At 37.3% G+C, this 238,829-nt stretch overlaps 2 protein-coding genes, 1 non-coding gene and 1 pseudogene across 3 annotated transcripts; 3 read left to right on the forward strand and 1 right to left on the reverse strand.

The window, feature by feature from the left end:
* The first annotated feature begins 8,340 nt into the window (after nucleotides 1-8,340).
* On the forward strand, nucleotides 8,341-153,775 carry CCDC73 (coiled-coil domain containing 73). Its single transcript, XM_004446870.5, has 18 exons — nucleotides 8,341-8,367; nucleotides 10,526-10,678; nucleotides 37,685-37,756; nucleotides 51,996-52,067; nucleotides 53,666-53,701; nucleotides 54,574-54,648; nucleotides 76,616-76,654; nucleotides 84,946-85,081; nucleotides 85,326-85,405; nucleotides 101,877-102,005; nucleotides 103,038-103,097; nucleotides 104,347-104,451; nucleotides 116,461-116,571; nucleotides 123,531-123,665; nucleotides 143,635-143,821; nucleotides 145,047-146,519; nucleotides 148,513-148,646; nucleotides 153,220-153,775. The coding sequence occupies exons 1-18, from the start codon at nucleotides 8,341-8,343 to the stop codon at nucleotides 153,433-153,435; spliced, it is 3,240 nt and encodes a 1,079-aa protein (XP_004446927.2). The 3' UTR covers nucleotides 153,436-153,775.
* On the forward strand, nucleotides 115,247-115,318 carry TRNAV-CAC (transfer RNA valine (anticodon CAC)). Its single transcript has one exon. It is a non-coding gene; the product is annotated as a tRNA-Val (tRNA).
* Nucleotides 153,776-153,865: 90 nt separating the features above from the next.
* EIF3M (eukaryotic translation initiation factor 3 subunit M) lies at nucleotides 153,866-172,286 on the reverse strand. The gene is made up of 11 exons (XM_004446869.4): nucleotides 171,961-172,286; nucleotides 169,843-169,975; nucleotides 169,074-169,212; nucleotides 168,536-168,659; nucleotides 168,281-168,375; nucleotides 161,644-161,727; nucleotides 160,543-160,642; nucleotides 159,869-159,950; nucleotides 155,215-155,358; nucleotides 154,528-154,588; nucleotides 153,866-154,059 (listed from the first exon to the last, which is right to left on the reverse strand). Exons 1-11 carry the CDS (start codon nucleotides 172,000-172,002, stop codon nucleotides 153,939-153,941), a joined length of 1,125 nt encoding a protein of 374 aa, XP_004446926.1. The 5' UTR covers nucleotides 172,003-172,286; the 3' UTR covers nucleotides 153,866-153,938.
* Nucleotides 172,287-187,399: 15,113 nt separating this feature from the next.
* Nucleotides 187,400-212,805, forward strand: LOC101415581 (E3 ubiquitin-protein ligase RNF13-like; annotated as a pseudogene).
* Nucleotides 212,806-238,829: the final 26,024 nt, after the last annotated feature.

Below are 238,829 nucleotides of genomic sequence, written 5' to 3' on the forward strand. Positions count from 1 at the left end.
CTAACATAGGGGAAGCGGACTTGGCCCAATGGATAGGACATCCACCTACCACATGGGAGGTCCAAGGTTCAAACCCCGGGCCTCCTTGACCCATGTGGAGCTGGCCCATGTGCAGTGCTGATGCGCGCAAGGAGTGCCGTGCCACGCAGGGGTGTCTCCTGCGTAGGGGAGCCCCACGCGCAAGGAGTGCGCCCTGTAAGGAGAGCCGCCCAGTGCGAAAGAAAGTGCAGCCTGCACAGGAATAATGGCGCCGCACACACGGAGAGCTGACACAATAAGATGACAGCAACAAAAAGAAACACAGATTCCTGGTGCCGCTGATAAGGATAGAAGCGGTCACAGAAGAACACACAGTGAATGGACAATGGGGGAGGGGGGTAGAAGGGGAGAGAAATAAAAAATAAATCTTTAATAAAAAAAAAGGCAAAAAAGTACTTGGGGAAAGAGGGATAGAAATAAGGCAAGTTAAAATGCAGCAAAGCTTGCATATTTTACCAGGATCCATTTTCCTCTATAAGTGCATCCCAAATTTTTGCAAGTCTTTGGTTAATTTCCAGAATTCATAAAATGTTGGTTTTTGACAATTTTCACCAGTGTTATGATTTTATGGAGGAAAGGATTTTCAGAGGTTCTTATTCTTGATACTGTCAGTCCTTCTTTATTCTTGAATGTTACTTTTCTGGGTATAGAAGTCTAGGTTTACAGTTTGCTTTAGGTACACTGAAGATATAATACTGTTCTATGGAATTTTGGCTTTCTTTGTAACTTCCTATGAATCTAAATTATTTCAAAATGAAAAGTTGAAAGTTTCTTACAACATGACTCATACATTTTCTCAGTTGGGAATATATCTATGTACATTTTTTTGATCATTAGAGAAGTTGAAAGTTTATAGAAAAAATCATGAGTAAAATACAGAGCTTCCATATACCACCCTATTATTAACACCTTGCATTAGTGTAAGTACCAAGATTTTTAAAAAATACTTTCTACTTTTTCTCTAGTGTATTACTTTTTGTATATGCATCTGTACTACTTCATATTCTATTTTTTCTTTTAATTTTTATTCTAATAAAGTACATATGAATTAAGAGTTCCCCTTTTAGTCACATTCACATATATAATTCAGTGCTATTAATTACATTTACAATGTTGTGTTATCATCCCACCATCTATTACTAAAACTTTACAATCAACCCAAATAAAAATTCTGTGCAATTTAAGCATTAACTCTTCTTACCCTATATCCAGCACAGCCCCTGGTAAACTGTATTCTAGATTCTGACTCTGTGAATTTGCTTATTCTAATTATTTCATAACAGTGAGATCATAAAATATTTTGTCCTTTTGTTTCTGGCTTATTTCACTCAGTATAATGTCTTCAAGATTCATCCATATTGTTGCATGAATCAGAACTTTTTCCTTTTCATGGCTGAAAAATATTCCATTTTATGTATATATCACATTTTGTTTATCCATTCATTGGTTGCTGGGTACTTGGGTTGCTTCCATTTTTTGGCAATTGTGAATAATGCCACTATGAACATTGGTATGCAAATATCTGTTCAAGTCCCTACTTTCAGTTATTCTGGGTATACACATAGTAGTGGGATTGTTGGGTCATGTGGTAATTCTATGCTTAGCTTTTGGAGGAACTGCCAAACTGTCCTCCAGAATGGCTGCACCATTTTACATTCCCACCAACAATGAATGAGTGTTCTCCTTTCTCCATATCCTCTCCAACACTTTTAATTGTCTTTTTTTAAAAAAAGTCATTCTAGTAAGGGTGAAATGGTAATGCATTGTGGTAATTCTCTAATAGCTAATGTATTGAGTATCTTTTCATGTGCTTTTAGCCATTTGTATATCCTCTTTGGAGAAATGTCCATTTTGCATTTAGGTGGTCCAGTAAACAAGAGACTGGATTGATTGTGTGCACCTCTTGTTAACAGATCTGCCACAGGCTTTTTTTCCCCCTAGGGGCACTTTTGTATGTGGTACTCCTTAGCCACTTGTGTTCCATCCTGGGTCTCAGTGGTCTTGTGTCCCTCTGCCTGGATGTGCATGGGGTTCTAACTTTCTGCTGTGAGTGGCTTTGTGTTCTGCATTCATGGCAGGAGGGACCCAGGCTGTGCTGCCTCTGTGACTCTGAAAGGCATAAGACTGAGTTAGGAGGAGGGGTCTAGACTGGTGGGTCCAGGATGCAGATCTCCTACCTGATTTTGGTGTTTCCCGCCCCCCCCCCTTTTTCTTCAATTCAGCAATCGTGGAGTCCTCCAGAATCTATAGAATTCCAAGCAAGTGGACTTTATCCTTTCATTAGTTGATTCTGAACGGAGACTTTTCCAGGGGATGTCTTACATTGCTGTGTTAATAATGTCACCCTCCTTGGTTTGTAATAAAAGGAAGTTCCCTGGACCACCTCTTCAATATTTGTTGGGTTTAAAGATTACATTGTTTATTAATTATTTTTCACACCATGATTGCAAAGTTGTTTTATGTCAAGGGAAAGTTTTTAGTAAGCACAATGTTCATCTAAACCTTTGTGTGGAAGCGATTGGTGAAGGTCCCAAGACCTTTCAGCAACATTAGGCATTCAGCCTTCAGGAAACTGGTGTTTAGGGGGCATAATATTTAGTCCCTGAGGGTACCAAAACACCAGAAAAATCCTCAGCCACAGAGAAACAAAATAGGATCTTTTTGCTATTTGTTTTGTGTATCAAGGTCAGAATAGGAGTCATGACGGTTTTGTTACTTAATGCTGAATCCAGAGAATTATAGGGTGCCGTTTGTTATATTTTAATGGGAACAGTGATTTTAAAAAACTTTTTTATTTTTTTAATTTTTTTTTAAATTTTTTTTATTTTTTTATTTTTTATTGACTTTGTAATAATATTACATTAAACAATATATATGTGAGGTCCCATTCAACCCCACCCCCCCACCCCCCCTCTCCCCCCCCCCAACAACACTCGTTCCCATCATCATGACACATCCATTGGATTTGGTAAGTACATCCTTGGGCACCTCTGCACCTCATATACATTGGTTCACATCATGGCCCATACTCTCCTCCATTCCATCAAGTGGGCCCTGTGAGGATTTACAATGTCCGGTGATTACCTCTGAAGCACCATCCAGGGCAGCTCCATGTCCCAAAGACGCCTCCACCTCTCATCTCTTCCTGCCTTTCCCCATACCCTTTGTCCATTATGTCCACTTTTCCCAATCCAATGCCACCTCTTCTATGTGGACATTGGATTGGTTGTGTCCATTGCACCTCTATGTCAAGAGGAGGGTCAGATTCCACCTGGATGCTGGATGCAATCCTCCCATTTTCAGTTGTAATCACTCTAGGCTCCATGGTGTGGTGGTTGTCCTTCTTCAACTCCATCTTAGCTGAGTGTGGTAAGTCCAATAAATCAGATTGTAGGTGCTGGAGTCTGTTGAGGCTCAGGATCTGGCTATCACATTGTCAGTCCAGAGATTCAAATCCCCTAAATATATCTTAAACCCCAACATTAACTGCACCTCCAGCACATTAGCATGAAAGTCTTATGAAGGGAGATTCCATCTGAGTCCAGATTCATCACACATAAACACCATTTCCAAAGAGGGGCCATCTGCCCTGGTAGTTAACCCCATCGGCCATGACCATAACTCCCATGGGTCTCTTTAGCCCTCAAAGGAACCAATATCTGGGGGTTGTATCTACTTTATCTGTCTCTCTGACTCTGCTCAGTTGTGCATGAGGGCAAACCCTCTGCCAGCCTCCAGACTCTTTTTTAGAAACTCGTAGCCATATAAACTCATTTCTCCTTTCCATTTCCCCCTTACTTTAGGTCAAACAGCATCTTAAAGTCATGGTATTTTATGTAGACATGGATATTCTGCTGATCCGCATTGAACCCTCCGTATAAGGTCATTTTCCAGTTGCATCATCAGTTGGTAGTTGATAGTGGTCCCTCGTTGCCAGGGAGGCTCATCCCCGGGTGTCATGTCCTGCGCTGGGGGGAAGGCATTGCATTTACATGCTGAGTTTGGCTTCGAGACTGGCCACATTTGAGTAACATGAAGGCTGACAGAAGGAAATTCCCAGGCACAAAGTTGCTCTAGGCCTTGTTCTTATTTTGGGTTTATCAGCTCACAAGCATAGTCATTAGCATCTGGGGCTCACTGTTGAACCCTCACTCCCTCCCGGTCCCCACCACTGTACCTGGGAGACTGCCGCTGCTCCCCTAGGGACCACGACAGAGCACCACTGGCCAGGAACCCAGTACCCCCCCTACTGTGGTTTTTAATTGTTGCCACTATGAGTATATCCAAACATTACCATGCACCCTGGACATATGTTCTGTACAGCTCCCTGTCAGTCATATATCACCTGTCATTGGTATCCCATACCAGTATCCCTCCATTGCCATTGTTGAAACACTCTGTGATCCAGAACTCCCCGAAATTTGAAGCCCAATATAATGTCATGGTCCCTTACTAGGGAATGGCATATAGCGATGAGTTTAAAGGATAGATAAAGAACTTGGATAAAGTTAGATAAAGAACTTAGATAAAGAATGTTGACTTGAAAAAATTCCACATCCTATTTTTTTCTTCCCCCCCCCCCCCCTAATTATTCAGCTTTTCTTCACAGGAGTCCTAGACCACAGCAATGTATATATATAATATACAGCACTCCCACACATCCACCAGAAAACCTTTTCCCTTCCACAGTGATACTCTTACGCCCTATTCATATCATATTTACTTAAAGTGATGTACAGAGTCTGAGACATTAGCTTTCTAACAAGGTGACATCTGTGCTTACATTATGGTGCATACTTTAGGATACACAGTTCTTTACATTTTTAGTTATCCTATGTTTTACATTATGGTTTACATTATCAGTCTGTCATCTCCTATATGTTATGGTGTAATATTACATGTTTTATATCCATCTTTGTGTACTCTCAAGAAACTCCTCTCTTACCCCCCATTTACTTTGGTTCCACACATTTAACGTCCATTTTCCCTTCCACCTTGGTGCCCTCAGTGATAGCCAACCTCCGTTTCCTGAGGAGCCACTTCCAGAGATAGATGGAATAGTGTTCAGGGCCTAACTTGCTCAACTGCCCCAATGCCCTGGGAGCCACCCTTTCTCTCGAGGGATACAGTTCCCTCTATTGGATGGCATTAGTCCTCCCCAGGATGTGGGTCCACCCCCACTCTCACTACTTGGGTTTCTACCCCATGGTGTCACCCACTCTGGCAGAATGAGCATTTAGACATTCCCCAGGAGCCCGTCCTGCATCAGACCCTCCCCTCCGAGCATTCTAAACAGGTAACCCTCTTTATTATATTTTGATATGATTTTCTCGGCATTTTACTCTCCACCAACACCTGATCCTCTCCTGGTTCGTATGCTACCCCTCCCTCCCCCCACTTTTGGGCAACGTTACCCATCCGTCCCTCCCCAGCCACCCTCAAACCCGCAAAGCCCCAAGCAAAGGCAACCCCTTACCCCCCTTTTATCTCTTCTTTGTGTTCATACTTACCACCATCTCGTCTTAAATTCCACCCCTGCAGACATCGGCTCATATCCTTCCTCCACCCTCCGATTTCCTGCAAGCCTATCGTTCAGTCTCTTGCTATCTAGGGCAGCTTGTTTATTTCATATCATTGAGGTCATGTAGTATTTGTCCTTCAATGTCTGGGTTGCTTCACTCAACATAAGGTTCTCAAGATTCATCCATGTTATCACATGTGTTTGTAGTGTGTTTGTTCTTACAGCCGAGTAGTATTCCATTGTGTGTATATACCACATTTTATTGATCCACTCGTCTGTTGATGGGCATTTGGGTTGATTCCAACTTTTGGCAATAGTGAACAATGCTGCTATGAACATTGGTGTACATATATTGGTTTGTGTTCTTGTTTTCAGTTCTGCTGGGTATATTCCCAGCAGTGGTATTGCTGGGTCATATGGCAAATCTATAGCTAGTTTTTTGAGAAACCGCCATACTGTCCTCCAGAATGGTTGGATCCTTCTGCATTCCCACCAGCAGTGGATGAGTGTTCCCCTTCCTTCACATCCTCTCCAGCACTTGTATTCTTCTGTTTTAAAAAACTTTTTATTTTGAAATAAGTTCAGACTTACAGGACAGTTGCAAAAATAACACAAAATTCACACAGAGAATTCTAACATACCCCCACTCCCTCAGTTACCCAGATACACCAATTTTTAACATTTTGATGCCTCTGTCATATTATTCAGGTTTTTTAATCTATCATCTGTCTATCCCTTGTTTATCTTTGTACCATTTTCTGAATATTTGAGAGCAGGTCACACACATGATATTTCCATGTTCCTTTCCTAGAAACAATGATTTTAACTTCTGTAATCACCTGAAGTACAGTTGATCAGGTTCAAGAAATTTAACATTGATGAAGCTTACATTTTATGTATCAGTTTTTTCTTATGTCCTAATAATGTCCTTTTGAGCTTTTTCTACTCCATTCTTAGATCCTATATACTACATGTATTGCTTTTAATTGTCATTATGTCTTTAGTTTCTCCTCCCTCCAATATAAATCTCCATCCCAATCCCTCCGAAGCATACCATTCAGTGGGATTAATCAGGTTCACATGTTGTAGTACCGGTACCACCATCCATTACTATAATTTTCTCTTTACCCTAAACAGAAACTTTACATTCATTTTATATTAACACCTCTATGGCAGTTTGAGATTATTAAAGATTCCCGAAAAGAGAAAGATTATGTTTGTAAACTAATCTATTCTTCTGAGTGTGATACTCTTTTATTATATTAAGTTATTTGAGGGGCCTTTGATTAGATTACCTGTTAAGATTGCTTTGAGGGCTTTTTAAAATTTATTTTATTTATCCCCTCCCCTCCAGTTATCTGCTCTCTGTGTCCATTCGCTGTGTGCTCTTCTGTGACCACTTCTATCCTTATCAGCGACACCAGGAATCTGTGTTTCTTTTGTTGTCTCATCTTGTGTCAGCTCTCCATGTGTGCAGCGCCATTCTTGGGCAAGCTACACTTTCTTTAGCTCTGGGCGGCTCTCCTTATGGGGCGCACTCCTTGCGCGTGGGGCTCCCCTATGTGGGGACACCCCTGCATGGCATGGTACTCCTTGTGCGCTTCAGCACTGCACATGGGCCAGCTCCACATGGGTCAAGGAGGCCTGGGGTTTGGACCACGGACCTCCCATGTGGTAGGCAGATGCCCTATCCATTGGGCCAAGTCCGCTTCCCTTGAGGACTTTTTTGATTCAACCATGTCAGTAAAGTATGACTGAGGTTGAGTCCCCACCTCCATGGTGGGTCTGATATAAACAGATACTACACAGACAGACATATGGGAAAAGAGAGCTCAGTCATTTTTTATCTGGCCATGTGACAGAAGAAGGAGGCTCAAACAGCTGAAGCTCCAGGCAGAGATGAGTCTTTTTGCTTTATAGCTTACAGCTGAGATTGGGAAGAACAGCTGAAACAGATATAGGATATATATTAGTCCTATATACCAGCTTGCAGCTGAAATCCTGAAGAAGCTGGGCACACAGAGCCTCAAGAGGAAGTAGAAGCTTAGAGGGAGAGGCAAAGACCAGCCAGAGCTTGATGATCATCTTGCTTCAACATGTGGCAACCAACTTTAGTGAAAAGCAACCTCGAGTTGGACTTTTCATGGCCTTGTAACTTTAAGCTTTTACCCAAAACAAATACCCTTTGTAAAAGTCAACAGATTTCTGGTACTTTGCATCAGCAGCCCTTTGACAGACTAATACAATCCCATTGTCACAGCCACTTAATTCCTGGTAACCTGTACTCTACTTTCTGTCTCTATGAGCGTGCATGTTCTCTTGTTATCTTTGTGATTACCATGGGGCTCAAATTTAACATCCTAAGTCTAAAAAAAATCTCATTTGCTTTGATACTAGTTTAAGAATTTCAATAGTCTACATAAACTATATCCCTTTGTCCCCACCTTTATGTAGTTCGTGTCACAAACATGCTCTTACTTCATGAGTCCAAAACCATTGATTTTTCATTACATTTTATGCATTTGCCTTTTAGATCCTATGGGAAGTAGAAAGTGGAGTTACAAATAAAAAATATAATAGTATTGGTATTTGTATTTATGCATGCCATTATCTTTACTGGGGATCTTTATTTCTTAAAGTGGCTCATTCAGTTTTCTAGTGGTTTTTCTTTTTAACCTGCAGAACTCCCTATAGCATTTCTTGTAGGGCCAGTCTAGTGGTGATGAAATTCCCCTTTTTTGCTTATCTGGGAATGTCAATTCCTCCCTCATTTTCGAAATATGGATTTGGTGGGCCCAGGATTCTCGGTAGGCAAATTTTTGTTTTCAGCATTTTAGATGTCTTTCCAATGTCGTATTGCCTCCATGGTTGATGAGAAAGTGGCATTTAATCTAATTGAAGCTCCATTCCCTTGAATGTGATACATTGCTTCTCTTGCAGCTTTCAGAATTCTCTCTTTATCTTTGGCATTTGACAGTCTGATTTTAACATGTCACAATGTGGGTCTATTTGGGTTTGTCCTGTTTGGAGTTAATTGACCATCTTGAATATGTATATTCAGATCTTTTATCATTAAATTTAGGATCTTTTCATCCATTATTTCTTTGAATATTCTCTGCCCTGTTCTTTCTTCTCCTCCTGAAACTCCTATAATGTATATATTAGTATGCTTACTTGTGACCCACAGGTTCCTCAGACTCTGTTCACTTTTCTTCATTCTTTCTTCTTTCTGCTCATCAGATTGGATGATTTCAATTGTCTTTTCTTCAAGTTCAGTGATTCTTTCTTCTACCAGCTCCAACCTGCTGTTGAACCACTCTAGGGAATTATCTGTTACTGTGTCTTTAGTTCTGATTGGTTCCTTTTCATAATTTTCATCTCTCTATTGATATTCTCTTTGTGTTCATATATCATTTTCATAGTGCTCTTTAATTCTTTGCCTATATTTTCCATTATTTCTTTGAGCATATTTAGGACCATTAAAAAAAAAATCTTTGATATATCCCAGTTCTTGTTCTCCTCATTGATGATTTCTAATGCTTTAATACTCTCCTCTGCCTAGGTCATCACTTCCTGTTTCTTTGTATGCTTTGCAATCTTCTGTTGAAAACTGGATATTTTGATATTTTAGGATGTTATCACTGGAATTTAGACTTTGGGACATTTGTTCCTTAAGGTTTTGCCTAGCTAATATTATGACAGAACTTTCTTTGAATGCCAGGTATTAATCAAAAAAAAAAAAAAAAGAAAGAAAAAATAAGAAAAAGAAGAAAACAAAAACCATCTTTCTCAGTCTTTGAACATTGATCTGCACAAGTACTTTCATTCAGGACTTATCCATACAATGAGTTTGTGGAATAGCTCTGGCCAAAGCATAGGGGCCTCACTGATCCTTTCTGCTTATGCCTTTTGTCTTGGGTATGTCATGTTGTCCCAGGAATTCCTCCATTCACATGTACATGAATATCCTCTCTTCCCTAGGAAATAGTTTCCTCATGGTCCTGGGAATTGTATGTCCTTCAGCCATGAATCCCTTTCCCTGGCAACAAAATTTGACTGCTTTCCCACAGAATCCTATAGGAGAGCTCAGTGAGCCACCTACATACAACATATGTTCTTGGATAGCAAATTCCTTAGGTCACTGTCATAAAGATTGGTCCAGAAATATGTGCTCCTAGTATGTGCAGGAGGATTACTCTGCTCTGTGTGGAACCAGGAGCATGGATACACACTGGGAGTGTGGGTTAGCTTCATGTGGAGCCAGTGAGGGATCACGGAAGAGGCCAGCCAGGGTGCCATAATATCCTACAGCTCTTTTTTAAAAGATTTATTTATTTATTTTCCCCCCTTCCCCTCCTCCCACCCTGCTGTTTTTGCTGTCTGTGTTGTCTTTTTTTTCTCATTTTCTCTCCTCTAGGATTCACTGGGATTTGATCCTGGAGACCCCTGATATAGAGAGAGTGTCCCTGTCAATTGTGCTACCTCAATTCCTGGTTCCTGCTGTGCTTCACCTTGACTCTCCCCTTGTCTCTCTTTTGATGCATCATCATCCTGCTGTATGAATCACTTGCGCGGGCACTGGCTCACCACGAGGGCACTCGTGCAGGTACTCGCTCACCACGCAGGCACGCTTTCTCTTCTTCTTTTTCTCCAGGAGGCCCCAGGAGTCGAACCCGGGTCCTCCTATATGGTAGGTGGAAGCTCTTATCACTTGAGCTACATCTGTTTCCCACTACTGCTTTTTAGTGGCCTTTTTCTTGATTTGGTGCTCAATCTGTTACTGTAATCCTTTAAGTGTTTTCTGGAGCTTTTAGAATGATGTTTTTGACAGTTCTTGCTAGTTGTTTAGAGCTTCTCTGGGGACACAGAGCCCTAACATGTCTTACTCTACCATCGCCAGTAACTGTGCGTTTCCTTGAAAAGCTTATATATGGTTTTTTCATTTAAAACTTCTTTATATTACAGGAAATAAATATTAATATGGAGGACAACATCAAGACTGAGTCATCATCATCTACTTTTGCTCCTCAAGGTTCTTCAGAGACATTGTTTTCTATTCAACTATTAGATTTCAAAACAAGTTTATTAGAAGCATTAGAAGAATTGCGTATGCGAAGGGTAAGCATCTTTTTTTAAATGTTTGTTTTAATTAGAGAATTTGATTTTGTCCACTTTTTTGATTTTGCATTTCAATGAGTTTTTCAAGGGAAAAAAAAACCTAACAAAATAATCCCTTTCTTAGAGAAGAAATATGGTCCAAATGATGAAGTAAAATAGAAAAAAGCAGTTTAAGTCTATGATCAGAGAATGGAAAAGAAGAAGAATTTGGAAACAAAAACAAAAAATAAAACAGATTTTCTGATTGTTAAATACTTGGTAAGCATTTACTGAGTACCTGGGAATTGAGAATGCATAGATAGCACTATAATTAGACACTGTGATTAAAAAAACTACTCTTAGGAAGATACAATTTTTGTTAATGTTATAAGATAGGTGTTGTGAAGTCATTAAATAATGAAACAAGGCAGTACATTTGTAATCACCAAAATAAATATATGTAGTAGATATTCTGAGGTCAGAGAATCAAATATCCTTATTTTTAAAGAGAGAATTTTAAAAGGAGCTATCTAGTATAAAATTGTCAAAGATGTTTGGTTTTAGCTGGTGATCTATATTGTACAAAATCCCTTTACATGTTTAATTTCTGAGACTCTTTGAGTCTAAATTTTTTTAAAAAGATTTATTTTATTTATTTCTCTCCCCCACCCCCACCTCAGTTGTCTGGTCTCTGTGTCCATTTGCTGCATGTTCTTCTTTGTCCGCTTTTGTTGTTGTCAGCGGCACCGGAATCTTGCGTCATCTTGCTGTGTCAGCTCTCTGTGTATGTGGCGACATTCCTGGTTAGGCTGCACTTTCTTTCACGCTGTGCAGCTCTCCTTACGGGACGTGGGGGACACCCCTGTGTGGCATGGCATTCCTTGTGCGCATCAGCACTGCACGTAGGCCAGCTCCACACGGGTCAAGGAGGTCCGGGGTTTGAATTGCGGACCTCCCATGTGGTAGACAGACGCCCTATCCATTGGCCCAAGTCCGCTTCCCTGAGTCTAAATTTGATGAGTATGTTGTCAGTTCTGTATAGGATGGATTGGTGCTAGTAAGATTCTAGCATGAGAAGTTATAAGACTTTTCTGTAAGAGTTTTACAATAATGATTGAAGGATGGGATGAGTAGGACTAATATATAACTGTGAAGATAGAAAAAAGAGGCAAAAAGAAAATCAATATGAAAAGCTGTAAGTGAATGAGGAAGAGATATGAGGTGTTTTTATTTTAATATAAACCTCGTTTTAGGATTTAAAAATACTGAAATTTGTTGTTGTAAAAAGAAAATTAAATTACCACAATCTTCATGCTGTATAAAGCTATTATCAGTATAACAAAAGTCTGTTTAAAAAAAGAAATCCTACTGGAACGAAGCTGGAAATCAATAAAGGGCAGAGAACTGGAAAAGTAAAAAAAATTTAAAATTTAAACAACATACTCAAACAATCAATAGGTCAAGGAGGAAATTTCAGGAGAAATCAGTAAATATCTTGAAGTGAATAGAAATGAGAAAAGAGCATATAAAAATTGTTGGGATGCAGCAAAAGCAGTGCTGAGAGGGAAATTTATTGCCCTAAATACTTACATTAAAAAAGAAGAAAGAGCTGAAATCAAAGACCTAACCACATATGTGGAAGAATGAGAAAAAGATCAACAAACTAATTGCAAAGCAAACAGAAGGAAAGAAAGAACAACTAGAGTAGAATGAAATTCAGCTGAGAATAAAAAAAAAAAAATAGAGAAAACTAACAAAGCCAAAAGCTGGTTTTTTGAGAAGATTAATAAAATTGATAAATCCTTAGACTAACAGAAAAAAAAAAGATGTGAATAAATAAAATTAGAAATTAGCAAGGGGACATCACCAAAGAAAGAAAAAAAGATATCATGAGGGGATACTGTGAAAAGTTGTATGCCAACAAAATGGACAACATAGATAAAATGGGTTAATTTCTAGAAACAGGGAAACAGACTTAGCCCAGTGGTTAGGGCGTCCCTCTACCACATGGGAGGCTCGCGGTTCAAACCCTGGGCCTCCTTGACCTGTGTGGAACTGGCCCATGCGCAGTGCTGATGCGCAGTGCTGATGCGCGCAAGGAGTGCCTCGCCACGCAGGGGTGTCCCCTGCGTAGGGGAACCCCATGCGCAAGGAGTGCGCCCGTAAGGAAAGCCGCCCAGCGCGAGAGAAAGTGCATCCTGCCCAGGAATGGCGCCACCCACACTTCCTGTGCCGCTGACGACAACAGAAGCGGACAAAGAAACAAGACGCAGCAAATAGACACAGAGAACAGACAACCGGGGAGAGGGGGAATTAAATAAATAAATAAATAAAAATCTAAAAAAAAAAAAGATACGAATAGAAGGAAACTTCCTTAATATGACAAAGGGCATATATAAAAAACCCACAGCTAACATCATACTCAATGGTGAAAGGCTGAAGGCTTTCTGTCTAAGGTTTGGAACAAGACAAGGATGCCTACTGTCACCATGTTTATTCAACATTGTATTAGAAGTTCTTGCTTGAGCACTTAGGCAAGAAAGAAGAAGTAAAACTTTAACTATTTGCAGATGACATGCTTGTATATGTAGAAAGTCCTGAAAAATCTGCAACGAAACTACTAGAGATGATAAACAAGTTCAGTAAAGTGGCAACACTCAAAAAACCATAGCCTTTCTGGACAGTAGTAAGGAGCAATATGAGGAGAAAATGAAGGAAAAAAATTCCATTTACAATAGCAACTAAAATAATCAAATACTTAGGAATAAACTTAACCAAGGACATAAAGGACTTGTATGTAGAAAACTACCAAACATTGCTAAAAGAAACCAAAGAAGACCTAAATAAATGGAAGAGGAGTCCATGTTCATGGATTGGAAGACTAAATATCATTAAGATGTCATTTCCACCAAAATTGATTTACAGATTCAATGCAATTCCTCCCCCCTCCCAAATTCCAACAGCTTTTTTGCAGAAATGGAAAAACCAGTTACCAAATTTATCTGGAAGGATAAGTGCCACTGAATAGCCAAAAACATCTTGAGGAGGAAGAGCAAAGTTGGAGAACTCACACTACCTGACTTTAAAGCGTAATACTTAGCTATAGTGGTAAAAGCAGCATGGTACTGGCCTGAAGATAGACATATTGACCAATGGAAATGAATTGAGAGTTCCGAAATAGACCCTCACATAAATGGTCAAATAATTTTTGACAAGGCTGGTAAGCCCACCCAGCTGGGACTCAAAAATCTATTCAACAAATGATGCTGGGAAAACTGGATATCCATATCCAAAACAAAGAGGACCCCTATCTCACACCTTGTACAAATATTAACTCAAGATGGATCAAGGACCTAAATATAAGAGTCAAAACCATAAATCTCCTAGAAGATAATGTAAGGAAGCATCTACCTGGCCTTGTGGTAGGAAATGATTTCATAAACTTTACACCCAAAGCATGAGCAACAAAAGATAGACTAATGGGACTTCCTCAAAATTAAAAACTTTTATGTTTCAAGTAAATGAAAAGGCAGTCTACTCAATGGGAGGAAATATTGGGAAACCATTTAACCAGTAAGGGTCTAATATCCAACATATATAAAGAAATTCTACAGCTCAATAACAAAAATATAAACAATCCATTTAAAAAACGAGCAAGAGACTTGAACAGACACTTTTCCAAAAAGGAAATACAAATGGTAAAAAAGCACATGAAAATATGCCCACCATCACTAGTTATTAGGGAAATGCAAATTAAAACTACAATGAGATGTCATTTTGTACCTATTAGACTGGACACTATTAAAAAACACAAAAAATGGGAAGCGGACTTGGCCCAGAGGTTAGGGCATCCATCTACCACATGAGAGGTCCATGGTTCAAACCCAGACCTCCTTGACCTATGTGGACCTAGCCCACATGCAGTGCTGATGCACGCAAGGAATGCCATGCCATGCAGGGGTGTCCCCTCATAGGGGAGCCCTATGCGCAAGGAGTGCACCCCATAAGGAGAGCCGCCCAGCGCGAAAGAAAGTTCAGCCTGCCCAGGAATGACGTCACATACACGGAGAGCTGACACAACAAGATGATGCAACAAAAAGAAACACAGATTCCCGTGCCACTGACAACAACAGAAGCAGACAAAGAAGAACACACAGCAAATGGACACAGAGGACAGACAACTGGGGTGGGGGTGGGGGGAAGAAGAGAGAAATAAAAATAAATAAATCTTTAAAAAATAAAATAAAATAAAAAAACAGAAAATTACAAGTTTTGGAGAGGATGTGGAAAAATTGAAATACTCATTCACTGCTGGTGGGAATGTAGAATGGTGCAGCCACTATGGAGGATAGCTTGGTGATTCCTCATGAAGCTAACAATAGAATTGACATATGACCCAGCAATCCCACAACTAGTTATATGCTCAGAAGATTTTCAAGCAAGGACATGAATAGATATATTCCCTCCAGTGTTCATCATGGCATATTCACAAAAGACGGGAGTACTCACAAATGTCTGTCAACAGATGACTGGATAAACAAAATGTGGTATATACATATGATAGAATATCATTCGGCTGTAAGAAGGAATGAAGTACTGACACATGTGACAACATGGATGAACCTTGAGGACCTTTTGTTGCATGTAGTAAGCTAGTCACTAAAGGACAAATATTGCTTGATCTCACTGATATGAACTAAGGCTATTAAGCAGACTCATGGAGGTAGAATAAGGAAGATAGGTTATTAGGAAACAGAAGGGTAGTGTAGTTTGGCAAGCTGATGCTTAATCTGGGCAGATTTTATAATAAGGTAGATGGTAATGGTTTGGCATTGGATGGAGGAGACAGATGGTGATGCAGCAATTGAGTGTAATTAATGGTACTTTAGTGTGAGTGTGAATGGGGTTGAAAGGAGAAGGTTTGGGCCATTCATGATGCTACAAGGAAAGCTAGAGAATAAAATGGATGATAGTGCAACTCAGTGAACTCTGGGGTGGCAGTGGATTGTGGTTAAGAATACAATTATGGGAAGCCTACTTGGCCCAATGGATAGGATGTTCGCCTACCACATGGGAGGTCCACGGTTCAAACCCCGGGTCTCCTTGACCTGTTTGGAGTTGGCCCATGCACAGTGCTGATGTGCACAAGGAGTACCCTGCCATGCAGGGGTGTCCCCGGTGTAGGGGAGCCCTATGCACAAGGAGTGCGCCCTGTAAGGGTAGCCGCCCAGTGCGAAAGAAAGTGCAGCCTGCCCAAGAATGGCGCCACACCCACAGAAAACTGACACAACAAGATGACGCAACAAAAAGAAACACAGATTCCCGGTGCTGCTGATAAGGATAGAAGCGGTCACAAAGAACACACAGTGAATGGACACAGAGAGCAGACAACCGGGGGGGGGGGGGGGGGGGGAGAAATAAATAAAAAATAAATCTTAAAAAAAAAAGAATACAATTATAAGACTGTTCTTTCAGGATGCAAAACAAAGGTATGTCACTAGTACCTGGTGACAGTATTGGGGTGATATATGGAGAAAAATGCACTTAAATATACTTCTATGGGATATAAATATATTCATGCTGCCATAGGTATGTTCTCATAGATAGAGACTCACACATTAGATAACAAAATATTAAACTTCCATCCTGGTGTGCCCTGATACTTTCTCAAATAAAATGGCAAAAATTTCTCGAACATATAGGCAGTGCCTAATAAAATAAAACAGGCCAGTATTTCAAGCCCTCAATTTTAATGCCTGTACTTAAGAACCTTATTACTGTAAAAATGAAACTTAGCCTAATTATAATTAATGCCTAAGAGTTACCTCCTGAAAACCTCTTTGGTACTTAAATATGGCTTCTCTCTAAGCCAAATTTAGCAAATAAACTCACTACTTTCCTCCCAATGTGGGACATGACTTCCAGGTATGAGCCTTCCTGGCACCAAGTGATTATTACCAAGTGCCACAACCAATGCATGTGGAAACAGACCTTGACCAAAAGGGGGAAGCATTAAATAAAAAAGAATTTTTATGGCTAAGAGATTTCAAAGTGAGTCAGGAGGTTATTCCAGAGCTTACATTTTTGCAGATCTCAGGAATATTTCACTACTTAACCCCAGTAAACATAATGTCAAAAAGTGCTCCCAAGGGCTCTAGGGACATCTGAACACTATAGGCAAGACATACATTTGCATGAAACCAACACCCCTTCAGCTGGCCCTATTTGAGAATATATCTTAATCTATTTCCCCAATATAATAGAAAGACTCATTTACAAATTCCCTACTTGTGATTCTTCTACCCCTTTTATTTGAGCCTATAATTATCACTATACCCATTTAATATATGTCTCAGACACTTTAAATCTTTGGACTTTTATTTTACTGGTTGAGCCCTGAATCCCAGCAGAGTTGTGGTCAAAACATATTTTGTAGTTCTTCAGACTATCCCAGGACAACTGACAAAATGATGATGGACAAGCCCCATCCCAAAAAACAGGGAGAATCTACAACTGAAAGCAAAACACTTTCTTCCATCTGCCCCATATCTAAGCTCCCTCTCAATCCAAAGCAGTCAAAGAAGACATCATCCCCAAATCCTCAAAACTGAATATTGAACAAGCATGGGGGGGGGTAGGGTACCCACAGACCAATGTAAATTTACTCTTACTGTTGATATTATCATGTGGTAGCAGAAGAACTTGTACCATTGATATGAAGATAGTGGTTACCAGAGGTTCAGAGGGCAGGGGGAGGGATGAATAGTTGGACACAGGGCATTTTTAAGGCATTGGAAATGTTTTGTATGTTATCGAATGGTGGATAAATAACATTATTCATTTTCCAAAGGCTATAAAACTATACAGGGCAAAGTGTAAGCCATAAATGATAGACCTTGATTAGCAGCAGTACTTCAAATTTGTTCATCATTTTTAAGAAATGTACTTCACTAATTTAAAATGTGAATAATGGGGGGAAATGTGTATATGACTATGTGAGATAATATGGTGTGGCAGCTTGGTATTGTTTGTGAATTCCAAAAATAGATTTGGATTGTGTTTATAAACTGGTCTGCTCCTCTGGTGTATTAGATTGTATTAGATTCAGAGGTTTCAATTTTACTTTATTAAATCAAGATTAAAGCTTTTTTTTGACCATGTCATTTGGTAACTCAGTTTGAGTCCATGTCTGCCCCCCCTTGTGGGCCATATAAATGGATGCTCAAACAAAGACAGGAAAGTAAATACATGAAGAAGGAGAACACAGTTTAGTTTTGGGTGCTGGAGCCCTTGGAAGAGAGCCATGCCGTTCACCTGATAGTTTGCAGCTGAAGAGACCAGAGCCCTGAACAGCTGAGAAAGTCTGGAAATAAACAAGCCCCCAGGAGAGAGACGAACTTTATGCTATCCTACAGCTGAGATTGGAAGAAGCTGGGACCATGGAACCTTAGGAGGAAGAGGAAGTCTGAACCCTCACAGGGACTGGCAGCCATCTTGCTGCAACACGTGGCAACAGAGTTGGGGGAGGGAAATAACTTACTCTTTATGGCTTTGTGACTGTAAGCTTCTACTCCAAATAAATACCCTTTATAAAAGCCAACAGATTTCTGGTATTTTGCATCAGCATTCCTTTGGCTGACTAATACAGAATTTGGTACTGGGAGTGGGGTGGCGCTTTTGCACATAACAAAATGCTGTAATGGTTTTATAAATGGGCAAGGGGTATTGTTTTAAGGAATTGTGAGACGCTTGATAGAAAAGGCCTGGATTGCTTTGAAGAGACTGTTGGTAGGAATATGGATGCTAAAGAGTCTTAGAGGTAAATGATGAAACTATTATTAGAAACTGGAGGAAAGGTGATCCATGTTTTAAGGTTGCAGAGAACTTAGCAAGATTAATTCCTGATGTTTTATGGAAGGCGGAATTTGAAAATGATGAGCCTAGGCACTTAGCTGAAGAACTTTCCAAAGTAAACTCAGAGAATGTGGCTTGGCTTCTCTTTGCAGCTTATAGTAAAATGCTAGATGAGAGAGATAAGCTGAGAACTGAATTGTTGGGCACAATGAAACCAGGAACTGATTCCAGAAATTCTGAACCCCTGGAAATCAAGCCCCCAGATGATAGTGCCCCATTTGAGGACTTAACTAAACTTGGAACTTGTAAATCAGGATTGAAAATGCAGTTATCTAGGAAAGTCTTGTGGAAAGTCTTACTGTCTGATGGCTTGGACTCCTGTTAATTGCATGCTAAACCAGTAAGCTTTTTGAGAGAGCTGTATGAGCAAAATCACTGTCAGCCTGGACTGAAAGGGACATTAAAGGGACACATGGAAGGGAAAACAGCTTTAAGAAGAAATCCATGGAAGCTGAGATCTGAAATTAATACATCTCCTTGGACCAAGAGAGGAACCCCGCCCATGCGTACAGAGAGGGTGAGTTTGCCCCTGCAGTTGAAGAGGGTGAATGTTCTAGCCCAATGTTCAGGTAGAGTTTTGCCACCCCAACCTCAAAGAGGGTGGAGCACATTCCCCAAGGCTTGGGGAGAGTAAGGTTAACCTCCCATAGTTCTGTGAGGGGTGGGCCTGCCCTCCATAGATTAGGGAAGGCCGGGTCACCAACTCACTGCTTTGAGAGGGTTGGAGCCTGTAGGCCAGAGATTAGGGAGAATGTTGCCTACCTCTCCCTGTACTAAGGGGGTTAAGTCTGTACCCCAAAGATTGGGTAAATTGTGGCCACCACTCCAGCATTCTTGGAGGGTGAGTTCTGGAGCTCGGTTTTCGCCAGGTGTTTTTGATTAGGGTGGAACCAAGAAAATGGCCATAGAGCAAGCCTGTGGAAAAGGTGGGCTCCCATGAGGCTGCAAGGAGAAGAAACCATCATCTTAAGAATGACTCTCAGACTTTGAAATATAGTGAAGTATGCCCTGCAGGTTTACAGAATTGTAGGGGATCTGTGACTGTGGGGTCCTGTGACCTGTTTCCCTCCAAATTTCACTTTGTAATAATACAAATGTTTATCCTATGTCTGTCCTTTTGCATATTAGAAGCAGATAACTTGTTTTGTAGATTCATACAGCCAGATGGGACTTTGCCCCAAGACAAACCGTGTTTCTTTAAACTGATTGTTTAATTTTGCATTGTTACTGGTTTATGGTTTTAAAAAGTTTTGAATATTGTAATGTCTTTTTGGAATTCAGATGATGGAGTGTGGCAGTTTGATATTGTTTATGAATTCCAAAAATAGATATTGGGTTGTGTTTATAAACTGGTCTGGGCATATTAGAATGTATTAGATTCAGAGGTTTCACTTTTACTTTTTAAAATCACGATTAGGACTTTTATTTGATCATGTCATTAGGCAACTCTCTGTCCTTGTGACTATTAGCTTCTACCCCAAATAAATCACCTTTATAAAAACCAACAGATTTCTGGTATTTTGCATCTGCACCCCTTTGGCTGACTAATACAATATTGGTATATTCTTTTCTTAGGGATGTAAATAAGTATGGCTGATGTCAAAAATTCAGTTTTATCTCTCTAAATTAAAAATGTTGAATTTCAGGATAAAGTATGAACATTTTTTTTTTTTTTTTAGCTAGGATAATTTCTTGTGTGGGCTTTCTTAAGCCAAGATTTTTCTGCAGTGATACTTATATTACTATTGTAATGGGGAAATTATGAACAATATAAAAGTCCATGAACAGGGGCTAAGTAAATGATAGCTGGTTTAGTTTCCTGGCTGCTAAAACAGATACCATGAAATGGTTGACTTGAACAATGGGAAATTATTGGCTCACACTTTTGAGGCTAGAAGTACAAAATCAAGGGGTCATCAAGGCAATGCTTTCTCCCAGAAGACTATGATATTCTGGTCCTTGATTTTCCTGTCATATTAAAATGCAATGTTGTCCCATAAAATTGGAGTTTACCCCAAAGGATTAGCACAGTGGCTCCAGTCAAAATAAGCAAAACATAATAGGTAACAAAATAAAAACAAAGAAAGAGACTTTCATACTCCACTAAACCACATTTCACTACTCACCTACCTTGTAATTTACAAAAAGAAGGATAAAATATCTGATTTTTAAATTCATGGACCTAAATTGGTAATGATAATATTTGGAAAAAAAGTTGAATTTTTAAACTTACAATCTGAATGAAAAACAAAGTTTATGTTGTCTAAATGTGTGCTTTTTTTGAAGGCACCACTTTTGGTAAATGTTCTTATTATATAGTTCTACAGAATACTTGATAAGGAGTGGGAATGAACCATAGAACAAGGGTCACAAAGTCAACTGCCTTCAGGATTCAGGTAGCTGGCATGTAACATGTGAAGTAAAGGAACTCTTTTGGACTAGAGAGCTTTATATCTCCAGTCAGCCCTAATTGTTGCCAAGGAAAATAGGCTCCGTACTATGAATTCTTCCAATTATTGAAGAGAAACCAGAAATCCAGATTTTAATATGAATCTATTGGTTTTTAAAAGTTGGAAGTGGTTCAAAGTTTTTCAAATAAAATATATTTCTGAGCCAAATCTGCTGTGAAATGGAAATATAAGATCTCTGACACACAGAACTTTTAGAATTGCAAAACATGCATTCGTTTGATAACCACTTTTCAGTCTATGCCCTAAGAAAATTTAAAATTTAATAGGAAAAACCAGCTATCTAAGTTAATAATTATACATAGTAATAACATAGTCTGTATTATACATAATAACATAGTATGTATTATATAGCTTGATAGAATTATGCACAGAATATTATGGGAGTTTAGAGAAAAGACAAATATATTAAATGTCTAAACAGAAATAAATCCTGCAATTTTAAGTTAGCAATAAGTAAATACCAATGGAATTTTGGTATGTTTAAAATAGCAGTGATTTCCAAGGAAATTGCTAAAAAAACCTGGATAATTAGTGGTATAGTATGTAGTAAATAACATTAAGGAATATTTTAATAGCCCATGAAAATAGTTGTGTTATGAATGGAATCATACTTCTTTCTGATTATTATGATTCATAGAATATATATCTTTATAGTATATGGAAAACTGATAAAATGGGTGTTACCCACATTGCCCAATATTTGCATTTGCAATATAATTTTACTATATTAGTGTTGTAATTTAACTTCAGGCTTTTTATTAAAATTATAATCATTTAATTTTTTATTGGAATTTTTCATTTTTTCCCATCTGTTCTTCAAGCAGCTCTTGGAAGTTAATAGAAATTCTATGACATTGTCTATGAGAAAAAAAGATAATCAATTTAGTAAGAAAATCCCATCTTAACTTCAATAAAGTATCCCAGAATATGAAACCTTGAAAGTGTTTATTTTTTTATTAGATGCCTTGGGACTACATGGATTTAAGTGTTTTTACAAAAACAATAAAAGAGGAGTAATTTGATGGTTTATTTACTCTTTATAACCTTTAGAAAGTGTCATGCTTTTTTTCAAACTGCTTGCTTCAGGCTGTAGTTTTACAAGACGGGCTGTGTATTGGTCAGGCCTCTTCAATTCTTGACCCAGAACAGATTTAGGAACATAGTACATACAGCAGGCATACGTCCAAGCAGCCAAAACTATAACTGGGTACTTTTACTCTCTTTTTCAAATTCATAATCCACCTCCTACGAAATTACACAATTCAGTTTCTCATGTCATCCAGTAAAATACAAATCATTCTTCCAGATAGTTTCTTGGTCTGATTAACTACAAAGTATTCAACGTAAATATCTCTAATATGCATAGGATAGCCTAAAAATTTGTATTTTAAAAAAATAATTTTCTCAGCATTTATACTACTGTTTTTCATATTAGTCAACAATCAATTTAAAGACTTCCATAAATAGAAAAATATTTATATTAGACTATTCATTCTTAAATTCTCTTGTTCTTTCATTCAAATAATACTTCTAGTTTTTATTTTGAAATAGTATATCAGATTTTCAGAATGTACTTATTATATTTAAAATAGGCAATATGATTTTGAATAGTTTTCCATCTTTTATTGGACATGATGATTAAATCCTGAAGTTTTTGAAGGAAAGGGGTATATAGTAACAATTCATACTGTCCTGTAGCATGCACAATTTCTGAAAGGTAAAATAGTGGAATATTAAAAATACTCTGGAAACAAATCATTTTGATTCAAATCCTGGCTCTGATGTTTCCCTGCTATGTGACTTTAGGCAAGTTATTTATCTCTTGCTACCTCTCTTTCCTTTTCTATTACTATTGATAACACTCAAGAAGAATTAGAAGATTTCAAAAGTAAAGAATTTAAATTGGCCATCAAAAGCCTCCCAACAAAGAAAAGCACAGGACCAGGAGGCTTCACTGGTGAATTGTACCAAACATTCAAAGAAGAATTAACACCAATACTGTTCAAACTCTTCCAAAAAATTGAAGAGGAGGGAACACTACACAGCTTATTTTTTGACGACAGCATCACCCATATATCAAAGTCAGATAAAGATATCACAAGAAAAGAAAATTACAGACCCATGAATATAGATACAAAAAGCCTCCACAAAATAACAGCAAATGAATCCAACAGCATACTAAAAAAATTATACACCATGATCAAGGAGGATTTATCTCAGGTTTTCAAGGGTGGTTCATTATAAGAAAATCAATTAATGTTATACACCACATTAACAGAACAAAGGGAAAAACCATATGATCATCTCAATCAATGCAGAAAAAACATTTAACAAAATTCATGACCCCTTTCAGACAAAAACACTCAGAAAAGGGAAGATGGCATCAAGTAGGTCAGCAGGGCTCAACTCTTACAAAAACAATGGAGAAAGGCAAAAGCTGTCTGAGGGTGCTTCTTTGGGGATCTGCAGATCGGGAGAGTGCCACATGCATCATCCAGGAGGGAGAGGAACAAAGAGACAGAAGCCAAAACTATGAGCTACTTGCTCCCATGGCTGGGAATGGCACCCATCCCCCAGAATAGCCATAGTAAAAATGTGGCCGACGGCAGCCAACTGAGAGTAGAACAGCCATTTTCATCTCTGGGAAGAGGGAGGGTACAGTGGAGGACTAAGTGTTGTTTCTCTTCGGTAAGTTTTAACAGTAGGGCCCTACTTTGTATCACAACTCTAGATAGTCCAGAAACACCAGGAAGTAAAGGTAGAAAGACTCACCTAGTGACAAGGTTCACTGAAGAACACCAACTGCTGGCAAGCCAGGGAAATGAAAGAAAAATGCTTTCTGGAGTCTTTCATGTCACTATCTTCAGGACTCTTAGATCTGGTCTGTTCCCCATTCATGGGTCCCTGGCCTGTTTCGATAACTTAAGCAGGACAGTTTTAAAGATTTAGAATAAGCTGAACCAAAAATCAAATAGCCATGAAACAAAATCAGTAGGCAAGAGAGTGAAAACGACCATCAGAATAAATTCACCAACAAAATCAGATGCCTAGACATCAGCAAAAATTTGCAAGCCATGTTAAGAAACAGGAAGGTATGGCTCAGCCAAAGAATAAAATAAAACATCTTGACTAGCCACAGTATTTAAGACAACTAATCAATGATGGTCACACAAATATCCTAAATCAATTCAAGGAGTTAGAGAAAAATATGGCTAAAGAGATATATTAAGAAGACACTGGGTGAGCATAAAAAAGAATTTCAAAGCTTGCAAAGAAAAGTAAGATTAAAAAAAAAAAAACTTCTCTACTCTCCCCTTCTCTACCCTCCAGTTGTCTGCTCTCTGTTAGCATTCACTGTGTGTTCTTCTGTGTCTGCTTGTATTCTTATCAGCAACACCCGGAATCTGTGTCTCTTTTTGTTGCGTCATCCTGCTGCGTCAGCTCTCCATGTGTGCAGCGCCATTCCTGGGCAGGCTGCACTTTTTTTTTCACACTGGACGGCTCTTCTTACGGGGCACACTCCTTGCACGTGGGGCTCCCCTATGTGGGGGACACCCTTGTGTGGCCCGGCACTCCTTGTGTGCGTCAGCGCTGTGCACGGGCCAGCTCATCACACGGGTCAGGAGACCCTGGGTTTGAACCTTGGACCTCCCATGTGGTAAGTGGGTGTCTATCCGTTGGGCCAAATCTGCTTCCCAAAAGTAAGATCTTAGTGGAAATGAAAGACACATAGATGAAATTAAAAATACATTAGATACATATAACAGCAGATTTGAAAAGACTGATGAACAAATAAGTGAATTGGAGGATAGCATCTGAACTTGAAAAGAGAGGAGAACAGAAAGAGAAAGAAATGGTAAAAATTGAACAGGGTTTCAAGGAATTGAATGACAGCATGAAACACAAACATTCACATTATGAGTATCCCAGAAGGAGAAGAGAATGGGAAAGGGGCAGAAAGAATATTTGAGGAAATAATAGCTGAAAATTTCCCAGCCCTTATGAAAAACATAAATACCAATATCCAAGAAAGACAATGGGCTCCAAACAAAATTAATCCAAATAGACCTACACTGAGATACCTACTGCTCAGAATGTCTAATGCCAGAGACAGAGAATTCTGAAAGCAGCAAGAGAAAAGTAATTCATCACACACAAGGATACACCATAAGACTTAGTGCTAATTTCTCAGCAGAAACCATGTAGGCAAGAGGATAGAGGTATGCTATATTTAGGATACTCAAAGAGAAAAACTACTGGCCAAGAATTCTTTGTCTGTCAAACTGTCCCTCAAAAATGAGGGTGCGCTTAAAGTCTTCATCGATAAACAGAATCTGAGGGAGTTTGTCACCAAGGACAGGACTTACAAGAAATTTTAAAGGGAGTGTTCAGACTGAAAGGAAAATGTTAAAGAGAAAGGCTTGGAGAAGAGTGTAGAAATGAAATATATTAGAAAGGAGGGTAGATAAAAGGGTAAAAAACCTGACAATAGAAAGATAATACATCTGAAAACCAAAGAATAAAATTGACGAACTAAGTAAAGCCTTTGCAGTAATAACATTGAATGTTAATGGATTGAACTCCCAAATCAAAAGATACAGACTGAAAGAATGGATAAAAAATATGAGCCATCTGTATGCTGTCTACAGGAGACACACCTTAGAGGCAAGGACACAAATAGGTTGAAAATGAAAGGCTGGAAAAAGATATTCCATGCAAACTGTAATTTTAAAAAGCTGAATTAGCTACACCAGTACCAGACAAAATAGATTTTAAATGCAAAACTGTTATAACAAATGAAGAAGGTCATTGTAGCAGTTTGATATTATTGATGAATTCCAAAAAGAAATAATGGATTATGTTTGTAAACTGATCTTTTCCTCTGGGCATATTAGATTTTATTGGATTCAGAGGTTTACTTGATTAAGTAATCAGGTAAACCTCTTGTACCAGTAGGGCTTTGAGTCTTCCCCGCCTTTGTGGGTGGGGACTCACAGATAAAAGACATGGCAAAGGACAGATTTGGAGGGTTTTTGATGTTGGAGTTTGATGCTGAAGCCTTAAACTGAAGCCCCAGGAAGTAAGCTCACAGAGAGAACAGAAGCAAGTCCCAGGAAGAGAGAAACCCTGAGCCCAGGAAAAAGAAGCCTGAGGAAGGGAGGAACCCAGGAAACCTGAACCCTTGTGGACATTGGCAGCCATCTTGCTCCAACACGTGGAAATAGACTTTGCTAAGTGTGGGAGAAGATGGATCCGAAGGTATAGGGAATGAAAAATAAAGAAAGACTGGGTTCAGGGGATCTGCGAGCATTGAAGCCTCAAGCTCATCAGACAAGTTTATTAATTTCAGGGGCTTCTTTATATACCCCAAGCAATTGTGAGAACCAGTAACTATTCTAGCTAACTATTCCCATTACCTCATTCTAAATAACACAGTGCACAGTGGATAAGATAGTTACCAAAGCTCATAATGTTCTATTATATTATTGAAACAAATATACTAATTAATCTTGTTGCCCAGGTTACTTGAAATATCAAGTCTGGGTTCTGCTGGAATGCTATGTTTCCCAGAGAGATTAGCCACCTGCACGTACATCTCCAGGGACAGTATGACCTAGTGGTCAGAAAGTAACTTGCTTCCTTGGAAACAACATGCCTTTGTTTCCCACAGGTAAGGGAAGTAACTTATGCTTTATGTCCTGGTATCTGTAAGCTCCTACTGCAAATAAACACCCTTTATAAAAACCAACCCATTTTTGGTATTTTGCATCAGCACCCCTTTGACTGACTAATACAGTCATTATATATTAATAAAAGGAACAATTCACCAAGAAGAAATAACAATAATAAATATTTATGCACCTAACCTGGGTACCCCAAATTACATGAGGCAAACACTGGCAAAACTGAAGGGAAAATAGACATCTCTACAATAGTAGTTGGAGACTTCAATACACCACTCTATTCATTGGATTGAACATCTGGACAGAGGGTCAATAAGGAAACAGAGAATTTGAATAATATGATAAATGCTCTAAACCTAACAGTCATATATACAACATTGCGCCCCAAAACAGCAGGATTTTCATGCTTCTCAAGTGCTCATGGATCCTTCTGCAGGATAGACCATATGTTGGGTCACAAGACCGATCTCCATACATATAAAAAGACTGAAATTATGCAAAGCACCTTCTCTAACCATAATGGAATAAAGCTGGGAATCAACAAGAGGCAGAAAAAGGGAAAATTCACAAATTTTCCACAAATGGAAATTAAACAACACTCTAATAAACAATCAGTGGCCAAAAAATATTGCAAGAGAATTAGTAAATGTCTCAAGATGAATGAAAATGAGATCACAAAATGTGAAAACTTAGGGGATAAGCAAAGGAAGTGCTTAGCTCTGAAGCTAAGATTAAGAGAGAATAAAGAGCAGAGCAGGTTCTCAGTGGTTGAGCACCTGCTTCTCATGTACAAGGTCCTGGGTTCAATCTCCAGTACCTCCTTTAAAAAAAAAAGTGCTCTTTCATGGAGAAAATGTTTTTAATCTTGATGATGTTCAATTTCTAATCTATTATGAGGGATAAAAAGGAAATTTGAGGTTACATGTAAATTACCACAGAAAAACCCCCATAGAACTTACCACACAGAGTGAACATAAATGTAAACAGTGGCCTAATATTAATAGAGTAATTATAATAGTATTGTTTCATCAATTGTAATAAAAGTATCACACTAATATTAAATCTTAGTGATAGGGAAAACTGTGTGTGTGAGGGGGTATTATGGGAACTCTATACTTTCTGGATGATTTTTCTGTAAACCTACAACTGCTCTAATTAAAAGGAATGACAATAACAAGAGTACCTACCTAATAAAATTATACCAAGGATTAAATTAGTCAATACATAAAAAGGTTTTCAGCAGAGCAAGTGTAGCTCAGTGGTTGATCACCTACTTTGCACATAGGTTCAATCCCCGGTACCTCCTGAAAAAAAAAAAAGCTCCTTCATGGAGGAAATTTTTAAAAATCTTGATGAGGTTCATTTTATAATCTGTTTCCTTTTAGGAATTATGGTCTTGGTGTCAAGTTCAGTTCTTTGCTTAGCTCTTGATCCTGATGACTTTCTTCCTTTTTTCCCTAAATATTTTGTAGTTTTACGTTTTTGTTTATCTATGATTTAAGTTAATTTTTTATGAGGTATGAGGTTTATGTTAAAGTTCACTTTATTCTTTATGGAAGTCTGATTGCTGTAACATTATTGTGTTGAAAGGGCTGTTTTTTCCCTCCATTTAGTTGTTTTTCCACATTTGTCCAAAAATCTGTTGGGGCGGCGGACTTGGCCCAGTGGTTAGGCCATGTGGGAGGTCCGTGATTCACACATGGGAGGTCCACATGTGTGGACCACATGGGAGGTCCATGATTCAAACCCCGGGCCTCCTTGACCTGTGTGGAGCTGACCCATGTGCAGTGCTGATGCACGCAGCGAGTGCCCTGCCACGCAGGGTTGTCCCCTGTGTAGGGGAGCCCCACGCGCAGGGAGTGCACCCTGTAGGGAGAGCTACCCAGTGCGAAAGAAAGTGCAGCCTTCCCAGGAATGGCGCTGCACCCACAGACAGCTGACACAACAAGATGATGGAACAAAAAGAAACACAGATTCCCGTGCCACTGACAACAACAGAAGCGGACAAAGAAGAAGATGCAGCAAATAGACACAGAGAACAGACAACCGGGGCGGGGGGGGGGCACAGGGGAAGGGGAGAGAAGTAAATAAATAAATAAATAAATCTTAAAAAAAAAAAGACAGCATTTAGGGAGCTAATGTGTCTCAAGTGGTTGAGTGCCCACCTCCCACATGGGAGGTCCTGGGTTCAGTTTCCGATGCCTCCTGAGAAAACAAAAAGCAAACAACAAGCAAAATAAATGAAAAAACTAACTCAGTGGTTAAGTCCTAGCTTCCCACATAAGAGGTCCCAGGTTCAATCCCCAGTACAGGAAAAAAAAAAGGAGTGTTAGAAAAGTAGATTGAAAAACATGACCCAACTATTATATATTCCTTATAGGAAAATTCCCTCTGAATACAATGATGTTAGTATTTTGAAAATAAAATGATAGAACTATAGATACCATGCATATATTAATTAAAAGAAAATAGGAGTAGCTATGAGAGTATCTTTTAATGTAGACTTCAGAATAATGAAAATTACTAGAGAAAAAGAGGGACATTACAGAACAATAAAATAATCAATCCACCAGGAAGAAATAACAATCCTAAATGTATATATGCCAAACAAAAGAGGCCCAAAATACATAGAGCAAAAACAGAGAGGGTTGACACTGGGGAAACACAGAGAAGAAATTGTCACTGTAAAGAAAATATAACAGATCTTATGGTGATGAAAGACACAATGCAAAGATACTTTATTTTTTATCATTTTTATTTATTTTGTATTGTTTTTACTTATTTTCTGGCTTTGTTCTTGGGGAGGTTTTGGATTGCTGAAGGATCCCAGCTGTGGCAGAGGAGGGTCATTGGTGAGGGGTATTGTGGTACATGAGAGTAGGCATCCATGTGTTATGGCTGATTTTAGAAGGAAAGCTTTCAGTGTTTCAACAGTAAGTATGGTGTTAGCTGTGAACTTTTCATAGGTGACCTGTAGACTCAGGAAATTCCTTTATATTCCTATTTATTTAGTATTTTTATCATGAAAGAGTCTTGGATTTTTTTTTAACTGACTTTTTTCCATCAATTGAGATGGTCATGTGTTTTGTTGTTGTTGTTCATTCTATTAATATGGTTTATTACCCTGATTGTATTTAGTATTTTGAACCACCCTTGCATTCCTTGTATAAATTTCACTTGGTCATTATGGTGTATATTCCTTTTAATGTGCTGCTGGATTTGTTTTGCTAGTATTTTGTTGAGAATTTTTGCATCTATACTCCTAGGGATATTGATCTATTTGTTTCTTTTCTTGTGATATCTTTGGCTTTGATATCAGGATATTAATAATGAGAATGAGTTAGGAAGTATTTCGTCCTTTTCTAATTTTTAGAAGATTTCGTTAAGTGATGTTAGTTCTCCTTTAAATATTTGATAGAATTCATCAATGAAGCCATCTGGTCCTGGACTTTTCTTTTTTTTTTTTAAGATTTATTTATTTATTTCCCTCCCCTTCCCCCCACCCCCACCCCCACCCCAGTTGTCTGTTTTCTGTGTCTATTTGCTGTGTGTTCCTCTTTGTCCGCTTCTGTTGTTGTCAGCAGCACAGGAATCTGTGTTTCTTTTTGTTGCGTCATGTTGTGTCAGCTCTCTGTGTGTGCAGCGCTGCTCCTGGACAGGCTGAACTTTCTTTCATGCTGGGCGGCTCTCCTTACGGGGCACACTCCTTGTGTGTAGGGCTCCCCTACGCGGGGACACCCCTGTGTGGCACGGCACTCCTTGCGCGCATCAGCACTGTGCGTGGGTCAGCTCCACATGGGTCAAGGAGGCCCGGGGTTTGAACCACGGACCTCCCATGTGGTAGACGGACGCCCTATCCATTGGGCCAAGTCTGCTTCCCCTGGACTTTTCTCTTGTTTTCTTTTTTTTGGTTACCAATTCAATCTTTTTATTGTTATTGGTCTCTTGAGATGTTCTGTTTCTTCTTTTTTTCCCCTCCTCATCCCCCCTCACCCTGATGTTTTGGCTGTGTCCATTCACTATGTGATCTTCTGTATCTATTTCTCTTCTCATTTTTCTCCTCTAGGATTCACTGGGATTTGATCCTGGGGACCTCTGATGTGAAGAGAAGTTCCCTATCATTTGTGCCACCTCAGTTCCTAGTTTCTTTTGTGCCTCACCTTGACTCTTCCCTTTGTCTCTCTTTTGTTGCATCCTCACCTTGCTGTGTGACTCACTTGCACGGGCACTGGCTTGCTGCTTGGGCGCTTGGCTCCCCTATGGGTGCTCGGCTCACCATGTGGACTCTCGGCTCACCATGTGGACTCTCAGCTCACCACATGGGCACACTTTTTTTTGTTTCTTTACCAGGAGGTCCCAGGGATCAAATCTGGGTCCTCCCATATGGTAGGCAGAAGCCCAGTCACTTGAGCCACATCTGCTTCCCTGTTCTATTTCTTCTTGAATCAGTTTTAGTGGTTTATATGTTTCTAAGAATTTATCCATTTCCTCTGGATTATCTGATTTCTTGGCATATAATAATTCACAGTATTTTACTCTGATCATTTTTATTTCTGAAAGGTCACTAGGAATGTCCCCACTTTCTTTCCTGACTTTAGTAATTTGAGTCTGTTCACTTTTTTTCTTGGTCATGCTAGCTAAAGGTTTGCCAGTTTTGTTGATATTTTAAAAAACCCAGCTTTTGATTTTGTGATTCTTTTTTTATTTTTCTACTTTGTTTCATTTTCTCCCTTCTACTCTATTATATCCTTCTTTCTGCTTGCTTTTGTCTTAGTTTGATGTTTTTTAGTTCTTTAGGATAGATGCTTGTTATTCTTTTGAGATCTTTATTCTTTTTAAATGTAGGCATTTACAGTGTAACTTTTTCTCTGTGCATTGCTTCATTGTATCCCATGAATTTTAGTATGTTATATTTTCACTTTTCTCAACGTATTTTTTAATTTCCCTTATTATTTATTCTTTGACCGATTGTTTAAGAGTGTATTATTCAATTTCCACATCTTTGTGAATTTTTCAGTATCCTTTCTGTTTTTGATTTCTGATTTCGTTGTGATCGGAGAAGATATAGTTCTGTGTATAACTTCAGTCTTCTTCAATTATTGAGACTGTATTGTAGCCTAATTTATGCAGTACCCTGGAGAATTATCCATGTGCACTTGAAAAGATTGTGTATTCTTCTGTTGTTGTGTCCTATAGATGTCTATTAGGTGACTACTTGGTATATAGTGTTGGTGAAGTCTTCTCTCTCCTTGTTTATCTTTTGTCAGATTGTTTTCTTCATTATTGAAAGTGGAATGTTGATAGTATTTTTGTTGGAATATTTCTCCCTTAAGTTCTGTCAGATTTTGCTTTATAAATTTTGATGCTCTGTTAGGTTCATATATAATTGTTTTATCTTCCTCTTATATTGACCCATATCATTATGTATTGTTCTTTATCTCTTTTGATAATTTTTATATTAAAGTCTCATTTATCTGATCCTTGTATAGCCATTCCATCTCTCTTTTGGCTACTGTTTCTATGATGTGTCTTTTCCATCCTTTTACTTTCAACCTATTTGTATCTTTGATTCTAAAGTGGGTCTCCTACAATAAGTATATAGTTGGATCATATTTTTTATCCATTCTACCAGTCTCGGCTTATAAATTGGAGAATTTAGTCCACTTAAATTTAATTAAATTACTGATAAGGAATAATTTCTTCCATTTTACTGTTTGTTTTCTATATGTGTAATATATTTTTCCCTTCAATTCCTCCATTACTGCCTTCTTTTTTATTAGATATTTTCTAATGTTCCATTTTGATTCCTTTCTTGTTTCTTTTACTGTGTTGTTTGTTTGTTTGTTTGTTTTTCTTAGTGGTTGCCTGAGAAATTACATTTAACATGAGTCATGGTTCTCTAGGGAAACAGAACTGACAGGAGATATCTGTAAATATTAGGAGATTTTATAAAATTGTGTCATGCTACCATGGGGATGCACAAGCCCAAATTCTGTAGGACAGACTGCAAGTAAGAACTTCAATGAACATCCTCAGTGAGATCCCCAAGAGAAGCTGACTGTCTGAAGCAGAGATGGGAATTCTGTCTTGTGACTGCTGAAATCATTTTATTTAAGGCATTCAACCAATTGGATGAGACATCTCTCATTGCTGAAGGCAGTCTTTTCAGTTGATTGTAGATGTAATGAGCCATAAATGCAGTCAACTCACTGATGATTTAAGTCCACTAAATGTCCTCAGAGTAAAATTTGGCCAAACAACTGGGCACCCATTACCTGGCCAAATTGACACATGAGCTTAACCATTGCACTTTTTAATATATAGCAATCTGGCTAGAATTAATACCAATTTAGTGACAATAGTATATATAAACTTTGTAGCTTTGCCCCCTTTATGTTTTATTGTAACAAAGTAAATTTTTATATATTGCATACCCATCAACATAGATTTATTATTCTTCTTTTATGTAGTTGTCTTTTTGTGTGATATGTGCATATGTAGTGTGTGTGTGTGTATACAAATATATACACCTATTTTAACATATTCCTATTTTAATCCTTTTTAAGTGTAGTACTCATTGGCATTGGCCACATTTACTATGTTGCTCAACCATCAGAACTATTTCCAATTTTTTTTTCACCACTCCAAACAGAAACACTATTCTTTAAGCAGTAATTCCCCATTCCACACCCCATCTCCCACCATCCCCTGGTAGTCTCTAATATACTTTGTCTCTATGAATTTGCCTATTCCAGATATTTCATGTAAGTGGACCCAAACATTTTTTGTCATTTTGTGTCTGGCTTATTTTATTTACCACAGTGTTTTCCGGGTTCACCTGTGTTGTAGCATGTATCAGAACTTTATCCCATTTTATGGCTAAATAATATTCTGTTGTATGTATCTACTCCAATTTGTTTATCCATTCATCTACTGTTGTACACTGGATTTTTTCCACCTTTTGGCCTTTGCAAATAATGCTGCTATAAACATTGTTGTACAAATATCTGAGTCCCAGTTTTCAGTTCTTTGCTGGGTCTTTCTTATGTTAATTCTATGATTATCATTTTGAGGAACCACTGAACTGTTTTACACAGTAACAGCACAATTCTACATTCCCACCAGTAATGCATTGGAGTTCTAAATTCCCCACATGATCACCAATACTTGTTATTTTCTGTTTTGTTTTGTTTTTAAATTATATCCATCCTAATGGGCTTGAAATAGTATCTCATTGTGGTTTTGATTTGCGTTTCCCTAATGACTAATGATGTTGTTTTACTTTTAACTCCAGAATTTCTTTGGATCCTTTTTTTTTTAAAGTTCTGTTTCCTTATTGACATTATCTATTTGGTGAGATATAATTCTCATGGTATCCTTTAGTTCTTTGTATATGTTTTCTTTTAGCACTTTGAACACATTGAAAATATTTGAGTTAAAGTCTTTGTCTAGTAAATCTAGTGTTTGAGCTTCCTCAGGGACAGCTTGTATTAATTTCTTTTATTCTTTGTATGGGCCACACTGTTTCTTTGCATGCCTTATATTTTTTATGTTGTTGTTGTTGAAACATGGAAACTTTGGATATGTGGCAATTCTGGAAATCAGATTCTTTCCCTTCCCAAAAGTTATTCCTGCTTGTTGTTGTTGCTTTTGGTTGTTGATTTAGTTACTTTTCTGAGCTAATTTGTAAAGTTCTATTCCTTGTCATTTGTGGCCACTAAAGTCTCTGTTCTGTTAGCTTAGTGGTTAGCTAGTGATTTGACAGAAATTTCCTTTAAATCCTGGGACCAAAAACAATAAATTCCAGTCTTTTCAAATGGGCTGTCTATGTGTGTTGGGACATACCTCCAACAATCTGCCTGGCAGTTTTTTTTCCCCAGCTCTGCCTTTCCCTTCACTTCCTGTTTGTACAGAGCCTGAAGATCAGCCAGAGGTGAGAATTTAGAGCCTTTTCTAGTCTTTTCTGTGCATGCACCCATCTCTGAGCATGCACATGGCCTTCTAAATTCTCAAGACTATGTGGGAGCTCTTCAAAGCCATTATTTCCAAAAGCATCTCATATTCCAGCCTTTCCTCTCAAGCTTTTTGGTTTGCCTATGTTTTCACCAACTTTATCCCTTAAGCTGGGTGACAGTGGCAATATATTTGCCTTTATTTGTTACCAACAAACCACCCCTGGGCTGCTGCCTTGGCCTCGGGTAAGTTCCAACTTAAGGGAAATAAAAGCAAGCCCCTTGAGCTTGTCATTCAGGGAGCCACTAGACAGTTCAAAAGAAATAACCACAATTATTTGATGATAAGTTCCTTTCTGCTTCTTCCAGTAATAGGAACCTATTCAGGGAGTGCAAGTTGTGGTCTTCAAGGCCACTGCTGAGTTGCAAAAGGGGCATGAAGCCAGAGTAAGTTAAACACAGTAAAGATGTTTTACTGATTTTAGCTATTTCTTTCTTGATTAAGCATTTGCCTGGTTGCTGTAAACTTTTGATCAGTTTCCAGAGTTCTGATAATATTGATTTTGTCAGTTTTTGCCAGTTTATTTGCTGTTTTTGTAGAGGAATGGACTTCTGGATTTCCCTTCTTTGCCATATTCAATGTTGTCACTCCCATTTGGTTCATTATTATAGCTTCTATTTCTTTGCTTGAGATTTCCTAATTTTTTATTTGTTGCAAGAAATTCTGTAATTGATTTTGGAAGCATATTTATGGTGGTTGCTTTTAGTCCTTGTCAGATACTCCCAATATCTGATTCATCTTCTGTTGGTATCACTTCATTGTCTTTTCTCATTCAAGTGGGATTTTCTTGGTTCTCAGTATTATCAGTGATTTTTGATGGCATCCTGGACATTTAGTCTAGTTCTATTAGGAGACTGTTGGTTTCATTTAAATGTTTTGTTTTGGAAAGCAGTCTCTTTGTTTAGGTTTAGCACACAGGTTATGCCTACTTTTTTGAGGCATGGTTCTAATGACAATTTAACCTACAGAGCTTTTGTGGTGCTATTTTGGTCTGCTTGATATTTCTGCTGCTGCTGTCCAGGAGCAGAAAGAATATTCCCACCCTGGGCCATCTGGTGCCTTTAGATGGCAGAGAGGGTGCTTTAGTTTCCTGGGCTGCTTGAAGCAGATACCACGAAATGGGTTGGCTTAAACAATGGGAATTTATTAGCTCACAGTTTTAAAGCCATGTAAATGTCCAAATCAAGGCATTATCAAGGCAATGCTTTCTTTCCCAAGATCAGCTACCAGAGATCCTTGGCTCCTCTGCCACACGGCAAGGCTTTTGGTGGTATCTGCTGATGTCTTCTTTCTCTTCCAGGTTTCATTGCTTTCAGCTTCTTGCTTCCATGTCTCTCTCTCTCTTTGCCTGAATTTCATTCACTTATAAAGGACTCCAGTGATAGGATTAAGACCCATCCTGAATGAGGTTGATCATACCTTTATTGAAGTAGCCTCATCAGAAGTTCTATTTACAATGGGTCCACACCTTTAGGAATGGATTAGATTTAAGAACATGTTTTTCTGGGGGTTCATACAGCTTTAAACCACCACACTCCACCCTCTGGACTTCAAATAGACAGTTTTGTTTTGTTTTGTTTTTTTTAGGATGTACCTGGGATTGAACCCAGGCCCTCATACATAGGAAGCAGGTGCTCAAACAATGAGCTATATCCACTCCCCAATGAGAGTTGGGTTTTTTCATTTGTTTTCTTTTTAGGAGGTACCAGGGATCAAACCTGGGTCCCTACATGGAAAGCAGGTGCTCAACCACTTGAGCTACATCTGCTCCCCTACAGGTTTTATATGCAAAATGCACTCATTTTGTCACAATGTTCTGAAAAACCTTATGTTGTTTCAGAAACAATACCAAGTATAATGTCCCATCAAAATTGATTATAGGTGTGGTTCATCCTGGGCCACAATTCCCCCTTCATCTGTGGACTTATGAAACTTAGAAAACAATTTATTTGCTTCAAAGACTTTGGGTCTTCCCTTGGAGTTGCTTCTCAAAACTTTCTCTTTGGAGCTTTCCCAGCTCTATAACCTTGTTACTGATGCTTTTAAGTGTGGTGTTAGTGGCAGGAGGGGAAGATGGGCATTCTTTGATATTCTTATTAAACTTCAGTCTTAGGTGAACCTGGTTCTCAGGGTAAGGTGTTCACAAGTGGTCTTGCTCCTCCTTCATATTTAATGCATGTATAATCCTTGTATGTATTTCTCCCATTGTAGAGCTGTTGTTGTTGTCATTGTTTTCCTGTTCTCCTGCAGCTGCAACGGGTTTCCAAAAGTGCTCTCAGGTTATAGTTTTTGTTGCCCTGTAGATTAAGGCTTTGGTTCATTAGGGAAGATAAGTGGGAGAGTCTAGGTAGAGTTTCAGTAGGGACTTTTGGTCCCCTTTTCCAACTACAGAGTGTTTCCACTAGGATCCTTAGTTTCTTCCTGCAGATTAAGGCTTTTATTTTTTTTCTGTAGGAGAAATAGAGAATATGGCTTGTGGCTGTGCTTCTCTTACCCAGCCAGTATCATTGGGGAAAGCTTTGTCAGAATTCTTCCCAGCCTTCCCTGGAATCCATGGATTCCCTGGAAGAAAAGCCGACTAAAGGGTGCAAACCTCCCTAATTCTGTGGCCCTTATGATATTCATGTACTTAATTAGCCCACACTCTGCCTTCAATTTGTTAAGGATCTCTAGCTGAATCTTCTTACCAGTTTATGTGGCACTCAGTGGCTTATGCCCCAGGTAAATGGGCTCAGGTGCTGTTTCTTCCTGCAAGCATCTTTATCTAGATTTTGAATTGTCTGTAACCTTAGTTCTTCAATGGATTTGGCCATTTAATTTGTATTTTGTCCAGCTTTTGTTGTTGCAATGGTGGGGAATGCTCTTTCCATCTCTCTAGAAAGAACTGAAACTGGAGTTTTAAAGTCCTAGTTTTAGAGCATTTTTCTTTTTTCTTTTTAACGTAGGAAACAGAAACTCAATATGAAGAGCAGATTGGTAAGATTATTGTGGAGACACAAGAACTTAAATGGCAAAAGGTGAGTGTTTTTTCTCAGATTAACATTTTTAGCATATTTTAAAATATATTCAAATCTTTATTGGGAAGTTAATTTTTAAATTGTGAAGCATGTTCAAGAATAATGCATTATTTTAAACAAAGCCACAAAAAATTCCAACTAAAACTGTTATCATTTGGCTTCCAGAAAACTGAGCATAAATTTTTTGTCTAGGCTTTCTGATCTAACACTGAGGATAACTCTGAAAACTATTATGAACCATTTCACATCAGAAAACATACTGTTTGTTATAGGGGAGTGAGAATATTTTTTAAGAAGTGAAACCTCAGAATTAGCACCATGTTTGATCAGGCTGTTGAAGTATACTGTTACCAAATATATTCTGTTTTAAAATATCAGCTCAGATTCTCTCTGTTGGCTTATCTCTGTTGAAGCATTTATGATAGTGCTTATCATACCTTTCCACCAAAGTAATCTTTTTTTTGCTTTACACACATCTCGATTTATTCAAACTAGAATTTTAAAGTGGCATTGCATTTACTAGGTTCTCACCTTTAGCAAATTGTTAATAGCTTGTGACTCTGTGACTCTAGGGTAGTGTTACTAGAAAAGATTCGAATTTTATCTATATTAATCCGCATAAGGTTGTTTCATTATTCATTTACAAAATAAAAAATCAATGCCTAATAAAAACAGATCACATGTATGTTTCCTTTCCATGTCTGTAAAATGAAGGGTTTTTTTCTTGTTGATTTTCATCACCAGTTTTTTAAAATTAACCTCATAGCATGAGCCCTCAGGAAGGAACTTCACAGCCAACTGGCCTCCCAAAAGACAGCTATGCCTCATTCAAAATAAGGCTGCTATTTAAGAATATCAATATTCTCATTAGACTTCAATCTTTTGAAGTCCAAGAATACTTTTAAAAATGTCATGTCTTTACTAATTTTCACCAAATATTCTTCCACATTCTGCAACTTTGTTTTGCATCTATATGCTAGCCACCAACTTTCAAGTCTCAATGTAAAGCTCCACCAAAGTAACCTTTTTTTTAAAGATTTATTTATTTCTCTCCCCTTTCTCCCCCTCTTGCCCAGTTGTCTGCTCTGTGTCCATTTGCTGTGTGTTCTTCTGTGACCGCTTCTGTCCTTATCAGTGGCACTGGGAATCTGTGTTTCTTTTTGTTGCGTCATCTTGTGTCAGCTATGCGTGTGTGCGGCACCATTCTTGGGCAGGCTGCACTTTCTTTCACGCTGGGCGGCTCTCCTTACGGGGCGCATTCCTTGCGCGTGGGGTGCATTCCTTGCACGTGGGGCTCCCCCCTGCGTGGCACAGCACTCCTTGCCATGCATCAGCACTGTGCATGGGCCAACTCCACACGGGTCAAGGAGGCCCAGGGTTTGAACCGTGGACCTCCCATGTGGTAGATGGACACCCTATCCATTGGGCCAAGCCGCTTCCCCCAAAGTAATCTTAACAACTAAAAGTTGAAAGCTTAACTGTGAAGGCTCCTCTTCTCTCATTTGGTAATATTGGAACAGGAATTAGAAATTGAGAGTAATATAATAGAATCAAGATTCTAGTGACAGAGGATAGACCAAACTAGAAATTATTAGAATTTTGAGAACAGACAGACCCACAGGTTATATGGAATATGGAAATATATTCAGGGTCTGATTATATGAGGGACATGTCTGAAACAAAGTGAAGTGTGTGTGAAGAGAAAGGACAGGTACATACGAGGTACAAACTTAAGTTCAAAACAGATTCCAAAAATATAAAGTCATATCTTGTTTTTGAATAAAGAGAGTCAAGAGTATAAAGTTATCAGAATCCCTAATTTAATCAGTAAGTTTAATACCGTTCAATTTAAAATAGCAAGAGAATTTTTGGGGCACTTAAACTGATGCTAGGCTTATATAGAAATAAACTTAAAGGAGTAGCTGGGCAGTTTTTGAAAAAAGAAGAGGATGAATTAGCCATGTTTATTAGAGCTCATCATGGCAAGGAGAATAACACCTTGACAGAGTTTTGTAGTGTCTCAAAAGGGGTGAGTCAGAAGTGGAGTATGTATAGGGTTATGGAGTTTAGACTCAAATGGCTTAAGGAAGACATTTTATTTTTTAAATTTTAAAGAAACTTTAGATTACGTAAATATTACATTAAAAAACATAGGGTATTCCTATATACCCCACACCCTCCCCTTCCCATACTTTCCTACATTAACAACATCTTTCATTAGTGTGGTACATTTGTACAATTGATGAACACATCTTGAAGCATTGTTACTCACTGTGGACTATAGTTTACATTATAGTTTACACTCTGCCCAGCACAATTTTATAAGTTTTGATAAAATGTATAATGGCCTGCATCTGTCATTACAGTGTCATGTAGGACAATTCCAATGTCCTGAAAACACCCCCATGTTATACCTATTCTTCCTTCTCCCTGCCCTCAGAAGCTCTGATGACCTGCCTTTATATCAATGATAAAGTATCTTCCATTGCTAGAATAATAATAAGTCTATAATAGAATAGTAATAAGTCGACTTTAGTCCATTGTTCATTTCCTAATCTTGAGGATTTGGGCATGGTGATGCCTACTCTGTTCTTAATTGAGAGGGGCCTTAGATCCTGTGGTGCAGATGGACGGAACTATCTTGCTTGCAGTTGCAGATACTCTGTTCCTTGGGATCGGCGTTGTCCATCATCATCTTCTTGCTAGTTGTCCTGGGTGAGTCCAGTGAACTGGAGAGTATGTGTTGCAACTCTGCTGAAATTCAGGGCTCAATGGGCAAATTAATTGACCAAAGATTTAAGTATGGGATGTATATTTAACAAGTACAGTGCTAATAAAAGGGGCAGAAGAGCCATGCATTAGGAAACTATAAATTAATCCAACTCTGTTACACTGGGTAGCATAAATTCCAAAGTAAGGCCCATTGACAGGATTAAGGCAGACATTTTAAGGGTGAGGATTGGGGAAACTTTGTGACATAAGAGTTTAAGATTGATAGACATAATAACATGAAGATATTGAAGCTAGTCTTGAGAGTAAATGGTTTTTTGATACATCAGCTGTTTTCCCAAATGAGCAGCCTTTTGTCTCAGATCTTTTTTTTTTGGCAGCAATTTCCTGAGCAAACACTTACATAATTACTTTATTTCTACTGGGAAAAGGTTTCCTGGAACAAAATTTGTCATGTTGTTGCAAGTAGTCTGTTCTTTGTACTAATATTTCTGTTATATTGATGCAAATGGTTGCAGTTTTCAGTTCCCCTTTGTGGTCATCTTCATCTGAGCTGGAGGATAGATCATTATTATATGAGTATATGATCAATCAAGAACTATACCTCTTCATGAAGAGCCATAATAGCATATTAAGTTGTTTCTGGTGAAGGTTGTTTCAGCTGATATGTGTGTATATATCAGTTTTTCCTATTCTTTTGTTGGATCATTTGATTTGAAAGTGGCTGTGCAACAGCATTTAAGACTCTGGAAATCATACATTTGAACACAGAAACATTAAAAATGCTAAGAAAAATATTATTAGCAGACTCTGCAATTCACTTGTAAGTCAGCAGCCATGAATGCCCAAATTAAATCATGAGAACAGATACCATCCTCAAATCAGAAACAAATTTCAGCCAGTTATTGGACTTGTATCATGGAGTGACCAAGAGCAGAAAATAATATTAACAATAAGGACCTTGGAAATACCATGGTAAAAATAGTAAGTGTTTGCTGATTTAAAGTTCTAGATTGTTAATAAAGAGGAATGAAAATATTTAGGAAAATAAAAAACATAAGCATGCATGTTAAAGCATAGCAATCTGTGACTCTGATAATCATCAGATCAGGGGTTGGAAATCTTTTTCTGTAAAGAGCCAGATAGTAAATATTTTCAGGTTTGTGGGCCATTTGGTCTCTTTCACAACCACTCAACTTTGCTGTTGTAGTATGACAACAACCTTATACAATACTTAAACAAGTGTGGCTGTGTTCCAATAAAACTTATTATGGACACTGAAATGCAAATTTCATACAATTTTCAGATATCACAAAGTCATCTTCTTTTGATTTTTTTCCAGCCATTTAAAAACATAACACTCATTCTTAGCTCATGGGCCAAATAAAAACAGGCAATAGGCTGGATGTATGTAGACCATAGTTTGCAGACCTCTGATCTAGATATTATTCTGCAGGTATTGGGTAGAGTCTGTCTATGTACACCATGGTTTTCTTGATCTTGGGCAGACTCTGTCCTCCTGTAAGAGTCTGTTTCTGAAATTTTCTTAAGTCTCCTTAATTAATCTTTTGGTAGAATGGCAATCAAGATATTGGTAAGTAAAACCTTGTGTCTGTTCAGCTAGGAGACATGAACAGAAAAATCTGTCTTGGAGTTTAACTACTGTGTTATTGGTCAAAAGTACCTGGTAAAATCATTTCCAGTATGATTTCAAGGTGCTTTTTTTTTTTTTTTTTTCTTTTCACCTCTGGGGTCCTTTCCATAAGATACTCTCTCAGGATTTTAGGTCATGTAGAGGAAAGGTAACTTATATCTGTTGGTGATAAGACTAAAAAGCATATTGCATGAGTCCCTTGGAGTAGTTTGCCAGGTTTGTCGAAGTAAAAGTGTGTCCAAAATCAAAGGAGAAATATCCAGCATCACTGGGCAACTTCTAGCAAATTGTATGGTGAAAAACAATGAGTGTAGGAGAATATGGACTTTGTAGTCTTGAGAGTTAGAGGCAGCCTTCTAGGCCATGGATGTTCAAGAATGGCAATTTAATATGCCATTAGTTCTTTCTACTTTTCCTCAAGATTGAGGATGATTGGGGAAATAACGTTCCTAAGTAAATGACAAAGCTTTGCAAAGTTCTCTAATAACAGTTCAGTAAAACAAATGCCTCTGCCACTGGAACTCCTCAAATTGGAGACACAAAATCAAGTAACTTTTTTCTGTTTTCTGAACTGTAGCTTTCTGGTAAGAGAAAAGTACGCTCCATCCTGAGAAGAAGCAAGCAATGATTAGAACACATTCAGAACCCATTATAGGAACTCTATTTGGAGGCGTTCAAAGGGACTGTGACGATTGGGTTTATAAGGATAACAGCTTTTACCGGGATTATGCTGGTGGACAGATGAGATGTGCACAAGAGACATCCTTAGCAATCTTAGTAAAATTTCCTCAACAATGCTAATTGAGCATATTGTTCAATTTGCACTTGTGCTGATGGGGCACTTCATGTAAAATTTTTGCAAAGTTCCACTGAGGTCCTCTAGTGCCACCAAGTGTCCATCCTGAACGTGCCAAAGATTATGTTCTAATTTACAACCATATTTTTCCCATAACTTCTTTTCAGACTCTGGAGCCAATCATGGACATTTTAAAATAGCATTTAAAAAATTTCTCCAAATATTTAACTTACGGGGTATCCTAGGAGTAGGAACTGAATGACAGCTGCCTGTCTATCATAGAGATCAGCTAGGGCATTTCCTTTAGCTTTTATTTATTTTTTATCCCTTTTAGTGTGGCTTTATGATTGCTACCTTCTTAGGAAGCATCTGAGCACATAAAACTGTTGGCCATTTTAAATTGGGATGCCTACTGAAGTTAGAAACCCTCATTGCTTCTACAGTGTTCCAAAATCATGGACTACTCCAAAGGCCTTTCTGCCCTTACTATATATATTAAACTCTCTTTTATCAAGTAGACAATAGATGTAAGCTCCTCTGAGGATAATAAGTTCTTTCATCAGGGCTGATTTTTATTTCTGGTAAGGAGTCATATTTTAGGGATCAGGGAAAACTGTTATAGCATATTCTGCCTGCTTTTTTCCCATTTCAATTTCAAAAAATGACATATCAACAAACAAAATTAAATCTAGATTTTCTAGAGGGTTTCTGAAAAATCTGTGGAAGAATGGTCAGTGTTTAGACAAAGGCTAGACCAACATGCATTGCCCCTTTTTTGAGTAATGGAAAAAGAGTAGTGGGCTTTAAAGTATGAAATGAATGAAATGCATGGAGAATGTCTTAGTTTTATCAGCTGCTTTGACAAATATCACACAATGTGTTGGCTTAAATAATGGGAATTTATAGGCTCACAGTTTTGAGGCTAGGAGAAGTCCAAAATCAAGGTGTCAGCAAGGCAATGCTATCTCGCTGAAGTCTGTAACATTCTGATACTGATTGCCAGCGATCCTTGGGATGTCCTTTTTCTTCTGGGTTCTGTCAACTTCTGACTTCTAGCTCCTCCCCTTGGCTTTCTCTGACTATGTCTGAATTTCTTCTGCCTACAAAGGAGTCCAGTAATCTGGATTAAGGTCCAATCCCCTTAACTAAAAATAACTTTTAGGAAATCCTATTTACAATGGGTTCACACCCACAGAAATGTCGATTAAGATTAAGAACACGTCTACATTGATGTACATAATCCAATATACCATAGGGAAAAAGTACTAAAAGTTCACAGAAGGAATGTGTGCTTGCCTAGAGTCAAGTTTTCAGTAATCAACAAGGACTGCACAGCAAGAAGAACAATCAAGTTTAATAAAATCTTTTAAGTCAGTGGTAGAATAGTAATTTGACTGTTGCTAATATTGCTCTTAGATAAGAAATAGGCTTTTGCCACTGGATCTAGGGGAAGTCCAGTAAGCAACTGGACTTTGATGATTCCAATATCAATATCAAAGACTTGTCTACATCATTCAAGTACAAACAGATAGAAAGCTCTATGATATTTACAAAGGTCTAAAGTGGGAGGCTTTTCAAATAACAAATTTCCTGTTCATGTTTATGGTCTCAAAGAACAGGTTCAGTTGTTGAGGACTTGTTAAATAGAGTTGTGGTGATTGCAGAGAAGTTGGAAGGGAACCCAATGTCTGCAGAAACAAGTGAGACCCCGGATACTAGTGCGATACTATGTCTCATAGTATCCAGTCTTGGAAAGTATTGAATGGCTTATAATTTATCAGAAGTGATAGATTTAACCTTTTGGGATGAATCATATCCTAGCTAATCACTGTTTTTCTCACAAAATTCTGTACTTTTGGAATTTTCATGTCTTTTCTGAGTAAGTTGATAAATGGAGTCAGTTATGTCCATATATTGTCTGAATATTAGGTTGGTGCAAAAGGAATTGCAGTTTTGGACTGTAAATTTTAAATCATTATAACTAGGCTCAGATGAATCTTTATTAATCAAAATAGGAACCATTACAATCAACACATTTTTGCCAATGAGAAATAAATTTGTTTATTCCTGTAGCATAAAAATCTGTACTTTGGGATTCAACAAACTCTTGGGAAGCATTTTCTGTGTCCTGCTGGTTGTGGAAGCGTTTTCCCAGCAAAAAGTTGTTGAGATGCTTGAAGAAGTGGTACTCGGTTGGGGAGAGGTCAGGGAATACGGTGGATCAGGCAAAAGTTCATAGCCCAATTCGTTCAACTTTTGAAGCATTGATTGTGCAACATGCAGTCGGGCATTGTCATGGAGAAGACTCGTGCCCTTTCTGTTGACCAGTGCCTGCTGCAGGCTTTGCAGTTTTCAGTGCATCTCATCTATTTGCTGATCAAATTACTCAGAAGTAATGGTTTTGGCAGGATTCAGAAAGCTGTAGTGGATCAGACCCACAGCAGATCACCAAATATAGACATGACCTTTTTTGGGTACAAACTTGGCTTTGGGAAGTGCTTTTGAGCTTCTTCCAGGTCCAACCACTGAATTGGTCATAGCCGGTTGTCGTATAAAACCCACTTCCATTGCGTGTCACAATCCGATCGAGAAATACTTTGTTGTTGTTGTGTAGAATGAGAGAAGACAATACTTCAAAATGACAATTTTTTGGATTTTCGGTCAGCTCATGAGGCACCCACTTATCAAGCTTTTTCACCTTTCCAATTTGCTTCAAGTGCCAAATGACTGTAGAATGGTCGACATTAGTTCTTCGGCAACTTCTCATGTAGTTGAAAGAGGATCACCTTCGATGATTGCTCTCAATTGGTCATTGTCAACTTCTGATAGCCGGCCACTAAGCTCCTCTTCTCCAAGGGTCTCATCTCCTTTGCAAAACTTCTTGAATCACCATGGCACTGTACATTTATTAGCAGTTCCTGGGCTAAATGTGTTATTGATGTTGTGAATTGTCTCTGCTGCTTTACAATCTATTTTGAACTCAAATAAGAAAATTGCTCAAATTTGCTTTTTGTCTAACATTTCCATAGTCTAAAATAAATATAAAATAAACAGGAAGTAATAAGTCAATTGCAAAAAAACATAAAGTGAGAAATGCATATTAAAATGATGTATGACATAACCACATTTAATCATACGTATCCCAATATCAAATGGCAAATTTCAGCAATGCAAAACTGCAATTACTTTTGCACCAATGTAATAAAAAATCACAGGAAAAATTAAGTTCTTTAACGTTCTGCAGTATACCATTGAGGCATAACTGTCTACAAATTGTTGGCTTTCCCAGGAAAAGACAAACCCATGTTGGCTATCTTCATCTAAAGGGATACTATTAGAAACAAATACATATCTATAGTGTAAAATATGTAGTCTCAGGTGGCACTGATGCTAAAATAGGACTTAGGGTCAGTACTACAGGCAAGTGGTGGAATGACTAATTTATTTATGACCTTATGGTCGTGAACAAACCTTGCTGTTCACCACTGGGCTTCTTTGGCTGGGGAACAGTAGCATTTAAAGATTGGTATAAGGCCTGACTCTTCCTACCTTTATTATGCTTTTGAACTATCGGCTTTATTTATTTATTTATTTATTTTTATTGACTTTGTAATATTACATTAAAAAAATATATATATGAGGTCCCATTCAACCCCACCACCCCCACCCCACCTCTCCCCCCCCCCCCCCCCAGCAACACTCATTCCCATCATCATGACACATCCATTACATTTGGTAAGTACATCTTTGGGCACCTCTGCACCTCATGGTCAATGGCATCATGGCCCACATTCTCCCCCATTCCATCCAGTGGGCCCTGTGAGGATTTACAATGTCCGGTGATTGCCCCTGGAGCACCATCCAGGGCAGCTCCATGTCCCAAAGATGCCTCCACCTCTCATCTCTTCCTGCCTTTCCCCATACCCATCAGCCACCATGTCCACTTTTCCCAATCCAATGCCACCTTTTCTATGTGGACATTGGATTAGTTGTGTCCATTGCACCTCTATGTCAAGAGGAGGCTCAGATTCCACATGGATGCTGGATGCAATATTCCCACTTTCAGTTGTAATCACTCTAGGCTCCATGGTGTGGTGGTTGTCCTTCTTCAACTCCATCTTAGCTGAGTGTGGTGAGTCCAATATATCAGATTCTTTAGCTTCCAGTTTTGGAGGTTACTGTGCAAATTTAGATACAGGTTTAGATAGGTAGATCTGAACCTTGCTGCCAAAACTCATTACCCATAAAGAGTACTACTTCATGGAGATGTTCAATTTGGTTTGATTTATATATAAAGGTACCAGTAAATAAATATAAATAAATATCCAAATTAGCTATTATATGGCTATGAATAGGAAAGTCCTCAGGGACTGCTTTGTTGTGTCTCTCATTATGTTTTCCTTGTACCTCTTGTTGCATCACCTTGTTGCATCAGCTTGTCATGCCTACCTGTCATGCCAACTTGCTTTCTTCTTTAGGAAGCACTGGAAACTGAACCAGGGATCTCCCATGTGGTAGGCAGGAGCCCAGTCGCTTGAGCCACATCCACTTCCCCAACCTTTCACTTTCAACCTGATTGTGTCCTTATGTCTGAGGTGAGTCTCTTGTTAGAAAGCATGTAGATGGCTCATATTTTTTCCCCATAATGTCAGTGTATGTGTTTTGATTGGGGAATTCATTCCATTAATGTTCAGTGTTATTATTGTAAAGGCATTACTTCCTTTGTCTATTTTATACTTTGACTTTCCATTATCATATCATACTATTGTCTTTCTTTTTACTCTTTAAGTTACCCTTACTAATAATCCTCATTTCTTCACTCTTCTGCAAGGCTGTCACTCATGTCTTTTCCTTTCAGTCTATAGCACATTCTTTAGTATCTCTTGTTAATCTAGACTTTTGTAACATACTCTCTCCATTATTGTTTGTCTGTAAATACTTTAAACTCACCCTCAATTTTGAAGGAGAGTCTTGCTGGAGAAAGAACTTGGCTGGTAGTTTTTCTCTTTCAGAACCTTAAATATATCATAACATTGTCTTATGCCTCCTTGGTTTCTGATGAGAGATCCGCAGTTAGTCTTAATGAGCTTCCCTTGTATGTGATACATTTCTTTTCTCTTGCTGCTTTCAGACTCCTCTCTTTATCTCTGGTATTGGTCATTCTGAAGAGTAGGTGTCTCAGGGTAGGTCTATTCAGATTTATTCTGTTTGGGTTGTACTGTCCTTCTTGGATATTGTTATTTATCTCTTTCATACAGTTTGGGAGGTTTTTGTTCATTACTTCCTCAAATATTCTTTCTGTACCTTTTCCATTCTCTCCTTCTGGGACACTGATAATGTATATGTTTGTGTGTTTCACATTATCATTCAATTCTCTGACACCCTGATCCATTTTTTCCATTCTTTTCTCTTTCTCCTCTCCTGTCATTTCAAGTTCATATGCTTGGTCCTCCAATTCAGTAATTCTGTCTTCCACCAATTCAAGTCTCTTGTTATATGCCTCTAATGTATTTTTAATTTCATCCATTTCATCTTTCTTTCCTTAAACTCTGTTACTTTTCTATGCAGGTTTTTAAATTGTTCTTTATGTCCATCCAGTGACTCCTTAATATCCTTTATCTCTTATTCATATTTTGCTTCAACTCCTTGAATTGATTTAGGATATTTGTTTGATTATCTTTGATTAGTTGTCTTAAACCCTGTGTCTTGTCAGGATTTTGGTTTGTTCCTTTGCCTGGGCTGCCTCTTCCTGTTTCTTAGTATGGCTTGTTATTTTTTGCTGTTGTCTCGGCATCTGAATATTTTGATGGATTTCCTCTGATGGTCAGTTTCTCTCTCTTGCCTAGTGGTTTTGTTGCTCCACTCTTTTCTGATTTTGGCTTAACTTATTCTAAGTCTTTAATATTGCCCAGCTCAAATTATCAAAATAGGGCAACGGATTCACTAATGGAGTGCAGATCTGATGCTAGGCTCTGGGATGAGAGGCTCCAAAAAGTGTTTTTTCTCCTTGCGTTTTCCTAACCAGACAGCAGATGGCAATCATTGGCAAATCGTTCCGTGGAAGTATCTCTTTCAACTTCTTCTTTCCCATGATTCTGGTCTGACCATAGCCGAGATTCAAAGCAGGCTGTGCTGGCCAAACTCCCTGAAGAGAAATCACTCTCTGCCCTCCACTCCACTCTTCTTCTTCCTAGGGAGGAAAATGTCTGTTCCCCTCACAGTTGGCTGCAATGAGCCATGGGTTTCTATCAGGCTGTTCACTGTGAAGGGTGGGGAATGGGTGCTGTCCCCAGCCTTAGGGGCTAGCAACTCACAGTTTTCATTTTGTCATATTTGTCTCTCTGTCCCTCGCCCTCCTGGAGGATGTACAACACTCTCCTGTTCTACAGATCCCGAACACAGCTCCCTTGGACAGTTTTTTGTCCTTCCTTCATTGTTTTTGTGAGAAAGTTGAGCCCTGCCTACCTACTCTGATGCCATCTTCCTAGAAGTCTAATAAGAATATTAACATTGCTATAAATAAAAGAAAGTGGGAGTGGATGTAGCTCAGTGGTTGAGTGCCTGCTTCCCATGTATGAATTCCAGGGTTCAATCCCCAGTACCTCCTAAAATAAATAAATAAATAAATAAAATAAAACATTTAAAGTCATTTTGAATCTAAAGGACAGAATACATAGCTTCCACCAAAAAGGGGGAGGGAAACAAGAAAAGAATGGACAAAAGGACTCATGTACATTATTGCAATAATGTATGTTGCCATGTGAGCATATATGCTTATGTAAAGAAATGTATGTTGCCATGTGAGCATTTATGCTTATGTAATAAAATTGGTTTCAGGGCTAGTTTTAGAAGGCTTAAGACTATAGCATGTTTGCAACTGGGACTGTTGATTTTAATAACTTTAGTAAAAAGATAGTTTCTTAAATAGATAAATGAAACCTCCTCAAAATTCAGCACTTTGTTCTTGAAAAAACTTTGTCAAGAAAGTAAAAAAGGCAGCCTACTCAATTGAAGAAAATTTTTGGAAACCACATATCCAATAAAGGTTTAATATCCATGTTCTGTAAAGATACCATACAACTCAAGCAACCCTGGTAAAAAATGGGCAAAAGATTTAAATAGACATTTTTCCAAAGAGGAAATACAAATGGTCAAAAAAACATGAAAAAATGCTCAACATCACTTGCTATTAGGGAAATGCAGATCAAAACTACAATGAGATACCATTTCACACCTTATAAAATGGCCATTATTAAAAAGACAGAAAACTATAAGTGCTGGGAAGGATGTGTAGAAAAAGAAACACTCCCTCACTGATAGTAGGAAGTAGAATGGTGCAGCCTCAGTGGAAGACACTTTGGTTGTTCCTCAGGAAGCTGAGTATAGAACTGCCATGTGATCCAGAAATACTGTCATTAGGAATATATTCAGAAGAACTGAAAGCAAGGATGCAAACTGAAATTGGTACACTTGTGTTCATAGAAGCATTATTCACAATTGCTAAATATGCAACCGGCCCAAGTGTCCATCAACCAATGAATGGATAAACAAAATGTGGTACATACACACAATGGAATACAATTCAGGTGTAAGAAGAAAGGAAATCAGAATGCATATGACAACATGGATGAAATGGGAGGATACTATGTTGAGTCAAAAAGCCAGACACAAAAGGACAAACATTGTACGGTCTCACTAATACGAAGTAAATATAATGATTAAACTCACAGAGGTAAACTCTAGATTATAGGTTACTAGGAAACAGAATGTGGGTTGAGAATGGGAGCTGATGTTTAATGTATGTAGTATTATTAATAATGTCTATTGTAAAGTTGTGGAAATGAATAGAGTTGAGAGTAACATATTATAGTAAGTGAGTATAACTAACATTGCTGATTTATAAATGTGATTGTGACTGAAAAAAGTAGTCTGTGGACATAAATGTCAATCAAAAGGAAACTAGGCAATAATCTTAGGAACTGTATAACAGTGATTTCAGTGGCAGGTGAAGATTGTGGTTAATAGTATTTTGGGCTCAACTTTTTTACAAAGTGCTAAAAATATGGTGATACACGGGAAAATTACAACCAATTTAACTTAAGGATGATAGTTAACAGTAATATTGTAATATTTCCCAGGAATAGCAAGAAGATATTATTTCATTAGTAAGAGACAGCAATATGGGTGTATAAAAGGGTATGGGATTTTTTCTTTTGGAGTAATGAAATGTTCTTAAATTAACTGAATTGATGACAACAACTCTGTGATGAGTATGAGAACCACTGAGTGTACACTTTGAATGGACTGTACAAAAAATGGGCCTGTATAACACAGGGAATCCAGTGATGGATGATGGACTGTGGTTAATAGGACAAATATGAAAATGTTTTCTTCTCATTGATAACAAATATATAATACAAAAATATAGGGTCTTAGTAATTGGGTAGGTTGGGGGAAAATACACCAAATGTAAGATATGGGCTATAGTTAGTAGTACTATTTATGATACTCTTTCATAGTTTGTAAAAAATGTTCACAACAATGCAAGTTGGTGGTGGTGGGGAGATGTTTGGGAGCCTTGTATAATATATGCATGTTTGTTTTTTAAGTTCACAAATTTTACTATACACTTATTGTTTATATATGTTCATGTATAAATTTATATACTTCAATAAAATTTTATTTTTAGAAAGATATTTTCTTGAAGAAAGCTTTGGAGCAACACATGTTCAGAGTCTAAAAATGAAAAAAGCAATGCATATTTATATAAAGAAGCAATTAGAAGTCAAATTCTATGCTGATTTTATGACAATTTTAAAAATCTTAAAATTTCATTTCAAGAGCATAAAATAATATGTGTAATAAATATATCCTTATGTAACATTTATGTAATCTAAGTATCTTTTAAAAATTAAAAAAATTATTTTAAAAATGTTCATACAGGAAAAAAATAACTTCCATATTTATATTTTATGTTCTATAACATGAACACAGTTAAAATTTTAAGCTGAAAGAATTGTTAGAATTTATCTTTTAACTTCTCATGATTTTTAACATAGGAAACTCTTCAGAATGAAAAGGAAACATTAGCAAAGCAACACAAAGAAGCCATGACAATTTTTAAAAAGCAGGTAATTTCCTAAGGATAGACAAACACTACAGTTTTAAATCTTGTGTTTTCTCCCTTTCCTATGAATACTGTAAAATGGTCTTCACACTCATTGAAGATATAAAAGGAGAAAAAGGGTATTATTGTCAGAAATAAAACTGTGAATCAAGTTTGATAATAAAGGTTGCAGAGTAGTAGAATTTGTTAGTTAAGGAGGGAAATGGGGAACACTTTTTTTTTGGGAATTAGAGATACATTTTCATCTGTCCTAAATAATTTAGGTCAGTGAGATATGTATGCCCTTGTTCTCTCTCCTCACTATCCCCTTTCTCTCTTTCATTAGAGTGTACTAGGACTTATTCCACATAATGCAAGCCAAATTTTGAACACTGATTGAAAGCTAAGATGGAAGTAGATGTAAAGGATGGGGGAGGTGATTATCATATATTGAAGCTTCCATAAATAGCAACTAAGAAAAACTAGTAGAAAAATAGCTAGGGAAAAAAGAAAAAGAAAAAGATTTTAAAGAATTGAATAGCAACTCAGTTATTTTGTATTCTGTAGCTCTTTTTGACTGCTTCAAATTTCTCTTCAATCTTTAGGTAGAAAATAATAGTTAAAGAAAATGTGTTCATGGAAAATATCCTCTGGAAGTTTTCCCCCTATATTTATCCCACCATCATCATTATTTCTTTGTTTTTCCTTAATTCTTCTTAACTTTCATCTTCATGTGAGTGTGTGTAGTTAGAAAGAGAGATGTAAATAAAGAGATAAACCTATAGAACTTAAATCATTAGTGGGTTATGGTTCTTGTAATGCACACAAAAATATAAATATGTTTATACCTATGATAAGCGTCCTTCCTTTTACTTGAGATTGGCCTAAGTAGAGTTATGGGAGTTTTAATTGAAGGATAAGGAAACAGAAACCATTTGTGAAGCATTAGTATTGTCTCAAAAGAGCAAATCTTCGTCTCCATTATCACATATGGAATTGGGAAAACATTGGAATACCCAGATATCTGGAGGGCATAGGAGAAAGTGCTCTTGGATTCTTTTTTTTAAAAGTTCTGAAATGCAAGTGAGGAGTGTGGAAAGGCAATGGGAGAGTTCCAAAGAAAAATTTCATTTCTTGACAGTTTTGCCTTAATATCCTTGTGCTTGCTGGAATATTTCATTATTTTTTTTACATGCTTACTTCGTTTTTTTTTTGTTTTATAATGTCATTATTTATTGACTTCCACATGCATTTAAAAATTTTCAGAGCATAAATAATATAAGTGATATTGATTTCATAAAATTGTTCCTTCTGGAAATTAATGTTACTATTTAGGAATAAATAGCAAAATATTTGAGACATTCAAATAAAAACTTCTGGAGGGGAAAACTAAACTTTAAAGGATGATTGATATCTTGAATCAGCATAATTTAAATTGTTCATTTACTTTAGTAACTGACTTTTTTCCTTTTATATCTTTATTATTTTATTATCTGAAAGTAAAAGTGGCATATTCACATTAGTAAGTTCAAATAATATAAGCATGTAAAAATACACTGACCAGTGTAATTCACAGTTAACAGTTTACTTACCTGTATTTTAATCTTTAAAATTGTTTATCAGCTACAAATGAAGATGTGTGCCTTGGAAGAAGAAAAGGTATTTATTAATTTTTAAAAATAATTGAAAGCATAATTAAATACATTTAATTATCTATTGTTCACCTCAGTGGAAAGGAGTATTAGTTATGAAGTAATGGAGAATATGATTGCATAGAATCTTAGTGACAGAAAGGATGCAAAAAGGGAATCTTGTTACCAATCCCTGCCTTTTTCCTGTTGAGAGTACTGATGCCTGGCAAAACTAAATGATTTGCCAAATGTCTCACTTGGTAATAGTTAAGAGGCTACTAGAACCCAGAGCTCTTCAGCTCCCAAATTAATGCTCTTTCTACTCTACTACAATGTTTCTATTAACTGTGGTATATTTTTAGTGCTTTTCAGCTTAACTACTTCTTATTTAAAAAACATTTAAGTATTTGTATCTGGGTACATACCAGCTGGCAAAGACAATACAACTCTGAATAAACCTAGAAATTCATCTGGCATTAAATATTTTCTCTATTTAATTAATACATGTTTTTATTATATCAAGGAGTATCCTGTTTAGAATATTCATAATTTATAATTTATTTTTTTAGCAAAAGACCTTTTTAAAATTCTCCCATATCCTTATATTCTTAAGACAGATGTACTAGTATCTTACTAATTAGAATCTATTCTAGCTGCATGAATTAAAATAATGAGTGTCCGTAAGTTATCTGGTAGGAATGTTCTACTGATAAAATGACTTGCTATAACATGATTTTCCATTTCATGATAAAGCCCTTATTGTAATTTTATGACATTTAAAAATTTAAAGTCCATGAAGTATTAGATTCAAAAGAGATTTTGGTTTTTGAGCTCTATATTTCCCCTTTTTATAATATCGCTTACATGGGGGAATATTGAAAAATATTTTTTTACTTAAAGGGAAAATATCAGCTTGCTACAGAAATAAAAGAAAAAGAGATAGAAGGACTGAAGGAAACATTAAGAACATTACAGGTAAAGTAACAATATTGTTTAAAAAGCAATTTAGTATTTTAACATTGTATCAGTAAAACTATATTAAACATAAGTTAGCAAAGCACAGCTGACAAAAAACTCAGTTTTTCATTAATGAAATATATAATATATTATAGAATTTAATGTTTTTTCCGTGAGAATCTTGAATTTCAAATTAGTAAGATTTTTGCTTCCTCATCTTTTATTTTATAATAAAAAGAGGTATTAAAATATCCTCATTATTTTTATAGTAGTATAATGAAATAGATATATATTGTTTTTAATATTTTATAGATGAGAAAAACAATTTAGGCACATATTTTATAACTTATTTATCCAAGGTCGTTAAAAACTGTTTATTTGCTGGAAATGTAAAGACTAAGAAAATACCACCCTTGCTGTCAAGTTGTTCAAGGTCTCACAGAAACTACAGAAGTATGCAAGTGATGATATTTCATTCAATATATATTTATTGATGGTGTATTATATAAAAAGCACTGGTCTTGGCACTGGGAATACAGCAGTAAATATAAAAGACAAAAATCTCTGCCCTTGTGGAGCTATATTTTAATGGGGAATGAGGTAAAAAGTAAAATAAAGAGTGAGAGGGAAGATGATATTCATATGACCTCAAAGTATTATCCAATAGATAATATAATACTAATTACAAAGAAGAAAAGATATAGTTTTACAGTGGAAGGAACCTGACAGTCACCACCTTAATCAAGTGATCAAATCTAGCAGAGTTAATAGTTGGACAGCCTTTCTGTGGTGGGTCCACTGTTATTATATTAAAAGGGACACATAATTTCATCTATGTAATTTATTTTTAAAGATTTATTTATGGGGTGGGGCAAGATGGTGGCTGAGTGAGCTTACCTGACAGTCTCTCCTGCAAAGAAGCGGCTGGGCAGTGTTGGAGGTTCTCCAGGACCAAGCTGTTTTGGGATTTTTGCAGGGCAGGAAGTGTCTGGACATTGATTTGGTGGGAAGGTAACGGAGAGGATTAGTCTATAAGATATAATTGAAACTCTATTGCACGGAGGTGAAAGTTGTGCGCAGAATGCTCCCTCCTGGGGGGTGGGGTGGAGCTGCGGAACCAGCACTGCGGTCGCGCTTTTTGGAGGCTCTGCAGTACTGGGGAATTCGTGAGCCCTGGGCGGGCTGTTAGGGGGTTGAAAGGACGGGACGCCTTTGCAGACCGATTTGGGGAGACAAACGAGGTTTTGTTGCGAAGCGGGGAATTTTTGATTGCGGACACAAGTAATAGCACTTCCGCCTGGAGCCCTGCCCCCACAAGCCCGGCTGTGGATCTGCAGCGGAATTAGATTGCTGGCAATAAAGGGACGTAATCGGGAGGTTGTTACAGGGTGCGGCGAGGGGGGGGGCATGTCTGGAAGCCAATTGGGGAATATTTTACCAAGCTTGGGAATTCCAGTTTTGGACTCTGTTGTCTGCGTTTCCGGCTGGAGCCCCACCCCCAGGCCTGGCTTCTGATCTGTGTCATTAAATTGGCTGCAGTGTAGAGATGCCCTCAGTTGGCCATTCTGGGGGCTTACAGGGTGGGAGCTGTCCTGAAGCTGAATTGATGATACATCCACAGAATAGACCCCAGTGAGTGAGTGAATTGCGGGGTTCAGACATAAGATAGAGTTTGCGGATCTGACTTCCCCCATAGGGCTGGCACCCAGCTGTGGGGATCCCTGAAGGCTGTGTTACACTGTGGTTCTCCCAGGCTCCCTGTTGACCAGATTAGAGGTTGCCAGGTCTGAGTCCTCTAAACCCTGGTGGCCCACACCCCAGAGACTCACACCGCTTGAGTCTTCAATATCTCAGACTTTCCATCCCTGAATCCATCATGCCCTGAGGTCCATCTGAGGTCCTTGAATGCCCTAGCCCTCAACGTTTGCGTTTTTTCTTTTTTATTTCATTTTGTTTTGTTTTTATTTTCATTTTATCTTATTTTTTACTTTTTTAAATGTCCTGATTGCTAACATTGCATTATCCCCTAGTCTTTTCTCCCAGCGTATCCCCCAAAGTCTTTTTTTTTTCTTTCAGTTATTTATAGTTTCTTTTTGTTGTTGTTGTTGCTGTTGTGGTTGGTGTATATCTTTTTTTTCTTTTCCCTACCTGTTCCCTGCCCTTTACCCACCCCCTTTTTCTTTCTTCCTTTCTTCTCTTTTTTTTTCTCTCTCTCTTGTCCCACATTTTCTTCTTACTTTATTTTATCTTAATTATACAATAGGTGCTGCAGGGAACACCTCACATTTGCTGGGTTTCCTCATCCTCCACTGCCTCATTTCTGTGTGAATTGATTTTGGCTACCTACACTATCCCCTTTCCCCTACATCTTGATATCCTCCATCATCTACTGTCTCTCCTATATTTCACCTCCCTTTCTTTGATCCACAAAGTATCTAACTCTTAATTTCTAATACCTTTGTTTTGTTTTCTGTTATCCACTCTTGAAACTACTACCTTTCTTTTCTCTTTCCCTCTCTCACGAAAATACTAGCTTTTTAAGTCATACCATATTCCTCCCATATTCAGTTGACTACCTCATTATAGGTACTATACCTACTGCTATAACTCTACACAACTTACATGAATTTAACATCCATCCTCCCAGATCTCATATTGTTGCTCTGTTAACATTTATCACCAATACTACTTTACACTTTTTCCTTGCTTACACAATTGCCTTTCCCCGGCCCTAATACTTTCCTTTAAAGTGAACTCAACCAGCAATAAGAAATTAGAATAAGAAGAACAAATTGACAAAGAGAAGATATAACACTTAAGCAAAAACAACAGCTAATTAATCCCCAAGACTAGACAAAGAAGCTAAGGAACTGATTAAACCCGTCAAGATAAAATGATGACCAGACAGCAACAAAAATCTACAAACCAAACCAGTAATCAGGAAAACATGGCTGAATCCAATGAACAAACTAAAAATCAGGAAGGGGAGCAGAACTTTGCACAAGAAATGAAAGATCTCAGAACATTTATCACTGACAAATTTAATGAAGTAAAGGAAGAGGTTAACAACATGAAGACAACACTTGGAGGGGAAATTGCAGACATACGCAAAAAGATAACAGATATGATGGGAATGAACACCACAGTTCAAGAAATCAAAAATACACTTGCAGCAAATATCAGCAGACTAGAAGAGGCAGAGCAGAGAATTAGTGATGTGGAAGACAGTACATTGGAAATCAAACAGATAGTAGAATTGGTTGATAAAAAGATAGAAAAAATCCAGCTAGGACTTAGGGACCTGAATGATAATGCAAAACGCTCAAACATACGTATTATAGGCATTCCAGAAGGAGAAGAGAAGGGAAAGGGGTCAGAAGGAGTGTTGCAGGAAATAATGGCTGAAAACTTCCCAAATCTACTGAAAGAGACAGATGTACATATCCAAGAAGCACAGTGCACTCCAATTGTCATAAACCCCAACAGGCCCACCCCAAGACATATACTTGTCAAATTATCCAATGCTCAAGACAAAGAGAAAATTCTAAAAGCAGCAAGAGAAAAGAAAACCATCACATACAAGGGAAGCTCCATAAGAGTAAGTGCTGATTTCTCATCTGAAACCATGGAGGCAAGAAGGCAGTGTTATGATATAGTCAAGGTACTAAAGGAAAAAAATTTCCAACCAAGAATATTCTATCCAGCTAAACTAGCATTCAAAAATGATGGAGAGTTCAAAATATTCACAGATAAACAGAAACTGAAAGAGTATGCCAACAAGAAACCTCCCCTTCAAGAAATTCTAAAGGGAGTTCTGCAGGAAGAAAGGAAAAAACAGGACAGGCAGAGTTGGAGGAGAGTGTAAGAGCAACAAAAAAGACAAAAAGAGAAGGGAAAAAAAAAGCAAACAAAATATGACAAACACAACTCCAATCAAAATATGGCTAACACAAATAATTCCTTGAAAGTAATAACACTGAATGTCAACGGATTAAACTCACCTATCAAAAGATTCAGACTGGGACATTGGATAAGGAAATATGACCCATCTATATGCTGTCTACAAGAGACACATCTTAGACCCAGAGACTCATGGAGGTTGAAAGTGAATGGCTGGAAAACAATCATACAAGCAAACAATAACCAAAAAAAGGCAGGAGTAGCTATATTAATATCCGACAAAATAGACTTTAAATGCGAAACAATTTTGAGAGACAAAGAAGGATACTACATTTTAGTAAAAGGGAAAATCTGTCAAGAAGATCGAACAATCATAAATATTTATGCTCCTAACAAGGGCGCCTCTAAATATGTGAGGCAAACGCTGGAAAAACTAAGTGAAAGAATAGATGCATCTACAGTTATAGTGGGGGGTTTTAATACACCACTATCAACTCTGAACAGAATATCTCAAAAGAGAATCACTAAAGAAACAAAACATTTGAACAGTATATTAGAGGAGCTGGATCTAATAGACATATATAGATCATTACACCCAAACACAGCAGGATATACATTTTTCTCAAGCGCACATGGATCATTCTCCAAGATAGACCATATGCTAGGCCACAAAGAAAGGCTTAATGAATTCAGAAAGATCGAAATCATACAAAATAATATCTCTGACCACAGTGGAGTGAAGCTGGAAATTTGCAAGGGTCAGAGGCCCAGATTTCACACCATGATTTGGAAATTAAACAGCACAGTCTTAGAAAAACAGTGGGTCAAAGAGGAAATCTCAAAAGAAATCAATGACTACCATGAAACAAATGATAATGATAACACAACATACCAAAATTTATGGGGTGCAGCAAAAGCAGTACTGAGAAGGAAATTTATAGCCATAAATTCATTTATCAAAAAAGAAGAAAGAGCAAAAATTGAAGAACTAACTGCACATTTGGAGGAATTAGAAAAAAAACAACAAAGTAATCCAACAGGAGGAAGAAGGAAGGAAATAACAAAGATAAGAGCAGAACTAAATGAAATAGAAAATAAGAAAACACTTGAAAAGATAAACAAGACCAAGAGCTGGTTTTTTGAGAAGATCAACAAAATTGACAAACCTTTAGTGAGACTAACAAAGAAAAAAGAGAGAAGATGCAAATACACAAAATAAGAAATGAGAAAGGAGATATCACCACTGACCCCACAGAAATAAAGACTATCATAAGAGGATACTTTGAAAAACTATATTCCAACAAAAATGACAATTCAGAGGAAATGGACGAATTCCTAGAAACACATAAGCAGCCCATATTGATGAAAGAAGAAATTGATGATCTCGACAAACCAATCACAAGTAAAGAGATAGAATCAGTCATTAAAAACCTCCCAACTAAGAAGAGCCCAGGGCCAGACAGCTTCACAGGTGAATTCTACAAAACATTCTAGAAAGAACTAGCACCAATCCTGCTGAAACTCTTCCAAAAAATTGAAACAGAAGGAACATTGCCAAACTCCTTCTATGATGCCAACATTACCCTAGTACCAAAGCCAAACAAAGACACCACAAGAAAGGAAAATTATGGACCAATTTCTCTAATGAACCTAGACGCAAAAATACTTAATAAAATACTTACTAATCGTATTCAACAACACATTAAACGAATTATACACCACGACCAAGTGGGATTCATTCCAGGTATGCAAGGATGGTTCAACATAAGAAAATCAATCAATGTAATACACCATATAAACAAATTGAAGGGAAAAAATTACATGATTATATCTATAGATGCAGAAAAAGCATTTGACAAAATACAGCACCCTTTCTTGATAAAAACACTCCAAAAGATCGGAATACAAGGAAATTTTTTGAATAATAAAAAGCATATATGAAAAACCTACAGCCAACATTGTTTACAATGGAGAAATCCTAGCATATATGAAAAACCTACAGCCAACATTGTTTACAATGGAGAAATCCTAAAATCCTTCCCTCTGAAGTCAGGAACAAGACAAGGATGCCCATTGTCTCCCCTTCTATTTAACATTGTCTTAGAAGTACTTGCTCGAGCACTGAGGCAAGAACCAGATATAAAACGCATTCAAATTGAAAAGGAAGAAGTCAAAATTTCATTATTTGCAGATGACATGATCCTATACATAGAAAACCCTGAGAGATCTACAACAAAGCTTCTAGAGCTCATAAATGAGTTTAGTAAAGTCACAGGTTATAAGATCAGTGCGCAAAAATCAGTAGCATTTTTGTACACTAATAATGAGCAAGATCAGGAGGAAATCAAGAAACAAATACCAATTACAATAGTAAATAAAAAAATAAAATATTTAGGAATAAATTTAACTAAAGATGTAAAAAACTTATACACTGAGAACTATACAAGACTGTTCAAGGAAATCAAAGAAGACCTAAATAAATGGAAGAATATTCCTTGTTCATGGATAGGAAGACTAAATATTATTAAGATGTCTATCTTACCGAAACTGATCTACACATTCAATGCAATCCCAATAAAAATCAACACAGCCTTCTTTAAGGAACTAGAAAAACTAACTATGAAATTTATTTGGAAAGGAAAGAGGCCCTGAATAGCCAAAGACATATTGAAAAAGAAAAATGAAATTACAGGAATCACACTACCTGACTTCAAAACATACTACAAAGCTACAGTAGTGAAAACAGCATGGTATTGGCATAAGGAGAGACACACAGACCAATGGAATCGAATTGAAAGTTCTGATATAGAACCTCATATATATAGCCATATAATATTCGATAAAGCCACCAAACCCTCTCAACTGGGAGAGAATGGCCTATTCAACAAATGGTGCCTGGAGAACTGGATATCCATATGTAGAAGAATGAAAGAGGATTACCATCTCACACCTTATACAAAGATCAACTCAAGATGGATCAAAGACCTAAATATAAGAGCCAAAACCATAAAGACCTTGGAAAGCAGTGTAGGGAAACATCTACAGGACCTTGTAATGGGAAATGGCTTCATGAATATCACACCAAAAGCACGAGCAGCAAAAGAACTAATAGATAAATGGGACTTCCTCAAAATTAAAGCCTTCTGCACCTCAAAAGAGTTTGTCAAGAAAGTAAAAAGGGAGCCTACACAATGGGAGAAAATATTTGGCAACCATATATCTGGTAAGAGACTTATAACTTGCATATATAAAGAACTCATATATCTTGAAAATAAAAAGATAAACAACCCATTTTAAAGATGGGAAAAAGATTTAAACAGACACTTCTCCATAGAAGAAATACAAATGGCTAAAAAGCACATGAAAAAATGCTCCAAATCTCTAGCTATCAGAGAAATGCAAATCAAAACTACAATAAGATACCATCTTACTCCCATAAGATTGGCAGCTATGAAAAAAACAGAAGAATACAAATGCTGGAGAGGATGTGAAGAAAGGGGAACACTCTCCACTGCTGGTGGGAATGCAGAAGGATCCAACCATTCTGGAGGACATTTTGGCAGTTTCTCAAAAAACTAACCATAGATTTGCCATATGACCCAGCAATACCACTGCTGGGTATATACCCAGCAGAACTGAAAACAAGGACACAAACCGATATATGTACACCAATGTTCATAGCAGCATTGATCACTGTCGCCAAAAGTTGGAATCAACCCAAATGCCCATCAACAGATGAGTGGATCAATAAAATGTGGTATATACATACAGTGGAATACTACTCGGCTGTAAGAACAAATACACTACAAACACACGTGATAACATAGATGAATCTTGAGAACCTTATGTTGAGTGAAGCAACCCAGGCATTGAAGGACAAATACTACATGACCTCAATGATATGAAATAAGCAAGCTGCCTCAGAGAGCTAGAGACTGGAAGATAGGCTTACAGGAAATCGGGGGGTGGAGGAAGGATGTGAGTTGACATCTGCAGGGGTGGAATCTATGATGAGCTGGCGGTAAGTATGAGCACAAAGAAGAGATAAAATGGGGGCAAGGGGTTGCCTTTGGGTGGGGCTTTGCGGGTTTGAGGGGGGCTGGGGATGGGCAGATGGGTAATACTGCCCAAAAATTGGGGGGAGGGAGGGGCAACATATGAACATAGGAGAGTGTCAGGTGTTGGTTAAGAGTAAAATGCTGAGAAAATCGTATCAAAATATAATTAGGAGGGTTACCTGTTTAGGATGCTCGGAGTGGATGGTCTGATGCGGGACGGACTCCTGGGGAATGTCTGAATGCTAATTTTGCCAGGGTGGGTTGTTCCATTGGGTAGAGACCCAAGCAGTGAGAGTGGGGGTGGACCCACATCCTGGGGAGGACTAATGCCATCAAATAGAGGGAACTGTATCTCTCGAGAAAAAGGGTGGCTCCCAGGGCATTAGGGCAGTTGAGCGAGTCAGGCCCTGAACACTGTTGCAAGTATCTCTGGACGTGGCTCCTCAGGAAATGGAGGTTGACTGTCACTGTGGGCCCCAAGGGGAGGGAAAAATGGATGTTGAATGGATGGAACCAAGTTAAATGTGGGGGTAAGAGAGGAGTTTCGCGAGAGTACACAAGGATGGATATAAAGCATGTAATATTACACCATAAACATATAGGGGACGACAGACTAATAATGTAAACCATAATGTAAAACATAGGATAACTAAAAATTTAGAAAACTGTATATCCTAAAGTATGGACCACAATGTAAGCACAGATGTCACCTTGTTTGAAAGCTATTGTCTCAGAGTCTGTACATCAGTTTAAGTAAATATGATATGAATAAGTTATAAGAATATCGCTGTGGAAGGGAAAAGGTTTTATGGTGGATGTGGGAGTACTGTATATTGTATATATGAATTACTGTGATCTAGGGCTCTTGTGAAGAGAAGCTCAGTAATTAGGAAAAAAGAAAAGAAAAAGGTAGGATGTAGAATTTTTCCAAATCAATACGTATTCTATATCTAACCTTTAAACCCATCGCTATATTCCATTTTATTAGTAAGGGATCCTGACATTATATTGGGCTTCACTTTTCAGGAAGTTTTGGATCACAGAGTGGTTCAACAACGGCAGCAGAGGAATACTGGTATAGGATGTTTTTGACAGGTGATATATGGTTGACAGGGAGTTATACAGGGCATATGTCCAGGGTGCATGGTAATGTTTGGATATACTCATAGTGGAAACAATTAAAAACAACAGCTGGGGGGTACTGGGTTCCTGGCCGGGGGTGCTCTGTCGTGGTCCCTAGGGGAGCAGTGGCAGTCCCTCAGGTGCAACGGTAACGACCAGGAAGGAATGAGGGTCCAACAGTGGGCCCCTGATACTAATGACTATGCTTGTGAGCCTATATGCCTGAAATAAGAACAAGGCCTAGAGCAGCACTGTGCCTAGGAGTTTCCTCCTGACAGCCTTCATGTTACTCAAATGTGGCCAGTCTCAAAGCCAAACTCAGCATGTAAATGCAATGCCTTCCCCCCAGCATGGGACATGACACCCGGGGATGAGCCTCCCTGGCACTGAGGGATCACTACCAAGTAACAACTGATGATGCAACTAGAAAATGACCTTGAATTAAAGGTTCAACACGGACCAGCAGAATATCCCTGTCTACATATAATAACATGACTTTAAAATGCTGTTTGACCTAAATTAAGGGGGAAATGGAAAGGACAAATGAGTTTATATGGCTATGAGTCTCTAAAAAAGAGTCTGGAGGATGTCAGAAGGATTGCCCTTATGCACACCTGAGCAGAATCTCAGAGACAGATAAAGTAGATACAACCCCTGGTATTGGTTCTTTTGAGGGCTGAAGAGACCCACAGGTTCTATGGTCATGGCAGATGGGGTTCACTGCCATGTCAGTTGGCCCTTCTTTGGAGCTGGTGTTTCTGCATGATGGAACTGGACACAGATGGGATCTCTTTTCACAAGGCTTTCTTGCTACTTTACTGGAATTGTAGTCGGTGCTGGGGTTTAAGATGTATCTAGGAGATTTGAATCTCTGGACTGACAATATGATAGCCAGGCCCTGAGCCTCAACAGACTTCAACTCCTACACTCTGATTTATTGGACTTACCCCACTCAGCTAACATGGAGTTGAAGAATGTCAACCACCACACCATGGAGCTTAGAGTGCCTACAACTGAAAGCAGGAGGATTGCATCCAGTATCCATGTGGAATCTAAGCCTCCTCTTGACATAGATGTGCTATGGACACAACCGATCCAAGGTCCACAGAGAAAATGTGGCATTGGTGTGGGAAAAGTGGCCATGGTGGCTGATGGGTGCGGGGAATGGGAGGAAGAGATGAGATGTGGAGGCGTTTTTGGGACTTGGAGTTGTCCTGGGTGGTGCTTCAGGGACAATTATCGGACATTGTAGATCCTCCCAGGGCCCACTGGATGGAATGTGGGAGAGTATGGGCTATGATGTGGACCATTGACCATGAGGTGCAGTGATGCCCAGAGATATACTTACCAAATGCAATGGATATGTCATGATGATGGGAGAGAGTGTTGCTGGGGGGGGGAGTGGTGGGGTGGGGGTGGTGGATTTGAATGGGACCTCATATTTTTTTAATGTAATATTTTTACAAAATGAATTAAAAAAATTAAAAGATAAAAAAAAAAAAGATTTGTTTATTTCTCTCCCCTTCCCCCCTACCCCGGTTGTCTGTTCTCTGTGTCTATTTGCTGTGTCGTCTTTGTCTACTTCTGTTGTTGTCAGTGGCACAGGAATCTGTGTTTCTCTTGGTTGCGTCATCTTGTTGTGTCAGCTCTCCATGTGTGCAGCACCATTCCTGGGCAGGCTACACTTTCTTTCGCGCTGGGTGGCTCTCCTTACAGGGGCGCACTCCTTGCGCGTGGGGCATCCCTACGCAGGGGACACCCCTATGTGGCAGGGCACTCCTTGTGCAAATCAGCACTGCGCATGGACCAGCTCCACATGGGTCAAGGAGGCCCGGGGTTTGAACCGCGGACCTCCCATGTGGTAGACGGACGCCCTAACCACTGGGCCAAGTCTGGCGCCTCATCTATCTAATTTTTTGGAAAAAATATTAGCCCAAATCTAATTATAAAGAAACAGTGAGTCAAAATCTTAATATGGGACATTTATAAGCAACTGGCCTGGACTATTCAAGTCCTGGAAAAAAAGGCATGGGAAGTGTTCTTGATTAAAAGAAGCTAAAGAGATATAACAACCAAATCCAGTGTATGAACCTTCACTAGATCCTCAGTCAGAGGGTAAAAAACAGCTATAAAAAATTAGGAGGACAATTGGGGAAACTTGAATATGATTCTGTATTAGATATTATTAATTTATATCCATTATTATCCTGATTTGACATATTAAGCAGTTTTTATTTTTTTTATTTTTTTGTTACTTTGATGTAACAAAGTAAAGAAAAATAAAGTAAAATTAAGTAATAATAAATAATTAGTAATAAATTAAATAAATTAATCCAGTGACTTCCAAGATGAATGCTTTCTAGGAAAAGAAGAGAAAGTATTCTTAGAAAATGCGTGCCTCAGAAAGAATTAGAGAGATAGTGAAGAATCCTTGTTTCTTGTTTCAAGAAAAGAAGTAGAAAGTGATCAGAAATGCCAGAGAAAACATATAACTATAAAAGAACGATAAAACAAATTAAAATTTGGTTTGCTTGTAATGTCACTACCCTGTTGGGCTCTGTCTTAAACAATATCTATATTGTTTTTACTAATGTAAACACTGGTAGCTTCCATTTTTTTTTAGAATTAACCTTTATTTTAGTTTCCTTGTCTATTCAAGCAAATATCATGAAATGGGGGCTTAAAGAATGGGAATTTGTTGGCTCACGGTTTCAAGACTAGGAGAAGTTCAAATCAAGGCCTCATCAAGGTGATGTTTTCTTTCTGAAGACTGGTGTTCTGGTACTGGCTGCCAGCAATCTTTGTCCCTTGGCTCCTTTGTCATATGGCAAATTGCACATGGCAGCTTCTCCTGACCTCTCCTTTTTCTACCAGGTTCCATTGACTTTCAGCTTCTGTTGCTCCCTCTATGACTTTTTCTCTATTTGTCTGAATTTCTCTCTGGTTATAAAGGACTCTAGTAAGAGGATTAAGACCCATCCTGATTGAGCTGGGCCATATCTTAACTGAAGTAAACTCATAAAAGTTCCTTCTTACAAAAGGTTTACACACACACAGAAATGGAATAAGTGTAAGAACATGTTTTTCTGGGGTACATACCTCCAAGCCACCACAACCTATTAACAAGATAAGACAAGGCATAATTATGGTTACAGAACCATATATAAATGTTATTAACCTTGTCAATGCAAAAGTAAAGGTATGGGAAAGTGGCTGTGGCTCAATCAGATGAGCTCCCATCTACCAAATGGGAGGCCCTGGGTTTGTGTCCCAGGGCCTCCTCGTGAAGGCAGGCTTACCCGCACACTGCAGAGCGCCTCCCGGCCCACAGACGCTGCAGAGAGACAACTCAGCAAGGTGATGCAACAAAGAAGGGAGACAAGCGAGAACACAGAAGAGTACACAGCGAATGGACACAAGAACAGACAGCAAGCAAGCTGCAAGGGGGGAGGGGAAATAAAAGAAATAAATACAAACAGAAGAATGCACAGCGAATGGACACGGAGAGCAGACAGCACCCAAAAAAGCCATGGGGGGGTGGGGGGTGGGGATTAAAAAAAAAAAGTAAACGTATGGAAAGAAGTTGATGCTATTATAAAGCAGTATTTTTTAAGCTGATGGAACAAGAAATAGTGGTTCAAGTCTATTATTTTAAGTAACTATAGTAACTAAGAGAGGAATTAAAAATGAAATTATTACCATTTGGATAAGAGAGTTGGAAGTAGTGTAAGTAGACTAAATTCTCATCTTTCTTGTGGGGAATTGATATTGTCTAAAATTGATAAATGAAATAGCAATATAATCATATTATTTTGAGTTAGGAAGTAAAAATAAATGGTTACAGTGGGTTGGGTGGGGTTACAATGGGTTGCCTGAGAGTGATGAGGAATGGAACCAGAGGATATAGTTTTTCATTATGAACTCTTTCTACATTATATTTTATGTACATTTATTACTTTGACTAACATCTTTAAGGGGCTTAAATGAAGTAAATTACAAAAATAAATTACAAAATGTAGATGAAGATACATTGAAATTAATTTAGGTGATCATTAAGTTTCTTAGCTGTAAACTTTAGTGATTCTTACCATTTCTTAGATATTCAGTTGAAAATGATCCTGGTAGGTAAACTTTTTTTCCTAATGGTTTGGAGAAATTTAAAAATTGTTCTTGTAATTGAGAAAACAGAAATCACCATTGGAGCTATTTTTAAAGACCTCTAATATGTTTTCTGACAGTGTCTTAAACTAAGCATAATTTTTGTCTTTAGTTTTGCCTAATTTATTATGTCTTGGTAAAACTCTAAAAAGCATTGCTTTTTTCCTAATAATAAAGGTCAATAAAGGAATGTGTTAATTTTGTTATAAGTAGTTTGTTTTTTTAACATTCCTTTTTGAATTATTTCATTTGCTATCATTCATGCATCTTTAATTATCTAGATAATGTAGAGAATAATTTCAAAGCAAAAGAAATTCCTTCATATGGCTGACCTTCTATGCAAGAGCTGTAAGGATTTGTTTTGCCTTGTTCAACCTATGACGTAGCATAAGTAATGTATAGGGTACCTTATGGTCTGCTGAAAATGATACATGAATAGTAGAGCAATAAAGGTTCTTGAGATTTTTACCCCAAGATTAAAAAAAAACTTAAAAGTTCTTGTTCCATTAGTGTTATGATATAAATTCACTAAGCGAAGGAAGTGCATAGCCTCTTAACCAATAGGTAGCAACTTCTTCCTTCCTTTATTTCTCTAGTTACTTACTTCTTTTTCTCCCTTTTTCTTTTTACATGGTCATACCTGCTATGTGCTAGATACTAGGAGCAAGAAACAAGACTGTGCTGTTTTTTAGAAACTCATAGGCTAATGATTCCACTTATTTAATTCCAAATAAAACAAGCAGAAACAAAACCCACCCCTCCCCCCCCCACACACAAACCAAAACACTGAATTTTGTCTAGAGGACTAAAGATATTTTGTTTATTGTCCTAAAGACTTTAAGTAAACTGTTTCTGCTATTATTATAGCAACTTATTACATGATCCCATGGGTAAAATACTGTCTTCCTGAGACTCAATTTTTCTTTAGGTAAAATGAGAAAATTGGACTGTATCAGCATTTCCCAAACAAGACCATTTTGTGAAGCAAGTACATATCTATATTTTCTCCTGTGGCTATCAAGAGTAGGATGTGGAGGAGAAGATTTCATTCAACCTCTGAGAGAAGGCAAATATAAGAAAGAGGGTAGATAGAAGGTGTTAAAAACTGGATTGGGTGTAATGGGATAACTGATTGTCTTAGTTTTCTAGAACTTCTTTAACAAAGTACCACAAACTGGATGGCTTAAAACAATAGGAATTTATCATCTCACAATTCTAGAGGCTAGAAGTCTGAAATCTGAAGGGAGAAATCCTTTGCCTCTTTCTAGCACGTCATTTGCTGGCAGTCCTTAGGTTTCAGTCTTCCTCAGTTATCAGGTGGTATTCTCCCCTCTGTCTGTCCTTGTTCAATTCTTCTCTTTTGTAAGGACATCAGTCATATTGAATTTGGGCCCACCCTAATCCAGTTTGGCTTCATCTTAACTAATAACATCTTCAAGGACCCTATTTCCAAATAGGATAATTTTCATGGGCCCAGGGGTTGCAACTTAAACGTGTCTTTTGGGGGGCCACAATTCAATCTATAACACTGACCTTCATGATTTTCAGCTCTAAAATTCATTGATTTTGTTATTTTATTGCACTAAATTTTGAACTTACTGTGTTTATAACTAAGGCATTCCTCTTATAGAACCCAATTTAATACATGTGTGTTTTCTATTATTGAAACTTAATTTTATTAAGTTGTACCTAACCAGATTGACAAAAGGGAACTGAATTCTGGGAACTTCGAGTGTGTACATTTATCTATAAAGGATTCTTAGACATCTAAGTAATTTTGAAGTCTAGAGAAGGAAGGACATTAATAACAAAGCAAAGACTTGAGTTGGGAAGGTGAAAAAAAAACATTCTTAGCTCTACAGCTTTCTGAATGTAATTATAACAGTCCGTTTCTTATCAAAATATTTGTCCCTTTTTTCTATGTTTCTTATAAGTTAAAAGATTTGTTTTTGCAGTATGAAAATTCATATTTTCATTCATTCTGGAAAATATAGCCATTCTCTCTTCAAGTACTACCTCCTCCAACCAAGTCTTTCTCCTTTTTTCTTTGCAGCTCCTAAGAAGTTACCTATTGAATCTTCTTGTTCTGTCCTCCTTGTCTCTTTACCTTATACACTTACTATTAACTTTCTCTATTTTGACTTTCTGTATTTTATATATTTCCTTGGATCTATCTTCTAGTACACTAATTCTTTGTGTGTTCAAATGCATGTGCATTGGTAAACCGCTGCATTTAGAGGATCTGTAGTCAAAAGACCCTAGTAGAGGTGCTTTGGCCTGGGAGCCACCATTTGTGAGGCATCTAAATCTCAGGGATCTTATGGGGGGAAGAACTGGTAAATTTGTCCTTTTGCTCTTCTGTCATTTTTTAGGTAGGTTCTCCCCCCACCCTCCAATTCAGCATTCCTTAAGTTGTTCTCCAGTCTCCACAGACCTCCAGAGTTCCAAGAGAGTTGAATCTGCCCATTCATTTAGTTGTCTTTAAGCAGGGACATTTATGGGGATGTCTTATACCACCATCTTGTGATACTAATGATTCATAAGTTTTAAATTTGAATCCCTCTTCAATGGATGTTGTATATTTCAAAGAAAGTTGAATTGTGGAATTCTTTCTATAGAACTCTTCTGCATTTGCTTGGGTCCTGAGCTTCAGAAGTTTCAGTGATCCGGGGCTGGAGATTATATTAATTTATCAACATAGGATATGTACACCATGCAGGACTTCATATCTTTTTGTGCTACAAGGTTAAGTTTTTCAGTTTCTCTTGGGAGAATTTTTGTTTTTCTCTCAGAGTTCCAGTTGTCCTAAAAAGGTCTTTTACAACAGAAGGATCCGGTTTAGAATCCTGTTACACGTAGTTATCATATCTCTTTATTCTCTTTAGGTCTGGAACAGTTCCCTAGTATTTCTTTGATTTTTATGACTTTGAGACTCTTGGCGATTACAGGCCATTTGTTTTATAGAATGTCCTTTAGTTTGGGTTTGCATGATGTTTCCTCATGATTAAATTTGTTTTATGCATCTTTGGCAGGCTATCACAGAAATAATGCCCTTTTCTTATTATTGAAACCTATCAGATAGGTTCATGATTTCAGTTTGCCTAATTGTTGGTATGTTCACTCTGGTCATTTAAGATAGTAGCTGACAAGGTTCTTCACTGTAAAGTTACCCTTTTTTCCTTTGTAATCAGTAAGTATTTTGTAGGGAGGTACTTTGAAGCTATATAGCTATCATATTTCTCATTAAACTTTTAATATATTCATTTATTTATATCAGTATAGACTCATAGCTTCTTATTAAATGGGTTAAAATCATGGCTATCATTATTTATTTATTTATTTAAAGATTTATTTATTTATTTAATTTCCCCCCCTCCCCTGGTTGTCTGTTCTTGGTGTCTATTTGCTGCGTCTTGTTTCTTTGTCCGCTTCTGTTGTCGTCAGCGGCACGGGAAGTGTGGGCGGCGCCATTCCTGGGCAGGCTGCTCTTTCTTTTTTCAAGCTGGGCGGCATTCCTCACGGGCACACTCCTTGTGCGTGGGGCTCCCCCACGCGGGGGACACCCTTGCGTGGCACAGCACTCCTTGCGCGCATCAGCGCTGCGCATGGCCAGCTCCACACGGGTCAAGGAGGCCTGGGGTTTGAACCGCGGACCTCCCATATGGTAGACGGACGCCCTAACCACTGGGCCAAAGTCCGTTTCCCTCATTATTTATTTTTGATGTTCAAATTGTCCTTTGTTTACCAGTAGGAGTCCATTCAAGCTGGTCTCTGAGTTCTTTTAACATGTCTTCATCATTCTTTCAGCACTTCCTTGTGCCTGGATAAAAAATGTGCCTGGATAACTTTATGCTTTATCTGACCTTGTCCTGGAATCAAACATTTCTCCAAGGTTCTTTTTAGTGGAAAATGGTCTGTGGAAGCCAAGATGTGAAGTGCTAGTGTACTCATTACAATTGGGATGTTGCTGCTCTCAGACCCTGTCAGTGGACAGAACTAGTGAATATATGTATGTATTCATATATATATACATGCATATACAGACACACATTTACATTTATGTTTATTTCCATAGAAATCTATATTTGTTGAAGATCATTAATTTCTGCTACCTCTAATTCCAATCCAACACCACAAGATTCATTTTAGTTTCTTTTGCATATTTATGCCTTTCTTCTCTTTCAGTGAAAAATCTAACTTTCATTATCCTTAATATTATATTTACTTATTTGATAAATCATCCTCTATGTAACCAATCCACCATTTCTGCTGCCACCTACTTTCCCATGTGAATATACTCTATCCTCTTTGGTCTCAGATACCTCAAGCTGTGTGACCCTCTTGCAGGATCACCCCCCTCATCTTTCTCAGCTTCTCATTCGCCATATTAGGCTGCCTCCCCCACCATAAGGACATCCTCCTTTCCCCATTCAGACCAGGTATCCTGTTATAGAATGCTGCCACCTTCCTCTCTGCCCCCTTTCCCGAGGATACCTATTTTACCTTGTTCTGCGCCACCTAATGGATTTAGGACTTAATTGTTCAGGAAGAGGAAAGTGTCAAATATTTTTAACACAGTATTTTGGGAGGCTATATTCCTGAGTAAAATAAATCTACTTAAAGGAAAATTAATGGGAAAATAAGGTTTCTTTTACAGAAGTATGTTTTATAGTTAACTTTTCCTAAATTTTCCAGAAAGTGAGGAATAACTACAATAGAAAAACATTAATACCTTGTATTTGAGTTTGCCATCTAGAGTTAATGTATAAACTAGTATCACTATAGTTTTATTCTGTTAAGAAGGGTGCCTGTATCTGAAATTTAGGCAATTCTTTTTTTAATTTTTTATTTTTTCATATTTTGCTATCCATTAATATTTTTTTTTCTCTTTTTTGTCTTTATTTTTTATATATATTCCCCATATATCCCCCACCCCCCTCACTCCACTCCTCCCCCCATAACAACAATCTCCTCCATCATCATGTGACATCCATTGCATTTGGTGAATACATCTCTGAGTACCACAGCACCTCATGGTCAGTGGTCCACACCATAGCCCATACTCTCCCACAGTCCACCCAGTGGGCCATGGGAAGACATACAATGTCTGGTAACTGTCCCTGCAGCACCACCCAGGACAACTCCAACCCCCAAAGGCAATTCTTATATGATTTCTAGAATTAAAAAATAGTGAAACATTACATATAGTATTCAGATTGTATGTCAATCTTAATTATATTACTTTCAAATTTGACTTATGCCATAGGAATGCAACCACGTGGTTGTTTTATAGGTTGGGCAGTGCTCTAGAGGGGTTGGTAAAATGTGACTGTGGATTTTTATTCAGAAAAATATATAATTTCTGAAGAATGGTGGCCTGAAATAATTTGATAAATTTTCTTTAAATATATTAGTTTTATTTTTTACTAATGGTAACAGTTAATAAATTCAGGATTAGAGTGATTACCTTCTGAATTTTGCCTTTTCATTTTTTCTCTCATTTTTTGAGATGATCTCTACCCTTTACTTTGCTTTTGTTCTGTTTGCCTTCCTCACTACCTGGGACCCCTGCTCTGTTATTTTCTGTTATTTTCTCCCATTTCTCTTCCCTCCCTATCTGAATAAATTACTGGCCTAACTAAAAAAAAAAACACACACAAAACTTTTGTCTCATCCAGGCTCATATCTTTAAAATGGGATCTACGTGCTGATGTCTTCCAAATGTATATTTCCAGCCCTAAATCCAGTCTGGATTGACTAATGTCTCCACTTGGATGTGTAAAAGAAAGCTCACACATGACATGTTCAAAATGAAGTTCCTAAAATACCCCCTTTAGCTGTCTCTTTAGTTATTTCCTCCATCAGTTCATGGCAACTCCTTTTTTCCACTTGGAAATTCTGGTACCTGTGCTTTCATAGTCCAGAATCTAATTATTCTTACTACATCCACCACTAACACTCTAGGTGAAACCATCATCCTCTTTCACATGGATTACTGCAGTAGCCTATTTAGTAGTTTCCCTACTTCCAATTCTGTTCCTCTTTAGTGTTAAAATAACAGTCAAAGTGATATTTTAAAAAAGCAAGTCAGACCTAAAGGCCTTTTCTGACTCTCCTATATAATACTCTTCCTTGCTTTATTATACTTCTTTAACAATTATCAATATTTAATATGCCATTATTTTAACTTATTATCTGTCTTCCCTAGAATTTAAGCTGAGTTGAATTTTTTTTCTCTCCAGTGTTATATTTCAGTGTCCACATTAGTTAGTGCTCAATAAATATTTTTGAAGAAATGAATTTCTTAACATTTTACTTTACTAGACTGCTCAAAGCATATACCATGAAATGGGTTGGCTTTTAACAGTAGGAATATATTAGCTTACAGTTTGAGGCCAGGATTCTTTCTAAATCAAGGCATCATCAGGGCAATAATTTCTTCCCAGAGTCGGGGTCTGCTGGTCTTTCCCTTCGCTTCTGGTTTTGTTGCTTTCAGTTTCTTGCTTCCATGGTTTGCTCTTTCTTTCAAGGAGCATGAGGTGTACAACCTGCTTTCAAATGTTTAGAAAATAGATAAATAGATGGATAGATGGATAGATGGAATATTGTGACAAAGTGTTAAAAGTTGATGGATATGGGTGTCTGCGTGGGTTAAGGGTATGTTGGAGTTTTCTATATGGGTTTTGTATTATTTTATCAACTGTCCTGTAAGTTTGAAATCATTTCAAAGTTAAAAGTTTAGAAAAACTAAATAAATCTGAGTAAAGTATGGACTTTAATTACCATGTCAGCTCATTAATTGTGACAAATGTACTATACTAATGTAAGATGTTAGTAATAGGGGAAAATGACTGTGTGACTTATGGGAACTTTTTGCACTATCTTTGCATCTTTTCTGTAAATCTAAAACTATTCTAAAATTTGAAGGTTTATTAGGGGGAAAGAAAAGAACCAGTGATAGGGAGTGATTACTTAGGGGTGTATTTATGGGGTGATAAAAAGTTTTGAAATTAGATAGAGCCAGTGGCTGTACAACTTCATGAACACACTAAATACCACTGAATTGTACATTTTAAAACTTTGTATGTTATGTGAATTTCACCTAAAAAAAAACAAACAAAAACGAGCCAGTAGTGCTCAAATAAAGGACTTTGTTGGAAAAGAAGCTATGCTGTAGATTAAATTGTTATAGAAAGGTGTTTATTATATAATAAATAAAAATAAATTACAAAATAGTACATACATTATTATTCTCCCACTCCACTGGCTCTCTCTCTCGCTTTTTTTTTTTTTTTTGAGTTAATTTCTTAGTTTTAAAGATGTTTTAGATTACATAAATGTTGCATCAATAATATAGCGGGATTCCCATATAACCCCACAACCTCCCCCTCCCACACTTTCCCCAATTAACAACATCTTTCATTACTGTGGAACATTTGCTACAATTGATGAACACATATTGAAGCATTCCCATAAGTTTGGACTATAGTTTGCATTATAGTTCACACATTATACCACACAATCTCATAGGTTTTGACAAAATGTACAATGGCCTGCATCTGTCATTGCAGTGTCGTGCAGGACAATTCCAATGTTCCCAAAGTATACCCCATGTTACACCTACTCTTCTCTCCCTCTCTGCCCGCCTCCCCCGGAAACCCCAGTGGCCACTGCCTTTATATCAATGATACAAGTTCTCCCCTTGCTAGAATAATCATAAGTCTACTTTAATACATTTTTGCATTTCCCCCTCATGTCCATTCACTCCTCAATCTTGAGGATTTAAGGATGGTGATACCCACTCTGCCTCTGATTGAGAGGGGGCCTAGATCCCGTGGGGCAGATGGATGAAACTGGCTTGCAGTTGTAGATACTCTGTTTCTTGGGATGGGCGTTGTCCATCATAATCCTTTTGTTAGTTGTCCTGGGCATGTCCAATGAACTGGAGAGTAGTCACTGCAACTCTTGCTGAGATTCAGGGCTCAACTGGCATATGAAAAGACTGAAGATTTAAGTTTCTGGGGCCTATGTTTAAGGAGTATAGTGCTAATTTTGGTTCAAATAAAAGGGGCAGAAGAGTCATGTGCAGGGAAATTGTGAGTCTAACTTTGTTACATTGGGGAGCATATATTTCAAAGTAAGGCCCACTAGAGCCCTCAGGAGCCCTCTGTTTGAGGCACTGTTTATTGTGGCCCACTGGTTCTCTTTTAAAGTGTAAATGTATAGTAAAAGATCTGGAAGTTCCAAAATGTTAATGACTGTCTTCTCTGGATTGTAAGATGCTTTGTTAGTTTTACGTTATTCTTTATACTTACCTGTTTTTTCAAATCTTCTTCACTGAAGAGCAAATGTGAAGTAGAAAACCCTCCTATACTGTTTGCCTTATCCATCTTGCTTATTTTTTTCCTTCAGAATTTATCACCCTCTTACATGTTATACTTTTTGTCTATGTTTATTGTCTCTATTCCCAACCCACGAGAAAGAAAACTTCTTAAGGGCAGGGACTTTGTATATTTTGTTCAAGGAAAATGTATCATAGAATAGTGGAATCTCCACAAATATGTAACTAAAGTAATGCGAGTATCGTGTGGTTATAAGGAAGAAAGTTATTACAAATAAAATTTTGAAAAAATGTCACTAGAAGAAATAAATGGTGCATAGAAGATAAATGCCACATTTTATAGCATTATAATTTTAAATCATAGGTAATTTAAAATTTTTAATGAGATTTCCCCCTTGTTTTTCAGGTTTCTAAATATTCTTTACAGAGGAAAGTGAGTGAAATGGTAAGGAAATTATAAAATTATACATATTTTTCCTGGGCGAATTCATAAGGTACATAGTATGTCTGTAACTATAAATGTGCTTTTTCTGGTACACAAAGGAATCACTGAAACTGGTTATTACTATCCCTCTTAAAAGCACGACTTACAATTTAAACTCTAACTTATGGGAAGTGGATTTGGCCCAACAGATAGGGCGTCCACCTACCACATGGGAGGTCCAGGGTTCAAACCCAGGGCCTCCTGACCTGTGTGATGAGCTGGCCTACGCGTAGTGCTGATGCATGCAAGGAGTGCTGTGCCATTCAGGGGTGTCCCCATGCGCAAGGAGTGCACCCCATAAGGAGAGCCGCCCAGTGCAAAAAAGTGCAATCTGCCCAGGAATGGCATCGCACACACAGAGAGCTGACGCAGCAAGATGACGCAACAAAACAAGACAGATTTCAGGCACTGCTGATGCAAGCGGACACAGAAGAACACACAGTAAATGGACACAAAGAGCAGACAACTGGGGGGGGAGGATAGGGAAGGGGACAGAAATAAATTTTAAAAATTTAAAAAATAATAAAAATAAACTATAGCTTAAATTAATTATTTTACAAATTTATTTCCAGGTTGCATAGTAACTTTTACATAGTTCCCAAATTATTGATGGATATTAAAGACAAATGAAAATCAAAAAGCAAAACTCTAAAAACTGTTTTAATATATTTTCCAGGTCTTTATGCAAACGTACTTATTTATTATAGGCTGAAAAGTGAAATAATATAAATATGGAGTAGTGTTCATATACTACTCTTGAGATATGGTACTCATCCTTTATCATTCAACAAGTATTTATTTGTTGTACTTTCTTATTCTACAATATATTAAAAATTGATGTTTGCATTTTAAGACTATTATGGAATATTTTATGGAATATTTACTTCTATAATTTGATATTTTCTCCCTTTCCAGTCCTTTTTGACTTAGATGAGTATTTTCTTTCTCTGTCTTTTTATTAAGCAAAACTATCCTTTCTCTGTCTTTTTATTAAGCAAAAAGTGATATAAAGATTTATATCACTTAAATCTTTGGAGGGCTTCTTAGGTGGGTTTATGCTATTTCAATCTTCATTCTTTGGAGCAGAATATTAAGCAAGTAAAATCTGATTAAGGTTAAGTTATTATACATGAGAAATAAGAATTGAAAAATTACTCCTTATGACATTAAATACAAAAACATGAAATATTTTGCTTCTTGAAATTATTTTGATGTGTTAGAAAATAAAAGAGCAGTAGAAAGATTGCTAAGGTTGATTAAATAAAAGATGTGAAAGTTATGCTGCTGTTCAACTGGAAAGAATAAAGATAATATTGTCAGACTATTTTAAACTGTGATTTTAATTAAGAAGCTGAAAAACTAGATTCCAGTTTAGCTTTAAGTACCATGACATTTGTACTGAAAGTCATCTTCAACGCTACAGTGGTTTTACACAAAATATAGTGAAATTGAATAATGTGCCCTTTGACCTGGGAGATAAGGCTACAAGTTAAAGATCAAAGGCAGCATGAAATGTGTTTTATTTTATTTCACTTTAAAATTTCATCAGATACTTATAATCTAAAAAAAACATTGCAATGTGCAATATACTTATGCTAGTTTTTATTCACTTCTGAGCTTTTTGTTACTGTGAATTACAGCTTCTAAGAACCTACTAAAATGCTATCTGAGTTATAGTCATAATATTTTTTCCTAACAGCTCGAAGTATTAAATCACATGCATTAAGATAATTTTATTGGTATGTACATTTAATATTTTATGCCCTTTCTGACATAATATTTGTATTTTTAAATAATTGAAAAGTTAAAAGTAATCTTTTTCTAAACATTCTTTCTTTATATATTTCAGATGACCTCTTTGTTCAAAGTGCTGTACAGTGTTCAGTAATTCAGTTCATTTTATTTTACTCAAAGCTATGCATTTAAAAAAAATATATTTTTATTTATTTTTAAAAGATACACAGATGCATTATTCCTTTATATTATTTGGTTCTTGATTCTATGGGCAAGGCAGGAAACAAAATGGCCACTAATATCAAGGCAAGACTTTGGGGAAAACAGATAAAGTTATGTCCTAAAAGAAATAATTTTTAAAATAGTTAAAAATACTTTGAAAAACAGTTTGTGATCTCCTATAGTTGCGCTTTTAACTACTATTAAATTTCTGACTTTTGGGGATTAAAAAATCTAGTAGTCTTATAGAGGTGGTAGTATGTCCCCAAATAAATAGACACCATCATGAAACTGAAAATTCATCTATCCCTAAAAGTACTCAGACCTCCCCTTAGAAAAAAATCACTGTCATTATTAATATAAAGAATGCAATAAAACATAAATTAAAAATAAACTTTAGAACATGAAATTAACTCTTATTGTGATTCAGTCATTGAGGAAAATCTTTCCTGTTATATAGGTTGTATATGCTGTGTAACTGAGCGCTAACAGAATTTAATGAAGGAAGTAAAAACTTACCATATCGTCTTGAAGATAATCCTAAGAATGATCAATATTTTATTTTTAGTTTTGTATAGCACTTTCCTCTAAAGAAAAGGCTTATAAGAAACTTTCAATATTAAAGATTTTTATATGATTGAGAACCACCACATATTTCCTTTCAGAGTAGAATATTTTTAGACTGAAGACTTGTCTAGAAATAATCTTTATGATCATAAATATTATGTTATCAATACACAAATACATATTAGCAGTGTAACTTTAGATTTTTTATTTAGTATATGCCTTATATTAGTGACTCACAAGGTAAAGCTATCTTAAGAAAGATGTCAAAGGTTTAAAAAATTTGTAATTATCTTAGAGTTCATATTGAAGAAATTGAAAGATTGTGATAATAGAAACAAAGAATATAAAGTTTATTTTTGGATTTGTGTTTTTTCCTCTAAAATTTACTCATGACAAGCTATTTTAAGGGAAATTAATTTTATCTATAAAAGTTTCAATTGGTCTCCTTAAGTAAATAGGAAAGGGAAAAATGTAAAGCCATGCCTTTTGTTAGTAAATATATTTCTAAAAAGTTATGTGTAAATATTATTACATTATTATTTTAAATGCCTCAAGAGGCTTGAAAGTAAACTTTTACTACTGTATATTTATGCATGTGCTATCTTTTTTCTCACTAATCTTGATTTTCATAGATTAGTTTTTTTTAAATGAGGTATACATGGTTTTACAAAGTGACGAATCCTGATATTTACTTGTGGATGAATTCTTTGCATTTAGTAGTACAACTTATGTAAAAGAAAATATAACGAGTCAATTCACAGAAGTAAAAACAACAAAAACAATGTGTACTTAACTATTTCTTAGTCATGTCAATATAATGATCGTTATTTAATATTATGGTAAAGCATGCAATATTAACATTTTAATAACAGCACCATCAATTTATTTGTATTATTCTTTTTTTCTTCTTAGAGACTCACTTTATTTATATTTATTTGTTTTTATCCCCATCCCCACCCCCATTGTCTGCTCTCTCTGTCCATTCCCTGTGTGTTCTGTTTCTGTTGTATTCTCATTAGGTGGCTATGGGAACCCATCCTTCCAGAGTGGGAGAGAGGTGATCATTCTCTTGCATCACCTCAGCTCCCTAGTTTGTTGCATCTCACAGTGTCTCTTCTCTGTGTCTCTTTTTTGTTGCATCATCTTGCTGTGTCATCTCTCCATGTGGACAGCACCACTCCTGAGCGGGCTGCACTCCTGTGCAGGGAGGCTCTCCCTGCATGGGAGGCACTCCCTGCATGAGGGCACTCCTGCGTGGGGTGCACTCCTACAGGGGGGGCACTCCTAAGCTGGGCGGCACTCCATGTGCCCGGAAGTACTCCACATGGGCCAACTCGCCACATGGGCCAGGAGACCCTGAGTTTCAAACCCTGGCCCTCCTATATGGTAGGCAGAAGTTATGTCTGTTGAGCCATGTCCTCTTCTTCTGTATTATTCTTTAAGATGCTCTTAGATCTCTCAAATAGGTATAATCAATCTTGTTGTTTACTGTTGCTTCCCCCCAAATTTAAACTATTTGCTGATAGTCAAACAATTAGTGGCAAACTTGACCAAAGACTTCTTCATCTTATAATCAAAATTAAATCAGGGAAGCAGACTTGGCTCAATGGATAGGGCGTCTGCCTACCACATGGGAGGTCTGCAGTTCAGACCCTGGACCTCTTTGACCCGTGTGGAGCTGGCCCATGTGCAGTGCTGATGTGCGCAAGGAGTACCCTGCCATGCAGGGGTGACACCCGTGTAGGGGAGCCTCACGCACAAGGAGTGCGCCCTGTAAGGAGAGCCACCCAGCGCAAAAAGAAAGTGCAGCCTGACCAAGAATGACACCGCACACATGGAGAGCTGACACAACAAGATGATGCAACAGAAAGAAACAGATTCCTGGTGCTGCTGGTAAGGATAGAAGTGGTCACAGAAGAACACACAGCAAATGGACCCAGAGAGCAGACAACTGGGGGAGGGGGGAAGGGGAGAGAAATAAATAAAAAAATAAAAAGCTAAAAAAAATTAAATTAAATTAAATTAAATCAGGGCAGCCAACAAGGTACTTATGGGCTTATATAGGCTAATGAGCTATAGGGGCCATGTTTCTATGAAAGTACTTATGATGACCATTGAATAGTCCAATTTATTTGAAATTATGTCATGCAAACAAATGAAACTACATTTTAATTGAGTTGAACTTTGACCTCATTCTTAGAATTTTGGAATAGAGTATATCACAAATTAATGTGTATTGAGCCTTCTGTATGTAGAGAATACCTAAGAAATCTCTTTGATCTTTGTTGCATTTTTAGTTAACAGAATTGTTAACTTTTGTAGGCATTGACTGACTATTTTATTCAATACTTTTTAACTGAAAAGTTAAGGAGCTCTTTGTGGGATCATGTATTACTATGTAGTGAACAATATTGTCATAAAGGATATATAAAAATTGATTTGAATTGAAAGTTTGAAAAATTCCTTGAAGTGAAAAAAATGTCTTCAGGCCAATTTTCAGTGAAATTATGTTAGATTTCTATACATCTACTGAGAGTTTAAGCTGCATTTTAGAGAGAGGGAATATGGGTCATTATTGTTCAGTGCTTATTATAGGTTATAGTAACTACTCAGGTAGGCATAAGATCTCAGGGATTAAGTACACTTGTCAACTTGTTTGCATTTATTACTACTTTATAATTAATTCAAATAACTAAAAAGTTCATTTGGAAAGCCCACAAAAGAGCCTTTTAAATGATCTATTGTGTGAAGCGAATGTGGCTCAAGTGATAGGGCTTCTGCCTATCATATGGGAGGACCCAGTTTCAATCCCTGGGACCTCCTGGTGAAAAAAAAATAAGAGAAAGCGCTCTTGCATGGTGAGCCAGTGCCCATGCGGTGAGCCGCATGAGTGCCTGTGTGGTAAGCCAGGCGCCCACATGAGTGCCTGCATGGTGAGCAGTGCCCACATGGTGAGCCAGTGCCTGCTTGAGTCATGTAGCAAAATGATGATGCAACAAAAGAGAGACAAAGGGGAGAATCAAAGTGAAGCACAGCAGAGACCAGGAACTGAGGTGGTACAATTGACAGGGAACCTCTCTCCACATCAGAGGTCCCCAGGATCAATTCCGTCTGAATCCTAGAGGAGAAAGACAGAAGAGAAGACAAAAATGAGAAATAGATACAGAAGATCACATAGCAAAGGGACACAGACAGCAAAAACAGCAGGGTGGGGGCACAGGAGGGGAGTCTATTTTTAAAATGATCTCTCATAATTACCAATTATCACTTGGCTTGAAATCATTAGAAAGTAACTTAGAAAAAGTTAGGATTTTCATAAGATTTATCAAGATAATTATTAAGTATGCCTTAATTTTTAATGTGTGTGCTTTATTAATTTTAGAGAAGACTTATTATTCCAAGTTAAAATTAATTAACATTATTGAAGAAACATCATTTAGGTAATAATTATAACAAATCATTATATTGTGCTTATTATGTGATAGGCTGTGTTCTTAATGCTTTATACATATTAATTCATTTTTTCCTCACAACAGCCCTATGAGGAGGAAACTATTCTCTATTCTAAAGAAACGGTAGATAACTTGCCAAAGGTCACACAACTACTAAGTCACAGAGGCAGGATTTACACATAGGCAGACTAGATTTAAACCATTGTGCCTGTACTTCAGTTCTGAGCAGTATGAACTGACTCTGGTTAACCTGTGCAAAGGAAATTTAGTGTAGGTACGCACATTCAACCAGAGAGTGTAGGATGGGTTTGGGAACAAACAGGGACCAGGATAATTCCAGAGGTTGTGAAGCAGAATGTGGGAACCGGTGAAGAGGTTTCATATCAGTCTGAATAGGATCATCCCTGAACTTCTTTAGTTTTATAGTGTTATTGCTCAGAGTTCATATTCCAAGAAGGAAGAAATGAATTTGTGTGGGTAACATGCCCACCCCTTGACTACAGAAGAGTAGGATTCCTGAATTTAGTCCTACTAAATTGTAATGAGGAAGAAGTATTTCAATAAAATAAATTTTAATACAGTTAGGTAAAGCAAAATCTAACAAATGTCTATTGTTGAAACACCTAGTAGACAGCAGTTCATTAAAAAAAAAATTATCAAGTGTCAATTGATGGGCCTATGCTACTCTTGATATTGGCACTACTCATCACAGAAAATGAAGCAGCTGAAGAAAATGAAAGTTGTGAAACTAATCAATGATTCTGCAAATGCCAAGACAGGATAAAGATCATTAAAAATGTTATTGATCCAGGTGACAGACTTGGCCCAGTGGTTAGGGCATCCGTCTACCACATGGGAGGTCCGCGGTTCAAACCCACGGGCCTCCTTGACCCGCGTGGAGCTGGCCCATGCGCAGTGCTGATGCGCGCAAGGAGTGCCATGCCACGTAGGGGTGTCCCTCGCATAGGGGAGCCCCACACTCAGGGGGTGCGCCCCATGGGGAGAGCCCCCAGCACAAAAGAAAGTGCAGCCTGCCCAGGAATGGTGCCGCACACACAGAGAGCTGACACGGCAAGATGACGCAACAAAATTGAAATGCAGATTCCCATGCAGCTGACAACAACAGAAGCGGACAAAGAAGACCCAGCGGTGGACACAGAGAACAGACAACTGGGGTAGGGGGGGAAGGGGAGAGAAATAAATCTTAAAAAAAAATGTTATTGATCCAATTAACCTAACATTTCTCTTTAAAATTCATTTTATATTTTGCTTTAGATTTAGGTTTCATTGTTTAGTTACTGAAGTTTTTGCTTTATCAAAAAGAATTGTTTTGGTTATTAATAAAGTCATATTCCTAAACTGACAGCTTAGGAATTAAAATTAATTTCAGAAGAGTTACCTGAGTTTTGATAATGCACATAAAAATTATGTCAGCAAAATGAAAGGACAAAGAATCCAAACAATTATCTAGATAGGTCCTGATTATTCACATGGTTTAAAGAGAGAAAAAAAATTTCTTTTCTAAAGTACCAGGAGTATTGCTTTAGCTTTCCCTTACTTAGCTTACTGCTGAACTGATCAACTCTTCTATAAATGAAACAGCCACCTGAGTTTGACAAACAAATTAGAAAACAAGGGAAACATAACCTGAAGTGAATATCTTATTATAGGAAAAATTTGCTGTAATTTTTTTAAAGATTTCTTTATTTTTATTTTATTTCTCTCCCCTATCCCCCCCCCCGCCCCCCCGCCCAGTTGTCTGCTTTCTGTGTCCATTTGCTGTGTGTTCTTCTGTGTCCACTTACATTCTTGTCAGCGGCACCAGGAATCTGTATCTCTTTTTGTTGTGTCATCTTGTGCATTAGTTCTCCGTGTGTGTGGTGCCACTTCTGGGCAGGCTGCACTTTTTTATGCTGGGCGTCTCTCCTTATGGGGCACACTCCTTGCATGTGGGGCTTCCCTATGCAGGGGACACCCCTGTGTGGCATGGCACTCCTTGTATACATCTGCATTGCGTGTGGGCCAGCTCATCACATGGTTCAGGAGGCCTTGGGTTTGAACCCTGGACCTCCCAAGTGGTAGGCAGATACTCTATCCGTTGAGCCAAATCCACTTCCCTATTTGCTGTAATTTTACATAGATTTAGAAATATCTTCTAATGTATCCTCCTTATGGTCTACTCAGAGAATACATTTTCATGATCTCTATTTATGGTATATTAATAACCACAGTTTAACCATAATATATTCATATAACATTTATAATTACTCTTCAAAATAGGAACAAAAGGTACAGTTACATCTTCTGGCTAAAGAAGATCATCATAAGAAACTGAATGAAATTGAGAAATGCTATGCCACAATAACAAGTCAATTTGGACTTGTAAAAGAGAATCATGAAAAGTTGGAACAAAATGGTAGGCAGTATTTTATTTAAACGTATATGTTAGATAAGGAATTTTTAAATGAACTTATTTATAATGAATAAATTGAACTTATATGATTCTGGCAGTGGTAAATGGTACCTTAATAAATATTACTTAAATTCTCAATAAAATTATATATACTATATTGGTACTGTTTTGTACATCTGTGTTAGTAATACTTTGTTTAAAATGTACATTGAATATAATGTTTTCCTAAATGTCTTTCATTTTGCAGTACAGGAAGCATTACAATTAAACAAAAGACTATCAACTTTAAATAAAAAACAAGAATCTGAAATATGCAGTTTAAAGAAGGTATGATTGTTTCACAGCATTATGTAAAAATTATATTCTAAAATAATTAGTCATGTGGAATATTACTAAAAAATAACTGGGTAGATTTTTTTGGTAGGAGGATAAATAAAGTATTTTTAATGTTGCTCCATAAACTTTCAGTTATGATCCCAATAAATGTAATGAATGAATTTGTTCTAATCTATTGAAAATAACTGTTTCTTTGACATGTGACCAGTGCCATGCATTTTTATGGTCACATTCCCTGTATGTCTCATTTAGCATCATTCATTCATTCAGTTTTTTATTGGGTGACTTCTATATGCCAAATACTATGTGGCATTAAGGATACAACTATGCAGAAAATAAAACTTGTTTCTGCTTTTATGAAATTTACAGTCCAGTGGGTGAGTTTGACATAAAACAACTGATCACACAGGTCAAAAAATTTTAAACTATTATAAATGATTTGAAGACAGCACAATGAATATGATATTGTAACATTGTAAGGCAACCTGAGGATACAGAGGTAAGGAAGGAAAGGGAATGTTACACGCAAGGGGAGCAACATGTGCTTGAGGCAGCACCCTAAGGCAGGAAAGAGTTTAGTATATTTGAGGAACTAGAAGTCTGATATGGATGGAGCATCATTAGGGAAGAAATACATTGAACATTTTATTGGCTGCTTACTGAGCATCAGTATCCTCTTTTCCTTTCCTAACCTCATCCATAGTTTTGTTTTCATGCCTCCAGCTTTAGAACTGAGATTTAAATTGGTAGAAGGCCATACATATATATTCCATTCCTCTGGCCAGTCATTGGTTCATGAGTGGAAAAATGACCTTAGCTAGTGATATAAACCAGAAAGTAAGTAATCCCACTTCTTGTCCTAGATATTTCAGTTATGTGAGCCAATAAATTTCCATTATTATTTTAAGCCAGTTTGGTTAGTGCCAATTCCGTTTTCCATTATTTGCAACAAAAGTATCCCAACTTATAGAATGGTAATGTGTGAGGAATGAGAAGTAGGCAAAGTCTACTTTGAGAATGACCTCTCATTTCCTTTCCCCACACCCTGAAAAGCCCCATCTCAGAACCATTTTGATTCTTTTTAGGACCACCTTTCTACCCCTGAGAGTATTAATACCTATTCTTACTGACACTCAACAAAGGTTTTGAAACATTTACTGAGGGTTATTTAAATATTTATTAATAATATGCATTTACTTTGTAGTTATCTCTGAGTGTGCAAATTATCTTCCACTTGTCCTTCCTGATCCATACTTCCTCATGTTCCCCTCCCCCTCCCCTTCTCCCCTCCCCCTCTCCCTCTCTCTTTCCCTTGCTGACCTGTATGGATTGCATCAGTGGGCTCCCATATCTTCTGTCTTCCTGTTGGGTTGGGCAGGTGGGAAGCCTGGGCAAGACGTAGGGAGAAGGAAAGAGAGTGTATTTATTCCGCTGCTTCCCTCTCTATGAGGTCACTTTGAGCTGGCCATGTCCCTCAACAGATCATTGCTTCTTTCAAGGTGGTCTAGTTTACATGACCCTCTCTCTTTCTACATTCTAATAACTACCCTTCCTGTTCTTTTGGACATAGGCATAGTGACAGCTCCATTTCTGTTAGTCCCGGGGACTTGTACCATCCCTTGTGGTTCCTTTATATTCTGTCCACACCTTTGCAAATTAAAAAAAAAAATTATTTCCCATTGAAATTCTGATTGATACTCTTGGTTACAGTATGTTAGACCAAGGTTGTGAATTCTTTTTCTATATAACTTAGTTGATTCAGTGAAGTGAAAATTCTTTTTCACAATAAAAAAAAAAATGACACCCAATGCCTCACTTAGCCATTTCTCAAACATGTATTTTGATATCAAAGGATCAAAAAGAATATGATTGATAATGTTCAGATACATTGTTAATTTTGAGTAAAAAATCATTTCCACTGATTTGGCTCAATGTTGTCATCTTGAATATGAAAGTTTCTGCTTTTAAAAGGAAATAAATGTGTACATTTGCCTACTACAATAAAACCAGGACCTCAGCCCATAGATTACTCAATGTTTTGGGGTAGGTTGTCTAAAATAGCTCTTTACCTCTGTATGCAGTAAGGCTGGTTAAAAAAAAGTGAACATCTTCCTCCACCTGTAAAGGATTAAGTAATACCAGGAAGCATTTTTCTGGCAGTAAGAAGCTAAATAGCTTTACAGCAGCTCTGTTTGACAGTGTTGTGCTGGAAATGGCAGTTTACTTTAGAAATCAAGGTACAGATTTAAAGATTTCAGAAAACAAAAATTTGACATCACATAAGTGTGAAGAGCATCCTTTGGCCTACTAAAAAGAGTCAGGATTTGAAGGGGTTTGAGTTTTAGAAATGAACGAGGGAAGCACTGTGTTTCCTGATTTTCTCATTCATGCATGTGTGTCTCTGAGCACTTGTGGGCATGTCTGGGTAGCCCAGTGTGTGACATGGAGTTAGCCAGGGGTTATGCCCTGACTCTGGGAATGGACTCCATTAATCCTTGAATCTACAGTGGTTCCTTTTTTTAAAAAAAATTTCAATTGTTGTCCAATACTTTTTAAAAAAATATTATTATGTGGTAACAAATATAAAACAAATTTTCCCTGTGTAACCATTTTAAAAATAATTTTTATTGCAGAAATTATAGGTTTATAGAAAAACCTGCATTAATAAAGAATTCCCAAATACCTCCAATTATGAACAGTTTGCATTAGTATGGTACCTTTGCTATAATTGTTGAAAGAATATTATTATAGTTGTACTATTACCTTCAGGCCATGGTTTACATTAGGGTTATTGTTTGTGTTGTACAGTCCTATGGACTTTAAAAAAAATTATTCTAGTAACATCTATGAAACCTAAAATTTCCCCTTTTAACCATATTCATATATATATATAAAAATTCAGTTGTGTTTATTATACTATTAATTATATATATGTTAAATATTGTGCTACCATTACCACCATTAATTGCTAAAACTTTTTCACCACTCCACAGGGCGTTTTGTCTTTGCACTCCATGCAGGTGATAGAAATCTAAGTTCTAAAGCACTTTTTTGAAACATAAGTAAAGTGAGATTTCTAAGGAGAAATGCTTTGCTTTTTGCTGTCTGAAATATATGGCATTTAAAAACAATTATTAACAAATATTCTTAATGGTTTTAACTCCTATGTTTTTTTATTTTCTTGTCACTTTTTATAGCTTTTGAACACCAAACTGCAAATACATTACCATGGATGGTTTTGTGTTTTCCTATAGACTCCTTAAATTTTATGAAAGATTCAACAGAACTTGTGGTAGCCAACTGCTTTGTTTGAACTTTAAGTCATAATGTATTATTAATAAGAGATTCTAACCAATATTTTACCTTCCCTGTAATCTAGTGTGATGATAATTTTGGAAGGGCAAGCATGATTGAATAATGTCATGTGAAGAAGCTTTAAAAGTGGTCTTTCTGTTACATTTGTGTCATAGACAGCTAATGAGTACAAGACACTTTGTGTTTTGCTTCCTAAATTTCATGTCTGATACTGCTAGAATGTTATGGATTCTGTCTTTAACACATTTAGAGGTGGTATGAACTTTCAGGGATGCACCACAGAGTAAACACAACCTTTATATGGTGAAAAAACCCCAAGCATTTAAAGCTTTATGCATATATACAATTTCACTATTTTTATATTTAACTGTAATTTTACTGTGATTAAGATTTAATAAGGATCTAGAAACTTAGGCAAAAGTTTTGAAAAGGAGTTTCTTATATTACCAGATGGATGGTACATACTTTAATGCATAATTCCAGCAATTAGGAAATTTTACTGCTTTTTAAAACACTCTTTCAAGGGAAGCATTGCCACTCAGGATTAAGAATGAGGTGACTTCTAAATGTTAAGCTGGAGTTCAAAGACCATTAATATCTGTAATACATTGACAGTTATATGTAGGTTTTTTATCTTCCAACTACCAATAAATTGATTGTATCTTCCTGAGTTTCTATTCTTAGAGCAGAAATATTGAGAAAGTAAGAGTGTATGTGTAGCTGACTACAGAACACTCTAGTAATAATCTTATGTTTCTAGCCCTTAAAAACCTTATGTCTATCCGTCTGACTACCTAAGAGGATAATTTTTATGTGGAAACATTTCTTTTCAGTCACATTCTGGAATATGAAAGATGGCCTTTTTTTAATATAAGGAGAAAAAGCTATAACTTAAAAAATTTGTCTGGAATTCCATATCAGGGTATTGTTAACAGGGCCATTCATTTTTATCAATATAAACTTCAGTGCAAGTATAAATAACTAATTATTGACTCTAGTTGTAAATAAGCACATTTTAAGTGATGTCTCTTTGGTTTCAGTCCTTTCAATTGTTTTTATTTAATATTTTTATCATTGACAAGTGATTAATATCCATTTTGGGATGATTATATTAAAATATTTATGCCTTTATTTCCTTCAAGTTCGATGAGATCACTTGGTCCTTGCATTATTGTGAAAAGGTTATAGCTCCTAAATTTCTTTACTAAATTATATTTTTCATATTTAATATAAACAAGTATTTCATTTTAGCATAATAAACTATTTCTAACCTATAGTTTAAGACTCTGACCTGTAGATAGAAATGAGACTCATGTAAATACAGAGAAAGATACTCATGGCAAATTTATGGAAGAGGTTGAAAAATGTCTCTTTCCATTTATGAGTAAAATGGTGTTGCTCATGATCACACTAGCCCCTTTTACCCAGGCCTTGGGGCCTAGGCCAGAGTTATTTAAATGTACTGATCTGTCATGCAGTGGTGTCTTCTGTCACCCCAGAAAGCTTTATAGCCAGCGATTATGCTGCCAAATAGTTTTTGAAGAGAGATTACATGAAATGGTAAAGTAAGAATGTTTTATTACCTTTGAGAACTCAAAATCTGAGTCACTGAAAGGGTGAGAATTTAAAAACATGTTTTAAGAGCCAAAATTCAATACTCAGACATTATATGTACAATAATTGTGTATTTTGTGTTATTAATATATCTTTTTAAAATTTAACTAAAATTGTGATTTTTTTATAAAAGGAAAAGCACTTTCATATACACATCAATGTAAATTCTTATATGTCACAATGCTTTTCTCATTAATTTATCTTTGATTTTTCACTTTAGGAAAAGTTTTTTTCTTTTTTTCAGAAGCTAATCAAGTCTAGTAATGTTGATTATATCACTTACTTAAAACATCTGAACATTAATTTTCCCAAAGAATTTTCATTTTTCTTTTATGCTGTTGTATGATTTTGTCCAGAACAGTAAAGTTATTGGTTTGTGATAAGACGGAATTCCTTTTTTTTTTTTTTTTTGTGGCACAAAGTTAAACAGACCAAACAGAATTACAGAGGTGCTAGATAAAACTAGGTATTACAGTTCTGAATGGTGGATTCTCCATTATGGCAATCATGAAGAATTCCCGATACTATCTGTGAGCAGCATTCATAACCTCTGCTGTTTGTCTGAGTAAACGTCAGAGTGCTTAAGGAGAGAGTGATATTAAACAGACTACCACACACCAGAAAAGGAGGGGTAAAGGAGAAAAGGGCACAATATTTACGATCTCGGAACTATAAGTTGTAATTTAATGAGATCAAAGCATATGCTGTTTATTTGCTGCATTAACAGCTTTGAATAAAATGGTTAGAAAACAGACAATGTACTAAAAGTACAGGATCTTTAAAAGACTATAAAAGCTATAAAATCAAAGGCATATTTTAAATGGAAAATAATCTCGTGGAGGTCTCTGATATTAATTTATTATGCTCTTGGGATTAAGTAATTAAATATATAAGAGAAAAAGAAAGACTTAAGAGGTTATTCATTTTTACTTATAACTTTTACTTATGAAAACCAGTCATATACTGGTTTTCTGTTTCTCCTGCCCATTCCCTGTTATTTCATAACAACTACTATAATAAGAATCAGTGCATTTTAGGGGGGTATCTCCCAGAAGACTTAGCTGATTACAACAGCTTCATGTTTTCAGTTGTTGAAAAGTTTGTTGCATTTGGGAACCTTGAGAGAAGAAAAACTTTCACAAAGCCAATCCTTTATTTTTTCAGAGAATGGTAAGCCATTTTATGTCAATATAAGGTTTAGCCATATACCTCAGTTTAATTGTACTTTTATCATTGTGTCTTAGGAGTAAACCTAGAACAAATCAGCTAATAATTTACTTTCTACTTTGCTCGAATGTTCATTTAATTCATATAGATGTATCTTGCTATAGGAAAACTCAATATAAAAAGTAAACATTTCAAAAAACTGTTGCATGTGTTCCTTTAAATATCATCTCAGTGCATAAAAATACAGCGAGAGAGCAATTTTTTATAAACACTTGTGTAAAAAAAGGTACATAATTTTAAAGCCAATATTATTGGTGTTTTTTAAACACTGTAGATGAATCATGAATCAATTGAGTATAAAAGATTTGTTTTTATTACTTAGATGATGTTTGACTCAATACTGTATAATGATATAAATATTAGTCAAATATAAATCTGAGTTGAGATTAAAAACTTTAAAGTTCTCTAACATATTTTGCCTTTGAATCTTATAAATCTTTAAGAAGTTAATTGTTGAAATAACAAGAGTTGTTTTTATATCCTTTAGTATCCATAGTTCTTTTAACTGTTATCCTATGATTTTGAATATTTATCCATGGTGGAAATAATAAAATCAATAAACTCTTTTGTTCAGCTAAGTTTAAGTCCAAGACAATCTGGTCTATTGAATAGCATAATGATTTATAAAGCTATCTTGTTTTTGCCATTGTATTATTTTCTAGCGTATTCTTGGAGCCAAACTTAAAACGCAGAATTAACCTATCTTAAATTCACAATTTAGGACCATTAATAATAACAGTGTTATTTTTTCAGCCATAAAATATGCTTTTCTTTTTATGTTAACATAATTCTAATGATTCACCATCTACTAATTTATTTTTACAGCAGTGGCAATGAAACTGCACTGGTGTACTCACACTTAAACCAGGAGCATCTGTCTGTAACATGGTTATCACAGAGCTGTGATTGTTACCCTGAATGGAGCAAAAGTAGCTGATTCAACCAGTGTTTAAACCCTCAGTATTATACTTACAACCACCACTTTCTAAGCAACCTTGCAAATTGGCTATGGACTATTTTGTCATTAACTATAACTGTTTGGTTGACATTGACTGTACTCATCAAATTTTTTTTTATTATCATTTACCTTATCCTGAATAAATTAAAACTTTGATTTCATCAAGTCTTACTTTAGGCAAATGTAAATAACTTTTTTCTTTATATAATGTTCATTATTCTTTTTACTTACATGTTTTCTCCATTTTATTCATTATAAAGTTCTTAAATCCTAAAATCTATTAAAGTGCTATGAATTATGAAAATAAATATGAAATGTAATACCTTTCTTTAAGGAACGTATGTAGACTACAGGAAAACTCTTATTGTTATCAGCTATGAGAGATGAGAGGATGAATTTTAATTCTTTAAATAAATAAAGGAATACTTATTTATTCATACTCATAATAATACTTCAGAGAACTTGATTTTGGAAGCAGGGGAAATAATTACAAATCATACTGTAATGGAAACAATCATAGAATCCCTTGGGTTCACATTTGGGTTCACTTTAGTAATAATAATAGCTAACAGTTCCTGGCACCTACTAGATGTTCAATCAATACTTGTTGCCTGGATTATTACATGCCAAGAATTTTGTTATCTTTTAAAAATTATCACATGCATTGTAAGATGAGGAACATAAGTCAAAAGGAAGTTAAGTAAGTTGCCTAAAATCACACAACAAGAAAAATATCACCAGACTTTGAATCTAGACAAAGGTGGCTCCAGAACCTGTGATCTCAATCATTCAATTGATAATTGTAGCAACATAAGCAATTTATCCACACAAGTTTCTTCTTCCCTGCATTCTTTATTAAAATGGAATGTTGTTGACTATTCAGACTGCTGAACTACAGCTCCTTATATGCATTGACTCTTTTTGTTCAGCCTTTCTTTTCTTTAACCAGAACATCCTTTTTTATCCTCTCTGTCATTACACTCCCAAATATGTCCCTCTTCCTCAAATCCTTCAATCTCAACTATTCATTAAGTTCATTAGCCTATTCCTTCCTGCCTACACAGAATTCTCTGCATATTTTTCATTCTGTTTATCTTATCACTTTGCCTTTTCTTTAAAACTAAACAGTAGTTAAAATGCTTGTGTTGTTTTTTCTCTTTCCCCCTTTGTATTCTCATTTGTAATATGAGTATAATAGCATCTGCCCTTTTGTATATGTTAGAAATGTAAAAATAATAACATGCATGAAAAAGCCTTTTAGAAAGTTTAACATGCTTTATTAATTTCCTGGATTATTATTGTTACTTGCAAATGAAATTAGGTTAAATTAAAGATTTAGGCAGTTTTGAGAAGTACAGCTTTTCTGCACAATAACTATAGGTGGATTGTTTATTTGTACAGACTTTCTAGATGACTGAAACAGAGGCTCAGTTTGCCCTCTGAATGCCTTATCAAATAGGAAAGTCTGAAATTCCTTCTAATTCCTCAATTGCTTTCTCCCTACATGCTTGAAGTATTTCTACAATGACTAGCTCTCTCCAAACTATTTATCTTAGGCAGATCATCTATAAACTTCACAGAATCATAGGAATCATCTAATCTACTGGTTTTCATCTTTTTTTGAGCTGCAGAACTATTTGTCCAAGATGTGGAGGCTCAATATTAAAACAAATATAGAACTGTTGTGCTTGAAGGGAAGGTCAAAGGGAATCCTTACTTGTCAATCCTCTTCTCTATTAACAACCCTTAAATGGCTCTGTAGAACCTTTAAGATTTCTCAGATCACAACTTGAAAACCACTAACTGGATCTAATGTCTTTTTTTTTTTTTGAGATCCAAAAAGATCAAGTGAATTGCTCAATGTCAACCAGCTTGTATAAAAGATTCTTCATTTCTCCTTACTTTGTTTTGTAAAATGTTTTATTTTGTAGTCATTAATATTCTGAACAACCTGTGACTTTTCCAGTGTTTGCTGAAGTTCTTGAGGTGGACCTTGTGATAATTTCCAAGCATCCATTTGACCCCAGAAATCCAGTCTATCTCTCTAAGCCAATTAATTCATTTCATTCCTCACACCATTCTTTGGTTCAGGAATGAGCATGTGACTCAATTCTGGCCAGTAAGAAGTATTTCAAGGAAAGTTTTTTATTGCTCTTTAGAAAGAGCTCTAGGAAGACACAGAGTGTGATACTTGATTTGGCCTCTTGCTACTAGTCCTAAGAAGAAGCTAGACCCAAGAATGGAAAGTGGAGATGTGAAAATAACTTGGATGTTTGATGACATCATTGAGCAAGCAAGTCAGCCAACCTTGGAACCCGGGCTCTCTCCTTTGTGAGAGAAGAAACTTTCTTATTATTTGGTGGTTTAAGTCTGGTTTCTGATACTTGTAACTAGAGTATCATAACTGATGTACTTTGTATTTTCATCACATTCTGTTTTATACAAAATGATGTTTAAAACAGAAAATGAAATAGTTTTATAACATCTATGTGCTATTTCTCTTTTTTCGGGGTCTTCTGGTACACAATGTACACTTTCCTTTGGCTCCTTCATTATCTTCTTTTTTTCCTCCCATTTCTCCAAAGCTCTAATGTAAGGTCTATGTTTTCTTTTTTTATGTTCTTTCTTTCAATAAGCTCATACTTCTGGATTCAACTCTTCACTTCGTGCAGATGATTTCAAATCTTTATTTCCAGTGTCATATTTCCCTTAGTCTCTAGTTCTATAATTCCAACTACCTGTAGGTTATCTCCTCTTTTGACTCATTGTAACTTAAAGGTCAACAGGCCCCACAGTAGACTCTTCAATCTCTCCATCCCCTCCCAGATGAAATTCATATAACTCTCCTTTCAAAGAAAGCCATCTTGTTGCCTGTGAAGGTGAATCATCACTGGTACATTGAAATTTATTTCATTTGGAGGAATCCATGTGAATTTTTTTATAATTTGAAGAAATATGGGTGAAGAATTAAAAAAAAAAATAGGTAAAGCCTGTGGCCCATGCTTAATGATTAATGCTTTTGGGTTTTCTTAAGAGTCTGTCTCAGAATATTTTCCATCTCTTGTTTTATGCAGTCTTAAGTGAATTTTTCATCTACTTCGTAAATGAAGCAGATGTTCCATTTCCTTTCAACTTTCATGCTCTTTCACATTTCTTAGTCTCCCTTTTAATTTCCTTTAGGCTCAGCTAGATACCCTTGAGCCATCTCTTTCCTTCCTTCCTTTTCTAGTCTGTAATATCTTCTTTTAGAAAGTCTCATTTTCAGTTCTCTATTTTCAGCAGTGTTTTTGTTTCCTAGGCTGCGGAAAGCAGATACCATGAAATGATTGGCTTAGCCATGGGAATTTCTTAGCTCACAGTTTTGTTTTGTTTTTTAATTTATTGAAGTATATCACTCATACATAAACATACATGAACAACAAGTGTACAGTAATAGTTGTGAATTTATAAAACAAACATGTAACCTCATACAGGACTGTTGCATCTCACCCTACCACTAATACTTCACATTGTTGTTAAACCTTTTTAACTAATGATTAAAGAGTATTGTCAAAATATTACTACAAACCAAAAATTTTCCCCCAACTCCCCTCTTATTATTATCTTTATATCATTTATATATGAACATACATAGTAAGTGTATAGTAAAAGTTGTGAATTTATAAAGCAAACATGCATAACATCATATAGGAGTCCCATACATCAACTCTCCACCAACACCTTGCATTGTCTTGAGATGTTTGTTACAAATTATGAAAGAATATTGTCAAAATCTTACTACTAATTATAGTCCTTATCTTATATTTTGTGTATTTTCCCCCACCCACCCTATTATTATTTTTAAAATATATTTTTATGACAGAAGTTATAAAATTACAGAACAGTCATGCACATGTGCAGAATTCCCAAACAACACCCCTCTATCAACACACCACACTGTGGTAGGACATTTGTTACAAATAATATAGTATGATCTGATTGTTACTATGTCCATAGTGTACATTTGGCACACATTTTCTATACTGCACCATTGTCAGCACAGCTTATAGTTTTGAGGCTGAGAAAAATGTCCAAATCAAGGCATCATCTAGATGATGCTTTCTTACTGAAGACTGGCTGCTGGTGATCCTTGACTCCTCTGCTATGCAGCATCTGCTGGTCTCTCCCTTCTCTTCTGGGTTTCATTGATTTCAGCATCTTGCTTCTGTGTCTTTCTCTTGCTCTCTCTTCTGTTTTCATCCTGTTTGTAAAGGACTCCAGTAAGAGTATTAAGACCCATCCTGAATGAGGCAGGTCATACCTTTGCCTCATCAAAAGTTCTACTTATAATGGGTTTACACCACAAGAATGGATTTGCTTTGAGAACATGATTTTCTGGGGTCCATACAGTTCCAAACCAGCACAAGTGGTATAGACACTCATCATCTCATGCCTGCATTAATAAATAGTTTCTTAGCTAGTGTGATGGTTAGGCTAATGTGTTAACCCAGCCAGGTAATTGTGCCCAATTGTTAGGTCAAGCAAGCACCGGGCTAATTGTAAATCAAGGGCATTTGTGGACTTTAGTCACCAGTGAGTTTACTGCATAGATAGCTGATTCCATCTACATCAGCCATGGAGATTGCCATTAGCAGTGAGTGATGCTTTATCCAGTCAGTTGAATGCCTTAAAAGGGGAAGTGATTTCAGCATTCAGAGAAATTTCCCAGCTGGTCTTTGGACAGCCAACCTCTTCCAGAAACTCATCAAGGACCTTCATTGGGCTTTCATTGGAATCCCTGGTTTGCAGTCTGCCTGTGGAACCCAGACTTGTGCATCCCCATGGTCATGTGAGAGACTCTTCTAAAATCTCATACTATTGGCAGATATCTCCTGTTGATTCTGTTTCCCTAGAGAATCCTACTAATACAGCTAGTATGCTTTTTTCCATTTTTTATTCACTGTTTTTGACAGACTAAGCTTACTAAGATACTACTTTAATGTAACACTTCTATGTGCCTGACACATAATAGGTACTTGGTGTTTGTAGTTGGAATGATGGATTGGTTCTTTTTTTTTTTTTAAGATTTATTTATTTTCTCTCCCCTTCCCCCCCCTTCCAGTTGTCCATCCTCTGTCCATTCGCTGCATGCTCTTCCGTGACCACCTCCATCCCCACCAGTGGCACCAGGAATCTGTGCCTCTTTCCATGGCATCATCTTGCTGTGTCAGCTCTCCGCATGCACTTGGCGCCATTCCTGGGCAGGCTGCACTTTCTTTCGCGCTGGGCAGCTTTCCCTACGGGGCATACTCCCTGCGCGTGGAGCTCCCCCATGAGAGGGACACCCCTGCATGGAGGGCACTCCGTGTGCGCATCAGCACTGTGCATGGGCCAGCTCCACATGGGTCAAGGAGGCCTGGGGTTTGAACTGCGGACCTCTCATGTGGTAGGCGGACGCCCCATCCATTGGGCCAAGTCCGCCTCCCTGGTTAGTTCTTTTTTGCCTACCAAATCAAGTCCCAAACTTCCGTTGGCTTTCCACAGCTCCATGTGCTCTAATCCTATCCTACAACCTCAATATTGTTTCCTACTGCTTCCTAACAAGCATCTTTTATTCACTTTAAACCAAAACCTTTGTTGCCATTAGCTTAATTCTTACTTCTTTCTGCATTTTGATCTTTGCTCTCTTCTGCCTTCTCTCCCCCCACTTAAAATGCATTCCTTCAGTTTACTTAAATGGGGTCGGGGCACGGAAACAGATGGCATTCTTGAATGGGTAATTAGGAAAGTTTAATGAAAAAACTATTTACAAAGTTGTGAGCAGAGTTAAGGAAATCACCAAGGGATGGTAAAACACTCCGTGGATAGCAACAGTGGGGAAGTCATTACCACATGAAGGAGGAAGGGAAAGAAGCAGATGCTGGAACCTGGAGAGCACTGTAGAAGAGAGCCACAAGTCAGAAACTATGACTTAAGTAAAGGTACAGAATCATTGCCAATCTGTGGTCAGGTAGGGTGTCAACTGGGCAATACTCCATTTCTCTCACTTCCCAGCTTACTGAATTCCTATTAGCATCTCCCACAAATTGAACCCAACCAGGAGCCTGAGGCCAGGGAACCTATTTGATATATCCACAGAAATCAAACACACAGGGCATAGAGCAGAGTGGAGAAAGGGCAGAGAGTCAATCTGAAGGGCCAGATGAAGTCTATCCTGTATGCTATTCATTCTTCAAGTTCAGCTAATTGAACTTCTTTCATTATTCCAATATATGTCTGCCTGCTTTTCTGAGAAATGAGTCTTATCTGTTAACACCTGGTTACTTTAGCAGTGATTTCATGTAATGCACATATTCAAAGGTGGTATTTGAACTAAATTAGACCATTGAGTCCTTTCTCTTGATTTTGAACTTGAGGTCAATAGAAAATTGGGTGTATTTATCTCTAGTTTAGTAAAGCTGTAACATGTCAAACTCTGGAGCTATTGATAGCCATGTTTTCAGTTACTCTTTCAGCTTCCTTGACACCACCCTCCCTTAGTTTCTTCCCTCCTTAGTTGACTGTACTTTGTCACTTTCTATACTGCTCCTTCTCTAAACAATAAGTGTTAGTTCATTAAGGTTTAGTCATTTGTTGTTTCTCTCCTCTGGCTAATAATTCCCTAAGTGATTGCACCTATTTTCATAGCTTTAATTACTATTTTAAAAAGTACTTAAGAGGGGAGCAGATGTGACTCAGGCAACCTATCACATGGGAGGTCACTCGTTCAGATCCTGGTACCTCCTAAAGAAAACAGCAACCTAGCACAATGGGCAGGCACAGCAAGCTGACATAACAAGGAAAGAACCTAATTGGAGACACACCAAAGCAGGGAGCAGAGGTTTCTCGGTGCCTCCTAAAGAAGACAGCGAGCCGATATAATGGGCAGGCACATCGAGCTGACACAACAAGATGACACAACAAGAGACATGGGGAGGAAAAACAGAATGAGAGACACAACAAAGCAGGGAGTGGAGGTGGCTCAAGTGATTAGACACCTCCCTCCCACATCAGAGGTCCCAGGTTCATTTCCTGGTGCCTCCTAAAGAAACAAGACAGACGGACTCACCAAGTGAAAAACAACAAGGGGGGAGGGGTAGGACGAAATAAATTTAAAAACCAAACTACATGAGAAATAAATGCTTATTTTAGAAAAATGTAGGAAATACTAATCAACACAATGAAGAAAATAATTTCCTGTAATCTCACCACATTAATGAACCAAGTTTTTCCTATGAAGTTTTATTTTATTACTTATTCAGTTCTTAAATGTAACCTTTAAAAAGATTGCAGTATATTAGTCAGTATTCTTAATTTCAAGCTGTTTAGTCGGCAAAGGAATTTATTGGAAGGATGTTGATCATCTCAGACTTGGAGAAGGGTCAGAAACAAGAAAGTCTATGCACTGTCAAGGCCACTGCTGAAATCATGGCATAAAACCAACTTCCACTGCTGAGCGTTGTACACTACAGCTTGTACTATCACTGCTAACCATATTGGGGGCTGCTGCTGCAACAGTATAATTGTTGCTCTTGGAAGCTTGAAATTATTAGCTATGCCCCTACTGTCTATCAATAGCTTGATTTGCAATACTTGCTCTTCTTTTACTAATTCCTAAGCCAATAACCAAGACAGGCACATGTGATCAGCAGAGCCTAGCCTCATTCTTAGGATATTAGTATTTAACATATCCACCTTGGCTAGTGAACAGTGAGCTATTACAATTAGAGTTCCTCCAAAATAGAAAGGGAGTTCAGATACTGTGTGGTCCAGTGTTTATAAGATGACAAAAATCAGATCCTTGATTATTTAATATATTGAATCCATGTAAACAAGCAATACAACCAATTAATTACATACCAGCCTAGAAGTTGGAATTTCAGAATATTAAATGTTTCATTGTATCTACTAAATTGAATGGATCTATAATTACACAGATGAAGACTTCATTTCTAACTGACCTCTATCCTCTCATTTCATTCCTCTTCAATTCCACCATTCACAACATTGCCAGAGTTATTTTCTAAATGTAGATTTTTCTAAAGTGCAAAATCTTATGTTAATCTCCTTTTCAAAATCGTTTAGTGGTTGATTCCCCATTGTCTATAGAATAAAATTAAAACTCTTCAACTTGATATACAAATTGCCTTCAATACAAGTCCTGCCACATTTCTAGCCACAACTACCAGTACTCTCTCTCTCTCTCCCATATCCCCACATATCAGCTCCAGCCATATCATGTTCAGGGGTATTTCCCTGAACAAATATCATGTTTTTTCATGTTTCTGTATCCTTGTGCATGTAGAACTGTCCACTCCTTTTTTGTCCTCTTCACAAATTTATCTTTTAAGATTCAGTTCAAATACTACTTTTCTTTGTAATATCTTTTTGATGTCCTCAGCCAAATTGTTTCCTCCTTTATGCTTCTTGTATATTTCTGTAATATAGCACTCATCATATTGTATTGTAATTCTTACATAAATTTTTCATATTAGATGTTAATCAAGTTGAGAATTGACATTCCTTTATCATCTTTTTATTTCACAAGATGTTTGTTGAATAAGTAATGAATAAAGACATCGCACATTTGGTTAGTTCATTTAATTAGTGCACTCTTTTTAAGATCCAGGGTTATGCATTCTATCCCTCTGTGACTGACTTTGCCTATTCCATAGCCAAAGATTGCATTCCCACTTTGGCTAATTATCGCTCTCTTTTTTTAAAGACTTACTTTATTTATTTATTTCTTCCCACCCCCTCGTTGGTTGCACTTGCTGTATCTGTTCATCTTCCTTGTTTAGGAGGCACCAGGAACTGAACTGAGGACCTCCAACGTGGGAGGAAGGTGCCTAATCACTTGCACCACCTCCATTCCCTGTTTTGTTGTGCTTTCATTATGTTTTGCTTTATGTTTGTCTCTTGTTTTGTCAGCTTGCCATCTAGCTCGTATTACTGGGAACCTCCACTCCCTGCTTTGTTTTCTCTCGTTATCTTTTTCTTCTTGTGTCTCTTGTTGTGTCATCTTGTGTCATCTTGCCAAGCCTGCCCATCATATCAGCTGTCTGTCTTCTTTAGGAGGCACCAGGAACTGAACCACAGATCTCCATGTGGTAGGTGGGAGCTCAATCACTTGAGCCACATCCACTTCCCTGGCTAATTATCTTTTAAGAGAACTAAGAGAAATAGACCTTGATGGACCAGTATTATTATCTTGGTATATGAAATATAGTAAATTGTAATTATAGATCTAAAGATGGACTTTAAAACTGTCAGGAACATACCATGCTTTGATTAAATATGTATCCTCAATTTTCTGTTTCTTATGTTTAGGAACTAAAAAAATTAAACTCAGACTTGATAAAGTCCAAACTCATATGTCACTATAAGGTGGGAGAAGAAAACATCAATCTAACAATTAAAGGACAAAAATTTCAAGAACTTCAAGAAAGACTCAACTTGGTATTTAATTAGATGTATACATTTTTATGAAAATATATCTGGTAAAATTTATGAAAATTTCAGGGTTATGACAAAATTAATTTTGTGAAGTTAATATAAATAGTAAAAATTAAGGATATCAGACAAAAAAATCATGTTATATTAAGTGCAGAAAACCAGACACAAAGTATAAAATTTATAAAGATGAAATTAGATTAGTGGTTATGTAGGGCTGGGGGAGGACTGCTAAGGGGTGTAGAGTTTTTCTTTTTGAAGTCATGAAATTGTTCTAAATTTTTTTGTGGTGATGAATGCACAACATTGTGTCTATATTAAAAGCCATTGATTATATACTTTGGATAGATTATATGGTATGAAAATATATCTTAATAAAACTGCTTTAAAAAATAAATAAATGTGCAAGAATAGCCAGAAATAGCAGCTATGTACAGCAGAGGAAGCATAGAGAGACTGAGAGGTAATGAATTTTTTGTTTGTTTGACTTATTATTATTATTGAAATAATGAAAATAGTCTAATAATGATTGAAGTGATGAATGCACAACCAAGTGATTATACCAAATACCATTAATTGTACACGTTGGATGAAATATATACTTTATTAATACGTATCAATAAAATGATGTTAAAAATGTTAAAAAAATATATACATAGTAAAAATTAAGGTATTATAAATCTTTCTAAAATTATTAGATAACTTTTGCCATTATCAAGACTTTGGATCAATACATTTTGATTTTAACTATTTTAGTTATACTTTAATACAGTGTCAGATAATCTTGTGGTACAATGGTGTCTCCAGAACAGCTTTTGGAAATGAGAATTCCACAGTTTTAATATCAGTATTTAAAAGATTGTGCCAGCCTATCCTAGGCATCTAATACCTTCTTTAGTTCCCTGGAACTACTGCTTCAGCAACAAAAAACTGTGGGTACTATGAAGTAATAATAAATCAAATTTGTTGAGCACTGAATTGAATGTAGAATTTGCTGAATTTTATCTCGTATCTTAAAATTATTGAAAATTTTTAAAGGAATTAGAATTAAATAAGAAGATTAATGAAGAGATTATCCATATTCAAGAAGAAAAACAGGTAAACCATAATAAGATACTTTGGAAGCTAGAAAATATTTGAAAAATCAGATACAATGTGGGAAATAAGTTAAATAACAAAATGGACTCATGCCTAGGTCAACACTTAACACTTAGGAGGCACTCAGTGTATAGTGAATGGACACTGTATACTTTTTTTAACCAGGTCTCACATTAAAAATCCCATTAAAAATAAGTCAGATTTTTTAAAAATCAGATTTTTTTCTTGATAGTTTACACTGTTGTTATCCTAGCAGGTAAGTATTGAAATGTGTGCATGTTTATCGAGCTTTTTTCAGGACATTATTCTATTATTAGAATTGATTCAGTATATATAATTCTTTTTTTTTAAAGATTTATTTATTTTCTCCCTTCCCTCCTCCTGCTTTGCTGTTTTTGCTGTCTGTGTTGTCTTCTCTTCTCATTTTCTCTCTAGGATTCACTGGGATTTGATCCTGGAGACCTCTGGTGGGGAGAGAGGTTCCCTGTTAATTGTACCACCTTAGTTCCTGCTTTCTGCTGTGCTTCACCTTGACTCTCCCCTTGTCTCTCTTTTTATGTGTCATCATCTTGCTGCGTGACTCACTTGCATGGGGCACCGGCTTACCACGTGGGCACTCGTTCGGGCACTTGTATGGGCACTGGCTCACTGCATGGGCACTTGCACGGGCACTGGCTTGCTGCACAGGCATGCTTTCTCTTCTTTTTTCACCAGGAGGCCCCAGGGATCGAACCCAGGTCCTCCCATATGGTAGGCAGAAGCTCCATCCTTTGAGCCACATCCGATTCCCTATGATTCTTCTATTAAAAAAAAAAAGGGTGGTAAAGAAATTTCTCTGTGTTCCTTTTTTCTCTCCTACTTTTCCTCCATTTTATTGTGAATGCATGTCTTCCTGACCCATTAGCAATATGACATTTTAGTAGTGATATATTTACTGTTTGGGGGCCCAAGCCAACAAAATTTTATTTTGGTTTTGAATTCTTCACATTTTTCAGTAGTCTCAAAAATGTTGTTGATTATTTGAGGCACTTTTGGAGTTACTTCTTTGTAAGGAAATCATGCAGTGTAATTTATTTTAGATGTTAAATTAGTGAAGTATGCCATTGGTTTAAATATAAATTATTGAAATGAAACCACAAAGCTATAATGAATTAACAAACTAGAAAATGTATTTGAAGAATTATTTTAGAAACATGCCTATTATTTTTAAATGTTTGCAACTGATATATCATATTTGTACTTTTTAAAGGATATCATCATTTCCTTTCAACGTATGCAGCAGTTACTTCAGCAACAGACCCAGGATAATACTGAAATGGAGGCAGAATTAAAGTTGCTAAAAGAAAATAATCAGGTTATTTTTTCCTTTAGTATATTTCCATCTAATGAGCTTTACCTGTTTAGTTGCATTCATCTGCTTAACTTTATCAAGGTCATTTTGGGTTTTAGAGGTAAGAAATTGGCCTCTTTCAATAACTTGGTATCAGTGTCTAATGTAATGAACGTATTTTTTTAAAAAATCTAAGTCACCAGTTAAATGTTAAATTTTATCAAGTATCTGATTTCATTTTGTAACGGGATGAATGGGATTTTTTTTTCTTTGTCTCAAGTTATAGCCAAGATTGAAAATAAAAGGTGACAGGTGTCACTACATTTTAAGGGAGCAATTAGTGAGATCCCAGAGGTAGAAGGCAGATCCCTCAAGGAATACAATAGAACTGGCCCTCTTACCACAATAATTACCCCATCATCCTATTTCCACTGTATATAAGAAAATGATTGGGGAAAGGAAGAAGTTATAGTCATTGATGTTTTGGGAGTAAAGTGTTCAAAAGAGACTTCTGTAGTACTTTCTCAGGAAAGAGGTGTGCATTTCCCCTCATGAAGTTAAGTGAAGCAATCTACAGAAGAATTACTTGTAAAGATAGGGGTACAAGAAGGCTAAAGATTGGGGTACAAGAAGGCGAGACTGCCATTTTGTTCCATGGATAAATGTCTGAGATGCTGTAGAAACCTGAAGGACCACTCTGGTATTGTCAATAAAGTAAAATATGATAAATTCATATGGAAGAGCTTGGCACATATTTCTTTTAAGTATGGCAGTATACCAGAAATATATAGACTGGTACCCAGTTCTGATATAGAAATTTCAAGAAGCAAAGTTTTTTTGAATAGTCTGTGTTAGTGGGGTTTGAAGTATAGTGTGCTTGTTCCAATACTGCATGGGCCTAGAGGGGTGCACAAGAGAGACCCTGGTAGTTCCTTGGCTCCACATGAAGAAACATGGAGGTCAGTGGAGGGGAAGGAACTACCATTAGTGCTACTGTGTCAAGTGATGGGATACCTAACTTGGAGAAGGAGTTGGGAGCATGTACCATTTAAGTATCCTATGGAAGATATTTCTGTCCCTCTGAGGGGGTTCATGGTAGCAGAGAAATTTTCCCAAGAAAACTACACTTACATACCATGTAAAGACCATCATCAGCAAAGGCCTGGGCCAGCTTCATAAGTATGCAACCAGCTGCACCTGCATAGGGCCCCATACTCAGAAGGGCCTTGTGCTTGATATATAAATGTTCTACAGTCACCATCTTGAAATTCGTGTACATTTTATCTTAGTGTTTATGTTTTTTGTAAATTAAATCTGCCAGGACAATGGAACATGTGCCAGGGGCTTAGAGCCTTGACTCAGGCATGGTATTGTCTCCCATCGCCTCCTAGGACCCTTTCTCAGCTACTGGCTCTTCTATTCTTAGGTACCTGGGCCCTACTTAGCCTCTCCCTCCCTGCTGCAGCCCTGTGACCACTGCAGGTCTTATGGGTTACATTAGGGGAAAGAGGCCTGTGCTCTGCTACTTCCCTTTACCCCTGGTGGAGGCCTAAGTCCAAGTAGAAAAGGTATGAATTAGGCATATATGTCCACAGAATCTTGGAGTGGGACATGACAGCCACATCTCTGCCCCAGAATGGCAGTGCCATAGTATGTTAGGTGAATGACTTGTGGGAAGGGTGGGGTTGGGGTGGATAGGGAAGGGTTTGGGGATAAGCCTTTCACCTACCTACCAATCTAGGTACTGAGTCAATTCCTGCCTGGCAGCTGCAATCTTTTGGCCGTTGCTGTCTGCCATTGGTTGGAATGGAGGTTCTTTGGGAAGAGAAGATTGACTTCTTCACCCCCAGCCAAGACACAGCTCATCAGTCCAGCAGCTGGCAGGAGGGGGATCCCGAGAGCTGGTCAGCCTAACTTATGCTGACTTGTGGGGCAAAGCCCGTGCGAGTCTGCACTTGCCCTGTAAATATTCTCATGTCCAGTGGACCATGACATTAAAAAGACAATAAAAAGTGCTGTGCATATTGCAAAAGTGACCTCAAAAAAAAAAAAAAAGGAGAAAAGTTTTATATTTTAGTACCTTTAATAGCATTGTTTTCCTAATTTTTAAGTTTTGCACTGGACCTCACAGATTATGTATTTATCATTGAATGGAACCAAAATTAACCTGAACAAGGCAAGACTTATCCCCTCACCGTTGATATTCTTTGGTCAGTCACGTAAAAAGAAAATTGCTTTCCTTATTTCTCTTGTCTGTCTCCAAGGCTATAGTGGAGTTAGATCTAAAAGAGGGAGGGGAGGAGGTATGCCAGAGTCAAATCCTACTCCAATAAATAAACTAGTAAAAAAATTCTCTGGAAGTCCAGTTGATACACAAGTATATCCCACTAATATCTCCCACCCAACCTGCAGATGAATAACTGGTACTATTTCTCTAATCATATTAAATCTTCTAAGAAATACATGGTATAAGTTACCCAAATTCTTGTAAAGGAGTTGAAATATTTTTAGCATGAACAAAATATTAGGGATTAGTTAATTCAGCTGTTTCTTTTCATGATGAAACAGAGGCCTAGAAAATGTAAGCAGTATACTTTAAAGCCTCGTAGTTAGTGGCAAAACCAGGATTAAAATTTTGTCCTCATACAAATCCAGCACTATTTCTACAATTTTACACTGTTAAGGTATTTTTTTTGAATGATTGAGACCGGCTACTTTTGTTAGACCAGTTCGATCAGGCAACCTTAAATTGCTCTTTCATGAGCTCTAAGTCCAGCATTTATGTATCACTGGATTCTACAGGACCTATAGTAGTCATAGAAATAGAGCCATGTATTTATTTGAGTTAATTGTGAATATAAATGTGGTTCCAGGATCTTTTAACTATGACTGCCAATATTTTAGATAATCCAAATGTCTCTGCCTATTAGGTAGCACAATTATTACCCAAGCCTTGATATTTATAGCAGGGGGTTTTAACAAGAGGTTTGTGAGCTTGAATTAAAATTAAAACACATTTTTCTCATGGGGCAGGTGTGATAGATTTATTAAATAACAGACAATAAAATGTGTACTTAGTAAGGGGTCTATGGTTTTCACCTGACTGGCAAAGAGGTCCATGGAAAAAAAGATTAAGAATCCCTGGTTTATAGAGAAGCTAGATTTCATATAGTAAAATTTGAAAGTATTTGCAAAAACAGGATAGATGATCAGCTTTTTAGTTTTGAAACTAAGGACATTGATGAAACAAACAATACCACCTATAATCACTAACATTTTATTTTAAAAAACCATTTTAATACCAAAAATATATTAACGACTTAATCTCAGGATAAAGGACAGTCTTTTATAAGAAAAGACATTTGATGACCTTATTTTGACATTTTTTGCCATGGACCAGAGAAAATTTTGTCATGTATCAGTACTTGTTTGCAGACTGACGTTTGAGAACCACTGATATATAGTATAACAAAATATTAATGTTAAACTGATGCTGAGGTTTATGCTGTATAGATATGTCAAGTGTTTTCTCAAGGAGCATTCTAATTCCACCTATACTTAAAGGGATCATTACTCTTGATAATGGCCTCTGTTTTCCAGTGCTCTGCAATCATATTGTCATCTCTTTTACTTTTTTGTAGTACAGTTTGGAGCATAGAGACCTAAATTCTCATTATAGAAAATATTCTCTCATGATTTAATTATACTGTAGTCCAGATCTAAGCATAGTTATGCTTTCAAAGTCATAATATTAATATAGTGTTAACAAAGATAATTTACTTAATTTGCTCCTATAGTCATAGTAGTAACTGTATTAACCAAGATAATTTACTTAGCAGACAATTTTACTCATTTTAAAATAATTTTTATTATAGAAGTTGTAAGTTTAAAGAAAAGTCATGCAGAAAAAGTTCCCAATACCCCCTGACACAGTTTTCTCTATTATTAATACTTTGCTTTAGAGTGGTATTCAGTGATGCTAATTACATTCATCACATTGTGCCACCATCAACACCCCACATTACAAAACTTCCATCACACCAAACAAAAATCTGTACAAGTTAAGCATTAACTCCCCATTCTTTGCCCCCACTCTGGCCCATGATTATCAGTGTTCTAGTTTCTGATTCTATGAATTTGTTTATTCTAATTATATCATACCAGTGAGGTCACATAATATTTGTCCTTTTGTGTCTGGCTTATTTCACTCAACATGAAGTCTTCAGGGCTTATCCACATTGTCACATATATCAGAACTTTGTTTCTTCTCATGGCTGAATAATATTCCATTGTGTGTATATACCACATTTTGTTTATCCATTCATCTGTTGATGACACTTAACTTGCTTCCACCTTTTGACATTTTGTGAATAATGCCCCTATGAACGTCATTGTGCACATATCTGTTCAAGCTCTATGCTTTCAATTCTTTTAGGTATATACCTAGAAGTGGTTTTGCTGGTCATATGATAATTCTATGCTTAACTATCTGAAGAATCACCAAACTGTTTTCCATAGATTCTGTACCATTTTATGTTCCCACCAACAATGAACAAATATTCATATTTCTCCACATCCTTGCCAACACTTGTTATTTTCCATTTTTTAATAGTAACCATTCTAGTGTGCATGAAATGGTATTTCATTGTGTTTTCAATTCGCATTTTCCTAATGGCTAATGGTGTTAGCATCTTTTCATATGCCTTTTGGTCAGTTGTATATATATTTTTTGAGAAATGTCTATTCAAGTCTTTTTGCATTTTTTAATTGGGTTGTATGTCTCTTTTGTTGTTGAGTTGTAGGATTTTTTTAATATAGTCTGGATATTAAACCATTATGAGATATATGATTTACAAATATTTTCTCCCATTCTGTAGATTGTCTTTTTTACCTTAATGATAAAGTCCTTAAATGCACAAATTTTAAAAATTTTGATAAAGTCCTATTTATCTGTTTTTTGTTCCTCATGCTTTTGGTGTAAAGTCTTAAGAAACCACTACCTCTTTTCTAGCAATGGAAGAAATTATATAATTTATGTAGAGGCAGTGGCCACTGGAGGTTCTAAAGGCAGGGAGAGGGGAAAACAGGTGTAATATGGGGGCATTTTCGGGACTTGGGAATTGTCCTGAATGACATTACAATGACAGATACAGGCATTACATATCTTGGCATAACCTAAAAAATTGTGTGGGATAGAGTGTAATCTACAGTGTAAATTATAATCCATGTTTAGTGGCAATGCTCCAAAATGTTTTAAAAAGTTGTAATGAATGTACCACACTAATGAAGGATGTTTTTAATGTGGGAGGTATAGGGACATATGGGAATCCCCTATATTTTTATGTAACATTTATGTAATCTAAATATCTTTTAAAATATATATATTTAAAAAAGAAACCACTACCAAATACAAGGTCCTGAAGATGCTTCCCTATGTTTTCTTCTAGTTTTATACTTTTGGTTCTTATATTTGGGTCTTTAATTCATTTTGAGTTAATTTTTTTATATGGTGAGATGTAGGGGTCCACCTTCATTCTTTGGCATATGGATTTCAGTTTTCTAAGCACCATTGGTTGAAGAGACTATTCTTTCCCCATTAAGTGGTCTTGGCACCCTTGTCAAAAAGCAATTGGCCATAGAAGTGAGGGTTTATTTCTGAATTCTCAGTTTCATTACATTGGTCTATATGTCTGTTCTTGTGCCAGGACCATGCTGCTTTGTAATAAGTTTTAAGATCAGGAAGTGTGAGTCTTCCAACTTTATTCTTCTCTTTCAAGATGGCTTTGGCTATTTGGTGTCCCTTATCCTTTATATAAATTTGGTGATCAGCTTTTCCATTTCTGCAAAGAAGGCTGTTGGAATTTTTATTGGGACTCCATTGAATCTGTAAATCTCTCTGGGTAAAATTGACATCTTAGCAATATTTAGTCTTCCAGTCCATGAACACAGAATGCCATTCCATTCATTTAGTTCCCCTTTTCTTTTAGCAATGTTTTGTAGTTTTCTGTGTACAAGTCTTTTACATCCTTGGTTAAATTTATCTCTAGATATATGATTCTTTTAGTTGCTATTATATATGGAGTTTTTTCTTGATTTCCTCTTCTTATTATTCATTAACAGTATATAGAAACCACTGAGTTTTACATGTTGACTGTACCCCTCCCTAACTTTGCTAAATTGTCTTACTAGCTCTAATAGCTTTGCTGTGGACATTTTAAGACTTTCTACATATAGGAGTATGTCATATGCAAATAAGGGAAGTTTTGCTTCTTCCTTTCAAATTTAGATGCCTTTCATTTCTTTTAATACCCAATTCTGACTACAAATTCCAGAACAATGTTGAATAACAGTGGTGACAGTAGGCATTCTTGTCTTGCTCTGATCGTAGAGGAAAAGCATTCAATCTTTGATCATTCAATATGATATTAGTGGTGGGTTTTTCATACATGCCCTTTATCATGTTGAGAATTTTGCTTCTATTTCTTGTTTTGTAAATGTTTTTATCAAGAAATGGTACTGTATCTTGTCAAATGTCTTTTCTTTGTCAATTGAGATGATAACATGGATGTTTTCCTTCTTCATTCCATTAGTGACAATTCATCACTTAAATCTTACTGCAACTCCCTTTTATGTAAAAATATTTCTTTTCTCTTGCAGCTTTCAGACCTCTGTCCTTGGCATTCAATAGTTTGATTACTGTGTGTCTGGGTGTGTTATCTTCTAGTTTATCCTGCTTGGGATTTATTGGGATTCTTGAATGTGTAAATTTATGTCTTTTGTTAAATTCAAAAAGTTTACTGCCATTAGTTATTTGAATATTCCTTCTTTCCCCTTTTCTGTTCTCTTCCTGGGTCTCCCATAATGTGTATTTTGTTTTTTCTTGGTGGTATCCCACAAGTCTTTTAGGTTCTGTTCCATTTTTAAAGTTCTTTTTCTTTCTGCACCTCACCCTGACTCATTTTAATTGTCTTGTCTTCAAGTTCACTGATTCTTTCTTCTGCACTCCAATCTGTTGTTGAAACCCTCTGGGAAATTTCATTTCAATTATTGTGGTTTTCAACTCCAGTATTTCTGTTTGGTTTCTTTTTAAAAATTTCTGTCTCTTTATTGAGAGTCTCATATTGTTATTCGTTGTTTTCCTGATATCGTTTAGTTCTTTCTCTGTGTTTTCCATTATCTCCTTGAGTATACTGAGGATCATTGTTTTAAAGTCTTTGTCTGGTATGTCCAAAGTCTGGTATTCTTCATTGATGGTTCCTGGATTTTTATCTTGTTCCTTTGGATAGGCCATTATTTCCTGTTTCTTTGTTTGTCTTTTAATCTCTTGTTGCACACTCCTTTTTAATATTTTAAAGTGTTAATTCTGAGACTTAGTCCCTGAGCCATCTGTTCCTATCAGATAATGATATGACAGAAATTTCCTTAAGTCCCCAAAGCTAACAAAACAAACCAATGCAAAAAAAATTTACCTTTCAGTCTTTGTAACTTGGCTCTGCATTGGTTAGTGTTCTCCTTCCTGTCAAGAAGAACAGCCCAAGGTGAATATGAAGTGCAGGGTCCTCTCCATCTTTTCTGATCCAGTGTTTTGTCCTGGACCTATCCTTGGCCATACTGGTAGGAAGTCTCCCATTTATAGGAATTTTAATGACCCCTCTACTCCCTATGAAATAGACTTTCTCCCCCTACTTTGGTGCTCTGTTTTATGACTTAAAGCAGATAATGTCTTTGCCCCAGGCCACTTTGACTTAATTTGTTCCTTACGTTGCTTTATCCATCCACAAGCTGCTTCTGCCAGTAGAGCAAGTTCTGGGAGGATGAGCCCAAGACAAATTCACTGGTTTAATCTTTCAGGCTGCCACCTTATAGACTGGCACTGACATACAGGCACATTGTTATGCATATAGAGGTTACTCTCCTTCCTCTGGAACAGGCTAATGGACCTGCAGTGAGAGAACCACAATAAGGACGGGATGAGGTAGGAAGTAGCAAGGGTGCCACAAAATTCTCCTATCATTTTAAAAGCTGCATTTTCTTGATTTGGCCCTCACCCAGTTCTTACAACCCTTGAACTGTTTTCTTGGATTTAGAGAAAGATAACTCTACCAGTTTTTGCTAGTTATTCAAAGATTCTGTGGGAGAACAGCTCTCTGGAGCATCTTACTCCACGATTTTTTTCCAGATGGTTTTATTTTGACATTACACAATAGCCACTTTAGCAGAGATGGTTCTCAGATTTGTTAATTCAGGTGCAAATAAAAACCAGATAATTTCCTGATAGAATATAAAACTCATGAGGGCAATAACAGTTGCCTCTCTTTTTCACTGATGTAGTGCAAGAGCCTACAACAGTGTCAAGCACATAGTAAGAGCTAATTAAAGTGTATTAGATGAATTTGGACTATTTCCAAGTTCAAATATTGCTAGGCTAGGGCTTCTGTGTTAAATATGCTGAATTGAACACACACATTTATGTCTATATCCTTCTGAAACTGCAATAAAATGACATTTATTAAAGGCACATGAATCCCCAAGGATAAGGAAAGGGGGTTAGGAAAGAATAAAACATGAAAGTTTAAAAGTGAGAACCATATGAGCAATTTGTAATTTACTTAGCACAGGAGAGAAAGTAGAAAACGAAGTCAAAGATGCAGAAATGGTTAGGAATTGCAAGCATCATGTACCTCTGGAAGGAAGGCACACAATTGAAATCCAAAACTGGAATAACTGTGCAAAAAGCCTTTGCACCTCCAGATTCTCTTCCCTATACTACATAAGTATGCAGGACCCCTTTCCTACGTGACAGGAAATTGGAAGCTAAGGCTGTTGGGATCCATTGGTATGTTAGAGCATGATTGTACTAGTAAAAGCTGATGGTTAGATATTTAGAAATTTTGTGAGCTGGTCATTAAGTCAGTGATAGCTTGAAATTGACCATGGTGGGTGTATTTAATCAAATTAGTAAATTCTGAAAATCAGGCTTCTGTTTTGTTTTGTTGAAAACACTATATTGAAAACAGAGTGGAAAGTTTAAAGACTGAATGATGCAACCTCCTAGCCCACTTTCTCCATTCAGAAAGAAAATAGGCTTATAAGTCCCAGGTGGGAGAATGGAAGATTCTGTCTGCAGAAACCAACCTGGCAAGATAAAACTATAGAGCTGCAATTGGGCTCTTCCAGTGAAATAGCCCAGCCGTATCAACCTACAGTAAAGCCCAGTTTGACATAATTGATGAATTCCAAAGAGAAATATTGGATTATGCTTGTAATCTGATCTGTACCTGGACATGGTTGAGTTATGATTAGGGCGTTGACTCCCCATCCCTTGTTGGGTAGGGACTCACAGATAAAAGGCATTGCAAAGAACAGAGTTGGGGCTTTTAATGTTGGAGTTTTGATTTTTGAGTATGATGCTGAAGACTTAAACTGGAGCCCTGGGAAGTCAGTACGCAGAGGAAAGAGAAGCCAGCCCCAGGAAGAAAGGAACCTTGAAGCCAGAGTAAAGCAAGCCCCAGGAATGTAGGAATCCAGGAAGCCTGAACCCTCACAGACGTTGGCAGCCATCTTGCTCCAAATAGACTTTGGTGAGAGAAGTAACTTATACTTTATGCCCTGGTATCTGTAAGCTCCCACCCCAAATAAATGCCCTTTATAAAAACCAAGCAATTTCTTGTATTTGCATCAGCACCCCTTTTGCTAATACACCCACCATTCGACAAAACTTTCAGTCAACTTTTAACACTTCATTCTTAATTAAAAACAGACAGAGGATCATGGGACATTTGGAGAAAGCCTCCAATATGAAAAATAGGAAAGAGGATACCGAAAAGAGCTTTGAAAAAAAACAAAAAAAAAAAGTCCTTGGTTAATGGAAATTATTTATTAATCCACAAACAAGGACTAGGAGGCTATAAAAAAAGAAGAGAGCCCTTGAAATAAAAATATATACGTATTAGCAGACATAAAAATATTCAATGGAAAGGCTGGAAGATAATGTGGAGATAGTCTTCTAGAAAGTAGAGCTAAAAGACAAGAAGACAGAAAATGAAAGAAAATTAGAGGTTTAGTCCAAGAAGTCTAGTGAGTTTCAGAGAGAACACAGAAAATAAAGGAGAGTGGAAGAAATACATGAAAATTACCCAGAACTGAAGGATATGAGTTTGTCTTGCCCAACACCAATGCATATTATTATGAAATTTTATACTACAAAGAGAAGATTCTAAAAGTCTCTGTAGGAAAAAAAAAAATAGGTCACATATAAAGGATCAAGAAAGGAAATGTCAATATAATTACCTTAGAAAGGAAGGAGAAGAAAGGAAGAAAGGAGGGAGGGAAGAGGGAAAGGAGGGAGAGGGAGGAAGGAAGAAACTGGCAAAATACATGATGTGAGCAGTTTCTTTTAGATAGGGGAATGGGTGGAATAGGAAATGATTGACGTATCTAATACACTGTTTTAAGAATACTATGCTCTTAGTCATTTATTATTATGAATAGATATTGTGGTATATTCTTCCATGTCTTCCCCAAACTTTGATTTAGAGCTATCTGCATACTCTAAAATATTTGTTATACTGTCTACATACTGTAAAATATTTGTTAAAATGTGCTTAAATGTCTATTAATTATATTCCATTGTGAATATTCAGGAAATTCCCTAGAATTATTTGTGCCTAGAAATTAAGAGGGAAATATGACTTTTTAAAAACCTTATCCTGAAATAAAGTTGATCACAAAAGAAGGTATTTGTTGGGTACTCTCAAAGTGCATAGCTCTTTATGAGCTAAGAAGAGAATCTTCATGTTAAAATTGTATCTGTATTGGAGGGGGTGTAGCTCAGTGGTTGAGTGTGTGCCTCACATGTACAAGGTCCCAAGTTCAATCCCTGGTATCTCCTAAAAAATTTGTATCTGTATTTTAAAATGTTTTTTTAGGTAATATACCATAATTTTTTGTATTTATGACTGCATATTGATGTTCTAAATATAATTGAGGACTCTAAATAAATGGAATATCATGTAACCTTTAAAATGAGGTAGATCTATATGTAATGATATGGAAAGGCATAATATTACCTTTTTTAAAAAAGTAGATTGCAAAACAGTATAGTATGTATGATATGGTCTCATCTGTATTTAGGAAGATATACTTTATATACTTAGATGCTTATAAACAATTTCTGGAAGGATACTTAAGAAATTGCTAGAGTAGTTACTTCTGGGGAAGAGAACTAGAGGAAAACTTGACCTTTTCTTTTATATCATTTAGTGTGGTTTGAAATTTTACCCTGAGTGTACATAGTGTTAATAATAATAATAATAAACAAACTTAAAAATTACAGATGTATTGGACATGTTGGTAAGAGTTTTTACTATTTATCTTTTTACCAAAATTTACTTGATCAGCAGACATTGAAGAAATCTAGCAATATTAATGACACTGATTTAATAGGTTTAGAATCATTGTCTTAGAAAACACTTGGTAGTACTTTTTACTCTTTAAAGGTTTTTTTTTTGGGGGGGAGGTGATTCTAGTATGTTAATTTAGGGAAGTAAATAAGTCAATCTGGTAATTATTTAAGCTCTACTAAAAAAAAAGTGTTAATTTGAAATTAAAGGTTAAAATTTCATTTAAGAGTTTTCTAGCCAGTTAATTTGTGGAAAGACAGAAAAAATGTTTTATGGTAGTTAAATTTTTTTAGTAGGGTTAGACTGGATTATGCTACATTTCATATTTTTCATTGCTGTACTTTATATTACTTTTTCAGTACATTAAAACTTATGCAGTGAAACTGAATAATGGCAATGTTTTTATACCCTTTTATAGCCATTTCTTTTTCATAACCTCCCCCTATTTCCTGTTAACTAAACTATAAGCACCTTTCTGTTAATTTATGAAAATTATTGTTGAGATAGGACATTATCACTGATCTGTATGGCACTTTCAGCGTGTTAGAAGCAAAGATCCAAGCAACATAAAACACATCAAAATTCATTAATGTGGTATTGATTATTTTTTGGATAATTAATTTTATTGCAGACCCTTGAAAGAGATAATGAGCTACAAAAGGAGAAGGTAAAAGAAAATGAAGAAAAGTTCCTTAATCTTCAAAACGAGCATGAGAAAGCACTAGGAACTTGGAAAAAACATGTAAGTTTATTAAATAGTAAAACATTAAAATATTTAAAATAGTGTAGACTTTTAAATAACTATTAAAGACTTAGAAAATATTGCAAAAATAATACAGAAATAAAGTCAGACATATTTTCTTCTTGCACTCATATTTCCCAGAACTGAATGCTTTCTAAATCTAAATTTAATAAAATTCCCTGTAATGTTTTCATGCATGGAAGAATGAATACACATATACATATTTGTTTATATAAAGAGAATCTAAATGACCTTCCTTATGTGACAAAGAAAAAACTAACTTACTTTTTCCTAAAATGATTGTGTAATATTTTACTAAATTATTACATTAAAGAATTATATAGATACCATCATTATCTAATTTATTTAGCTTCTTCAGCAATTTTTTTGAGATGCATTAAAGCCATGTTTATAGCATATATACAAAAGTTAATTTTTATGGTATTAACATTTAATCCTAAAAGTTGGTATGTTATAAACATTGCTATTCCTTAAACCACATCTGTTTATTTTACAATAAATTTTAATTTCAGAGAAGTAGGTAAAATAATAGTGTAAAATGATATAATTTAATGTTGGGCAATATAAAATTTCACTTAAAAACTGGTAGATCCCAAATTGATTATTCTATTTTAATATCTGTTTTCATTGCCTTTTCAATTCTTTTTAAAGAATTAACAAAATTGAAAGTCATTCTATGAATTTATGAAAGCTATATTTTGGGAAAGTAAGATTATATTTTAGACTATTGTAATGATCAAAAAATATTAATAGTATCTAAAAACCAGCTTGATAACATTCTTTGTTGATTTTTTATTAAAATTATATAAATAATTCTTGATTTTCAGTTCATTTGAAGCTAACATATTCCCTTTGATTTATATTATGGAGAGATCAAGTCTTCACTGATGATTTTGATGAGATTTATCTAAATCTAATAAACACATTTTATAATTAATTATATCAGAATATATAAATGTTTTATAAATAAATCATTAAATATTTTATAAATTATATCACAATACTCAAAAGCTAATAAAAACTAATCCTCATCCCTAATGTATTTTTTCTGTGTAAAAGACCATGAAAATAATACTGTCAGGATAAGGAAAATTATAGTAAAAGGGAATATGAATTTCAATATGCTAACCATGCAAAACAAAAAAATCGGTTGAGCTAAGAAAATTAAACACTCATTTTCCTTGATAAGCCAAACCTAGCCCCGTCCCCAAGAGAAAAGCCATTGAATTAAGAGAAATAAGCATTCAGTTTACTGGTGAGGCCTCAATCTCTAAATGTGTATAAAATTGGTTTTGTCTTCGAATTTTAAAATCTATTATCATTTCTCCTCCATAATGCTTTAGTACTAAGCAGAATATAGCTAAATAAGAAAAAGCTGCTTTGGTTCTCTAAGAAATTTCACAAATGGGAGGTCAGATCTACTCTTTAACTGTAGTTATATCTCTATGTAAGCTTATATCTGGTCATTCAAAAAATAAACAGCAAAAGAAAATCCTGTATATATTCCCATAATTAAAAAACAAACTATAGAGCAACTAAAGAGACAGTGACAATTAAAGGTAATACATGATCCTGGATGGGATCTGGCAGGGGAGGAGAAAAGGCTCAAAAGGGCATTATTGGGACATATGAAAAAAAAACGGAGTATATAATAGACTAAGCTTTATATCAATGTTAACTTTCTTGAACTTGATAATTGCACTTAAAGGGTTATGTAAATGAATATCCTTTTTCTTAGGAAATGTACATGGCAGTATTAAGTAGTCAAGGAGAATGATATATGCAGCCTGCACTCAAGTGTTCAGAAAATGGATGGATGGATAGAAAAAAAGAAAAGAAAAGAGAAAAAAGGGAGGGAAGGAGGCAAGAGAGAGTGAGGGAGAGAGGGAGGAAGGGAGGAGGGAAGGGAGGAAGGAAGGGAGGAAGGAAGGAAGGAAGGAAGGAAGGGAGGGAGGGAGGGAGGGAGGGAGGGAGGGAGGGAGGGAGGGAGGAAAAATGGCAAATGTGGCAAAACATTAAAAGAGGTAGATCTTAGTCTCTGGTGAAATGGGAGTACATTGGAGTTCTCTGGGGTTTGTAATACTTTTTTTTTAATACTACAAATTTGTAGTATTTTAAATTTGTCCTATAAATTTGAAAGTATTTCAAATAAAACATTTAAAAATGAAAATGCTATTCAAATAAAACTTTAGTGAATTTTAGATGATATATTTAAGTTTCACTGAAATACTATAAAGCACAATGTTATGTGTATCTGTTTTTATTTTGGCTAGATATATAACCAGTGGCTATATAGGCAAAAAGACAACATGTAGGGATTTTCAGAAATTATTTTGAGAAAAGGTGTCACAGAAAGGAATTCAGTTCACATTTTTATGCATCTACTCTGTGCTAGGCACTGGGTTTTCAAAGATGCCTAAAATACAAAGATTACCAAAGAGCCACATTCTCAAGGGACAGATAACTATGAAATTAGCTACAATAGTACTGAGTGCTTTTTTAGTATTATTAACAAAATACTATGAAAGCACAAAATAAATTGTCATCTAAGTATGTTGGAGAAAGTTTTTGAGAAAAGATAACACTAGAATCTGACCTTGAAAAATAAAAGGGGTTTCACCAGGCACAGGTGCCCATTCTCTACCCTTCCCCATCCTATCCTGTTGGCATTCTATTTAAGAAAGATTGGGAAAAATCATAAGGCATTAAAATTTTTCAAGGATGGTGAACAATTTGCTTTGAATAAGTGTAGAATGTGACATTGGAAAATAGTAGGTTGAGATCAACTTCTGAAGGGCTCCTTACAGAGCCCTTACTTTCTTTTTTTTTTTTTTTCTTTTTTATTTATTTTTTTAATTGACTTTGTAATAATATTACATTAAAAATATATATGTGAGGTCCCATTCAACCCCACCCCCCCCACCCCCCCTCTCCCCCCCCCCCCAACAACACTCGTTCCCATCATCATGACACATCCATTGGATTTGGTAAGTACATCTTTGGGCACCTCTGCACCTCATAGACAATGGTTCACATCATGGCCCATACTCTCCTCCATTCCATCCAGTGGGCCCTGTGAGGATTTACAATGTCCGGTGATTACCTCTGAAGCACCATCCAAGGCAGCTCCATGTCCCAAAGATGCCTCCACCTCTCATCTCTTCCTGCCTTTCCCCATACCCATCGTCCACCATGTCCACTTTTCCCAATCCAATGCTACCTCTTCTATGTGGACATTGGATTGGTTGTGTCCATTGCACCTCTCTGTCAAGAGGAGGCTCAGATTCCACATGGATGCTGGATGCAATCCTCCCATTTTCAGTTGTAATCACTCTAGGCTCCATGGTGTGGTGGTTGTCCCTCTTCAACTCCATCTTAGCTGAGTGTGGTAAGTCCAATAGATCAGATTGTAGGTGCTGGAGTCTGTTGAGGCTCAGGACCTGGCTATCACATTGTCAGTCCAGAGATTCAAATCCCCTAAATATATCTTAAACCCCAACATTAACTGCACCTCCAGCACATTAGCATGAAAGTCTTATGAAGGGAGATCCCATTTGAGTCCAGATTCATCACACATAAACACCATTTCCAAAGAGGGGCCATCTGCCCTGGTAGTCCTTACTTTCTTAGATGAATTTTATATGTTATGGGAAGCCATTGAGAGATTTTTAAAAAAGATTTATTTACTTTATTTTTCTTTATCCCCCCCCACCCCTGCCATCAGATGATTCTCTCATCTGTCCGCTCATTGTTTACTCACCTTCTCCAGGAGGCAATGGGAACTGAGCCCAGGACCTCCCACATGAGAGGCGAATGCCCAACGAGTCACATCTGCTCCCCATGGGCTGTGGCATTTGCTGGCTTGTGGCATCTGCTCATTGTGGCGGGGACAGTGTCTAGCTTGTTACTGCAGGAGCAATGTCTGCTCATCTTTTTTTAGGAGGCACCGGACCCAAACCTGGGATGCCCATGTAGTAGGCAGGCACCCAACTGGTTGAGCCACATCCACTTCCCCATTGAGATTTTAAGCAGACAAGTGATAGAGACAGATCTGTGTTTTAGAAAAATGACTTTAACAATAGTACAAAAGATGGCTTTATGGAAAGAGACCAGTCAGAAAATATTGTATTAATATAGCCATGAATCTATGAGGGTGTAAATTAGGGCAGAAGCAGTGAGAACAGAGAAAACAGATCAATGCAGGGGGAATTTGAGAAGCAGAATTGGCAGGGTTAGTGACATTTTATATAAAATGGGTTTTGGAAAAGGAAAAAGTCAAGTATGATCCCGAGATTAGTATAACTAGTGAATTGATAATGTCATTAATTGATGTAGTAAATAAAAGGAGAAGCAGATTTGGTGGATGAAAATGATGGTTTTAATTTGGGAATTCCTGAATTTATGGTGCCTGCAAAATATCTAGCTTGAAATGCGTACCATGCATTTGGAAATGTAGATCTAACCTTACTAGGTGAGGAGACATAGATGTAAGACTTAGCAGTATGAAAATGAAATTTGAAGCTATAGGAATAATGGAAGGCATAGAGGACTTGAAAAGAAGAGAGCTATAGAAAGAAAGAAACTTGGGGAATGCCAGCATTTTTTTTTTTTTTTTGAGTGGTTAATATGTGTGTGTTTTAGGGCAATGGAGAAACAGATAAGAACAATGAGGAAAAAAAACAGTGAGAAAGGTAGGAGAATGAAGAGTAGTATTATGGACACTAAGAAGAGGCTCTTTGAAGAACAGAGTAGTCAACATAGTCAAATGCTACAGAGCCATTAAATGTTATGAGACTTGAGAAAGTCATTTTGCAATTTTGTGGGTGATATTTGAGAAAATCAGTAGAACAATGAGGGCAGAACTCAGGTTGTTAAGGTGTGTCTAAGAGGTTAGAATTTAAAAGTAGCAAGTGTAGACTATTTTAAGAAGCAAGAGACAGTACAGTGTCTGTTAGGTCAAAGAGAGAAAAAATTGGAAAGTGGAAAGAGTATATTTGTAGACTGAGAGGAAGATGTTGGTGTAGAGAAAGACTGAGAGTAGTCAGAAGAGAGGAAGTAATTGCTAGAACTTAGTATTTAGGGTGATTGGAGAAGATGGAATAAAGAGAATACATGAAGGGATTAGCCTTGGTAAAGAAATATCTTTCAAAGATAGATTAATGGATGATTAAAAATAGATGAAAGGAAAGGAAAATGATAGGTGAGTTCATGTCTGCTGTCCTCTATAAGGAATCTTACATGTATTTTGGGATTTGTGGTAGGAGTTTTTAAATCAAGAAAACTTTTATAATTTTCCATGACAAAAGGACATTTTCTCTTCAGTGGACCTTACCTTGTGTGATATTTGAGGTTCTCATCAAAGAGTACTCGTTGATTTATGAGATTGTATAGCCAGTGAGAACCCAATTTATAGATGTAAATATTAGACTGAAGTGAGACTTCCTATGGTACTACTTAGTGTTCAGCACTTTTCTTCTAGTTGAAATGTGTGTAAAATGAATTAAAATCTGTGTAGCCAGTTTGCAACAAGAAAATAAAACTTTCAGAAAGCCATGAAGGTTTAACTTTTATGGAATTTTTATAATGAAAAATAATTCATCATTTTTCATTTGTAACTAGAAGTGGTTTGATGTGATTGTTAAGAAAAGAGCCTTTAGATTTAGCTTTGGATTTTAATACTAACTGCCACTTTATATCCATATGATTATGGGCAAGTTACTTAATTTCTGTGAGCCTCACATTTCTTACCTATAAATTGGGGCTAAAAATTACTTATAGGGTTTTTTTATTTTTATAGGTATTTTTATTTTGAAATAATTTCAAACTTATAGGACAGTTGCAAAAATAATACAAAATTCATACAGATCACTCCAACATAACCCCCACTCTGCTACCCAGACCCACCAGCTTTTAACATTTTGCCACATTTGCTGTATCATTCTATCTCTCCATCCATCTATTTAATAATATATCCCTCTATCTATTTATCTATCTATTTTCTAAACATTTGAGAGTAGGTTGTATACATCATGCTCTTTGGACACTTAATTTTCCATGTACATTTCCTAAGAACAAGGATATTCAGGAGAGCAGATATGGTTCAAGGAGTTGAGCACCTGCTTCCCACATGGGAGGTCCCAAGTTTGGTTCCCAGTTCTGCCTAAAAATGAAAAAACAAACAAGCAAACAAACGAAATAACCAACTCAGGGGAGCTGATGTGGCTCAGTGGTTGAATGCTGATCTCCCACATTCATGATCCCAGGTTCAATCCCTGGCCCTGCTACCTCAAAATAAACAAAGAAAAAGAACAAGGATATTCACTCATAAGGTTTTTATGAGTATGAAATTACCTTTTTTTAAAAAAGATTTATTTATTTCTCTCCCCTCCACCCCACCCCCTCATTGTCTGCTCTTTGTGTCCATTCGCTGTGTGTTCTTCTGTGCCTGCTTGTATTCTCATTAGGCAACTCTGGGAACTGATCCTGGGACCTTCCGGAGTGGGAGAAAGACAATCCTTCTCTTGCGCCACCTCAGCTCCCTTTTCTGCTACGTCTCTTATTGTCTCTCCTCTGTGTCTCTTGTTGCATTATCTTGCCTCGCCAGCTTTCCATATTGGCCAGCACTCCTGTGCAGGGCAGCATTCCCTCATGGGCCAGCTCTCTGAGTGGGCCAGTTCGCTGTGTGGGCCAGCTTGCCTTCACCAGGAGGCCTGGGCATTGAACCCTGGACCTCCTATATGGTAAACGGGAGCCCAACTGCTTGAGCTTACTTATTTTACTAATCTCAATGCGTGGTACACAGTAAACATTTAATAATTTGTAGCTTTTCATTAATATTAAGAGATTTTTATTTTTGCTGTTTTCCAAAACTTGTGTTAAAGTATTTTCATACAAAGCTTATTGATATGTTTGCTCATTTTGGTTTAATTTTATAATAGGTTGAAGAACTTAATGGAGATATTAATGAGATTAAAACTGAATTATCATCACTTAAAGAAACTCATATTAAGTTACAAGAGCATTACAACAAATTATGTGATCAGAAAAAGTTTGAGGAAGACAAAAAGTTTCAGGTACAAAGTTGGGGATATAAAACTATTAAACAAATTAGGTTTTATTACTGGCAATTTTCTTCCTGATTTATATTTTCAGTTTCTCAACTTTTAAGAACTGAGTATAAGCTTGTGGGCTATAATACATTTTTAGTTAATTTTTGTGTACAGTGTGACTTAAGAATTGAGGGCCATTTTGGGTGGTATGGATTCCAGTTTTTCCAGGACACATATTTTTTTTCCATGTTTTATGTTTTTGGTTTTTTAAAATTTTATTTGTTCATTTTTTAAAAAAATATTACATTCAAAAAATATGAGGTCCCCATTCACCCCCACCGCCCCCACCACACCACTCCCCCCCCACAGTAACACTCTCCCCCATCATCATGACACATCCACTGCATCTGGTGAGTACATCTCTGGGCATCACTGCACCCCATGGCCTGTGGTCCACACCATAGCCCACACTCTCCCACGTTCCATCCAGCAGGCCATGGGAGGACATACAGTGTCCGGCAATTGTCCCTGCAGCACCACTCAGGACAACTCCAAGTCCTGCAAAAGCCTCCACATCTCATCTCTTCCTCCCATTCCCCGCCCCCAGCAGCCACCACCATGGCCACTTTTTCCACACCAATGCCACATTTTCTCAATTATTAACCACAATAGTTCATGAATAGAATATCATTAAGTCCACTCTAATCCTTACTGTATTCCTCCTTCCTGTGGACCTTGGCTTGGTTAAGGACACATATTTTTTGAAAACACTATCCTTTCTCCCATTTAGTTATTTTAATATTTTCATTGAAAAATCAATCAACCAAATATATGCAAGTCTATTTCTAGACTCGTTATTATACCATTGATTATATGTCTGTCTTTAAGCCAATACCATACTGCCTTTGTTAGTGTACCTTTATAAGAAGTCTTAAAATAAAGTAGTATATGTCCTTCAAATTTGTTTTCCTTTTTCAAAATTGTCTTCATTATTTTAGGTCCTTTGTTTTTCTATGTAACTGTTAGAATCAGTTTGTCAATTTATTTTTTTAAAAGTCTGTGAGATTTTGATTGGGATTGTTTTGAATCTGTAAATTAATTTGGGAAAAATTGACATCATAACAATATTGAGCATCCCAATCCATGAACATGGTATATTGTTTTATTTATTTAGTATTCTTTATTTTTGCTCAGCAATATTTTGTAGTTTTCATTGTATTGATCTTGCAAATGTTTTGTTAAATTTATCCCTGAATATTTCATATTTTGGAATCCTATTGTAAACTGCACTTTGTAATTTATTTTTCTAATTGTTCATTGCTAGTCTATAGAAGTATGGTTGATTTTTGAACATTGACCTGATATTCCATTACCTTTTAAAATTAACATTACATACAGCAGTTTTTTATTCAACCTTGAGGTTTTCTATGTAAAATTTTATTTTTTATTTATTTATTTTTTCTCTCCCATCCTCCCCCCACCAGTTGTCTTCTCTCTGTGTCCATTTACTGTGTGTTCTTCTGTGACTGCTTTTTAATCCTTATCAGCAGCACTGGGAATCTGTATTTCTTTTTGTTGCATCATCTTGTTATGTCTGCTCTCCCTGTGTGCGGCACCATTCTTGGACAGGCTGCACTTTCTTTCATGCTGGGCAGCTCTCCTTACGGGGCACACTCCTTGTGTATGGGGCTCCCCTATGCAGGGGACACTCCTGCATGGCAGGGCACTCCTTGTGCACATAGTATTGTGCAAGGGCCAGCTCCACACGGGTCAAGGAGGCCCAGGGTTTGAACTGTGGACCTCCCATGTGGTAGGTGAACACCCTATCCATTGGGCCAAGTCTGCTTCCCTCTATGTACAATTTTAAAGCAGTCTTCTTTTCTACTTTGTATTTTTTTTAGGAGGTACCAGAGTTTAAACCCAGAACCTGGTACATGGGAAGCAGGTGCTCAACCACTGAGCTACATCTGCCCCCACAATGAGATTTGTTTTTTTCATTTGTTTGTTTTTAGGAGGTGCTGGGGATCAAATCCAGGACCTAGTACATGGGAAGCAGGCACACAACTGCTTGAGCTACATCCATTCCCTGTATTTATTTTATATATTTTTCAACTGATTGGATTTGCTAGGACCCTCTAGTACAGGAGTTCTTAAGGGGTCTGTGAGTTTGAATTGAAATTCAAAAAACATTATTCTTGGTGGGATGTGTTGGTGTAGGTGTGATATATTTATTAAATAATACATAGTATAGTGTGGACTTAGTAAGGGGCCTGTGGTTTTCACCTGACTGGCAAAGGAGTCCGTGAAACAAAAAAGGTTAAGAACCCCTATACTATAACAATGTTGAATAGAAGTTGTGAAAATGGATATGCCTCAGATGGAGAGTTTTCAGTCTATCACCTTTCATATTATGTTAGCTGTAAATTTTTGTGTATGTCCTTTATCAGGTTGCAGATGTTCCCTTCTATTCTGAGTTCTTATCATGACATTTCATAGTATGTTAGCTGTAATTTTTTAATATGCCCTTTGAGGAAGTTCCTTTATATTCTAAGTTTTTATCATGAATGGATGTTGGACTTTGTCAAATGCCTTTTGTATGTCTATTGCAATGATCATGTTTTTCTTCATTCTGTTAATATGGTAAATTATGTTAATTGACTTCCAAATGCTAACATGACCTTGCATTCCTGTGGTAAATCCCAATTGACCATGATATATTATTGATTTCCTACCACTTTGTTAAGGATTTTACATTCATGAGGAATACAGATCTGTAAGTTTTATTTCATTTATTTATACTCTTTTGGTCTGGTTTTTGTATCTGAGTAATGCTGGCCTCATAAAATGAATTGGACTGTGTTTTCTTCTCCTGTATTTTCTGAAAGTTTGCATGGAACTGGTATATTTCTTCATTAAAATCATATGGGCATGACATTTTCCTTGTGGGGATATTTTAAATAATGAATCCAATATTTAAATTAAAGACAGCGCTATTTATATTCTCATTTTTTTTTCTTGTGGTGGTATGCAGAAAAGAGGTAACATATGACCTGAGACTGCTATCCTTAGAAAGGCCTGCATTCAAGATTGGCCCTTGGCTGGCATACGGGAAATTGGATTTGGGGAGGGTTCCCATCATTCCCTGGCTGATAAAAGCAGCTCACTGTGCTTCATTTGTTTGTGCAAACAATGTGCTTTATGCTGAACACCTGTTGTCCTTCCAGGAATCTGGATTTGGTGCATTCTAGGCACATTGTGCCTGTATGACCAGCCCCCAGTAAAAATCTCAGGTGCTGAGTCTCTATTGAGCTTCCCTGGTAGACAACACCCTGGAGGAATTAAATATATCCTGTGACTCTACTGGGTGAGGACTTTTGGAAGCTTGCTCCTGGTATCCTCCAGATTTTAACATGCCTTTTTCCTTTGTTTATTTTGCTTTGTACCCCTTCACTGTAAGAAATCCACGAGTATGACTATATGCTAAGTCCTCTGCGTCCTCCCAGTGTATCGCCACTGAACCTGAGTGTGTTTTTGGGGGCCCCTAATACAGTCAGTTTTGGTAGTTTTTGTCTTTCAAGGAATTTGTCTGTTTCAACTAAGTTGCCAGATTTATTGACAAAGAGTTGGTCATAATATTCCCTTATATTCCCCTGTAGGATCCATAGCAATGTCATTCTAGATATTTTAATTGTGTCTTTTCTCTTCCTCCCTCTTCTTGATCAGTATAGCTAGAGGATTTTTAACCAGGTTGTGACTTCATTGGTTTTGTTTAATTAAGTAGTTTTACTGAAATATATTTACACACCATACAATCCATCCAGAGTGTAAAATTAGTGGCTCTCGTTATAATCACAGAGTTGTGCATTCCTCACCACAATCTATTTCAGAACGTATTCATTGCCCCAAAAAAGAAAAACCCTATACCCCTTATAACCCCCCTATATTGACATTTTGTATTGGAATGGTAACTTTGTTACCATTGATGAAAGAATATTAAAATATTACTTTTTTTTTAATTAAACAATTTTCTCTCCCCTCCCCCCCTTTGTCTACTATCTGTGTCCATTTACTGTATCTTATTCTGTGTCTGCTTACATTCTTGACAGCAGCACCGGGAATCTGTGTCTCCTTTTATTGCATCATCTTGCTACGTCAGCTCTCCGTGTATGCGGTGCCACTCATGCGCAGGCTTCGCTTTTTCGGCATAGGGTAGCTCTCCTCACGAGGCACACTCCTTGTGCATGGGACTCCCCTACGTGGGAGACACCTCTGCGTGGCACAGCACTCCTTGCATGCATCCACACTGCAGTGGGCCAGCTCACCACATGGGTCAGGAGGCCCTGGGTTTGAACCCTGGACCTCCCATATGGTAGGCGTTGTATTTTTCCAATCTACCACTCTATTATTAACACCTTGTAATAGTTATACACAATTGTTCTAGTTCATGAAAGAACATTCTTATATTTGTTTAGTTCATTTATCATACTATTCAAGGTGTTTCTTTATTGATCCTTTGCCCAGATGATTATCCAATGATGAGAGTGGTGTATTGAGTTTCCAACTATTACTGTAGAGATATCTATTTCTTCCTTCAGTTTTGCTAGTATTTTCCTCATGTAATTTAGGGCATCTTGTTTAAGTGCATATACATTTATGATTGTTACTTCCTTCTGGTGAATTTTCCCTTTTATTAGTAGATAATGACCTTCTTTTTCTCTAATAACAGCTTTGCTTTTAATGTCTATTTCATCATTTCATCCAATATAACTACTCTAGCTTTTTTTTTTTTTTTTTTTTTTTTTGGTTACTGTATGTGTGGAATATCTTTTTTCCAGCATTTCACTTTCAATCTATTTGTATCCTTGTGTCTAAGATTAGTTTCTCATAGACAGCTTATATAGATTGCGTATATTTTCTTATCCATTCTGCCAGTCTGTCTTATGACTGGGGAGTTTAATCCATTAGCATACAATGTTATTACTGTAAAGGCAGTTCTTACTTCACCATTTTGATCTTTGGATTTTATCCATATCTTGTTTTCATCACTCTTTTTAAACTTTTACTTAATTTAACTAATAAAATCTTCATTTCTAGACTCTTTTCCAATCCTCTCTCACCTGACTTTTCTTTCCAAGCTGTAGCACTACCTTTAGTATTCCCTTCAAAGAAGTTCTCTTGGTTACAAACTCAGTTTCAGTTTCTCTCTTAATTTCTAAACTCACCCTCATTTTTGAAGGACAGTCTTGCCGGAGATAAGATTCTTGACTGGCAGTTTTTCTCTTGCAGTATCTTAAATACATTATACCACTGTCTTCTTGCCTCCATGGTTTTTGATAAGAAATCAGTACTTAATCTTATTGGGAATTCCATATACGTGATGAATTTGTTTTCTCTTACTGCTCTCAGGATTCTCTGTTTTTGGCATTTGACATTGTGATTAGTATGTGTCTTGGAGTAGGTCTATTTTGATTTATTTGGATCAGATTATGTTGTGCCTCTTGGACATAGATATTTATGTCCTTCAAAGGGTTGGGAAATTTTCTTCCATTGTTTCCTCAAATATTCCTTCTGCACCCTTTCCCTTCTCTTCTCCTTCTGGGACAATGGCATATGTATTTACACATCTTTTTCTGTCATTTATTTCCCTGAGACCTTGTTCAATTTTTTCCATTCTATTCTTTATCTGTTCTTTTATATGTTTGGTTTAAGAGGCCCTATCTTAGCTAACTGATCCTTTCTTCTGCCTCTTCAAATCTGCTGTAATATGCCTCCAGTGTATTTTTAATTTCATTTATTGTGCCTTTCATTCCCATAAGATCTGCTATTTTTTTATGTATGCCTTCAGATTCTTCTTTGTGTTCACTCAGTGTGTTCTTGATATCCTTAATCTATTTAGCCATTTTTTAAAATTTATTAGGGAGATTTGTTTGAACATCCATGATTAGTTTTCTCAACTCCTTTGTGTCATTTGGAGGCTTAGTTTGGTTCTTTGGGCCATATCTTTCTGTTTCTTGTTATGGATTGTTTTTTTTTTGTTGGTGTTTTGACATCAGATTTACTAGATGTATTTATTTTTGGCCTGTTTTTCTTAGCCTAGGTGTTCCATTTGATTGGCTTTGTGGTACCACCCCTCTTTGATATTTGGCTCAACTTAATTTGGAACTTTATAGTGGTTCATGTTTAGCCAAGGTGAATTTCTTTCAGCTCTTTTCATTCATTTCTTGCCTTTTCTCTCTTGCTGGTTGCAGAATAGGAGCCGAGGATTTGGTTGGTACTGTAAACCATGGAGGCTTAAAGCTGCCCACGTTGCCCCAGGAATCACTGAAGCTTCTCCCACCTTTCTTCCCTGCAAGGGGCAGGGACAGAACCACAGCCATGTGCAGTAATCCAAGTCATGAAGATGAAGACCATCTGTAGTTGTCTGAAGACAATGATGAAGCTCCATGCACCTTCCTTCCCTGCCTAGAGCAGGAATGGAATCTCTAGTATACCTAGCAATCTAGTCCATACAGGCCAAAAGTGACTGCAGTTGCCCAGAGAGGTTGAGGGCACACTGTCCTTTGTCCTGTTCTGTCAAAGGCAGGGATGGAGCTACAGATGTGTCCAATAATCTAGTTTGTGTGGGCTGAAAGCAGCTGCAGTTGCTTGCAGAAGCTGAGGGAGCATTCTCCCTTCTGTCCTGTTAGGGGTGGGGATTAAACCATAGGAGTGCCCAGCACTCTAGGCCCTGCAGGCCGAAAGAGCCTGCAGTTGCACAGAAAGGCTGAGGGCATACCACCCCCTCCTATCCTATTGAGACCAGAAATGTATCCACAGGTTTGCCCACCCAGTCTAGTCCATGTGAGCCAAAAGCAACTGCAGTTGCACAGAAAGGCTGAGGGTGCACTGTCCTCCTCCTGCCCTGTCAGGGTGGGTATGGAGCCAGAGATGTGTCCAACAATCTGGTTCATGCAGGCCAAAAGCACCTGCATTTTCCAGAGAGGCTGGGGAAAACCCACCCCTCTCCTATCCTATCAGGGATGGGTGTGGAGCCACAAATGTGTCCAATAGTTTAGTTCCTGTGGGCCAAAAGCATCTGCAGTTGCCCAGAGAGGCTGAGGGATCTCTGTCCATTCTGCCTTGTCAGGGGCAGGGATGAACCTACAAGAGGTCCCAACACTCAAGTCTCTATGGGCTGAACCACCTGCAGTTGCCTGGAGAGGTTGAGGAAACACCATCCCTCTCCTATCCTATTGGAGGCAGAGAGGTATGCACAGGTTTTCCTACCAGTCTAATCCCTGTGGGCCACAAGCACCTGTAGTTGCCTGGAGAGGTTGCTGCAGGTCCCCCTAGCTTCCTCCCTGCCAGAGGTGGGGCTTGAGCCTAGACTAGGGCTGCAATCCAACCGGGTGGAAAGAAGCCGGTCCCTACCATCATTGTGATTTTCAATCAGTCCCACTTTGCCTTATGCCAGGGGCAGAGTTAAAATGGAGGTTACCATACTCTTTCTGACTTTGAAAGGTTCAAACTTCAGCTGTTGTTAGGATTGGACCTTAGCCAGTCAAATTTCCTAATCAGTATCTGAAATCAGTGCCCAACTGTCTCTTACTCCCCTGTTTTTGGGAAATGGAGCTTCCAACTCCAGCCAGGAAATAGCTCCTGAGGAGGCTTGCACTTCCAGCCAAGGATGGGCACTGGCCTCTGCGGCATGGAGAAATCTTCACTGCAGATGGGCAGTTTCCTCCTTCCATTATTTCAAGGATGTTGAGGGATGCTCTTCTGATCTCTTGGGCCCCCAAAACAGGTGGTTTAGATAGCTCTGGCTGATTACTCACTGCCCTGTAGTACAAACTGACTTTTGGAGCTCCTTAATTCTGCCACCATCTTGCTCCATCTCATCTGTATATACCACATTTTGTTTATCTATTCATCAGTTGATGGACACTTGAGTTGTTTCCATCTTTCAGCAATTATGAATAATACCTCTGTGAATATCAATATGCAAATGTCAGTTGATATCCCTGCTTTCAGTTCTTCTGAATATTTTCCTAGTAGTGGCATTGCCAGATCAGGCAGCAGATCTATATTTAGCTTCCTGAGAAATTGCCAAATTGTCTTCACAGTGGCTACATCATTTTATATTCCCACCAATAGTGAAGGAGTGTTCCTATTTCCCCACATCCTTCTTCAACACTTGTAGTTTTCTGTTTTTTTTAATAGTGGCCATTCTATAAGGTATAAAATGATATAGTTTTGATTCGCATTTCTCAGATAGTGATGTTGAATATCTTTTCATATGCTTTTTAGTCATTTGTATTTCCTCTTTGGAAAAATGTCTATTTAATTCTTTGGCCTATTTTTAAATTGCATTGCTTGTCTCTTTATTATTGAGTTGTATGACCTCTTTATATATCATAGAAATCAAACCCTTATCAGATGTATGGTTTCCAAATATTTTCTCCTATTGACTAGGCTGCTTTTCACCTTCTTGACAAAGTCACTGGAAGAACAAAAGTGTTTAATTTTGGAAGTTTCCATTGATCTATTTTTTCTTTCAAAGATTCATGCTTTGGGTATAAAGTTTATGAAGCCACCTCCTTACCACAAGATCTTGAAGATGTTTCCTTACATTTTCTTCTAGGAGTTTTATGGTTTTAGCATTTATATTTAGATCATTGATAGATTTTGAGTTAGTCTTTGTATAAGGTATGAGATAGGGGTCCTCTTTTTTTCTTTTGGATATGAATATCCAGTTCTCCCAGTACCATTTGTTGAATAGACTGTTCTGGCCTACAGGATGGACTTGCCAGCCTTGTCAAAAATCATTTGACCATAGATTCAAGAGTCTATTTTTGAATTCTCAGTTTGATTCCATTGGTCAAATGTCTATCTTTTTTGCCAGTACCATGATGTTTTTACTACTATAGTCTTATAATAAGCTTTAATGTCAGATAGTGTGAGTCCTTCAACTTCACTCTTCCTCCTCAAGACGTTTTGGACTATTCAGGGCTCCTTACCCTTCTGGATAAATTTAATATTGTTTTTCTTTTCTGCAAAAGAGGCTGTTGGAATTTTTATTGGGATTACATTAAATTTGTAAATCAGTTTGGTAGAATTGACATCTTAATGATATTTAGTCTTCCCGTCCATGAACACAGAATGTCCTTCCACTTATTTAGGTCTTCTTTGATTTCTTTTAGCAATGTTTTGTAGTTTTCTGAATACAAGTCCTTTATGTCCTTAGTTAAGTTTATTCCTAAGCATTTGATTCTTATAGTTGCTATTGTAAATGGAACTTTTTTCCTGGTTTCCTCTCTAGATTGCTCATTACCAATGTATAAAACACTCCTGATTTTTTGCATACTAATCTTACATTCTGCCTCTTTGCTGAACTTGTTTACTAGCTCTAGTAATTTTGTTGTAGATTTTATGGGACATTCTAGATAGAGGATCATATCATCTGAAAATAGCAGAAGTTTTACTTCTTTCTTTCCTATTTGAGTGTCTTTTGTTTCTCTTTCTTGCCTAATTGCTCCAGCTAGGATTTCTGGCATAATATGGAATAACAGAAGTGACAGTGGGCGTACTTGTCTTGTTCCCAATCTAAGTGGGAAAGCTTTCAGTTTTCACTGTTGAGTATGATTTTAGCTTTGGGTTTTTTATATATGCATTTATCATGTTGAGACTGTTTCCTTCTATTTCTGTTTTTCAGAGTGTTATTTTGAAGAAAGTATGCTGTGTTTTGTCAAATGCCTTTTCTGCCTCAATAGAAATCATGTGATTTTTTTCCTATTTATTAATGTGGGGTATTACACTGATCGATTTTCTTGTGTTCAACTACCCTTGTATACCTGGGATAAAACCTAGATCAAGGTGTTTAATTCTTTTGGTGTGTTTTGGGTTTCATTAGCAAGTATTTTGTTGAGGATGTTTGCATCTATATTCATTAGAGAAATTGGTCTATAATTTTATTTTTTCATAGAATGTTTATCTGGCTTTGGTATTAGGGTAATATTGGCTTCATAGAATAAGTTAGGTAGTTTTCCCTCCTGTTCAGTTTTTTAGAAGAGTTTGAGTAGGACTAGTAAAGCATCTTCGAATGACTGGTAGAATTCACCCATGAAACCACCTGGTCCTGGACTTTTCTCTTGGGGGAGGTTTTTGATAACTTATTCAATCTCTTCACTTTTGATAACTTATTCAATCTCCTATTTCTTCTAGGATCAGTGTAGTTTATCATGTGTTTCTAGGAATTTGTCCATCTTGTCTATGTTGTCTAGTTTCTTGGTGTACAGTTGTTCAACAGTATCTTACAAAGATATGTTCCTGATTTTAGGGGATTCTGAAATCTCAAACTGATAGAAATTTCTTCTTTTCTAGTAGGTATAGTCCTTCCTTAATTTCAATTCATTTAAAAAATGCTTTATTTTTTAGGGCAGTGGAAGGAAGGCTGACATCAAAATATTTTTATCTTTTTTGTTTCTTATTAGTCTTTTTTAATTTCTGTGGTGTCAGTTGTAATGTCCCCCTGGTTTCATTGATTTTTCTTTCATGGTTTTTCATTTGCTATCTCATTGACTTTGGGTGTTCATTTTATTATCCCCTTCATTCTACATAATTTGGATTTAATTTACTTTTCTAGCTTCTTGAAATGGAATCTTGGGTCATTCATTACTGACTTTTGTTCTTTTCTAATATAATCTTTAAAATATATAAATTTTTCTCTAAGCATTGCTTTATCTTCATCCCACAAATATTGATATATAGTGTTTCATTCTCATTCAGTTCAACATATTTAAAAAAAAAACTTCCCTTGTGATATCTTCTTTGATCCCTGGATTATGGGTATGTCCCATAGGTATAGGTATGACCCAATTGAAATGTGTTATTTAATTTTAAAATATTTGAGAATTTTTAAGATATCTTTTTGTTATTAATTTCAAATTTAATTTGGTTGTGGTCAGATAGTACTTTTATCCTTTTAGATCTATTAAGCCTTTATTTTTGCCACACATTATCTATTTTGGTAAATGTTTCATATGCCTTTGAAAAGAATGTGTAGTCTATTGGTTGGTGGAAAGTTTTATTATATAATTGTCAGTTAGGTCAAGTATTGTTAAACATATTGTTCACGTTGTCTCTGTCCTTACTGATTTTTGTCTACTTGTTGTATCAATTAGTGGGAAAAGAGTGTTGAAAATTTTAATTATAACTGTGAATTTATCTTTCTTTTTCTGTCAGTTTTATTTCATATGTTTTAAAATCCTATCATTAGGTGTATACACATTTATGATTGTTATGACTTCCTGATTAATTCACCATTTTATCATTATGAAATGTCCATCTTTACCCTCATACTATTTCTTATCCTGAGGTCTAGTTTGTCTGATACTGATATAGTTACTCAAGCTTTTATATGATTAGTGTTTGCATTCTATGTCTTTTTCTTCCTGTTTTAATCCCTCTGTGTCTTAACATGTAAAAAGCATTTCTCATGCACAGCAAAGTTAGGATTTGTTTTATTTGATCTGATAATCTCTTTTAATTGGAGAGTCAGATCATTTACATTTAATGTAATTATCAATATAGTTGGGTATAAGTCCACCATCTTGCAACTTGTTTTCTATTTTCCATCTGTTATTTTCCCGTTTCCTCATTCCCTGCCTTCTTTTAGATTATTTGAATATTTTTAGTATTCTATTTTATTTTCACCAATGGCTTATTAGCTATACCCCTCTGTTTTATATTTTAGTTGTTGCTTTAAAGCAGGGTTCAGCAAATATTTTCTATAAAGGGACAGAAAGATAATATTTAGGTTCTGTGGGCCATATTGTCTCCATCACAGCTATTCAAGTCTGCTGCTTTAGCACAAAAGCAGCCATACACACATGTAAACAAATAGATATGGTTGTATACCAATAAAATTATATTTATAAAAGTAGGCAGTGGTTCAGATTTGGGCCACTGACCTTATTTTGCCAACCCTGCTCTGGAGTTCAATTTAACATAGTCTACTTTGAAATAATTTTATGCTGAATTCTCTGATTGTAAGAAGCTCCACAGTATTTTCTCATTTTCTCCTTCCCGTCCTTTGTGCTATAGCTGTCATACGTTTTACTTCTATATATTTTATAAACTAGCAATGTATTTTACTTTAAACAATTATCCAGTAAAGAAAACTAAAGATTTAACGTCTTTTATATTCACCCCATATTTACCATTTCTGGTATTCATCATACTTTTGTGTAGATTCACCTTTCTACCTGTATCATATTCCTTCAGCCTGAAGAACTTTCTTTAACATTTCTTTTAGTGTACATCTGCTGGTAATAAATTCTCTCAGTTTAAGTTTGTCTGAAAAAGCATTTATTTATCCTTCATTTTTAAGAATATTTTTGCCTGATATAAAATTCTAGATTGACAGTTTCTTTTTTTCTTTCATTACTTTAAAGATACCATCCTATTGTTTTCTTGCTTTTATTGCTCTGGCAGGAAGTCTGGGATTATTCTTATATTTACAAACCTCTTTAAAGTGTCTTTTATCTCTGACTGCTTTTATGATTTTCCTCTATGACTGTTTTTCAGTAATTTGATTATGATGTGCTGTGATGTGGTTTTCTTTGTGCCTATCCTACTTGGGATTTGTGAAATTTCTTGGATCTGTGAGTACAGAATTTTCATCAAATTTGGAAAAATTTTTTTCTGTTCCCCTTCCCTTCTTTTGGGACTTCAGTTAAATATATGTTAGACTACTTGGTATTATCCCACCAATTATTGATGCCCCACAAATTTTTTTTTTTTTAGTGTTTTTTTCTCACTGCTTCAATTTTGGTTGATTCTATTATGATGTCTGGAAATTTATTTACCTTTCTTTCTAAAATGTCTAATCTACTGTTAAACCTGTCTAGTGATTTTTAAATTTTGGACACTGTATTTCATCTCTAGAATTTCCACTTGGTTCATTTTGATATTTTTCCATTTCTGTCTTCATTATGTTCATGTCATTATCCTTTAAATCCTTGAACATTTATAATAGCTGTTTTCAAGTTCCTTACTCCTCCCATCACCTCTGTCATCTCTGTGTTTGTTTCTATTGACTAATTTTTCTCCTGTTTGTAGGTGATATTTTCCTGGTTCTTTTTCTATCTAGTAATGTTTTATTAGACAGTATGAACTTTACATTGTTTGCTGGATTGTTATCTTCCTTTCAAGAGTGTTGAAATTTGTTTTGGCATGCAGTTAAGTTACTTGCAGATAAGTGCATCCATTTGAGACTCATTATAAACTTAAGGATGGTTCTAGCTTTCATACTAGGTTCATACTTATTAGTAAGGTATGATTCTTCTGAGGTCTCTAAAGAATGCCTAATAAGATTTTTCCACTCTGGCTGATTAGAACTCAGACTTTACCCAGACCTGTGAAAACTCTTGGAGTTGTTGAGCTTATAATTCCCTTATAGTTATTGTCCCTCCTCAACTTTTACTCCATGCATGTCCAGCTTAATATTCAGCAGCAGATTAAACATACAGATTTCTGAAGCGCTTTTTCTGCACAGCTCCCTCATCTTCATTTCTCTTCCTTCCTGGGCTTTGATGTCTCTCTTCTCAGCTTAGCAAAACCACCTTGCTTTGCAGGATATACCCTCCTTATACTGTGGCACATAAAGTTCCTGTAAGTGGACAGCCAGGGTAATCACAGGGTTCATCTCACTTTTCTCCTTCTCTTAGAGAACGTAGTCTTTCACTGTCAATGGTCCATTGTCTGGAAGCTGTTGTTTCAATATTTTATTCAATTTTCTAGTTATTTACAGTAGGAGGGCAAGTCCAGTACCAGTTACTCTGGCATGAATAGAAGTGGAAGTCTAAGTTTTTTAAATCGTATATTAAATGGTCTAGGGAAGTATAACACCTTAAAGGCTCTGTGATTAGTCCTTAAAGCAAATATTTTTATTTTTCTAATATATAAGTCCTTTAAAAAATGGGTATTCTGAATACATATGCTTGTTAACTTATTCATTTACTTTATTCTTTTATTTATGCATTTATTCAACAAATTTTTATTGAATATTTTTTATGTGTCGCACACTATGGAAAGTAATAGTAGTAATAAAAAAGACACATACTGTGTCTCATGGAACTCCCAATTTAATAGATGAAACAGGTTAAGAGTAATTATAGTATGATCTCACATATTGATATGAAGTAATTAGAATAAATTTTTAGAGTCAGAAACTAGAATACAGGTTACCAGGGCCTGGGGTAGGAGTAGAGGAATGGGGAGTTAATGCTTAATTGGTATAGGAAAAGCAGACTTGGCCCAATGGATAGGGCGTCCGCCTACCACATGGGAGGTCCACGGTTCAAACCCAGGGCCTCCTTGACCCATGTGGAGCTGGCTCATGCGCAGTGCTGATGCACGCAAGGAGCGCCCTGCCACGCAGGGGTGTCCCTCGCGTAGGGTAGCCCCACACGCAAAGAGTGTGCCTGGTGAGGAGAGCCGCCCAGCATGAAAGAAGGTGCAGCCTGCCCTAGAATGGCGCTGCACACACAAAGAGCTGACACAACAAGATGATGCAACAACAAGAAACACAGATTCCTGGTGCCACTGATAAGGATAGAAGTGGTCACAGAAGAACAAACAGTGAATGGACATAGAGAGCAGACCAATTGGGGGGGTGGGGAAGGGGAGAGAAATAAATAAATCTTTTTTAAAAAGAAGAAAAAAAAGAACTTCTGTTTGGAGTAATGAAAAGTTTTGGTAATGGATGGTAGTGATAGTAGCACAACATTGAATGTAATTAACACCTCTGAATTATATATTAGAATGTGGTTAAAAGGAGGGAATTTTAGGTTGTATATATGTTACTAGAATAAAATTTTTAAGACTGAACAATATAGATAGTGAACTAGTCTAATGTAAACTATGGACTAAAGTAAATAATATTATATTGTTTCATCAATTTTAGCAAAGGTACCAAACTAATTGAGTGCTAATAATATGAAAAATGGTATGTGAGGGGGTTATATGGGAACTCTATATTTTCTGCATGATTTTTCTATAATTTTCTATAATTTTCTAAAATTATAGTATAGGGTAGTGTGAAAAGTGCTCAGGTAGAAGTAGATCCAAAGTACACAGTAGCACAAAGGGAGGAGACATAAACTCTACTTAGGTGAATAAGGGCTGCTCAGGGCAGACCTCACAGAAGAGATTTTTTATCTGGGTCATCAAGAATAAGTAAGAATTTTTCAGGCAGTTACAGATAGTATTTCAAGTTGATGGAATAGCATGGGCATAGCAACAAAAAATTTTTATTCAAAATGGAAACTGGAAGTAGTATGGCATTGCTACAGTATAGGATGCTTACAATATAAGCATCCTATAAGATAAGTAAGAGAAGAGGTTGAAAAGATAGGCAGAAGCCTAATAGATTATAGGGAATTGTATATTCCATTCATAGACATTTGTCTTGATCTATCATTTTGGTTTTTAAGCAGGGAGTAAAATGATCAGGTAGACTTTTTCAACAGATCATTTTGGTGGTGATGTGAAGGGTAGACTGGAGTGGCACAAAACTAAAGTCACATTTTTTAATTAGATATAGGTGGTGGTTGCACAACACTGTTAATATACTAAATGCCACTTAATTTTTCACCCTAAAATGGTTAATTTTATGTTATGTGCATTCTGCTTCCTTTTAAAAAGTTAAACACAACAACAAAAAACCCAACTAATTTTATATCAGATTATAAATCATATTTTACTTTTAAGAAAGTTAGACCAATATAGAAACTTTGAAAGAAGAAAGTGAAGATCATTCATAATCCCACTACCCAGAAAGTAATTATTAAAAGTTTGGTATATATAAGCTTCCAGAGTTTTTCTTTATATATGCTCATTTTGACACAACACATAGAAATTCATATACATTTACCTTTTTACAACTAAATAGTTTGGCAGCCTTTTTTACACTTGATCTTAGCCAGAAGGCTGAGAAGCAATGGCAGCCTTTTTTAAAAACTTGCTAAATAGTATATATCCTTCCAAAGAGCCAGTAAAAATAGATCCATTGTGTGAAAAGGATGTGCCATAATTAATGTATCCAATCTCTGTTAGACATCCCTGTAAAATATCTTTGTGCATTTAAAAATTGTTTTCTTGAAGATAAATTTCTAGAGATAGTATTGCTGGGTCAAAGGTCTTACACACTTTTAATTTTGATACCTGTTGCCAAATTGCCTTCCAGAAGATTATACCGATTTATACTCCTACCAACCACATGTAAGAGAACCTGTATACCTAAATCCTCTTATTACTTGGTTTTATCAGTATTAATTTGCATTTGCATTTTAAGCTTATTTTCATGATTGTTAGTTATATTTCTTTTTTTGCAAATTACTATTTTATATAATCCCATTTGCAATTATCCAATATCAAGTTTCTCCTATTTTAAAGAGTAAAAAAGTAGGAAACAAACAAAAACCTTTTTTGGTCCCATCTTCAACCCTAACTCTTCTATCCTCTAGAGCCAAGTTTCTTGAAAGAATAGTCTAAACTCATATGCTTCATTTCCTTATTTCCCATTCATCCTTCAGCCTTCAACCTAGGGTAATCAGTTTTGCTCTGCATGCCAGTAAAATTTTTTTGTCCAGGTGACTCACATCTTCTACATTCCATGGATACTTTTCAATCCCTTTTGAAGCATTCGATACTGTTTCTTGAATGCTCTTTTCTTTTTCCTTGTATTGAATTTCACTCATGTGTTTCTCCACCCTACTTCTCAGTCTGCTCCTCAAAGCAGTAATAATTGAGCAGTTACCATGCACTCACTATATGCTATGTTTTATATATACATGTAATTTAATTTAATCTTCACAACATCTTCAATTTTTAGAAAGAAAACAGAATCTCAGAGTTTAAATAGTATTATCTTAGACAGCTTCTGAGATGATACCCAGCGATTCCTACCTGCTGGTATTCTCTCCTTTTTGTAATCCTCATCCCTTGAGTGTGGACAGAATTTAGTGACTTGCTTCTAATGAACAGAATATGGCAAAGTGATGTGATGTCACTTCTGAGATTAAGTTACAAGAAGACTGTGACTTCTGTCTTGGGTGAGCCCTGTCTTGCTTGCTGGCACACTCTTGTGTTCCCTTCCTTTTCTCTTCCTACCTCCTTTCCTCCCTCTACCCCCCTTTTTAGAACCCAGATAATGAAGTCTGGGGGAGGCCACCTAGAGAAGAGAGGCCCTGGAGGATGAAAGGCCAAGTGGAAGAGAACAGAGGTACCCCAAGGGATAGTTAGCACCAAGTGTCAACAATAACAATGTGAGTGAGTCTTCTTGGAAGCAGACTTTCCAGCCTCAGTCAGGGATTCATACAGTGGAGCCTGAAGATGACAGCTTGACTAGAATTTCATGAGAGACCCTGAGTCAGAACCATCAACCCCAGCCACTCCTGGATTCCTCCACTGAAAGTGTGGAATAATAATTGTTTTTTTCTTTTAAGCTAAAAATTTGGGTAATTTGTTACAGCACAATAGATAACTAATGCAAATATCTTCCAGGACTTCATAGCTCTTATGTGCTGGAACTAGGATTTGAACCCATGTTTATCTAACTCTGGAGCTCCTTAAAACTATTGTACTATTTTTTCTGAATCTCCTTTGCAAGTTTCTCTTTCTCTGCCCCTAATTTGGGGTTTTCATTAGTATTTTATCCTTTATCCCTTTTTTGTTCTCAAAATACACTCTGTCTATACACCCAGAATACAGAATACACCGTCTGAACTCTGGGAGTAATCTTGATTTTCCTTCTCTCTCAGCCCTCTCACATCCAATCAGTTACCAAGTCTTGTTGACATTAGCACATAAATTACTCATAAATCTATTTACTGATTTCACTTGACTCCTATGGTACTCTCCTGAAGGATCTCTCTGCCCCATATGTTGTCTCTCTTTAATACAGCTTTTTTTTTTTCAGACTACTATGTGCAACTTATTAGTGGTTCATGAAATCAGCTGAGTGGGTTATGACCAGAATTTTTTTTTAATAAAAAAAAAGAGAAAGCATAGAAAACATTAGAGCATATTAAGTAAGTATTGTTTGGTGCACTCATTGAATTGTAAAACATGTCTCATTGAGGATTGCAGTCAAAGAAGTCTGAAAAATATTATACTTATCCATTCATTTTACTGCAGCCAGAAATGGCTGAAATTTCTAATAGGATCATATTATTTATTCCTTGTTTAAAACTCTTCAGTGGCATTTCATTAGAGTAGAAACTCTGTAGCATGCTGTTAAGCCCTATAGCAGTTTGATATGATTATGAATTCCAAAAATAGTTATTGGATTATGTTTGTAATCTGGTCTGTACCTGGGCATGGTTAAGTTAACATTAGGGCTTTGACTGGGCCGCATCATTAGGTCATTGAATCCCCACCCCTTGGTGGGTGGGGACTCACAGATAAAAGGCATGGCAAAGGACAAAGTTGAGGATTTTTAAAAAAAGTTTTATTTCCTCCCTTGCAGCTTGTTCCTTTTCTTTTGCTGTCTCTTCTCTGTCCATTTGCTGCGCTTTTTTTCCCCCTGTATCTCTGTCTCCCTTTTCTTGCGTCATCTTACTGTACTAGCTCTCTGCGGTGCATGGGCCAGTTTTTGCCTTCACAAGGAAGCCCTGGGATGCGAACCCAGAGCCTCCCATATGGTAGACAGGAGCCCAACTGATTGAGTCGCAGCCATTTCCCAGAGTTGAGGAGTTTTGATGTTGGAGTTTGATGCTGAAGCCTTAAGCTGGAGCCCTGGGAAGTAAGCTCACAGAAGAAACAGAAGCAAGCCCCAGGAAGAGAGGACCTTAGCCAGGAGAACACAGAGGAATAGGGACAGCTCCTTAGACACTGCAGAAACCCCAGGTAGAGAGACAGAGCCAATCACCTGATAGTCTACAGCTGACCTTGTGGAGAAAACAGAGGTGCTGAGTCCAGAGGAACCCAGGAAGCTCACAGATGTCAGCAGCCATCTTGCACCAAGACATGAAAATAGACCTTGTGAGGGAAGTATCTTATGCTTTATGGCCTGGACTCTGTAAGCTCCTACCCCAAATAAATACCCCTTATAAAAACTAACCAGTTTCTGGTATTTTACATCAGCACCACTTTGGCTGACTAAAACAGCCCCTAATGACCTAGCCCAGTTTATCTCAAGCCTCATTTCTCTTCATTTTCCTTCCAGCATCTAAGTTCAAGTCAACAAAATCACTTGTTCAATGAACAGGCTGTAATCTTGCTTGCTTTCAGGCATCTGTGTATGCCATTTGTTCTGCCTTGAGTAACTCCTTACCCCACCTGTCTATAACTTCCTATCATATTTCAGGTATGTTTAGCTGTCACCTTCTCTGAGAGGTCTTCTTTAACTCCCCAAAGCAGGGAGAGTATTACTTTGTATGTTGTCATAGGATCCAGGGTCCTTTATTTATCCCTCTCAAAGCACTACCCATATTTTATTCAAGTTACCTGTTTTTGTTTTTGCAGTCTCCTCTCTTCCCCACTGGACTGTAAATTGGTTAAGGGCAGGGATTATATTTTGCTTATAATTATATTCCAAAATCAGTGCTTCACATGTAATATGTGCTCAATATATATGGGGAGAAAAAAAGGATGTTTGATTTGTTTTAAAGATACATAAAAATACCAAACACTCAAAGTAATTTGCTTGCCATGACTACCTTGCTTTTAAAATATGGGTGGTTCTTTTATTATATATAATATGTGGTATGCATGTTTGAAAACATCTAACCATCTCCATTTTGATTAAATATGATGTTTAACAAAATTAAGTGGTCTTGTTATGAAGAATAATATATTAAACTAAGTTTTTAAAAAGCTACACCTGGCTTTCAAATAGAAATTGCTGATGGGTTAAATCGAAACATTACCCTTGTATCAGCAGAGTATGCTCAAATGTTTTATACTTTTTAACTGTTTTTACATAAAAGGAAACTTTTCCATTTTCCATTAGAATGTTCCAGAAGTAAATGAAAACAGTGAACTATCAACTGAAAAATCAGAAAACACCATCATACAGAAATGTAATTCTGGACAAGAAATAAGGGAAGAAAATAGTGCGAGTTTTTGTTCAGATAAAGAATACAGAGAAAAGGAGGAAAATAAAGAAGGCCCACCTATGGAAGAAATCATCATAGATGGTAACCTAAGAATGTTTTGATATTATCTAAGTTGTATTTTAAGATAATTTCATAAATAAAGGATCAATCATCAGTTAACACAATATTTTTCCCTGTGCCAGTCCCTGTAAGGAATTCAGAGGAATATAAATTATAGTTTTTGCTTTGAGGACCATGTAGTGTAGTAGTAGAAACACTTATCTTCTGTTTCATATGCCTTAAAAACAAGCTTCCTTCCAGATATTTTTTATGGTCAATATTTTTTTGGGAAAAATACATTTCTGCCTCTTCTCATCACTTACTCCTTGGCTTTGTGGATTCTGGCTTCTGCTTTACCACTTTGCTGAGAATAGTCTGGTTCACCAGTAACCTTCTGATTATCAGAACAAGCGCACTTTTCTTAGTTCAAATGATCCTTCTGTAATCATTGAAATAATTTCCTAATTCTTCCTTCTTTAAAAAGTTGTTTAAAGATGGTATTGATTATTTGAAGTACAAGTTCAAATCTAAACTGAACAACCACTTGGTGGAGATATTGTAGAGAGAATGATTGGCTAAAAAACCCCATCGAGCCTTCAAATTTGTATTCTGAACTATCTATATGGAAAATCAGAAATCTATAGTTAGAACACGGATGAATAAAATTAATGTCTTAAGTACACATTTCTATCCTTTTCCCCAAAACTATTCCAGAATTTTAAAATATTCACAGAGTAGGGAAAAAGTGATCATTGTTAGGCTTGAAGAAGCCATCTAACTATGTCTAAATATATTCAATACTATGTAAAAAGCCCTGGATAACAACAGAAATTAGAGTATAAAGTATTAGGATGAATTTTTATATAATCAATGTGTTTATATGGAATTGTACTGTGTACCCAAAAGGAAACAACAGAGAAATAAAAAGCATTTTGTGATCCTCCAACTGACTTCCTTTTATTTAAAACCAAAAATATTTTTGCTGTTATGAATGAGCTACAATTTTAATATGGATAGAGCCAAATATTTAGCATGCTAAATATATTCTTCTTATGATAAAGAGAACTCAATTTTTAGGGAAAAATTGATGTTACTTCATTTTTGTAATTATTGACCAATGAAATATCTAAGGCTAAATATATTTTATAAAAATAGGTGATACAGGATTTATTAAAGTCTTTAGTATATAAGTTTTTTATTTATATTTTATAAATATATTTATTATTATAATATAAATTAGTGTACAATATAAATTTCATCATGACAGGTTTACAGCTTTTTGAAAAAAGTTCCAAGAATGAAATCACTACTACTGTACTGCAGAATGAAAATCAAAGTGAAATCCTCCTAAGCAAAAGTTTCTGCATAGATAAAAAGTTAATTAGTCAAGGACACACCTTGAATGTAAGTGACTTTAGAAAATCAGTTACCACAGGAAAAATTGACAAGTGCTTTGCAAAAGGCAATGGTTGTTCAGAATTTAAATCACTGAATAGTCCTTTTTTAGTAGCAGATTTATCGATAGAAACAGAAAAGATTGACCTAGAAAGAACTGCAGGATTAGATCTTCATCCTCTAGATGTACATTTGGAAGATATTAATACAACAACATTAGACAGAATTTTAAATGAGATGGCTCACAATATAAATAAAAATATTTCTGAAAATGAACCATTGAAACAAGTCAGATTGCTTTTGGGGAATCAAGAACACTCTACAGAGAAGGAAAGTACAAATACTAACCGAACCAAACCAGATTTGGACTCCTCTCTAGACGTAAAAAAGAATCCCGTTCAGTGTCAGAAATATACTTTACAGGATTCAGTTAACATTATAGTAGATGATAAACAAAGTAAAGCAAAACAAATACAACTGATAAATAAAAAAAGTGAGTGTGGTACACTGCCACTTGAAACTTCAGATCTTCAGCAAATCTGTAATGATTCTTCAGAGAAAGGTGAACTAAATGTTCCCTGTGAGACAGAAAGCAATTACCCTAATTCACCTGCTGTTTCCACTGATAATTTGGAAGTATTTATGGAGAATTCAGATAAGCATGGTAATAATATGTCTATGTTGCTAAAACTCAACTCAAGCCCTGGGGAAAGAATTATATGGAAAAATTTGAATGATGGACAAAATAGTCAATTTAAGGATTGCTTGGGATATCCAGAAAACAATAATGTGACTATCTCCAGTCTTCAGATTAATGATGACAATATACATGCTCCACAAGCCAAAGATATGAAAATTGCTCTTCAAAAGAAAACTTCCACAGAAATACCGTTTTCCCATAAAGAGACTCAGATTGATGAGAATCAGATAACTGAAGACACGAAAAATTCCTTCTTCCTTTTAGTGAATGCTAACTCAAGACACCATGCATTGTTAAATAATACAGAGAAAACAGAGTCATTAAGTGACATCGCTTCAGGAAAAATTTACATTGAAGGACAGCTGGAAGAGTCATGTTCATTTCACATAAAGCCATCTGAAGATTTAGTAAAAAGTGGAAGGTCAGCCTTTGATCTTTCAACTTTAGATAAAAAAACTGAGAAAACTCCAGTATATCTGAATTTTTTAGACCCTGGTCCTTGGTCAAAAGTAAATCAAACTGAAAGCCAAATAGCTTCTAGCAGTCCTTTGTTGAAGGAGAAACCATCGGAAAACAGAAAGATTGTTTCAATGACACTTTGTAAAAGTGTTGGTGTGGATGATGTCAGGAAGGAAATTACACCAGGTAAGAAAACAAAATTTGAAACAGTTTGTTTTAATTCTTAAAATTTGTTTTTCTAATTATTATGTTATTATTGGTTTAAAAAATCTCCAGATTTGTGTTTAAAATAAAAATTTTTATTAGTGGTTTTAAAATACTGCATAGATGTGTATATGTAAAAGTAGGGAAGAAATTTTTTAAACAGATATGAATTTCTTTTCATCTAAATTTGGGCTAGTATTATCAACTTGCACTGAAGTACAACTGCATTTAGGAAATTTTTTTAAAAATTATTTTTCATCACCAAGGAACTGAAAATGGCAAAGCAATAGGTCCAGGTCTATAATTTTAAATTAGGAACAACTATCTGATTCTTTTTCTTACTTTCTAAAACAAACGACAGTGAGGCAGTTGTTAAGACTTCCACCAGTGTGCATATTTATTGCTTTTCTTTCTCAGCATCCTTTGGGGAAAAAAAAAATTTCTTTCCACAGAACCACATTTTAGCTTTTTGTCCTATGCTATCTTCTCCCATTTCCCTCCTTCAGTATTTCTATTTGTATCTGTCCTCAGCACCACTCAGATTTTCATTGTACAAGAAGTATTAAAGTATAACATTAATACATTTCATATCATTAATATTTGTCATTTTTTGAAGCACTTTAAAATGAATCCCATAATTATGTGCCTATTATTAACATGTTCAAATTTTAAATACTTGAGAAGAGAGGGACCATTCTCAAATTAAAAATTACTACATGAAATGACATAATGTCCAAGTTCAAAATAGTCAAACAAAACTACTCCCCTTAAAAATAAGGGGAGAGGTAAGTAGATGAAATATGACTTCATTAAATGGGTGTTAAATAATGCTGGGTGATGGGTACATTGAGATTTGTATTCTCCTTTTGTGTGTAAATTTTCAACAAAAACTATCATAAATAGATGTTGTATAATTGTTAGTTGAAGATAAGCAGTAGTTTAAGATGTGTAATCATAAGGAACATTATCTGTTTACTTTTCTAATAGCGGTCTCATAATGAAAGTTAAAATTGCCAAAGATATTCTTAAATTTTTAAGGAATTTTGCCATTTTAACAATATGTGTTACACCCATTAAAGGAATACAGATTACAAGGAAAGATTTGCAGACTTTAAAATGTTGAGAAAAAATTTTAAAATGTTTGGGGATTAAAAACTAAATTAAGCATATTTGTTTACTAGCATCAACAGGAAAAAAATTTAAAAAATACCAAAACACTGTAAAATTTTCCAAACTATAATTTTCCTAATAAAATATATTCAGATTCCATTAATTTAGGCTTAGCGATGCTGCTTCAGATGATGGTGATAGTCTAAACACTTGCCATTTTCTCACAGGTCCTGTCTTCCAAATTAAATCACAATCATATAGATAAAACGAAAGAGAGGTCTTTTATTTTGTAGAAAGTTAACTTGTAAACAAGTATCTTTTAACCTTTGTCAGTTGACATGTTTCCTTAAATCATTTTTATCTATTCATTAAAGCCCAATGCCTCCCCTCTCCCCCGCCAATAGCCCTCATTGGGCTTGTTGCTGTGACCAATTTCTTTAAATCTATTTTATATAAACCCAATTTTTAGTTGATTTGGGCATTTCTCGTTAATCTGAAATGGTGAGATGTTCCCAATACAAATGTTTACATATGTGGGCAATGCAGTTAACTAGAATAAGAGTAACATTTTATGAGTTACTTTTAGAAAGTATTTACATTTATACAATTTCACTCCATTTAATGAGAAATTATATGAGTAATCAGCATGTTTTAGAAAAGAGCAATAATAAAACTTGTTTTTTGAAATGAAATGGCTGAAAAAAAGGGCAAAGCTAGAAAAACTAGAAAATATTGAATAAAAAGAAAACAGAAATTGTTACTTTTTAAATACAAACGCATAGGATCAGAGAAAAAAAACTTAGTCACTAACACAAGTGCCTAGAGAATGAAATCCAGTTTTTGCCATTTCTTCTTTGTCAATCAGATACTACCAGCATTAACAGAGTTGCTGACACTTTGAATAATGCAAGTATCCATCTGGATCCCAAGGGAGACCCCAGTGAAGAGAGGAATGCAACTGCAAAGAATTTTTATGATTCTTCTTTTCCCACAGAACATGTAAGTCAATTAAAAATATTGCCCAGCAGACATTAGTGAGCTAATTCTACAGATATGCGTAGAACTGTACGCATCTGAATGCTTTAAGGCCTAACTGATCTTCAAAATAATATCAAGAGGGCAACATGGCACCATTTTTCACAATTAAGGTTGATAGAAAACAGCAGGAAAAAGTCATAGCATATAAATCAAATAGATATAGTCCAGCCTGTTTTGGGAAGGGAAGTGTGAGGTAGCACATTATGTACTTCTATTTTTCAGTCACCTAAGTTTAAGAATAATAGTATTTGAGCATTTAAAATTTTATTTTCCAAAAGATGTCTAAAAAAATAATCAGGTTCAGTTGTTTTTAGTAGTGCTTAAGTTAATTTATATTATTGGAAACTGACTGAAACAATGGAAGAAATTATCTATTTTAAATTATTTCAATTAGAACTGAGAACACAGTATACAAAAGGACCAAATATCCATAATGTAATATGATAGTAAGTATGGATGTATGTATTAAGCAAAGTATTTGTAGAGTATATGACTCTCAGGAGTCCATTTGTCATATGAAAAGCAACTAACTGCAACTGACAGGTTATTTGATTAAATTTATAAGTTTTATATTTTAGTATACAAAACTTAGAAAAAGGCTGTGCTGTTCAAAGGAAAGAAAAAAGAAAATTACAGGTGCAACTGATAAAAAAGGTGACCTAAAAATGTTTATATTTAAATGCATAGTGACAGATTTTAAAGTCACTGCGTATTTTAAATTTTAGAGATGAATATGAAACAACTTTGCTCTAATACATACAAATCAAAACTTATATTAACACATGCTTAGCAAATAACAGCTTTTGGTAATATATTTTCATTTTTAAATAGAACATACCTCAGGTATAACTCTCCCTCCCAGAGGGAGGGTTGATACTGAAATCAGGATCTCCCTTTTTCACCTTTTCACAATTAAGTTCAGCAACAACTATATAGTTTCACTAGAGTGTACAAGTGCATAACTAAAGAGCAGTAAACCTGGCATTGGGAAATCTAAATTCTAACCTTGGACAATTGAACCATAGATTTATTACAAAAAGGAAGTGTGAGAGCATCAAGGCTGGACAACCATTTCTAATTAGGTTGGATCTGAGAAACAGATGTGGCTCAAGCAGTTGGGTGCCTGCCTACCACACAAGAGGTCCTGGGTTCAGTTCCCTGTGCCTCCTAAAGACAAGCAAGACATCAAGCTGATGCGACAAGATGACAGGCAGACAGCAAGCACAAAAATGAGGGGGGGTGGAAATAAAATAAGTGTTTAAAAAAAAAGTCTTATTTTCAAACAATTTGTGAGATGGAAATTTCACATCTCCCTTTAAACCCTGTTTTTATGATTAATAGTAAATTTCTTTGTGCCCAATGTCCTTCCTGCAGTTAATCTAGTTTCTAAAAATTCATTTATAAAATTTGTAATCTTTTTCAAAGATTTTACATATTTTATTCCCAGTCGTTAAGGTAAGTTGTTAAAATAAACTCAGTTTACTGGGTGAATCCACATTTACTAAATATGCCAGACACTCTGCTAGGTGCTAATAAGCAATTAAGAATCACTGTCCCAGTTTAGACATGATTATCAACTAACATGTAATATGCAACAAAATTCCTGTCTATAGAAAGTGTTATCCTTGGAAAACTGGACCAACTAAATCTTTATGAAGCCTTTTTAGTTGCTTCCTTATAGCTCATAATTTTCTAAATCAGGGATTGTCAAACAGCTATCACCAAATCCAGCTAATCACCTTTTAGTTTTATTAGCGCACAGCTATGCCCATTCCTTTACATACCGTCTGTGGTTGCTTTTGTGCTACAATGGCAGAATTAAGTAGTTACGACAGGCCTTTACACTGAAAATATTTACTCTGTCTCTTTAGGAAAAGTTTGTCAACCCCTTTTGTAAATGAAGGCAGATTTTATTAAGACCCAGAAAGGAAACGACTCAGGGCAGACACTATGTGGCAATCCACCTTTTTCCTATGAGTTCAGAGCCACCTGAAAAGATAAGGGCATGGTTTCTGCTCTTTAAGAGGTTTGATAGCCCACTGCAATCCTGATTATATCCAGGAATGAGGATAGGATAGCGAGAAGCAAAGGAAGTCACTTTTTCAGACATCCAAAGAATTAATATTTTTAAGTTAATATTTTAAACCCCAGACTGAAACAAAAAGGCCTAGTACTGGGCTAGAATTTAGGCCAAGGGATAGGTATTTGTGTCAGGCAGAATAAGGAGGTAGAGGATATAGGAATTGTGAAAAGGAGATAGGAAGGGAAGGAAGGAGCAAGACATGTGCCTACCCTGAAAACTTCTTAGGGCTATGGCAATAGCTGGAATTAAAAATTACTGCTGTAGACTCCAGAAACCAGTTAGCTAAATAGGACAACCTTTGTTAAGTGCATATTTTAGGTAATCCCCATTACATCCTGCTTCTAAAGCCAATCCCTGCTCTTGCCCCTCCAAGTGGGTAGTTAAGGGGAAAGAAACTAAAGCAGATGTGTGTAAATGTCTCCTTCCTTAACATCATCGCTGAGATAAAAGGTAAATGAATCAAGATTTTGTAAAATTGGCTAAATTGTACTTGATGCCAAATGCACCAAAATGCATCAAGCATTTTGATGTCAAAAAAGAACCATTAACTCATACAGATCATTAATAATTTTACTCCAAAAAAAGTCCATTTCAACATCAGTGGCAACTAAGATATAGATTTGATATACTTCTCCATATCCTCGGTATTGTGAGCATCACTTTGAATTCATGATTGGCCCTATAAGCTAAAATGATATGTTGAATACTTATGTGCCAGATGTTACCAGAAATATACATTTGTGCACATTTTGATGCATTACTCTTTATAGTAATGATATTTTGCTAAAAGGAGCTGATAAGAAAACTGAGGATCACAAAAGTTAAAATGTTGGTCTTAAGGTCTCTTGGTGGTCCTGGGCTGACACTTCTGTTTTCTTTCCTGTTATTTCTTAAGAATATATGTAACAGACAAATCTAAGCAAAGAATTATTCCCAAGGACTGTGCCAGACTAGAATTCTTCAGGGCCACACAGAACAATCCAAAACACAATTCTTAGGGAATTGTGGTTAAATTTTCAACATTTAAGCTCATTTAAAAATTAAATTTTACTATATAATCTCACATTTAAAATGACAATGTTGTTAATGTGTCACTTTTACCAGTCAAATTGAGAAAGATTTTAATGGAAAGCCAATCCTCGGAGATCTTCACAAAGATATATGAATAAATTAATTGCAGCTGAAATTAACAGTGAATGTTTCCAAAGAACTTAAATATCCAACAGTAAATTATGGAACACATAATATGGAGCCATGCTCTTACATGGCATTTTAAGAAAGAGGAAAAAATGTTTTTAAAACACCATATAAGATTGTATAAATTAATATGATCCAAAAGTTTATATGCACAGAAGAGACCAGAAGGTTTACATTACAATGTTGAATGTGGCTGGGATCTTGGGTGATTCTAAACCTCTTTGAATTTCTAAAATACATATGTATTTTCTTTACAACTAGAAAATTAAAATCCAGTAATTATTTTAAAACAATATTCTTTAGGAATTTTATCTGGAATCTACCTGAAGACATTGTCAGATTTTTTTCAAAAATTAATTCAGAAGTTTATTTTGATAGGGGTCAATAGCAAACAACTTAAGTGTTTTATAATAATAGGGTCAATTAATTATCACATTCATAAAAGGGAGTGTATTTTGCAGTCACTGACAATTGTTTAAGAATTTTAATGACAGAGGAAACTGTTCACAGAGGGGGAAAAAGGCAAGATATAAAATTCTATGGAATGATCAAATATGCTAAAAATAGTAAAAGCAAATACCAAAATTTAACAGGTAGATGATTAATGACTTTTAGTTCCTTCTTTATACTTCATTTTCTATAATTCCATAAGTATATTATTTTATCAGTAATAAGACCTCAAAATGAAATTTTTTTTATTTTTGAAAACATTCTTATAATTATGGCCCAATATACAACCTTGGAAACATGCCAATTTCCAAATACCTCATTGCTCTTTCCTGTTTCTTCAACAATGGTGCTGTGAAGCACAAGAGGAAACATGAAGTAAAAGTCAGTTTTTAACATGGTAGCTAACTTCCGTTAGAATTTTTAATTTTCCCTGGCTTTGGCAGAATTTACAAAACATAGACATCTTAGGGAAGGAAATAGACAAAACAGATTTTTACCTGCATTATTTTAAGTATCTTTTTTCCTTTTAATCTAAGTACAACATCTTTTAGAAAACGTTTAGGGTATCCCTAGAAAATATATTAGGGATTTTGAAGAGCTACTTTATAAGCCTACAAATTCATATTTTATAGTTTTCTGGTTGCCAAGATTAAGGAAGTTGTTGGAAATCAGCCAAGAAGATGTTGACTTTATCATATACACATAATTGGAGATTCTGAACATATTTTCACTTGTCTTTTTTTCACAACTCCTTAGAAGATATGAATAACTACTTCAATGGTAAAACAAGTTTGTTTTTTCTAGGTGAAAATAAAACCTCTGAAATCATCTCTGTTACAAAGCTCTGTGCAAGCAGTGAAGATTAAAGATATTACTGATCTGACTGCCTCTAATGGTGAGGATGACTGGCAGAGCGTCATAACAAATCAAATAAATGAAATTCAAAAATTCCAAAACTTGGAAAATGACAACCAACCTAAAAAAAGAAAAGCAGAAGAAATGTTGGAAAAAACAGAATAAAATTAACAGTTGATGCTTTCAGTGGTAGGCTGATAGAGTTTTGACTAAAATGAAAAGACCGTTACAGCTAAGGCTTTACAGTTGTCCCCCCCCATTCTTTTTTAAAAATTTTTGATGTGATGAAACTATTATAGGTATCCAACTCTGCAGATGTTTCACTGTAGATAGCTATTCTATAATTGCTAAATTTGCTCTCAGCATCCAGTTTCCTTTAACATATAAATTCTTAAACATTGTGTCTTCCCTCCACATAGCCTTTCTTCACAGCTCTTGTTGCTCTTTCAAAATCCCTACTTACAGGCCACAACTTAGGATGTATTATACAAGACAGACATATCGATCCTTTGTAATTTATTACTTTGCATCCTCTGGAGTTTGTGATTTTGTTTACTTTAAATTTGAGACAATAAATGTCCAGACTGTAGTCAAATTTCAGTTTATAATGATTTACTATGTTTTAGATATTTTTCCCCAAAAAAGAACAAAATAATATGCATAAAAGTTCAGGTATCAGAAAGACTCAGAAGGCTGTTTTTCACTTTGTTCAAGTTTTGTTTCCAGGCGTTAAGTGTGTCATACAGTTGTTGCCACTGCTGTTTTCCAAATGTTCGATGTGTACTATGACTAAAAATTGGAAAATTAAAAACAAATTATTAGCCAACCTTTTATCCTCTGGTATTCTTTTACAATACCACACATGTGTATTTAATTAAAGGTAAGGTTAGAAAGAAATTTATAATTGTAAGAAAATTTAAGATTTAGAGACTTATTTTTAAAGTCTTTACCATATTAATCCTAAACCTTCTATTCTCCTGAACAACTATATAAAGCAGACACAAAAGTCATTAGTATTCTAGCCAATGCTCAGCCATTAAATGAAATGTGCTGGAAAATAGGACTCTTTCATTAAATAAGCTAATCACATTCAGTCTGAACTTTAATAAAATTATGATAAACAGCAACTATTTAACTACAGTCAACTGATAAGAATAGCACCTTGGTTCTAGTTAGAATATTAAACATTTAAATAAAGTAATCAAAACAACTTAAATTGTTCTACAAAATGCTGCAAAGTGTTAAATGTCTTCTTACCTGACAACTACTTTTCTCTGGGTCTGATCAATTTTGCAGTAGACCATTTTAGTTCTTACAGCTGGGAAAAAAAAAAAAGATTTTACATGATACATTTATGGAAAATTCCCAAGAAAAACAGGTATGAAATGGTGACAACATAAGCCATAAAACTTACGTTTTTCAACATCATTTTATAAACTGGCTATTTGAGTCTAATAATAAGCAAAAACAATACAATGCAATTAATGCCATGCATTTGTCCTATGTTGTTGGGCCAATCTACATTAATATTACATACAGTTTTTATTAAGAACTCTATGTCCCCTACAATCACAGGGAGAATATAAAACTAATTTCCTAAAAGGAATAATTTCTTTATAAAACTGTTGGACATTTAGATCATTAGAAAGAAACCCTCTCAATAGTTTTGTGTATTTTATGGATCTGAATTATAAAACCCCCTACCCACACCCTTCAAACTAAAAAACCCAGGAAAAATGCCTAAAATGTCATGGTTTGACACAAAAATCTGTGCTCTTAACCACTATAGTATACTGCCTAAAGACTACTCATCTACTAAACATACATTTTCTACATGAAAAGCTAGCTATGCTGGCATAAGGTTCATTTTCAAGATAAAAATTTTACTATTTTCCATGATAAAGAGAAATTCTACAAGAAACGAAAATGTTCTAATTGCCTTACCATCAATAACAAAGGCTTCAACATCATCAGCTCCAATTTGAAGTTCTTGTTGCATTGTGTCAAAAGAAATTTCTTTATTTTCTACTGCCATTCCCATAAAAGTAAGTAATCTCATTTTTGCCATATTCTGATCATGTAATAGTCCTGAATAACACAGTAGTAAAGTCTGATGAATAGCCACACTAATTAAAGACCTGCACAATTTCAACCATCATGTTAAACCATGGAAATTGTGTTGGAGCACACTGTTTGTGACACAGAAAAATTTAACAAAGCTTCTTATACCTGCAGACCATAAAATGACCTCTTAATTTACATAGTACTGTAAGTTACTACTTCTAGAATCACATTTCCTTATGCCTATAGTGCCACAGGTGGTAACAGGTTCAAATGTAAGAATGGGCAATAAAATACTTCTAGGTTCTATAAGTTTTTTCAGGTTTACTTTTTGTGTATTAATACATTTTACGAGATAAAAGGTACAAAGTACATTTCATAAGGCCATTTTCTAATTACTAGAATTACTTAAGCTTATTTTCAATAATAGCTCTCCATTATAATATACAGGGTTCCTCATCTACTATTTGTCAACAGGACAAACATGAAGTTTAAAATATTTTCATAAACATTTTTCAGTTATGAAAACATTCCATTTACCCTCAGGTCACTTTGGATTTAATACTTATAAATCAAAACTGCAAAAATATGCTCATCATTTCACATTTATAGGCTAATGTGGTTAGTACTAACAGAATTAAATATGTCAGAGTGATACTTGTTCTTTATAAGACAAAAAAAGAAAACTGTACAAATAATTAAAATTTTGTCTTATAACTTCTACTCAGATATGCTGTTATTATTCAGATCACAAACTGTTAGACCTAGAAGGAAAGTTAAGGAATTACCTATTCCTGATCCTTTCACTTTAAAAAACAACAAAATGAAGACTAGAGATTAAATGAGTGACTGACTTAAGAGTCTCAAAATGGCAGTGCTAAGTCTAGAATAAAGGTTTACTTATAAAAGAGAGGACTAGAAATACAAATAGATATTTAGAAATCCTACTTATCCAAATAGTCCTCAGTAGAAACAGAATTATAAAACAGTATCATATATACTAGATTTGATACTAATTTTACTATTAAAAGAAATTTCCAAAATTAATCTACAATTATTTACTTGTTCCTTTCTCTTAATTTTTCAAATTATGTAAACTAAGCAAATGCTCATTCAGAGCATACTCTAAAAATTCAGAGCCTCAAGTTTGTACAATTAAAGTTCTCTAAGTATTTCATAAATGTTTGAAATTTGTAACATTCATATACTAATGGAAGACTGGGGAAGCCCATTAATACAGGGCATAATCATCTGTTAATTAGCTGTAATTATTATGCAGGCTTCCTATTTGGCACAGATTCAAACAAAAAACATGGTCATCATAACTCAAATGAATGAGGTACACAAGTAAGTATTGTTACCTGGGTTTAATGGACATCTTATAAGCATCAAAAAATCAATTAGTGCACATTAACCCTAATTAACAAATGCAAATTAGATGCTGATTAACTTTCTGAAGCAAGAAGATAGCAACTAGAGAACACCAGATAACATGTGAACATGTTAGGGCAATTCAGTTGACACAAGATGATGCTACTGTTGGCCCAAGTTGTCACTGTTAATAAAACAAAGAGTAACAACTGATGCCACCTGTAGAATCTACACATTTGTAACCACAGACCTTCAGCTATAATAAATGCTTAATGATACATCTAAAATTAAAAAATACACATTTTTAAAGACATTTTCTCCAAGGTACCTTATGTAAATAAATGTCTTTAAAAATTGTTAATTTGCATAGATGAACTAAAGGCCAATGAGGGAATTTGATTTCCAACTGGTACAAATTAGAAATGTTATATATATTTTCCTATCATAGAAAACAAATATTAAAGATTTTCTCAATATTTGTAAATACAAGAAAACTCCTTAACATTTCCCATTCTGTGGGCATGTACAGTAATATATTACGTAGAAATTTCTGGGATTTCTAAGACGTAATTTTAAATACTCTTGAAATTAATTCTACTTGACTTCTAATCAAATTTAAAAACTTTTTCGGGAATGGTTATTTCTAGAATGAATTAACACAAACCATTATGTATCTTAGAAGACAGAAACTTGCTTATAAAAATCTTTCCAACTGAAGTTTACCAGTTGGTAGTTTAAAACAAAGAACCATACTTAAAGCCTTGAGAACCCTTGTTCTCAGAACCAAACTACTAAGTCAATGAAGTGTAAGTTAGACTTGTAGGAAGCTATGCTGTTTCACAAAAGTAGACCACCACCTTCAAAAACAAAGTCACAGTGTTCAGTGTCATATTTCAATTTTAAAGTTATAAAAAATCTAATTTTATGGAAACATTTATTCATTACTAATGTCAAAACCTTAATGCTGTAATAAAAAAATGTGCATCATTGAGCAATTTCTGCATTGTCACTGACCCCTGTCTTAAAATGCTGCAAATAGAAAACGCAATTTTAATGCATGCAATAGCTTATGAACCAGTGCTCCTTTGAAACAGTCAATTACACATCAATGGAGGAGTGTCCAAGTGTTAATTACTACTCCTTTTTCTTTGGTGTGTAAATAAAGAGGTTGCTGACATTAACATTCCATCACATAGCTTCATGCCACAAAACAAATTAACTGGGACAGAATGTGGTTTTCTGGGTCTAATGCACCTGGCAAAGCATTCTACACAAACACACTTGCTTTAGCTTAGTGTATTTCAAATGCCTTAACATGTTCAAAATAATTCCATCTTCCCCAATTCCAGTGCCTGCGCAAACTGGCAGATGCTAGGAATTAATGATTCCTAAATCAAGGACCAACACTATAATCAAAGGAGAGTATAATTGTATTCTTCATCTACATCTCAAACAACCAGAAAGACTAAACAATTTTAATATGGAAAATGTAACCAACTTCTAATGTATTTTGATTATGGCCTAGAGAAGTAAATTAAAGCACCTTACTTACTTTTTACTTCACTGTCAAAAACCTGGCAGTTTTAGAACAATTAAAACCTGTTCAAATGCTGATTTTCTAAGTTTCCTGTTTGTAATTTTAGTATGTTAAAAATAAGTTACAGGGAAGCAGATTTGGCCCAGTGTTTAGGGCGTCCGTCTACCACATGGGAGGTCCATGGTTCAAACCCCGGGCCTCCTTGACCCATGTGGAGCTGGCCCACGCACAGTGCTGATGCACGCAAGGAATGCCCTGCCACGCAGGGGTGTCCCCCTCATAGGGGAGCCCCATGTGCAAGGAGTGCACCCCATAAGGAGAGCCGCCAAGCAGGAAAGAAAGTGTGGCCTTCCCAGGAATGGCACCACACAGACGGAGGGTTGATGCAGCAAGATGACGCAACAACAACAACAACAAAAAGAAACACAGATTCACACAGACTCCTGTGCCGTTGACAACAACAGAAGTGGACAAAAAAAGAACACCCAGCAAAATGGGGGGGCGAAGGGGGGGGGAGAGAAATAAAATAAATCTTTTAAAAAAATGTTACAAAAGGAAATTAAAATACAGAACATATATGGGTTTGCTCAATGAGGATGGATAAGATTCAATTACATTTGGCTAACATTTACAGAACTCTAGTGTGCTAGACAAGAAAATTCAAAGATAATCATAAAGCTAAAAGACTTACTGTGCTGTGAACAACCGGTAGTTAGGAAAGTTTCTCCTGACACACAAAACCATAACATCTTGATTTCTAATTCAATCTGTAGTTTCACTAAATTTGCTTAGAATGCTGTATACTTCCTGTAACGTTAATTTTCAAAAGGGTAGGGGACTCCAAGAATGAAAAAACATATTAAAGAGATAAACTATTTCTGTTGCAACCGTGTAACTATGGCTTTTTAAAAAATAGCACTGAACTAGAAAATACAACTTCAAAATAAGGTGCCCTTCATCACCAAATTTAGTCAGCTATTAAAATTGAGTACTTATAAAATCCAGAAAAAGTATAATACAATTCAGAAGTTAACATCTGAACTACAAATAAATTTTATAATTCTCTATCAAAAATTATATTCAGGACAAAAATCAGCCCATTCTTTTCAGATATTAAATCACCAGTTTTTAATTATTTTAACCAAAAAAAAAAAAAGTGGTTTTCTTCTGAACAAATATCACAATTATTGTCAAAGTAATGGTGATCATTAATCCTAAGTAAGTTGTTTCATGCTCCCTTCTCCATTCCAAAATTTTAAAAACACCTATCAAGTGGAACTAGTTCTACCTGAATCTTCTCTAAGCACAGAAATTTACCTCAGAGACGCATGATATCGTAGAGCTGGAAGGGTCTATAAAATCCAACAAGCTCTTATAACAAGAAAAAAGAAAGGCCCAAGTTTTCTGACCCCTAGGTCTATAATCTTCCTCTTAAAAATGCAATCCCCTACTACTTGGTTTCTGATTCCCAATTCATTCTAAGTGATTAATCTTCTAAACCCTTCACCTATGTTTGCTGTTCTATCATATACTTGTTAGGGTAATCTACAAAGAAGGATACAACCATCTCACATTGCATAATAAAGTTGCATGTTTCCCATTTCTCAAAGAATAAACCCCAAAACTCACCAAGTGAATCAATGAAGTCTTTATTATTCTGATAAAACTTGACGTATGATGCCAATTTAGCACTCACAAAAATGGTTAAAAGCTATAGAGATAGAGAACGAAAAGATACTATAAATACAGAATCAAGACTCAGGCTCAAGATTATTTTTAAGACACTGATACCCAGCAATAAAAATCTCTACATTTCTTTCAGTACAGAAATATCTGTTTCATCATTTTACCACCCAAACCTTTCACTTTTACATGACTCAAATGAGAGAATTAGTAAATACAGTGAGCTCTAAATTCTCTACACTGAGAGAAGGTGGTAATGGCGTAGTCCAAGTGGAAAGTAATCCAAAATGTATTTATACTTGTATCTGGAAAGTGTGCTTATGTTTTCAAATAACAGATTTATCTAATTGGGACCAGCTGACACTAAATAATAAGAGTTTGTATTCTCTAAGTACATAATGACGAGGCAGGTGAGGAGATGAAACACAGGAGGAAGAACAGAGCTGGTCCTAAATTTCAAAGTCTATTCCTGACATAGAAAGAGGATAAATCTAGTTCCTCTCTGTCCAGATCTCTCCAATAGTCATGTTCATTAATACAAAGAAAATGCATACTGCTGTTTCAGTATATAAAATTTAAGAAAAAAGAATACTTTCTACATGAAAAGATAAACTACTTACATCATGAATAAGCTCGCCTTCCAAAAACTTGACTGGTTTTAAAGTAAGAAGATGATCAAAAAGAAATGCATTTGGATCTTTCAAAGCTCGTACAATACACCTTAGTTAGAAAACAAAAATGCAAGCACAAGTTTTGAAATTCTGGTACTTTTTACTGAATTTTTGCAAAGCAAAAATATATCTAAGAGTCCAATATACATAGCATAAATAAAGCTAAAATATTGGGGTTAAAACAGGCCAATAAATCTAACTTACCAGGTATATCTACTTTAACGAATAAAATAAAATAGTTGAAAACAAAATTACTGCTGGAGAGAAAGCATGACCAAAGTAACCAAAGAAAGAAATAGCAAACAGCAGCAGTACCTTACCATATCAAACACTAGGTGCTTTACAGGAATTATCTCAATGTAATCCTTACAACAACCATAAAATACATATATTATATATAATTCCTGTTTTACTGATGATGAAACAGGCTCTGAGAGAACAAGTAACTTGCTGAATCAGTATGTGCTAAGTAAGCAGTGGAGTAAGGATTTGAATGCAGGCAATCTGACCTCAGAGCCAAAGAACTTTAATAATAACTACCATTTCCCCCAACATCTATCATGTATAGCTCCACATGAGACAATAACCCTATAAAGATATTATCATAATCCCAGTTTCAGAGTGTTAAAAATCTGATTTCTTTTGAATTCAGTGTTTCTCATAAAACTGTTACTAAGTAGACAGAGGACTGTCTAAAGCCCTTATTCTGAATAGCAATATGCTAATTTTTAGCAAGTCACCATATTTTCCTCATCTACATACCTTAATATTATGGTAAAATTGATTCAAGAGTGGGTTCTAGTTCTTCGTTTGGGATAATCGCCCCCATTCCAGCAATACTCCATAATGCAAAAAGCAAACACCATGTAGCAATTTTAACATGCAATCTAGATTTTCAGTATCTCTGTTAGAATCACCGTGGAGACACAATATCAAATGGTTTTGATTTACTGGAGGATTGCAAACAGGATTTCAGGGTTACGTAACTGAATACTTTAACTGCCCTAATAAGGGTCTGACAGCCCATTAGTGCAATGTGTGTAACATTACCTGTGAGCATCAACTCGAGCCTGAGAAGCATTGTCCTCTGTGTAACTTCCTAGCAATTCCACCATGACTTTTGAAGCGGCATCACTGAAAAGACATATTTCCTTAGAAATTTCAAAATGCCATAATTACCATTCATTTATTCAAAAATATGTAATAAGTGCCAGGTATTGTGGTGGTGATACATACAATGGTGCATGAGAGATGATTTCTGTCTATGGGAATAGTCATGGGACTTTCATTCTAGTCGGAAAGGCAAAATTAAGCAAAACGTAACAATCATTGATTAAGTGCTATGAAGGAAATAAGTGGTAATATGATGAAGTAACAAGGACAGAAACAGAAATAAGGAGGCTGCTTTATATAAAATGAGCAGGGAAAGAGATGGCATGCAAGTAGAGACCTAAAGGATGTAAAATAATAAGCCATTAAAAGAGCTAGGGGTGGATGATGGGGGATAGATACTTTCCAGGAAGAGGGAAGAGCAAGTAAGAAAGTCCTGGTTGGGAAAAAAGGTGTGTGTTCTAAAAACCGTAACCTGAGTCCCACTCAAATATTTAAATAACTTACTAAAGATATCCTTCCAATTAAATTATCCTTAACTGCAGTGACAAGGTCAAAGTAATGACACGCATTCATTCAATTTGGACTCTTAGAAAAATGTTTGTCTTCACCCTTCATTTCTTCCTTTAAATTGATGAATTTTAGCCAGTTATAGAAAGATTTGCTAACTAGAGAGGACAGTGATTTTTGTTTTTGTTTTTTAAATAAAAAACTTTTTTCCCCACATCTGGATTCCATCTGGGCAAAGAATAGTAGAAACACTTACTTTAAAAAGTTAAGGGTTATTCTAATACTTCCTTCAAATCTAAGATTTACCAGATATATAAATATAAGGATAAGCAAAAATCTGTTCATGAAGACAAAATGTTTTATTCTTTAAAACATGGTTAAGGGGCAACCAAAAATTTTAAGATAAACAATGTTTACTTACTGGTAATTGTCTTGTGCCACATTGCAAGAACAGATATATTCAATTTTCCAGTTTTAGTAACCACTAATCTAGTACATATCAGCTAAAGAAATCTTCAATTCATGTAGATGGGATAAATAACCCATTTACAGGACAGAGCACAGCATGTGATATACAATAAGGTCTCAAGAAAACATTAACCAGTGTTACTCTTTAAGATGCATGCACCACACCATTCGCACACATCAACCACAAATATAACTCAATTAAGGAGGCACCCATAAATGTAAGCATTCTTGCTAAAAAGAACAAGGCAAATATTAGAATTCTTTTTAGAAAGAGGAAATATACTTTTTTATTAAGAAAAAAATCTTAAAACAAACTAGCACAATGACAAAAATTAATAATGGTTACATATTTTGTGTCATTTATGTATCTTTAAAAAAAGACAATTAAAAAAATAAGTTAAAAAAAAAAAAAGTTATATAACCATCCTCTTCCAGTTCCGTAATGTGGGTAGCATTCATCCACTCAGCAAATATGCCAGTGCCTATTATGTGCCAACGCGTTCTTGGGAATACAATGGTCACAGACAATGTTCCCTGCCTTCACTGAACCTACAACTCATTTTAACCAAGTGTTAAATGCTATTATGAAAGTAGAGGATACTGTAGAAGGGAAAAACCTAATGTAAACTTAGAAAGTATTTCAGGCAATCAAACAAGGTTGAATGCAGGTCTTGAGCAGAGTTATACAAACTTTCTATAAAGGAAAAGATAGTAAATACTCTTCTTTGACTTTTTTCTAGCCATTTAAAAATATAAAAATCATTCTTAGCTTGTGGGCCATGCCAACAACAGGGGCCAACCACTGGTCCAGAATGGAATAAGCACGGTGCTTTACTGCTTGACACAGATATCCAGGGTATGAAAAGCAAGAGGATCCATATTGGGGGGAGGGGGGTTGTGGGGGAAGGGTCATAAAAAAAAAAAAAGCAAAATGATTACCATCACAGAATGATATAGAAAATGAAAACCTAAAGAATGGCATGCTGAAATTAAAAGACTACTTAGGATACAGATCCAACAACCCAGAGATGTAATGATGATGGCCTGTAGAGATGTAATCATTCAGGAGGCAGAAAGAACCAGAGACTTAGCAAAAAAAGGAGATGAAGGAGAGGAACAGGAAGGATTCAAGAATGTCATCCAGATGTCTCACTTAAGCAGAGTTAGAACCATTTACTGAAATAACAAAGAGCATAATTTAAAGGGAGTAAACAATAAACTGATTTTGATCACATTGAGTCTGAGGCTTTCTAAGGACTGCATCCAAGTAGAAACCCTAGAAGTCATTTGGACATCTGAGGCTCAGAAGCCGAAGTCAAAGTTAGAGACAGATCTTCACACAGTAGGTGATAGAAGCCATGGGAATGAATGAGCTCAGAGAGACAGAAAGAGAAAAAGATCCTACACCAAAATCTTGAGTAATGCCAACATTTAAAGCAGCAGCAGAGAATAATTTACAAAGGGATCTGAAAATGAACTGCCAAGAAGAAGAAAAAAGGAAGCGGACTTGGCCCAATGGATAGGGCATCTGCCTACCACATGGGAGGTCCGCGGTTCAAACCCCCAGCCTCCTTGACCTGTGTGGAGCTGGCCCATGCGCAGTGTTGATGTGCACAAGGAGCGCCGTACAACGCAGGGGTGTCCCCCGTGTAGGGGAACTCCACGCACAAGGAGTGCGCCCCGTAAGAAGAGCCACCCAACGCAAAAGAAAGTGCAGCCTGCCCAAGAATGGTGCCGCACACTCGGAGAGCTGACACAGCAAGATGACGCAACAAGAAGAAACACAGATTCCCAGTGCCACTGATAAGGATAGAAGCCATCACAGAAGAACAAACAGCGAATGGACACAGAGAGCAGACAACTGGAGACAGGGGAAGGGGAGAGAAATAAATAAAAAATCTTTACAAAAAAAAGAAGAAAACAAGGAGTAGTGTTACCTAAGCCAAGAGAATTAAGTGTTTTTAAGGGAAGGGGCACAGTTACATGCTGCTGAGATGTCAAGGAACACAGGACCTGTAAAGTATCCACTAGACTGCATCAATTCTGTTTTCTTACAAGTGAAGGAACTGATATTCAAATATTAGAAGCTAATTTTCACAGGATCAGACAACTGGGAAAAAGCTAGGGTTCTGATATATGCAAAATATTTTAATACTTAAATCTTAACACCTTCAGGAAGGGTTTACACTCCCTAGTTCCACTACTTCTGTTGTCTTAGCATCTTTGCCTTTTCCAATCACTGCTTTGGCAACGCATTTGTATTTTAGAAATAGTCAGTCAACAAATACATATTGTGTGCCTACCAGTGTCAGATACTGTTCTAGGCACTGGGGTACAATAATGAACAAAACAAAGTCTCTATCCTAATGAAACTTACATTCTAGTGGAGCAAGACAGATACTAAATATTCAAATAACAAGTGCAATGGAGAAATAATAAAATGGGGATGGGGAAAAGAAAAGAGGGGGCAGTGGTGGTGGTACTATTATTTATACAGATGACCAGGAAAGGCCTCTCTAATAAGTTAAAAACACAACACATCTTGTTGAATGGAGGAAGCTTTGTGGACATGAGAATAAAGTGTTCCAGGAAAGGTCAATATTAAGACCTTGATAATGGCTTTAATGCCAAATACAGTGAGATGCAACCAGAGGATTTTAATTAAAGAGACAGATTTGATCGTTCATATTAAACATAATTTTCTGGTAGCTCTATATTAAATACAGACTGTAGGGGGACAACGACCAAAACAAGAAGAGTAGATAAGAAGCTACTTCAATAATCAAGGAAAGAAATAATGGTAGCTTAGACCACATGGTGGCAATGGAGGTAGTTAAGAAATAGGCCTGATTTTAGATAAAGATAGAGCTGATGGGTTGGATTTGGGATATAGACAAAGAAGAGTCAAGGATGGATCTCAGCTATCAGACCTGCGCAATTAGAAGAAAGGAAATGGCATTTCCTGAGTTGGGAAAAATTGAAGAACAGGTTTAGAAGGAAAAAAATCAATGGTTCATTTTTACACATGTCAAGTTAAGATGCCTTTTAAACACCTGAATGGAAATGTTAAATAGGAATAGACATCTGGAGTTCAGGGCAGAAATACAGGAGATAAAAATTTGAAGATCATCCGCATTTAAAGGCATGATACTAAATAAAATCACTAAGGCAGCAGTGGTTCTCAACTGGGTGTATGGAAGTGTATGGTGGCTTTTGTAGGCACTATAGTGACTGGGAAGCACTACTGGCACTTATAAGATGAAGGTAGGGATTCTAAGTGATCTTGTAGTGAACTCACAATCCAGCAATACCAAGAACCATCCTACCCAAAATGCCTTTGGTACCCAGCACCCCCCATAATCACAGCAGCAACAATAACAACAAAACCACCCACATTACATCATGGATAAGGAATGAATGTAACAGAGGGGAAAAAAAATCTCAGGAGAGTCACTCCAATGTTCAGAGTAAGAGACTATGAGGAACCTGCAAATGAGCCACTGTGATGAGGTAAGAGAGGAACCAAGACAGGGGCCCCAGAAGCCAACCATGAGTGTTTCAAGAAGTAAGGAAAAATCATATGGGACAAATGCTGATCTTTTCTGTTAATGTTAGGACAGGCCTAGTAGAACACTTATTGGCTCTGATGTCTTATCTGCATTTCTCTGAGTATTAGCTTTGGAATTCTTTAGAGTATTATTTGAATGACTTTCTTTCTACCCACAACAGACTGAAGACCAATCATCCAATGAACAGTCATTAACTCTGATAAGCATTCTTAACATTCACAGAGAAACCACAACTCCCATCATTCAAAATTATTGTCTGAAAACAGCCTAATTTCTTAAAGGTAAGCTTGAAACAATGAAAAGGTTGGAGATAGGAAAAATAGCATCCAACAATTACTAAGGGCTTTGTCAGTAATGGTCAGCCACTGCTTTCAGAACTTTCTATGTAAATTATCTTGTTTAATCTTTTTGACAACCCTATGAGGTAAATACTATTACTATTTCCATTTTTAAGGTACAAAGAGGTAAAGTAATTTATTCAGGGCTATACAACAAGAGGCAAATCCAAGATTTGAATTCTAGTAATCTTACCACACAACATACAAACTTAACCAGTTTATAAATGCCTTTTTTTTTCTTATAGAAATGTCCTTCCATGGTGTTTGGGGCAATAAAGTTGCATCCCCCACTCTCTTCCAAAATAACAAACTTAATCAGAGGCAGTTATCAATGTCTGGCATGTGAACGCTAACCTAAGTATAAAAGCAACACTGAAATAACAAAAAAGTCCTCAGATTTTTACCTTCCCGTACTACCTTTACCTATCTATTATTTTATTTACTATTCTTTATATATCCTGCAACTTTGAAAAACTGTAAAATAATCTAATGGTTTCCTAAATGACTTCACATAGAACAGTCTCAATCTCAAATGTCAACCAAAATCCTAAAAATTCACGATACCTTTATATGAAGTAAAACTATAAAGTTTAGATTAAAATATGGGTTCATTCTCCAGTAACTTTTATGCCTTCCATTTGAAATAGTCTTTGTTATAAACTATTCTTAACACTTTAAAGACTACTAGGCTGCCATGTTTGCTAGCATGTAATAGGACAGTATTCACTGATTCAGAATAAAATAGGCTATAACTGCAAGATCCCTTACTCATCTTCTTTTACGATGAAATTTTCCAACAAATATATAAAAATTTTACAACAAAAATATAAACATTTCCTCTTGTATTAAATAGTCTGCAAAAATATTCACATTATCTTATTTAACATAAGAGAAACGTTAACCGTGCTGATCCTAATATATCAAGTATTCTAGCACTAAAAGCCAATATAAAAATTTGGCAATAAAACTAAACTGAAGACTGATTACTTTTTCTAAAAGTATTTAACCCACCATGTGAAAAGAGAAATCAATAAGTAAGGTTAAAAAAAACCACAAATTATCTTTCATTAAATACCACCACCAGTACTATAGGACCAAACCTATTGTTTGAAAGGCATCCTAAAACTAGGAATACACAAGAATAAATATTTGGGCATGAAAATTATGTTGGGCTAAATTCAAGCCTTAGGAACCCAAAATCCAAGACCAAAGACAAGCCTCAGAAATCCAAAATACCTTGCAGGCACCCAATCGGTACTCATCTAGTGTAGTCTACTGCAAAGTTTCACCTCAAGGGCACTGTTTATATAAGAGACAGACTGGGATAACTTTGATTGATAGACCCGCACTACCATTAAACAAAAGCGATAGCTCTACCCTGTACTAAGACATCAAAGCACCGTTAAATTGCTTGGTCTAATGTTATACACAGTATTGGGATTAACAATTATACCTTTTTTTCTTTTATACCCTCCTCCCCCCAAAAAAGCAAGTTTTGCTTTTTAAAAAATTCAAAGATGGGGGAAAACTACTTTAAATTTTACAGTTATCTTTAACTTAGATGAAATTTTCAGAAATAGATTTATAGCAACAGAGTAGAGCAGAATTACTCACCCTACTTGTCTTTAAAAAACATCCTCACCTACCTAAGTTGTCTGTTAAGTTGTAAACTAATTCATTAACTCTGAATACCTTTTCTTACAATCCACAAGTGCCTCATAAAGTAGCCTTAAAAGGGTGTGTTTTTTTTCAGTGTTAAGATTCCAGTCAGAAATCCATTTTCTAACCTGTAATGAGAATAACAAAAGGAAAAATTTAGTCACACAGTTGAATATATTTTCAATGTAAAAAATAACATTTAGAACACACATATTTGCTGCGCAGTCTAGTTATAATGTAAAACTACATTTCTTATAAGCAGAACAACTATTCCACAAAATAACTCACTTGGTCCAGCTCAGTAGGAATGTACTGGATAGCCCCACAGGATGCTGCCACTTTAATAAGGCTGCAGTACACTGTGTATCTTACAGGAGTATTCTTATCCATCCCATGGAAGAGGTTGCTTAGCCTGGATAACAACACAATAAAACAATATTTGAGATCAGCAACCTGAGTGATTAAGCTGAGGATATCTGCTCTTACCTTATGTCTAATGCTAAGCCCTCAAGCTTATGGAATAATAGTACAGTAACAATAACAACAAATAACATGAATATAGCATTTCCTATGTGCCAAGCACATTCTTGGCCCTCCATGGTATTTAATCCTCACAACAAACCTGAGGTAGGCAAGTACTATTAGTAACTTCTTAATACAAGGAAGGAACAGGGCCATAGAGGTTAAGAAACTTGCCTAAAGTCACATAGCTAGTAAGATCCACAGTTCATAGTCAAGTTCCAGAATTCTTGCTCTTAACCATTACATGATAGTGACATGAAAATAGTGCTTTGACAACCTCAATCTCTTTCAGTTCTTAACTTACAACTGCAGCCTCAGAGATGGACGTTCACCTTCCCGAAATTTGACCAGCTTTTCACACAGGCTTTCAATCAGAGCTTCTTGCTTGTCTGGTTCCAGGATCAAGAGGAGGGATACCACGCTGTTCATCACACTTTCAACATCTACACATGTATTGATAATACAATCAAGAGTATATTATTGTATAATACCCGATGTTTCAGGTTAAACTTGAATTTTAAATATTTTAATATACTGAAGATAATTAAACACTCTAAGACACTTAAGATCTATCTGGCCACTGTAAAACAGTTAAAAAGGACAAAGTTTTCCTCAACGGAAGATAACAAAATTACAGTACATATTAATTCAAACTAAACCAGCTCTGTTGAATAGTTAATGTTCAGAATGCAACTTACATGTTTTATTAAAAAAAGAAAACTGTTGCCTGAGATTTAGTTTCCATTAGTAACACCTATCCAGTAAAATAAAAGGATAGTTTACACGTCTTACTATATATAAAGTTTCATTTTTCACTGGCTTGATATCCAATCATTTGGAAGTTATTGGTTAGGTCTTAGATTAGGATGCTTTCCCAACTAAGAAAAATTTAGTGCATACATATAAAAATGATTTAGAAGTCACAATAAACTGAAGGTATGTAGAAATATGAAAAACAACAGAGCATAAAGATCTAAGGTCTAAAATACAAATTATACAAATATAATTCAGAAGAAAATAATAGCAGGATCTTTAATGGTTAACATGAAGCACTCCAAAAAATTAAAACAAACCTTTATCATCTTCCTTCAGACACACATCACAGGCTTCAATAATTTGAGCTAAATCTACATGAAGTCCACCTTCTGAGTTTTCTTCTGAAATTTCAGCTCCTTTAGACTTCAGATAAGCTCGAAGCTCAGCAGCCTATTGAATCAAGTAAGATTGCTTTAAATTTACAAAATTGATTATAAATGTCAAAACACAAAACCTCATTCTGTCCTATTTCTGAGATGTAAAATGTAAATAATGTATTTACAGTATGGCCCACATGGATTACCTTCAGAATCTCTCATATCACCTGTATCCTGGTGCACATCCAGTATATGGCAAAACCCGTCTAATATAACCTAAATTTTTTTATTTTAAGGTATCTATCTGACTTTGTGAAAAGTCCATTTTTATAAGACAAAATTTGGGGAGATATAAAGATGTCTATGAATGCTGTCTTGAACACAATAGTCATATCAAATTGGATCTACTATGTAAGGCATTTTTCATGCGAATGCCTGGGTCAAAGAGCACCTTTGGACCTCTGAAAACACAACTGTAGTACTGCATTCAATCAATGGGCTATTAACTCAATCACCAGATCAATGAGAAGGTGCCACAAAAAAAATCACACTATCTCCTCACTCCAATCACTACTGTGTGAAACACTATATGGAGTACTACCGCCCTAAAAATGTATTGGAGAAGGAAAGGGTAAAAAAAACAAAGCAAAACTAGTGATCCAAAGAAACTGAAGAGCAAAGATGAAGCATCAAGTTTCTACCTCATGGTCTATTCACAGTATTTAATAAACATTCTTCATTAACGGGCCTGATATTTAATTTGATAAATAGTCTTTATTAGAAGTCTTAGTACTTAAGGGAACCAAACATTAATACAGACGGTTAAGATAATAAAATGAAGAACTGAAGGAGGCAGAAGAAAGGATTTAAAAATCCACAAGTATCACATTTTCTAGACCAAACAAAATTTCTGAAGCCCATCAAGATTTATAACAAATATATTTCGCTACTACTGAAAAATATATTAAACCTATAGTTCTGAGGATGCTTATCTGTTCAGATAACAAGAAGGTAGTAACTTCATATAAGATTTCAAAAGGACTTGGCATTATAAACAAAAGTAGACCTTTTTTCCTTCTAATTTTCCCTTACTTTACACTTCAGAGCGGAGTATCTGCATTTCCACCATGGTGGGGGGGGGGGGGGAGCGGGGAAACACCTGTAACGCTAAATATTATCTTAGACTAGGTAAAGATGTTTTCTCCTATAGAAATCAAAATTTCCATATTAGTGGAATAGCAAGGGGAAAAAAAGACAACACTTATGACTTCACAGAATACAGTTCTACAAAATTGAAGTGTTACTTAAAGAATGTCATTTCATGTTTAGTCTAACTCCCACCAACTAAAGTGAAATTTCTGTTAATGGGGAAAATGAGAAGCATACCAAACCAATGTCAAAGAGCAAACCCCACACAGGTAATTTGAAAATATCAGGATAGTACACGGGATTTCTGCTCCAAGTTAGAATAACTATCCACCATATTATTATAGAAAAGACCACCAGGTGTGCTTGCCTCAAGGAACTGACATGTTTTCGGGTTAATGAACTGTCAGTCGTGCACAAGTAAAAATATAAAATACGTATATATGCATCACCTTCGCCTTTATGGTTACAAGAATAAACCATTCTGATCTTCAGTACGAAGTTACTTTTGCCTAGACGGCAAAGATTTGCCACCTTCCACTCCGGATGTAGCTGTATTTGAGGGACGGAAGCATATCTATGCCTAATCAGCCAAAATGTACTACGTCGTCTGAAGTGACTCCGGGCTGGGAAAGTCCCGACGCCAACCAGGAAGCTGGCAACAGAGGCTCAAGCCCGACGCTGGGACCACCGGCCGGCTGGGTGGTGCGACCCTGGCCAGGAATGCGAGCCTCTGCCTCGCGGCCTTCTCACCATCCTGAAAGGGGAACGCGCTACAGGTCTCACCCCGAACTGGCTTCGCCGGGCGTCTCGCCCGGCTAACCCGGCCGGCCCAGGCTAGGCGACGATTTCTCTCACTGTCCTGATACTCCCCCACCCCACCGTGGCTGGGCCCCTGACCCCGGAGCACACCTGATCTTCTTCACTGATATCGATGAACGCCGGGACGCTCATGGTGAGAAGCCTGGGAGCCGGGGACGCTCCACTCGCGAACCACGCGGACCGGAAAAGGGAGCTGGATCGCGCGGCGACACCTCACAACTGTTTCCGGGTCACACGGCCCGGGCTCCGGAGTGCGGAGGGAGGGTCGCCAAGAAGGGCGAGGCCGCAGGGGCCAATCTCGAGGCGCGCTCTCCCCGGGGCTGGCGCGGGGCGGGCCGAGGCGCGCAGGGGCCGTCTCGCGGGCCCGAGCGGCCGGCTTCTCCCATTCCCTGGCTTCCAGCTCGCGGTCCGTTGGTGTTCTGCGTATTACCTCTCGGGTCGCTCCTTATCTATCCCGCCTTTCCTCTGAAACTTTCGGACTGCTTGGTGAACGAAAATTACTTGGGTTCAGAGCAGTTGTCCCCGTCTAGCCTTGTCCCTTCTGCCTGCCCACCCCAGAAGGGATTTCAAAGCGCCTCAGGTATTTTTCCAACCAGCTACGGGGCCCTACCTCCCTTTACACGCCACCGGGTCTAACTTGTTTTTGGCTGTCCTGAAAGCGTTCGAGGTGTGCCTTTGTTGCTGAGCCAGACTTTTTTTTTCTTCCCCCAGCTATAAGTTAACCCACTTTTCAGCCTTTATTAAGGGACCAGATGGCAAGCAGTATTCCCGGTGCTAGAGATAACGGTAGTTTTCAAAAGAAGCTCCCCCACGCCCCTTATATTCCAGTGGGGACATACATTAAAATGAACACATTAAAAAGTAATTAGGAAAAAAAAACACAAAGTGATTAGAAAGGTACTCCTGGATGGTTTCTTGCTTTACAGCCTGGACTCAAATCAGATTCCTTGGGATGAAATCGCAACTGCGCCGTTTGGTGGGTGTATGATCTGAGACAATTGCTTAACCACAGAGTCTTAGTTTCCAGTTTTGTTGTGAGGATCAAGGTAATACACTGAGCACTTAGAACAAGGGGGCGTTGTATTTGTTAATTACTATTAGTTACGGTGTGTAACATGTTAAGTAGCACTAAGACGACAAAAGCAGAAAAAGATGATGATCTATGGATGAGTGTGTGTGTATGTTATCTTAGAATGATTAAAGAAAATTACTCAAGTGATACTGAGACCTGAAGAAAATGAGGGAGGGGCCAATGAAAAAATCCGCAGGAAGGCTTTTCATGCACAGGAACGTTAAGGAAAAAGACTTGAGGTAAGCACAGACTTGAGGTATTCAACAACAGCAAGGAAGCCTGTGGCCTGATTTTGAGTAAGACAGGCAAAGAGCAAAAGCAGAGGAGATAGCCAGCCCCAGGTCGTGTTGGGTCATGGATAAGGATTTTGGCTTTGACTAGTAAGGAAGTGGGAAGCCTCTGACAAATTGTGAGCATAAAAGTGACAAAATCAAACTTAATATTTTTTTAAGGATCTCTCTGGTAGGTGTATTGCAAATTGACCTAACTTGTGCAAGGTCCAAAGTAAGAAGATCAGTTAGGAAGCTGTTTTACATACAGCCAGGAAAGAGAGTATGGTGGAGTGGTGGTGAGATATTGATTGAATTCTGAATGTTTTAAGGCTAGAACTGATAAACAATTTTTGAAATATCAGGAATAGGGTGTGAGAAAAAATAGAGAAGTCAAGGACTCCAAACATTTTGGTCTGAATTCAAATTGATGCCTTCCAGTATTCTGGGGCAGACTGTCTACTTGAAGTAATTGCAAGCTTGTCTCTTATTTTAAAATGTAAGGAAGAGCGGTTCGTAAGTAAGGAGGCCTTGCTACATACCAGGCATGGTTATTTTTTTTATTTAGGAAATAGGTAAAATTAAGTTTTAAAAAAAGGAAATTCAACAGTAAGAAAACAAACTACCCAATTTTAGAAAATGAGCAAAAAAGTTTCAATGCTTTGCGAAATATATGAATGGCAAATAAGTACATACAATATGCTCAACATGTTTTTAATATAAGTTAAAACCATGATGAGTCAAATATGGGTGATATTGCATATATAAGACTGTTTTTACAAAATATAAATACAAATATACAAGAAAGAAGGAAAAAGAATAGTAGCTATGTACAGCAGGGGAAGCATAGAGAGATTGAGAGATACTGAGTTTTTATGTTTATTATTGAAATAATGAAAGTGCTCTAAGAATGATAGAAGTAATGAAATATGTGATTACACTGAATACCATCGATTGTACACTTTGGATGGATTTATGCTTTATTAATATGTATCAATAAAATTGATTTGTTAAAAATCATGAATTACCACTAACTTATTATAGCTAAAATATTTTTAAAAATACTGACAACACCAAGTACTAACAAGGATGTAGAGCAACTAGAATGTTAATAAATTGCTGGCAGGAATGCAAAGTGGTAATGGTAATCAACACAGTGTGATATTGGAATCAAGATAGGCAAATAGATCAAAGGAACAGAATAGAGAACCCAGAAATAGACTTATACACATATGGTCAGTTGATAGTTTTGTTTTTTAAAAGCAGTTTTATTCACACACCAGGTCAAATGATTTTTGACCAATATACAAAGGCAATTTAGTCTTTTCAACAAATAGTACAGGATCGATTAGATATCTATAAGCAAGAGAAGTGAAAGGAATCCATTTCTTGTACCATGTAGAAAAATATTAACTTAGATGAATCTTAGACCTTGTATTAGTCAGGGTTCTATCACAGACCTAAATGTAAAAACTTCCGGAAGAACTGTTAGAAGAAACTTTTTGTGACCTTGGGTGAGAGAAAGGTTTTTTATTTCCATCACTGTAAGCATGAGCCATGAAAGAAAAAAATTGATGAATTAGACTTCATCAAAATTAAGAACTGCTCTTTGAAAGACACTATTAGAATGAAAAGACAGGCCATAGACTGAGAGAAAATATTGGCAAACCATATATAAAATGAAGGTCTTGTACCCAGAATATATAAGGAACTTTCAAAACTCATTAAATGAATATACTTGTGAAAATTCTATATTTGTCTTGAGTGTGGCAAAAACATAAGAGTATCAGATGGAGAGCCTACTTGGGTTTACACGGGCACACAGAAAAAAAAAAACATCTGAGGAAAGTCTTGTATCTGAAGGAGTAAAGCATCTGTCAATGATCAGCTCTTATGGTACACTAGGGAACTCATGTAAGTGAAAAACCCTATAATTATAAATACCTTGAGTCTGAAAAAAGTTTTGTTAGAAAATAAATAGCCAAATTTAAAAATGGCTGCACCTGAGAATATATTCAGGTATCTATAAGCGAACAAGAAAGATGCCAAGATCTTTAGTTAGTAGGAAAGTCAAAATTAAAACCACAATTAGATACCACTACATGCCTACTAGAATGTCTAAAATGAAAAGACCATACTCAGTGGTGGAGATATGAGGTGAAACACTGCTGCTGGAAATGTACAATGGTACAATCACTTAAAAAGGCGGCAATTTCTTAATGTTTCTTTTCTTGATTGTGGTGGTTGTGTCATGGTTGTATACATATGTAAGATTTATCTAATTTTACACTTTAAAAATATGCTGTTTATTGATATCACAAATCTTCTATATTTTAAAAAAATAGCAGGCGAAAAAAAAGTGGGGACAAAAAACAGATCTGGCTAACTAAAAAGTATTCTGTGATTGAGTTATGCACTCTAGAAAACAAAAACAACAACATGTTCTTAATCCTAAACCTAAGGATGTGTACCCATTGTAAATAGGACCTTTTGTAGATGTTAATTTTAGTTAATGGGTGGCCAAATGGACAAGGATGGCTCTTAATCATTCTATTACTGGATGCCTTATAAAGAGAAAATCACAGGGAGACGCTGGGAGCTGAAAGAGAAAGGAGAGGACATTGCCTTGTGATGGGAAAGTCAAGGAACCTCAAGGATTGCCAGCCCGACAGATCTAGGAGAAACTTATCCCTCATACTTTGCAGGCAGCAAGAGTGGACACGAATGGTCTCATAGGATACCAATACCTGGTTGCTCATCAGTCATGGGGACAGTCAAGGGTCTTCTCCATATCCCACCTCTGACACCAGAAACTATAAAAAGAAACAGAGTTACCAATAATAATTAATATAATGGGTCTATTGAAAGGGAAACTGTTAAGCAGAAAAATCTCAAATGGAAGTAAGAGTCTCAAATGGTTAGTAACATTGGTTTGTAAAGGTAATTAGGGGAAGCGATGTGGCTCAAGCAGTTGGGCTTCCATCTACTATCTGGGCAGACCCAGGTTTGATCCCTGGCCCCTCATGGTAAAGATGTGCTCACACGGGGAGCCAGGCAGCAAGATGATGATACAACACAAAAGAAATACAGGGGAGAGTCAAGGCCAGACACAACAGAAACCAGAAACTGAGGTGGCCCAAGTGACAAGGAACCTGTCTCACACATCAGAGGTATTCAGGATCAAATCCCCATGAAGCCTACAGGAGACAACAAGAAGAGAAGACAAAAAGAAACAGACACAGAAGATCACACAGTGAAAAAAAATAAAGGTAATTAGGAGATTTCCAAAGAGGAGATTACAATAATTGGTTGACATTACATTATTATTACAAAGGAGGGTCTTACAAAGTGGGAATTGATTGGGGATTGATTATTATAGCATAATTGTCTATTTCTGATAGCTTTTCTCCTGGACTGAGATCAGATTGTTTTTTTTCTTTCCCCTCCCCCACCCTCACCCTGCTGTTTTTGCTGTCTGTGTCCATTTGCTGTGTGATCTTTTGTATCTATTTCTCTTCTTTTGTTTTTTTCTCATCTTTCTCCTCTAGAATTCACTGGGATTTGATCCTGGGGACCTCTGATGTGGAGGGAGTTTCCCTGTTGTAGCAGATTGATATAATTGATGAATTCCAAGAAGAAATATTGTATTATACTTGTAATCTGATCTGTACCTGGGCATGATTGAGTTATGATTAGGGTGTTGTGTCCCCACCCCTTGGTGGGGCGGGGACTCACAGATAAAAGGCATGGCTAAGAACAGAGTTGCAGGTTTCTGATGTTGAAGTTTTGATGTTGGAGTTTGATGCTGAAGACTTAAACTGGTGCTCCAGGAAGTAAGCTCACAGAGGAAAGAGAAGCCAGCCCCAGGAAGGAAGGAACCTTGAACCCAGAGAAAAGCAAGCCCCAGGAACTTAGGAACCCAGAACGCCTGAACCCTCGCAGACATCGGCAGCCATCTTGCTCCAAGCAGACTTTGGTGAGGGAAGTAACTTTGCTTTATGGCCTGGTATCCATAAGCTTCTACCCCAAATAAATGCCCTTTATATAAAGACCAGCAGATTTCTGGTATTTTGCATCAGCACCCCTTTGACTGACTAATAAACCTATCAATTGTGCCACCTCAGTTCCTGGTCTCTGCTGTGCTTCACCTTGACTCTCCCCTTTGTCTCTCTTTTGTTGCATCATCATCTTGCTGCGTGACTCACTTGTGTGGGCACTGGCTCACCACATGGGCATTCAGCTTGCTGCATGGGCACTCAGCTCGCCACATGGGCACTCAGCTCACCACACAGGCACTCGGCTCGCCATGAGGGCACTGGCTTGCTGCGCAGGCAGGATTTCTCTTCTTTTTCACCAAGAGGTCCCAGAGATCAGACCTGGGTCCTCCCATATGGTAGCGTGAGGCCTTATCACTTGAGCCACATCTGCTTCCCTCAGCCTCTTTTTAATTGTCATTTAAACTGCAACTTCTGCAGAGTATGTTCCTTTTATTTTTTTCAAAGTCTCCATTTTTATTTTTAACTCTTTAGAAAGTCCCTATTACATCTCAGAAAAGGGGTCACTCTCAGCAATGCCAATATAGGCAGCCAATTTATTTTACTTAACAAAAAAAATAAAGGGATGCATCATTAATGAGAATAGGAATGCTTATCTGCCCTCTCCTGAAATCCATTTTTTAATACTTTTCTCTTAATTCTCAGAACCCAGAAAATCATGTTCCATTCTTAATAACTACTGTGTAGGGGAGGGTGATAGGGACCAATTCCATGGAGAAAGGTGTACATTTTACTTTCTATTCATTTTAAAACTATATGTCAGGTCAAATTGATTTTTAAATGAATCAAAAAAGTTTTAAGGAGTAACATTTATTCAACAGTATTATAAAGATGCATATTGATAATAAAAGGAGGAAAAATTTATCCACAGCTCTGTCATGAAAATATATCAATGACTTTCCTTTTTTTTTTTTTTTCTTTCAGTTTTCCAAGCTTGTCCATTTCACTAGTAATTGTTATCAGGTGTACTTCAAATTTTTCTGCCTTTTCCACTACACAATACATCATAGTATTTTCCTGGGCCCATATTTACTTCCAAATTTATATTTGCAATGGCTGCTAATATTCTATGTAGTTACACTATAATTTGCTTAAACCGTTATCCTGTTCCTGGACAGTTAGTTTGTTGCTAACACTATATATTTTTTAATTAAAAATTTACCAGACAGAAACTTTGTGTATATGGCTTTTTCCTACTTTTTGAATATTTGTAAGGACAAATTCCCATGCTTTTGGGCATTTTCTGCGTTCTTTAGAAGTGAAAGGTATGAAATTGGAAAGACTGGATGGAGAGAACCAAGGTGGAGAGATGCATAGAACACTCTCCCATTCATTAAACATGAACTTAAGTGAAACAAAAAAAGAGCAAAGACATTTTCCCTTGCCAGCCAACTAGACCTATTACTTTTCCTTTAATTATTTGTTTATTTTTACTTTAAGAAATAAATGAATCTTGATCCCTATCCTGCTATCCTGTACATCATTTAAACACAGATCTGTTTCAGATTACACTCCCAGTAGATATGCTCCATTTGCTCCATTTTCCTCACAATGCCCATTGGGTTAACAGGTACTTTAGGGTATTCTATGTTGGCCAGTTATAGAACCACCCACCTCCTGTGGCATCCCACATACTTCTAGCACCCTTGTTTGACCTCTAGGGTTGGCTCCAAACCCTAGAAAAAGTCTCACTTATTTTCAGAAAAAAATTTAAAGCGTTATTTTTGTTTAAAAATTACATATTTTATGGCATTTTTTTTCTCTTAAGTCTTCCTTCAGAGACGTGGTATAAGAAATTTATCTCTTCTTTTATATATGGCATGAAAAGGATATGGTCTCACAAAAGTTCCAAATATTTTAAATAAAGAGGTTTGGAGCCAATGAAAGGTAAAGCAGCTGATTCCAATTTGATTCTATCCCTGAAATAAAATATGGGTCACTGATAAGTTAAAGGCAATAAAATAACAGTTGTCATTTATGTCATCATTGTAGCAACCTGTCATTATTGTATCATATTCTTCTTTAGTATTTCTTAAAAACATACTTGAGGGAAGCGGATATTGCTTAAGCAGCTGGACTCCCGCCTACCACGTGGGAGTAGTCAGGTTTGGTTCCCAGTGTCTTCTAAAGAAGACAAGCGAGACAGCAAGGTGACACAACAGGCTGGCACCACAAACTGATGCAGTGAGATGATGCAGCCAAGAGACACAGTGAGGAAACACAATGAGAGGCACAACAAACAGGGAGCAGAGGTGGCTCAAGCGATTAAGTGCCTCCCTCCCACATGGGAGACCCCGGGTTAGGTTCCCAGTGCCTGCTAAAAAAAAAAAAAGAGGAAAGTGGATGTGGCTCAAGTGATTGGGCTCCTGTCTAGTATGTAGGTGGTCGCAGTTTTGGTTCCTGGGGCCTCCTGGTGAAGGCGAAGTTGCTGGCCCGTACCACAGAGAGCTGGCCTGTGCTGGGGATAGCTGGATGTGCTGTGAACTGACGCAACAAGATGACACAACAAAAAAAAGAGAGAGGAAAGACAATGAAAGACACAACAAACCAGGGAGCTGAGGTGGCTCAAGCAACTGAATGCCTCTCTCCCACATTGGAGTTCCCAGGGTTGGGTCCCGGTGCCTCCTAAAGAGAAGACGAGAAGAAAAGAAAGCAGACACAGAAGAACGTGCAGCAAATGGACACAGAATGGACAGTGAGCACAGGCAGGGGTGGTGGGTGGGGATAAATAAAAAAAAATAAATCTTAAAAAAGAATACTCAGGAACTTTCAGAACATGAATTACCAAGAAGCTGAAAAAGGCCCAACTCTTCCACAAGACAATATTCCCTGGGATTATTTTTTAAATAAAAAATAGAACCAAATATTCATAATTTCTTTATTAATTGTCGAATTTGTCTGCTTTCTCCCTGTTATTATCTCCTTGTTCTTTCTGATTAAATATTCAAGACCTTGTTTTATGTATACTCTTAATTATTCTATTTACAAGAGCCTTGTTAATATATTCACTTAAATGTAATTATTGGACCAAATGACAAAGTTTTTGCAAGGTAAGTGCCAGTATGATACTAGTATTCACAATTTGTCTTTTAATCTGTATCAGGCAGCTCTAAACTATGAAACTGTTTATCTGACTTATAGCATATATTCATGTTAAAAAAGTATTTGTAGTTGATGTCTTAAAAAGTAATGCTACATTATAAATGGTAACCTATCATAGATGGGCATTAGTTAGAATAATTTATGCATCATAAATTTCTACTTTTACTGTACAATGAACTGTAAGCTCTGAGAAGGTGGAGATGTGTTCACTATTGCATTCTGTCACTTATCATAGTGTCTGATATAAAGTAGGTGCAATAATATTTGTTATATTAATAAGTGGTACCTAAAAGTTAACTAAATTGATTTGCAATAAATGTCTGGTAATTGCTTTGAATTTTAATTTTGAATGAAAAATATGATTACAACATTCTAGAAAGAAATGGAAGTTATTTTTCAAAAGTGGCTAAAATTGCTATTTGCCAACCTAATGTCCATCCTTTCATTCCTTGGTTACTGAGCCCTCCCTATATTGTAGCTGTGGCAGTGTGCCCATTTAGGAAACTGAATTTATCAGCTTCATTATATCTAGTGGTAACCAATGATATAAGTGGAAGTTTTTGAAGGAACTTCTGGGAAAGCACATTAAAAGGACCTCACTCTGCCTGGACTCTGCTTACCCTTTTTCCCTCCTGCTGTCTAAAGCATAGACTTGATGGTGGGAGCTACAGCAACCAAATTAAAACTATTGAGGATGGAAGCCATAATGGTGGGGTGAAAAAAGGTGGAAGGAGCTCATCTCCCCTGACAATATCCTGAAGATGCTGTGCCAGCTCATGATTCCCTACATCTGGATTTGTTTTACATAGAGAAACATAAACGTCTTTCTTGTTTAATCTGGTATTATATGGGTTTTCTCTGAACCTAATTTTTACTGACACAGATAGAAAAATTTGAAGTCCAAAATAATTTTGTAAATGAAAGATTTACACAAGGAAAGTTAAGTTTTTATAATGAGCATTTATGGTGGGAATCTCAAATCTGTCAGTGCTTTTGTAGTAGTACAGTGAATTTACAAAGCACGTATCATCTTAGGATTTCAGAGATTTATAGCTAATAATTAAATTTTATAATAGTGATGCAACATGTAATTATAGGTGACTTTATAGGTGAAACAACTAATGTTTAAACCAGTAGACTGGTGGCTTACTAAAATATATTGTACTTGAACTGTAGATCCAGCAGTAGAACCAATAGAGTGCCTTAAGTCTCAAGCACTTTGACCATTTGAAAGCATTAATCTTCCCATTACACCTGTAGTAAGCAAAAACTCATGAGATTAACCTTTTCACTGCATATGACATAGACAGTTATTGAAATATCCACAAATATTCATCCATTATTCATGTTTTTAAAATGAATGAAGACTCAGCCATCATTTATATTTATAAAATGACTTAGAAATATGTATCTATACTGGAGTGAAATACATAATGCACTGGCCAAGCAGCTTATCAACTGCAAATAATGCAAATGCAAGAGTAGTTTTATGAGCTAATAACCTTTATGTTTCATTTTTATTTTTTAAACTATTATTTTGAGCTCCTATACCAGCCACAGTAATCACAACTCTGTAAGGCATTATTATTTTTATTTTACTTAAACATGAAGAAACAGAGGCTCAAAGGACTTAGGTGGTTTTCCCTAGAAGACACAGCATCAGTTAACGAAGATTCCTATCCAGGTCTATCTCACTTAAAAGCTCTTGCTCTTATCTCTACTCTTTTTATTAGCTGGTGATGATTCTTATTTTAAATATAGCATGTAAAGATTCCTTCCCATATCCAGAATATGAACTTTTAAAAGAAACCTTTGCATTGAAGTGTAACTTATACAGAGAAAAAGGCATAACTCATAAGTATACAATTCAATAAGCTATCACAATGAACATACATATATAATCATCATCCAGGTCAAGAAGGCAGCATCATTAGCTACCAGGAAAGGCAAATCAAAACCACAGTGAGATACTGCTTCACACCTACTATGATAGGTATAATAAAAATGACAGACAATAACAAGTGTTGGAAAGATGTAGAGGATTGGAACCCTCACACACTCCTGGTGGGATTGTAACATGGTACAGCTCTTTGAAAAGGAGTCTGGCAATTTCCCTAAATACTAAACATAGAGTTACCCTATGACTCAGCAATTTCACTCCTAGGTACATACCCAAGAAAACTGAAAACATAGGTCCATGCAAAATTGTGTACAGGAATGTTGATAGCAGCATTATTTATAAGAGCCAGGAGCTCGTTATCCCCTCTATACAGAAAACATATTATTTCTCTGGTCTTATATTCTACTCCCATATGCACCCTAGGATGAAGCTATAAAAGAATTCCTTGTCATCCCCCAAATGCAAAGATTCTCCCCAACTCCTTCTCAACTTCGTTAACTGCTATAGGATTTTCAATATTCTCTGAAAAGCCTTCCTGTCTGCTGTTCTCATCTACAGTAAGTTGTAAGCTCTCCCAGAGTTGGTTTTTTCCACGTTCTGTAAAACCCCATCAGCTCTTTGTACGGTGGAGTGCTGTAACAGGCTTTATTCTTCTAGGGAGCCAGCAGTGGGGTCTGTCCTGGCCCCTGCTGCCTTGGGTGCTCCTCTCTGCTTTCATCTCACACCGTGCATCCATCTGTCAATGCACTTAATACACTGTATATTGTAAGGATTTAATCCACTTATCTCTTTCCTAGACCATAGGAACTATGTTTCATTTCTGTAGCCTCAGTGCCAGAACAGTAATTAATACTTTTAAAATTTATTGAAAACCTATGATATGTGAGGTGCTCTTTTAGGTGCTTGGAATGCACCAGTGAACAAAACCAGCAAAAGTGCCTGCCCTCACGGGGCTTACATTCTGACAGAGGGAGTCAGACCAGAATCAATAGACTTAACAAGTAAACAAATTATAGAGTACATTAGAAATTAATGAGTTCTACGGAAAAATAAAGGGGTAGGAGGGGAAGAGCAGGGTAAGGAGGAGCAGGGGTTGACGGCTTTTAAATGAGTAGCCCATTTACTCAGCAGAGGGGAAGCCCGAGCCAGACTGAAGAGGCCGTTTGGTTTACCTCCTTCTTTGGGACTGATAGGAATTTCTCAGGTTGGAAGATGCTAGTGAGGAGTTTGGACCTAAAGGAGCATTGCAGGCAGAGGAAGCCACGTGTGCAAAGGGCATGTAGTCTTGAGGCTTTCTGGTGGGGGGGGGGACGCTGGGGAGCGTTCTATGTGGCTGGGGGAGCGCTGCCGCCAATCGTGCAAGATGAAGCAGGTGAGGAGCGCAGGGCCAGGATGTGAAGGGACTTGCCTGCCCCACTAAGGAGTTTGCACTTTACCCCGTAGACAGCCAGGGTCCTGTGGATGATTTTATGCAGGGGAATGACATGTTTATATTTATTTTTAAGAAGATAATTCTGGCAGATGTATAGGAGTGGTGAGAGACTGGGCAAGTCACTTAACCTCTCTCTTCCTCTGTTTTACCATCTATCAAATAAGATGAACCATATCTGCTCTCCTTAACTCATAGGGTTTTGGTGAGAAATAAATGAGATAAGAGATGTTAGAAAAACGAAAGTATATAGCACTGTAAAAATGCAAGATGTTGCTTTTGGTTACTCAGCTGCGCTGCGTTTGAGACTGTGGTTTCAGAGAAGCCCAAGAATCAAGGAGAGAAGCAGAGGGACGATCCCACTTCTGTTTCCCTAGAAAAATAAAGTCCACTAATGCTTTACTTTCTTGAATGCTTATTCTGGGGCTCCACTGTACAAAGAGCTAAAGGAATTTTATAGAAAATAGAGAAAACCAGTTCTGGGAAGGTTTACAGTCTAACTGGATTAATATGATAACTAAGAAATGAAAACACATGTGAAGAAAACCTAAGTGCATGAAAATATGATCCAATCCAAAAGGAAAATGCTGGAGAAAAGGTGGGGAATGGTGGAACTGAGACTCCTTAGGAGACAAAGAAACTCATGCAATTTGTCCTGATGAAGAAGATTATTTTAGTTTCACAGGCTGCTCAAACAAATACCATGAAATGGGTCATGTTAAACGATGGAAATTCATTTGGTCATGGTTTGAGGCTGGGCAAAGTCCATATCAAGGCTCCATCAAAGTAGTGCTTTCTCCTCAAAGATGACATTCTGGGGCTGGCTGCCAGCAATCTTTGGCTCCTCTGTCACGTGGTAAGGCACACAGTGGCATCTCCTGGTCTCTCCTTACTCTTCCAGGTTCCATTTCAGCTTCTGGATTCCTGTGGCTTTCTCTCTCTCTGTCTGAATTTCATTCTCTTATAAAGGACTCCAGCAATAAGATTCAGACCCATCCTGACTGAGGGGGGACACACCTTAACAGAACTAACCTCTCTTCTTACAATGGTTCACAGAAATGGATTAAAGAAGATGTTTTTCTGGGGTACATAGAGCTTCAAACCACTACAATGATAATTTGCTAAATAACATGATACTCTCTGTCATTGTGCTCCCTCCCAAAACCTCACCTGATGAGGCAGAATGAACAGAAGCTGGAAAACATTTTACCATGTAGAAAATTTTATTTCATAATTGGTTGTGCTATGCAATCCATCCCTCCAGAAGCAACGCTTATAAACAAGTTAGGACATTAGGACATTTGCGAAATCGTGAGTTACTTGGTAAGAAATATGAGTAAGCCTCATTATAGAAATATCTTGGGTCAGTCTGCCAAGTACTTTTCCTTTCTCAGGTATTTGTTGGATAAAACAGATCCTTGGCATGATTATGATGGCAAGCTCTAGTTATATGTTGGTAAGGGTGGCAGAAACCTCAATGTTAAGAAAATATTGATAGAAGGTGATATAATAATTAGTTTAATAAGTGATGCATTAGCTTCTTCCTGGCTTTGGTGAAAATATTATTTAATTTATTAAACTACTCCTCCAAATTTGTTATGCTCTCTTCTACTCAAGCCTTTTAAATACAAATCAAACAACTTCTAAGATACAATTTTGACACGTATTCGTTGAGTTCTTAGTATGTGCTTAGCACACAATCATCGCCTCATTGAGCCAATAATCTGGGTAAGGAGACAAGAGTTATAAATAAGAAACAATTAGAAAAGTGCAATATCATATAAAATGTGCTAACTTATGAGGCACAAGCTAAAAGAACTATGGAAGTGAGTTAGCCTGGTTAGAAACAACGTATTCATTTCAAAGCTGAGGTGAGAGTCTGATGTACAAGGTGTGCAGCCCATAGTGGGATGTAAACATGCTAAATCTGCCCTGCCAAGGGTGTGGTACAGTGGAGAGAGTCTGGTTTGGGTCTTCAGCAGACCTGGGTTCTGATCCATGCTCCCATCTTTTCTAATCACATGACTGGGGCACATTACATAAACTCATCTATGAAATACAGCTGTTAATAGTACCACCCATGACTTGTAAATAAGTAAGATAAATGTGTCAGCATCTTTGCATTTCGTTTTACATCTTACCACCTACCCAAGAAAGGATTTTTTTTTAGCTCTCATGGGGTATTTTCCTGAAAGCCCTCTGAATGGGGGGAAAAGGCAGGCATGTTCCTTCTGAAATTTAGGATTATACCTTTGGGTGAAGAGTGCATGCAGAAGCAAATACAATTGGATAGGGAGGGTGAAGAAGCTTGAAAGTCAGGCAGGGTTGTTAAGACTTGATGTGAAAAGCACCAGGGGATAGGCAACCACTGTTAGGTCTCAAACAGAGGAGTATCAAGGTAAAAATGGTGTGACGCGGAGAAGGTGGGGGCATGGGAATGGAAAGGAAAAATCAAATATGATTATTTAAAATGCCATTTTGTTTTTTATATTAAATGTAGTATATACCCATTGTAGAAAGTTGAGACATATACAAAGTATAAAGAAAATAATCACCAAAGCCCTCCACTCCAAGATACTCGTGGCTTATTTGCCATATTTCTTTTCAGTCTCCCCAGTATTCTCAGGGAGAAGAATACTGAAGTAAAGATGATTTAAGGCTTAGGTGTCACTTCCTCTGTGAAGACTTCTTGGATTTCCATGCAGAATTCATCCTCTGTGCTCAAAGTAGTTTATATATACATAGCAGAGACCAGAATAGTTTTAAGCCAGACAAAATTAATGCAATTAATGTCGATTATTCTAGGAGTGGCTGCAGAATTCTTTAAAAGAAGACTGTTCTTTCTTCTGTATGAGAACAACTTATGGTGGGCCTTCTGAGTTATGAAACGGTGAAAGCAAATCCGGTGTTGGAATGGAACATTTAAGACTGAGTTGCTAATTTACTTTCCATAGCAATATAAAGGAGACTACTGTGAGCAAGGAGCATTTCTGTAGAAATTATTATTTTGACAGGGCTTTGCCTACTACTTGTTGGGGCCAAGAGAGGGGTTTGGGGGAACCTAGACGTGGAGTGGGGGATGAGGACAGCCTGCAGCAAGCTCCTCTCTTGAGGTTCCTGAGTTGGCCTCTGGACAGCTCAGAAAGGGCTGTGCACAACGATGTCTTGTAAGTGACTTTCTGAAACAATGAAGTTAGGCTCTAGCAATGCGTTAGTAAACGATGACACCTCTATTAGCCGTGCTTTCGGGGAAGTAAAGCTGTGAATCATGACCTCTAGACTTGCCTTGGCCTGATGGGAGGACAGCAGCCCGAAGAAGTGGATAAGATACAGGAAGAGACAATCGACAGGGAAATCCAGCTCAGGGAGTAAGGTATGATGAGCAACAGCTAAGATGGGTTTGGGGAATATCAGAAAAACAGCAGAAACAATAAAGCAAGCACTCACGTGGTCCTTATTACATCAGGTACTATCCTGAGACATTTTGCAGACATTAACTTCTCAAATCCTAGCAGGAAGCTTTCGAGATGGGTACTGTTATTATCCCCAGTTTATAGATGAGGAAACAGAGGCACAGCTGGATTAAATACCTCCAAGTTCATGCATCTAAGAAGCAGCAGAGCCAGGACTCAAACCCATGCAGTCTGGCACCCAACTCCATGCTCTTAACCACTGTACCTTCATGTCTCTTGGTAAGGGACCATGCCATCTACAGTCACACCGGATGGGGATTCAGACAATATTCATCAAGGAGGGAAAGGAGACCCGCAAAAGCTGGAGAACTTGGGGACTTCCACCCGAGCTCTTGCCAGGCATGCTTCATTTATGCACGTCTCCCATCAGGCTGATTTCTTCATGGACGTTCTTCATGGTGAGCTCAGGGTCTGGAGCATAGTAACCACTCAAAAAATATTTAACCAACATCACACACACGGGGACATCAATAATGACTCCAAAGCGTTGGGTCTGATTTACTGAGTAGTATACTACTGAGAGACAGCTAACTCTTTAGCTGGAAGATCATTACAGTTTAATAAACACATTATTATTTTGAAAAATTGTTAGTTTCAAAACTTTATTATTCCGAATAAAAGTGTGCATGATCTGAAGTTTGCTTGTGATTTTCTCTCCAGTGCCAAGGTAAAACGGGGTGAGACCCAATCTGAAATGTATAGCCTTGAATAATATCATGATATTTGAGAAGAGATAATAAGAGCAATCTATGAACTTGAGAGGATCTATGGAGTGTTGAAACCTTGTGACTAGCCCTAATACATAACAAAACACAGTGGGGAATTCAAATAAAATTTACACTGAATGCAAGGTGCATGGAATGGATAGCTAGTGCCTCATTCCTGAACTCACAATCTTGTGCTCCCTACTAACAAGTCCATGAGGAATTTTGGAATATAGGGTCAGAGTCCAACACACTGCAGTTAAAGACATTTGACTGTGTATAACTTAAAACAAAATGTCCTTGAACAATCTTAGAGCTAAAAGCAAGTTTTTACCTCAAAACCAAAACACAAATATGAAAAACTTCAAACATATACAAAAGTGGAGAGAACAGTGTAATGAATTCTTCTACCCATCATTCAGTTTCAAAAGTTAATTTATGCCCAATTTTGCTTCATTTATCGGCTCTCACCCTACCTCATTATTTTTTTTAAGATTTATTTTTATTTATTTATTTTTTTCTCTCCCCTCTTCCCCCCACCCCAGTTGTCTGTTCTCTGTGTCTATTTGCTGCGTCTTCTTTGTCAGGTTCTGTTGTTGTCAGCGGCATGGGAATCTGTGTTTGTTTTTGTTGCGTCATCTTGCTGTGTCAGCTCTCCGTTTGTGTGGCACCATTCCTGGGCAGGCTGCACTTTCTTTCACACTGGGCGGCTCTCCTTATGGGACGCATTCTTGCGCGTGGGGCTCCCCTACGCGGGGGACACCCCTGCGTGGCAGGGTACTCCTTGTGCACATCAGCACTGCGCATGGGCCAGCTCCACACGGGTCAAGGAGGCCTGGGGTTTGAACCGCGGACCTCCCATGTGGTAGATGGATGCCCTAACCTCTGGGCCAAGTCCACCACCCTACGTCATTATTTTGAAGTGGATCTCAAACACCATATCATTTATCTATAAATATTTCAGTATGTAATTCTAAATGATAAGGATTCTTTTCTCAACTTAACTTACCTAAAAAGATTAATCATAATTCCTTAACATCATCAAATATCTAGTCAGAGTTCAAAGTTTCATGATTATCTCATTAATAATAGTTTTTTACAGTTTGTTTCCATAATTTATTTATTGTGATTGATGGATAGGTCATTTACATCTCTTTTAATCTATAAATCCCTGATCCATCTTTTTCTTTTTCCTTGCAATTTTGATCCTGTAGGATACCTCGCAGTCTGGATTTTACAAATTGCATTTACCTAGTGTTGTTCAACTTCTTTCTCTCTCTCTTTAATTTCCTGTAAACAGGTTATTAGATCTAGAGGCTTGATTAGATTTAGGTATAATTTGCCTTGGTAGGATATTTTCTAAGTAGTATGTAGGTGTATTCTTCTATGAGTCACATATGCTTGCTTATTTTAGTTGTGATTTTAGTGGTCATGGATCATCCTTATCTAGATTCATTAATTTGTTGACTTGCACAATACATGAATTTATTGCCTTGTTTTTCTATCATTCCTTCATTATTTACCAGCAAAATAATTCTATAAAGAGAAACTTGTTCTTGTCAACTCTTTGATTACTCTAGGATACAGTCCATATGCAAAATGCAGGATTAATGCTTAATTCTTTCTCTTTATTTACCGAATTTCAAAATAATGAGTTGATTCTCAAGTGTCCCCCAAAGATGATAAAGGGAGGTGCTTTTTAAGTATCAGTTTAAACTCATGGATTTAAATACATTTGATTTATTTCAATCCATTTTGATTATTGGCCAGGGGAAGCTTTTCCACATCATCTCTTGAGTCTTTTAAGAGACTCAAGAATCTTTGAGGGTGTCCACATTCTCTTAGAAGAAAAGGTGCTTCAGGCTTATCTTATAGATCTGGAATCATCTATTTCTCTGAGGAGTCCCTGGGTCATTTTAGAGGGAAATACAATTTAGAAACCACATTCTGAGAACTAAGGGGGAAGAGGATATCTTTGAATTTAAAATTTTTTTCTAGATCCAAATATCAAAACCTTTAGAATTTAGGGTAGCACCCATTTACAGAAGCCCACAAGATTCTAAGAATTGATTTATTTTCCCTTAGAGAGTTACTATTTTTAAAAAGCATTGTGTTTTTTGAACATCCAAGTTTAAAAAAGAAAACATACTTGCTAGAAGGAAATAATAGTAATTTTCATTAATTCACACTTGGGGTCTGTGGTAGGATGCATAATGACTTCCCAGACATGTCCATGCCCAAATCCCTGGGACCTGTGAATTTTACCTTATACGACAAAAGGTTCTTCGCAGATGCGATGAAGCTGAGAATTTTGAGATGGGGAGATTATCTTGGATTATCCAGAGGGTACTAAGCGCAATCGTATGTATCCTTATAGGAAGAAGGCAGAGAGAGATTTGACTGTAGAAGAGAAGACAATGTGCTGATAAAAGCAGAGATTGGCATGATGAGGCTATGAGCCAAGGAATGCCAGCAGCCACCTGAAACTGCAAGAGGCAGGACACGAACTCTCCCCTCGAGCCTCCTGGTGGAGGCTCCCTGCAGACCCCTTGATTTTAGACACCTAAGACCCATTTCAGACTTCTGGTTTCCAGAACTGTAAGGAAATACATTTCTGTTGTTTTACACAACTAAGTTTGTGGTAATTTGTTACAGCCGCAATAGGAAACAGATACAGTTCCTCAACCTAAAATGAGCCAGAGGAAGTCAACCCATATATTTTGGAGCTTAACAGAAAATAAGAAAACTTGTGGGCTTTAGAAGATGACTGAGATGTAGTGAAGGGCCTGTGTTTAAACGAAAGAAAGTAACAGAACCAGTTAGGGCAGTTGCTAAGCTTCACCTTCCACATCTGTTTTTATTAACTTGAATTTATGCTTTGGCAGCTCTGGAGATAACTCGCCTGGAAGCTCCCCTGCAGGAGGTCTGATGGCAGGTTACCAAGCCAGGTCTCAAGGAATGTGTGAAACTCACAGAAGCAATCGGGTGCTGATGTGAGGGGATTTGATGTTACGTGGGCCTGGCAGACGGGTGAGGATTAAAGGCTTTTCAACTTATGGTCCTTAGTAACAACATTGACTGTTTGGAAGTAGTAAAAAGGCCTTTCATCAGCCATCAGTAGTGGAATAATTCAATATATATAAATATAAATAGTGTGAAGAAAGAAAAGGTAATGGGATTGTGCAGAAGCTGAAACTATTGCCTTTTGAAAGGTGATTCAGAGGCTGGTGCCGCAACTTTATGCTCTGTGTGGTTTACACAGGGAAGTGGGAACCGTCCTGCTGACCTGTTCATAAACTCTTATCTCTTTCTGACTTATGGTTTCTAAGAAAGACCCAGTAAACACTGGCTGCATTTGCTTCATGCTTCAAAAGTTTGAATAAATAATCCTTCACTTCAATTCAGTGACTATCAGGGAAAATGATATTGTTTTTATTCATGCTAGCAAGGGGAGTCACTTTTGAAGGGCCCACGCTTCCAAGCAGAAAGAGAGCATTTCTGCCAATGAAGCGTGTAGTGAGCTCCCCAGTCACCAACTTAACTTTTTATCATGAAGGAAAGATGAATGCCCCAATCTAAACTTTGGCTGCCTCTTGTTTCTCCTTTATATGGTCAGTGGTTTCCATAGAACCACTATGCGAAAGACTTTTGGATAATGATGTTTTCTTCTCTTGGATAACTGAAAGTTTTGGATATGTAGGTGAAAAAGTCAGAATAGTTTGTTGGATGGGTTGTGCAGTTCATGAGAGAGCAGCGAGTTCACACTGGTGTTGAGTAGCCTCGGAGGGCCAGAGCAAGGTTACTGTACTTAGGAAGAAGAGAAATGGATGTCCTTTTAAAATTCCACAAAGTCCCTTTCATAAAAGCATATCAATCCCCATTAAAAACACAACTTGAATGACTTTGACTTCCTTCTTTGGCATTATAACCATGAGAGTTTGCCATGAATTGGACTTCAAAGAGCCAATAAATTTAATGAGTCATTTTCAACACTGAAGGCTCACTAGCTAGTATGTTTCACTGTAGCTATGTCCACACTGAGGAAAAAAGCACCCTGATTCTAATTAAGAATACACACTCCCTAAGCTTTTATATGGACCGTGTGCCCAAGATCAACCTTACGAATAGGTGGAATGGTGATGTGAAGGCTTATGGCCGAGAAGATACCTCCTACTGCTGGAATGTTGTCATTCAAGACTCACTGCTTTCAGTGAAGATTCTCTTAGCTGCAGATGCAAAGGATGCTATGTGAGTCACACACTGTCAGATGACTTTCCTCTGGGATAACAGGAAGCAAATGAAGAAGCCTTGAGAGATAGGGAAAGAATGACTCCAAAAGATCCCCCAAGGGTGCTGGAAGGGAGATGAGGGGGCTGAAACTACAGGGCTTCATCCTTCCTCTTCACAACCTTTCATGGGATGGCCCTGAAGCCTCCCGTGATCTCAGGGGTTGCAAACTCAGATGCCTATGGGGCCCCTCGGTAACTAAAGTGAGTGATGTGGGGCTAGTAGCGTCTTAAAGAGGCCAACTTCTCGGCCATAGCCCATTGCTGCCATGCACCTTGCCAGGTGCATATGTGGGCTTAGTCTTGCCAGATCTTCCGATTTTTTTTTAAGCTGGAAACCCACATTTCAATATGAAATCCTTGATTTTTAAATATACATGATAAATTCCGGAATTTTTAAAAACCCTGTTCAGACTAAACAAAATGTATCTGTAGGCTGAATTGGGCCCTTGGGCAACCATTTACAACCCTTGCATTAGCTTGGGAACAAATTTTACCTTTTTGAGATAATGTAGGTTATTTATAAGAAAAGACAGGGCTTTCTAATATCGTTTATATAGATGGTCCAAGATAAGAGTGAAAAAGGAAAATAATCTCTTAAAAGGAAATAAAGAGGAAAGTGAATGTGGCTCAAGTGATTGGGCTTCTGTCTACCATATGGGAGGACCCAGGTTTGATCCCTGGGACCTCTGGTAAAGGCAAGACAGGCCTGCAGGGCTAGCGGCACAGCAAGACGATGACACAACAAAAGAGAGATGCAGGGGAGAATCAAGGTGAGGCATGGCAGAAACTAGGAACTGAGGTGGTGCAAGAGACAGGGTACCCCTCTTCCACATTGGAGGTCCCCAGGATCGAATCCCAGTGAACCCTAGAGGAGAAAACGAGAAGACAATAAAAAGAACCAGACAAAGAAGATCATACAGCAAATAGACACAGACAGCAAAACAGCAGGATGGGGGATTGGGAGAAGAATAATAAAAGTTTTTTTAAAAAGGAAATGAAGAAAGACTGAGAGGTGAAGAATTTTCTTGTGTGTCTGTTTTTTGTTTGAGGTGAAGAATTTTCTCATTTACTAGTTTGTTTTTTATTATTATTACTATCAGAATAACAAAATGCTCTAATAATGATTGAAGTGATGAATGCACAACTATGTGAGTATACCAAATACCATTGATTGTACCCTTTGGTTGAGTTGTATGCTTCATTAATATGTACCAATAAAATTGATTTTTAAAAAGGAAATGAAAATGATACTATTTTAAAGTATCAAAAATTTATTTTCAGCTGCAAAAATAAAATGTACCAGAGTTTAGTTGTAGGAAACAGGGTTAATTTATTATTTTAAGCAGCAAGTGATTTAATACAGAGAATTAAATACTTGGGTGTGGCTTCTAGAATAACCCCCCAAAACAATACCTAAGAGCTGACCCACCAGGAGAGCTGCCACCTCTGCCCCAATCAGAAAGGTGAGAATCCAGAGTCCCTGTTGACTTAAAAATTCCTGGCCTGGAGCTATAATCTGGGATCAGGACGCCAACTGCACAGCCCTGCAACTGCTTTCGGACCTTCACAAATTTAAAGACCATTCCCAGCTAACCTGCTGCAGTAAATCCCAAGGTCTTCATAACTGTGATGGCAAAAACTTCTGCCAAAGTAGTGGTAAGATGGCCCTTCTCACAGCTGCCTTCCAGATCTCACACAGGTGCATCTACAGGAGAGAATCGAATTCACATCCAGAAGTCCTGACTTCAAGTTTGTCTAGGAAGTGGTGTTGCCACTTTCCAGCCTCTGCAGTATATAAAAATTCACTTGAAAGAGGCTGTATGGATGCCAAGTGCTTTTGACCGTATCCACCGCTTGAAAATAGAAAATACCTGGATCAGGAGAGAACAATGGTTTCTTCTGAGTACGTCTGTCTAGAGATAGCTAGGTTTAAGCCAATTTGTTCAAATGTATAGAACCACAAATCTAGACTTCCTGTATAAGCCCGTAAATGCAATTCACACTAACCAGGCATACATAAAATACAATACCAATAAAAATGTCATCTTACATTAAAAATTCTGCCTCTGTAAAGATTCCTAGGACAAGTCTAAAGTGGCTAAATTTACCTTGTTTTAGGAAGTATCACTTCTATTTTTTAAAAATTGGCCATTCTTTTATTTCCACGGCAGTATCCCAGTGGGCTTCAGTGGTGCATATAGTTCACCTCTTGAAGTTAAAACATATGAGGCATCAAACACCCAACCATGGAATAGCCATTCTGTTTTAGGACATTCAGGAATATGTCATGTTTCTGGTATTGGGTTCGGTAAAACAGTGTTTATAGTCTTAACAGAATCATTTTCTCAGGTTGTTCCAGCAAAATTGAATTTAAATAATCCATTATGTAATAAATTATTGTCTCAGGTAACAATTACTAGTGCTGGAATTAAGGTTCTTCCCGCTTGAATTCTACCACAACTTTGCTATAAAACTATGCAGGTCCTGTAAAGTTCTATGTAATTGCAGGTTCTCATTTGAAACTAAATGGGATACCAGAATTGGGGGTGGGGGTAGAGAAAGAGGAAGTGTTTAGAATCTCGTGAAAATCCCAAATTCAAAAGCCAGAAGGGATCTTCAAATAGAATAGGAGTAGCATATACTGGAACATGGACACAGAGCCGAGAATCTGAGACCTCAAACCAGAACACAAGTGAAGAGAGAATCTGGGCAAATGTCCTGGGTGGGAGTCGAGGAAGGTTTCTGCTATTTGTAGCGTCTTTTCTCGATAAACTAAGGTGCAGCGCCTGGTGGATTAGGCAATTTAAAGAGCCTGGTAGGGAGTGGCTGTGGCTCAAGCAGTTGAGTACCAGTTTCCCACAAGGGAGGTCCTGGGTTTGGTTCCAGTCGTCTCTTAAAAACAAACAACAAACAAGCAAAAAAACCAACTCAGGGTGCTGATATGGCTCAGTGGTTGGACTCTGGCTTCCCACTTACTAGGTCCCTGGGTTCACTCCCCAGCTCAAAGAAAAAAAAAAAGCCTAGGTAGAAGGAACACCCTTGGAAAATGAATGCCCCAACATAATAATAAACTTTAGACAAATATAGTAAGAAACTCCTAAAGCTCTTATGTAAGAGTTATCAACATTTTCTAAGCCACATGGGTAGTACCCATCCAACAATAAGTAGTTTAGCATTTAAAGATGCAAATTTCAGCCTCTAACTACAAACCAATTAAGTTCAGAAGCCTTATATATTTAACACTATCACAGAGCAGATAACCTATATGCTGTGATTTATAGTTGGATAGATGGCTTGAAAATCCCTATCCTCCCAAACATTCCTCCCATTTGCATTCTACCATTACAGGGTAATTCCTTGGGCCAAAGTATCACCATAAGCCTCCTCTTTTGCTTTGCAAATAAACCACACTGAGTATCAGCAATTGATACATGAGTTATAAAAGTTTTTTAAAGGTCATCTATATAGAGCTGTGCAGTTTTCAAAGCATCATCTTGTAAATATTCTAAATCACTCGTCTAACATCTGTGGGGGGAGGGGGAGTGTCACCGAGGAAATAGGAGCTTTGATGGAGAGATATGGGAGGACTAATTTGGGAGCAGAGGGCACGGTCAGAGGTGACAGCCTGAGCAGAGAGACACATCAGAGGGCTCCAGGCATCACAGGGCACTCGGCCAACAGGGGCCTGAGAACGCCAGGAGAGAGGGAGGGCGCTGCCAGGAGAGAGGGGGGCGCTGCCAGGAGAGAGGGGGGCGCTGCCAGGAGAGAGGGGGGCGCTTCCAGCAGGAGCCCGCGCCACGGCCCGCCCGCTTCCGGGTCTTGAATCCGCGGATCTCAGAGCAGGGCCCCCCGCGGATCTCAGAGCAGGGCCCCCCGCGGATCTCAGAGCAGGGCCCCCCGCGGATCTCAGAGCAGGGCCCCCGCGGATCTCAGAGCAGGGCCCCCCGCGGATCTCAGAGCAGGGCCCCCGCGGATCTCAGAGCAGGGCCCCCCGCGGATCTCAGAGCACGGCCCCCCGCGGATCTCAGAGCACGGCCCCCCGCGGATCTCAGAGCAGGGCCCCCCGCGGATCTCAGAGCACGGCCCCCCGCGGATCTCAGAGCACGGCCCCCCGCGGATCTCAGAGCAGGGCCCCCCGCGGATCTCAGAGCAGGGCCCTCCGCGGGCTGCTTCGCGGTGAGGCCTGGGGCTACGCGCTCAGCTCTCCCCGCAGCGCGGTAATCTGCGGTTTTCAGAGGCAAGATCCAGCGCAAATTGATCTCCAGGGGTGAAAACCTGGGCGCTAATCTTGTTGTGGAAAACTGTGGTAAGGGATTATTGCATTATAGCGACAGCCCTAGTATTTTTTGACTTCAAGTACCTTACCAAGTTATTAATATATCTGGAATTTAAATAATATTTTTGTGTATTATCTCGGTATTTTGGTAACAGTCATATTCTGTAAGTACGAACCCTGGCAGGCATTGTTTTGTTGTTGTTTTTTTTTAATCTTCCTTCTGCAGAGGTACCGAGCTTGAACCTGGGACCTGGTCTATGCAAAGCAGGCGCTCAACCACTGAGTTGCACCCACTCCTGCTGAAGGGCATTTTTGTGGTCCTTTGGTAGTGAAGAGTCAAATAGAAAACTGTTTTTAAGATAATGTATAAAATTATGGAAATGGTGGAAAGGGAAGAAAAGGCTATTCATATAAAACCAACCAACCAACCAACCTTAACAGCCACGAGCAGCAGCTTGCAGTGCAGTGGGGCTGTGTGGGCTTGCTCTGTGGCTTCAGATGAATTTCATAGTATTATAAACACTACTTTGTATGGTCAATAAAACGGATTCTGAGTTTACATATTGATTGGGTAGTCTTTTTTTAGGGCAGAGCTGAAGAGGTTGGGTCACAGTCTTCCCATGACATTTTAATGAGCAGTTTAGGGAGTGTGGCTGGCGTGGTGATAGTAAGTGGGGACAAGTGGCAAAGATTATCTCACTATTCATTTTCCCTGACTGCAGAATTTAATACCTTACTATTGCTGGTACTGTCACCACACATATCTGAGATATAAATTAGATTGTGTTCTACAGCATATTGGATATAATTACTTGTTAGAGTATTTTTTAATGTTTTCCATTGTTAATAAAATACCTTTTCCTAATTTCTCCATAACAGTCATGTGCTAGTCATAGTATATTTTTATTTTTATTAAGATGTAATCCACATACTATAAAATTTCACCCTTGTAAAGCATACAGTTCAGTGAATTTTAATATATTCTCCAAGTTGTGTGGTCATCACCAGTATCTAATTTCAGAACATTTCCATCATGCCCAAAAGAAACCCCATATTCACTATCAGTCACTCTCCAAGCGTATTTATATATAATTGGCCTACATGTAAAAAGCTAGAGAAAGATTATCCAGAATACATCATCTATGAGGATCAGATGCGTAAGATGTACCTTTAGTTTAGACAGTTTAGATAGTTTAAGGGTGCTGCTTTCTCTGATGAGCCCAGATGTTCCTGACCCTCTATTATTCAGATTGTTGCCTATTTAATTGTATTAACTACTTGCAAATTTTAGTGGCCGGCAGAGCAGAGAAGAGCAATACACACAGTGAACAACTAAAAAGAACAAGAACTTCGTTTTATATCATTCCCTTTCAGAAAATCTTTCCTAGATTTTGATTTATTTTACAAGTGAACAATATTAAAATTTTAATAGATTACTTGAAAAATTGAAGGTAGGAGTTTGGAAATTTTAATTAAGGAATGTAACACAGTATCTGGCACAGATATTGTTTATCCAAACAAACTGTAACTACTGTTACTAGCATCAATTACTAGTGCCCCTATGTAATAGATATCAAAATACTTTGTAAACCATTGGTTATCTATTTTTCAGGGGAACTGAATAAAACCCTGACATGAAAAATATTGTACAATAAACTAACAGTATTTTGTTATTAGCAAGAATTATAACTTATTGTCATGCAGTTGACAGTGGCTACTAGTATTTATATAGTTTACCAAGTAGGTGATAATGAATAAAATGCCAGTAATAAGTAATCTTAAAAGAGTAACTGAATTATTGCCAAATTGAGTAAAAAAGTTTTAGAGGATTGATTGTGTATGCTGAAGGTAAATATGGATTTGCAATTTTTATTTCAAATATGTCCATTTTTACACACACTGAGAGAAAAGGTCTATTTGTTTGAGACTGCATTCACTATGGTAGCCTCCACCATTTCTAGAAATATTTCATAGATTTGAGGGTGTGGCAATTTTTAGAGGTAGCGACCAATTCTTTGCTACTTCTCCTTTTATGTGGTGGGGTTTATGTCTCCTCTCTGTGAATATGGGCAGGTTTTGACCAATGGAGTACAGGGAAGTGATGATATATGACCATTGAAACTGGGTCTTAAAAGACTTGTTCAGGGAAGCAGATTTGGCCCACCGGATGGGGTGTCCACCTACCACATGGGAAGTCCAGAGTTTAAACCGAGGACCTCCTGACCCATGTGATGAACTGGCCCATGCGCAGTGCTGATGCGTGCAAGGAGTGCCGTGCCATGCAGGGGTGTCCCCTGTGTAGGAGAGCCCCATGCACAAGGAGTGCACCCCGTAAGGAGAGCCACCCAGCACAAAAAAAGTGCAGCCTGGCCAGGAATGGTGCCACACACATGGAGAGCTGACACAACAAGATGATGCAACAAAAATGAGACACAGATTTCGGGTGCCACTGACAAGAATAGAAGTGGTCACAGAAGAATATACAGTGAATGGACACAGAGAGCAGACAACTCGGGGGGGGGGCAGGGAAGGGGAGAGAAATAAATAAAAAATAAATCTTAAAAAAAACCGACTTGTTCATTGGAACACCCTCTCTTGTAAAAAGTCTAACAGTCAGGCTGCCGTGCTGAAGGCATTTGGGACAACGGGCCCAGCAGAGCTGTCCTTAGAGCCATCCCTGCCAAGGCACCAGACACGTAGGTGAAGACATCTGGGATGTTACAGATGAGCCCAGTTGCCAGCTGGATGCACCCAGGGGAATAGCGCATGGAACAGCCAAGCCCCGCTCAAAATCCCGATACCCAAAATTGATAATAAAAAGAGCAATTGTTTTAAGCCAATAAATTTTGGGACAGTTTCTTATGCAGCAAGAAATAACTGAGACAGGCGATGATCTGTCTGCAACACCAGATACACTTGTGATCACTGGATTGATTATTCTGGCTAAGCGAATATTCCATCCTCCCTCAGAGCTCTAAAGGGAGACCTTCCCTGAGACAAATGCTTTGGTTCTAGCCTGCTCTTCCCTCCCTTGCTCCCTGGCCCCTTCTCTTTTTGTTTGTTTGCTTTGTTGTTATTGCTGAAGGCCTTTGAATTTATGCCAGAAGTTAGTTGTTTTGGTTCCTAAATAGTTCAAATGATCTGACCCAAGGCTCAGGGTATGCAAATGGATTTTGGGAATTTTACAAAAAGCAATTTCTTGAAAGATTTAAAAATTCTTTACACTCATAGTTACCTAACATAATATGACTATTTTAAAATCTTTCTTTCGTTAAATTAGATATTCATCTCCAAAATGAAGTAGAAAATGGAGAAAATGACCCTTGATTTACACTCTTGGGGAAAAAAAAAGGAAACAGAGATATCAGAAAATTAAGGTATCAGTTTTCCATCTTTCTAAATTAGCATAGTTTTTACCCTAAAGAGAAAAGAAGGAAAATCCATGAAATCCAGCCCACAACAATTGATTCTAGCTCATCAATTATTTTTTAAACTTGAGGAAATTTCAATTCGTATCTTGGCTGAACGTTTAAGAATCGTCCAGCCCTGGCCACTGATACAGTACGAATGATCTAGGAAAGAGGCGATCTGAGAGAAAGGAGACTCCTGGCTGAAGCATCATGCCATCTTGGGACTGTATAGGATGAATCCACTTTTCCTCCCATCCTTCCTTGGAAACACAGCTATGTTTGAGAAAATTGGTGTGCATCTTATTAGAGGCATCGCTCATTATCTTCTTTCTTCTTTTAAAAGTATAGCCAGTGTCTGAGTGGTGGTTGATTAATGGAAGCAAAATTTATGTAAATTCAGGAGCTGCCTAACTGTGGGAGAGGAGGGGTCAAGGTGATTGGAAGAAAGGAGAAGAGGAGAAAGAGAAAGCACAAAAATGAATAAAAAATTTTCTCTTGACATAAGACAAGGATATGTTCAACCTTAAAATTCCTGCTAATCAGTTGTTAGGTTTACTTTTCTTCTCCTTGTTGCATTTTCTGAAGAAGGGCAATATATGTGGCTGCCAGGTTTTTAAAACTTTTCTGATCAGGATTTTGGGCCAACTCATAGGCTCTCCATTGACCCTATAGGAACCCTGTTGGAACTCCAGAATATGATATGTGAAGTTTGAAGGAACCTTTGAGATCAACTAGTCCTTGCTACTCAAAGTGTGTTCCAAGGACCAGCTCTATTGGCATCACTCAGGAGCTTGTTGGAGATGCAGAATTTCTGGCCCTGCCCCAGGCTTACTGAGCCAGGGCCTGCCTTTTGAGCTGGTGATCTGTGTTCCCATCAAAGCCCGAGAGCCATTGACCTAGTCCATCTCCTGCCCAGGCATGAACCAAATGGAACGAATGTTGAAACATCCTAAAGATGGTGAAATAAAAGCATCGTAAATACATGCAATGAGAATTTAAAGTTCTATTTAGGTAAGAAAACATTATAAACCAACTCAACCACTACAACAAAAACCTGAAACAAAATGGTGGGAAATCAAAGAAAATGAATGCAAAGCTTTAATGGGAAGACTAATATCAAGAAAACAACTCGGGAGAGGGTGCGTCATGTAGGGCAGGCTGAGAGCCCCTGGTTCAAGGGAGCAGAATGCTCTGTCACACACGAGGACGCGCTTCTGGTGATTTTCAAACCACCCTGGGCTGTGGATTCCTCTGTGGTGATTCCTACCCTGGCACAGGCCAGGAAGCCTACAAGAGAAGCCTTTAACAGAGCTGAAGCCATTGTTTTATTTGTTTTAGCACAATTTAGTTTGAAGCAAGTAAACAATGTTTGGGGGCTGCTGTAGCAGGTGTTTTTCTTAATTTTTTTTTTTTAAGGAGAACTGCTGAGTTCAGAGGAAATGAGCACCCTTTTATTTAAATTTCCTGAGATTAGAGGAAGAACATATTGCCAAACAATGCCTCTTCACTTCAAAACCTTTCCCCATAAATTATTTGAGGATATCTTATTAAAAGTCTGTAAAATTTCCTAAGAACGGTTGATTGCAGTCCAGACCGTCAGAGCTTTGGTGCTTTCCCTGAAATACCACAGCTGTCGGGAAGAAATATATTTTGAGACAAAAGGTTTTGTTTCCCCAGCAATAAATTATTTTAGTGGATATCTCAAGATAGATAAAACTTTCACTTATGTTTCAGTGAAGGAAGATTCTACTGATAACTTGTTAAAAAAATCTATAAAAAGACTATGAGAATGTAGATGTAGATAGCAAATGAAAATCAGACTTCCTTTAAGTTGAGCAAAGCAATTATTTGTAAAACCAGTGAAGATTATTATTATGGATAATGAAATGATTTACTGGAAAACGTGGAAATGACATTCAGTATGACCACATCTTGACACAACCTCAAGCTGGTATTTTCAACTTTAACCTGGGGACCATTAAGAGAAAAAAATTACGTCTATTAATATTTTATGTAAATTGCTAAATGAAGAACCTACATATCACAATGTGGATCCTAAGTGAGGTAGGAAATGCCTTGTCTGTGGTGCCGATGTAGTAATTTATTGATTTAAAGGTAGATTAGCTCTTTAAAACACAGTTGCTCTCCTTATCCCTAATAGGGTAACCCCATCACTTCCTCTTCACCCCCAACTCCCCTAACCCTAAACCAGGATCTTCCTATCCAGAGCCAAAAGACGACGTATTTTATCAAACTTATTTGTTCTCAGAAAAAGCAAATATCTTTTTACCCAATGAGAGTAATGATGTATGCTAAGCAAGTTGCTGAAGTCTTTTCATTTTATTTAATTCCTATTTACCTTTTCAGGGATGTTGGACTCATAAAACATTCTGTAGGCCAGTAGACTTTTTTTTTTCCCTTTTGCTTTTGTTTTCAAGGCTGGTATAAAGCCAATGAGGAAAAAAAAATTATGTCTTTACCATTTCCAAAGCGAAATTAGTTAAGAAACATCCAACCTAGTCACTGAAAGTAATTCTATTGACTTCTAGTAAATAAAGGCTTTTGATAGTTTTCAGTGATGGTTATCAGCAGTGGATAGGTGGGATGCAGAAGGGGGGCAGTGAGCCTTCACATAGCTCAGTAATGATGTAACTGACGACTAACCTTGATGATACTAGCAAAGCGGTACAAAATGCCACCAAACAGTGATAAAAAAAAATACCAATTAAAAATGTGTGATAAAGTAATCCTGGTTATCCATTCATTTTGTGTTTGGAGATGATGAATAAATTGTGTCAACATACTGTTCACTATTTTTTCCCCAGAAATCAAAAAGGTGAGAGCCCTTGCCAACTTTTTAAACTAAAATAAATCTGTATCTCAAATATGCCTACTGTTTGTTAGTAAGGTAACTGAAATTGAAAAAACGATATGACTCCTGGGTGCGAGGGCACATATGATTAGCAGTCTTGTGTTTGAACAACTTCATTTTGCCCAGAATGAAGGATCTGTGCAGAGTGAGTGCTTGCTGCCTTCCGCAGCCTGCAGTTGTTAAAAGAACATTAATCATTTAAACAAGGTCACAAGCAACAAAGGCCAATGAGGGTTCAAAGTTTACAGGTCCAGGCATTTATCAGGTAGAAATAGGCTACATTTCAATATTTTGTAAAATATGCTTTTATGAAAAAGCTATCTGTCATTGTATAACCTGGTAGAATTTAGGTTATTCCAGTGAACAAAATGAATGATGACAATGAATCAAGAAACCCTTTATGAGTTTATGTTCACCAGACCACCAGGGCTTGAACATACGTTTTTGATTTCTATAAGGATGTGATTATTATGTGGAAACGTCTTCCTTCCCCTGGCTAAAGCAGAGGATATAGCAAAATTGTATCCACTTCTGATAAGCACATCAGGAGCAGTTGGTAAAGGTAATCACAGAGCTGGCATTGCTAAATGCCAAGCAAATTATGGTTTTCCATTGACTTTCGTGAGAAATTTTAAATTAATTTTATGGGAGAAGTATAACATAGAGTGCTTTTCATACTATAAAATTCTATTTTATTCTATAAAATAATAGAAGTATATAACAGAATGGCTTATATATAGTTTATTTAATTGCATCAAATTTGTTGTTCATCATTTGATGGTTTAAAAATTAACACTATATATTTCTGGTCTATTTTATATTGGGTATTTTCTCCATTTGCTCACAACTCCAGGTATGCAATTTCCATTTCAAATTTCATTTGAAATCTTGGTTTTCAGACGACTCAAACTTTTCAAGTTCAGAGAAGCAAATGCTCAATTCCCAATGTGTGTGATCTTGCATTTAATCAGAGAAGAGTGATTTTTTTTGTATATTCACAGAATTGTGCATCCATAATCATGATTTTAGAATATTTCATTGCCCCCCCCAAAAAACCCCACTATCCATTAGAAGTCACTCACCATTTTCCCCCCCAACCCCTCAGCCTTGCAATAATCACTAATCTAATTTCTTCTCTTTCTTTTAAAGATTTATTTATTTCTTTCTCTCCCCTTCCACCCCCCGCCCCCCCCCATCAGTTTTCTGTTCTCTGTGTCCATTCGCTGCATGTTCTTGTTTTTGTCCACTTCTGTTGTTGTCAGCGGCACGAAAAACTGTGTTTCTTTTTGTTGCGTCATCTTGCTGCGTCAGCTCTCCTTGGGTGCGACACCATTCCTGGGCAGGCTGCTCTTTCTTTCGCGCTGGGCGGCTCTCCTTACGGGGTGCACTCCTTGTGCGTGGGGCTCCCCTACGCGGGGACACCCCTGCGTGGCAGGGCACTCTTTGCGCGTATCATCAAAGTGCGTGGGCCAGCTCCACACGGGTCAAGGAGGCCCGGGGTTTGAACCGCGGACCTCCCATGTGGTAGACGGACGCCCTAACCACTGGGCCAAGTCCACTTCCCTTCATAGCTTATTTAAATCTAAGATGATTTCCATTTTAAAAGCTTCTTTTTTAAAAACCGACTTCTAGATTGTTTTTAAATTTCTCTTCCCCTCCCCAATGAATCCCACTAGAGCCCAGAAGTTTCTATTGTAGTCATGGTTAAGAAGCTACAGGATGGACACTTAATAGGGCCACTTAATATGATGGAAACATTGTAAAGGGGCTCATATAAAATCTCACCAAGACTGTGTCAATATTGTGCCAACATATGTCAAAAATAAGTTAATTCTTTTTTTAAATTAGTCAGACAAGATGTTTAGATTCTAAGAAAGCATAGTTTTCATTGGCTGCACAATACTCTTTCCTATGAATTGATCATACTCTATTTAAACATGTCAATTTTGGGATGTGTAGATAGTTTTCAAATTTCATGAAGATAAATAATGCTGCAATAACATTATAGTAATTTCTCCCATGGCAAATAAAGAGTTGATAGACTGAATTTCCTATTGCTGGCTTTAGCTTCATGAAGATCCAGTCTGAGATTATCTCGAGACTGTGTAGAGTTGATGCAAAGCAGACCGAGCTTCACTTAGGAAGGGGCTCATCTGAAAGACCCCGATGAACCTGCCAAACGGTGACATTCCAAGAACTCAATTTATCTGTCTTAAAAGGTTAAGCTCTCATGTTGACCCTGCCAAGATTCAGACCTGTGCTTCCAAGAAGGCTACATATTTTGAAGCTGCCGTTGGCCCTGAGTAGCCATTCCCTTGTCTCTAACAGTGTGATTTCTTTATCCCAACAACCAGAGGGCAAGGACTCTGTTACATAGCAGAAACCTCTCTTCCCGCTTGAGACTACGCAGTAGACATCGCTCTTTTACTTCCAATGAAGAAGATTTAACCATAGCGGAAACACTTTGGGAAAAAAAAATCACATGATAGAACAGAAATACCATCTGTTACACTCCAAGACAGAAATCAAATATAAGAAGTAGCATACCAAAGTAGAATGAGTACAGAATTATGCACTAGGAAAGCTCAGGTTGCATCCTGATCTTGTCACTTACTAGCTGTGTAACCTTGGATAAGTCTCTAACCGTCTCCGAGTATCAGCTTTTAATATAAACATGAGAGTTGGATTAGACAATCTCTACAGACCTTTCCACCTTCAAAGTTCTATGCTCTCCAAAACAAAAATATTATTAGAGTTGCAAGAGCATAGAATCTTCTGAAGAAGGTGAATAATGTTCTTTTTAGTGTATGTGTGCCAATTCTTATTGTAGGCTTGTGTGGATGCTATGCAATGCTATATGTTTGGTTCTTTCCAGTCTATAAAGCATTTACATATATTTTGTCATTGGATCATTCTGCAGTTGTTATCATCCCCATTTTACATATTAGAAACTTGAGGCTTGGAGAAACTAAATTACTTCCCTAAAGATAAGGGGCGGAGTCCAGGACCCAAACCCATGTCTTCTATATCTAAAGTTCATTCTCTTTCTACTACATCACATTACAGCTTCTGTTTTATAGTTCAGTACATTGAGGAACCATAATAAGTGAATTTTAAGACCAATTTCATCGGTATATGGGGGACAGGGAGAAGACCTGAATGTATGGAGAACATTCCATTGTTGGCCAAAGCCAATACCACCCCCCCAACCGTATCACTCCAACTGCTTACCATCTCCTCTCCCTCTGTCCCATCATGCCAGGTTCTTGAAAGTCACTTTCTCACTTCCCAGTCACTGCTTGTACACTGTGGTTTGACATCTGCTCCCACCTGTTCTTTTGCTAAGGCAATCTGTTGTAGATACCAACTGGGGTGGCTCACTATTCAAATTAGTTCCCTTCCTCTAATTCAGCTCCAGTACACTGGTAGAAGTCCACACTGGGCTTTCTGTGCTATGGTATGTTCATACTCCATGGCAGTGGCTGAATATCCAAGAGTAGACGCCCATCTGAGCTCTGCAACAGTGTTTCAATGTTTTGCTTCATATTGACCGAATTTATTTTGAAAAACTATCCACCTTTTACACATTTATAAGTCTACCACCAAAATTTTAGGTAGTTGCAAAAGAAATACTTTCTGGTTTACTATAAAATTGACTTTTTAAATTAAAACTGCTATATGTCTCTTTTAAATATATCCAATAATTTGATTTTTTATTTTTATTTTATTTTAGGAGGTACAGGGTATTTTTTAAAATTTTATCTTATTATTTTATTTTGTTACCTATTTTTTCAACTTTTTAATTATTTTTTTTTAAATAATAGATCACAAAAAATGTTACATTAAAAAATATTACGTTCCCATATACCCCCCACACCCCACACACCCACTCCTCTCACATCAACAACCTCTTTCATCATTGTGGCACATTCATTGCATTTGGTGAATACATTTTGGAGCACTGCTGCACCGCATGGATTATAGTTTACATTGTAGTTTACACTCTCCCCCAGTCCATTCAGTGGGTTATGGCAGGATATATAATGTCCTGCATCTGTCCCTGCATTATCATTCAGGACAACTCCAAGTCCCGAAAATGCCCCACAGCACATCTCTTCTTCCCTCTCCCTGCCCTCAGCAACTCCCATGGCCACTGTCTCCACATCAATGATACAATTTCTTCCGCTGCTAGAGTCACAATAGTTCTATAGTAGAATACCAGCAAGTCCACTGTAATCCATATTTTATTCCTCCATCCTGTGGACCCTAGGAGGGTGATGTCCAGTGTACCGCTAAATTGAGATGGGGTTTAGATCCCACGTGGCTGATGGATGCGATTCTCCTGCTTGCAGTTGTAGGCACTCTCAGTTCCCTGGTGTGGTGGTTGACTATCTTCACCTCCCTGTTAACTGACCTGGGTAAATTCAATGAACCAGAGAGTAGGTGCTGCAACTCTGCTGAGGCGCATGGCCCAGCATGGTACAGGGTTTTGAACCCAGGACCTTGTACATGGGAAACAGGCGCTCAACCACTGAGCTGCATCCGTTCCCATCAAGAATTTAAATACTTCCATGATTTGACGCCCTCCATCATCTTTTTTAAGAATGCATGAACTCGCTTTTTTAGCAGTCAGAAATTTTATAGCATTCCTATTTTCCCTTGAATTTATATTTTCACTGTATTCCCCACATAATTTCATCTTACATAAATTACTTTAATCTTGGAAGTCTTTTATTGATCACTATCATATTTTTCTGCCACAGGAAATATATAAATTGAAATTTTAAAAATGTTTTAATTATTATGCTCATAAACATCTAAAAGTTTTAATTTTTCACCTGGATCTAGTTGTCATTAGAATTGCACATTACTTTGCTGTATATAATTAACCAAAAGATTATAAATGTAGTACACATTTTGATAATTAATTATTAACCATGAAAAGTAAAAGTTTAATGGAAAAGCATTTCTTAAAGAGAAAGATGGACCTTTCAAAATTTATTTATATATCCACTGCTAGATATTACTTATTGACAGAATGAGACAGTTTCTGTATCAGTTTTATTCCAATTTTTCTTTTATATGTAAGCACTGAGAACTCTCACCCATAAATAGAAGAATAGAAGTCTTATTAGGGCAATGTCATTTGATTCTTTGAACTCATTCCAAATTACTTGCTAAAAAGACCAAGAATTTAGCATCAAAATTACTTTTAATTTTCTTTTGGCTAAAACTAGATTATATCCCCCTTTAATTTTATAAAAGAATTTGTGATTCAGTCATTAGAAGAATTTGCTTTCTCAGTTGCTGGGAAGTAAAGCCAAAGTTTTAATAAAACTTAACAAATCACTATTATATTTTATACTCTTTCACTTAGATGTAGCTTACTTAACACATTATATTCCAAAAGGATTGGGAATGTAAAAAATTGTTTCAATACTCCTTTGTCAATGCAATTTTTGTTAAAAAATTATTTTATATTTCCACATGCTTCCAAAATATTTTTTATCAAATCTTTGGCGCTTCAGATTATACTCATTCAATTTATGGAAAACATCTACTCTACAACTGGATTGGCAAAATCAGTCCTCACTCTTATGGAGGAAGCATTTGGTCTCTCTGTATGGAAAGAGATCGGTTGTTTTATGGTCTATTTGGTTTCTGGTTATGTGAGTGTATGTTTTATTTAATGACATCATAACTGACCCTGCTCTTCAGTTAATGTTCACATTTCTCTGGCTTTACAGCTTCTTCTGTTCTGCTGGCATTTCTGAAGGGCAATTATTGCCTGGAAATTGAACATCAGGTGAACTCATTTAATCTAAAAACTATTTTTATCTATTCTCTTCATAAATTTTTGTCACCATGTGGTTTATGTGGTTGAGCTAAAACTGGGTAAAGAATTAGAGGCAATAATAGATTTGTCCCCATCATTTGTTGGTATGATTAAATTATATTGACTGCATGACAACCAGCCTCAAATAGTCAGAATCATTACAAAATCCCAAACAGATGTCTGAATGGTTTAAATTTTTTTCTAGTAAACTATATCGAACTCTGAGACTTGTCATAACTGTTTTTAATTCTCCCAGAAAGAAAACTAATAACACCAACATGCATTTATTAAGCCCTCACCACGTGTCAGGCACTGTTCTCAGTGCTTTCCATGTACCATTTCATTTGATTCTCATGATATGGGGCTGCTACGAAGATTTAAAATTTCTGAAGTTGTTACACAACTGTAGAAATCTGCAGTATTGCACTAACAGTTTTAGTTGACTTGTTTCTAAATGTAACTGAGACTAGGAAATGACATTATTCCCTGGTCTTCCAAGAGTACAAGTTAGATATTTTTCACCAGTGCCTCTCAGTTACATTCCTCTGATTCTCAACAACCAGTTCAAATCTTTGGCTCAGAGGCTCGGAACCTTTGTGGGTAAACCAAACTCTGCTTCATTTTCTTTTTCTTTTTCTTTCTTTCTTTTTTTTTTTTGACACTTTTAAGTATTTATTTTTTTCCTAACATAAATAGTATTCAACCAAATACATCTATGCTGTTCAATTAAATCTTCCTAGTCTAAAATGGTTGTTCTCCACAACTAACTCTCAGAGTCTTCTCACACTGGGTAGGGATGCCATCAGCCCCAACCTGCAGAGGGAATGTTTGCTCATGCAAATAGTGGAGGCTCTGGAAATTGGCTGGCCACTGCTCTTGGCAGTTTGAATTTGTTGATATTCATCATTCAGACTTTGGTTATCTTATATCCTGCTTCGATAGAGATCTTTACCCAGAGAATATTTAGCAAAACTATGCTATTGGACTATACTATTTCTGTAACATCTCCCGAGGGCATTTTAGAGAATACAGGTTTTAGTTTCTCTTCTGAGATTTTAGGCAGTAGTTACTTAGACTTGAGACCCAAAGTACAACCAAAAAAAAAAAAAGAAAACATAGATAAATGGGACCTCAAAAAATTAAGAACTTTTGTGCATCAAAAGACTTTATCGGGAAACGGACTTGGCCCAGTGGTTAGGGCGTCTGTCTACCACATGGGAGGTCCGCAGTTCAAACCCCGGGCCTCCTAGACCCGTGTGGAGCTGGCCCATGCACAGTGCTGATGCAAGCAAGGAGTGCCCTGCCACGCAGGGGAGCCCCACGCGCAAGAAGTGCACCCATAAGGAGAGCCACCCAGCGTGAAAGAAAGTGCAGCCTGCCCAGGAATGGCGCCGCCCACACTTCCTGTGCTGCTGATGACAACAAAAGCAGACAAAGAAACAAGACGCAGCAAATAGACACAGAGAACAGACAACCGGGGGAGGGGGGATTAAATAAATAAATCTTAAAAAAAAAAAAAAAAGACTTTATCATGACAATAAAATGACAACCTGCACAATGGAAGAAAATATTTGGAAATCACATATCCAATAAGGGTTTAATATCCAGAATATATTAAAAAATTCTTCAACTCAATGATAAAAAGACAAACAACCGAATTTAAAAATGGGCAAAAGACTTGAATAGAAATTTCTCCAAAGAAGATATACAAAAGGCCACAAAACATGAAAAGATGCTCAACATCATTAGCCATTAGGGAAATGCAAATCAAAACCAGCATAAGATACCATTTTACATCTATTAGAGTGACTATTATTTTTTAAAAATGAAAATATACAAGTATTGGAGAAAATGTGGAGAACTAAGAACACTCGTTCATTGCTGGTGGCAATGTAAAATGGTCAGGTACTGTGGAAGACAGTTTGACCATTCCTCAGAAAGTTAATTATAGAATTACCATATGGCCTGGCAATTCCACTCTGCTAGGTATACACCCAAAAGAATTGAAAGGAGAGATTCAAACAGTTATTTGCACACTGGTGTTCATTGCAGCATTATTCACAATTGCAGAAAGGTGGAAACAATCCAATTTCCATCAACGGATGAGTGGATAAACCAAATAGAGCATATACACACAATGGAATATTACTCAGCCGTAAAAGGAAGGAAGTTCTGATACATGTGACAGCATGACTGAACCTTGAAGACATAATAATTTTGAGTGAAATAAACCAGACAACAAAGGACAAATATTGTATGATCTCACTGAAATGAAATACTTAGAGTAAGGAAACTCATAGAGTCAAAATCTTGAATATAGGTTACCAGGTATGGAGTGGCAGTAGGAAATAAGGATTTAATGCTTAAAGTGTACAGTTTCTATTTGGGATGATGGAAATGTTTTGGTAACACACAGTGGTATAGGAAGGCAACAGCTTAACATAATAGTACCAAATTATATATTTGAATGTGGTTATGTGCATATATGTTATTAGAATAAATGTGTTGTTGTTTTTTTTTAATCCATGGAACTGGCCTCGGTGTTGTTTTCCCTGCTTGAGCTCTGGGGATTGATGAGGATATTCAGTCATGAAATCTCTGTAGGGGCTTCTCCTTCAGCAATGCAGCTGGTGAGGGAGGGGCTTCTAGATTTTAGGAAATACTGCTCTCCATAGGAATGCTCATGCTGTCAGCCACACAATTCTATTCCATCTTGACTGTCCAGTTCATTACATTCTTAAACCTCCTGCCCATAGAAGAAGACATTTTAGTTTATGATTTTGGAAATGCTTCTCAAACAGTTGATGATCTTCCTGCAGGATTTTGTTACAGACGTCCAGATGAAGTTTTAAAGGGTTTTCTGATTAACTCAAAACCAGAGAATGCCTGTGAACCTATAATGCTTCCAACACCAAAAGATAATTCATCTAGGACTTTCATTGTGTTAATTAGAAGACTTGATTGCAATTTTGATATAAAGGTTTTAAATGCACAGAGAGCAGGATTAAAGGCAGCCATAGTTCACAATGTTGATTCTGATGACCTCATTAGCCTGGGATCCAACAACCGTAAGTACAGTTGAGGTGTTAAAGAAAATTGACATTCCATCCTTCTTTATTGGCGAGTCATCAACTAATTCCCTGAAAGATGATTCACATATGAAAAAGGGAGCCACATTATTTTAGTTCCAGAATGGAGTCTTCTCTGGAATTCTACCTCAACCCCTTCCTTATCACTGTGGGCATCTGTCTCATCTTGACAGTCATTTGATCACAAAAGGGACAGACACAGAGCTAGAAGAAACAGACTTCCTAAAAATCAACTCAAGAAACTCCCTATAGGAAGCGGACGTGGCTCAACTGATAGAGCATCCGTCTACCATATGGAGGGTCCAGGGTTCAATCCCCAGGGCCTCCTGACTGGTGTGGTGAGTTGACCCACACACAGGGCTGCCGCGTGCAAGGAGTGCTGTGCCACGCAGGCACAGCATGGGTGCCACGCAGGCACAGCATGGGTGCCCCATGCTCAAGGGCATGCCCCGTAAGGAGAGCACCCCCGCGTGAATAAAGCACAGCCCACCCAGAAGTGGCGCCACACACACGGAGAGCTGATGCAGCAAGATGACGCAACAAAAAAGAGACGCAGTTTCCTGGTGCAGCTGGATAGTGCAAGCAGACTCAGAAGAACGCAAATTGCATAGACACAGAGAGCAGACAACAGGGGGGAGGGGAGAGGAGAGAAATAAATAAAATAAATCTTTATTTAAAAAAAAGAATCAGAGTCAAGGAGTCTAAAAAAAAAAAAAAAAGAAACTCCCTATACATAAATTCAAGAAGGAGATAGTAGGATGTATGTGTCATATATTTGGATGAATATGAAGATGGAGACAAGCTCAGAATCTTCCCTGTTCCCATGCTCAACACTGCAAGTGTGTAGACCCTTGGCTACTAAAACCAAAAAAACCTGTCCAGTCTGCAAGCAAAAAGTTGTTCATGAGAAGGACACAGGTAATGGTCAAGAAGATAACCAAGTGTCAGAACACCCCTTTTGGCTTCTTTCAGCGCCTAGTCATTTGGAGGTTTGTCGGAATCACACTCACATCAGAACAGGACAGAATCTTCAGACTATGAAGATGATGGGAAAGATAGCCACAATAGAGATGCAGAAAATGAAATTAATGCACATAGTGTCGTGGTCCAGCTGCAGCCGAGCAGTGAACAGGATTACAACATAGCAAATACAGTTTGACCTTCAGGGGGCAATTGGTTTATTTCCCTTTAGAATGTTTTAGGTATAATTTGATTTTTTACTCCCTTCAGAGATTTCTGTAGGAATAACTTTAGTATTCTACATTTTAATCAAGTGACTGAAACAGGTTTTTTGAGCCAGTATTTATCTGGAGTATTGTACTTCATTTCACTAATAAATAACAAAAGGTGCTGTACCTCAAGCACCAAATCAACTCTCCTTTGGGAATGAAATATATAGCCAAAACTTTAAAACAATAATAATAATAATAATTTCTCAGTAAAGCTTGCAGACCTATGCAAATGTTTTGTTTTACACACAGGGTACATGCTACTGCCACCCAGCATGAGCGAAGCCACCTCCCACCTCCATAAAGTTACAAAGAATTGACTTGAATAATATCTGTTTTTCTGGTGTATCCCCAAATTGCCACCATTAGTGAGAGGCAGCAAAGTACCATTATATTGCCTTTTTCCTATCAGGACCACAAAGGAAAACATATACTTAAAGATGTCTTTTTCCTTCTTATTCCCAAGTAGTCCTGTCCTGATAGGAACAGTTTTTACTAGGGTAGGTTTCAGCAGTTTTTTTTTCAAGTCTTAAATACCGTAGTGTTATGATGAGTTTGATTCAGCAGCTGAAGTAATGTCTCTGAATTTCACTTCTTGAATTTCAGTATCCTTAAGGGTTTTAGGTGGTTGTGATCAAAGCAAAAAGACAATGTTGCATAAAAATACCAAGGGAGTGGATGTAGCTCAGTGGCTGAGTGTCTGCTTCCCATGTATGAGGTCCTGGGTTCGATCCCTGTTACCTCCTAAAAACGAAACAAAACAACCTCATGAAAAAACCAACTCTCATTGGAGAAAGGATGTAGCTTAGTAGTTGAGCGCCTGCTTTCCATGTGTGAGGTTCTGGGGTTCAATTCTGTTACCTCCTAAAAAACAAACAAACACAACAAAAACTGAGCCTCAGCAACCGTTGATACTCAAGTCAGATACCTCGTAAGAGCATCTTGTGCTTCTTGGCCCTGCTAACTAGTACAGAAGAAAACTACTCATTTCAAGTATTTGATTTAAAAATAAGTGCTTTTGTTCAATAGAACTAATGATATATTATAACAATGTATTATGAAAAGCTAAATTATATCATAAATCATTGTAACTACGTAGAAAATACAGAATTACATATCAAAAAGCTAAGAACCGTTATATGGCCTTGCATGAGAGGAATTTGAATGTTAATTAACATGTTTTCCACTTTAAAAATCAGCAATGTTTGTTTTACTGTAGTATTACTTACCATATTACTTAACCATGTTAGCCTTATTTGTATATACAGTCAGTACTGTAGATGACTGAGATCAGATAAATACACATCATTTTAGAATTTTGTCCACCATAACTTGACTGCTCACAAGCAATCAGAAAGTCCTCAAGAAAGTTATGACTGCAGCCCAAGTCATTCCAAAGATGGTCGACATTAGGGTAAATTAGATTTATAATACTGATGTGGGAAATTGTTAATATAAAGGGAATAAAAACATGCTATAGAATTTTTAAAAATCCATGGAAATGTACATCACAAACAGTAACCCCTAAATTAAACTATGGGCTATAATTAATAGTACATTTATTAAAATATGCTTTCATGAATTGTATCAAAAGTATCACACCAATGCAAGGTGTTAATAGGGTGGAATATGGGAACCTGTATTCTATGCATGCTATAGCTGTAAACCCACAACTTCTCTTAAAAAAAAAGTATCAAAAGTTTCAAGCTCATTTCCTTTGAAATGCAAATTTGAGAGTATTGGTGGTAATTTTATGTAAGATTTTTTTTTTAAATGCTATCCAGAAAAGCACTAGTACCATAAAGTGAAAGACAGATCTACCTAAGAAACCAATTCAAGGATTTGAATATGTACCAAGAATGATAATTCTGATTTGTTATTTGTAAATATTCAGATGATCTATATAAAGACTGTTTAAGAAATTTGCTTGAACATCCCTTGATATATCTACTATATTTACAAAGGTAGATATATCTATATATTATCTATATGATAATGTTTAGTATTTGTAAGTAATTTCGTTTTTGAGAATAGTTTTTAAAAACACATGTCTCCTCTATTTTTTTATATCCCTCCACCAGATTTTAAACCCATAAGGGCTGGGATCTTAGTCCTTTTGTGAACTGCTTTATTCCCTAGTGCTTATCACAGTACCTGAAAATACTTTTGAACAGACCTATTTTAAAGATTTACCAATATAATAAAAATGTGTTGGTCAATAAATAAAGGCTTCATATATGTATAATTTTAATTATTTTTATGCTCCTTTTCACTCTCAAATGTGTCCTGATCTGGATGATAAATTATATGGTTACCCCACCTATGAATATAGCCCAGTCTCCCTAGTTGGGTATTTTTTTTCTTTAGATTTATTTTTTATTTATTTCTCTCCCCTTCCCCATCCACCCACCCCCAGTTTTCTGCTCTGTGTCTATTCACTGTGTGTTCTTCTGTGTCCACTTGTATTCTTGTCAGCAGCACCCAGAATGCGTGTCTCTTTTTGTTGCGTCATCTTGCTGCGTCAGCTCTCTGTGTGTGCAGCACCATTCCTGGGCAGGCTGCACTTTTTTTTGCACTGGGCAGCTCTCCTTACAGGGCACCCCTACACAGGGGGCATCCCTACACAGGGGACACCCCTGCATGGCACGGCACTCCTTGCACACATCAGCACTGCGCATGGGCCAGTTCATCACGTGGGTCAGGAGGCCCTGGGTTTGAACCTTGGACCTCCCATGTGGTAGGCGGAAGCCCTAACCACTGGGCCAAATCCACTTCCCCCTAGTTGGGTATTAATGGCTCTCTTCTACTTTCTTTCCTTTTCAGTCTGCTCCCATCAAATGGAACTATTTGCCCCATATGCAAATCTTCCATTTTTCTACCTCTTTGTCTTAATTCATGTTAATTCCCCATCCTCAACCTTCTCCCCATTTCCACCTACTTGTTGCCTTCCTTCCTACCCTTCTCCCCAAGGCCCCAGTTCAAACCACCTCCACTGCAAAACCATCCTGTCTAGATCTCTGTCCCCGTAGCACTTTAAATTCTCTAGGGTAATTTATCACGTTTGATCTATTTCTTTAAGTGTGTGTTTTATCTCTTTTTTCTTTAAAAAAGAAATAAAAAAGTGCAGACAGAGTAGCTCGTTCACCTTTATATCATCCATAGTAGCACAATGCCTGGCACATAATATGCACTCAATAAACATTTGTTAAATACATATGTGAAAGAAAGAACAAACACACAAACGAGTGAACCTGTCAGTGAAACCAGCGTTGAGTACATGTGCTGAACATGGTTACCACTGCTCGCAGGGTTGTAGTGAAACAAAAAGATTTCTGTCTTTTTTTTTTGGTTACATTTGCCAAGGTTGGTAAAATTTACACATTCAAATTAGAATGAGACCTATATACATTAAGCAATTAAAAATCTTTCTTCTTTCGCTCCTCCGATGTGTTATAGTTCATTAGAATGCTTTTTTCTTTCTTTTTAAAATTTTAGATTGCACATAAGTTACATTGAAAATATAGGAAATTCCCATATATCCCACATCACCCTCCCTACATTCACCCCCATTAATAACATCTTTCATTAGTGTGGTACATTTGTTACAATTGATGAACAAATATTTAAGCTTTGCTATCAACCATGGTCTATATTATACATTATGGTTTACACTTTGCACCGCACAATTTTATAGGTTTTGACAAATTGCAATATCATGCAGAACAATTCCAATGTCCCAAAAATGCCCCATATTATACCTCTTCTTCCCTTTCCCTTCCCTCAGAACCTCTGGTGACCACTGTCTTTATATCAATGTTTCAAGTTCTTCCATTACTAGAACAATAATAAGTCAACTTTGGTTCATAGTTTCAGTCCCCCCTTATGTCTGTTCATTCCTCTATCTTGAGGGATTTGTGATTGTGATGCCCAATCTGCTTCCAACTGAGAGGGTGCTTAGATCCCTTGAAGTCAGGGGAGGTCCAGGCATAATGTATTCCTCTAGGTTCTTGACTGAACCTGCAGGAGTGGGCTTTTTTAGGCAGAGAGTGTTTTGGACTTGTGGGGCTATCTTTATTACACTATTATTTACTCCTCCCTTTCCTAATGTTGGGAGAGGGGCCCCAGCTATTTGCTGTTGATTGATTACCCCACACATTAGTTTCTCAGGAGGGCAATAGTGAGGCCCCTTGAGGGTATCTGGGGGCTTTCCCTTGACCCGGAATGAGATCTTGTTCCAATCTCATTCCAAATGGGTTTGTCATGGGGTACTCCTGGCAGTCTTCTTGGTGGTGGTCTTTCCCTTAAGGGGTTTCCAGGTGGGGTTCCATGACCACATGTTTTGTGGCCATGTTTTTCTGCCAGGTCTTAGACTCATCTTCCCTTTTCACACTAATCTGCTTCGCCATGGCATAGATGGATGAAACTGTCTTGCTTGCAGTTATAGATACTCTCTATTTTTTTGGGATGGGCATCATCCATCATTATCCTTTGTTAGTTGTCCTGGATGAGTCCGATGACCTGGAGAGTAGGTATTGGCTGCAACTCTGCTGAAATTCAGGGCTCAACCAGCATATGAACAGGCTGAAGATTTAAGTCTCTGGGACACATATTTAATGGGTATAGTGCTAATTATAGGTTCAAATAAAAGGGGCAGAAGAACCATGTGTAGGAAAATTATAAATGAGTATAACTCTGTTACATTGTATAGTCAGTGGTGCGATTATGTGGGGAGCGGTGCACTGGGGCATGCCTCTATGGATATGAATGTGTTCATGTGGCCATGGGGTGTTGTCTCAATAGGTGGAGACCCACACAATAACCAACAAAATATTATATTCCCACCTGGAGAGTCCTGACCCATTCTCTAATATAGTGAAAGAATCTCTAGAGTACATAGGCAGTGCCTAGCAAAAGAGGACAGACCCATATACCAGACCCTTAATATTAATGCTTATATTTAGGAACCTTATTCTTATAAAAATGAAACTTTGCCTAATAATACATATTGCCTAAGAGTTAACCCCTGAAAACATCCTTGTTACTCAAATGTGGCCTCTCCTTAAGCCAGACTCAGGATATAAACACATTGCCTTCCTCCCAGCATGGGACATGACTCCCAGGGATGGGCCTCTCTGGCACCAAGGGATTATTACCAAGTGCCAACTAGTGATGCATTTAGAAAAAGACCTTGACCCAAAGGGGGAAATATTAAATACAAATGAGTTTTTATGGCTAAGAGATTTCAAAGTGAGTAAGGAGGTCATTCCAGAGGTTATGCTTATGCATGTCTCAAGAGGATCTCACTGACTGTCACAGTAAACTGTGCCTCAAACAGGGGAACTCCTAAGGGCTCTAGAGACATCTGGACACTATAGACAGGGCAGACAACCCCAGGAAACCAGTATTCTGTTGGTGGGCCTACCTTGGAGTATATAATAACATATCTCTCCAATGTAACAGAGTTAGAATGCTTTTGACATCCTGCTACAAAAAGAAGAAAGTTCCAAAGCATCCTGAATTCAAGGTCTTATTTCTGGTCTTGCTTTCCACCAGACAACACACTGAAGTTCTGAGCCAGGGTTCAAGCCAGCCTCCTAGCACTAAAGTGTGAAGCTCATTGTTTGCCCTAGTTTCTTCCAGGAGGAGGAACCGGGTTTTAATCTGATTGGAATTCACACTGAGCTTGAGCACCCCAGATATCATAGTTCAAATTTTTTAGGTCTTCCATAATGTTTAGTACACATTATTCACACATACTACGTGCTCATGACTCAAAAAAATAATAATAATAATAATGTTCACTGAATTAACAAATGAGTGAACAATCTAATCATCACATAAAGCTGGAAGGGCTGCCCTTTTGTCCAGAATTGTGAAGCCTTGAGCCTTCCAGGGATGTGGGAGTGCTGTCATGCTCAGTCTCCCAGCTTTCTAACTTTAGCCACCACTTTAGAGGTAGCACTTAGCTTAAATGACACATATCTACCAACAAGGACTACACTTTCCATAACCTCCGTATGATTCTGGTGTCAAAAACTCATAGCTGAATTAAAACAATGAAATTTCAGCCAGCCAGTATTTGTTACATATTAAGTGTGTATATGCACAATGCTCTGGTAAGGCTTACAAAGATTAAAGAAAAAAAATACCAGGCAACACTGTCCTTGCTGTTCAAGAACTTTAAATTTGGGGGTGAGGTGCAATATTAAGATTTTCACAAAACAAAGAATAAATGCAATATTCTATAAACAACACTATAACAAATTGTGTGGATCGGATAACTAGGAAGTGCTGAGTTCAGAGAAGAAATTGATCAAGCTAGAAAAAGTTTTGAATAGATGCAGTTGGTATTTGTCAGCACATATTGTGCAGGTTGTTTCTGAGGACATATTCAGATGCTGCAGCCTGCATTTCTTATCCTAGTTCCTGCAGTGCTTACAAACCAACATTGGTTCTCGAAGTATCTTGCCACCTCTTCTGGTCCTCCGAGTGGGAAAGTAGGCACCAGCTCCATCAGCTACTTAGAAGCAGGCTGGGGAAGCAGACTTGGCCCAGTGGTTAGGGCGTCCGCCAACCACATGGGAGGTCCGTGGTTCAAACCCCGGGCCTCCTTGACCCGTGTGGAGCTGGCCCATGCGCAGTGCTGATGTGCACAAGGAGTGCCGTGCCACGCAGGGGTGTCCCCTGTGTAGGGGAGCCCCACGCACCAGGAGAGCGCCCCATAAGGAGAGCCGCCCAGAGCAAAAGAAAGTACAGCCTGCCCAGGAATGGCACCACACACACAGGGAGCTGACACAACAAGATGACGCAACAAAAAGAAACACAGATTCCCAGTGCCATGGATAAGGATAGAAGCTGTCACAGAAGAACACGCAGCGAATGAACACGCAGAGAGCAGACAACTGGGGGGGGGGGGGGGAGAGAAATAAATCTTTAAAAAAAAAAAAAAAGAAGCAGCAGGCTGGGCAGAGGGAGTGTTTAAGAAGGGAAGCCAAAGGCTTGTAGTTAGAGTGAGAGGGAGGCAGAGGTGGAAACTGGCAAAAGGATGAATGTTAACAGATATTACAGACAAGGAGAGGCAATAATCAGGAAGCTGCCTCACTAGGTCCTAAATCAAGAAGCTCTAGAAGTTGAGGAAGACAAGTGCAAACTGGCCTGAGTGGTTCTGGACTGTGAACACTGTAGCTGAAAGGTCAAGGTGGAGGAGGGACAGGTATGAAGAATAAAACTTAAGTAACATGAAAAAAACTTATTTGGAGATGTTTGTACTACATAACTTTTCACTCATCACCACCAGTCTCACTAGCCTTTTGCTATTTCTTGTACATACAAAGTATACTCATACCTCAGGACCTTTGCACATGCTAGCCTCCAGGAAACAGTTTTCCCCTGGGTCTTCAAATATTACCTCTTCAGACCATCCTATCCAACATTGCTCCCTACCTATCCCCAGCTTGTCTGAGACTCTACTGAAGACCCCATTGGGTCTGAGAAGACTTTTCTACATCCTGAGGAAGCTTCTCAATGTGCTTGGTGGCATATCATGGGATAAGCTTGATAATTTGGAGAAGCCAGGGAGGACTGGCCTCCATCAAGCAATGGCCATTCAAATGTAGCTCTTTCTGAAATAGTTAAGATGAATAGAAAAAATGGAAAACAGAATGAATTCAGTTTCAGAATAGACTAATGATTCTCTTAAGAACATAGAATTAATAAAAGCATGGGCATTCTTAGCACACCAAAAGATTGGGTGATTTCAAAGGGCAGGGTAATCAAAGTCAAACATTCACAATAGTTCTTAAAGTAGTGAAATACAAAAAAACCATAAAATTAAGGATAGGAACATGCTGAGGTGCTTATTAATTAAGCCCCTTTTTTACCCAGTATGAAAGTTGAGGGAAGTTCAGTTCATGATTTCAAGAGGTTTTGGTAGGTCAGATATGTGTCTATCCCATAGAAACCAAGATAGTGATCTAGAACCTAGAATAAAGGAATAACTCTGGAAAAGACCCTCAATAAAGTAGCAGAAACTCCTCCACCAATTCTGACTCTCCAGAAGAGATTTTTATGACCTCTGCAGATGATTTCTAAATTCCAAACTGGAACAAAATGATTTGACAATCAGATAGATCTATTATAAGCAGGACTTTTTTTTTTTTTTTTAATCTTCATAATTTCCTTCTCTGACATCAACTTATTTATCCTTAGAAAGACTCAAACTTTGGGCAGTCGTACCAGTACCAAAAGGTGAAACAATTTTTTCCCATGTCCATCACACATTGCCTCAAACTCATGGGGCTGTCTAAAATTTCTACTGGGAACTCCAAAAGCATACATCTTGGTAACTGTACTGGATCTAGACTTTAAGAAATGGATAACATTTTAGAAGAATGAAGGGACATGGCATGAAGGCATAGGTCCATGGAACACAAAAGCTAAATTTTGGGTAGCTTATTCCCATTTCAGTATATTAAGGAAGATAGCTAAGATTAATTCTTTCAGTCAATAAATGATTACTGGAGGCCTATTGTGTGCTTGGCATCATGTCAGGTGCTGGGACTATTTACTGGACAAGGTAGATCCCATCCCATCCCATCTTGTATGTTTTCCATAATAGACATGGAGCTTACATTGAAGCAGGTGAGTTGTAAAATAAACATAATAAATAAGTAAAATATACAGTATATTAGAAGGTGATAGCTGCTATGGGGAAAAAAGAAGCAATGGATATGAATAAGGGAGATCAGGAATATGGGACTGGAAGCCTGAGGTACTGGTGGAAGACTTTATTGGGAAGATACATTTGAGTGGGACTTGAAAGGAGAGGGAGGAAGGCATACTGTTATCTGCGATAAGACTTTTCCTAAAGTAGGTGTGCCTGATGGGTTTATGGAAGTGAACAGAGGAGAATAAAAGACAAAGTCAATCATAGAATACACACTAAGTTTGGTCAATCACAGGACACACACTAAGTTTGAGGATTCCAAGAAAGCTTTTCAGAGGGCAGAGTTATACTGGAGAGAAACAGGAACAAAAATTGGATGGAGGACTTTGATCGCTAGGCTGGGAAGTATGAAGTCAACCTGCACATTCAATTTCTACTTACTGAGTGCCTACGGTGTGTCAGGGCACTTGCTAGGTATAATAAACTAAATTAATAAATGGTCAGCCTGAAAATTGAACAGGTTCGATGTGGCTCGATGTGGCTCACAGATGCATTTTCCATGAAACACCCCAGAGGTTGTCAACTGTCTTATGGATGATATTAAAAATCAGCCACGCCTTCAACTAATGGTGACATCTGGGGTCAAGACTCCATGCTCTATGGAGCAAAAACCTGATTTAACAAGGACTCACCCTCTACTTGTGCTTGCCAACGAGGTCGACTTGAGGCCTGCACCCTGTGGATGCGCAGTGCTCTTTCTGGAGCAGCTTGGGCTCCACTTCAGGGCCCCAAGCCAGGGTGGGGTGTGTGTGCTTCTGTGCACAGCGCCGGGAGTTCAAGGGCAGGCCTGGATCCCTTTTCTTAAGCTTGCTCAGATCTGCAGCCAGCTTACCCACTTAGGAAGTCACCCTGCCCTTGTGGAAAACAAACATTTACAAATGATGGCCCAGAATTTTGCTCTGGCTTCATTTAGGGAGGCCAAACTATTCCAAAGGCAAAGCCAACCAGCGGTGGAGGACAGAGCGAGGCATTGCGTTCCCTGAAAGGAGCATAGGCTGGGCCTCTCCCATGGGCCCATGATTACAAAGTTAGGGGGTCAAATGAGGTTGATCTCCCCACCTGCCTTTCTCTTCTTTGCTCTGATAAAAAACAAGATTCATGGTGTTTTCCTTCATTTTACCTTCATTAATGTTATTTGGTCTGGCAAAGTTTGTTCCACGAGCGCCACTGATGGGGAATGTTTTCTTTACCAAAGTTCACGATTCTCCTATTCAAATCACTAATTTCCGTGGTTTCACTTCAGTGCTTTAGTGCTCCTTTTTCCTTTCAGGAATGAGCTCAATTATCAACCCCGAGTGAATCCTGAAACCTGATTCAGTCTTCTTGTGATCATTAAAGCAACTGGGGCTTTATAAATGTCACTGAAGAAATAGTCAAACCCAAACTTCTAGAGGCTGGCCAGGCAATAATTTCCTCCTGTGAACTTGTGGCTTGTTATCTTTCGAATATTTGAAGCAGATCAGTGGGTCGGTGGTCATTGTGGGTCCTAGGGGGTTAAGATTTTACCGACAAAAACATTTGTTATACTACTTGGCATGCACATTCCAAAAAAAAAAAAAAAAGAAGGAAAGAAAATCCTATCAAGAGAATGGCAGTTTTTAAATTAATTATTTGAGCTTGAACAATTCGAAAGCATCATCAAATTAAAGCAAGGTAATTTGGCCCAGAGGTTATTGCCCATCATGTCTTCTAATTACTTTTCTGTATTTTGAAAAAACAAAAACAAAACATTAAATGCTGAGATAATGAACTTTGGGGGCGGTGTTCCACAGCCTTCCAAACAGACCCATCTCCTCTTTCTCACAACAGTCGTGTTTGTAGGAAGTGGGAACGCTAACACGCACCTTGCTCCCTACATCTTTAAGGCTACTAGCTGCAGCCCTGGGTACGGCATCCAGCGCAATAGGAAGAAAAATAGACATTTTGAAGGATGTGTCAAAAAATAACTCAACTTTATGAAGCTATAATTTACATATAATTAAGTGCACCCATTTTAAGTGTATAGTTAATAAGCTCTGACAGAGACGTACGCTAGGGTAGCCCCCACCACTATGGTCAAGATAAAGAACGTTTCTGTCACCTCCAAAACCTCCTTTGTGTCCCTCATGGTCAATTCCAGCCCCCGGTTACCACTGATGTGTTTTCTGTTACAAGAGGTTAGAATTTCATAGACATGGAATCGTATAGCATGTAGCCTGTTGTGCCTGGCTTCTTTCCCTCAGCGAAATGTTCTTGAAAATTCATCCATGTTGCCACTTGTACCAGGAGTTTGTTCTTGTTTTTTATTTAATTTATTTATTATTATTATTTCTTACATCCCCTGTCCCCCAGATGGTTCTCTCGTCTGTCTGCTCACTGTTTGCTCACCTTCTCCAGGAAGCACCGGAACCAACCCCCGGACCTCCCACGTTGGAGGGGAATGCGCAACAGCCTGGGCCACATCCGATGCCCGTGAGTACGGCATCTGCTGGCTTGTTGCATCTGCTCATTTTAGGTGTCTGTTCATTGCGGCAAATGCAGCATCTGCTCGTCTTTAGAAAGCACCGGACCCCAAACCCAGGACTTCCCATGTGTTGGCGGGCACCCAACCGGTTGAGCCACATCCGCTTCCCGAGTTTGTTCTTTTTGATGGCTGAGCATTCCCTTGCATGGATATACCAAAAGTTGATTACCCATTCTCCTGTTGATTGACGTTTGGTTTGGACATTTGGTTGTTTCCAATCTCTAACCATTTGAATATAAAGCCTCTAGGCGCATTCAAATATAAGCCTTTGTGTGGACAGCCCAGGCTTCTTTTGCAACAATAAATATGAGAAATATAAAAGACAAGGGCCATTAGTTCAGATGTCAAAGGGAAAAGACCAGCAATGTAAGTGAGGGATGCAAGCTAGCTAAAAAACCAAAGGGAGAGGTGGGGACTATAGCTGCCACAGGAAGGGTTAGTGTTTTATTACTTTTTTTTAAAATTATTTCTTTTTAGGAGGTACTGGGGATTGAATCCAGGACCTCGTACATGGGAAGCAGGCACACTGAGCCATATCTTCTCCCCTTTTTATTACTATTATTATTTAAAAATTTTTTTTAGGATGGAACAGTTAGTTTTTAACTCCTGCTTTGGAGAAATAATGTCAAGAAATGTGAAGTGGTAATGAACCAAAATTGTGAAAAGAAAAAACCCTATCGGTCAACTCACTCCTTTGGGTCAGGGAACAACAAAGAGCTCTTTTCAGACTTTTCCACAAACATCAAGGTATAAAAATCAATAACATCGGGGAAACGGACTTGACCCAGTGGCTAGGGCGTCCACCTACCACATGGGAGGTCCGCGGTTCAAACCCCAGGCCTCCTTGACCCGTGTGGAGCTGGCCCATGAGCAGCGCTGATGCGCACAAGTAGTACCCTGCCACGCTGGGGTGCCCCCGCGTTGGAGAGCCCCACACACAAGGAGTGCACCCCGTAAGGAGAGCCGCCCAGCGTGAAAGAAAGTGCAGCCTGCCCAGGAATGGCGCCGCACATACAGAGAGCTGACGCAGCAAGATGACGCAACAACAACAACAAAAAGAGACACAGGATTCCCATGCTGCAGATAACAACAGAAGCAGACAAAAGAAGAACACGCAGCAAACTGACACAGAGAAAAGACAACTGGGGCAGGGGCAGAGAGAAAAAAAAGTCAATAACATGATATTTGGGTTTTGACAACCTAGAATTCTTTTTTATCCATGCCCGCTAGCTGTGTGGACTTGGACAAGTTATTCTACCTTTCTGAATCTGTTTCCTCAATTGTAAAATTGGGAAATATTTATAACAGCTATCTCATAGGATGATGGTAAAGAATAAATGAAATAAATGCATAGCTGGAGTTAGCCTAAACACTCAGCAATTAGTGATTTCTCCCTCAGTTTGGCATAAGCTACATGCCAGGCACTTGACTCATTATCTCAATTTACCAAATCTTCACCCCATTTTGCCTAGCAGGAAATTAGATTCAGAGAGGCAGAGATCCAAGGGAAGAGAGCAGTGAACACCAGCTCTGGCTGGATTTTATGCTGCTTTCATGAAGCATAAGCCAATGGCATGACAATTTTTGTGTCCCTAGATGTATCTCTTCACACATTTGCAAAGAAGCTCCCCTTTTTCCAACCATTCAGGCCTTTGCACCTGGTCCATATTCTATGTGTCTGATGTGCTCAGGAGCAGCTGGAGGCAGAACCTTTCTGAGAACACATCTTGGGCCAACTCTAACTATGCTTTCAACCAAAATATCTTCCCCCCTAGACGACATAGCACTGTTCCACACTGTTTACCTAGGATCTGGTAAAGTGCCTAGAACACAGTAGACCCTCAATAATGTAAAGCAAGTCAATGAAGAAATGAATGCACATACTGAGAATAGTACAAGTGATGCAGACAAGTGCATTTTCTATATGGCCTACACACACAAATACGCACAGAGCTTGACCCCATGAGTGGTTATAATAAAATACAATTGAATCCAAAGAAAGGGATAATCAAACAGATAGTTTCTGTAGCTATTTTTTAGGGGCTTATGTTTTAATTGAAAAGTTTAAATAAAAGTCCATATTGGGAAGTGGATGTCACTCAAGCAATAGAGCTCCTGTCTACCATATAGGAGGTCCAGGGTCTGATACCCAGGGCCTCCTGGTGCAGGCAAGCTGGCCCTTGTGGTGAGCTGGCCCACATGGAGTGCTGCCCCACACAGGAGTGCTGGCCCACGCAGAGAGCTGGAGCAGCAAGATGACACAACAAAAAGAAACACAGATTCCCAGTGCCACTGACAACAACAGAAGTGGACAAAGAAGACACAGCAAATAGACACAGAGAACAGACAACCTGGGGGGGGGGGATAAATAAATAAGTAAATCTTTAAAAAAAAGAAACACAGAGGAGAAATAATAAGAGATGCAGCAGACCAGGATGCCGAGATGCCACAAGAGAATAATCTCCTCTCTCCCACTCTCTAAGGTCCCAGGATCAGTTCCCTGGAGCCACCTAATGAGAATACAAGCAGACACGAAAGAAACACACAGCGAATGGACACAGAGAGCAGACAAAGGAGGGAGGGGTAGAAATAAATAAATAAATCCTTAAAACATAAAAATAAAATAAAAGTCTATAGTCATAGTCATTTATTTTAAAAAACATATGTATATATTTATCCATATAAATACACGTGTGTGTGTGTGAGTATGAGCTGACAAGCTGATTTACCAAAGAGTTACATAGAAGTTCAACCAATGAAAAAGATATATTCAATTAAGATGTTAGGGAACATCTGTGTTTTAGGCATTTTCATTCTTGTAACTTTTAACTCTTTGATAGTGGCTGTTTTGTTTTTCACTTGCTGATGAGAATTTTGGAGCAACTCCTACCAAGAACACATTTCTAGAGTAATTTCTTCTTAAGTTAATTGTGAGGTCAAAACAAAATCAAATTTTTTTCAACTTCAGGAAGAGTTTGGTAAGACAGGGCTTTTCACAAGGAACAGATCGAGAACCTTAATTATCAGGTATGATATGATATGGGACTATTAAAAAAAACAGAAAGATTTTCAGAAACCTGTAACTTCTCTCTATGAGCCCTTGATGTAATAAATTGGGGGTGGCTTTTTCATTATTGGGCAAAATTGACTTGTGGGTCATAGAATCACACCTTCAGAACTGGAAAGGACCTGAGATAGTGTGGTACCTGGAGTTATCGCCCCCAAAAAAACCTGCTCTTAATCTTATTCCATTCCTGTGTGTATAAACCTATCGTAAATAGGACCTTTTCATGAGGTCACTTCAGTTAAAGCATGGCCCAGCAGAATCAGGCTGGGTCTTTTTTTTTTTTTTTAATATTTTTAAAATTTATTTTTAAAAGATACATAGATTACATAAAACATTACATAAAAAAATACAGGGGATTCCCATACGCCCCACTCCCCACACCCTACACCTTTCCCACATTAACAACTTCTTTCATTAGTGTGGTACATTCACTGCAATTGATGAACACATTTTGGCGCATTGCCACACAGCATGGATGATAGTTTACATTGTAGTTCACACTCTCTCCCACTCCATTCTGTAAGTTACAGCAGGTATATAATGTCCTGCATCTGTCTTTTTTTTTTTAAATGGGATCTCTTTTGATATATATATATTTTTTAATTTCTCTCCCTCCCCTCTTCCCGCCCCCCCCCCCCCCCGGTTGTCTACTCTCTGTGTTCATTCGCTGTGTGTTCTTCTGTGACCACTTCTATCCTTATCAGCAGCACCAGGAATCTGTGTTTCTTTTTGTTGCGTCATCTTGTTGTGTCAGCTCTCCGTGTGTGCAGCGCCATTCTTGGGCAGGCTGCACTTTCTTTCGCACTGGGCAGCTCTCCTTATGGGGCGCACTCCTTGCGTGTGGGGCTCCCCTACGCGGGGGACACCCCTGCATGGCAGGGCACTCCTTGCGCGCATCAGCACCGTGCATGGGCCAGCTCCACATGGGTCAAGGAGGCCTGGGGTTTGCACTGTGGACCTCCCATGTGGTAGGCGGACGCCCTATCCATTAGGCCAAGTCCACTTCCCCTGCATCTGTCTTTCAGGCTGGGTCTTAATCCTCTTACTGGAGGCCTTATAGAAAAGGCCGCAGAGAGAGAAGCCACAGTCAGTAGAATGTGGAAGAGAAAAAGAGAAGCCAGAGAAGCCAGGAGAGGCTGCCATGTGCATTTCCAGGTGATGGAAAGGCCAGAGCCCAAGGGTTGCTGGCAACTGGCCCCAAATACCACAGTCTTTGGGAAGGAAGCACTGCCTGGATGATTCCTCAATGTTGGGGTTCTAGCCTCAAAATCATAAGCCGATAAATTCTGATTGTTTAAGCCAATCCATTATCTGGTATCCGTTATAAAGATGGGAAACAAAAACAGATAGCATGGAGTTCCAAACCCTTGCTTTACGGGGAAAAAAGAGAGTGAGGCCCAGGAAAGTGAAATGACTTCTCAGGTCACAAAGCAAATAAGTAAAACCATTAAGTATAGGAGCCCAGGCTTCTTAATAGCCAAGCCAGTGCTAACAAATGCTATCTACTTTTAATTTGAAAACCTTCAAACTTACAGAAAAGCAGGGAAAAACAGTACAATGACTACACCTTCCACATGTATTCAACAATTTTTAATATTTTGTCACATTTGCTCAAGTTTATTTATAGTTCTTTTTGCCCTTATATTGTATACCATGAAGGATGTACAGAATTCTGTACTTGAAAGTTACCTTGAAAATTTTCTCTGTACAGTTATGATATCCCTTTGATATACATGTTAGGTTTATTTGTTTCTGTTTTGCTTCAATTTTAGGATTTGGTTTTTTTCCACTTGATATGTTTATATTTAGAATATGAAACACACTATAGGGCTTGAAAGTCAAAATGATATAAAAAGATATCCACTCCCATCCTCAACCCCGTCAGCATAGACAAACATTTTCATTCTGTTGCAGTTTCTTTCCTGTGTTTGTTTTTAGAAAAATAAGCAAATACATTCTTATGCCCCCTTCTTTCCTACATAAAAAGTAGTACATGGTACACACATTCATGCATCTTGATTTATTTTCACTTTGCAATATATCCTGGACAGCTCTCTGTATCAGTTCATCATTCTCTTTTACAGCTGCTGGGTTCTTCATGGCACAGAGGATTCACCCGGTTTTTTATGCACAGGTTCTGATCATTTGCTGTTAAGTAACAGTACAGCGAATGGCCCTGTGTGTGTGTGTTGTTTCACATTTGTGGAGGCTTATTTCAGAGGAGATTCTTAGAAAATAGCTCTGTCAAAGGATAAATGCCTGTGTAACTTTTGTTGATACTGCCAAATTCTCCTTCATAGGCATTGCTTCTAGGCCTTCTTCACAAACAAAGCTGGGAAAAGATATACTACAAATCCATGAATATATACCCATCTATTTTTCAGTGTGTGTCCATCTGTATACATGCACAGATACATATTTATATATTAAATATTACGAGTTCATATTGATACCTTGGGTTCCAATCCAATGTACAGGGTTTATTTTAACCTTTTCCTTTTTCTTATTCTAACTTCTTTCTCCAACAGTGAGAAAGCTTGCTCTCATTATCTATAATCTATTTACTGGTTTGTTTAGCTCTAGTATACCCATAAAGTCATTATAGAATTGCTAGTCAACACCCCTGTAAGAAACACATTTACTAAATAGATTTCAGCATTCATGTATAATTATTTTTTCATTATTAGAGAAGTTGTGACTTTATAAAACAATCATGCATGAAATACAGGATTCCCATTCACCGCCCTATTATTAACACCTTGCAGTGGTGTAGAACATTTGTTACAATTGATGCAAGAACACTTTTATAATTCTGCTATTAAGTATAGTCCAAGGTTTAACTTAGGTTCACTGTGTACTGCAGTTACATGGATTTTTTCAAAAGTTTTATTCTGTCATCATAAATACCACCTAACATTTCTCCTTTTAATACATTCAGATATACATTTCAGTGCTATTAATTATATTCACAACCTTGTGCTACCATCCATTATTAAAACATTTCCATACTTCCAAACAGGAACCCTGTACATTTTAAGCCTTAACTTCCTATTCCCTATCTCTAACCCATCCCCTGGTAACCTATATTCTACATTCTGACTCTATGATTTTGCTTATTCTAATAATTTCCTATCAGTAAGATAATACAATATTGGTCCTTTGTATCTGGCTTATTTCACACAATCTGATGTCTTCAAGGTTCATTTATATTGTCACAGGTATCGGAATTTCATTCCTTTTTACAGTTGAATAATATTCCATTGTGTGCATATACCACATTTTGTTTATCCCTTCTTTGGTTGATGGACACTGGGATTGCTTTCATCTTTTAGCAATTGTGAATAACGCTGCTGTGAACATTGGTATGTAAATATCTATTAAAGTTCTTTATGCATAGTTCTTTTTGTCTCTAGAGTGACAGTATCAGTCAAGATACTGTTTTCCAAAATTACGTAAGTCAGGTCTTTTCATCCCCAACCCCTCCCCCATGTGGTTACGTTATTCATTTGTTAGTGTTTAATCCACTTGGGTTCCCCTCCCCGTATCCAGGCTGGTTTGAACTGTTTGTTTATTTTAGAGTATGTGAATGACATATGAAATATTACTATGGTTTTAAGAGGAAGGGTTGTACAAAAAGATAGTCTCAGAAATTAACATTTTAAAACTCAGTTCTTGGCACAGTGCTTGGCAATACTTGGAATTCAATTAATATTTATTGAATACAATAATTAATATGTGAATACAGATTTTGTGCATTCTAAAACTACAGTTATAATAGTATTGGTAACTGAAATGGCAGCATAGGAAAAAAACTTGGCTGGGAAAGGAAAAGAATTTGGCTGGGAAGGGAAAAAACTTAGAAGAACAGATATTAACAGAATCAAAGAAAACCTGAGTTAAAAATGGCCTCAGATTCTCACTTTGGCATTTCTGACAGAATTTATACCTTTTTGATCAGCATGTCTAAGGAGTTTTGCACAAATATGAGAAATCCCAAGTTCGTCAGATTTCTCAAAGATTAGGGAATACCCATATCAGAGCTCAAGCTAGCCAGAGAGAAGAGTTACTCAATATTTTTTTATCCTCGTGTTCCCTATTTCTATGGAATCAAAAAAGTCCTCTTTCTATTAATATTTCCTATGTCTTATTTAGAAGAAGATAAAAGATAACATATTTACTTATTTCACGTTATAAATCTGCATGTTTCCTCTAAGGAAATGCCATAACTGGCCACAAATAAGTTAAATTTCCAGGTCAGTTTATAAAGAAAATGTTCATGGAATTCATTGTTTAAAACAAGTTGGGAGTTGAGGATTGGGGGGATGTTTCCCCTCTTTCTGTTATCTGCTATCATGGGACAATTTCCATTGTAATTTTTGCTAGATCTTGTTCAAATAAAGTAAAGAGAGTTCTTCATAAAGTTTGTAGATATATTTTCTTTTAAAAAATGAAGAAAACCATCTGCAAAGAGGGGAAAGGGAGACTGTTGACACAGCTGTACATGGCATGGTAGGGGCCCACCCATATCACCATGGCACTGCCCATTCCCACATACCAGCTTCTAACCAAAAGCACCTGCAGGGAAGCAGACTTAGCCGGATGGATAGGGCATCCGCCTACCACGTGGGAGGCCCATGGTTCAAACCCCGGGCCTCCTTGACCCGTGTGGAGCTGGCCCACGCGCAGTGCTGATGCACGCAAGGAGTGCCCTGCCACGCAGGGGTGTCCCCGCGTAGGGGAGCCCCACGCACAAGGAATGTGCCCCACACACAAGGAGTGCGCCCCGTAAGGAGAGCCGCCCAGCGCGAAAGAAAGTGCAGCCTGCCCAGGAATGGCATCGCACACAACAAGATGACGCAACAAAAAGAAACACAGATTCCAAGTGCCGCTGTTAAGATAGAAGCAGTCACACAAGAACACGCAGAAAAAAAAATCTTAAAAAAAAAAGGTACCTGCAGCTCTTCGGCTGCTGGATCTCTCAGACCAATAGAGTCTTCTTGACCTGCACACAGGGCAGCTGACCACGTTGGACAGTATATGGCTCCAGAAACAGCTTCAACCAGCAGAGAAAGGAGTTGAACTATACCAGTCCCTTGCCCAACAGGGATAATTCTGAGGTGTGTTCTATATTTTTGCCCAGATTTCACTGTTAGGGTCGAGTCCAATCTGCATGATCCCATACCTTCTATTAGCTTCCTCCCCTTCCCTGTTGCATTTTCCCATTGCCCTACCTATACTTTCAAGGATACCTCCTAAATAAACTATTTTACTCAAGCCCTTGACTCAGTGTCTCTTCTGGGTATACCCAAACTATGACAGGAGTCCATATAGAGTGAGAGACTCGATAGATAACAATCTAAGAATATTGTTTAGAAATATGTAGGATAATGCCAGAAAAAAACAGGTAAAACAGTTCAAAATGATCACCTCACAGGAGGAGAGTTAGGATGTGGCTGGGAACTGCTGGTTTTCTTTAAAACTTTGTAATATTATTTGATTATTTGATATGTATACATGTATTACTTTGATGAAAATAAAATCTAATATTTAAGAAGTGAAGAAATGAAGAACTAGACACAATATGACAATAATAAAGTATAATTTAGGAAGAGTTTTCTGAAAAGAGTCTGAGTTAGAGTTCTGTGAGCTGAACTTTTCTTGAAACACAGTCTTGTACATGTTCAAGCCTGGTTTTTAAGCATCAAGTGGCCTTGATGCTGCAAATGTTCCCACACACACTTTTTTCTAGCAAACTCATAGCGTGCACCAAAACAGTACCTTTCCCCCAGTTCCCGTTGGCACGCCCCCTTGGCCCTTGTGCTCTCTTCTCCTGCCAAGTCTTGCTCTCAGAAAAGAATCTGCATCTGTTTACTCCAACTTTGGTGAATTAAAGTCCACAGGGTGGGGAAAGGGGAAGGACGGAGGATGCCCAGGAGACTTGAATCTCTGGGCTGTCCATGTGCCAGCTGGGCCCTGAGCCCCAGCGGTGTTGCAGCACCCACTCTCCAGTTTGTTGGACTTACCCATGTCAGCTGATGAGGAACCGAGAGAGTCTACAGCTGTGAGCACAAGAATCCCATCCATCACCCATGTGGGATCAAAGCCCCTCTCAAATGAGAGGTGGAGTGGGCTTCACCATCCCAGGGTCCTCAGGATGGAGGAATAAAATATGGATTAGAGTGGGCTTACTGGTATTCTACTATAGAATTATTGTGACTCTAGCAATGGAAGAAATTATATCATGGATGTGGAGACAGTGACACCGGGAGCTGCTAAATGCAGGGAAAGGAAGGAAGAGGTGTGATATGGAGGCATTTTTGAGACTTGGGGTTGTCCTGAATGATATTGCAGGGACAGATGTGAGACATTATATATTCTGCCATAGCCCACTAAATGAATTGGGAGAGAGTATAAACTACACTGTAAACTATAATCCATGCTGTGAAGCAGTGCTCCAAAATGTATTCATCAAATGCAATGAATGTACCACACTAATGAAAGAAGCTGTTGATATGGGGAAAATGGGGGTGTGGGGAGTGAGGTATATGGGAACCTCCTATATTTTTAATGGAATATTTTGTGTGATCTATGTATATTTTTAAAATAAATAAAAAGTATATTATTATTTTTTTTAAAAGTGGAAGGAAACCAGTATTTGGGGGTATATATGACATACCAGGTGCTATGCTAGGCATCTACTTATATTCACATATATATATTAAGGCTCATGTCTAAAATGAGGAACAGAAGGCCTTTGACCATTGGGTTAAAAGAATTTCAACAAGAAAGGGAAAATAATTTTAAACAGATGGCACCTTCCTGAAATCATTTTGTGGAAGTGAGGGGTCACTCTACTCCACCACTGTGAAGGCTGGAGGCAGCACCTCCTGTGCTCTCTGCTTGTCTTGTCCTCGTGCCGTGGAAGTCTAATCTGTTATATGCTAGACTCTGAAGACTGTCAGCTGGGGCTTAAGTTGTTTACGCTGTCAACCAGAACAGATTCTGTTCTCTGAATGAGTTCATTTCACAAACATTTAGTGAGTGCCTGCTTCATAAATCTCATATTCTGTGAGAGGATGATTGGAGAGGATAGACAGGGAAAAAAACACCTCCTCTATCTCCAAGAAGCTCACAGTCTGGTGATAAACATACCTGGAATGTGAGTAGAGAACATGTGTATATTTTTTATCAGGGCAGGTCTTCACATCATGTGGCTTTGCTTTCCAATCTCCAGCACTCTCACAAATACCATGTGAAGTGCTCTGATTTCTCTTCTAAACTGCTATAAAAGGGGCCCTTTCTCTTGCTTTCAGACAATAAGAAGCATGGAGGATGAGTGGAAAGCAAGTGGTGAGGGCTGTTCTGTTTCCAGCTGGGAGAAACCTGCTCCTTGTTAGTGCTTGGCAGGGTTTAGCAGTAAGTTTGGTGTCAGAGCACCCTCTCTCGCCAAGGGACACTCTTTCTTCTTGGTGCCTCTCTTGATCCACTCAGCTGTGCCTCTTGCATCACCACAGGGTGAATGTGAGGGTGTGCTGGTATCTTGTCTTCCAGGCAAAACTGAGAGAGACACCTGAGTACCTCATCCCAAGAATATCCTCGGCCCTCCAGGTGGCTCTTTTCCTGTCGAAGTGGGTGATGAATAGACAGGGTAAAAGAAGAGGGCCATCAGGTTGGCGTGGAACACTGGGAACTTCCACTCTTCCCATCTGATTCCAAGTCCTGGGCCCAAGACAGGATTCTGGCTTGTGTTCCTTGACTCAGGAATTACCTAGGACATGATGAGAAAGGAAACTTCTATCTTGACTCTTGGGCTCATCCTGATCAGCTTTATTAAAAGGCCAGCTCTCGCAAGAGCTAAGTCCTGGGTGTCCCCTATTCCATTGTGATGGGCTCTGTACTCCCTGCCAACGTGGCCGAGGGTACAGCCCCCCGCACAGAGATAACCAAACAATGGGCACATTCTCTGCACCAGCACACTCATCATTTCCTCATTCTCAACTAGGGCTGTGTGATGTTGGTAGCGGCAGCGAAATCTGCTGCCAATTTTCCTTTGTACTTGTCTCAGAATCCAGAGAAAAGCTGCAAGGAGAATTTCCTAGGAAAGAGGGAAACACCATAAATAGCCAACGCTGACCTTGTTTTACAGAAAAAATAAAACTGTTACGAATTCTTTGACATACTTCCTCTCCCAAACCAGGCTTCAGAAACTAGGGCCTTGGACCTCCTTGGATGAGATCTCAGAAACAGTAACAACGAGGAAAGCAAAGCCCATGGTTCTATTGCTTTGCTGGGTGTCCCTGCAGAACTTGAGTGAAGACCTCATCATCTTGTCTAGAGTTTCAAAATAAAAATTGGGACAGATGTCCATGATACTTTGGACTGTGGGAGGAAATAAAACAAGTTTCAGATTTATATTTGTCATTATCTATGATTGTACATATGTGCTTATATAAGCACTTTACACAATAATAAAGCATCTTGTTTTAAAAAGAAGCTGCCAGGTCTGCTTGTGGACCTGAGGCTGTCTAGAGGGTATAAAATCAGAACCTTGCCAATCAGGGTGGAGTGTGTGGGGGGAGCCCCTGGACAGGGCAGAAGCCGCCCAGTGAGCTCCTCTGCTATAGGGCGGAGGCGGCTCAGGCTGGCTGTGGTCAGCTTGCTTGTAGAAGCCTCCAGTTCCTCAGCCCCGCTGTCCAGTAGGTGTCATCACCGGCACCAGGAGTGATAAATCAAGAATCTGGTTAGACCTGGGGCTGGAGGGAGAATCTTGAAACCAAATGAACTGATAAGCAGGGAGCACTGCCTAGTGTAGTTTTTATGGCTTGAATGGGCACTCCGGGGCCAGATGCCATGTTACTCCTTTGCAAACATTTCATCTAATCCACCACATACCTATGTGTTCGTACTGTTACTATTCCCCATCTTCAGATGAGAAATGGAGGTTCAGAAAGCTAAGTAATTTGTCCAAGTCACACAGCCTCCAGTACAGATCTACAGTTAAAGCACAATCCATAATTCTTCTGCTATACTGCCTCCCAGTTTTACTAGCACTTTCCCACATCTTGATAACCTTCTCTAGTCTGAAGTCTCCTCAAAAGCAACGCATTTGCTAGACTAGACTCATTTCAAGCCTCCACAGTGCCGACATTCACCAAACAGTAGTTTAGGTATATTTGTTGAACGCAACACTGACATGACTCAGAACACAAATAGGTGGGAACAGACTCTTTCCAGGTGAAAGCAATTAGAAGCAGGTCCTCCCTCAGGGAAAAGCCTGAGTAACAGGACTTTAGGTAGGCAAAGTTCCCCTTCATTTCCGCAGCCCACTCCTTCCTCATATCTTTCTCCTTTTCCTCTTCCTCCCCTTATAAAAACATTTGAGTTTGTGTCCTGGGATAAGAGAAAAATGTGAGTTCCACCCAATTTAGTTCTTCCTCTACTGATCTGATTAGAATAAACAAGAGCCTCCTAGGATTTGTAAAAAAAAATCCTTACTCAGATCTTGGATGAATTATTGCTGAGAGGTTTCAGTTGGCTGTGGTTGGCTTCTGACCTCTCATGCAGATTGATTTATGAGGTGTATTTGCCATTGACTGTTGGAAAAGTTTATAGCAGCATCGAGTGCATGGTAGGGGATAGAAGTTGTTGTTTGAATACAGCACAGAAAATATTAATCCCATTTCTTCTAACCCCACCACACACACACACGCCCAATTTCTTTCTTTCCTTTTTTTTTTTTCTCACACCCAATTTCATGTCCTCAGACAATGATCTCTTGGACACTGATGGGCCCCAAGCTAGCCCTACATGTTCTGCTTCTACAGTCAAATAAAGGTTGTCATTTCCCAACTTGCAGGGGGAAAATATTAACTTAATTTTTTATTTTTTTCCCAGTTGTTCTTAAACCTGCTGCAAGATTTTCCATAAAATATTTCTCTTTTAGCACAAAATTATTTCATTTATTTCCTCTTTGCCACCGTTTTAGTATTTCTTAAGGTTCTTCATGGGAAGAACCCATGACTTCGGCTTGTAAATCACTGCCCCAGAGATTTTGGAAAAGTCCGGTCTGAGTATCCCTGACTACAGTGCAGCAGGTTCTCTCCTCTTGTTTAAAGAACGATGTCAGATTTTGAGGGACTGTGTGTAGTACATGGGCTGTGAGCACATGCAAAGCAGTATTGGTTGACTCCACACTCATCTATGTACCTGCCCTGGATACTTTAGAATAACAGACCTGTGCTCAGTGATATTTCTCTCCAGTGTACATTACTTCTAGAATGTAGGATACAGCTCAGATCTAAAAAGCTAGTCTTAAGAAAATGCTTTTGAAATAAGTGAAGCATTTCCATGTGTGAACTGTCATAGCCCACAATATTACACTGACTGTACAGCCACACATTTTCTAATCCTTGCCTGCTTTCTCCAACAAGTGGGTAAACCTTCAATAGCACTTTGCTAGGTACAGAGTAAGTGCTAAATAACTTTGTGTTAACTTTGTCCATTCATTCATTCAACAAAAATTTATTGACTGCCTATTCTGAACAGTTCTGAGTACAGTGGTGAACAAAACAGACATGGATTCTGCCCTCGGAGAGTTTAGATTCTGTGGGAAGGCAGATATTGAACAAGTGAAACACGTGTCAATATGTCATTACAAATTATCATATGTACTATAAAAGAAAAAGAACAAGATTCTGTGTAAGAGGATAAAGAGGAACACCTATATTACATTAGGTGGTTAGGGGAGGACCGACCCCTGAAGAGGTGACATTTAAGCTGAGACCTGAAGGAAGGAGACAGCCATGAGGAGAGTGGGGTAAAACATTCCAGGCAGAAAGGACAGCTTGTGCAAAGGCCTTGCATAGGAATAAGACTAAGTGAGTACAATCCAGGAACTAAAAAAGGCTATGTGGGTGAAACAGTGAGCATGCAGACAGGGCATAGAAAGGTGGTCAGGGCACTAAAATCATTTGAGGCCTTGCAGGCTATGTTAAGAAGTCTGCACTTCTTAACAATGGGAATGGGAATGGGAAAATGTGTCGACCTTTACAGAATCTCATAAAGACTCTGCATTGAACCTCTGGCTAAAGAAAGCCTCTCATCAGCCTTGAGCCAAATTAAACAAGGTCCTGTCTTTAAGAAACTTGGTGTATCTCCTTCAATATTCTTTCAATGCATATTATATAACCTGTATGTACATTACACAATTGAGATGGTATCAAATTTCTTCTACAATGTGATTTTTAATGGTTTCCTAAAACTTCCCATATGAATGTACCATAATGGTTTTAGCCTCTCTATTATGATTAGACATTTGAGTCTAATAATGCAAATAAGTTAATAATACTAATAATATATTATTAATAACAAATAAATAATGTATAAAATTTACTTACACATTAACCTTTGCACACGTATATCTTATTATTTCCTTAGGAATAATTCCTAGAAATGAAATTACTAGGCCAAAAGAATACGCCTACTTTTAGGACTTGGATCAAAAATGCCAAAGCGTTAGCCTGAAAGCTACCAATGTACACTCCCATGAGTGCAGTGTGAGAGGAGCGATTTCAATAGGGGTACTGTTTTCACGTGGTGTGTATGGTTGCAGAAGAAATGGGGAGCCATTTGGGATGCAATCCTGGGTTTGCCTCTCACA

Source organism: Dasypus novemcinctus, chromosome 10, assembly GCF_030445035.2.
Source record: "Dasypus novemcinctus isolate mDasNov1 chromosome 10, mDasNov1.1.hap2, whole genome shotgun sequence".
NCBI lineage: Eukaryota > Metazoa > Chordata > Mammalia > Cingulata > Dasypodidae > Dasypus > Dasypus novemcinctus.

Excerpts from the sequence above, each read along its gene's own strand:
- CCDC73 (XM_004446870.5), top strand. The coding sequence starts at position 8,341 with ATGGATTTGGTGGGCCCAGGATTCTCG. Across the intron at positions 52,068-53,665 it reads TGACAATTTTTAAAAAGCAG|CTACAAATGAAGATGTGTGC; the intron begins GTAATTTCCTAA and ends ATTGTTTATCAG. Across the intron at positions 116,572-123,530 it reads TAGGAACTTGGAAAAAACAT|GTTGAAGAACTTAATGGAGA; the intron begins GTAAGTTTATTA and ends ATTTTATAATAG.
- EIF3M (XM_004446869.4), bottom strand. The coding sequence starts at position 172,002 with ATGAGCGTCCCGGCGTTCATCGATATCAGTGAAGAAGATCAG. Across the intron at positions 168,376-168,535 it reads TTCCTACTGAGCTGGACCAA|GTTAGAAAATGGATTTCTGA; the intron begins GTGAGTTATTTT and ends TTCTCATTACAG. Across the intron at positions 159,951-160,542 it reads AAGGCGAGCTTATTCATGAT|CTTTTAACCATTTTTGTGAG; the intron begins GTAAGTAGTTTA and ends CTATCTCTATAG.